The sequence below is a fragment of the Zalophus californianus genome, chromosome 17, assembly GCF_009762305.2.
Source record: "Zalophus californianus isolate mZalCal1 chromosome 17, mZalCal1.pri.v2, whole genome shotgun sequence".
NCBI lineage: Eukaryota > Metazoa > Chordata > Mammalia > Carnivora > Otariidae > Zalophus > Zalophus californianus.
In genome coordinates, this window is record NC_045611.1 from 41,741,660 (window position 1) to 42,027,814 (window position 286,155).

Genomic DNA, 286,155 nt, shown 5'->3' on the forward strand with positions numbered 1-286,155 from the left:
AAACGCGATAGCTCAGGGGACAGGCCGGACGGGCAGGCACCATAAAGCTGGCTGTCTTTCCCAGCAACCTCTGGCTTCTGGAATCAGCGCCGAAATGAATGTGAGTCAGGGTTTCTGTCCCAGCCACAGGGAGGTTCCGGCTGGACACAGGCAGCCGTGGTGGCTGAGGAGGGCGAGGAGCGGGGCCTGGGGAGGGTGAGGACAGCGGGCTCTGGAGAGGACAGGCCCTCAGGCAGAGTGGCTGGCGAGGACAGGAGGTAGGCGGGCGGCAGGGCAGGGCCCACAGGCGGCACGCGGAGGGGCCTCACCGGGCTTCATCCGGGGGCAGGTGGACGGGTATCCGGCCGGGCAAGCCAGACGAGGGGGCCTGCTTTTCTGGCAGCGGGAATGGGGCTCGGAAGCTTTGAGGCAACTTGTCATCCCAAGCACCTGCCAACAGCTTCTCTTTTTCTACGATGGTTTTTACTGTCATCGCCACCCAGCTGCGAAAAGTGGTGAGTCCCTCTTTGGGGTTCTGTTCATCTTTGGGGGTCCCCTGATCAGTGCTCACTTGGCAAGAGCCTGCTTTTCCGCTCTCACTGGCCCCCGAACAAGGAGAACCCGGGCCTGGTGCGCCCGCTGTCTGCCAGGCGCTAGGGGGAAGACACGAGGGGACGCCTCTGTGACCTTTTTTGAAACTGAAGGGCGTTTGCCCAGTTCCCGGGCTTCTGACCCTCCACCAGCCAGGTACCATCTTCCCCTGTGAAAGGTGCTCTCGAATATTCCTTCCAAGGCAGCCCTAGCAGCTTCTAGGGTCCCTCTGTCCTGATTTCCAGCTTTTGTGATCAGGCCCACGCCTTGCCCTTTCCCCGGACCCCACGTTTACAGACACCCCGGTGAGCGCCGCGTGCTTCCTGTGAACGTGGGAGGGGTTTCCATGGTGCTCAAGTCTCCTTGCACCATTTTCTTGTCCCTCCACAGGGGGCTGGCGGCTGGCCGGGCGTCTCTTGGATGGAAATGCTGAAGAGTCCTCGGCTGATCTGAGAAACGTGAGAACAGGGCTGGGAAAATCGGCCGTTTTTGTGGTTTGGGGGTTTGAAGCAAGTTTCACAACTGATCTCCCAAGAACATGGTCCAGTCAGATGCGCTCCCCGCCCGGGGGCCCAGTTCCCTGCTGGATCTGGTGCTGACCGCCTGCCTGGCCGGGTCCAGAGGGGAGGGCCGAGGCAGAGGCAAGGGGCTTCACCCACCTGCCCCACCTGCTCCCCACTTTCCTTCTGTGGGGGATGAGCTCAAGGAGCTCGAAGATGAGCCATGTTGGGGGATTCTTGTGGTTTCTGCCTCAGGCTGTGGCATCCGATGAGGTATCCACTTGGCCCCTCTCACTCCCATTCTGGAAATGTTTCTCAGATGCCCCTGGGGCAGCGGTACCCTTAAAGTCTTCCTTTGTGGGGACAAAAAGGCCAAGAAATTCTGCTGCTGCCATACTCTTAGGCTGGAGCTGACTAGCAGCAGTACTATGGGGGTTCAGGGAGAGAGGAGGGACCCGAGGGGGGCACGCCCCGCCCACCAGGGTTCCCTAGAACTTCCGATGCCTCCCCCACAGATAGCACCCAGCTGGGCCAGGGAAGGGGTCCTCAAACCCAGCCCTGCCTCCGAGTAGCCTGGCCCCCCAGCTTGTCCTTCCACCCTGGGAAGTCCCAAGCGCCCTCAGGCCAGCTGGGGCAGAACTGAAATTGGTGACATCTGCCTCTCTGGCCCCTTGGCTCCGGCCCCCGCCCACTCACCCCCTGAGTCTTCCTGCAGGAGCCTCCAGACCTGGGAGGAACCACATGCCATGTCCTCTCGGAGTGAGCCCTGCTTTCTTGCCTTCCACACCCCCACCCACCCGAGCCTGGGCCCTGTGTGGGCAGGACACTCCCCATTTCTGGTGGTTGGTGTGATTCTACACCCTGCCGTCCCTCTGTTCAGGACTATGGTGGGCTGGGGCCCCTGCATGTTTCTCAGACACTCCATTTCCCACCGCACATAGCACAGAGGAGACATTCTTGCTCCAGGAGGGAGCGCGAGGCTGTGGTGCCTGTGTATGGGACAGAGCCCCAGCTTCCTGCCTCTGCTGAGGGGGCTGGGACAGTCCTGCGTGCAGTTACCAAGTGAGGGTAGGGCTGGGGACAGGGCAGCTGGGGAAACAGAGCCGGGGCTAAGAGTCACCCGACTCGCGTCCAGGGAGACAGACAGTCGCGTGCTCGGTCGGGGGAGTGGTCCGGTGATCACACGGACGTGGTGGGTGGAGGAGGGTCAGGCCGGCCCTGCAGGGAGTCCTCCAGGCAACACTCAGGGGCCAGGGAGAGGTGCATGGCTAGATACAAATGCTTGGGTGGACAAAGGAAGATTCCAGCAGATGCATGGAGCCCTCTCAATAGACCCAGATAGGCACGGACAATTGAACACAGGCAGGTGGACAATTAGCCAGCATCTGAGAAAGGCTCAGTGAATCCTCCCTTTGGGTGGATGTCAGCTATGCACAGACGAGGATGACTGTGCAGGGGTCGGGCAGAGATGCCCAGACACGGCTGCGCATGCCGGGCCCAGGAAGGCTGGGGTCCTCAGGGTACATCTGCTGGGTGCCTGTGTCCCCCCTTCCCGTTCCCTATCCATATACCCCCTCCCAGCTTCCTGTTTCTGTTTTGGGGCCACAGGAACTTCCTCTTCTCATCATGGTTCAAAATGGCTTGCTGGTCTCAGTTGGAGGCCCAGTGGGGGGCTGGTCACCCCAGTCCAAGAGAGAGCTAGACAGGGAGGGGAAGAGGGGCTCTGCACCCCTGGATGTGGTGCGGCCACTGAAGTGTGAGCTGGCCCTTCCCAGAGTTCTCCCTGAACAAACTTCTCCAGCTCGTTGGATGCAGCCTCTGGTGTGAGTGCTGCTCAAGGCCAAGGTGGGCTGGATCCTGCTGGACTGACCTTGAGCAGCCACTGTATCCCCTTCCTGCCTCAGACAGAGGACCAGGAGGATCTCTTCTCCTCCCCTTCTTCCTGCTTCCTCCCCGATGTCCTGGAACTTGACACAGGTGCTCATGGGCAGCACCACATTGGTCCATGGTGCACCTGCTCACGCAGCCACGGCCCCACCAGGAGCAGAGCTGCAGTGGGGCCCTGGCCTGGGGAGTGTGCGGGTGTGTGCATACCCTGGGGAGTGTGCGTGGGATCCTGTGGAATATGCACGTGTCTGTGAGTGTGTGGGTCTCCCTGGGTGAGTATGCTTTTGTGCATGTCTAGAGGACATCATCTCTCTCTCTCCTTCCGACCAGTGCCCTGAGCAAAGTTTGTCCTTTAAATGAAGCTAAGCTGTGTCTTGCCGAGTCCCTGAGCCCATCCTTGGGGGCACAGGGTGAGGGAATGAGCTCACTTGACCCTGGTGACTCCTTAGGGGGTGCCTCAGGTGGGTGTGGGGCCCAGGCTTGCACAGGGCCCAGGGTGTGGGAGGCAGGATACTCTGGGGTGTGCCAGGGAGAGTACACAGGGCAGTCCTCAAACTTGCCAACTGGGACCCACCTTGATCCCCGGGGGACGTAAGGCCTATAAAAAGGACAGCCACATGCAGGCCTGGGCACCTCGTGAACACCCCTGGGTGGTCTGGGGATGGGATGTGGGGGCAGATGTGGGCAGGGCTGCTGAGAACCTCAACTCACACCACCTCACTGCTCATCCAGCTGGCCTGGGATGGACCCGAGGATCCAGGTGCTTCCTCCCAGGGGCTGTGGCCGTGGTCAAAGTCGGGACAGTGCCACCTCCCCAGCACGGTTGTCCGGCATTTCCTGAGCACTTGCTGTGTGGCAGACTTCCCCTTTAATGCCAGATGACCATCCTTGTCCCTTACAGGTGGACAGCAAGTTGTCAGGAGTCTCTGGTGCCAGGACCCCAAACTGGGCAGCCAAACTACAGAGGCGCACACCAAACTCTGGGCCTGGCTGCCTTCCCCCCGCAGGGGAGACAGCTTAGGGAACCCAAGAATCCGGGGTCACCAAGTCCCACTACTCAGCACCTGGTTTGTGCTCCCCATTAGCACTGAGGGGAGGCAGTCGAATAAACACTCACCGATTGTTTACACCGAGGGCTTGGGGCCATAATTAAGTCTCCACAAATCAGCCCTTTATCAGCCAGGTATCTCGAGCAGCCTCCAAAGGGGAAACGTCCTGGAGCATCTAACAAAAGAAAGTTGGACGGGTTTTAAGACTTTTTTAAACTCTGAAGAATAGGCCTTTGTTGCCAACTCCCACCCCCCCCCACCCCCCCACCCCCCCCCCCCACCCCCGCCCCATGGCAGCCTTCCTGGTCCTTGGACTTCCCTGGGCCGGGGGCAGGACCAGGTGGCCCCAGTCCCGGCAGCCCCCACCCTCCTGGGCCAAGCCCCCACACCTCACCCACCAGCTGCCTTCTCCCGTTGCAGTGGTAGCCCCTGGCGGTGGGCAGGGTGCCAAGAGTGAGGTCCTAAGGATGTCCCCTCCTCTGCCCTCGGTGCCCCGCCTCATGTGCCAGATCCTGGCATCCTTCCCTTGGCAGGCACCATTGCCAGCCTGGAGCCAAACTCAGGCTGGGGTGAGGTGGGGCTGGTGACGAGGGGTGACCCCAAAGCCCCCCATTACCTGGCTCCCCTCTATCCTCACTGGGTCTAGGCCCGTCATTCTCACCTTTGTGAAAGCTGTTCCCTCCACCTACAATGCTTTTCCCTGCTCCTTTCTTCCCAGCAAATTTCTGCTGAAATGTTAAGATGTCGCTGGGGTTTCACGCCTCCCAGGGAGGCTTCTATGCCCTCCAGGCCAGGTTTCCTGTCCCTCCTCTGTGCTCCCTGGACTCTGCTCCCCCCACCCCCAAATGGTCTCCAGGACCCTGGGTGTGTGGCCCTTGAGAGCAGGTCTTGGGGAATCAGGGCAGCCCCATGCCTGGCACAGAGTAAGTGCTCGGTTCCTACTTACGGGAGTTAAGGACGACAAGTGAGCGAGAAAGGGACAGCCACATCACCCAGTGACAGACTGTAACCCCCCCAAATCCTCACCCCCGTTTTCTGAAGGGCTCTTCACCCCACTCTCGGCCACTCCGACACTGTTGTGACCGTCACCTGCCATCGCAGGGCACAAGCACCCAGACGGTCTGTAAACGACCAGGCATGACTGTGTGACAAATTTCACATCATTTTCACGCGTCATGAAGTATGATTCTTGTTTTGACTTGTTCTCACCATTAAAACAATGTAAAAAAATCAACGTTACCCATCCCCGGCTGTGCAAAGCCAGGTGGCAAGCCTGTTTTGGTCTGGGACCTGTGGTCCGGGGTGAGAACTGAGGATGCTTTCCCCACCTTGCCTGAGACAGGCCTGGTCAGTCCTCCTTGGGACCCCCCCCCCACTTCAGATGCAGTGTATGCTCCACAAATGAAGGGGGCAAACAAAGGAGGAGGCTAAATAACCCTCTTTCTAACCAACTCACCAGTTAACTAAGCCTTTAGCTGTTGGGTTTGGAGTTACCCCTTCCCATCTCTTTTTTTTTTTTTTAAAGATTTTATTTATTTATTTGAGAGAGAGAGAGAGAATGAGAGATAGAGAGCATGAGAGGCAAGAGGTTCAGAGGGAGAAGCAGACTCCCTGCTCAGCAGGGAGCCCGATGCGGGACCCGATCCCGGGACTCCAGGATCATGACCTGAGCCGAAGGCAGTCGATCAACCAACTGAGCCACCCAGGCGCCCCCCCTTCCCATCTCTTGACTGACTCCTTGTCCTCTGACCTGTCTCACTGACCTCTTGCCCAACCCCCACCTTCCTGACTTCTGGCCAGGCCCTCATCAACCCCCAAGCAGCCCAAGGTGGTGAGAACCTCCAGAGAAACCCACAGACTGCCTAGAAGCCACTCACAGGCACTCGTTACTTCCCGGCTAAGGGTGTGGCCTGGCTGGAGAGCAGGGTGCCGCCTCAGGGCTGTGTGTGGTGTGGGGGCTTTGAGGCTGGAGCGGGGGGCTGGCTGTACCTTAGGGCAATGGAAAGATTGTCAGGGCAGCCAGAAGACACATTCCAGGCATCAGAATGTTCTAGACAAAGGTGCAGAGGTAGGAGTTGCCAGATTATGGGACCACAGTAAGTCCAGGAACTAGAGACAAGGGTCTCCTCTCTGTCCCTGCTGACAGAAGCCAGGGCCAAGCCTAATCTCATGAAGAGCAAAGGGGAGTGAGTCCGAGTCCTAACCCTAGCCCTAGCCCACTCAGTGGGGCCTGCCTGGATGATGCGAGTGAACCCATGGGCCCCAGGAGGCCCCAATGTGCCTTGTAGAGGCCTGCCCCCACCTCTGACAGGTGGGCTTCCCTCTCAGTCAGTCCTTCACCCAACAAACATTGGTGGACCACCAGTGACCTGCCCATCAGGCCCTGTGCAGGCTGTTGATGGCACAGACATGGTTCCCGCCTCGTGGAACTAACAGGGAAGCAGAATGATGGGTATGCCCGCGAGGCCAAGAGCAGGGCCATTTTGAAGAGCGTGAGGAACTGGTTACGTAGCAGAGGGCAGTGTGCCTGGGCAGTGACTGGGGGCTGCTTCCGGAGAGCCTCCCTGGGGAGGTAGTGGTAGGTCCCAGCCACACAGAGGTCCAGAGGGCACATGGTGCCAAGTCCCGGAACAGGAGCAAGCCGATTGAGCGACAGCCCCGAGAAAGGGGCAGAGTGATGAGCGTGGAGGTGGGGAGGGTGGCCAGACCACGCGGGACCCTACAGGAGGCTCTGGGGAGGGCAGCGGATGGACGGGAGTCTGGGTCCCGCAGGGGAGGCAAGGGCCGGGTCTCCTGCCGGAGCAGGCGCGGAAGGCTGGGCAGGCCGTGGGCGGTGGGCAGGCCCTGAGACTGCTGCTCTTGGCCTGACTCTGGCGTTGGCTTGGCGTGCGGCTGCGAGGGAGCCATGTGTGGGCACGTCCCTGGGCTGCCTGCCCGCCTCCCAGAGGTTGGAACCACAGGCAGTCTGGCTCACCTGGGCCCAGCTCTCAGCTACAAGAAGGCGAGGCGGGCAGAGGGTGGCAGGGACCTCCCTGGGCCCCGCCAGCCTGGGGGACAGAGAGCTTCTCACCCTCACCAGGCCTTTGCTCTGTTACCTAACCACTCCGTATTGAGGGCCCACGGTGTGCAGCCCCAGCCCCGGGCCACAGGGTCTGTCTAGCCTTGCGGATCTATAGGAAACGGGCATCTGCCTTGGGTCCAGTGCCCCCAACCCGCCCCCTGCAGCAGGGCCCCCCACACCTCCAACCCCAGCCCTTTACCCCTCCACAGTCAGCTGCTTCCTCTCCTCCTCCCGGCCCCCGTTTTCCAGGGGCCCCAGGCCACCCTGGGCAGCATGTGGCCCCGAAGACAGAACCTTGTGTGAGCTTTGAGTACCCACTCCTGGTCTCAGGCTTCTGGGGGTGCCGGGAGTAGGCTCCTGGGCGCGGCTTGGCTGGTGCCTACAAGGGAGGGCACCGACAGTGTGCGTGCAGGTGGGTCTGTGTCTGCGAGCCCGGGTGGGGGCTTCAGAGTAGTTCCTGGGGGCACGAAGGCCTGGGTGTGCATGGGTCCGTGTGGTCGTGTGTGACTCTGAATGCGTACGTGTGTGTGTGCACGGTGACAAGGTGTGTGCTCGTGTGTGTGCACATCTGTGCCTGAACGTGTGCGCGCGCGTGTGACCGTGAGCGGCATGGGGGGCCGTGAGTATGTGTGTGTGCATCTGCCCATGTGTGTGCATGTGCGCACACCTGTGTGCATTATCTGTGCTGGTGAGTGTGTGTGCGCATGTGGCCTGCACTCCTGGAGCAGAGTCCCGTGGCCTGTTTTCCTGCTCCCCGCCCCTCCTTCCCCTCCTTCGCAGCAAGTGTTGACTCAGGGAGGGATGGGCAGCCTTCTTTCAGGATTTCCTGGTTGGGTAGAAGTGGTGCCTTGAAAAGGGAACAGTCGGGTCCTAAGTGGACGCTGAAGGGCCTGGGTTGTGCAGTGCCCCATGGTGTCCAAGGCCACCAGGCCACGTGCCTGCCTAGGCTGGGCTTCCAGAGGCCAGACAGAAAGGCTGTCCCCATGAGCAAACCCATAGGCCATGCCCTGAAGCCCTTCCCAAACGGCTGGAGCCATAGCTCGGCTGGGGGCTGGGGGGCTGGGCCTGGAGCCCCCTTTATAGCTGTGAAGGGGAGGCCACACTCCCCGCAGAGAGCGAGGCTTAAGCGAAGGCTGTCCTCCAACCTCCCCAGGCACCGGCTGCCCCTCTTCCACCGGACCGGCCCAGGTTATCTGGTCCTTCCTGCCCTTTACCCGTCCACCAGCCCCATCCCCCAAAGCCTCAACAGATAATGTGAAAATCTTCCAGGCTGACGGTGTCAGTCTAAAAGTGAGTGAAAAGTCCAAGGAGAGCTCTGTCCTGCGGAGGACATCTGAAGCCTGGGCTCTTCCAGGAGGACCCAGAGCCTTGGCTCCAGCAGGCGCTCGTGAGAAATGCAGAGTCCTGGGCCACGTGGACTGGTGGAGTCTGTACCGGGCCCTCAGCCCCGTCCCCTTGAGGAGCCACTGAACCCAACACCCCCAGCCTTCCCCCATCCCAGAGGCCCCGGCTCAGGTCAGGCTGAGGGCGAGGCTGCCCCGGGGGCCCAGGAGGCTGAGGGGGTGGGGCGCAGGAGGCTGGAGAAGGTGGGCAGCCAGCCCGCCTGCGGTGAGGGCCTAATCTGCAGGACAAAGTGGGGATTTGCAGCCCAAGCCTGCTAATGCAGCTACAGCCCGTCTGTCAGCACCAGCTCCCGGGACAGGGATGGAGCTCTCCCCAGGGCATGGGAGCAGGGCCTGCTCTCCTGGGAGGTGGTGGGAACCAGGCCCACGACGTGGAATTCAGCTGTCCCTGAGCAGGGTGCCCAACAGAGAACCTCCAGTCCGGGGCCCCCATGAGCTCAGGCCTAAGGTGCTTGTCCCCAAGGGCACTGCCGCCAAGTCTGTCCCCTGCCAGAAAAACAGGCTTCTCCCTGACCCCTCATGTCCATTTTGATCCTCCTTCTGAAAGAGGTTTCCTCTGCGCCCCCGCCCCCGCACACCCCGCGGCACGTGGCAACCCAGGAGCTGGGCTGTGGGAGGTGAACAGGAACCTTGGGGGCCCCCACTTTGCCCACTTCAGGGGGACCCCAGGATTCGGGCACAGGCCTGTCCTGAGTTGGGTAGGAGGGTACAAGAGTCCCTGGGGGCTGCAGGGCGTCAGTGCTTTGGGAAATCCAGGCCAGGGGAGCGCTCTGGGGCGGCAGCGGCGGCGGTGGCGGCGGGGGGGGGGGGTGGGGGGGGGGTGGGGGGGGTGGGGGGGTGGGGGGGGTGGTACCGGGACTCCGGGCTCTGGCCACACCACGCTGGGCAGCCACGAGGCCGTTAATAATTAACCCTGGGCCTGGGCCTTGACCTCGTGGGCCTCTGAGTAAACAGGCTTTTCTGGCCAAGCGTCCCGCAGCCTGCTGGAGGCTGCTGGGCCCCTCATGGCCTCTCTGCCCCTTGACCTTTTCTGGCCTTGTGGTCCAGCCCTTCTTCCCCCTCCTCATTGCAGAGCTGGAGCAATGACCAGTGGTCTGGACGCTTGGGCCTCTTGGAGGCCTGCCCCGGGTCAGCCGATCTCCTATTCCCACCCCAGCCCTGAGTCCCTCTGTACGCGTCTCCCACCTCCAGCCTTGGGCACCAGCACCTCTTCTTGGATTGGGGGTTCGCGATGGAGTGTGTCATCCGGGGTCTCAGCGCAGCACATGGATGCTGAACCTCTGTGGCCGGAATGGGACTTGCTGTCACTCTTGTGGACTCTGAAGTCTGGGATATGTGTGATGGGTCAGACTCTGGGGCGCAGGCCAGCTAAGGAGTTCCAGTGCGCAGCCCCGGCTGCATGGAGGGCCCCAGGCGACAGTCAGGATCACCCATCAAAGGTCCATGTTCTAGGGGCGCCCGGGTGGCTCAGTCATTAAATGTCTGCCTTCGGCTCAGGTCATGATCCCAGGGTCCTGGGATCGAGCCCCACATCGGGCTCCCTGCTCAGCGGGAGGCCTGCTTCTCCCTCTCCCACTCCCCCTGCTTGTGTTCCCTCTCTCGCTGTCTCTCTCCTCTGTCAAATAAATAAATCTTAAAAAAAAAAAAAGTCCATGTTCTAGCTCCACCTCTGCCCTAACTGGCTGTGCGAGCCTTAGCCAGTGCCCTGACTCTCTGGGCCTCAGTTTCCCGATCTGTACAATTAAAAAAATGGCACAGTTATCCAGGGCTTGCCGGCTCCAGGATTCTGGACCCCATTTGGGGTGACTGAGGACAGGAACAACACACGTCCCAGCCCACCCCAGGGACTCATGGACAGTCATCGGGTGTGCCCCCGTGTTCCTGGCTGCCGAGCCTCCACTTCCTTCCTTTGGGGCCGTCCTGGTGTTCCTTTGGGGAACCAGCCCTCTCCCCCTCTGGAAGTGGGTCACGTGCCCCTGGGCATGGCCAATGGATGTCAGCCCTGAGACTTTTGCTGGAAATACCAGGGGAAGATGGTTTTCTTTTTCCTAAGTGGCAATGCAGGGGAATGTGAACCTTGTGGTTACTTTGTTGGGAGCCTTCAGGGAAGGCAAGGGGACAGAAGGGAAAGCAGAGCTGATACATGAGCATGGATTTCCACAAGTGGGATCGAGCAGTGCTTGAAGCTGGTACCACCCCGGGCTTTTCCATTACAAGAGCTGTTACGTGCCTTTCCTGCTCCAAGCGGCACTTGATGGGTTTTTTCCTTCATTCACACTTTATCGCACTGTACTCAGACCACAGAAAGAAGATGTGACACACACACACACACAGTAGCAGCAGGTACACACACTGCTCACATGGGCACTGAAAACGGGAATGAAAAACAGGGCTGGTAGGGAAGCCAGCCTGGCAGCAGTGAGGGGCTCAAGGGCGCAGTTAGTGAATGCGAGAGAGGGGAAGGGCTGGGCCAGGCCAGGGGGTGTCAGTCAGAGAGCTTGGGCCCTTGGGAACCACTGAGGGTTTTGGATGAGGAGATGGTGGGTAAATGGTTGAGGCAGACAGGCCAGACCTCACCAGCAAGGGAGCGAATGTGAATGTTTGTGCTTGCGTGTACACACACACACTGAGTTTTGCATGCAAGAAACATTCTGTGGCCCACTGTGGGAGCCCTTTGAGTGTCTGCCCCCTGTGGAAGCCTGGAGCTGGTTCTGCACACTTGTGAGTCAACAGTGTCTGGTCAGTTGGGCCCTCTGTCTACCTGAGACTGGATGGTTCCTCGGAGCCCAAGGACCACTGGGCGGGGATGACCCGAGGAGAAAGGGTCGCCTCCTCTGCTCCACCATAGGGTGGGCAGGACACCTGGGCCTCTGGAGGAGCAGAGACTCAGCCCCGCTGAAGCTCCCTAGGGCCCCCAAGGAGGGCTGGCCTCGTGGGCCTCATGGAGCCAGGCTCAGGGAAGGGTCTTGTTGTGGTGTCCAGTTGCATCTACAGTGGGCAGTCGTGAGTCCCAGAGGCAGGGGGCTTCAGACACAGGTAGGTACCATTCTTACACAAGGACACACACGTGCTTACGCACGCCACAAGCATGACATGCTCTCAGATCACTATCTGCTGTGAGCTCTAGGGTGGGGAAGGTAGGGGCCCTCTATGTGGGCAGGGAGTAGGGGTAATACGGAGGGAACCCCACCTCCTGACCCCTGGGCCTCTGCGTTCTTCACCAGCAGTGGGACCGGCTGGGTAGGAGCTCTTACCAAGTGGCTCTTCTGCTGCTCTCATTCTCTGTTCCCCTTCCTTTCCCTGCCTTGGCCGTGGGCTGTTTCAGCCCCTTCCCCATTTCTGCCTCCCGGCCTCTCCTCTCTCTAATGCTTTCATTTTGTCTCCTGGAAGGGGCACACGAGAAAGGGGCCAGGTCCCAGAGCTCAAGCCCCACGGTCATCCACTGGGCCCTCATCTTAAGCTGCTCCCTGCCCTGCTTCCCCACTCTGGCCACAGCCCTCTCGCCCTTTGCCCTGGAACTGCCAGCAACCCAGGGGGGCTGCAGGCCTTGCCTCTTCCCCCAGCTGCTGCAGCCCCTGCTGCTTGGCTGGAGGCTGGCCAGACGGCTGGGCCGTGGGGAGGCCACGGAGCCAGGACACGTGTCCTGGCCCCAGGCAGAACCCTTGCCCCAGCCGCAGGGCCACACTGGTCAGGCCCAGTTCTGTTCCCTGAAATCCCTGGAGCCTGGGCCCAGGCTCCTTCCCACCCCCAACTCCCCGGGCAGCTATGGACTCCCTCCTCCCTCCAGGTTAGGAAACTGAGCACCGCTCAGAGCAGGAGTCAGGGTGAAGCAGGATGTGGAGGGGCCCCCAGGAGAAGCCAGGTCCAGCCAGCAGTGCAGTGGGAAGAGAAACCCCACATCCTGTCTCCCCTCAGTGAGGCCTCAGGGAAGAGCCTGCCCCATAAGGGGGAGCAAGAAACAGGGAACATTTCATAGCTGTGGATCTTGCCAGAGTGGAAGCAGACACGAGGGCTTCCATCCGGTGGGATGGGAGAAGCACCTTCCAGCCTGGGCAGTCACTGTGCCAGGGGCCCTCACTGAGCTCACTGCTGCCATCCTGGCCAAAGCCTGATGGCACCTGCCTCCAGGAAGCTCTCCTGGGCTGGACCAGAAGTGAGGGGAGCCCATAGCCACTGGCCTTCATCCTCTTTCGGTTGGAAGTTGCAGGGACAGGGCTGGGCCCTCCACTCTTGGAAGGACCCATTGCCACCCAGCCTGCCTTCGCCGAGGGGCTGGGCTGCACAGTGGGAACTAGGGCTGCAGTGGAGATGCCCCAACGGGGGCCAGGCCCAGCTTCTGATCACTGATGGGCTGGGGTTTGAGCCAGGCCCCTAGAAAGAAGCCTTTGGCCCTCGCTGGGTCCAGGGCTGCCAGCTGCTACAGCAGGTGACTCTGGGCAGTGTCAGGAGATGCCAGGAGCTGGAGAAAGGGTGGTAGGGGGGGAAGGGGGGAGGGCAGACAATGATCCATCTACAGCAGTGACAGGCTGCCTGGGTTCACATCTGGCCAGGTGTCCGATGGGGGCTTTTCCCTCTTGGACTCTCCGCTAATATCTGGAGTGGGCCTCACCTCCCAGAGCTGTGGGGTAATGTGGGTAAGTGCCCAGCCTGCTGCGTGGCACACACTTAGCCCTCAATCAAGGCAGTCCATAGCCCTGTTCAGGCCAACAGGCTCAGAGGGCTGGAGAATCCAGGTCATTTCTGCAGACCTGGGCAAAGCCTGCCAACAGACACAGGGAAACACTCCGGTAAATCTCCCTCTTCCTGGGCCCCAGCGTCCTCAAGGCACAAATATGCACTTGCTTGCAAACACACACACACACACACACACACACACACACACACACACACACACACACACTGGCTTCGCTCCCCAGGACCCAGCCACCTGCTGGAAAACCAAGAGCTATCTTTTCAAAATAATGATTAAGAATCAGCATTGACTATTCAAATCGAAACTCCCCAAACCCTTCTCTGGGGTACCCAGCTCCTCTGGAGCTTGTGGGTAAAAGCTCTTACCATAGTGGAAAAAGTAGTCTGCCGAAACGGAAATCTTCCTCAATTTAGCTGAGTCATTTTTCTCGCGGTTAAGGAAGTCCAGATCACCTCTGGCCCTTCCCCTGATGCCCATGGCCCAGCCAGCCTGGGGGACCCCAATCCATACCCCTCCATGTCCGTCCCCAGCTCCCCCCAGGGTCCTCCTGGCAGAGCCCCTGAGAGTAAGACACCCCCGCCCTCCTGCTGTTCTTCCTGCAGCTACTTCCTGCTTCTAGGTGGGAGTCTAGAGCCCTGGGGAGCCAGGAACCTGGGGTGCACCCCAGAGCAGACCTTGGGCAGACCTACGGCCTGGACAGCTCTCTGGAGGCCCTGCTCTAGAGGCCCACAGGCTCACTGTCATGGACCCCAGTGGGGCTCACTACAGTCAGGGATGGGGCCTCTGTCTCATCCCGGATCTGAGGAGCCTGAGTCCATGGGCTGGGGTGCCTGGCTCAGGAGTAGCAGGTTCCTGCCTGGCTGGGGTTCCCAGTTCAATGCATGCTGGTGTTGGTTGGTGCCCGTGCCTGGCTGCAGGCTGTTGCCCCTCCCTTGGTGACCCTTAGGAGGCTTCCAGAGGCTGTCGTCTCGGAAGACGGGGGGTGGGGGGGTGGGGTGGTGATGCGTGTGGACCACCTGGGTGCAGCGTGGAGGGCCTTGAATGCACCAAGTTGCAGCAGCTGCATAGCGGGGAGGGGAGGCTAGCTCCGAGGCCAGTGTGTCCTCCAGGTGTGTCCATGCCACGTGCCAGAAACTGGGACCTCCTGGGGTGGCCCTGCATCTGAGCCCTGGGCTTCTGACATGGGTGCTCTTCCTGGGCGGTCAGGGAGTCAGCAGGAAGCATGAGGCTTCCCTCAGCTGACACGGGTCATGTGTTGTCTGCCGCTGTTCTCTGCCTGAGAAACGAGGCTGCCAGTACCCATGGTCCAGGATTGTTGGGAAATTAAAGGAATGGCAGAGTCAGGGGCAGCTAGGAGGACAAGCCCCAGTATGTGGCAGGCAATCGAAAATCCTGATGTATCTGGGGGACCGGAGGACCCCTATGCTTCCCTTGTGGTGTTCCAGGGGTAGTGAGACTTGGCGCTACTCCTCACCGACCTGGGGAGGAGCAATGCAGCAGCAGGAGCTGGGGGTACGTCCCAGCTGGGTGTCTGAGGTCACCTGGTGGACCCCCCCCCTCGCCTAGAGTGTCAGGATGGAGAGCCACGAGTGGACATTACCTGCATCTCGGAAGCTATGGAAAGGGACCCAGGCCTGGAGAGAATACAAGGCTAGGAGTTGGTGGTGGTGCTGTTGGGGCCCAGCTGGGACCCCAAAACTGAAGAATCAGGGGCATGGCAGCAGATGCCAGGGAGGCCCACCTCCCCGGAGGGCCGCTTGGCCCATCTCAGTGCCCAACGGGCATCTGCTGGCCCGGCCCTGGGGGCTGTGTTGCCCAGAGTCATCTCACACCCACTTGGACTGGGTCCCCCTCAAGGCTCTGGCAGCCAGTGTTTGGGAAATTAGGTGAGGGGGGCCTGGGACTAGGGTGAGGAAGGGAACTATTTATGGCTAAAAGTCATCTTGAAATTTTCAACATATTTTTTATTTTTCAAAACAAAAGCTCTACACGTGGGGTAGGGTGGGGGGGGTGAACCTAGCTTTGTGGGAAATGAGTCAGACAGCCATAAAATTGTGTTTTTCTGAGCCGAGGGGATTATTTTACATCTTGTGGCATGAAGACACTGAGAGGGAGCCCTCCTCCTGGGCCCTGGCGGGGCTCCCTGCTCACCAGCCTGGGCCGCCGCAGCTCCCAGAAGAGGCCTCGCTGCTCACCTCCTAGACCTCTCCCTTCTCCTTCCCTAACCTCACCGCCCATTCTTTTAGGCGGGGCCCGGAGTGAGGCTGTGAAGGGTGGTGGCCTCATGGTGGGTCGTGCCCTCGCCCGCCAACGCCATTCACAGTCTGAGAATCTGGGTAAAGGCCAAAGGTCCTCGGAGAGCCTCCCACCCCACATCCGATGGACTGGCTGGTGTGGGACCAGCCCCGGAGCAACTGACGGGATACAAGGAAAGACTTAAGAGAGCATATGCCTGCCATTGATGCTCAGCGGGAGGCTCTCCTTCCCCACCATCAAGCAGCATCCTTGAGTATAGGTGATGAGGGGTACAAGGGGCAACCTGTTCCTTTGGAAGCCTTCCCCAAGGCCAGAAGGGCAGGAGTCCTCTCCTAACCTCCCCTGTGGCCAGCAAGCCCCACCCCCCACCCAGGACCATTCCGCCCAGCTCTGGTCCCAGGGACCAGGAGGCAGAATCCCCACCCCAAGGGCTGGAGGACTCAGAAGGGCCAGGGCCACGGAGGTCCAGAGGCCCCCGAGGAGCAGGACCCTGGCTTCCGAGGCCTCAGTTTATAGCCCTCAACCCCTTATCTCCTCCCAGGCAGGTGTTGGGTGGGACCAAGAGGGAGAGGCTCTGCCTAGATCCCCTCTGCAGTCTCTTCCGTGTCCCCTGCAGCCCCGCCTCCTTGGGCTGGAGTTACAGATCCGGTGGACAGCCTGGGGCCCAGGGGACTGATGTTGCCCGTCGGGAGAGACTGCTGGCCGCCTGGGGCAGGGCAGAAGTCAGGACCAAATGTGGGATCTGAATCACATTGGCTGATTCCAGAAACTTACCACCTTCCTCCACCAGGACCGTGGACTTGCTTTTTCCTTTGGAAGCAATGGCAAAGAAGGTTCACTCTGCACAGGTTCCATTTCTTCCCAGGGCGAGTGGCCAGCACAGCGGATACCTGCTGCTTTGCCTGCCTCATCTTCTCTCATTCTAGTCACAGCACCCAGATTTTCCCTGGAGAACCTCCCCTCCCCTGCTTTCGTTCCATGCAGTGTGGGTGGGGCTGACCCTCTTCCAAACTGTTTGTTGGGGGTCGGGGGTGGTGAGAGCCTGACTCAGGATTGGCCAGTCTGCCTCCTCCATCCTCCTGGGTACAGTGGCTGGTTCAGTGATGAGCCTATGGTCCAACAGAATCCAATTCCAGGACTTTAGATGGAACCGTTCAGAGACTGGGGCTCTGTTCTGGGTTGCTGGGTGTCAGTTTGGAGGCCTTGAGTTACTGGGAACCTCCAACAGGAGACTGAGCTGACACGAAGGATGGCAGGGGTGACAGAGGACTCTCGATAACATAGTCTGGCTGATGGATCCAGCCATGCCTGAAGCCACACTCCTTCATGGTTTGTCTTCCCAACTGCACTCAGCTCTATGCCTGAGTCCCGGGCACAGAGGCAGGAGTTTTGGTGAGATGTGCCAGCATCACGTGCCCCTCTCTGCTCAGGCCATTGGAGCTGGGATTCTACAAGTGTGGGTGACCGGTTAGCTAGAGCTGAGGCCTAGACTGGCAGGAGGACCCAGTCAGAGCAGCCAGCACACAGCCGGGCTCACTAACCACTGAAGCCTGGGCATGTGGGTGAGACCCACACTCTATGTGGCTCCCTGTGGCGATCACCCTCAAGGGTGAATTTGGGAGCAGACTTCATGGGAAGTAGCTTATGATGTTCCGATGATTAAATTTAGAAAACGAGCCAGCATGGCATTCTTTTGCCTTCGTCTTTCTCTCTGTCTCACGGGGCACCCTGACCTGTCGAGGGCACCTAGAACGGCAGAGAATCGGTTAATTTTGTTTGGTGTTTGTCGGCATTTCTAGCACTGGAATGTAAGCTCCTGGAGAGCAGTGGTTGTGCTGAGCGTGGCTCACTGCTGTGTGCTGGAGCGAAGGAGACACCAGCACTCAGCCAATATTTGCTGAATGAAGGAAAAAGTCTGGTATTCTCACTCCCATGATTGGAATCCTCCAATGGCTTCCCATTGCAGTTGAAATATATGAAAACTAGATTTCTTCTTGTGCCCTAGAAGTAGGGTAACCGTGTCATTTATTAAGCCATCAGAGACCTTTCTGAGGCTCAAAAGGGATGTTATCAACGATTCTGCTGAAACAGTGGGAGTAAACCAGGACTGTCTCAAGCAAACCAGGAGGTGGTCTCTGCCCCTCCCCTCCCCCAGCCACTCCATTCTTCCCCTGGGACCTTGTTCTGTTTCTCTACCTGGAGAAGCCCTTTGAGTGCCTGGATCTTTCTCGACACCTTGGTCTCCACTGAACACTGCCTCCTCGGGGGGCCTTCCCTGACCGACCACCCACCCATCCAGGTTACCTCAGCCATTGGGTCAAGTTTTATTTTCCTCCCTGAACTCAGCTCTGCGTCTGAGGCCCCAGCCCGGAGGCAGGCAGGGAGTGAGAGGGAATGAACCCAAGGGCTCTGGGAACACAAATCTCTGGCATCTGTCAACCCCTGAGTAGATGCTTGTGTTCGCAGCTCACATCTCCAAAGTGAAAGTGAAGGGAAACGAACTTCCTCTCAGGAGGTGGGGAAGTGAAAGGCAGAGGAGAGGGAGGGAATGGAGCTTGGCAGCCAAGCCAAGTTGGGGTCTTTCCCAGAACCACGTGTGGCACCAGGCACCCCAGAAATCAGATGCCCTCAGCCTCAGTCACATGGACACATCTTCTAAGACATGCCTGTAACCAGAATTTGAAGGCGGGTGCTGAATAGCACCCCAGCAGACACACACCCGGATTGTGCGGCCAGACAGAAGACACCAGCTATGTTTATAATTTTCCTAATTACCTCTGTCCTTTCTGATACTGGGGCTCTATAAAATTGTCACAGCCATGTTTGTCATTTGGCTCCGGCTTGCTGTGCACACACACGGGTGTTTGTTTACAGAATACAGACGGCAGCGGGGCCTTCATGTGGGCTCTGACACCACCCCTTTGGCTGTCACGAGGGACTGGCCCCCCCTCCAGGGTTCTCAGACAGATTTGCCTCACGGATTCTTTAAAGCAAACAAACAAACAAACAAACAAACAAACCATAAACCGCCCCCTGAGTTTAGTGATCACTCGGGGTCCTGGCAGAAAACCAAACTCACCCCTAATGGTTCCAGTGAAGGGATGTTAACAAAGGAACCATTTGTGGGGGTGTGATGAGGGTTGAAGGAATCAAGAAGGGATGTTGAGGTCTCCAGAGACTAGCCCCAGCAGCAACTGTCCCCACTATGGGGCTCAAGGGCCAAAGCAAGGCACTAGGGTTGTCAGAGCCCCATGAGAACTGGGCCCACGGAGGGCAGAGGACAGGCTAACCAACGGAGACTGTAGCCTTGGGGGGCATGTAGTTGGGGTGCTAAAGCAAGCAGAGAGTAGAGAAGGAACACCCAATCTCTCCCTTCGCCTCCCTCTGGTCTGTGGTGCCTACCCATTGGTCAAACCCAACAGGGGGCTAGAGGCACAGGAGGCCCTTGGTGTGGCCCACCCAAGCCAGACTCCCAGGGCAGAGACTAGGTACAGTGTGGATCCAGGGGGCAAATGAAGAATAATCAGCATGGTTGGGTAAGGCATTCTGGGACAATTCTGTGGTCAAGCTTGGTGGTGAGTCTTCTTACCTTGTAAACATCTCTTGAATCCATTCACCTCCGTGCCACTAAAGCCCCCTCACTGGCCTCACAAATGCCCTGTTGCCCACTATAATCCACTTGCCACACTTCTCCACAGTGATCCTAATAAGCAAGCCCAACCCCAATGCCCTCTGTGACCACTGTTGCTCTTGGGATGTTGACCAAAGTCTGAAACCCTGCTTGTGAGAGCCTGATAGTCTGATGCACCTGACTTCCAGCCTTACCTCTTGTCCCCCACCTCCTACCCTGCTCCATGCACTGTGACCACACTGGACACTTTTCAGTACCTAGAATGTCATGTTCCTTCCCACTTCCGAGGTTTGTGTTCGCTGCTCCCTCTGCCTGGATTCTCTCAATCCAACACCCAATGACTTTCAAATCCCTGCACGACCTTCAGATCTCAGCCTAAAAGTCACATTCCCAAGAACAACTTCCCTGAGTCCACAAAGCAGGCAAAGACTCCTTCTCATCACCCCTGGACTTCCTTACTTCACAGTATGCATCACAACTGGAATGAACTAATCAATTGAATAACTGTCTGTTTATAGTCTGTCTCCCTAGAGAGTCTGTGAGTGCCCCAAGAGCCCGTTTTGTCTGTCTGGTTTCCTTCTCCACCTCAGCATGGTGCCTGGCACGTAGTAGGCACTCCAAAATACTCACTGAGTGACTAAAGGGAGAACTTCCAGCTACCAGTGATGGCAGACTAGATTATTTGGGCCTACCTTGCACTAAAATCAGCTAAAAAATGCTGCATAAATTTAAAAAATATATATATACTCTAAGCACTGAAGGCTTGACAGTATAAAAGGGAATTGCCAGGCCAAAATGGGGCGGGGCGGGGTGGGGGGGGGACGGAATCCAGACGGGTAGGCAGGAAGAAAAGCCACTTTTTTTTCTTGAGGTGTTTTCCGATTCCAGTGAGACTGAATTCTATTTTGACAGCCTCGTGGAATGAAAGAGATAGATATCAAACCCCAGGGCACACACAGGTGGGGCATATAATAAGATCCCATCCCACATTGATGTGGAACTCCAAAGGGCTACACCCTCAGGATAAGGGTGAACCAGAAGTAGACCAGCCCTCATACAATCTTGCAATCTAAGTCTCATCTGGATGGGCCAGGGAAACTCAAGCCTTCAGGTTGATTAAGGTGGTTCTGGACTAGCAGTATTCCTCAGTGTTTGGCAGGAGCAAGTAAAAATGTTCTCTGGTGGAAGGTGCTTTTGTCCTAAATCTCAAATTTTTCTTTCAAACATTTTCTTTTCTAAAACGATGACCGGCACACAGTCAAAGATGATCAGACACATAAGAAAAATAAGACACTATGAGTTCAAAGAAGAAGAACCAACAGAAAACAGAAATAGACCCTTAAGACTTCAAATTATTGACTATAAAAGAACTATGAAAATAATGTTTAAAGAAATAAGACATGCTTAAAAATAACTTGCAGGAGATGGGAATCTGTAAAAAGTGACATTGCAGATCTGGAAAAAAGAATCAAGCTGAATCTCTAGGAATGAAAACTACAATGACCAAAGTCAAAAACCCAATGGACAGATTTAGCAGCAGAGTTAACACAGCTGAGAAAGGAATTAGGGAATTAGAGAAGTCAGAAGAAATTATCACAATGTAGCACATAGAGACAAAAGGAGAGTATGGAAGAGATGACATGAGCCAAGGAGGAAGAGAGGGTCTAACATATGTTTAATGTTATCCCTGAGGGAGCAGAGAGGGAGGGGAAATGGAGTAGAGGCAGTATTTTAAGTGTTAACAGGTAAGAATTTTCTGGAACCAATGAATGAATACATGAAGGGATGCATTGAACCATTTAGTGGTCAGTTATGCTTTGGTGATAGAACTCCATGTTTCAGACAACCCAGAGCTCAAAAGATACCGATGGGATATTCTGGACCCAGTCTGTTCTTGGCCAAGGGCCACGATGCCATACAATACCAAGTTCGGTGTAGCAAAGGACACAAGAAAAGGGTGAAAAAATCAACTCATGCCTGTCTCTGCCTCTGCAGCTCACCCCCAGCTGCATCCTCCTGTTCCTTCTTCCTCCTGTAGGCCTTACTGCTCAGTCACTGGGAGAGAGCAGAATGCCATTCCCCAGGTCCCTCCACAGTCAACTGGGGGTGCAGTGGCATGGCTGGGTGGGGTGAGGGAGGCCTCTGTCCCTCTCTGATTCAGTGCTGATGGAGACATCCTCTTCCTAGATACTGTGCCTCTTCTCTCCTCTGACCCCAGTCTCCCTGTTCTATGGCTGGTCTCCAGTCTGGGCTCTCAAGGGTACTTGGGGGAGACTCATTGACCAGCTGGCTGATACAGCCTAGTCCTGGCTGGGGTAGGAGGATTTAAGGAGGAGGGGAGGCTAGAATGTCCCTTTGCCATAGCCGAAGAAGATTTGATGATGCCCGCACCACCTTGGGGTCCTCCGACATGGGCCAAGGAGCATTAATGTCCCTCACTGTCCAGCCCACCAGCACTACCTATGACCTGGATGGCAAGAATCTAGAAGCTGGGCTCCAGAGATAGGAGAGGAATCACCCACGCCTGGGTCCTACAGTCCTCTGGCTCCCACCCCTGAGCACTCTTGGGCAGGAGAGCGACCTGGCTGGCAGGCGGGTACTTTGTTTCTGACTCATGTTCCCCTCTTGGCTTCCAGGAGGCCTGGTCCTGGTCCTCCTCGGTGTGACTCGTCCTGGGATCAGGTTCTTGTGGTTGCTCTGTTCTGAAGGGGCACCCATTCATCATCTTGCCTCTGGGGATCCTGGCACACCTCTCAGACATGCTCAAACAGAGAGGCTGCCAAACCTGCGCCTGGTCACACAGCAGGTGTGTGGCGAGGCCAGGACACACACGGTCTCACGCCCCCGGTGGGTGGGAATGCAGGCCAAGCCCTTGTGTAACTAGCATCGGGACCTGAGTTCTGGGAGCAGCTCCACAGTGGAGGCTCACTGAGGCCCCAGTCCCACCCTGGCTCTCTGGCTCTCTCACCACGCCCAGCAGCAGGTGCCTCCAAACCACTGTGCTTTGGGGGTACCAGTCGCAGAGGTTTGTCTCATAGAGAAAGCAGCGAGACCGCCAAAGGCAGCCGTCTCCCATCCCCTGATGCGTGAAGATGGGGGGTGGGTCATGTGGGCCCCCAAACCTGGCTCTGCAATGTCTCTGACATGCCATTCCAATTTCTGAAAATCTCCAAGATGTTCCAAACAATATGCAGTTGATTTAATTTTAAAAATTAAAAAAACTAAAGTAAATTAAGTTGAGGAATGCTGGGTGGAGGCGGGGGAGGGGGAGGGTGTCGTGGACTAAAGCCAGAGAAGAGAGTCTTAGGAAAACATGAGCGTTTCACTCCCCTGGGTGGATTTGTGGGTGGAGAGGGTCAAACTATTCCCCACCCTGGTCAACATGTATAGGAGCCCAGGTGCTGATCCCGCCCCTGCCCTGTCTTGTCACGTGTCCTGAGACCCAGGGCTTCTCTCCGAGCCTGGGGTGCAGCCAGGGAGGTAGAAGATCCAGGCACGACGCTGCTCTTCTTTCTCGTTTGGTTCACACACACCCCGAGCAGCACTGCCCCACGTAATTACATAAACTGCGCATCACTCAAGATGCTCATCGCGCTTCTGACACATTTCAGGCTGGGAGCCATCATCCCCACCTCCCCTGGGCTCAGGGGCCTGGCCCGTGACTCACAGGCCTCCACCTCTCCCAGGTGAGACCACTCCTCAAATAGAGGTCCAGCTTTGGTGAACTTGGGAATTGCTCTTGGGAGGACCCTTCACCCCTCCTGGGCATGAATGCTCCTCCAGCACAAGGCTCTGAATCAGCTCCAGGTTTGGAACGCACACCGCACACCCCTGCACCCATGCCCGTGCCCACACGGCACCACTCTCCCCTGGGAGTCGCCTGCTGCCCGTGGCTGCCCTCCCTCCTGCTGAGGCCCTGCACCCAGCCCGGCCGACCGATGATTTAAGGCCTCCTGGCCTCTCTCCATACCTGCTGCCCTCCCTTGGTTCGGCTGGGGGCATCCAACTGCTGTCTTGTGCTTGAGCAGGGAGGCGGGGGTGCCTGAGAGCCGCCTGCCTTCCTTGCCTGAGGAGTTTGCTCATTAACTTGAGTTACTCTCACGTTGGCCTTCCTGGCAGCAAGGGGAAGAGCAAGGCCTGTTTCCAGAGCTCTTTCCGGCTGGTGGACCCAGCTCTAAGGAAGCGTGAGCGCGGCCCAGGCCTCCTCCCACCTGCTTCTGTGGCCCCTCCTCACCCCTCCGGGATCCCAATCAGGCCTCCCCACAGGGTGGAGGGCAGCCTCCCTCCTCACTTCCTGGGCTCGAGCTAGCTCGGGCAAATGGGAACCAGCTGTCTGGCCAAGGGTTGAGATGACCCACTGGGGAACGGAGGGTGGGCAAAGGGGCAGGAGGTGTCTCCCCAAGACGCATAGCACATCCTTGTGCTCTCCTGCCACCGGTAAGGGGACACCAGGGCCACCGCACTCACCGAGGTCCCAGCTTTCCAAATACAAGGGAGTTAACGGGAGGCCTGTAGGGTTGGCTGGTGGGGGCGGTGGTCTTTCAGGATTTGGGGAGGCTGATGCCCCAGTGAGAACACTCTCAATGACCAGAAGTCATCACTGAAGATTCTGCCCTTGGATCAAGAATCTTCTCCCGTGACACCCTTGCTGGTTCCAGTGCTCTCCGTGAAGGAGAGCTTGACCACCGTGCTCAGCCTGCAAGGTCACAGGCAGGAGGGCTCTGTGCCTGGGAGAATCTCATTAAGCGCCTTCTAAGCAAATAAAAGGCATCCCTTGGCGGGGGGGGGGGGGGGGGGGGGGAATCGAAGCAAGATCAAAATGACTTCAGGAACTTGGTTACTCCGGGTGCAAGGATTTTGCCCTAATTATTCCGACGACTGTCTCCTTCCACGGGGCTTTTCAGGCACCGAGGTGTGCCTTCCCCCACCCACCTTGCTCCTGCCCTAACACACAGTAATCTCATTACCTTGAGCCAAGTGTCTCACAAGCTCTGCCTGTTTACCTTTCACAACAACTGGATGACTGACGGGGGTGCTGGTTTTGCACACATTTTGCCTAAAAGGAGACAGAAGCTCTGAGAAATCAAGAGCCGCGGTGAGGGCCACACTGTCAGGAGCAGGCAAAGCCAGGACTCAGCTTGTGCCGGAGCTGCAGGGCCCTCCTCCCAAGACCCAACCTGATCATGGGATGGGAGAAAGAGGAAACTTCTAGTAACAGAGGGCTTTCCCCCAGAACCCGACTGTGCATTGGTCAGGCACGCACCAGGCCAGGACATCTGGGCTCCATGAATCTGCTCAGCAAGGACTGTTGGCCTACTATGTGCCAGGGTCCTGCAGGAGAGTGGCAGAGGCCCTCAGCCCACACTCGCTGTTTGTGGCCCCAGGCCAGTGGCACTTGCCATACGCTGACTTAGATGTACATTTAAGCATCGCTGACACCAGTGTCTTCAAATTGTTCTGGGATAAATCCTTTGTCCGGTGGACTTCTGGGTTAAGGCCAATTAAACTGCTGCCAGGTAGGGCTTATTCCCTATAAATCAGTGGGAATGTGGTCACACGAATTTTAAATATCAGATTAAAATCAAATTAGTGGGAAAATTTGGAACAAATTGCCTTCAAGTACAGTGAATGAGTCTATTTTTAAAATGTTGCCGCACCAGGCAAAATAGTGAAGCAAACACATTTCCTAACAGCGAGTAGACACCGTGATGGGAGTGATTTGTCATGCTTAGTCACTGTAATTGCTCTAGCAAAACTGAGGAATCAAATAAAACGTGTTTGCAAATTGTAAATCACTCCGGGAGGCTACTTCAGACGGGTCCGAACCTGACACTGAAGGTCACAGCATCTCTCTGGGGGCAGGCCGACACCTCTGGCACCACCTTGCTCTCTGGGCAAGGGTTATGCCGCACGTCCAGCCGAGACCATTGCCCAACGGACCCGAGAGAGGGACTGCCATAATCAGCGTGTTTCCTCACCAGCTCGGGGCCTGGAGGGCACCAGGAGAGTGCTCCAGCTGGCTTGGGAGGGAGGTAGGGGGTGCTCCCTGAGGCCTCCGTGGCTGGGCAGGGAAGGGACAAAGGCTGCTCAGGGAGGAGAGGCTTTCTTTCTGGTGAGAGGTTGGCGGCTACTTGCCAAGGTGCAGAAATACCATCAGATCTAGAAGGCTTGGGACAGGCTGTGATGGCTTCCTTGAGGCCCTGTCTGGATCACTGGGTGACATGCCCTGGCCCTAGGCCACCTTGTTGGGCCACTGGTGATCCTGTTCTTGGTCCCTCAGTATTGACTTTGCCAGTCATCCTAGAGTGGGGCTAAGAGGAGAGATACACCCTATGGAGCTGACCATCTCCTGGGGCCTGGCTAGCCCCTGCTTCTGGTGCTAAACGAATCACACAGAGGTGTTGAGGATTATCTAGAACCAGATAGGCTACCTTTCTTAGGCCTTTCGTTACTCCCGTAATGCTGAACCCTGGTCCCTCGAGCCCCTCGGGAGGATCTCAGGCCAACCCAGTGGACCCTTGCGTGGAAAGGAGGGAGTGAGGATGTTTCTTAAGCAAGGAGAGAGAGGAGTTGCAGAGAGAGCCATGCATTCAGACACATGTGTTGAAGGCCTGCCGTGGGCCAGACACAGGCCAAATTCAGCAGGAAGCCAAGAAAGGCAGGATCCCAGGCAAGGTCACGTCATTTGGCTCCAGGAGTTCATGGTGACCTTGGGGAGAACAGTTTCCAGAGAGGGTGAGGGTGAAGGTGGAGGGTGGGGACAGGGAAGATGAAGGTCAGAAAGTGGCTCTCTGGGTACATAAAAAGCACAAAGGATGTTTTAAAAAAAACACTTTCTATTCCAACTTGATCGCTATAAGAAAACTATTTATCTTTCAGCTGGCCTCAGGTGGGCCTCCAACCATGGTCTGAAGAAAATAAAATAAAATAAAATAAAATAAAATAAAATAAATAAAATAAAATAAAATAAAATAAAATAAAATAAAATAAAACAAAACAAAACAAAAAACAAAACAAAACAAAACAAAACAAAATAGGACTACTTCCATTCCCTAAAGAAAAATAAAAGGGTCCTACTTCTTGGCTCTGCCTAGAGAGGGCTTCAGAGCAATAGCAGATCCTTTTTCTGTAGTCTTTGTCCAGCCCCTGGGGGCCCCTGAGGGGCAGCCAGGCAGTGTGAACCCCCGTGCCCTGCTCCCCTAGCAATCATGTCTGCTTCTGAGAGCCCAGCTGATCTCCTTGCTCTGAGTGCCCACCCACTCTGCAGTCAATGGGGGACCTCTAGGGTTCAGGCCCCATGGGGTGCCAACACCATCTTCTGCTGTTCCCCAGCAAGGCGGTGGGCTTGGGCACAGCGAAGGAAGAGAAAGGGGATCTTTGGAAGCTATCGCGTGGGGAGTCCTGTTCCTAGTGGGTGGGGCCAGAAGGCTAGAAAAATAATAAATAAAAACAAAAGTGAAGGGAAGCAAAGCTCTTGGGTGCCAGAATGGGGCTGGCTGAGGCTGTGGCTGCATGAGTAATGGGTTCCACATTTGTCTGGCTCCATCTGCAGCGACCGGGATTCAGGATGCACAGCGGGCCTTGCAGGGGGCTGGCAGGGAGAGCCCAGCTATGGCCAGATCTAGGCATCCCCCTGAGATGGCCCCATCCTGGGCTGGCCACAGCGTGGCTGAAGCACTGGTGCGAGCTCACGCTCCTGCATCCCAGCCTCCCCCCTGCCCCCGCCTGCAGCTCCTGGGTCCCTGCCGGCCTGCACAGATTGTTCGCGTTATTAATGCCGTTTTCCCAGAGATTCCATCTGGCTTTTTAATTGCTCTGGGATGGGGCTAGGATGCTTTGATAGTGAATTGGTATCTTTCCTATGTCTCTGCTTACGTCAAATGCTCCATGCACAGAGAGGGGCTGGGGGAGGGGAGAAGTGGGGGGGGGCATCAAGAGAAGAGCGATAGTATCATCTTTCACAGAGACAAGAAAGATCTTTCAAAGGTGCTGGTGGTTTAATTCTATTTAAGGAAAAGACGAGAAAGGCCTTCCCCACCCACCAGTATAGGAAATAAACAGATGGGACAGAGCCACCGTCCAGGCAAGGACCCTACCCCGTGTCTGCAGAAGGGCCGTGGGTGCCTGGAAGGACAGGCCTCATGGATGAGCAAGGTCAGGGTTTCTGCTCTCCCTTGACCGGCTTCCCTTTCTCTCCCCCACAGCCCCCTCTCCTCCCATGAAATCAGCAGCTTCTGGAGGAGGCCTGGCAGGTTCCTGCCTGGGAAGGAGGGGGCGGGAGACCTGGGAGGGGCAGACACTCCTCACCAGTCCCAGTGGCTCATCACAGGTGTCAGGGCCAAACCCCACGTTCACAAATTCCCAGGAGATCCAGGAGATAAGGGTGACATCCGTGACAGTGCTAAACCATCAGGCGGCATCTGGCAGCAAAGGAGAACTTCCCTCTCTCCGTTTCACCTTTGCTTCTTCCCTGGAGGCTGGCTCCTCTGAACAGCACTGATCTCAGGGGCCACCAGGCTCAGGTGGGCCACCGAGGGGGTGAGGTCCCTGCTACCTCTCCTGAGAGAGTACAAGGCAGAGGCATCCAGGCATGTTGGACTGGGTCCATGACCAGGTCTTGGATCAGACCGCTGCCTCCAGGAAGCCTTCCCTGGTGGCGTGTATACACACTTTGAGCTTCCCTTTATTGCACTTGTCACCCTTAAAATACATCTTGGGACCACAAGACTGTGAGCTCCGGAGAGTAGGAGCCAAGTCTGTTTGTCTCCAGCTGAGTGACCCATCCTTGGCACAGGCCCTGGCACCCAGTAGGCATCCAATAAATACTTGGGGTGTGTTCAGTGCCAGGCTCTTGGAGTGGTTCTTCACAAAGGCTGCAGTCAGGAGGGGAACCATGGGGGCCCTGCAGGAAGCAGTGGGTGGCAAGGAGCAGCTCTTCCCCGGGGGCCCCTCTGGCCAGGCACAGAGCACATGCCTGGTCGGTTCGCTCCACACTGCCCCCTCCCCTTGGCCGATTGCTCTGTCCCCTGGGGGCCCCCACTGGCCCTATACCTTCCCTAGAGTTGGCTTTGGTCGGATCTGTCTTGGCCCCAACAAAGTCTGCCTTGGACCTCAGGGTCTACAGTAGGAGGGGTGCCCCTTAGTAGGCTGACAGCTTTGCAAGAGGAAACCCGGGAGATGAGGCCGTGGGAGGGGGGAGGGAGGAGGGCAGGCAGCAGGGGAGGCCCTCCCCTGCTCACCCTGGGATCTGTTCTGGGGGCAAAGGGGGAGGCTGAGGTTTGGCCCCCTCAAACAAGAAAAACTGGAATTAGCACTGAACTCAGAGAGGGTTTGCTGGGGCCTAGCAAGCTGTGGCCTGCCCTAGGCCTTAGGCAGGCGGTGGGGCTCTGCCTCTTTGGTTCCCAGGGTGGTGGGGCAGGCAGCCGCCTCCACACTGGGCTCATGGCCTTTCCTCGGCCAAGAGCGGCCATGGGCAGGGAGGCGGCAAGACACAGGACAGAGGGGGCGGGGGCCAGGGTGCGAAGGGGGGCAAGGCACCCCTGTTAACCACACTGGGCAGGTAAAACTAAAGCTTTCAGGGTCGAAGGGTTGTGTGTAATTTCTTGAAACTGTCCCAGCCCACATTGGCATACATGGTAAGCTGCTCCAGTGAATTCTCCGGGGGTGAAAATAGAAGGCGAAGAGTGTCTGCCTTTTACCCTCAGCGAGAGTCAACTCTGAAAGCCCAGCCAGCCTCCTGTGCTACTTCCTGCCAGGCCTGGTTCTATCAGGCGTGAGTGTGGGCCCCTCTGGTTGGCTATCGCTGCGGCTAAGGGGGCGCCGGGGTGCCTGTCCTCCTAGGGCAGGCGTCTGAGTGGGGGACGTGGTCCAGGGTGGGCACAGTGGGGAGAGTGTGTGCTGGCGCTGGCTCTTTGCCAGGTGGTGTGGGTGAAGGACCACACACTCACTGCGGGTCCCCTTCCGGCTGGTTGGCTGGGGCAGGGCAGGTATGGAAGGTGGGGCGGAGGGGTGCTCTGCCTTCAGGCTGCCCTTGGGGGCCCTGCTGGGGTAGGCTACAGCCACACAACCCAGAGCAAGTGGGGAGGGGCCAAGGGGCCTCCTGCTTGAGGCCTCGCCCTGCCCTCCCAGGGTCCTGCTGGTGGGGAAGGCAGGACGGGTATGAGCAAGGCTGCCACAGAGCTAGCGTTGTGAGTGATCTAGACGCAAACGTGGCCGAAGGACCCCCGGAGCCTGGAGCCACCAGCCAGGCCTGTTCAAGTCCCAGAGAGCCTGTGGCAAGGTCAGGCAGAGGTGTCCTTCCCTGAGTCCCTCTGTCCCTCCCAGGGGCCCAGGAGAGGCCACACCAAGGCCCTGTGAACCCCCCTCAAACTCGCCCCCCGGGAGACTCTCTCTTCAGGCTTTGGGCTTTCTCAGCTTGGAGCCTGCCCTCCTTCTGCCATTTATTTGCCTTGGTTGGGAGAAGTCACCCCCTTAATGTAAAGAGGGGCTCAGGATGGGAGAGCTAATGAAAGTCGGGATCTCAGCCAGAGAATACGCAGTGATTATTTACAAATGTGACCTGGCCCACAGAAAACACTGGAAGTAGCTTTTCTGGTTTTAAAAAGACACCAAAATTTACTTTGATATGTTTATATTATAGATATAATACATAAAACATCTAGCATGAAACTCTACGTTCTCCCCAAAGGAGAGAACCAAGCTGTCCTTCCCTGCTCCCAGCCCCAGCGATCTGTGCATGCTGGCTGGAGGCCGCCTCCCTTCCAGACCAGGAGCCAGGGCCTCTGGGGGGACAGGCCTGCGGGCGGCCCAGGCCGGAGGGCACCGAGGCCCACAGCCCCCCCAGCCCCCCCCCCAGGGAAAGAGGAAGCCCACCTCACCTCTTTGGTTCCCCTGGGAGCAAAAGCAATCCCCAAAAACCAAAAGGAAAGAGAGCCGCAGACCCTCCCTGCAGCTGCTGACAAAGAGTCTCATTTTGGCAAGTATCTGAGCAAAACCAAAACAAAACAAAAACCAAATAAAATGGTGGTTTAACATAGACGTGCGCATTCACATTGCACAAGGCACCGCTGGGACACAGAGAGGCCAGATACAAGTGTTGATATCGGCTGATAAAGCAAAATATTTGGAAAGCTTCTCATAACTTCGGTCCCTCTGGGATGGACAGATTGTGCTTCATGTTTGTATGGCAATGCTGGCAACATACAGTACAAGGCTGATGGTCCCAGGGTCCCTTCACCCCCCCCCCACCTCCACCCCCGACCAGAGCTCTAGGTTTCCCTGCGCCACCAGGCCGCCACTCCCATGAACACATGTCCGGAGAGCTAACCCATGTCCTAGCTTTCTGGTCTGACTGGGGGCAGGGGGCTCCCACCGGTCACCTGGTGACCCCCATCTAAGTGAGTTCTGCCCAGGGAAGCCCAGCCTGTTGCAGGCTGGGAGATTAGAGGCAAGGAACTAGGGACCCTCCACCTTCGTGTAGAACTGGGGGAACAACCTTCCAAGTCCCTGTATTTCCTCCCTTCCAAGGACAGGCGATGGAGGAGCGGCTAAGGCTGGCTTGTCGGGATCTCTGCTCCCTGAACCTTCCTCCTGCCATGGGCCTGCACATTGCCTTCTCTCCTGGGGGCCTGCAGCCTCAGGAATGAGGCAGGAACCCTCCAGATAAAATGACAAGGCACATATTTGCTCCCCCTACTCGGTAGGAATCGGAGCGGTGAGTTTGCGTTTCCAAGGCACAAGGTTATTCCTTAATACTAGAGTTGCCAGGACTCCCGGCTCAGCCCCACGGCACTTCTCTCCTGCAGGGAGAAACCATCGCCTGATCCCTCATCTTAAACGCACCGAATCTGGCGCAGAGGAAGGCAAGGGGCACGCGCGGCAGGCCAGGCTTTCTGGCGGCACCGGAATCTCCTAGTCCCGGCTTGCGCCGCTGGGCCAGTCTTGAGATCCGGAGACCCGAAACCACTCCCTGGGTCGCAGCCGGCGGCCGGCCCAGGGCGGTCCCGCCGCCCCGCGCCTCACGCGCAGTTGCCCATGGCCTTGACCAGGGAGCTCTCGGGCAGCTGGCGGAAGATACCCCGCAGCGTGTCCAGTTCGCGGCTCAGCTGTTCCACCCGCTTGCGCAGGCGGTCATTGTCACTGGTCAGCTCCAGCACCTTCTGCTGTGTCTCCACGTTGCGCTGCTTGGCCTTGTCCCGGCTCTTGCGCACGGCGATGTTGTTGCGCTCGCGCCGCACCCGGTACTCGTTGCTGTTCTTGTCCACCGACTTCTTGACTTTGCCCGCGCCGCCGCCGCCCGCGCGGAGGTCGGGGTGCGCAGCGGCTAGCCCCTTGAGCGCGCCGCCAGGGCCTGGCAAGCCAGCGGGGCCGAGAGCCGGCGCTGCGTGAGGGCTGGGCACGGGCGTGGGCGGCGGCGTGGGGTGGCCGGGCTGCAGGTGCATGGTGGTCTGGCCGCAGTGCGCGATCTGGAACTGCAGGTGCGGGGCGGCCAGGTGCGCGGGCGGCGGGTGCGGGTGCGGGTGCGGCGGGGGCGGCGGCGGCGGCGGCTGGTAGGGGAAGAGGCCGGCCAGCGCCAGCTGCTTCGCCTCGTCCTCCTCGCGCGGCTCCTGCTTGATCACCAGCGGCCGCAGCGCCGGCGCCCCGACGCGCTCGTACAGGGGCTCCAGCCTGCCGTCCAGGTAGCCGGCCGCCGCGCAGCCGTAGCCAGGAGGGGGCCCGTGCGCCCCTCCGGGCATCACGGCGCCGCCGGGGCCCCCGGGGGCGCCCGTGTAGTCAAAGTCGCCGCCGCCGGCTCCTGCGGGGGCCGCAGCCGCCTTGGCCTTCTCCTGCTGCCGGCTGTGCTGGAACAGGTCGGCCAGGAACTCGTCGTTGAAGGCGGCCGGGTCGATGTAGGCGCTGATGTCGATGGACGTCTCGTGTTCGCAGATGCCGCCCAGCGGCTCCGGGGCGGCAGGTGGGGCGGGGGGTTGCGCGGAGCCCGCGCCCCGGGGAAAGCCGAAGGCGGCGCTGCTGGGCGCGTGCGGGGGACTCTGGAGGTGGCTGCTCATCGGGGGCCGCGGCTCCGCCTCGTAGAAGTCGGCCGACTCCATGGGGGAGCTACAGTCCTCCCGGCATGGCGAGCCTCGGCGGCCTCCAGCCTGCGCGGGGCGCCAATGCTTCCACCGCCCACCCGGAGCCCCGACTCCTTCGCGCCCGCGCAGCTCCCGGTCGCGAATGGCCAGGCCCGCGCGGGCCCCGCATTTATACCGGGGGCGTCGCCCTTTAGAGTCCGACGGCGGAGCGGCGCCTCCTGGGTCTTAGCGCCTGCCTCCCGGAGGGGGTGGTGAGTGGGGCAGGAGTGCGGCGCGGGCCGGGAGGCCCCGGCGCAACGCCCACTAACCCCCTGCCCCGCCAGCGGGACCCGGACGCGCGCGCGATGCCCCATCCTGGGCCGAGCTGTCGCCCCCGCACACACGTGGTCGGTGACTGGGCCCCCTCCTCTAGCTTCCCCGAGGCACCCACTTCCAGCCAACGGTCGGGGAGTCCGGGAGCACCCAGACGCTGCGCGGGGCGGGGCGGGGCCGGGAGGGGGCGAGGTGGCGGGAGGCTGGTGGAGGGCCAGTCTTGGTCTCTGAGCTACTGCGGCGCGGACTCGCTTTAAAAGCTAGAACTAGTCCTGTTCGGGAGCCGCGTCTCTGCTAGGCGGCGGCGTGGAGAAGGGGCCGGAGCCGGGGGTGGGAGGCAGGGAACAGTTTGGGACGTGTGGCCCAGCGCACACAGCTGCACGGAGAGGCCGAGGGAAGCGTCCTGGAGCGCGGTGATTTTGCGTCTTTATCTCTGATCTCCAGGCGACCCCACCGATTCCTCGCAGAAGTACCTCTCCCCCGCTCCGCCTCTCACAGTCCTTTGGGGTCCCACGGGCTCTGCACCGCCGGGCGCTAGGACCCCGCGAGGAGCGGAGGGAATGGGAGGCGGCTGAGGCCGGGGAGCCTGGAGCACCCTGCCGGTCAGTCCGCTTGGGCTGGAAAACTTTTTCTTTTTGATTACTTCTCCTAGCCGTAGCGCTAGGGTTGCTAGGCGCGCGGGGCTGGCGCTGCTATCCGGCCCTGGGCCGCCAATTCTTTCCTGCGGGACGGGCCCAGCTGGATTCCAGGGCTGGGGTACCGGGGCGAGGTGGGGCGCATAGAGGGAGGGGGCGAACTTGACTCGGGACGGCGATCCCAAAGCGGGGTTGGCAGTCAACCGGACCAGGATCCACTGTCTCCCCCCACTCCCCGCCCATTCTGGTAGGAACGGGGTTGCCAAGGGAGCCGGGGCGTCCCAGAATCCGAGCACCTACTGGGAGAACTCTGCCGATGGTTCGAAGCGCGCGTGGTTCCCGGGATCTTGGGGAACAAGGTGGCCAGGCCCGGGTGCCCCCTGGCCGCCGCCTCCGCATTCACTGCCGCCGGGGGAAGGGGTTTCAGGCAGCGCGTCTCCCCAGCCACGTGGCGCCTCGCGGTTCTATTCCCGGGATCGCGGGTGGGGGCGGGGGGCCGCCGCCGGCTCCCGTGGGGCCTCCCGGGACCGCAGGTCGTCCCCACCGCCCCTTACGACTTTGTGCGCTGAAGCCCGACACCGCCTGGGTGCCGGTGGGAGGTGTGCCTGCTTGAGAAAAGCCGGGCTGCGCAGGTCAAGACCCCCTCCCGGCCCGCGGCCTTCCCAAGCCTGGCAAGGCGCCAGAGCCCGCCCGGGAGCCCTGGAGGAGGCGCCCCGCAAAGGCACGGCCGGCCCCGGGAGGCCAGGCTTCCACTGTGGTCACTGTAAAGAAGCAACTTCGTCTGGGGAACACATACTGTGCTTTAATCAAGTTCCTATTCAACATATTCTCAATGATTAATGGCCCAACTGCTTCCTTATTATTATTATTATTATTATTATTATTATTATTATTATTATTGGTCCAGAGCTCATACGCGAGATATTTTAAGCTTTTGGCCTGGGAGTAAAAGTAAATATATTAAATAAATAACCTTTGTGCGCCCAGAGCCGCTCTCTGGGCCAGAGGCAGGACCCATTTCTGCACCATGCCCCCGTGGGGACCTGGAGGGAAACCCATAAACGCTCAGTGGAATTTTCATTTTTTTTTCCTGTGATGCAAAAACTAACGGCCCGTGGCAGGGTATTAAGAAAGCAGAGGGTCCTGAAGGTGTCCCGTGCCTCGCATGCACACCTGGTCTGCACCCCCCCCCCCCCCAGGGCTGCTGTTGCCAGGACAGGCAGCAAGAATGTCTCCTCTTAGGCTGGGAGGACACTGTAGAGGCTCTGGGGCTGGGGAGGAATAAGGCTTCCATAACAAGGGAGTGTGGGGGTGGGGGTGGGCAGAAGCACAAGTGGGGCCCACACCCAGCAGCCCCGGGTCCTCCCACAGTGGAACTAGAATTCTCCCCATGAGGCCGGCTCAATGCCCACAGATGAGAGGGGGCCTTGCCCTCTCAGGGCTCTGGGCACGGGGGGGGGGGGGGGGGAGACGAACAGGTCAGCACACAAAGTCTGCTAGAAGACAGTGGCCTTCCCACAGAGGGGGTGACCCCAAAAGAGCAGGGGATGGGACGGGGCAGAGAGCACTCGGTCCCTTAGTTCAGGAGACACAAATGGGGTTGAGGAATAGGGGTGGTCTAAGAAAGGGACGCCCTCCCCTGGTGAATATGGGGCTCTGAGGGGAGGCAGCAACCACATTTGTCTGGGGAGGTACCCTGGGCTAAACTGTGCCCCCCCAAATTCATTCATACAGTATGACTGTATTCTGAGATGTGGTTTTTAGGAGGTCATAAGGTTGGGGTCCTAATCTGATAGGAGTCATGGCCTTATAAGAAGAGGAAAAGAAGGAGGTATTTCTCTCTCCCTCTCTGTCCCCCACTGCCTCCCTTCCTCCCTCTGCCATGTGAGGCCAGAGAGAAGGCAGAGTGTGTAAGCCAGGAAGAGAGCTCCCACCAGAACCTGACCACGCTGGCGCCCTGATTCCAGACTTCCAGCCTCCAGAACTGTGAGAAAATTAACGTCCGTTGGTTAAGCCCCCCTGCCTGTGGTAGTTGGTGATGGCAGCCTGAGCTAAGACAGGTGGGTTAGAGAGGGCTTCATGCAGGAGTAGACCTTTGAGCTGCGCCTTGAAGGATGAGCAGGAATTTGCTGGAAGGATGGGCAGACAGAACGGCAGGTGCAAAGGTGGAGAGGCTGCGAGGGCATGGCATGTTCTGGTAACAAAGGACAAGATGTGTGGCGGGCTGGAGTGCAGGGATTGCTGGGGAGCGGCCTAGATAAGACTGGATCCACAGACAGGGCTGGGTTCATGGCCAAGGCCGCTCCTGGTAAGGACAGAACCTATCTCAAAGGCTTTTGCTGTCCAGCTCTTAGCAGGTGAGCACTGTGATCCAGTTTGGGTTCCTGAAAGGCCACTGTGGTAGGGGCTGGAGAGAGGAAGGTGGACCACATGAAAAACAACGGAGACCGGAGGCCCCGGGGGAGGGTAGAGGACAGGGATGGATTTGAATGTCAAGACTTAGAGTCTGGGTGGGGGCTGAAGGCCTGGCTTCTGGCTGGGGGTACCATCCCTCAGCATATGTAATGCAGGGAACATAGAGGGTCTGCTCCAAAACCCCTCAGGGTCACAGGGTCTCATCACCTGCGGTTCATCTGCCTGTCTGCTTTGTGGCTCTGGAGAAGGGGACAGTCGCCCAGGAACGGCCTCCAGGATCTACCTGCCATATTTTAGTTTTCCCTTTGAGATCTAAGAGAACACGTGGGGATAGGAGGAAGCCAGTTGTGGTCTGTGGGGCTGAGGTGTGGGAGCGTCCAGGAGCCTGGAGCAGGAGAGTCTTGGAGCTGTCCAAGCCCTGACTCAAGAACTGGCGGCCGCTCCGGGGTGAGACCCCAGGGCTGGTGGAGCCGCTTTGCACGGGAGGTGCTCACGGCTGGCCGGGGTTTGTGGCCCGATAGGACGCGTGCGCAGTCAGCGTTTGGCTGGAATCCCTCGGGAGGGAGATGGCTGCATGGCTCATGCACAATGGAGACAGAGCCGGTAATAAGAGCTGCACCTAAATCCTCTGACCACCTTTACTATTCTTTTTTGTCTTAATCGATGACACTTGGCAGCTCTTGAGGAGAGACCCGAGGGAGAACTCTCCAGTGTGCTTTGGCCTTGATATGCTCAGCAGGCAGGGCCGGGGGACAGGGACCCAGCCCCAGTGGGACCAGCGGCAGGCTCGGCAGACTCGCCAGGCCTGACTTCTGCCACCGCAGGGGCCAGAGGGGAGAAGAGGCATGCTCTGGCTCTGGCTCTCCTTTTTACAAAGGAGGAAATCAGCAACAGAAGGGAAAATGCCTTTTTTGTAGGTGTGAATTGTGCTCCCAGCAGGTCAGAAGAGGAGGCTCTGCCCAGCTGGGGGAGGTAGGGCCAGGTGGGGAGAGAGGAGCCCTCCCTCCATGCATGGTGTGGTGCCGAGTTTTGGGTGCTCTGGGACGGAGTCCAAGTCCAGGGTCATTCACAGCGCTGAGCATTCTGAGAAGACAACCAGAGCCCTGGGAAGTTTTTGTTTGACTCCGAGTCAACCTTCCTAATGCAACACACACAAAAGAATTCATATGTAAGTGTGAAACTTAATCAAATTCTGAAGAGCAAGACTGGAACCAACCCTTCTGATTACTTTTATCGAAAGCTTCGTGCTCTGACTAGGGGCCCTGAGTATCTCATACAATATGTCTAACAGAGTGACTCAATAAAATAACCCCAAAGATCTTCCTAAAACATAGACACGTGCAAAACAAAACCCGAATAACTCATTATGACAAATGCATGGGTTAATGAGTTTTACACTAAGTTGTTTTGTTTTAGATATTGGCAGGTACAGTGTATGAACTCAACGGACAGTCAGCCAAGGGTCTAGTGTTTCTTACCAACAGCGTTTGGGCAACTTGGAGAAGGCATTTTTATCCCTCATTAGATTATACATCCTGTTCCAGCAGCAGAAGGCCTAGTGATGTGGGGGATCCTTCAGACCTGTTAAAACCCCTCCTTCATCATTTACGAGCTGGGTGACCTTGGGCAAGTTGAATGTCTCTGAGCCTCCGTCTTCTTTTCTGTACACGGGGGACAATAATTCATTGTTGTGCATTTCTCAGCTTGTTCTAGGGCAAAGCACCCAGAAGTCACACAAGGCATAATTGACTGTATCAGCATGAGCTAAAAATTATTGAGCTTAGGAAATGTAACTATATTATATGTACACCATATGAAATCATAACCATGAAGATTCAGATCTGTAAAAGATCCATACTGTCAGGTTTGGAGAATCAACTGGTTTCCAGTTTTCTCTTAATTTTCATCAACTGTGATATGTGTATGGGTTTCCGCCCCCCTTGTCACTGCTGACAGATACCAAAAATTTTAGAAAGAGAAAACTGAGCCGAAATTTAAAATTCAGAGAACTCTCTCCATTATCTTAGTGTTGTTTAGCAAATCGGGGCAAAGTCTCGAATTCCGTTTTGTTAGAAAACGCCCTTGGTAGATGATGGACCCCAGACCTCCCCATCCAGCATTCGGAGAACACTCCAGAAAGCAAGCAGTGCATGATGTAGGTAGGCCCACTCCACATTTTTGTGGGATCCGGGACAAGAATACTATTGGCAGCCCCCATACCATCTGTTTAAACACTAAAAGTTATCAGACGAACCAACTGTTTGATCAAATATGTTCTACGTTTCTGCCTTGACAAATAAATCTCTGTCATGCCCTAGAAGTCCAGGATTAAGTTTAGAATTTGACCCTGGGACATGATAGTGCAAGGAGAGCCAACCACCCCCTTTTCTTCCCACCCCTTGTGCCATCCCCCACTGGAAGGGTCCTTCGTTGGGTGGGAGTAGGTTCCCAGCCTGTGCCCCCCTGAAAATCTCTGCCCTCCTGTCACCCTTTGGATGAGGGGCATGCTCACTGCCAAGTCCCTGGTGAGGCAGCCCAAGTGGGCCCAGGCAGCTGGCTCTCGGCTCCGTGGGCAGAGCCTCTCTTGGCCCAGTAGGCTTCTCACCCCAAGGGGAGGGAGCAGCAAGAGGAGGGCATGAGCGGGGCCCTCTTTCCTGAGTCTAAGAGTGGTGGTCCCAGCACTGTGGTGGGGCCGCACTCGTTCCATGTGAGCAGGGGGGCAGTGACCCCAGCACATGCGGCCTTGTCTGGAGACCCCCGGCCCTGCTTCTGGGGGAAGGCCTAACAGTCAACAATAATTCCAAACCCTTTGTCCCCAGTTCATCTCTTCCTTCCGTCCTCAGATTATCCTGGTTCCACACTTGTCCCCACCGAGGTAGCCTCTAACTGATCTCCCTGCTGCCCTCCCTGCTTCCTTGACCCCCGACTCCCCCCACCCAAAGCAGCCCGAGTTCCCCATTAGACAGGCACTTGGTTCGTGTCACTCACCTTGGTCAACCCCTGTGCCCGCCCACTGCATGTGGGAGAAGACAGGCAACGAATGTCTCAACCTGGCCACGAGGCCCTGCAGAAATTGGCTCTCACCTCCTCTCCTCATGCCTCAGACTCCCCCTGGCTCCCCACTGCACTGTTTGCCAAGCTGAGCATCTCCCAGCCTCCGGGCATTGCACTTTGCTCTCCTGGCTCCCTGGAAGCTTCTTCCCGATGTTGGAGCGACTCCTTTCCTGCCATCCGAGTCTCACCTTCTCCAAGAGATTCCTCTGAGGTACAGAGAGTGACCCACGAGTCAAGCCCCCCCCCACCCCGTCCCTCCCGAGGCCACTGTGCATTCTCATTTTCTCCTCGCACTCTCTGGAAAATGGTCTTGTTGACTTATTTTACTTGTTCCCTGTCTGGCTTCCCCCCCCCCCAACTAGAATGCCAGCTCCACAAAGACAGGACCTTGTCTGTCCTGTTCTGCCTATTTCCAGAGCTAGAACAGGCCTTGGCATATGGGAGAGCCTCAAATATTTGTCGAATGAACACAGAATGGATTCTATTCAAGAAAACTGCTACGCGGCCACCCTCCCAGAACTCGGTTCATTCCCAAGACTAGGAGGGCAGCTCGAGGGTGGCCCCCAAAGATGCTTGGGAAGACCCAACCCCCTAAGTCAGGGGTCCCCCAGGGCAGACCCATCCAGAGCCTCCTGAAGCCATGCCAGGCAAGACTGCCAGGGCCGGGAGAGTCTGCATAGTGCCTCTGGGCTAACTTGAAAGAAGCCCCCTCAGGCAGATGTGGCCCCCAGGGGCTTGGCTGAGCAGAAAGTACCTTTGCCAGGAGGGAAAAGAGCCCGTTTCTCTGGAGAGATGCAGCCCAGCCAGGACACAAGGCTTGGTGCATGGAGGCCTCCTGGATTGGGCTCATTTGTGTAGTGCAAGCGCTCAGCCCTGCAAAACAGCCCTGGGGCACCCTTCCACCTTGGCTCCAGAGCACCCTCTGTCTGTACGGTGCTGTGGGGTGGGTGCCCCAGGAGAGCAAGGCTTCATCCTTGGGCATGACTGGACATCAGATCCACCTGGGAAAACAGGCCTTCCTCCCTGCAGGCTCACATGGAAGGCAGGGGCTACTTCAGCGTGTAGATCTGGCAGAACCCCAATGCTCAGGAGATGGGGTACACTTCCCTCGCACTCCCACGCACCCACCTCTTTGACCCTGCTCCTTCTGCTAGATGGTTCCAAGTATCAGCCTCAAGGTGCATCTCTAAACACAAACAGGCAAACACTTGCATGAGGTGAGACACCAAATCTTTTGAAAATCAAAGCAAGAGATTGTAGGTGCTGGATCATGAAGGCTTCAACTCTAGTCCTCTTTCCTTATGGTTATTACTCTGCTCCCCCCAAATCTGAGCCTCTCCGCACTGTGGGCAAAACTGACACTGATTTAACAGGAGAAGCGAGTTGCACATGGTGGGGCTACCCAGTGTCTCCAAAGGCCCCATCCGTCCTGGCCCACTAGATGATTCCCCACGGAAGCCGTGATCGGGTCCTGCTCAGGCTGCGGTAATGTACTATCAGCTTCCAGAGTTAAAAAAGAAGTTGCAAAGATTACCCTTGTTGACACCCAGAATTAATCCTTACCTGAAAAAAAGCAAGGTGGGGGACAGCATGCAGCTTCCCCTTCTCTGGGGGGAAAATTATTTAAATATCCATATGTAGTCAGTGTACAGAAAGAAGGAAGACCTTAGGAGAAATACACACCAAGCTGTTAACAGTGGTGTTGCCTTAGTAGGACACGGGAGAGAACTTGTTCTTTTTCGTTTATACACTGGTATATATGGGACTTTTTAAACAGAGGAGTATATATTTATTACTTTTATAGTTTTATAAACTATAAAAATATTTTAAGTCACCTTAATTTTACAGTTTTATAATTTTTATAGTTTTATAAACTATAAAATGTTTTAAAGTCATCTTAATTTGCTCTACAAATATATAATGCCGTAATGGATTGCAGAGTTTTGTAAATAACTTCAAAATGCTTTTTAATGGCTCTATTTTCCAAATTGAGAAATCCGGACATGTGCTCTAAGCATAAATTATGGTCTGATCTGTGGCTTTGCTCATACGGAGAACCATACCTAGTCACAGACCCCAAATCACATTTAGTTCTATTTTTTACAAGTCAGCTTTATCTTAAATGAGAAAAGCACACGTATTTGTATATAAAGAACTTCTATAAATCCATGTGATGAAGAATCCCCAATCCAAAAGAAAATGGGCATATACAGAGAGTTTATAAATAAAAAAACAGCAAATGCATTTTAAATGTGTTTAAAAATACTAATTTTTTAGTATTTTAAGAAAACGCTTGATAATGTGCTGTGCAGATACATGGAACAAACACGTAGGATGATATATTGATCCAACCTCTTTGGAGGACGGTTTAAAAATGCCTATCTAATTTGAAAGTGTCATTTCCTTTCACTTAACAATTCCACTTATAGAAATTTAATCCCATAAATTCTCATATGTACCTACATGGATATTGCCCAAAACACTTCATAATTGCAAAAGGCTGGAAACAACAGAATATCTGTCTATTAATAGGAGACTGGTTAGGGTAGGGGCCCCTGGGTGGCTCAGTCGGTTAAGCGTCCAACTCTTGATTTCAGGTCAGGTCATGATCTCAGGGTTCTGGGATCCAGCCCCATGTCAGGGCCCTGCACTCAGTGGAAAGTCTGCTTGAGGATTTCTCTCCCTCTCCCCATACCCCTCTTCTTGCTCATGCTCCTCTCTCTCTCCCTCTTTCTCTAAAATAAATAAATCTTAAAAAAAAAAAATAATAGGAGACTGGTTAAGTAACCACAGACAGCTGGTTAATTATCCTCTGTGTCTTTGTTAAAAAAGATGAAAATCTATATGAACACGTATGGGAAAACTCTGATACATTCATTTATACATACATATAATACATATACATAAAATACATATAGACGTACATAATAGATCCATATAAAATACACATACACACATATGAATATGAATATATACATTTACATATATAGTGCAGAGAATGGGTATGTCTCCATTTGTGTAAAAAGAAGGGGGAGGGCCTACCTACATGCTTATCTCGGCCTAGAACATCTCAGGAAGGACACGTAAACAGGGAAACTAGAGAAGGAATTGCAAGTGGGTGAGAAATTTTTATTATACATTAAGATATATAAAAGAATTAAACAATAATTACGTAATAAGGAATTGGGATTGCTCCAAAAATTGCAAAACATGATTGCTGAATATTCCCCAAAAACATTAGTTTTGGGATAATAAGAAGGGAGTTTAATTTAGCGTTTACATAATTGAACAGAACTAAACAAGAACTCTCAAACAAGAGCTTTTTTCCCCCCCAAGAAAATCTATAAACCAATCAGTTATAGTAAAATTCTTTCATGCAACATGAACTCATTTACCCCAAATATGGGACTGAGCTTCCTGTCCATATTGATTTAAGCAGTTTCAGGGACTGCGGGCGGGGCCGGGTTATACCTTCCTATCCCTCCAATTGGTTCTGTCTCTGCCATTTTCAGTCAAAATTCCAAAGGTCACTTGGAAAGCACAGGACCCACTAAGCTGTCCAGACACTCCCTTTTGGCTAGATAACCCCCCGCGGCCCAGATCCCAGCGCAGAGTCTTGGGAACCAGGGGAATGCTGTTACCAGGCCTTGTCCAGTTGGTCAATAATTGGAGGTGACCCTGAACAAATGGAGAGTTTCAACAAGTGTATCTTTAGAATTTGATTTTTATTATAATTGATCAGAAAATCCAGCTTACATTCCAAATGCAGTCATTTTATCATAGTCAAGGTGCAATAACAGTTAAACAAAAACCAGCATGAGTCATGCTCCTATAAAACTGTCTGCTTACAGAGTTTGGCTTTTCTCTAAACGAGGGAAACTCAAAGTCAGGCAGCATAGAAAGGGGTTGTTCTGGCCTCTTACTGGGAGAAATTATTATAAGAAAAGCAGGTCACACGGGATCTGCCCAATGGCTCACTGACATGGAATGTGCACATTGATTGAATTCTTTGGTTGCCCAGCACCATTTGAACACCCTTCCAACATCCGGGGATGTCCCACCTCCCCACGCAGAAGCCAGAACCGCCCTCTCACAGCTGGGATGAAGCCTGTGAAGAAGAGTTGACAACGTACACACTGATGAGAGCCACTGGCATGACTGAGGGGTATGAAGGAACGGGTGCTGCTGGACCTCACTCTGGGAGGGTGACCAAGAGTGTCTGGGGGGCAGTGGGCATGGAAGCTGACCACACAGCTTCTATTCTGGATCCTCTGGTCCTACTAGAGATGTGGCCAACTTCCTAACATTTTCTTGAACTCTAATTTCATTCTCTTTAGCTAGTTAGCATGGATTCTATTGGTTATGCCCAGCTGGGATAAGTCTCTGTCTTGGATGACTAATGAGAACTGGGCCAAGATCAAAGTCGCAGATGGCTCTTTCCACCTTCTCTCTTCCAGCTATGGCTTGGTCCTGGTACCCTGCCCTCTTTCCAAGCCATGTCTCATAGCCAGATGAAGAAAGACAATGTGGAATAAGTGGCTGGTTTGAATGCCATTCATGCACAGTGACTTTGACAAGCAGCTTAACCTTTATTGCTCAGTTTTATCATCTCTAAAATGGGGCAATAAAGCCATCTTTGCCTGACAGAGGAGTTATACAATAAGCCATTAAGAGCACTTAACTGTTGAGGATGAACTTTCCCAGTAAGGGTACAAAATCGGACTAATGTGGGATGTTAGGAAATTTCTTATTATAAGTACTAAAAATCAAAATCCCTTTCACAATAAGATCAGGGATTCCTAGCATTTTTTTTTTTTTTTTCCTGGCCATGGACCTCTTTAGAATCAGTCAACAAAAATAAAAAGGTATATCCAACTATAAGCTCTGGACAAAATCTAAAAATCGACTACTGGAGATAAGAAATCAACTACTGGAGATACTAGAGAATGAAAAAAGCAGGCAGATGCTGCAGGAAGGTTGACACTTAGAAGAAAAGAACATCACAGAGAGAGTTTCTTTCTTTTAAGGAAGCTCGAAGGCAGGCCCCAGTATATGCATGCAGGGCAGCTAAGTTCTGATAGGAAACCTGCAATATTATTAGCTTGATGAACCTGAGAACACAGTTTAGGACAACAACTGTCACTGGAAAGTGGGGAAAGGGATCCAAGAAAAGAGGGGTGGTGCCCAAATTCTGTGCATAAACTCTACCCAAATCTCTGATTGACTCCTAAGCTCCACATGCATGGGACAGACACCAAGCAGCCAGCTAAGGCCACCCACTACAGGGGAGACAAAATTTAGTGTGAATTTAGTCAAATTTACCACAAGCTAAAATCTAAATCAATTTTTTTTCAGAGGAACATAACAGAATCCAGCGATTCTACAACGTGTCATTCGCAATGTCTAAGATATAATCAAAATTCTCTAACATACCAAAAAACAAGAAAACATCGCTCATTAAAAAAAAAAAAAAGACAACCAATGGAAACCACCTCCAACATGTTTCAGATACTGGAATAGCAGACAAGGATTTTATTTTTATATTTATTACTTATTGTTTTTATTTATTTATTTTTTAAATAGGCTCCACTCCCAGCACAGGGCTTGAACTCAAAACCCTGAGATCAAGACCTGAGCTGAGATCAAGAGGTGGAGGCTTACCCAACTGAGCCATCCAGTCACCCCTGGAATAACAGACAAATATTTTAAGGTGGCTATTATAACTATGCCCAAGGATATATAGGAAACATGTTTGCCCATAAATAGAATAATAGAAAATCTCAATAGAATATAAGTTATAAAGAAAGACCAAATAGAAATTCTAGAAATAAAAAAGCCAATATTAGAAGTGAAAATTTCAACATCAGAAATGTTAAAATCCACTTGATGGCTTTAAGAGGAGAAAAGAAATGACAAAGGAAATATTCAGTGGAATTAAAGAAAACTCAATAGAAGTTATCCATCCTGAAGATCACATTTTTTAAAAAGACTGGGAAAAAATGAGCAGTGCCTCAAAGTCCTGTGGGACAATACCAGAGGATTTGACATCCATGTAATTGGAGTCGTAGAAGGAGAGAAAAAAAGGGGACAGAAAATGTTTGAATAAATAGTTTAAAGAAATGGCTAGATTTGATAAAGGCATAAATTTCCAGATTCAAAAAGCTCAGAAAACTCCAAAGCGGGATCTTAAAAACAACGACATACCTAGGACATTGTAGTCAGATTGCTGAAAACTGGATGGAAACAACATCTTGAAAGTAGTCAGATAAGACGACACATTTCATACAGGGGAACAAACATTCAAATAACCTGGGACTTCTATCAGAAAGAAAGGAGTATGGAAGGCAGTGGAACAATATCTTTAAAGTACTGGTAGGCAAAAAAAAAGTCAACCCAGAAATCTATATCCAGTGAATATATCCTTCAAGAATAAAGGTGAAATAAAGATATTTTTAGATTAAAGAAAAGCTAAGAGAATTTGTCAGCAGCAGACCTGTACTACAAGAAATGCTAAAGAAAGTTTGTCACCCTGAAGGAAAGTGAAACCAGATGGAAACCCAGATCTGTAAGATGAAATGAACATCATTGGAAATGGTAAATATGTGGAGAACTATAAAATATAGTTTTTGTCCTCAGTTTCTTTAAAATATAAATAATTGTTTAAAGCAAAAGAAAATGTAACACGGTATTATGGAGTTTATAATGTATGTGGGTGTAATAATTATTACAATTAGAGCATAAAGTTTAGGGGCTATAAATGGACCTATATGATTGCAAGCTTTCTACATTTTATGTGAAGTGGTGCAATATAAACTCTTAGCAGACTATGAAAAATTAAGGATATATATTGTAATCCTAGAACAATAACTAAAAAAAAAAAGCAAAGAGATATAGCTATGAAACAAGTGAAAATGGAATTCTAAAATATATTCAGTTACTCAAAAGGAAGGAACAGAAACAGGAAAAGAAACAGAAGGGGTAAACAGAAAACAAATAGTAAAATTTATTATATAAATCTAACTATATAAATAATTACATTAAATAAAAAGGATTCGTATTCTAATTAAAAGGCAGAGGCTGTCAGAATGGATAAAAATGCAAGGCCCAATTATATGCTGTCTAGAAGTAATGTACTTCAAACATAAAGACTCAAACAGGTTGAAAAATCAATGGATGGGAAAAGATATATCATGTAAAAACCTTAAACATAAGAAGGTTGGAGTGATTACAAAAACATCAATAAAATAGTATTAAAGGCAAAGAGTGTGATCAGAAAAGATGTTCCATATGATATAAAGGTCAATACATTATGCACCTGAAAATAGAGCCTCAAAATACATAAAGTAAAACTTGATAGAACAAAAGGATGCGACTGGAGGTTGAGGGTGGGAGATTTTTTTACTTTCAGTTTTATATACTTCTTGTGGTTTAAATTTTAATACCAAAATACATGCCTGTTCTAGCATCATCATCACCATCATCATAGATTTCCAGAGAGATGAGAGGGAAAGGCATTCCAGACAAAGGTCATGTGTGTGCCAGTGCAGGGAGGTGTAAGAGCACCTGGTGTATTCTGGGACCATAGATTTTTGGCATGCCTGAAATATAGAGTTGGGTTGGTATCACTGAGGAGGGATACAAGGTAAGCAGCAGATGAGCAGAAGCCAGACTTAGAAGAGCCTTATAAGTATGTTAAGGCATTTGAGCTTTATCTTGATGGCCATGGATAGTCACTGAGGTGTTTTTCAAAAAGGAGAGAACCAAGAAGAAAAAAAAAAAGAGGAGAGAGGATCGTGAGGATCACATTCGAGTTTCAGACAGATGATTCTGACTTCAAATTGGCGGATGGTTTAGAGGGGACCAGAGTTAAAGGCGGAGTGACTTCTGGATGATCCTTCAGTAATGCAGACTAGAAATGCTAGGGGCCTAAACTGGGAGAGGAGAACATCGATGGAGAAGAAAGTATTGTTTTGAAAGTTTCCTTCAGAAGCAATACCGCAAGAATTTGGCATTTCTGGATCCAGATGATGACACACACTGACATCTATTAACTCTCAAAGTTGTGTTATGAAGCCGCTTGGTGAATGCTACTTTATTCCCATTTCCCCTAAAATAGTAATAACAACATAGTAATTATTATACCATTTAAAGTTTGTTTTATTCAATACAACCCCCATCAGAATCTCAGCTGGCCTCTTTGTAGAAGTTGATGCACTGATCCTAAAATTTATATGAAACTTAAGGAACCGAGAGTAGCCAAAACAATCTTGAAAAGAAAAATAATATTTGGAAGACTTATACTGTCTGATTTCAAAACTTACTGTAAAGCAAAAGTAACTGAGACAGTGTGGTCCTGGCATGAGGATTGGTAGATCAATAAAATAAAATTGAAAGCCCAGTAATAAGCCCATGTATCTATGGACAATTGATTTTTTGACAAGGGTGGCAAGACTATTCAGTGGGGGAAAGAATAGTCTCTTCAACAAATGGTGGGACAGTTGGATATCTATATGCAAAAGAATGAAGTTATACCCCAACCTCATACCATATACAAATATTAACTCAGAACAGATCCAACACTTAAATGAAAGAGCAAAAACGATAAAAAAGGAAAACAAAACACAGGGGTGAATTTTCATGACCTTGGATTAGGCAATGATTTCTCAGATATGACACTAAAAGCACAAACAACAAAATAAAAAATTGATAAATTTGATTTCATCAAAGTTTTAAAAATTGTGCTTTAAATGATACTATTAAGAAAGTGAAAAGAGGGGTGCCTGGGCGGCTCAGTTGTTAAGCATCTGCCTTCGGCTCAGGTCATGATCCCAGGGTCCTGGAATCAAGCCCCGCATCGGGCTCCCTGCTCCGCGGGAAGCCTGCTTCTCCCTCTCCCACTCCCCCTGCTTGTGTTCCCTCTCTTGCTGTCTCTCTTTCTGTCAAATAAATAAATAAAATCTTTAAAAAAAAAAGTGAAAAGACCACCTACATGATGGAGAAAATATGTGCAAATCATATATCTGATAAGGGACTTGTATCTAAAATGCATAAAAAAAACCTTTTAGAACTCAATAAATTAATACATTAAAAATGGGCTAATGAACTGAATAAACATTCCTCTATAGAAGGTATACAAATGGCCAATGTGTACATGAAAAGATGTTCAATATTATTAATTACCAGAGAAATACAAATAAAAACCTCGATGAGAAATCAGATCTTAAAAACATTAAGATGGCTATAATCAAAAAGGCAGATAATAAGTGTTAGCAAGAATATTTTTTTAAAGATTTTATTTATTTGAGAGAGAGAGCGCGTGAGCAGGGGGAGGGGCAGAGGAAGAGGGAGAAGCAGACTGCCTGCTGAGCACGGAGCCCTGTGCGGGACTCGATCCCAGGACACTGGGATCATGACCTGAGCCAAAGGCAGACTCTTAACCAACTGAGCCACCCAGGTGCCCCTGTTAGTGAGAATGTTGAGAAGCTGGAACACTTGTACACTGCCGGTGTGTGTGTGTGTGTGTGTGTGTGTGTGTGTGTGTGTGTGTGTGTGTGTAAAATGATGCAGCCACATGAGAAAAGTCTGGCAGTTCTTCATAAAGTTAAACATAGGTCTACCATTTGACCCAGCAACTCCACACTTTGGTATATACTTAAGAGAAATAAAAACATATGTCCACACAAAAACTTGTACACGAATGTTTATAGTGGCATTATCTGTAATAGCCCAAAGGTAGAACCAACCAAAATGCTCACCACCTGCTGAATGGATAAACAAAATGTGGTCTATCCATACGATGGAATATTATTTGGCCATAAAAAGAATGAAGTATTGCAACATGCTACAGTATAGATGAACTTTGAAAACATTATGCTGGGAGCGCCTGAGTAGCTCAGTCAGTTAAGCATCTGCCTTCAGCTCAGGTCCTGATCTCCGGGTCCTGGGATTGAGTCCTGTGTCAGGCTCTCTGCTCTGTGGGGAATCTGCTTCTCCCCCTCACTCTCCCTCTGTGCTCTCTCTCTCTCGCAAATAAATAAATAAAATCTTAAAAACAAAAACAAAAACATTATACTAAGGGAGAGAAGCCAGTTACAAGAGACCACATATTATATGATTCCATTTATATGAAGTGTGCAGAATAGGCAAATCTATGGAGACACAAAATGAATTAGTGGTTACCTAGGACTGGGAAGATGGGAGGATGGGGATGGGGGTGGTAGCTAAAGGGTATGTGGCTTTTCTTGAGGCTTTAGAAAATGTTCTGTAATCGCGAGGATGGTGGAACAACTCTGTGAATGTAAGAATCATCAAATTATACATTTTATTTTTTTTAAGATTTTATTTATTTTATAGAGACACAGCGAGAGAGGGAACATAAGCAGGGGGAGTGGGAGAGGGAGAAGCAGGCTTCCCGCTGAGCAGGGAGCCTGAAGTGGGGCTCGATCCCAGGACCCCAGGACCATAACCCGAGCCGAAAGCAGACACCTAATGACTGAGCCACCCAGGCGCCCCAAATTGTACATTTTAAATGGGTGAATTGTATGGTATGCAAATTACATCTCACTAAAGCAGTTACGAATAAAATTGCAAAACAAGGAAAAGGTTCATTTTATTTTTAATTTTTTTAAAAATTATACAGCTAATATATGTATATTTCACACTTAAGACACTCAACATAGAGCAGGATGTAAAGGGACAAAACACTAAATTGCCACCTATCCCCAAATTCTAATCCTACTTCAGTCCTGAGAGGAAGTCGCTGTTAGCAGCTTAATGAAAATCTTTCTTCACATTTTTCTTTGTATGTGCATATATGCATGAACATAAACAAGATGTAGATTCATAACTTAGTTCTGGAATTTAAAAAATAGGAGGACTCATGCTGTATGTATTGTTCTGCTGCCTGCTTTTTTTCATTTAACACTGTGTTTTGGAAATCCTTCTGTGTCATTATGTACAGATCTTCCTTTTACAGAAACACTGCAGATTATATTTACAAAGTATTGCATCAGTAAAGATGTAGGTAGGCTGAATACGTAATAGGGGAATTGTTGGGTTGAAGGGGATAGGGCCTAAAATTTGGCAGATACTGTCAACTGTCCTCTAAAAAAGCAGTAAAATTTCACCTGCCCACCAGTGGTGAATATATATATACACCCTTCCCTACACCCATGCAAACCACAGACATTGTTAGTACTTTTAAATTTTATTTGTTTGATATCTCATTGTTGTTTTAACTTCTGTTTTCCTGATTACTTGTAAGGTTAATGAATTTGGATTCCACAATGTTTTCGTTCTATTTTTCTCAAGATATCTGGCATATTTTTTTTACAACCCTTTAAAACATTTTTTATCCTTTTTGTTTATCCTTGGATTTTGTTTTGTCCCTATCTCTTGTAAATAGCAAAGTGTTAGATTTTCTTGATTGTAGTTCTCATCCATTTGCCTGATCGGAGAACCAGAAAAAGGGAAACTTGCAAAACCTCACAAAGAGTTTGTTAATGATAAATCACTAAAACTAATGTTGTTTAAATGTCTGTCTGTATAGCTAACTGTATGTTACCTTTGTTTTGCTACAAAATTAAAGTTTTAAAGTTTGTTTATACAAAGGGCACCTGGGTGGCTCAGTCGGTGAAGCATCTGCCTTCTGCTCAGGTCATGATCCCGAGGTCCTTGGCTGTTTTCCTGTTAGGATGCTTCTCTTAGAACTCAGTCCCCATGTTGTGAGGAAGCCCAGGCCACGTGGAGAGGCCCACATGAGGGGCAAGGCGGGGGGCTCCCAGGCCACCGCCAGCACCAACTGCCAACCCAGCTTTGGAGTCTTCAAACTGAGGACCGAACACCGGGAGCAAAGACGGGCAATCTCCACTGTATCCTATCCCAATGCCTGCTTCACAGAAGCTACGAGCAAAATAAATGGTTGTTTCCCACCACTAAGTTTTGGAGTAATTTATTATGGAGCCTTAGTAACTGGTATATTTACTAATAAAGAGAGTTTTAGAGGTGTTCCTCAATACCACCCAACTGGGGTGGAGAAGAGAAGGCAAGCTGGCTCAGAAATTTTCTTATGTTTTTCTAATAAGTCACTCATCCACTTTCCTCAATGAGATATGTTTAGAACTGTTTATACCATCTTCTTTTGCGTTTTCTCCTTCTGTTTCTGAATAGAAATATATATATTTTTTATCTTTTTTTCATTAAAAAAATCTTTCGCTTGCTTTGAGTTAATAGAATGTTCTTCATCTCATTCTAGATTTTTTTTTTTTTTTATTCGACAGACAGCGAGAGAGGGAACACAGGCAGGGGGAGTGGGAGAGGGAGAAGCAGGCTTCCCGCGGAGCAGGGAGACCGATGCGGGGCTCGGTCCCAGGACCCTGGGATCATGACCTGAGCCGAAGGCAGACGCTTAACGACTGAGCCACCCAGGCGCCCCTCTTCATCTCGTTCTTTTCCCTCTGGGAATTAGAAATATATAGAATTTATACATCGTCTCTTCTTCTAGGATTACGATTACACGGTCTTAAAAAAAAATAGCCGGCAATTATTCATATTTAATTACGGGCGCCTGGGTGCCTCAGTCTGTTAAGCGTCTGCCTTCGGCTCAGGTCATGTTCCCAGGGTCCTGGCATCAAGTCCCGCATCGGGCTCCCTGCTCCGTGTGGAGTCTGCTTCTCCCACTCCCCCTGCTTGTGTTCCCTCTCTCAAATAAATAAATAAAACCTTTCTAAAAAATTTAAAAAATTATTTATATTTAATTATAAGCACCCCCTCTACCTCCGATTCTTTGCTTGACACTGATTTTAGTATAGCGTATCTTTCTTGTGGATTCATTTTCTGACTTGCTGGAATTCACCTTTTAGCAAATGTTCAGGACTGTCTGGGAGTAACTTTCTGAATCTTTGGATGACTTAAACATGTCTTTATTTTGTGTCTTCCATTTGGGTGCTACTCAGACCTGGTACAGAGTTCTGGGTTTAAAAACAAATTTTTCCAGAACCATCTATGCAGTGTTCCATGGCGTCATAGTGACCAGTGTACCCAGGGAGACACAAGGCTAACACAATGGTCACTCCAGTGTGGGGACTCCAGTAATCCCTCTCCCCCGGCTCTGTTTTGAAGGATTTTCTCTTTATTTTCGGTATTCTGAATTTCATGAGTTGGGCTCTTTCTTCACTCTTCTTAGCAACCTAAGGACCATGTCTTTTCTTCCGCTCTATAAATTCTTCTCTCTGAAAACCCCCCATTCCCCTCTTGCTCCCCTTCCTGTGTCTAAACTGCGCCAACACCCCACTCTAGTCCCACCAGATAGGACCCCCTCACCTGCCTGTCTCACCCACCTCCCCTCCATTGTGACCAGGCAGGTGGTTTCCTCCTGGCCCAGGTCCAGGCCTTTCCTCCTGCTCTGGACCCATTGTTCTCCCCCCACCACCCAGGGGCCCGTCCATGAGCATTCAACCATGTGCTCCTCTCCCCACTTAAGGAAATCAGGTGCCTCTCTCTCAACTCCACACCCTCTCCACCCACCTCCATATTTCTCAACTCTTTATTCACAGCCGAGTCTCTTGACAGAGTTGTCTCCATGCGTCAACTCTACTTCCTCACCTTTCATCAGTTTGCCCACACAGTCCAGTGTACTCCCCACAGCGCAGGTGTGTTCCTGAAACTGCTCTGGGCAGGTGTCTTCCAGCTGGACTCTGCAGTCAGCCCTTGGCCCTCACCTGCTTTCCCTTCCCGGCAGCATCTCCACCCTCTCGTGTTGGAACACTTTCTTCTTTCAGCTTCAATCTGCTCCTTCTCCATCTCCTTTATTGGCTCCTCCTTTGACGGAAGTGATGCTGTGTCACTTCGAGCTTCCACTTGGCTGGTTCAGGCAGAGCCACCCCATCTTCTTTCTCTGTGCTCTTGTCCTGGGGGACCTCACCCTCTCCCCTGGCATTAAATACCATCGATTTGCTGTTTAGTTGCAGATCTGTGCCTCCAGCCCGCTGCCAAGTCTGAGCTCCATCCTCTAACATCTCACCTGTCCATGGATCTCAGAGTTGGCCGGTCTAAGACTGGACCTTGTTTTCCCTCTGAATGCCCCACCCGATCTGCTTCTTCTCTCCACTTACTCAAGCCCAAGTCCCAGGAGTCAATCCCTACATCTCCTTTTCTCTTGCTGCTCCATGTCTGATCTCTTAGCATAATCTATTGACCGTATTACCCTTCATTATGACTCAACATGAACGTATCAGGCTCTCCTCATGCCCAGGGCCACTACCCTAGTCCAAACCACTGACTCTCACCCGGACCACAACATCCCCCCAGCTGGGCTCCTTGCTTCCGGTCCTGCTTCCTTACAATGCATCTTCCATCCAGCGGCTACAGACATCCTCCCCAAAACACAATCCAGCTCACAGCTTCCCCTTACACCTAAAATAAATCCTACAAGTTCCTGCCTGGTCCAGCTCTTCTCCATCCCTCTAATGGCATGTGATGTCATTCTGCAGCCTCACCCTCACCCCTTCATTCATTCAGAAACCCTGGCTTTTTTACCTCCAGCCTTTCACACCAGCACAGGTACTTACGGATCACTCCATTTTGCAGGGAATTTGCCCGGTGAGGAGGAGATGGACAATGGAGCAAGGTGCCCAAGGATGCAGCAAATTGGATTAATGCTCCGGTGATATGATGACGGGTATTTAGCTTTCTGACTTAGGATGAAAAGGGGCTGGAGAGATCTATGCTGTAAAAGGCCTTGGAATGCACAGGGTGGATGAAAAGTGAAGATCCACCACATGCAAAGATCCTCAACTTGGGAGGAAAAACACAAAGAATCCAATAGAAAAATGAGCAAGGGATTTAACAGGCTTTTCACAGAAAGAGAAATTCAAAGAGCCAATAAGCATGTGAACAAACTGAGGTACTCTTCTTTTCTCTAAGCTCATGAGGTAGGGACAAATAAAAGAGTGGCTGGTGAGAATGTATGAAACCAGATTCTCTCGCACATTGTTGGTAGAAACATGAATTGCAGCAATGCTCTGGGGAAATAATCTGGCAGCGTCTATTAAAATTAACTTGCATGTCCCTTTTGACCCAGAAATGACACTACTAAGAATCTATCTTATAGGTATAAAATTACCAGCCTGGAAGTATATTTGCCCCAAGATGGCATTTTAGCAACTGTTTGCAATATCAGAAATCTAAGGGCAGATTAGAAAAAGGCTGTAACAAAATGGAAAATTGTTCACAATTGTTCACGTTAAGTAAAACAGGAAGATAAAAAATTCTATCGACATGACTATGAATCCGCCAACATGGACTAAGCATATGGACTAGAATGCATAGAAATATTGATTTAGATAGCTGACGGGATTGTGGGGGATTTTGCCTTGAATGTCTGTTGCTATCAGAATATTGTTTTGCCAATAATGTAATTTTTAAAAAACACATGTGGTGAGTCCTGGAAGTGATGGTGGTTTAGGGGGCAAAGGTTAATTCGCCTTGACGGCCATCTTAAGCTTTCAAGCTATTCTTTGGGAAGCCGTGAGTGGTGGGTGGGTTTGGGGCTTGGGAGTGCTGGAGGTGGGTATGGAGGTGGAGGGGGTGAGGGTGGAGACTAGAGGGGAGTCTTCATGGGAGGGGAAGTCACTGCCACTCTATATAGATCAGGGTTGGCGAGGATTAGATCTGGGGCAGCAGAGAAGGAAGGCAAGAGGCAGATTCGGGAAGCCATTTGGAAGAAACCACCCAACTGGGTAAGTGAGGAGGAGGAGGAGGAGCAGAGGCGACTCTACCCGCCTTACCCGGCAGGGAAAGCCTTGCAGCCAGTGGAAGGTTTTTTTTTTTTTAATTTTTTATTGTTATGTTAATCACCATATATTACGTCATTTGTTTTGGTGTAGTGTTCCATGATTCATTGTTTGTGCATAACACCCAGTGCTCCATGCAGAACGTGCCCTCTTTAATACCCATCACCAGGCTAACCCATCCCCCCACCCCCTCCCCTCTAGAACCTCAGTTTGTTTTTCAGAGTCCATCATCTCTCCTGGTTCGTCTCCCCCTCTGACTTACTCCCCTTCATTCTTCCTCTCCTGCTATCTTCTTCTTTTTCTTTTTTCTTAAAATATGTTGCGTTATTTGTTTCAGAGGTACAGATCTGTGATTCAACAGTCTTGCACAATTCACAGCGCTCACCGTAGCACATACCCTCCCCAATGTCTATCACCCAGCCACCCCATCCCTCCCACCTCCCACCACTCCAGTAACCCTCGGTTTGTTTCCTGAGATTAAGAATTCCTCATATCAGTGAGGTCATATGATACGTGTCTTTCTCTGATTGACTTATTTCACTCAGCATAACACCTTCCAGTTCCATCCACGTCGTTGCAAATGGCAAGATCTCATTCCTTTTGATCAGCCAGCGGAAGTTTTTAAAGACCTAGTGTGGGAAGGGAGGAAACGTAAGAGCTCGATTTCAGACATGCTGAATTCGGAATTTGAGAGTTTTCTGAACTCAATTTGGAACAGGGAAATGTTTGCTTTGAATGACAAAGTTAAAATATATATATATATAAAATATCTATATATTTAAATATATTTATATACTTTTTAATATTTATATATAAGTATATATGTTTATATACTTATATATAATATATGTATTATATATATATTCAAGAAGCCACAGATGGAATATTCTTCAGTGATTTGACTGACCTGTAGAAAGATAGAAAGACTGAACTTTCCCTTCAATAAGACAAAGCTACTTTCAGCAGAGGGATTTCCAAAAATAGCACTTCCTCACTTTCTGATATGGCTTTATCTTAGTATTTTTGTCTAATATTAAACCCAGATTCTTCTTTTTTAAGTCTTTGTGATCTTACTAGGATATTTTCCCCTCCTTAACGCCTTTCTTTTCTTCAAGAAAGAATTCCCGTGCTGGTTTTGCCCATTGTGCATTTGTAAACAGTGGACACCAATGACCCAAACTACCCCTTGGAGCTTTCGTCTTTGCTATGGACCAATTCCTCCATTCTTTTAATAACTTTGGTTCCTCTTTACACTCTGTCAGCCTTTTCCCTATATACTTGTGGTAGAAAGCAGCCCTAGCCAAGCACGGTTTTCTGGGTGTGGCTCTACTGCACTTCCCTCATCTGGGCAGCCATGGTTCTTGCTGGCTTTTTCGGGTTCTCTGGCACTAGCTGGTCCGTGACCTTCTCCCGCAGAGACTTCTCCAATCCCGACCACCCACTATGGCTACTTTCAGAACCCTCTGCCGTAGTTTATAGATTTACACTTTCCAAATCAGATGTGAGTGTTAGAACATCCCAGCTTGCCTACTCGGGTGGCTATGGCCATTTTTAAAAAAGGAAGACAGCAAGTGTCATCGAGGATGTAGTGAAATTGGAACACTGACACATCCCTGGTAGGAATGTAAGGTGTTGCAGCTGCTGTGAAAAACAGAATGATGGTCCCTCAAAAAATTAAAAATAGAATTACCACATGATCCAGCAATTCTACTTCCGGGGATAGCGTCAAAAGAACTGAAAGCAGGGTCTCAGATATTTCTACACCCGTATTCACAGCAACATTATTCACAATAGCCAACATGTGGAAGCAAGCCACATATCCATTGATAGATAAATGGGTATACAGAACGTGGTCTAGCCATACAATGGAATATTACTCAGCCTTAAAAAGGAAGGAAAGTCTGACACATGTTATAACCTAGATGAACCCTGAGGCCATCATGCTAAGTGAAATAAGCCAGTTGCACAAAGATAAATGACGTATGGTTCCACCAATATGAGGGACCTAGAGTAGCCAAATTTAGAGAGACAGAAAGAAGAACAGTGGTGGGTAGGGGTGGAGAGCTATTGTTCAATGGGTATAGAGTTTCCGTTTTATAAGATGGAAAAACTTCCAGAGATTGGATGCCTAGCGATGTGAATGTGCTTAACACTACTGCATCACACACTTAAAAAGGGCAAAATTGGTAAATATTGTTATATGCATTTTACCACAATCAAAAATTTTTTTGAAAAATTAAAAAAAGGAGAGAGGGAGGGGAGTCAGGATCCAAATCCACGTCATCCGATGACAATGCTTATTCTTAACACTAGGCTATGCGAGGCCTACAGGTAAAAGGATCCATGCACCTCAGAAGGCAGATTATCTGTCACTGGCTCTTGCCAAGGCACGTGCTTGGAGATGTCATTCCCCAACCTAAGGGGCTTATTGGTCGAGGCCTTATATGTCCATTCAGAGCACCTTCCCCTGTACCACCCCTGCCCAGAGATGTTCTAGTAAACCATTTCTGTAACTCCATTTATCCTCAGGAGCAGAGCCCCACCAGCAAGACCATTCTCAATCAGTTTAACATAAGTAGCACATCCTCTAACCTTGAAGCTGGAGTTTCGGGGTGCCTGGGTGACTCAGTCAGTTAAGTGTCCAACTCTTGATTTCAGCTCAGGTCATGATCTCAGGGTCGTGAGATCGAGCCCTGTGGTTGGTTCTGTGCTCAGCGAGAAGTCTGCTTGGGATTCTCTCTCTCCCTCTGCCCCTCCCCCCGCTTGCAAGTGCTCGATCTCTCTCAAAAAATAAAAATAAATAAAAAATTTGGAGCCTTGTGAGTAGCTAACACACAGCCCCAATACTCACCTTACAAAATGCACTCATCTTTATTATTTGTGTGCTCATTTGGCTTCCTCATGCCAGTATAAGTCCCTCCAAGATATTCATATGTATCTGAGGGACCCTGAGTCTAGGCTTGCGTTCGCGAAAGCTTTTCTGCATGGGTCAAGAATATTCTGTTCATTCTTTTACCTTTTGCATTCTTTGAAGATAGGACCTTGTCTTGTGCTTCCCACAATACTACCATGCTTATACACATAATAAGCATTTAAAAAAGAACAACTTATAGAGATTTTCAAACTTGATGAAAGTAGAGAAAATAGTATAATGAACACTCATGTACTCCTCACTGTGTCAACATTTTACCATTCTTGATCCCTAAAATTTAATAAATACGTCATGAGATGATAGCATTGAATGAATTTAGTCCAAAAATCGAGAATTTAAATGGAAGAACTTCTTGGTAGGTACATTCAGTTTTGTTTGTTTGTTTGTTTTTAGCAAGTTCCAATGTGGGGCCCAAACTCACAACCCTGAGATCAAGACCTGAGCTGAGATCAAGATTTGGACGCTTAACCAACTGAGCCTAACATTCAGCTTCTTAATAGGTGACAGTGTGGAATACACTATTTCCACATAGGTAGGCCAGATTCTACCTGTCTGAGATCATTTATATCTAATTCTGCCAAATGATAATCTGGAGATGGGCTAGCTAAGTTACCTCTTTGTGTATTTTCCCATTGTGTAAGTCCAGAATGCTGCAGGCTCCTTGTTTACAAACAACAGAAACTGAGTCTGGTTGATTTAAAGCAAACAATCTACTGAAAAGATTTGGAGGAGCTCATAGAATCCAAGGAAAAACAGGACAGCCTTGTAAACGACAGCAGCCAGGGCAACTCCGGGACCCTGAAGAGGAACCTATTGCTAAGTCTATTCAGGGTGCTGCTACTGTCCAGATGAGATGCGCCAACCATTCTCTGCTTGTCACTCCTGTCACCACTTGAATTCCTAAGAGACATCGTCCCCCTTTTGAATTCCCAGGAGAGAACGTTGATTGCTCACTCTAGCCTGGGTCATGTGTCCATGCGCATGTGCAGTCAATCACTATGACTCTAATTTGGCCAGGCCAGTCTAGTTCCCCAAAGAAGAATCTTGTACTCTTATCAAAAGAATAAATGAGGGATAACAAGAATGAGCAGAGTTCACCCAAAGACCCACTGGCACTTCTCCTTGGAAGCACCTTCCATCTTGGCGTCTTGTGAACTTAATTTGTCTTATGTGGCTTCAGACATGGGTTTGATTTTAAAAATGTTAAGTAGTTTCTAACTAATCCCTAAGATAATAGCACCTTCTGGTATATTGCCTCCCTGTCCTGTCTGACCTTTCGAGAACAGATCATGTCCAGAAGAGTAAAAAATCCACACCATCCATTTTTATCCCAATCTCCCCAAGTTTATTTCACTTTATGTCATCAATAAATGTTTGGAGTCTCCATACAAGTAATTTTCTTTTGGCAAATTGAGTTATACTTCCCTATTAATTTATTGCTAACCTCAAAGTTGTCATCCTTACATTCGACTCTTCTTTCGCAAGTGGTGGTCACGACAGTGAGATTCTCCTATGTGCTAAGTGGATGCTCTGTTCAAAGACTACTTCATGGGAGGTCCTGATATGAATACTTAGTAAGAAAAAGTTCTGTAAAGTGAAGCATTCTTCTAATTTTTTTTCAAAGGGATTTATTTGCATTTCATGCATTTTTTAAAAAGAATACATAAATAGATATTCTAGGGAAAGGAGATGGAAGAGACTGAATCAGTAGAGTAACTATAAAAATTTTCCATTTCCTTTTTCTACATCATTTCCACCTTTTATTTTAGTCCTTCATGTTTCAGAACTTAGCTGGTCTTTGAGTCAAACACTTGTGGACTGGGTTGAATGCATACCTTCAATTATGATAAGTATGTGTTTACCCCATCAATTAAAATTGGGACTGTCCCACAGAAGATTCCAGGTGGCTGGTAGAATCTGTTCTTCAGAATCCCTTCCTATTGTTTCTTTTTCCTTTTTATCCCTTTTCTCTTTGCTTATAGTTTGACTTTCAAAGTTTTTTCAAGTCTTCTGGTTACAGACATTCTTAGGAAACATTTGCTGTATTTTCCTGGCTTTGGGCAAGGCACCCAAACTCACACTGATCTTTCATGACACCTACTAGGCTCACTATTTTCAGGATGGTCTAGATTTCACTCATTGTTCAAAGGGGAATACACAGAAATGCACAGCATTGAAGCGTCATTTCCACGATGGGTAAGTATACCATGCCATTGGAGAGAAAGATGGATTTTTTCAGAGTTTCTTTTTCACCTGAGAATCTCTAGACAAATGGATAATTTTCATCAATAAATTTTTTTCTGTACAACATTTTCCATGAGCTAGCTTCTCCCATTATGCCACTCACTCCTTGGCTGATAGAAGCCTGTTCCTTGGCTAATGAATGCATTCAGGAACACAGGCCTGGGCCACTCTAGACCAGTGTTGTCTTAGAGAAACAGAATATGAGCCACATAGGTAATTTAAAATTTTCTGATAGCTATATTTAAAAAGTAAAAAGAAAGAATTGAAATTAATGAATTTTAACTTACACAAATATAGAAAAAATATTTCAACATGAAATCAATATAATAATTATTACAGAGTTGGTTTATAGTCTCCCCCACCCTCCGCAGTCTTTCTGAGATATAACTGACATTTAACATTCTATAAATTTAAGGTGTACAACATAGGGATTTGATATATGTGTGTATATATATATATATATATATATATGCATTGTGAAATTTCAGGTTTTTTGGTACAATGTATTCAAAATCTGGTGTGCATTTTATACTTAGAACACATCTCCATTTGGACACTAAATTTTTATTGGAAATAATTGATCTGTAATTAAATTTCATAAAATTGACATTGAAAAACAGATTCACATACCAACATTTTAAAAATGTTTCCAATCACTAAATCATGCATTGGCTCAAAATTTTAAATATAAATTACTTAAAATGAAATAAAATTGAAAATGTAGTTCCTTAGTTGCACTAGTCACTTTCAAATGCTAGTTTTTTTTGGATATTACAGCTCTCGACTCTTATTACTCTAAGTATGGTCTATGGACCAGAGGAAGTTGTATGACCTGGGATCTTGTTAGGGATGTAGCTCCAACTCTGTTTCAGAAGCTAGTTTCCTAGCATTCAAAGCACATTAAAGCATAAAAAGGATACTCTAGCCCAGTGGTCAGTAAACTTTTTTTTAAAGATTTTTTATTCATTTATTTGAGAGAGAATGAGAGAGAGAGAGAGCACATGAGAGGGGGGAGGGTCAGAGGGAGAAGCAGACTCCCTGCCGAGCAGGGAGCCCGATGCAGAACTCAATCCCTGGACTCCAGGATCATGACCCGAGCCGAAGGCAGTCGCCCAACCGACTGAGCCACCCAGCCGCCCAGTAAACTTTTTTCATCATGGGCCCTCTTCGTGTGCCACAGACCATCGCTGTTGCATATTCTTATTTATTTTTTTACAAAAACTTAAAATGTAAAAATTATTCTTAGCTCATGGGCCTGTAAAAACAGGCTGCCAGCCACATTTGACCCACAGGCCATAGTTTGCTAATACTTGTCTAGACCGAAACTGATAAAAGAACAAAAGAATCTGTAGTCCTTTCTGGTGACCCAGTTACCTGGTATATTCTCATTATAACAAACAAAGGTAATTAAAAAGATAACATGAATTTTATAGGGTAAATTTGCCATTACCTACCCAAATGTAAATATGTACCCCTTGACCCACACATACCACTTCTGGACATCTATTCTACAGAAAAAATACAATTACACACACATACACACACACACACAGGCACACACAACATAGCAATTATATATGTTCAAAGATACTCATTGCAGCAGTGTTTGTAGAAGCAAAATATCAGAAATATTATAAATGTCCATCAATAAATGTTCTAGTAAGTTATGATAGCTTCATTACCACAAAACACTGTATAGTTATCAAAAGAAATGAAGGAGATCTGTATACAAGGACATGAAATTATGTCCAGGACATATTGCTAATCGAAAATAAAGTTACAGAATGGTATATTCTCATTTTAAAAATTAAGAACACACATGTGCAAACATGCACTCACATAACCCAGATTAGTTCAGTGATTACCCCTGTGGAGTAAGAGCTGGGATAAAGGGGCAGAAAGTAGAGAGAACTTTCACTTTTTGCTTCATACATTTCTGTATTATATTCATATTTCAATAGGTGTGCATCATTTCTATAATAAAAGTAATTTAAAAGGCGATTTCGATTTGTGGGCATATGACCACCATCTTACTTTATACTCTTTTCTGTTCTCCCTATTTGTAGTAAGCATATTGAGCTTATACCTAAAAAATTAATCATGTCAGTCATTTTCCATTTCTGATAATGAGGGTCAGAGTCCTAGCTGAGATGAGCCCAACATTCTGCAGTTCTTTTCTACATGAAGCATTTCCTGATTCAAAATATTATGGAGGTGGGTTGCCCAACAGAAATCGAGATAGAAAAACAACGAGGAATCTGAGAAACCAAAAATTTAAACTTTCATTTAAAATCCAGGAGAGGCTACACTCAAAAAGGGTAAACTGGAAATAGACACCCTTCTCAAAAAACTGAATACAAACTTAGACATCTTTCAATCCCAAACTAGATTAAGGTAATTAGCTTTTCTCTACTTGCCTGCCAGGAGGCAAAATTAAATCCTCTTTGAAGGATGATAACATTCACCAGAGTGTCAAATTATTTACATAATTTGTCATCCATAGTAATTGTATTCAAGCTAATATTACCAGGATGTCTATTAGTTATAACCAAAACCAAAAGAAAATAGCATATAGAAAAATAGACAATAATAAATAAAATTTAAAAATGAAAGAAAAATAAAATAGTAGCTAGGAAGTAGTATAGGCAGGTCCTCAAGTGATCCATAATATTGTGATTATCAGAAATGGACTTTAAAATAACTGAATGAAGTCCTAGCTAGAAAAATAAGGCAAGAAGGGGCAATTAAAGTTACAACTTTAGAAATTAAAGGTATAACTAATAGAAAATCCCCCATAAAACTCTTATTATTTATAGACAATATGATGGTATATGTAGGAAATTCAAAAGAATCTGTAAGCAAACTCTCACAATTCACATGTGAATTTAAAGAAAGTTATCACATCAAGTCCAATATATAACAGTTTTCCATGTGTATATCAGCAACAAATAAGAAGTCACATGTAATAGCATAAAAACATCAAACGGCCTACAAATAAATCTAAGGAGAGATTCCAAGTGCTATAATTTTACCCTAACAACTCAAAACGTTATTGAGAAAAATTTTAAAAGGTCTAAGGATATGAAAAGATATGAGATGCTTATGGATTAGAAAACTCAACATAGGGGCACCTGGGTGGTGCAGTTGGTTAAGTGGCCCACTCTTAGTTTTGGCTCAGGTCGTGAACTCAGAGTCGTGAGATTGAGCACAGAGTCAGCTAAAGTCTCTCTCTACCTGTCTATCTGCCTCTTCCCCACCATGGGCGCGGGCGCTCTGTCTTTCCCTCTCTCCCTCCCTCTCAAATAAATAAATAAATCTGAAAAAAGAAAACTCATCACAATAAATATTTAATTCTACCCTATAGTAATCTATAAATTCAGTGTCATGCCAGTTAAAATCCCAGATTTGTGTGTATGTATTTAACTAAAATTGGTAGGTTTATTCTAAAATTATATGGAGATGTAAAGGGCCAAGAATAGTCAAGGTAATTTTGAGAAAGAATAAAGCTAAGGACTTATATTATTAAATATCAAAACCTATTTAAAGCTATAGTAATTAAGACAGTATGGTATTGGCACAAGGACAAATGAACCAGTGGAAAATTATGTAGAATCCAGAAACAACCACACATACCAACAACTGATTTATGACAAAGGCTGTGGAGTAGTGCAGCGGGGAAAGAAGGATTATTTTTTTCTTAAAAAAAAAAAGATTTTCTTTATCTATTTGAGAGAGCGAGGGTGAGCAAGCAAGAGCACAAGTGGCGGGAAGGGGCAGAGGGAGAGGGAGAAGCAGACTCCCCTCTGAGTGAGAGCCTGATGTGGGGCTCCATCCCGGGAGCCTGGGATCATGACCTGGGCTGAAGGCAGATGCTTAACTGACTGAGCTGCCCAGGCGCCCCAGGAAGAATTATCTTTCTAACAAATGACGTTAGCCAATCAGATATCTATACAGAAAAAAATACATTTTTCCTTCTATCTTACCAACATGAAAATCAAATTCAGATGGATTGGATATCTAAATGCAAATGTAAAACAATCAAGTTTTTAAAAAGGAAACAATAAGAGGATATCTTTATGACCTCAAAGTAGGCATGGGCATAAAATGTAGTAACCATAAGAGAAAATAATTGAGAAAGTTGACTATATTAAAATTTGAAACAAAGTATTAGGAGAGTGATAACACACAAAAGTGGGGAAAGCTATATGCCATAAACATAGTGGACAGACTCATACACAGACTATGTGAAGATCTCCAAACCAATAAGAAAAACTCAGACAACTTAGTAGAAAAGTGGGCAAAATACTTGAAAAAACAATCATAAAAGATGATGTCCAAGTGGTCAATAAACATATGAAAAGATGCCCAACTTCATTCAATATCAATTATAACAACCACTTTGGGAAAATAGTTTGGCCATATCTGCTATAGCCAAACATGCGCATACCTATGGCCCAGCAATTTTCCTCCTTGCTATATATCCATCAGAAATGCATGCAAATGTTCACCTAAAGGTATGTACTAAAATATTTCCTAACAGCACTATTTATAACAGTGCCAAGCTGAAAACTACCAAATGTTCTCAACCACTGAGTGGATAAATCAGTGAAATACTGTATATAGTGATAAGAATGAATTATCCATAACCAGACAAACAATATGAACAAATTTCACAAAAACAATATTGCGCAAAAGAAGCCAGACACAAAAGAAGACATATATAGTAGGTCGAGACTAAAATGGCCCTCAATCATTTTTGCCTCCTGGTATTCATGCCCTTGGTTAGTCACCTCCCCGCTCCCAAGTATGGACTGAACCTCATGACTCATTTCTAATGAATAAAATATGACAAAAGTGATAAAAATGTCACTTCTGATATTAGGTGGCAAAAGACTGGCTTCCCTCCCAGGTTCTCTCTCTCTCTCTTATTTTCTCACTGTGAAGGAAGCTGTTGCCATATCAGTGGAGAGACTCATGTGGCAAGGAGGTCTTAGTCCAACAACTCGGATCCCAACAACTCAGGGATCTGAATCCTGTAACAATCTGCCACTGGACTTTGATCTTCCCTCAGCTGGGCCTCCAGATGAAGCCTAAGTCATAGATGACAGTCTGAATTCAGGAGATAACCTTGAGTCAGAGCTACCCAGCTGAGCCATGTGTGGATTCCTGACCCACAGAAACCGTGAAATCATAAGTGTTTCTTGTTTTAAGCTGCAAAATTTGGGGTTGATTTGTTATGCATGGGCTCAGCAACATGGGTTCCCACTCACCAAGGCCAAATAGGTTAAGGCTGCCACTGAGTTCCCAGTCTGCCAGCAGAGACCAACACACTATGGCACTATCCTCCAGGGTGGTCCGCTGGCTACCTGATGGCAGGCTGATTTCATTGAACTACTTCCAACATGGAAGAAGCAGTGTTTTGTTCTTACTGGAGTAGGGGCGAATGGGTGTCTCAGTCAGTTAAGCAACAACTCTTGATTTCAGCTCAGATCATGATCTCAGTGTCATGGCATCAAGCCCTGCATTGGGCTCCACACTCAGCGTGGAGTCTACTTGTTCCTTTCCCTCTGCTCGTGCACTCTCTCTCAAATAAATAAATAAAAATAAATAAAATCTTACTGGAGTAGACGTTTTCTCTGGGAATGTGGCTTTTCTTTCCCTGTGCACAATGCTTCCACCAAATCTACCATCTGTGGACTAACAGAATGCCTTATCCACCATCATGGTATTCCACACAGTATTGCTTCTGATCTAGGAACTCACTTGACAGCAACATAATTGCAGTGATGGGCCCATGCTTGTGGATTTCACTGATCTTGCCGTGCTTCCCACCACCTTGAAGTAGCTGGTTTGATAGAATGAGAGAATGGCCTTCGAAGACTCAATCACAACACCACCCAGGTGGCAAAATCTTGTGGGGTTCTCAAGAAGAGTGTAAGTACTCTGAGTCAGCATCCTATATATGGTGCTATTTCCCCCACAGCCAGGATTCACAGGTCCAGGAATCAAGGCGAAGAAATGGGAGTGGTACCACTTAGTATTACCCCCTGTGACCTACTAGCAAAATGTTTGTTTCCTGTTCCCACAAATGTGTGCTCTGCTGGTCCAGAGGCCTTAGTTCCAAAGGGAGGGAAGCTTTCACCAGGACACACAATGATTCCATTGAACTGGATATTACGACTGCCACCTGGCCACTTTGGACTCCTTGTTCCTTTGAATCAACAGGCAAAGAAAGGAGTTACTGTGTTGGCTAGGGTGATTGATCCTGATCACCAAGGGGAAGTTGGACTGTACTCCACCAAGGAGGTAAGGAAGAGTAGGTCTGGAATAAAGGAGATCCCTTAGGCATCTCTTAGTATTACCATGCCCCGGGATCCAAAGGTCAATGGAAAACTACAGCCCAATCCAGCCCAATCCAGCCTAATGGCCCAGGCTCTTCAGAAATGAAGGTTTGGGTCACCCCACCAAGTAAAGAATCAGGACCAGCTGAGGCGCTTGCTGAAGGCAAAGGTAATATAAAAACAGTAGCAGAAGGTAGTTACCACAGAGCTGATTACAGAAATGATGACTGTCGTTGTCATGAGTATTTCCTCCTGATTTTGTTATGAACATGTGTGTGCGTGCGTGTGTGTATGTGTGTGTAGCAAATGTCTTTGTTTTCCTCCCTCTTATTCTCTTTAATGTAACATAATTTTATATTATATTTATATTATACTATAAAGTATCCTAATATACTTTATATTATACTATTTGAGTATTGTTCATTTGAAATCATAGTATTTAAGTCATAGGATATCAAGGAGAAGGGTAAACATCACTCAAGGACTTAATGCCCTTTTCTGGGAAAGGGGTTGATGGGTTTCAGTTGTATGCAGAATAGTTGTATCGTGTTAGGTGGAATTATGATTGTCTTTATTTGAAGATTCACTTGGTTTAAGAGATGCCATGGGTGCCAAGTTGACAAGGGGTAGAAATAGGGAAAGAGGGAAGACAGAAAACAATGTAAAAGACATGTTGAAAATGTTTAATGTCATATAACTGGGGTCCCAGAGCAAGAGGAAAGAGAGACTGGATTTAAAGCAGGCTATATGCAAGGAAAGCCACACCTAGGCACATCATAGTGAAGATGCTAAAATTTAAGATGATGAGAAATCTGAAAAGTATCTAGAGAAAAGAAAAGACATATTATCTTCCAAAGGAGCAATACAATTGACAGTTTTTGTTTTGTTTTGTTTTGTTTTGTTTTTAAAGGAGGGATTTGGGGCAGAGGGAGAGAAAGAGAGAGAATTTTAAGCAGGTTCCGTGCCCAGCACAGAACCCAGCACAGGGCTTGATCTCACAACCCTGAGATCATGACTTGAGCTGAAATCAGGAGTCAGACATTTAACCAACTGTGCCACCCACGCACCCCAACAGCTTAGTTTTTGATAGAATAAAAGCCAGAAAAAAAAACCCTAAAATAATATCTTTAACATGCCAAAAGAAAATAATTGCCAACTTAGAATTCCACTTCCTGTGAAAATATGCTTCAAAATGAAGCTGAAGTCAATAAATGTTTGGACAAACAACAACACAAAATGTTTAGACAAATGTTTAGAGAGGATTAATCACATGTATACTCACTGTAGTACAAATGGTTAAAAGGTGAAGAATTCAAGAAGCCCAAGAAAAATAGTCCCAGAGTTAAGGGTGGAAATTCAGGAAGGATTAAAGAGTGGCAGAGAGAGAAGATGTGTGTGTACATCTAAGTGGACACTGGCTACATAAGACAAAATAATAATGACTGATGAGTTTTATATACACGTAGAATAAAAAACATATGGCCACAATATCATGAAAGGTGTGAGGGAAATTTATCAGAGCAGACCCGAAACAAAGATGTGAGTTCAAATAATTGATTTGGGAAGTTTACCCAGATAATATCACTGTGAGGACTGGGCAAGTGAGGTGGGGAAGGGAAAGAAAGGATGAAGTGTGCATAATCCAGCCCTTTACCACTATGTGTAATTGGAGCTTAATCCTGCTTAGAAACTCTAGGGCCAGAGGAGAACAAGCACCTCTGAGTTAATCCCACTTGAGGGGCAAAGAATCTAGGATATTTGCCCACTATCCCTGGTCAGTAATTGGTTGAGGATTACTTCAGGGAGTTTTAAATTTCCTAGCACTTTCAGCCTCCTCTGCACCCAGCATCCGAAAAAGTGCCCAAACCAGGTTAAGTCGTGGATGCTGGAAGTTGTATGTTGAGCCAATAGGCATGGAAATGGTAAACACCAAGGGGGTTTAGGTGGGCCAAAGAAAGTACTACAAAAAACAAGGGAGTTCAAAAATTCAAAATTTATTTTTAACCGTCCAGGAAAAAATAAACGAACAAATTTATATTAGACTCTAATAAGCGGAAGATGCATATTGTTATCTTGTGATGTCAAAGAGTAAAATTATATGTATTTGACAAGTTAGTGGAAGGGAAAAAGGATTGATAAAAATGGGTGGATTAATCAAAAAGAAGATAAAAAGGTTGAAAAGATGAGCATAGAAGAATGGAATGAATGCGGGACAAATACTAAGATGGTAGATTTTAATCTCGATGTGTCATTAATTGCAAAAATTGTAAAAGAATTAAGTATTCCAGTCAAAAGACGAAGACGATCAAATTGAACAATAGAGCACAAAAAATGCTGCTTAGAAGAGACACACTTTCAATATAGGATCCAGAAAAAACTGAAAATAAAAAGATGGGAAATATAGACACTGTAAACAACAACCAAAACAAATTGGGTGCAGTTCTATTGACAAACTCTATGTTAAGACAGAATGCATTACTAGGCCAAAAGAGGATTAATGAGACACAAGTCAGTCACCAAGGAGATATGACAATTTAAATTTGTATGCATCTAGGCACATAGCCTCAATATGTATACAGCAAATGAATGGAACTAAAAGGTGATTCACATTCATAGTGAGAAATTTCTAGCACATGTCTAAAGGACATACAGAACCAATAAGAATATGTAACATGTAAACAGGATTAACAAACTTAATCTAATTAATATATAAAATACTGCTCCTGACATCTGAAGAATACACATTCTTTGCAAGAATGTTGTAACATTTACCAAAATTGACCATATCTTGGGCCAAATTTTAAAAGACTGAAATCATATAGGATGTGTTTTCTTGCTATAATGGAATTAAACTAGAAACCAGTAATAAAAAAACGCCAAACCCCCCAAATGTTGAAAATGTAGAAACACTTTTAAAAACCAACCGAGGAATAACTGAACTCTATGTGTGAACTAATGATGTACTATTATGTGGCTAATTGAATTTAAACAAAAAAAAAAGCTTCTAAAAAACCCCCAAACCTAACGAGTCAAAGAAGAAATTGCAATAAAAATTGGAAAATGTTTTGAACTGAATGATAATAAAAATGACATAATAAAATGATTGGATGAAGATAAAGCTGTGCTTTCTATACATAGCTTAAAATGTTTATGTTAGAAAAAAGGCTGAAAATCAATGAAATAAGTATCCATTTCAAATGCTAGGGAAAAAACAGCAAGTAAACCCAAAGAAAGTAGGAAGTAAATTATAAAGATTAGAATAGAAACAATGAATTAAAAACAAATGTATACTAAAGAAAGATAAAAATTAGTTCTTTGAAAAGAATATTAAAATCTATAAACTCTTGGCAGGACTGATCAAGAAGAAAGAAGAATCACAAATTATCAGCATGAGACTGACAAAGAGGATATCACACCCAATCTTCAGACATTAAAAACAAGAAGATAAACAATGAATTTTTCGTGACAATGAATTTGGAAATTTAGATGAAATTAGAAAAAAAAACAACCTACCAAGAGTGACAAAGAAGGAAGTAGAAAACATCTGAATAATCTTGTATCTATTCAATAAATCAAATTCATGATTAAAAACCTTCCCACAAAGAAAACTCCAAGTCCAGATGGCTTTACTAGTGAATTTTATTAAACAATTAAGGAGAATAAATATTTATTTTCCAGGGACTACTTAAAGAGAAAGTACTTCCCAACTTTTATGAGGCCAAAATAACCTTGATCCCAAAGCTCAGAAGGATAGTATAAGAAAAGTATAAGCCAATCTCTCTCATAAATTTATATGTAAAAATCCTGAACAAAACATTATTAAACTAAATCCGGCAATATAGAAAAAGGATAATACATAATGACCAAGATCTAAAAAAGTGTAGGGATATACCATGTTCATGAACTGGAAAACTCAATTTTGTAAATGTCTATTCTCCTCCGATTCAATACAATCCAAAGAAAAATTCCAATAGGTGTTTAGGGAAGTTGGCAAGCTGATTCCAAATTTATATGATACAAAGTGCTAAAAATAGCAGAGACAGCCTTGAAGAAGAATGAATTTGGAGGATTTATACTGTCAGGTGTGAAGACTTATTATAATGATACAACAATATGATGGTGTGCACAGGCACAAAGACAGACCAATGAACAGGACAGGCAGTCTGGAAATCCACACACACACACACACACACACATACCTAATTTATTATAAATGTGACAAATGCAGAGCTGTAAGGAAAGAATGGCTTTTTCAATACATGGTACTAGATCAATTGGACATCTTCATAGGAAAAACAGTGAATCTTGACCACTACCTCAGATCATATATAAAAATGAATTCTTGTCAAACTGGTGATCTAAACATACAAGTTAGAACAATGCTTCTGGAAGAAAATACAGGAGAAGATCTACATTACCATGAGATAGACAAAGCTTTCCCGAACAGAACACAAAACATAAATTAAAAGGTTGATAAATTGGATTATATTAAAATTAGGAAATTCTGCTCATCCAAAGACACTCCTAAAAGAGTAATAAGGCAAACTGCAGAATTGGAGAAGATTTTGCTGACTTATGTCTGACAAAGGACTTATAAACAGGATGTATAAAGAACTCTCACAAATTAAAAAAAAAAAAAGACATCCCAATAGAAAATGATTTGAACTGGCAGTTCACCAGAGGATCTCCAAATGGTCAATAAACGTGGAAAAGGTTGCTCTATTTCATCAGGTATCAGGGAAATGCAACTAACAGGATAATGAATTATCACTGTACACCCCCTACCCCCACCAAATGGCTAAAATAAAATGACTGACGATACCACGTTAGTGAGGATGTAGAGTGGAGTATATTCATTTGGTAGGGCCGCTGTAACAAAGCACCACAGACTGAGTGGCTTAAACAACAGAAATGTATTTCCTCACAATTCTGGAAGCTGGAAGTCCAAGATCAAGGTGTCAGCTGGGTTGGCTTCTTATGAAGGTCTTGGCTTGTAGGGGTCCATCCTCTCCCTATGTCTTCATATGGTCTTCCTCTGTATATATCAGTGTCCTAATTTCCTCTTCTTATAGGGACAGTCGTATTGGATCCCAGGCCACTCTGATGACTATTTCATTACCTCTTTAAAGACCCTGTCTCCAGGGGTACCTGGATGGCTCACTTGGTTAAGCATCTGCCTTCAGGTCAGGTCATGATCTCAGGGTCCTGGGATCGAGCCCTGCATTGGGCTCCCTGCTCAGTGAAGAGTTTGCTTCTCCCTATGCTTCTCCCTCTCTCTTTCTCTCTCAAATAAGTAAATAAAAAAAATCTTAAAAAAAAAAAGAGGGGCGCCTGAGTGGCTCAGTCATTAAGCTCTGCCTTCGGCTCAGGTCATGATCCCGGGGTCCTGGGATCGAGCCCCGCATCGGGCTCCCCGCTCTGCGAGAGGCCTGCTTCTCCCTCTCCCACTCCCCCTGCTTGTGTTCCCTCTCTTGCTGTGTCTCTGTCAAATAAATAAATAAAAAATCTTTTAAAAAAAAAAAGACCCTGTCTTCAAATACAGTCATATTCTGAAATCCTGGGGGTTAGGACTTCAATGTATGAATTATTTTAGGAGGATACAGTTGAGCCCATAACCTGGAGCAGCCGAACCTCTCATATACTGGGAGTGTGGATTGATATAAGTCCTCTGGAAAATGGCTGGGCACCACCTAATAAAGCCAAACAGACACAGGCCCGGGGATGATTCCATTTCTAGTTGTATACGCAATAGAAATGCAGACACAGCCACATCAAAAGGCATGTATGAGAATGGTCATGGAAGTATTCCTAACTGCCCCCAACTGGAGACAAATCAAATATCCACAGTGGAAAAATGGATAGATAAATTTTGGCATATTCATACAGTAGAATTCTATAGAATAATAAAAACGAACGATCTGTTGGCACTCCCACCATAGGTGAATCTCATGAGCATAACATTGAATGAAAGGAGCCAGATACAAAAGCGTACATTCAGCACATTCTGTAGAATCGCATTGACACTAAGTTCAAAAATAAGCAAAACTACTCCATGGTGTTCCAGGAGGGAGAAGGAGAGTGACAAGGGGCCGGGAAACACAAGGGGGCTTCTCTCCCTTGATCTGGGTGCTTGCCTGGTGCAATCTCATTGAGTGGGCACTTAGGTTTGTGCAATTTTCCTCAGTATATTAGTTCAGTAATGAAGATAAAGCCCTAACCCAACTGATCCCGCTCTGCAACGGATTTTAAAAAGCCACCTTTATCAGGACAAAGACCACGTCCCTGTTTTCTGTCCATGTCAGGTAGGAGGCCATGAGGACAAATTGGCATTATTCTCTCCCAGCTGCTCACGCCACTTTGAATTCAGTTCCTCAGCAAGTTTGAGAAATTTCTCCCCAAAGACTATACCTCGCATGGACAAAAGAACATTAAGTTGACTATTCTTAGAAAGAGGAGCTTAGATAAGGGGACTACTTTTTATGATGGCTTTGAGACAGGATTCAGGAGAGAAAAGAGCTCGGGTAAACAAGACAAGAATAGAGTCTAACAAATTCACACAGGCAGCGTCTTCATCCCCGAAGGATCTAAACCTAATTTTCAGCACAGATTCCTCTTAAGGACTTAGATTCTTTATTCCCAACTGATTTTTTCAGCTGAATTTGGGCATTAGTTTGCAGCACCATTCCCAAAGCCCTCCTTTCGCTGCCTCTTCCTGACCCCACAGGGCAGAGCTGAGCGCCAGAAGCTTCAGCTTTGGAAGCCTCTAGTTTTGATGTAACAGGAAAAAAAAATTGAGCTAACTGGAGAGTTACCTTTGGAACGCTAAGATTTGGCATCTATGGTCCTCATAGGTGGAAGTTCCCCATAGTTCCCCATCCCATGTGATTCTGGGAGTATCTGGCTCCTTTCATTCAATTCTGTATCCAAAACCAGAATTGTTTTTCATGACAATCTCAGTTTTACAAAAACCCCAGAATTGCAGGTGGGGATTTCCTCCTACACAGGTGCCTCCTTGGCCCAAGGCCACACGACTCTTTTGCTTTTCCGGGTTAAGGAGAGCAAAATCCTGGCAGGGGTCAAGGGCGCTTTTGGAAATAGGATGGTGATTCCTAAACCCGTAGAAGAAAACACACTCTATTCCCAGGTGCGTCCCACTCGCTCTTGCTCGGACATGTTTTGGACCGATAGGCCCCTTTTAAAACATAATTCATTCAGTATGTCACTTGGGTGGGTTTTACTTAAATTTCAAATTAAAAAAAAACACTCCCTGAAGGAACAAATTTCATGTCAAGAGATGGCGACTGACTTTTCTCCTCAGTCTAAGTCGGACTGCCTCTCTGAGCACATATCCATACATAATCCTTGCGAAGTGGCTGGGAGGAGGGGAGAAGACATTTCCCCAAAGAACAACTGTGGTTATATCTACAATAGCACGTCCTAAGAGGAAAAATGAACCTGCAGCTCTCAGAGCAATGAGACACCTGTAGAAAGCCATTCTAGATAATTGTGTTGTCTTGGCATACTGGCGGGGGGGGGGGGGGGGGGAGAGGGGGGAGTTGATTATCTTGATTACAAATCCGCTCCCACACACCAAGGCCTACTCTGACCATCCTACTTAAATGTACTCAGTGCCACCATCTTTCCTCATTATTCTTCCCCTCCGACCCCCCCAAGATTTACCACCTTTTAATACAGTGAGGAATGTGACCCCAGGAAGGCAAAGATCTCCTTCCGGTTTGTTCCCTGCTACATACTAAATGCCTAGGACCAAGCCTTGCACGTAACGAGCACTCAATAAATGCTCAGGGACAATTTGAAAATTCAGTACCTTCATTAACCAAGTGCCAAGCCTCCTAATCTTCTTGCCTCATCTTGAACTGAAAACTTTGATTACTGAAAAACAGAACTAGACCCGTACATAAAGGGAACAAACTGATGGTGGGCAGAGGGAAGGAGGTGGGGGGTGGGGAAAAAGGATGAAGGGAAGGGGGGGTACAGGCTTCCAGTTTTGGGATGAATCAGTCACAAGGATGAAAGGTACAATGTAAGGAGGAGAGCCAATGGTATTGTAATCGTGTTGTATGGTGACGGAAGGTAGCTACGCTTGGGGCGAGCATAGTATAATGTATGGACCCTTCCAATCACTACTTTATACCCCTGAAACTAACATGCGTGTCAATTTTACTTCATTGGAAAAAAAATCAGTCTTTGCTATTATGCAAAGGATATTGTAACATATTTTCCAGAGACAGAATTGGGTTATGTTACCCTATCCTTTTATAACGCATTTAAAATACACTATTATTGGGGCGCCTGGGTGGCTCAGTCTTTAAGCATCTGCCTTCGGCTCCTGGGATCGAGCCCCGCATCGGGCTCCCTGCTCAGCAGGAAGCCTGCTTCCCCTCTCACACTCCCCTTGCTTGTGTTCCCTCTCTCGCTCTCTCTGTCAAATAAATAAATAAAATCTTTAAAAAAAATAAATAAAATACATTATTATTAACAAATATTAATCTAATATGAGGGTATAAAAATTCTGGAAATTAAAAAAAACTTACGTATGTAAACATACATCCTCTATGATGTAAAGCAAATTTGGGGTTAATTGAAGATTCTCTAAAGACAAACTCAAAGACACAACACATTTGTCTTTAATCATGGCATGAAGTGTCTGTTTGAGGAACACCATATGAAAAGTGCATGTCCAATTGTGATTGGTAAGACCATGTAGAGGATGCCTGGTTTGTGCCAGACCTCTAATTTCCCCCTCTAATGGGGAAATTAGAGGTCTGGCACAACCCTTCAAGATAGTGTTACACATCCTTCAAGATAGTGTTACCATCCACATCTGTAGATGAGGAGACTTAGGCCCCAAAAGGAGAACGAACTGGCCCAAGGTCACACGGATTTCAGATGATAATCTGGTTTTGTTCAACACCAGGGTCTATCCCCAGATGCTGGCTAGCTCTCCAGAAGAGCGCCCAATGCCATTTCACGTGATATTCACATATGTCATTGGTTTCATATTCTTAGTCAACACATATGTTTTGAGTAATTGTTATGTTCTTAGCACTGTGCCGGCTTCCTTGGAGATTGCTCTAAGAAGCCTGCCCTCTCACTGGGAGGCACTCATGAACCCCAGGGAGACCATGTGAATGGAGGAGTGGGACCCACATGGATGCTAGGGGAGTTCTGAAGAGGGAGGAACCCTCATGGGCTGGGCTCCTGACCCTAATCATGGAGTGCCCCTTTGCCTTGTAAGCCAGGCAAGGCCATGGGTTGAGTTTGGAGCTCAGCTTCTGTCTCCCCTCACAGTGGCACCTCAGTGTTCATGAGAAGTGACCTCTCGCCACCGTGTGGTCTCAGCTGTGACTGTAGGCTGTTGCCTCCTGCAGCCCACCAGCCTCTGTGGAAGCCAGAGAGGCAAATCCTTCCTCTCTTGGATGCTGGTGGGATGTGAGGAGGCATGGGACAGCCAAGTGTGGGGCCCATGGCCAGCACCTTGGATCTTGCGTGAGTGACACAAGGATGGCAGGCCACTTGTAGGCATCAATGACAATGGTGGATGGAGGTCAAACCAAAGGAGCCATGTCTTGATTGGCTGCTTCTGGGATGAGGCAGGGACAAAGACCCCTGAGAACAGGTTCATCCCCTCCCAAGTCTGGGAGTCTAAGAGGTCTTCCCACAAACCCCTTTGCAGTTGACACAGTCCTAAATTCCTTGTCCAGTTTTGATTGGAAATGTGAGTTTTTTCCTTTACCCTTTATCCGGAACTTAACATGGATGGGTATCGTTCATGAGAAAAAACATTCTAGGGACGCCCATCACTGAATCAGAGGGTGAAGTCTGCTTTTAGGAAATGGTTGTTCGCTTACTCAGATGCTTTCTCCATCAGTTGGAGTGTGTCTGATTCTTACCTAATAATTCTGTATTCCTCTGAAGTTCCCTGAAGCTTGGTAATCGCACAAGAAGCCACCAGGAGTCATGGAGTCATAAGCGACCTCAGGCCCTCCAGGCTGAGCAGGGCTCAGCCTCGGGTAGTAAGGAGGGCAATGCCAGGGCCCTGGGTACCCTGCCCATCTTGCTCTGTGGGATGATGCAGGGAGAGGCTTTCCTATATTTTGGCCCAGAGCACAAGATCTTATCTGCAAAACCACAACACATCACTCTGGCCGGTCCCGAAACCATTAAAGAATTAAGCCCGGGATGACCCATTTATTGGGTGAATGAAGGCTGCACGCTCCAGCACTGTTCATTACCTTCCACAGTGTGATGTGCTAATTCACAGAGTATATTTTCAGTGCACATCTGCCCCTTTAAACTCTGCACCCATAACTACAGTGTACAACTGTAATTTGAATTCATCAAAGCCAATTATTCCAGTTCCTTTTTTTCAACTCAGGGTTTTTTTTTTTATTTTATTTTAAGTTGTCATGGGAAAATAATTCTTAATAAATCCCTTTAAGCACAGGGAACTAGGGCAATTACAGACATTTTAAGAATTATTGAAACATTTTAAAGTTTTTTGATTTATGTTCCAAAGGACATAAGTAATCCTTTCTTCTTCTTCGTCTTCTCCTTTTTTCTTTTTGGAAGAGCTTCAGTTAATTTCAAGGACAGACATTGGGCACACAGATTGTTCAAATCTAATTAATTATCTGGCTTTGCCCACAACAGTCACACCTTCAAAACATTGAGGTTGTAGCTAATCATCTGAAATTCTCCCACACTGAAATAATTGCACACACCCTTTTGGGCCATGACAGATATATATACTGGGTGAATTACAAGAAGGGAAGGCACACCCCCAGAGGGAAATCAAGTTTTGTTTGTTAGTGACTCATCAATTTAATCATGTATTAAATATTCAATATCTGATGTAAAACATTAAAAGTCCTGAGGTAGTACCTTGAAGCAAAAAAATATACTAGTAGGGTTATCCAATTGTATTAGTGTTTTTTGTACCCCCAATTAGATTAGAAAATCCCACAGCTGGGGAAAGCGAGGCTGGGAAGGTCCCAGGGATGGTACAGCTCACTGAACCTGATGAGGCTGAGGGGTGGGTTCCTTTCAGTTTATGATCCACGGGAAGCTGAAGGCCAGTGACCGTTGGCCATTGGAGAGCTCTCCCCATGCCCAGGGACATTCACTTGGAATTAATTGACTGCATTAAAGCATGCATCAAAAAATGAATACAGGGTTTATGACTCATATTTGCAGTTAACCTAAAAAGTACTTGATTTTTCCATGCATTGATAAGCTTTAAAAATAGAAAGAGAAGGGAAAAATTGACCCTGAAACCTAAAAGCTAGAATGTGGCAGCCATACGTCTCTCACGGTTGAGAGCCAAACCCTTTCAGTTTATCCCATAAGAAGACCTGGTATACCAGGTTAAAAAATAAAACCATAAACTCTGTCAGAGTCAAAGTTGAGTTAGTGCTATGTAGGTCTGGAGCACAAATACAAAATGAAGTGTTAGCACGGGCCATGACATGCCCCGGGAATTATCAGATGCATCTTTTCTTTGGCACAGAAGTTTGGAATTCACGGCTCCAAAGAAAAAAACTGCTTGTCAATCCAGACTTTGGATCCTGACACTGGCAGCCAGCTCCGTGATAATTCCATGTGTGAATCGAGTGGTTTCTAAAGGCAAGAGAGCTCTCCCTGTGGGGCTCAGGTACTGTTGCCAAGGGGGCATCTTCCAGCCATGTTTCCTAAGATCAGCTATGATCAAGAGAAGCTGGTCTCGAGGAGGATGCCCTGCGTAAGGTGAGAGAGATGAGCCGCGAAATTAAGGCAATATTAATACAAAAGCTGGACAGCGCAGGCCAAAAGATGGACTTCCACCTAATGATCATTGATGATTCAAGGGAAATCGGTGTTTGGATTTGTGTGTCTGAGTATAAGTGCCAGACTAGGATGGTCTAAGGCTGATCTTCCATTTTCTGGTGCACAGTGGGCCATGAAGGACCACCCCCCGCCCCGCCTCAGCCCTCAGTCCCAGCACCAAGCCCTTCTGATGCAGGGCTAGTCCCAAAGTGCCCCAGCCTCTTGCCTTCACCCTGAAAGCAGTCTGAAGAAGAAATTCACACTAAGCAACCAATTGCTGACGAAAGGTTAATTTGTGGGAGGTTCTCATTATCCTAGGATAAAGAGTATCACATGCACACACGCGCAAACACCCACAAAAAGTTGGAGTGAATCTAAAATTCCTTAAAACAGGAACCAAAATTTCATACTAGAGTGAAAAAAAGCTATGACTGGGGCTTTGCCTTGAATATTAAACAAGCATTTCCCTTATATTTTGTTTTATAATTCAGGAAAGTCAATTTTGTTTTCTATTTCAGAAAACCTGGGGTAAAATTGCAATCATGCACAGTCCTTGAACAAAGAATGTGTCAGGTGTTGATGGGTGAGGTTCTGTTTATGGTGTGTGATGATACTCTATGGATTTCCCCTTAGACTGTGGCAGTGTGATAACACTTTATTCATTTTCCCCCAGAGTTTCCCTTTGCTTTAAACTCATTCTGTTCCATGTCAGTCTCCTTTATCCCTCGATTTCCCCTCCTCAGTTGGTCACCTCTCCAAATCTTGCCCCATCCACCTCTGTCAAGGACTTTGCTTGTGATACAAGCGATCAATATGACTTGGACAGACTGTGTGAAATCTGTCCTTTTTTTTGCAACTTCACGTCAGGTTAGATTTATTGTATGTGTATGCCAGTCCGTTGCCCCAAAGAACTGACCCCTCGAAAGGGTCACACGAAAGGCAAAATCGCTCCCCTGTTGGGTCAGGAGTTGTGTAAGGGAGAATTAGTTTTGACCATGGCAAATTCATCATCCATGGCCATTCATATTTTCATGTTATGATTATCTTGGATTCTCTGAGCAACTTTGTAAATATCAGGCTTTGGGTAAAGAAATCCCCTTTTTACTTCCCAGAACTGAATGATGGCCCATTTATTCTTTTCCAATAATATAAGCCTAATCTTGAACTGAAGCCTAAAACTATAAATTTTCCTGAGTAACTAAAGCTTTGGCCATATCCTCAAAATTTATTTTATGCTGTTCTCATAATTATTTTCCGAGCATAACTGAAATTGCCATTTTTATTATATCTGAAAGATTTATTATACCCAGAAGATTTTCTTAAAGATAATTTTTCTTTTGATTTGTAAGTTATTCAATTATTTTGTTGATCCTTTTATTTAATATCTAGTTTTAATTGCATTGCAGACAATAGAAGCTCTATTTTTTTGGAATATATTCACATTTCCTTTTTTGCCTAATGTAAATTTGTGTGTGTGTGAAGGCTTAGTGGATATTTGAAAAGAATGCATGTTCTTTGACCAATACAGCACTGATACATTTTAGGTATTACGTCACAGTTATATGTTGTTATTCAGATCTTTTATGTCTTTTAAAAATAAAAGACACAATTTACATTTCATATAATGCACTGATTTTGAGGCATACAATTCAAAGTTTTCTGGTATATTCACAAGGTTGTACAACCACCGCCATATTCTAATTTCAGCCTAACCTTGAAATCTACTTCAGATTTATAATGACTTAGTCCCAGTGGAATAGACACTTTAATCCTAAAAAGCTCCATTCTGCCCCCTCTTTATGTTATTATTGTTATAAATATTACTCCTCTATATGTTAACAACTCAATAATACATTGTTATGATTAATGCATTAGGTAGTCTCCCGCATTTTTAAGAAATAGAGAAGAAAGGAAAGCAAGTACAGTTGACCCTTGAACGACATAGGTTTCAATTGCATGGGTCCACTTATATGTTGATTTTTTTACGGTACAGTCCTGCAAATATATTTTCTCTTCCTTGTGATTTTCTGAATAACATTTTCTTTTCTCTAGCTTCCTTTATTGTAAGAATATAGTAGGTATTACATAGAACATACAAAATATGTGTTAACCGAGAGTTTATGTGATCAGTAAGGCTTCCCGCCAAGAGTAGGCTATTAGTGGTTAAGTTTTGGGGTAGTTAAAAGTTAAATGCAGATTTTCACCTGCAGGGGTGGTCAATGTCCCCTAACCCCTGCATCATTCAAGGGTCAACTGTGTATATTTTTAGAGTTGTTATAGTACCTTCTTATTGACCCTTTCTGGTTCTCTTCATTTATTCCTGTAGATTCAGATTACCACCTTGTGTCCTTTCCTTACCCCTACAGCTTTGCTCCTACTTTCCTTCTATGTAAAGTTATTGTCAAATATATTGTATTTCAGTGTATTATAGACCCAACAATACAATTACATACACATTGCTTTATAAATCAGTTTAGGGAAAACAGGAGAAGAAATATATAATTATGTGCTGTCTTTTGCAATTACTACGTAATTACCTTTACCAAAGCTCTGTGTATGTGTGTGTGTGCGCATGCACGTGCATTCAAATTACTGTCTGAGGTCACTTACTTTCTGCCTGAATATATTTTGTCAGTCAGGTGGGCTTATCAACAAATTGTCTCAGGTTTTGTCTATCTCAGAATGTCTTTATTTTGCCTTCATTTTTTAAAGATAATTTTACTGGATATGAGATTATTGGTTTGACAATATTTCACTTTCCACTTATCTCTGGCTTCCATTCTTTCTGATTAAAAGTCAGCTGTTAATCTTGCGGGGGCATCCTCATCTGGGATGGGTTGTTTTCTTTTGCTGCTTTAATGATTTTATCTTTGTCTTTGTCTTGCAACATTTTTACTATGATGTGTCTGGGTGTGGATCTCTTTGTTTATCATACTTGGAGTTTGTCGAGCTTCTTGGCTACAAAGATTAATGTTTTTCATAAAATTTGGGAAGATTTAGCCATTGTTTTTTCAAATACTTTTAATGTTCCTTTCTTCTCTTTCAGCTAATTCCTTTATGTGTATTTTGGTGCATATAATGACATCTCACATTTTTCCAAGGCTCTGTTAATTTTTTGTTTTCTACTTTATTATTATTTTTTTTACCCTCTATAGATAGATGTTGACCTATGTTTAATTTCACTGATTTGTTTCTGCCAACTCAATCTTCTGTTGAGCCTGTCTCTCTAGTGAAGTTTTCATTTTGATTATTATACTTTTCAACTCCAGAATTTCTGTATTGCTGTTTAAGTAATTTTGTTTCTTTATTGCTGTTCTCTGTTTGATGAGACATTGCTATCATCCTCTCCTTTAATTCCTTAAGTATGATTTCCTTTAGTTTTTTGAACATATTTGTAGTAGCTGCTTTGAAGTTTTTGTCTATTTAACCACCTAGACCCCTTCAATGCCATGCCTTTGAAATATTTATCTGCTTGACCTGTCAGAAAAAAAAAAAGAGGCATATTAATATATCCCATTAAAAATGTGGTTTTGTACTTTCTTCCCTCATATTTCTAACTTTTAACTTTCCAAATTTCAATGCTGTTACGAGACACATAAATGCTTTTTCTTTCTATTTCGGTGTTTTTTAAACACTGAGCAGCTATAAATTAATACTTGGCATAATGAATGTCAGAATATGTACCCATCCAATTTAAGCAAAAGAACATTATCACTCATTTTTTCACTTTTTATTTTAAAGAATGAATTTGGAGGATTCAGTCTCCATAGTAAAGACATTTACTACGATCACAGCTGCTTTAATAGCTATGACTTAAGGGTATATTTTGATTTTTTGGGTAGGATAAGTATCTCTTGAGTACTTTTTCCTAAGTCTGTAGTGAATTCAGAGGGTACCTTCTAAGGTCTTCGGAGTCTAGATATGCTGAGGTCAGACAGAGCATGTAGGTCTTTCTTTAGAAAGAAATAGTTTTGGTCTTAGTCTTCATAGAAACAACCACAAAAAGACACTGGACAGAATTTTAGCCTCCAGCTTCTCTGGGCCACATGATGCTCTGACATTTCACTTCTCCAGAGTCAATTCTCTTTCCTATTCTTGTTACCTCCAATTTCACACTTAAATGTATCTGTAGGGGCACCTGGGTGGCTCAGTTGTTAAGTCTCTGCCTTCAGCTCAGGTCATGATCCCAGGGTCCTGGGATCGAGCCCCGCGTCGGGCTCCCTGCTCAGTGGGGAGTCTGCTTCTCCCTCTCCCACTCCCCCTGCTTGTGTTCCCTCTCTCGCTGTCTCTGTCTCTCTGTCAAATAAATAAATAAATAAATCTTAAAAAAAAAATCTGTAAACCACTGTCTTGCCGTTGACTCCTTGGGGATGAACTTTCCTTCCGATTTACAGAGTAAAAACAAACCATAATATGAGAACTTCTCAACTTTCTAATGGCAAACTTACAAACCTGCACCGAAATCTACTCTTTCCTCTTCTCCTCTTGTTAAAATGGAAGGACCGTCCTGCCCTCCCAGGCTCTGTGAAGCGAGATGTGGTCCCATGCCCTCCCTTCCCCTTAGGAAATAGCTCCTGCCGTCCTTCCTATCTGTGTTTAAACATGCCTGTCCCTCTCACCCTTACACACACACACACACACACACACACACACACACACACACACACACACCCTTTCACTCCAGACTTCCCTGCAGCTATCCTGCTATCTCCTCTTGCTTCACTTGTGGAAAAAGCTGTCTAAACTCATCATTTCTTCTCCTCCTACTCATTTCTCAGTCTGTCACCTGTCACCTGTTACCTGTTAAATCTTTACTAATATTCTTGCCTCTGATCTTGCTTTCCTTCAATCTGTTTCTCACTGTAGCAGCCAGAATAATCCTTTTAAGATGCAAATTTGGACACATTCTTCCTCTCCTTTAAAGGCTTTCATGACTTCTTATTGATTTCAAGATAAGATCCAAACTCCTTGGCAAGGCCTCCACTGTCAGTCTCCTTAATCTCCTCAGCCCTCTCCAACTCCAGGCTCTGGTCACAGCTTGCTTCTCACTGTCCCTGACTGGTTCACTGTGCCTCCCCTGGTCTTTCATTTTGCACCTTCGCCAGGCTCACTCATACTTACCTCTTGCACTCCAGGGAGAAAAATGGGACGCCTTTTCTGACCTCTACCACTCCAAGACCAGATGAGGCCCCTTCCTCTTTATTTCCCTGGCACCTGGTACTTTATCCCTACTGTGTGGTGCTTACCATATCACACTGTTTATTTCTCTCTGTCTCCAACTAGACAGAAAACTCCTGGGAGTAAGGATCATTCCTAATCACCATCTCACACCAACATTGAGCAAAGTGCCTAGCACATATCAGATGGACTGTAGATTTTAAAGTAAATGAACAAATAGCTCCTGTAATAGCCTGGAAGGTCAGCATCATCTGTGATTTTTTTTTTTTTTTTTTTTTTGGCAACTAAAGAAGGCTGTTTGTTTTTATTGTGGTGAAAAAAACACATATCATAAAATGTACCATCTTGACCATTTTCAAATGTACAGTTTAGCAGAGTTAAAGTGCATTTACATTGTTGTGAAACAGGTCTCCAGAATATTTTCTCTTGCAGAACTGGAACCCATACCCATTAGAGAACAATTACTCTTTCTCCTCTTCCCCTCCCTCTATGGCCTGTATCTATGAATTTGACTCCTTTAGATACCTCATGGAATGGAATAGTTCAGTATTTGTAATTTTGTGACTGGCTTGTTTCACTTAGCGTCGTATCTCCGAGTTTCATCCATGTAGCATGTTTATAGGATTTCCTTTCTTTTCATTATTTTTATTTAAATTCAATTAATTAACAGATAAGGTATTATTAGTTTCAGAGGTAGAGTTCAGTGATTCATCAGTCTTATATAACACACTGTGCTCATTACATCTGGTGTCCTCCTTAACGTCCATCACCCAGTTACCCTCTCCCCCTACCCGCTCCTGCCTAGTTTGTTTCCTATGATTAAGGGTCTCTTATGGTTTGTCTCCCTCTCTGATTTTGTCTGGTTTTATTTTTCCCCTCCCTTCCCCTATGCTCCTCTGTTTTGTTTTTTAAATTCCACATATGAATGAAATCATATGATAATTGTCTTTCTCTGATTGACTCAGAATTTCCTTTCTTTTTAAGGCTGCAGAGTACTCTGTTGTATAGATATGACACATTTCGTTTATCCATTTACCCGCTGATGGACATTTGGGTTGCTTCCACCCATTGGTGACTTTTTATGATTTTCTATGGTATTTATAATTCTGGGTTTTTTTTATAAGTTTTTGACCCTACAACATTCAAATATAGTACTTCAGATAATATAAGCAAACATATGCTTTCTAGAAATACAAAGTCTTTATTAAATATAATATTTTATTGTTATAAAGTTATTCTACTCTTTCTAATAAAAATTTTATCATTAGAATCATATATATTTCACAGTATAAATCCTTGTTAAGAACAAAAACACTTATATAAGACTAGGTATCAATCAGTTCAATTTATACAGAAGAATGAAGCTAATAAAATTCATCTTTATAAGGTCAAATTAACTTAGAAGTATACAATTCTTACTTGAGAGTCTGCAACTACATATATAAAAATCATATATGCAAACTATATATAACATATCTGTATAAAATCAGTCAACAAATGGTAACATAATATCATATATAATTTACAATATATATATCTCTTCCAAAGCTAAGTGTGTATCTCTTTTTGAAAGAAGGAACACAAGAAATTAATATTGATTTTATTCAAACAACAGACAGCCCAGAGGAGAACATTTTTAATCGACACCTGAGATCAGGTGGGGATGGATAGAGTTCTGTGCACTAATGGTCACATTACAGTGCAATCCATACAAATAGACATTTGGTTCCTCAAGGGATAAAAAGGCAAAAGAAAGAAAGGTGACCAAAAAAAGAAAAATCCAGTAATAGTCTGAGTCGTCATCCTGTTCCTTTAAGCAATTACCCATGTTAGGCCTATCTTTTCTTCCAAGCATCACCTTCATTTCTTCTTGTTGAGCTTTGAGAATTTGGTCACCACTGGTTGGGGCTAATTCAAACGGACATTTAAATAAGTTCTTTAGCTGCTATTGTTAACAATGATACAATGTATTTCCTTGTATCTTTGTTGGCATGTGTGATGGTCTTTTAGAATAAATGACTGAATTGAAATGATCAGGTCAAAGGTATGCACACTTCTAGGGTTTCTATTGCAAATTGCCAAATAGTCTATAAAATCAGAAAGATTTTATAAAATTACTTTCCCACTGACCAATTTACCTTCTCGCTAATGCCATTTGGTAACATGTTTTTTGATTATTTTTAATCATAGATAGAATATGGTATCTCATTGATTTAATTTGCATTTGTTTAATAAAAGATATTTTTTCATGTCTCAGGCCATTAGTATGTCTTGTGAAACGCTTGTTGATATCCCCTACCTTTGAATATTGTGGCGTTCATCTTCTGATTGATTTTCTTTTTTTTTTTAAGTAGGCTCCATGCCCAGCATGGAGTCCAGTGTGGAACTTGAACTCAAGACCTTGAGATCAAGAGCTGAGCTGAGATCACGAGTCAGATGCTTAACCGACTGAGCCATCCAGGCGCCCCTGATTGTTAAGAGTTTCTTGTATGATAAGGAAATTGATACCTTGTTATATGTTGCAAATACTTCTCTAGTTTCTCATTTGTTACTAATTTTATTTATAGTATATATGTATATATATAAAGATTTTATTTATTTGACAGAGAGAGACACAGCGAGAGAGGGAACACAAGCAGGGGGAGTGGGGGAGGGAGAAGCAGGCTTCCTGCTGAGCAGGGAGCCTGATGTGTGGCTCCATCCCAGGACCCTGGGATCATGACCCGAGCTGAAGGCAGATGCTTAATGACTGAGCCACCCAGGCGCCCCTCCTTTGTCTTATTTTTTTTTTTGCCAATTTTATTTCATTTTATTTTTTTAATTTTATTTTATTATTATGTTAATCACCATACATTACATCATTAGTTTTTGATGTAGTGTCCTCTGTCTTTTTTTGACCTGGGAGTCAAAGTTAGGTAACCTCCACGTGGCAGGTTCCTGTCCCATAAGGAAGCAACTTGCTAACATCTGTGGGAGCCGTGGGGCAGGGGTTGGGTGCTAATCAGGGAAATTTTTCTTGCTGTCTGTTGTGCTTTGGGAAGTGTTACCTCTTGTTGGCCACTGGCTCCTCTCTGGCAAGGATAACCCGTGGTATCTGCCTAACAATGCAGTGGGTGGTACAGGGGATGAGGGAGGGGCACCTGTCTCTTCAGCACAATGGCGGCTTCTACTCCCAAAACCCCAGCAAAAGCTGATCTGACCCTGGAACAGTGATCAAAATTAGAAAATTAACATTGACATGGTACTAGTAACAAATCTCTAGACCCAATTCGATTTTCTCCAGTGACCCCACTAATGTCCTTTTTATGGTCTAGAATTCAACCTAGCATTCCATGTTACCTTCAGCTGTCTCCTTAGTTTCCTCTAATCTGGGACAATTTTGCAGCTTTTCCTTGTCTTTCATGACCTTAACTTTTTTTTTTTTTTTTTTTTTTTTTAAGTAGACTCCTGGCCCAGTGCAAAGCCCACCACGGGGCTTGAACTCATGACCCTGAAATCAAGACCTGAGCTGAGATCGAGAGTGAGATGCTTAACCAACTGAGCCACCCGGGTGCCCCTGACCTTAATATTGTTTAAGAGTACTGGTCAGTGATGTTATAGGATGTCCCTCAATTTGAATTTAGCTGACATTTTCTCACAATGAGATTGAAATCATGCATTTTTGGCAAGAATGCCCCAGGAGTCATGTACCTTTCCTGGTGCATTGTAACAGGGGTCTGTGATGTCAATATGTCGTAGTACTGATGATGGTAACTTTGCGAACTTGGTTAAGATGGTATCTTCCAGGTTTCTCCGATGTAAGATTATTAATTTTTAATTTTAATTAAAATTAAATTTAATTAAAAATAAAATTAATTATTAATTTTCCCATTGTAATTAATAAGTATCTTGCGGGGAGATACCGTGAGATTAGGCAACCATTCTGTTTCTCATTATCCTTTCACCCATTGATTTTAATATAAATTGATGATTCATCCCCATCACAGTTATTATGGCGGTGTTCATCTAAAGGTGATTCACTATTTCAATAACTCCTCCCACATTTAGTAATTGGAATGTGTTATAAGGAAGAGCTGTTTCTTTTCTGTGATTTATTGGGTTATTTAATTAGCTATTTATGTCAGTCTGAACTCATAGCTATTTATTTTATTCTGCAACTTACAATTCATGACTATTATTTATTTGGTCACTCAGTTGTCCCAGATTTGGCCATTGGGAATGCCTTCAAATTAACTCCTAAGTTCTTGTGATATGTCTCTATCAGTTTTGGAGCATTTTTTCACTTCCTGGCACCATGAGATGTGCCAGATTCTTCTTGTGTTTGCCCTGCCCAATTCTGGAATCAAGTACTTAACCAACGAACCCTAGTTCTGTTCACTGACAGAAGATATTTAGAAACCATGATTTGGTCTGTCGGTGGGATCATTACTACTGGGGTGTTTTTGCTTTTGGGTCCTCTCAGTGGACAAGGCTAGAGAACACACATAACTATGTTCTCACACACACCTATGCACATCTGTATTTATTTCTGTATCTATCAATCTGTGTATATACTACAAATCATGAATTCATCCTGATAAACTCAGATTCCAACCCAACACCACCTTTTCCCTCATCTGTAACTTCTTTCTCCAACAGTGAGAAACTCCATCTCATTGTGGATGAGATGTGTGTGGATGGTCTGTACCTATCGTCATGTGCTCACATGGTACGCACCCACCCCCGTGCTCACAGACGACATGTGCTATTCTTAAGTGCACAGGTGACATCTTAACTCATGGGATAACGAAGTCTGACATGTGGCGAAGGGCTGTATAATGGACATTCACGGTATTTACTAGTTACTATTTACTAACTGTTCAAGTTTAAACCATGTCAGATTATGCCAATGTATTTACTTGTTTGCTCAGTCCTAGCATGTACGTAAAATAGTTTCACAATTGCTACCATACCCCTTTGAAGAATTTAGTAACTAGTGCATATTATTTGCGTACAGTTATTTTTGTAGTTAGCCTTATCCAATCAAAATACTATTTTCTAAAGTTATTCAGGTTAGGTTCTGTCTTTGTCACAGTGTGGTTATGTTGTTCATTTGTAGTGCAGTTAGGTTCATTGGTTACTATTTGTACTTTACTTCGGGTTCCTCCCACGTCCTGGTTGGTGTTAACTATTTATTTCTGGGGTGTGTGAAACTTGACCGTGGTTCTCAGAGTCAGAGCTATACAAAAAGGTCCACTTACTCTCCGCCCATCTACTCTACCCTCTTTCCAATTCCCTTCCACCCTTGTAGATAACCAATCTCATTCGTTTCCAGTGTATGCATCCCGGGTTTCTTTTGCATTAATGATCCGCTGCCGAATCTTGATGGCAAATGGACAAATACAGTAGCCAAGGCTTAAAAAGACATGGTAATGAAGAGTACAGATTTCTCAAGGTGGAAGGTGTGGGTCAGTTGGACATGTGAGCTACTTTGACCAGAAGAGGTGCTAACCAAGGGTGAGGAAACTGTAGCACGGATGGGAGGGGAGGCGGGTGATGAATATTGGTGTAGCCTTGAGGACAATTGCAGCAGTAGGCACTGTAGTTCGTCTACTAGCTATCTTCTGGCAAATCTTTCCAGGAAAGGAGACCATCCAGAATCCTGGAGAAGCTCTTCACAGGTGGGATTAATTTATTGTTGGTAGTAAGTGGATTCAAGCCCTGGAAGAGGTGGACTGCAGTAGACGTCGTGGTGTAACCCTCCCCCCGCCACGCTTCCGGATCCCCATTCGGAACAGAGACACTCATGGCCTCCTGCCGCGTGCCCCCCTCATAAGTACCTGGCACAGCATTGTGCGCATAAAACAGAACCCTCTCTTTCTATGAGACAAGAACAGAGTATAGCAGACAGGAGAATAGCAAAAAGCACCACAGTGTGCATTTGAATGTTAAATCCTATGCCACTGAGAAGAAAGCAGAGGGCCAGCACGAACTAGAATAGTCAGCAAAGTTGAGATGGTCTCCAACCTCCCTCACCAAGTATTTCTTGGCCAGCTCCTGGAGCCCCACCACGAGGCACTGCAGCACTAACATGGTCCCATGACCATCATCAAGGTCTCTTGAGGACAGGCCCTTCGGCACAAACACTACTTCTGCTTCTTCTTTGCAGAGTTGATCCCACAGCCAAGGGGGCTGATTCATGATGTTTACAAAAGCACAAATCCTCCAGGCATCAAAGCAGCTCCCCTGGGCTGAAGAAATGGGATCATTCACAGAGGTGGGGGGGGGGGGGATGTCCCTGTCTTCACAAAGACTGCTACATTGTGCTTGCCTCTCCAAATCTCAGATGTTTCCCCAGAAACCTTTGCAAAGAAAAAAGAAGACAACGGGGCGTCTGGGTGGCCCAGTCGGTTAAGTGTCCGACTTTTGATTTCGGCTCAGGTCATGATCTCAGGGTCATGAGGTCAGTCCTGCATCAGGCTCAGTGCTGAGCGTGGAGACTGCTTGGGATTCTCTCTCCCTCTCCCTCTGCCCTGCCCCGCGCCTGCCCACTATGTGCATGCACACGCTGTCTCTTAAAGAAAAGAAACCAAGAACTGGGTCCTAGGTAGCAAATGCTTTTTGGATGGACAAATTATTTTTATGCCTCCCATGTGCCGACACCATGCTAGCTTCATGTCAGTTTACTTAATCCTTATAACAACTCTATGAGATATGTACTGTCAACCTTCTTTACCCATGAGGAACAGAGCTTTAGCTATGTTAAATACAGCCAACATCACTCTTGTCTGTCTCCAAAGCCCATCACACTGCCATGACGGAGACTGGTGTCATATATATCATACATAAGCCAATAACAAAAGACAAAAACCAAACACCCATTTATCTTCAGTTTTGTGCTTCATAGGCACTGGAATAATTTGCATTACAATTATTATGTAGCAGGTAATCAGTGCTTATTCAGGGAAGTGAAGATATAAGAATAAGACCCTTCTGGGCCCACAAAAGATACAGATGAGCTCTCCTGATATGCATGACATCATGGCCTTATGTATATAGATGGCACATACCTATCGTTATATGCCCAGACGGCAGGTGCCTAGCCTCATGCCCACAGATGCATGCAACTCTCCTCCTGTGTGTGGATGGTCTGTACCTATCGTCATGTGCTCACATGGTACGCACCCACCCCCGTGCTCACAGACGACATGTGCTATTCTTAAGTGCACAGGTGACATCTTAACTCATGGGATAACGAAGTCTGACATGTGGCGAAGGGCTGTATAATGGACATTCACAGTATTTACTAACTGTTCAAGTTTAAACCATGTCAGATCTTTCTCTTTCAGGCATTGGACACGCTTACAAAAGTTACAGTGTCCTAAAACAACCATTCAGCATCGTAGCCATTATGATTCCAAACAGTGCTTCCAAAGGTAAAATGAGGTATAAGTTTTGCCTTCAGGCATGGGGAGCATATCACATGGGGAAGCACAAATCAGGCAGCCAGAGCAAAGGAGGCTCCATCAGAGTGACCCCAGTGTGATCCGCCATGTGAAGTGGATATTCCTGGATGTGTCTGCTCAGCACTCCTTTTTCCTTTGGGAAGTGCCTCAGCCACTCCCTCCCGAGCTGCCTTGTCAGTGCATCGTGACCTGTTCCTGGCCATTTGGTTATTTCAGGGATGAGCACTTGACCCAGCTGGGCATCGCGATCCCAGAGTCCTTGCCTAAGACTTTTCTAACAGGGACTTAAAAAGAGAGTCGGCTTTTCTTTAGTGACCCAAACTGTGAACATTGAGGCTGTCAGTGACTGGGTGAAGAAAGTTGGTGTGCAAGGAAAAGATCAATGAAACCAATAGGCACACACACACAGACACACAGACACACACACACACACACACACACACACGGACAGAAAGGCAGAGACAGATGTGAAGACATTTGAGTTCTTGGTTCTGATATAGCATGGGTATTTCATGAAGAGGGCCCTAAAATCTTTGACCAAGTCCTTCTTTCTGCTAAGGCTGGGCAGAGATGGTTTGCAGTTATTTCCAATAAAAGGGCCCTTACCAGTACAGAATGGTTGATGATCCCTGTCCTAGTAATGCTAATATACTGCAGTAAATACCTACTGAGAGGCAGACATGTGGCATTGTCTCAATGCTCAAAATATAGATATGGCCCAGATCGCCTGTCAGAGATGGTTAATTTGGTATATTAATTTTTGAGAAACTTTCCAAATATAAATTTATGATAAGTACTTAAGTATTATAAGTACTTAAGATACATTTAAGATACATGCATAAGTTTGCATAGTAAACTTTTATTGATCTGGCTTTCTAAACAATAAGAGATTTGAAATTACCAAATTTTTCCTTACTCTACAGACGCAAGTGAAATAAGATATGGTAACTAGGGGAACTATTCCAAAAAACACATTTTAGGATACACTACATGGGTGCGTACCATGTGAGCACATGAACACCTTTAATATTCAGTGGCTGAATGAATCATCAAAGCTACATGAAGCACAGCTTGACCTTGTTTTGAAGTGTATTTTAGTATCCTATAATTCTATGATATAACTTGTTTATAATTCATGTATGAGCATCATAGTAATAACAGCTACTACTTTTGAGTTCTTACCATGCAGCAAGCAGGTACCATTCTGGGGGCCAAACACACATTGACTCCTTTAACCCCCACAGCAATCCTCTTGGGTAGATACTGTCGTTATCCCTATTTGCAGATGACCGAGAGGTTACATAATTTGCCCAAGGTCACACAACCATTAAGAGGTTAAGCTGTGGAGAGAAGAGCCTGATACTACAGTCCACACCTGTTAGGTAACTAAGATAATCATAGTAGGTCTCAGGTAAGTAGCATAATCAACTAACAAGACATCCTACCTCTCAAGTCCTTTAGAGGGGATTTTAATGTACTACTTGTTTACAAACTCTTTGGATTTGTAGAATATGGATCAGGTATCAGTGAGGCAGAGATCTATGCAGGAAACCTTTCTTATGAGGGTTTAGGTCCCTGTGACTTGGAAGAGAGCAACACGGTGGATTTCCTCAACCCAGAGACAGCCTCGGCGAGGCTCTCCTCATTTCCTTACGGTGAGAGCAAAGCTTTCCAAGGCTTCTTATCCTCTTAGGGTAAAAATCAGAACTCTTCCTGGGCCACAGGCCTTGTTAATTTCACCAGTCTCCACTGGGACACTGGGACACTGCGCCTCACTACTCTGGCCTGACATTTCTCCCATCATAAAACCTTTAGACAAGGCATTTCCTCTGACTGGTACATGCACTTCCATCTGCACTACCTAGGCAAACCCTACTCATCTGTTAGACCTTCCCTGAACCACAGACCACATCTGGTTCCCTTCTTATAATCTCACAGCATCTTGTACTTCTTTTTTGTCGTATTTATGAAAGTGGTAACAGAAAAATTGTGTAATTACTGAATGTCTGTCTCCCTGGCTCTAGGGGCAAGCTTCATGTAGGCAGGGGCTGTGTTTGTCTTGTTCGTTGCTGAATCTCCAGCACTTAGCCCACAGCTTAGCAGGTAGTTAGCACCAAAAAATATTTGTAAACTAAGTAGAAGAATTACCAGCTGCCAGCTGAAGAGGAAATAAATACTTGAGTCTCCTTGGCATTGACCAGACCTGCTGAGTGTGAAGACCTGCCCAGACACAGAGAACGCTAGAGCAGCTTGGCAGAGCGGTCAGCAAGCCAGAGGATAAATGAGTATACCTACAAAACTTTTTTTTTCTATACGACTTTTAAGTGATTGGCAAGTGGTGAGGGCAAAATTATGATTCTGTAAGCAATAAAATACAATCTAGTTTTAACAGTGCTAAAATCTTGATCAAAGAAATTTCAAATCAGAACACTGAAGGCCAAAGTAAAAGAAACAGTGGTTTTGATGGTATTATGTCTTGCTACCAAGTATGTTTCTATGGTTAAGGCTGTTCGCTTTTAGTTGCAGCCCTTTTAATTTTGTTTTATCTTTAGTTTTTGCAAAGGTTTTTATTATCTCTTTGCTGATTCCTCGAAACAATCTTACGCGGAGAACTGGTGCCCTGGCCTGGGCGATGAAGAAATGTTTCCTCTTTCAAAGACTCTTATTTTTTGTACGATAAGAATTGCTAAAGAGGAAGCAATCAAACCTATCGCGCTGGCTCTGTCCTCCACCCAGCGCGCTGCTTCCTGGTTTCAGACGCTTTCAGATCCTCCTGTGGTGTCATTGGATACATAAAACTGGACTGCCATGCGTTTTTTTGAGATCCCATCTCTCAGTCTGTTCACCTGGATGACGCCACACGGGAATCGGTCGCGCAAACCCGATTCGTTTTCCGGTGACAACGAACCACAGTTTGCAGCGTTCACCAATGTGACATCAGTCCTAAGCCTACGCTGGGAAAACGTGGCTCTACCACTTTTCCCGCAAGTTGGCAGCTGCCTTAGCGGCCGTGAGGTCCTGCACCTCCCCCCAGGCTCCGTCGGGCGCCCCGCGTCCCGGGAGGCGCGTGTCGTGGGCCGCTCCGCGGGACGGTCCCTGCGGATGCCCAGGGGGCCTCCCCGAGGACGCGGCGAAACCCCGACGGACTTCGGCGACTGAAAAAAACCACCGCAGGAAGTTGTGCCTCCCAAAGACAGGTGCTGCCTTCGCAAGGCTACAGCTCCCCAACGCCTCCAACTCTCACAGGTCCTTTCTCGCCGCGGGTCTCCCACAGCCCGGAGCCACCGCCCCGCGCCAACCGCCGAGGATGCGGGCGGTGCCAAGAGCCTCGGTCCGCTCCCGCCACACCCGCCGCCCCGCCGCCCCGCCGCGCCGCGCCGCGCCGCGCCTCGGCCACCGCCTCCGCCACGTGCCCGCCTCCCGCAGCCAGGCCGCTCGCGATTGGCTGGCGGCGCCGCCCGTCGCGAGGGGCGGGCGCGTCGCCCTCAGGCCGGCGTTCCTATTGGCCGTGGCGGCGGCGGCGCGCGCGGCCCGGGCGAGGAGGGGAAGCCGGTGGCGGCGGCGGCGGAACGGGCGGAGGCTGCCGGTTTCGTAACCGTCGCTCCTCCTCGCTGACTCGCGGGCTGCGAGGCCTGGGTCCGTCGCGCCGCGCGGGGCCGCTCGGAGTGGAGGCCGCCTGGGGGCGGGCGGGCTGGAGGCGCAGGTAAGGAGGCCGCGGGCGGGCGGGCTGAGGGAAGAGGAGGAGGCCGCGGCGGAGCCGGCCGCTCTCCTGGTTGCCGGCCGGGCCCGAGGAGACCCAGCCCGGCCTGAGGCGGCCGGCTGGCCGGGAAGGCCCCGCGCGGCCCGCGGCGCGGGCGGCGGCCCCGCGCGGCGTCTGATGCAACCTGCTGGCAACACCCGCCGGGGCCGCTGAGCTCATCCCTGGCCGCGGCCCAGCGCCGTGGCGCCACCCGCAGACCCCCGCGCTCTCCCCGGGCGCCCCTCGCCGCCGGCCCGGGACGGGGCGGGGCGGGGGACGAGGTGTGCCCCCTCCGGCACCCGGCCTCTGTTGGAGAAGCGGGCAGTGGTGACAGGCTAGGCGCGTATTGGCCCCTGGGGATACAGGGTGTTCCCCAGAACAGCAGTAGGTGGACCGTCCCTTGCTGTAGTGCCACATCGGATCTTGCCCGCCCCTCCAAGACCGCTCCGTGAGGGGAGGCGAGACTTCGGTTCCGAAGTTAGTAGAGCGTTCAAGTGGGTAGCGAAAGTAGTTGAATTTTAAGTCCGTGACTTTACAGAGCTAATCCTGTGCTTACTTACGGAGCTGTAATTTGAATATCCTGCACTTGACCGCTGAACGAAGCTGGATGAACGTGCAGCTACCACAAGTGGAATAGGAAAGAGAAGGGCCAGAAACGGAGCGCTTCTTTAGCCTGTCGCAGCGAACATAGGAAAATAACTAGCAGAGCGGTCTAGATGAAGAGGATGGAGATGCATGTTTGAGGGGGAAGGATCATCTGTTCTTCCGCGGGGGCTTGTATGTTTTTATTCGTCGGAAGGTTTGATTGTTTGGTTGGCCTGGTGTCTGAGGTTCATGTTGTAATCTGGCACCTTAAAACGTGTCAGTTTCAGAAAGGTTTTCAGGTTAGTGGGTTACACAAAAATTGGTAGTTCTCTTTCTGAGCCTACACTCAGCGAATCCTTACGTGAAGAGATTGCCCTTAAGTTCAGGTAGGATAACGCGACTCCCAAATAAATTTCGGAAAGAAAATACTGTAAGGGCTTGCTTGACCAAGAAATTCTGCATCTTAAAGTTCTTGATACTGAAAAGTTAAAATCTGGTCAGCTATTACCACTTGATCAGTATGGGGGATGAGCTGTTCTTAAAGTGGAGTCTGTTTCTGGGAAAACTTACTATAAACAAGGCTAAGTAATTACAGGATGCCAGTGAGTTGAAGAATTTTTTGATTTCTTGATTCCTGCTTCTGGTGGGTGCACTTGGCTGATTCAGTCATTTTTAATACCTGTCTGAAAAACAGGAGGAAACAAAATTTCATTTTTTCAGAATATCTTTTAAGTTCTCCAGAGCATAACATGACTGTTAGCAGTTGTCTGATCTTGGAGAGGTGGTTTCTTCTGTAGGGATTTAAACAGCACATGGTGAGTCCCTGGTAAAGACAAATAGGACCTCATGGTGCTGAATTTGGTCTTATGGTCTAGGATTGCCTCACCTGATCACAGTAATGGTAAATGGGGGTAGCCACAATTCCAGGTATGTTGTATAGTCTTGGGAGTGAGTGCTTCCACCGGTTCTTGTAGGTACATTGGTCTCCTACCTTTTTGGCTTTCCAGCCCTATCAGTTAAAATTTTTTTTTGAGTATGATTTCCTCATAGGGGTATATTTATAAACAACGTGTGTACTGTTTTATTTTTGTATGTTGTAAATCCTACCAAAGGAAAATTAAAAAGATGATGTTAAAAAAAAGACGAATGTATATTTTCTCCATACTCCAGTGGACCACTCATGTACTCCCCAAAGGGAGGTACCCTTCTTCATGGACCCCCGTGTTGGGTCATGAAGCAAGCAGTGGCAACTAAATAGAAATCCTGCTCATTTGGGTATGTATTGACTTTGCTTACCTTGACATCACGTATAGTAGAGTTGTCAGACCCTGGCAAAACATACCTAAGAACTTGAGGTTATTCATGGGAACACATAACTGGCTAAATAGAAAATAAAGGTTCTTAACTGAGACGAAGAAAAGACCAGACAAGAAATGTTCATTGTATAGACTGGGCACTCGAAGTATCAAGTGGAATTGTATTTTTATTTTCCTGTACACCTTTAAGAAAGACCAAGAACTTAGGGTTGGAAGACTATAATATCTTCCTAACACTCTTGATTTAATTGTGGTTGTTTTAAGAGATGTTAATGCTAGAGAATATCATTTCTATATAGGACATTTATAAAAATAAATGTTTTCTCTTAGCCTCTGAGCCAGTATTGGACAAATATTTCTCCAGCACCACCACTCTATGGCTAGCCCCTGCACTAGATGCTGGGCGTATGGATATGAAGACAAGAGTCCTGCCTCTAGCTTAGTCTACAGGGAGCCACAATATAGAACTGGCATTGACAGAGAAACTAGGGGAACAAATTGGACAGCCACACAAAGAAAAGAGAAAGCATGACCATTTAGGGGATTGGTAGTGGTTCGGTATTACTGAGGTGTGAAGCGTAAGGGAGCAAGGGCTGGAGAGAGAGTGAATACCTTCAGTTTGATGCTGGACACTAGCGCAGGTTTCCGTGCCCCGTTGGTCTGGCGACAGTGGCTGGAGGGTGCACTGCTAAACTGGAGGGACGAGTGCCCCCTGGGGAGATGATGGCAGCCGGAGGTAATTCCGTGGTGGTAGGATGGAGAGGGATGGTGGTTTTAAGTTCTTTTGGGAGGTGGGTGGGTGTACAGATTGGGAGTAACGGAGAAACATCTGTGAATATTTTGGAGTGTAGATGCTCACTGAGGATATATGAGTTAAGAATTTATTTTGTGGGGGGCGCCTGGGTGGCTCAGCTGGTTAAGCGTCTGCCTACGGCTCAGGTCATGATCCCAGGGTCCTGGGATCGAGCCCCGCGTCGGGCTCCGTGTTTGGCGGAGAGCCTGCTTTTCCCTCTCCCTCTGCCTGCCACTCTGCCTATCTGTGCTCTCTCTCTCTCTCAAATGGATAAAATCTTTTTTTTTTTTAATTTTATTTTGGGGAGCATGGGGAGGAGTATTTGGTTGTATATAACGTGGAAAAAAAAGTGACAGGCGGATTAGGAAAATTCTTAACAAGTTTACTTTCCCAAATGAAACTTAAGAGAAGTTTGTTTTACTCATTCTAACCTTTCTGAGTTTTCAGTGTGTTACTGATTTGAATGAACACTACTTGAATTAAGAAATTTGAATTTAAAAAAGTTTACTCAATCAGACGTCTTTCTTAAGATCCATTGTTAGGGCGCCTGGGTGGCTCAGATGGTTAAGCGTCTGCCTTCGGCTCAGGTCATGATCCCAGGGTCCTGGGATCGAGTCCCGCATCGGGCTCCCTGCTCCTTGGGAGCCTGCTTCTCCCTCTGCTTCTCTCTCTCTCTCTCTCTCTCTCTCTCTCTCTCCCCCCGCCCCCCCCCGTCGCTCATGAATAAATAAATAAAATCTTTAAAAAAAAAAAGATCCATTGTTAATCTGCAGCATTGGCTCTCAAACCTCAGTGTCAACAGAATCACTTGGAGGTCCCTCTGAAACAAGACTGCTCAGCCCCATTCCTAGAGCTCCTGATTCTTATGTCCGGGGTAGCCTGAGAATTTGCATTTCTGACAAGTTACCAAATGATGCTGCTGCTGGTCCAGGGACCACACTTTGAGAACTACTGCTCTTCAGTTTTTTTTCCTGCTCCCTGCCTGAATGATTCACATCTAAGGAAACGAGGCACCACCCTGCTTCCTGTGGAATGAACTTTGGTAGTATTTGTCCTCACAGGAGCCAGTCTTTCATTTAGGGTTGAATATCCAGATTTGAAATAAACTAATTTTTTTCCCCATTGTAGGTGCTCAGTATGGAAGGAACAAAAGCATAAATGACAGTGGAAACTGTGAAATGTGTAACTTTGGAGGTAGCTATTTTGCTTGTGTAAAAACACAATTGATAATCTGGAGTTAACTCTCTTGGACCATTTGGCCCTTTGACCCCCCCCCCCCCTTTACTTGGTTTACTCTCCTTAATGGATATTTTTTCACTTAAAACTTACTTCCTTGGCTTTGGTTGAGGAACTTAAATAAAAAAACATTTTTGAATTATTTTTATTATTTCCAAGTTTCCTTGCTTACATTTTTACCAATTTGATAGTTTCTTTGTTTTTCAAGCAATGAGTACATCTTCAAAGTCCCCCCCTACTCTAGTACCCTACCGGAATGAGTCAGGCTGAGGTAAAAGAGCTCTTCCCCATTCCCATATCTTCGGGTACAAAAATGGGCATGAACATCCCTGAATTTGGAGCCTGTATTAAAAGTTTTTAGTGACTTGGGAATAAAAAGCAAAGCATAAAGGGGTAGAAAAGAGTTTTTAGTGACTGAAGTTCATGGTGTATTTTCAGAGTCAGAAGGCATCTTACCATTCTGTATCCCTCATTTGCAGATGGGGAAGTCGAGGCCCAAAGAGGGGAAGAGATAGGTCCAGAGCAAAACCGGGGGAGCCAGAGCCAAGACAAGAATTGACCTGGTTCCTGCTCTGTGCTTTTTGGATCATTGTTCTCTTTGAGCTGTCTCTAGAGATTGGTTAGCTTTAAAGGTTAAAACCATAATTGGTATATGAAAAATTTAAAAAGTTAAATAAGATGACCATGATCATGATGGTTGAGATAATCTCTGGAGAAGTGTTAACGTTTTTAAAAGTCGACTAAAATTCTTATGCTCACTTTACACCAAATAAATAAGCAATAATGTGGGTGGCCACTATTAGTGGTAAGGTGGCCCAAGTTAATACTGAACTGCCACTGTTTAACTGGAAGAAAAAAATAGGCAACATAATAAATTATCCAGGGAGATTGTGAAATGTCCATTATTGAAGATAGACTCTGTGTAGATATCCATCCATGGTTTGGAAGGAAGCTTTCTCTTTTGCTGTACTTTTGGAGTGAGAACAGATGACCCACTAACTCAGGGCTGCATGCATGGCTTTGAAAACAATTGAAAGTAATGATAATACGGACTTTTTAAAAGGAAAGATTTTTAAAAGCAGACCTGGCTAAAGGTTTGGGTGAAGCTACTGGTGTTTACTGAGTTTTTCTCAAAGAGTTGTGAGATGTACTCATTTGAGGCATCATAATTCTGGCTCCAGGTTTTATCCACTGATGTAGGTTTAGCAGTTTTGTGAAAAGAGAACAGGATAGTTATGAACCATAACACTGCTTTCTGAATTTCCAAGAGTGCTATGATTTTGTGGTGGACATGGCTCATTCGCTGAGTCAGTTTGTCTTGAAGTGGCCTCATGATCGGATAGGTATGCTTTTGACACATCTTGAGGCAGCTGTAATGACCTAGTTGGATTGATAGTAAAATCCAAGCATGACTAGTTTCTGAAACTGTGGCTTCATTTCTACGGGCAGCAGTGCAGGAACACTCGAGGGTTGGCATTCCCTCTGAGCCATGTCTCCCTTGTCAAGTGGGTGCCGGCGCGGTCTTTCTGTCTAGCCTCAGCCCTATACTTGCTCTTCCTTGGGTGCATCATTAGGGCTTTTGTTTCTTTCCTTGTGGTTTCAGGTTGCCTGTGTTGAGATGTGTTTATAAATTATGTCAAGAAGGAAAAAAAAAAAAACACTGTTAGAAGCAGCCTGGTGGGATGGGGCAGCACACTGGAGGTCCCAGAGCTCCTAAATCTCTGATCCAAGAAGCTAACTTAAGAAATCTATGTAAACTACTATCTTTGAGGTCATTAAAAACAAAACAAAAGCCCCCGCCCCCCCCCCCCCCCAAAGAAGTCTTTTCAGAATATTCCATAAAGATGTACTCCGGGAGAAAAGTCAAGTCCTTGGTGACTTAGGTCTCTGCATATTGGTGTAAGGAGCATGCAGTGATCCTGATGAGTCGTGGAGATCGGGCACTCTGCCGCAGGATTGTTTTGACCTGAGCCAACAATTGAAACTTTGTCCCCCTTTCTTTGCAGGTGTCTCTTCTATCATAATTGAACTTAGGTTTTATGTGTTTCACCCAAACAGCTCAAATTTCTTTCTGGCAGATTGCCAAGTGCTATTCCTCTCTGCTACCTAATTAGCAGTATTCTTTTGTTTTTCCTTCCATTTTTGATAACAATCACAGACGGGCAGTACCCTCAGGGATGCAGGTGGGCTGAATTTGGCCTTATGGTGCTCCTGTACTAACTTACCTTTCTAAATTAAATGATTTAGACTTCTGAAACATTGGAACAGTTGGCAGTTGCTGTAGACTTTTCTCCGCATAATCAATTAATGTTGGCCTGCTGTTAGGTACATGCAAGTTTAATCTCATTTGATCTTGTCATTTCAAACATTTTAATGCAATTTATTTTTTAACTAGGTGCATGTGAAGATTTCTTGGCAGCTTAGTGTGGAAACCATTGATCACCTTGCCCTCATTTCTGCCTGTTCTGTGTCAGCAAGAGACAGCGCCCAAATGAGCAAGATAGCCCAGCAGAATAGTGCTCCGGGAATAAGTGTTATTCATACTCAGGCTCCTGCCGGTGGCTTACAGCAGGTTCCTCAGCTGGTGCCTGCTGGCCCCGGGGGAGGAGGCAAGGCTGTGGCCCCAAGCAAGCAAAGCAAAAAGAGCTCGCCCATGGATCGCAACAGCGATGAGTATCGTCAGCGCAGAGAGAGGAACAACATGGCTGTGAAAAAGAGCCGGTTGAAAAGCAAGCAGAAAGCACAGGACACGCTGCAGAGAGTGAACCAGCTCAAAGAAGAGAATGAACGGTTGGAAGCAAAAATTAAATTGCTGACTAAGGAATTAAGCGTATTGAAAGATTTGTTTCTTGAGCACGCACACAACCTTGCGGATAATGTGCCACCCCCTAGCACTGAGAATACGACTTCTGACAACGCAGGGCAGTAGACCTCACCCCTCCCAAACCTCACGCCTTGTGACTTGAACGTTAAAGGTGTGACTACGTACGTCACTCGTATCGACGGCCGAACCTTGTCTTGTCCCATTATTCGGAGACCCACTGAAGGCTGTTTTCTAGAATCAGCGCTGAAGAGTTGATTAGCTAAGAATGTTAGCCATGTAATTTGAGTATCTAGTTTTAAATGATACGGATTTTTTTGTGGGGATGAAACAAATTTTTAAGGTATATGGTAAAAAAAAAAAAGCCCTGGACCTTGATATTCTTAATAAATCCTCACTTCCCAAGAAATGCTTCTTTTGTAGGTTGATAAAAGGAATGGGGAATTGGCAGGTCCCGCAGAACGGTCGTGGTTTTATTGGAGATGGTTAATTAGACTAAGAGAAGTTGAATGCCATCTATGTTAATCTATTTGTGGTTTTTTTTCTAAATTATGTATTAAAAATCCTTAGGGCTATAGAAATCAATCACTTTGTAATTTGGAGTGATTTTATGTATAACATAAACCTTGTTTTAGCCTAATTAGTACTGTTCTCCCCTAACAAGTATAAGTTTTTGAGTAGCGGTGCCAGGTTAAGTAAATTCCATTACGTTTTAAAGGCAATATACAGCCAGTGGCTTAAAAATACTAATGATTAGGAGGCAAATAGGTTTCTTAAAAATAAAGGTAAAGCATATTAGAATTATGCTTTCAGGATACCTTTGGGTTATTGGATTGGCATTACTTTGTTTTCTAACAACGAAAAACCCCCAAGAGTTTAGAGAAACTTGTATCTGTAAACTACAATTTTTGTTTCTGTAGATGCTGGTCAAGTAAGTAAATATTTTTAAAATACCATTTTGACAGCCAAGTTAGTAGACAGATGCCTTAACAGTTGACCGATTGGGATTTAGGTAGTTTCTCCTGTGTCCAGATATCTTCAGTGGGGCCATGATTATTAAAGGCAAAAATTTCTTGTGAAGGATCATCTGGCGTTTGATGTTAACCAAGTCATTATTAGAAAAATAATGTCATCAACTCTCTGCTGTCTCCCAAAATAACAGTCTAAGAAAACTTGAAAGCGTAAGGTTTAACCTTTAATTTATTTCACTTAAATACATCTTTTTATATTGTTTTTGTGACGTTTCTTTTTCTAGTTAGTGGGCTCTTCTAGACTTTTGTACCACTGCTTCTGTTTGTTCATTTGTATGCTTTTGTGTCCCATAAATTATTTTAGAAAGAAAATACTGATAAAACTCAGGATATTGACATTTTTGTTGAGACTAAAAAATGGCAGTCGCTAAAGTCGGTGATCGCTAGGGTCTGGTTTATATCAGTGTTGGTGGTTTTGATTGTCCTTGTTGATTTCTTTTTTTTCCTTTTTTTAGCACAATCCTAGCTCAGATTTTTTGGCTTTCGTGTATTTCTGTGTGTGTGTGTCTAGGCTGGTGACAAAAGACTGAGTCACATCTGATTAAAAAGTTTGTGTTACCAGGTATCTTATTTGAACATGGTCACTTAGTTTTTGGCCATATTGTTTCTTACTAGCACCTGGAACAGTGTAACCAGGATGGGACTCAAGTTGCACCCTTGGGTTGGTGCAAAAGTGCGGTCTGGGCAGGTAAAAATACCACCGTGACCTGCAACTCAGCAAAGCCTCTGGGCCTTGGTGACTGGAACCCAGTGTTGTTCCATGAGAGCCACTGTCCCAGGAGGGTTAGCTCCCCGGAGAGCCAGGAGACAGGATCGAGGTTTCTGTTAGGGTCTGATACCAGTTTACTTTGGCTGGAGTATCAGTCTATTTCTAGGTCGATAGGTGTTTTGACTGACTAGGAGGTAACCCGCAGAATCCTACTGAATCTTTCATAGCTGATTGATGTTATATAATTAACCTATTTAGAGGTACAGTTAGGTCACTTGAATCGTTAAGCGCTATAAAGGTGTTAGACATTGTAATCTCTTGTTTACTAAAAAAAAAAAAAAATGTCTTTCAGAAATTGATGTCCCTATGGAATTTATGGTTACCAATTATATTAACTGACTTAACTGTCTTGGAGAAGAAGCTTTAGGGAAATCATCAGGGGTGTGCGCTCGATACTTCAAATCCAAACATAAGATTGAAACTTGAAAAATTGATTCAAGCTTTCCTGTTACCTATGCAAATTGGAACTTTAGCACAAGCCGTCATGTATGCGTAGAACAAAAATGTTAAACCATTGTCTTGACTGTCTTACTGAAGTGTTTGGGAATGAAAGTTTGCAGTTTGATAGATTTATCAGTATCAAATTGAGGGAAACCAGGTGTGGGGAATGGGTAAGTTTAGAGCTCTGGGAATTGTAAGATGACTTTTGTAACTTCTGTTCTGTAGGTTACGTATGCACCGTTAGGGTTTGATCTGCCTTTGCCGGCAGGTCCAGTGGTTTAGGACTAGGCTTTAGTGTAAACGTCTAGCTGCCTCTGAGTCATCCGAGATGGGTGCTTTGTGGATGGGGTTGGCAGCACGTGGGGAGATCAGAACAGCTCTTCTACCATCTGGCCTCTTGCGATGACTGGAATATGAGCTCAGATACTTTGGACATTCTTACTAAGAGGTAGTAAGGTAGTGATAAAATATGACCAGATGTTTGAAATTTAGGTCACAAGTGTGAAATTCTGAAATTTACATAAAAATAGTATGTACAATTTAGTATTTGGTATTAAAAGAAATCAGCCTTTGGTGTTTCTCACCAAAGAGGGCTTGAAACATACCTGGACAACCCAGTTAGCACTCAGAGTGCTTTTTGATGCCTTAGAAATAGGAAGCAATTTTTTGTTTGACAAAAGCTAGGGAGGAGAAAGTCCATTCTAATAGCTGTTAGAGATGCCTCTCAGGAAAAAGTCCTTACCTTGTTCTTTTTGTTCCTGGCTTTCCTCAGTTTGTGAGATTACTCTATTTTTTTAAATATAATTTTATTTCTTTCAATGAATTTGAAATAAAAAACATTGGAATAATGACTGTATTTCCTTGTGGGTTTCTTTCTGTTCGTATCCCGAGGAAGAAGTAGTCCAGATGTGCAAGAGCTCTGAAGAGCAGGCAAATGGTGGCCGTCTCCCCTGCTGTCCCAGCCCAGGGCAGGGGTGAGGGTCGCTGAGGGTGGGGGGGCAGGAGGTGCTTTTGTCCAAGCCTAGATTTCCCTGAATGGATGGGAACGTCATTTCCTCTGAATATAGAGGGCCTCTTCAGTGCTGTTCGTTGTCACGCGGTCTAACCCGGGAATGCGGACGAGGGCGGAGAAGGCAGCAGCGGGCTCGCCTGCTCGGGCGCCTCGTGGCTCAGTGTGTGGCTTCCAGTCACACGGTGGTAGGAGAGATGAGTCCTTGAGGCTTTGAGGCCTCGGGAAGGTCGAAGTAAGGCCTTTCCCCTAGCAGCACAGTTTATAGCGTGTACCTCCTCTTCATTGACGTGATGTTGTAGGGTGTCTCTGCAGATGAACGAGGCAATACTGAATCCATGCTGATTGGAGTGTTTCAAGGGAAGATGTCATTTAGAGACTCTTCTGTGATCTGTCAGCTTTTTTCATGTCTTGGGAAATAGGTTTCTACTTACTACATTTTAATGACAATCGTAGTGCGGTAATTATTTCTGTGGGTAGTGCATCCTATTTGGTTTTTACAAAGTAGTTGTAATTTGGGAGTCCATAAATAGTTTGTCTTGGGGAATTTTATATAGAGATGATTTGTGAAGGTGCCAGCTTTTTTTTTTCCAATAAAAGCACCTTTGGACCTCTGTCACTGCCTGGGAGTATCTAGAGTCCGTGTGCATTGTACGTGTCCTCGAAGGAGACCGCCAACCCCGAATAGTCTTGTACTGCCATGCACACTCCTCGCACAACTCTGGGCCTGGAAGGTATGTGGCGGTGCCCGCAGGGTCCGGGGTGCAGAATTGGGCTTGGAAGCGAACGGGCCTGTTGTACTTTCCGTGTCACCCAAATGACTACATCTGGCCGGGCCTTCCCGCTCCGCCACCTTTCCCTTCTTCCCCCTAAATGTGCTCCTCTCCCTCCCCCACCGCACAGAACCATCGTCCTCCTCCCTTGCCTGGACTTGGTCTCCTTGGACCACTGCCTGCTCTCCAGGACCTTCTGTCATTCCCCACTGCACCCAGAGGGAGACCCGTCTCCTTGTGACGTGGCTCCCCTCATCTGCGGCCTTGCTTTCCCTTCGTCCTCTGTCCCCCATTACTTTGCTTTGGCTGCAGGGCTTCTCCAGACTCGTTTTACTCCAGGCCGCCTTTGAACAGCTCACGTCTGGGTGCCTCATCTTGTCTCGCTTTTCCCTTTCACTCCTTCCTGTCTCAGCCCCCTGGCTCTCTAGACAAGGTCAGCCTTTCCTTCACGGCACTTTTGGGTGAAGAGATTTGTGCTTGCTTGTTCAAGGCGAAGCCTCTCAGGATCCCCGAGGTTCGGAGAGCAGGGATGGTGGTTTTATACTATACCAGCACAGAGTATCTGCTCAGTTATTTATTGAATGAATACCCAGACCCTTCCAGGGTTTCAGAAAGGCTTTTTGAGTGCTGTTCCACTTTCTGGAAGGGTCTCTGAGGTGTTTCTGAAGCTGTGTGCATTTCTGCAGGGGTCTGGAGGCATGAGGAGTTGGGTGCACCCTCTGGACCACGGGGCAGAGTGGGCTCTGGCGGCCACCAGGGCCCCACACCGCCGGAGGGTGTCCTGACTCACCGCCCTGGGGCGAGACCAGTCAGACCTATGCTCCCAGTGCCCCCCTGTGATAAAGAACATGTAGTTAACGGGATTTCCCCTTACTCTTTTGACCTTCTTGCTTGGTAATCACAGAAAATGTACGTGAAACGGCCAGTTTTGGTATGAGGCGTCTGAAGGAAAGGAAGGAGAAAGATGTGATAACAGCCAGCTGCGTTTCTTAACACAAACGAAACTGTCCATTTAGAGCGCTAGCCTCACTGTACCCGGGTTTATCCAGGGGCGGGGGCAGCTGAAACCCCGGACGCCAGGACGTGTCCCCCGCAGGTGCAGCCGGGGCAGAGAAACATCGGTGAACGGAGACTCCTGACACTCAAGTCCATCACTGCAAACCGCTCAAGGTCACAAATAACTTAGGGACTGCCTGAGCACTGGAGCAAACCTGAAAAAATGGGTGTGATCGATCTGAGGAGCAAACCAGGTAAACTGTGATCTGGAACCGAGGTGGTCTCATTTTAATGTGGTCACTTTGCAAGCACTTTTGTGTTACTGCCGCAGGAAGAAATCGGTTTGGCCTCAACGCTTCAGTGACTTCTCAAAATGTCTAGCTTGGGCTACAGAGTTTCTCACCCCATTGTGGTTTCATCTCTGGTGTCCCTTCACCTTGGCCCCGGAAAGTCCTGGATGGGAGGCCTGTGGAGAGACAGGCCCGGAGCGGTTTCTCACCCAGCTCCCCTGCTCCTGGCGGGGGCAGGGCTGCGGGATGGGGTGGGGGGTGGGGGGCTGGGCCAGCAGAGGGGAGGACGGCATTGTGCATTCGGCGGGGACCAGGCCCAGCTGGCCCCAGAACACTCCCTGCCTGAGTGGAGTTTGGTCCGTGGGTTCACACTTAGGGAAGACAAATGGTCTCCGCAAACGGAAGCCACTAGAAGGCTCACCTCTGCCACAGAGCTGTCCTAGGTGGCCGTGTCGCTCAGGTGGATGCCAGCTTTGCTATGAAAAGGGCATCAAGGACAAGGCATCCCTGCAAGTCTCACATTTTATAGAACTATGCCTTTAAGTGCTGCATAAAAATTCTGCCCCCTTCAGAAATCTAGCTTTGAGGCAGTAGCCCCGTCCTAGAAAAGGCTTCTTCCTCTAGCAGTTCACCTTTTCATGTGCAAAGGCCCGTGCAGGGTGGCTCCACGCCTGTGCCGGCTCTCTGCCCCGTCAGCTTCTTGGTCCGTGTGTGCCAGGCTCCGCTGCCGAGCGAGAAAGAGAGGAAGCCGTGCACAAAGGACCATTTTGGGAAACTTTTTATTGCAAATTCGACTGCACATTGATTTTTGAGAGGAAACACTGGAAATGGATCTTCCCAGAGCAGAAGAATGCAAATGACAACAAGACACATTACAGTCGCAATTAAGGAGCAGAATTCTTTTCCATTAGCACTTTAAAAGCCACTGTCATTCAAGCAGAGTAAGAGCAGATTCAGGTGTGATCTTGCAGAAGGTTAAGAAAGAGGCCCCCCCCCCCCCCCCAGGAAACCACAAGCTCAAACATGGACGCAGCCATGGGATTTCTGAGCACCCATCTCTCACTGCTTGAGGGCCAGGCAGGAGGCTGCCCATCGTGAAGATAGGTGGCCAGGCTGGGTCCCTGGTCCCACTGGGCACTCCCAGCTGGCTCTACTTGGGGCCAGAGAAGGGAGTAAAGGCCTTGTCACTGCCTGCCATGCACGCTTCGATCTCCTCCACCGTGCGGGGCACACAGGTGAGCAGTTCCATGCCACTAGCAGTCACCACGACGTCCTCCTCGATCCGGACCTGCATCACAATGACAGACACTCATGGGGCGCCTGGGTGGCTCAGTGGGTGAGCATCCGACTCTTGGGCGTCGGCTCAGGTCATAATCTCATGGGTCCTTGGATTGAGCCACGTGTCGGGCTCCACGCTCAACAGGGAGTCTGTTGAGATTCTCTCTCTCTCTCTCTCTCTCTCCCCCCCCGGCCCCTCCACCCTACTCGGGCGCGTGAGTGTGCACACGCATGCTGGCAAATAAATCTAGAAAAGAAAAACTCTGGGAAAAAAAGAATGACAGACACTATTTCTGAGTTGGTCTCACACACCAGATTAGAGGCTCAGACCAGCCGCTGGGTTGGGGGAGCCCCTTCTAAGGAACGGTCTATCTTGCCTGTGATGGAAGGGGCTGGCCTCCAGGCCTCCGTGGGAGGCTGTTGAGACGAAGCCTCCTCCCATGGGGCCATCTGCTCCTGCCACCTGCCCACCCAGTCCTTGCCCCTTGCCCGGGGGACGGGGGCCCCAGAGTGGGCAGGGGTTTTGTAGAATCTGCATCTGTCTTGTTGAGGAGCGAGGCACCGGTCTGTGACAGACCATGAGAAGGCACATGCTGGGTCCTTCTCAAGGGAGGAAGTGAAGATCATCCCCACCCCCACTAGGGCTCCTGTGTCGAGACAAAGGGGTGACGCACTGCAGTGTGCGCGTGTGGGTGTCCAGGGGGCTCGGACGCGGGGCCTGTGGACACTCACCCCCCCGAATCCCCGGAAGCGCTGCAGGACCTCGCGGTTGAAGAAGCAGGCGCGGGCCGGGTCGGCCAGGGCCTCGTCCAGGAGGTGGTCGATGAAGTAAATGCCCGGCTCCACGGTGAGCACCATGCCCGGCTCCAGGTGCCGCGTGGTACGCAGGTTCCGCAGGCCAGGCTCATCGATGCGTTCCACGCCCTGTGAGGAGAGGAAGGGCCCGGAGGACCCCAGCGCTGGCACGGATGGAGGGTCCCCGCTGTGGCGACAGCCAGATGGCCCCTAAGGCCCACCTGCTGAGCCCTCCCTGCTCTCACTGGAACTGCCACGGGCACTTCGGATGAGACCCTCCACTCTCTGCAGACACCCCCAGACTTGGCCGGTTCCTGCCCCTCGTTAGCCCCCGCACTGCCTGTGGGAACCCTGTGGACACCTATGTGCACGCCCGCGGGCCGAGCTGCCCGAGCCGGCAGCCCTCACCCAGGCCCTGTCCCTGCCAGACAGGGCGGCAGAAGCCAAACTCGGGAAGCCAAAAAAGCTCTTAAGGCGGCTGCGAGGCTTCCCGCGCTGCATCGTGTCTTCCAGGCAGCTGGAGTGGAAACCGGCCCCAGAAGCGCTGGGCCCCGCTCCCCCAGGCCAGGACCCAGGTTTTCCGTGGGGCCTTCCAGGAGGAGGAACAGGTGCTGTCCCCAGGACAGGCCTGACGCTGCTGTGCACATGCACGAACGCGCACGCGCGTGGAACCTGGGGGCGTGGCCCCAGGGGAGCACACGTGGGGGGCCGGCCCCCGCCCTCACAGAGCAGGCGACAGTGGCGGCGTGCTCCCTGCAGAGCCACCCTCTCCCCCCGAATGCCTACCTGGCCTGGGCCCCTCGATTCACACGGCAACGCCAACACCTGTCTCCCTGGGTCCCCGAGGCCGCCATCCGGCCCCCGCCCCGGCCCCTGAGCATGGGGTGGGCAGTGAACAGGCGTTCTGGTCGGGCTCTGAGCCTGCCCTGCCCCGCTCGCAGCTCTCGCCTGGAAGCCCGGCTGCTGGAGACGGAGCTGTCATTTCTGACTGTTTGGGGGCCAAGAACATCAGACTTCAATTAGTGGTTCATGTAAGGTAACCAGAAACAGGCTGGCTCGGCCTCCACGGCCGGGCACAGCAGGGAAGCCTGTGACGGGGATTCCAGGAGGGTGGGGACAGCAGGGCACGCGGAGAAACTTGTGCACGGCCACCCCGACCTGGCCTGAGTCGGGCTGGGGCAGAAGGGAGGAGGGGACACCAAGGCACTGTGACCCCTGATGGCTCACGCTTTGGGCACAGATGCCCCACTGGAGTAGCACCCAACCCTGTGCCACTTTCTGCCCAGAGGGGCTAGCCCAGGCAGGAGGGCCAGGGACGCACCCCCGTGCTCGGATGAGAGGTGCTTATGGGGCTGGCCGGTGGCCTTCGGCCATCTCCACTCCGTGCCTGCCCTGGACACGCCCTCCCTGTCCCTTACCTACGTGCTACCCGCTAGGTGCCTGTCCCTTTCCCTCCACTCCAAGGTTGTCAAAGCCAGGGGCCCAGCAGAGGCAGCAAACTGGTACAGTCAGGTCCCCCTGTTCCCCCTCAGTCACTGTGGGCCCACGTCGGGCCACTCCATGGGCGCGCCCAGGGGAGGATGGTCTGCTCAGGCTTGTATAGAGACAAGCCCTCCGGAAAATTTCAGGACCGCCCATCCAATTGTGGGTGAGGGGAGAGCGGGAGGGGGCCCTGCCGCGACCCCCCGACCTTTATCCCTTCAGAGCATTAGCTCCCAGGAGTCTCCCACCGCGGGCACTGCCCGAGCAGGCCTGTGCGAAGCATGGGGGCTGGGCAGTGGAGAGCAGCCCCCCCAAAAGGGGAGAGGCTGAGCCCCCCGCCCCTTCAACCCTGAGACCTTCCGCCAGGGCAGCAGGCCGGACAGGGCCTCCACTTTTACTGGGCTCTGAGCAGAGGAGACCCAGATGTGTCTGGAGGCCTGAAATAAAACAAATGACTTTTATAGGAAAAGCCATATTTTTTTTCTACAATGTTTATCTGTCAAAAGAATAGACTCTGTGAGCACAAAGGCCTGCTTACTGGAAAAGATAAAACAGTTTGCTGCCAATTTTCTCTGGTGGAAAAAAAGCGCTCTGGCGACTAATGAATAACGAACCTCAGTTAACAATGTCTGGAAGGCCCTGCTCTTGGCTCCCTGTACACAATGTGATGGATAGAAATTAGGAAATTAAAACTGATTTTGTTTCTCCAAATTTAACTGTTTACACTTGAGGAAAAAAAATAATTGAATAATAATGCTCCTCTTGAGCAATTTTTTCCCCCCAAAAATCATTCTTCGTGCTTTCAAAATACCCTGCAGCCAACAGGCCCAGCCTAGTCTTGGCTAACTGGCTGGTGGGCCCCAGGGCGTGCACGATTGCATAAGCAGCCCCCTGCACCTTGGGCGCCAGGCCAGGCGGCAGGGCCAGGCTCACCCCCGCCCACCCGGGGCCCGGAAAGGCTGCAGCCACCTGCCGGGCAGGGCCTCCCCAAGGCTGGCTGCAAGCGCCCGCTGGGTGGTCCTTTCAAGAATCAGTGGGTAGGAAGGGGAGGGAAAGCCTTGTCTGGAAATGCCCACAGAAGCCTCCCTCCCCTGCTAAGCGTGCCTGGAGGGCCCGCAGACGAGGAGGCCATGGCGGTGTGCTGGCCCAGGGGGCTGGGGCTGCTGCTGGGCCTGTGAGGGGCGCTGGGCTCTGCTAGTCCCAGGAAGGACCCAGGTCAGCCCCTTATGGCAGTGCCTCACCGCCCCGGCTTGCATGAAGCCAGAGGCAGGAGGACACCATGGTGGTGGTGCCAGCCCGGTCACTAGACCCAGCTTTGGGGTTCCTGCTGCTCTGTGGGAACTGCGCGCTGACCAGAGATCTACCACCCCGCAGGGCAGGGGCTCCCCCCAATGCACAGCCCGGGGCTCGCCAGGCAGAGCACACACATCTGCCACCAGGCCCCAGGCCAGGGCCACCAGATGAGGCACACTCTAGGCAGCCCCCCACCCCACCAGCCCCCACAGCGGCCCCGGGGCCAGGATCAACCAATGGGTGCAGGGCGAGGAGGAGCAGGGGACCCTGTGGGACCCCATTCCTCCTCCTCTTGCTTGTCCTACTGCAGCCCAGCTGGCTCCCAGAGCCCCGCCCCGGGGAGGGCCACTCATGCTGACGTGTCCACACTGACCTGAGGGTAGCCTCCCACGTCGTGCACATCAATGCCCAGGAAGTGGCCAAGCCCGTGAGGCATGAACACGGCTCCCAGGTGGGCCTGGCTCATGGCGTCAATGCTACCGCTCAGGATGCCGATGCGGATCAGCTCCTCCAGGTGGATGCGATCGGCCAGGCGGTGCAGGTCAGGCCACCACACCCCTGCGGCTCCAGAGGAGGCTGCAATGAGCTGTGAGGACTGGCTGTCTGGCCGGGGCTCCCCGGGGCAAGGTTTGGGGGGCCCATGAATCCCCTGCACGGGCTGAGGCGGGATGGCCGGAAGTGGGTGGTGAGGGGGCCGTGCCCGGCCCAGCTGTCCAGGCCGGGCTTTCCCCGCCGTAACTTGGGACCTCGAGACCTCTCCTCTCTCCCGATCGTACCCTCGGGGAGGCTCCTGCGGCCCACAGCCAGGCACCCAGCTTAGGGCTACTCCGCAGCCCACACCACGTCTGCCCTCGGCCAGAGCAGGCTTCTGGGGCCAGGGGAGCCCGGGAAGACCCCTGAGCATCAGGAGGAGAAAAGCGTCTGTCCCCGGCAGATGGGGGGGGGGCGGCCTCAGAGAGCCCCAGACCAATGCTCAGAGCCTCAGTCTGTGGGGTGAGGGCATCCCTGCACACCCCTAAGTGGGGCTGAATCACCCTTGGAGCTGCAGAGGGGAGCAAAGGTTTCCGGGGCGAAGGTGCGGCTGGCGCGGCCTCACGGCCTGGCTGGCAGGGGTCTGCGGCCCCACCCGCTACGAGCAGGGGCGGACCATCTCCACGGCAGCCCAGACATCCAGGCCCCAGACTGCTGATCGAACTCATCCTTGCCCCATGCTTCTGAGGCAAAGGTCACCGTGGAGAGCACGTCCCCAGGCACTGAGTTTCGGAGTGTGAGCAAGCTCCGGGGCTCCGCCCAGGGCTCTTGGGCAGCCACCCGCAAAGAGCCTCGGCTGGTGCCAGGGCACGCTGGCCCTGCCCACGGGGCTGGAGAGTCCCCACCATCAGCCTTACTCCACGGCACCAGGCACTCAGCCTAAGCACCAGGCGAGGCTCAAGGCCGGCAGAGCTCCCTGGCCCGCCCCGCCCCACCGGGCTGAGTTTGGGGCAGGCCACGTGCTGGCTGCGACCAGTGCGCCAGGCCGACAGGGTGGGGGCAAGCACCCCTGTGCCGTGCTCCAGCCAGAGAGGGGGCCAGTGCCGGCCCTCGTGGCCCCCTCCACGTGGCGGGTGACCCTGGCTCCCACGAGGCATCCCCACGATGCCCTGCCCTGCACACCCTCCATGACTGATGGCGGCTGCTGCAGAGGGGCGCCCCCGGCATCCCGCACCATCGGGGGCCAGCGCGGGCCCCGTGCTGGCAAGGGCTGGGCTGGCAGGGCTGGGCTCGGGGCTCTGAATCTCTTTGGCTGGCAGGGGGCAGCCCAAGGGCTCCATCCAGGGCGAGAGAGAGAGGTGAAAGCCCACTCAGGGACACGGGGCATCGCCCCTCAGACACATGCTGGGCGCCAGACCTCCAGGTAGGCCCCCTTCCCCACCAGGGCAGAGGCCCCACAGTCGGGGTCTTGGGCTGGCTGGAGGCACAGGGCTGACCCAGCCTCCTGGATCCCCGGGGTCCAGCTCTGAGCGGGCGGCTGGGGCTGCACCCTGGTCCATTCGCAGGGCAGGGGCCAGCCCATGGCCCCAGGCGCAGGGAGGCCGAGGGGAGAAGACCCGTCTCTAGAGACAAGAGAGCCTCCTTGGGCGCCTGGGTGGCTCAGTTGGTTAAGCGACTGCCTTCGGCTCAGGTCATGATCCTGGAGTCCCGGGATCGAGTCCCGCATCGGGCTTCCTGCTCAGCAGGGAGTCTGCTTCTCCCTCTGACCCTCTTTCCCTCTCGTGCTTTCTATCTCTCATTCTCTCTCTCTCTCAAATAAATAAATAAAATCTTTTAAAAAAAAAGAAAAAAGAGAGCCTCCTTGGAGTCCAGCTCCTGAGGCCCCGTTCTGTTCCACCTGCCAAGGGCCACAAGGTGCCACAGTGGAGGGGGGGCGTCCCGGGCTCTGGCTTTACCCGCCGCACACGGCGGGGCGGGGGGGGGGGGGGGGGGGGGGGGGCGGGGCTGGGTTTGAAGCCCTGGAGGCGGAGCCCGGTGGGCGGCTCTCCTCGGATGCTCGGGCATCCTCAAATGGAGAGCTGGACACCGGGTTCCCGCTCAGCTGCTCGCCCGCCGCCGTGAGCCCCAGATGCCTCCCTTTGTCACACAGCTGCGACGCTGGTCCTAGAAAGCCGGCCGCAGAGGCTCTGGCATCTACCGGGAGACTGGGTCAGTATCCCCCCAAAACTGTCACTGGCCCAGCCAGACCCCGGTTCAACCCTTGATGTTGGCTGTACTCCTGGGGCACCAGCCCGAGCCTTGTGTACCCGCTCCTCCCGGGGGCCGACCTGCTCTGCCTCACTGTCCCCAGGCCAGGCCACCTGTCACACATGCTCACGGAGGCCTCTTTGAGTCACCCGCCGCCTGAGACTCCTCAGTCCCCAGGGCTCAGCCCCAGTGGGCTCTGCCCTGGACAGCCCCTCCCCCCCAGGTCCCGGTTAGGCCCCTCCCTGCACCTTGTCCCCTAGCCAGGCCTGCCTGCTCGCTTCTCCTGTCGCTGGACCAGAGAGCCGCTGCCTCCCCTTGGCACCCCGAGGCTGGCCTAGCGAATGCTGGTTCAAGGGAGAATGCACAGCAGGCTCGACCCTAAGTTCTGCTCCCGCCCAGAGACTCTGGGCCTGAAAGTGCCCCCGCGCAGCTCTGCACACTTGCTCCTGGCTGGCCTGGCTCCTGGGGCTGAGGAAGGGCGTCCCGTGCGCTGGCTGAGACGCCGACTCCAAAGCAACTCTGCTTCTCTTGGGCAGGGGCCTTTCCGGTGGCCAAAGGGGAGCCCCAGGAAGCAGCCTGACGTCAAGCCCGGCGGACTTCCAAGTGGGCTGCGGCCTCGGCACAGCGGGGAGTCAGGTATAAATCACGCTCCGAGCCGGCAGCTCGGCTCCTCTCCTGTCCTCCTGGGGCCGGACGCGAGGGCCGGGGCGGTCCCCACGGCGCCTCTAGTCCTCCTCGCCTGCGCTCCTCGGGCCGGCCTTGCGCACGCTCTCGTGGCTGGCAGTGGGCGGCTGCCTGCGTGTGGTTAGGGTTGTGACAGTGATTCAACCTCCAGCAACTTGGCCCCAGTGTCTGGCCCGGATGGTGGTTACGACACCCTAGGCCAGGGCAGGGGCCCCGAAGTGTGTGAAGGTTGCTGTCCTTGGGCTAGGCTGGAGCAGTGGATGCAAATCAGAGGACTCCAGCGGCACCCCCCCAGGCTCCCCCCCCAACCTCAGAAGGCCCAGTGGTGCCCTCAGCCTGCTTGTACTGGGGATGGATGCCACACTGGGGAGCACACTGCAGACTGGGGGTCACCAGCCCTGCCCACCCTCCCGCCTCCAGCAAGCACCGGAGCTTGTTCCCTTTTCCCTGGACATCTCCTGAACCTGGCCCCTGACCTCTCCTGGCCTCCTGCCGCCTTCCTGCAATGCCTCATTCCCCCTGCATCCTGCAAGGCCACTCTCTTTAGAACATGGGTCAGATGAGGCCGGTCCCTGCCCTGAGGACAGAGCCCCACGTTCCTCAGCCTGGCCTCCCTCTCACCCGCCCCTGCGCCCACAGCCCTTGGTGGTGCTGGCACTGCCCTGTGCCTTCCACCTGCTGGCCCCTTGGCTGGGACCACCTCGCCAAAGCCCCCACCTGCCCACACTCACTCCCATTCTTGCTGTGGGCCTCTGTTAAGGCTTTCTCCAGGAAGCCCTCCCTGACTGCCCCTTCCTGTGCTGCCAGAGCTCTTCCCGCCAGAGGACCGTCAAAGCCTATGCGCCGAGAGGAGGGACCCGTGTCCTGTTCCATGCCTGACCAACATGTGGCCTGAGGAGGAGCCCCAGCCTCCCTCAAGGCTCTCCTGTGTAGTCAGTGCTGTGACCTCATGGGCCCGGGATGTGGGTGTGCCCCTGACCCTGCTCCTCTGGGCACTCAGACCCCAGGATGCCAGGCTAGCAGCTGGGTCTGCGCCCTGCCATCTGGCTGTGGGCTCCGAGGGACCAGAGCCCTGGTGCCCGGGCCCCAGCATGTGTCCAGACCATCCCCGGGTCACAGGCTGGTCTTCCGTGCCCACCTGACGCCCCTCAGGCCACACCTTACCCCGACGGGGCCCGGGCCCAGGCTGGCTCCTTGGAGCCTCCGCAGCATCCCTCACAGCCCAAGGCCTCCTGCCCAGAGCGCAGCAGCCCCAGGGGCTCAGGGCCCCGAGCTCAGCCAGGAGGGCCCGGAGAGCTGAGTCCTCACGGCTACTTCCAGACAAAGAACACACTTCATCCAAAGACAATGGCCCTCAGGAGACCCCGTGTGCGCCAGGCCCTGGGGGTGCTGCAAGCAAGGCGCAGGGCTGGGTCCCAGGGCAGGCCCCAAGGGCTGCAGGGAGCCGTCTGGTAGGCCAAGCTGGCGTGGGGCTGAGAGCCTCTGGCCCAATCCCCCCCAGACCCGCCTGCTGCCAGGACCTCCGGGGACCCATTCACCCTGTGGGAAGGGCAGGGGGCAGTGTGCGCCCCGGACTGCAGGCGCCTCTATGCTGAGCGGAGCGGGACTGGCTCTTGAAGCCTCTGCAAGCAATACCCCCACCTCCCCCGGCCCCCCTCCTGCCTGCAAAGAGCCCGAGGGAGTAAAGGAGGCCAGGGAGGGTGGGAACTTGCCCACCATCCTACAGCCAGCAGGGGGGCCTCTCAGGACAGCAGGGGCCACACGGGTCCTCAGCAGACAGCCCTCCCTGCCCTGACTCCTGCCACAGAGGAAGCCCGCAGTCTGCGTGGCACCGTCCCCACACCTCCGTCTGCGGCATGCCTAAGGAGAGGCCCGAGGGGAGTCCGGCCACTCCAGCCCCTGTCCCCATCCCTGCCTGGCAGGCAGGCAGAGCTGGCTGAGGCACCCCAACCTCAGGCCATAGCAGACACATGCTGAGCCACGTGGGTCTGCACGGCTCCGGGGCCCCGGGTCCTGCCTGCCGTCCGGCCCGCTCTGGAGGCGGCCTGCTTCTCACTTCACATGGGCTGTGCCTCCCCTCCATGCAGGTGGCCGGGACCCTGACCACAGCAGAGTGGGAAGTGAGGGGAGCTAAGCACACCTGCTCGAGTGTGGGAATGACTGGGGGGGGGGGTCGTCTGCATAGACAGAGACTCCACCGCCTTTGCAGCCCAGGAGCAGTGGGGCCCCTGAGCCCAGCATGCAGACTGCACCCCCTAGGCGGGGTCCCGGTGGGGGCATGGGCTCAGAAGTGGGGTGGGGGCTGCAGCCTAAGCGTGGGAGGCCAAGGTGGGCAAATGAGCAGAGAGAGGGAGGAGATGCTGGGAAGTGGGAGGCGAGGCTGCAGAAGGCCTAGGGACTTCCAGGTGACCTCAATGCTCCATGGTGGCTGGAGGGACAGAAGCTGCAGAACGGCCCCGGCGCGGCGGCCCACGGACACCCTTCTCTGAGGTGCTCTCTGGGCACACTCCCTGGTCTGCTCAGGGTGGGCTGCCGGGCCTGACACAGAAGCTGGGGAGAGCTTCGATTCCAGAAGGCAGCACAAGGCCCCTCCCTGCAAGGCCGCAGGAAGCAGTCGTGCCGTCTCAGCGGGTGTGTGTCTTGGCCCAGCAGCTGAACCCACAAACCGGGGGCATTTCCGCTAGGACAAGACATGGGGCTGACCTGGCCATGGCCTCCTTGCAGCTCTGGGGAGGCGACCTGCCCCCATCGGAGCAGCTCTGTGGGCACAGGACGCCCACCCTGCTTGGCCGGTGCGGCATGGGACCCGACGGGGTTGGCCCTGGGGAACCATCGGCAGGGCCGTCTGTGTGTCAATCCCCAGCATCGGTAGGAGGGGTGGGCGCTACAGCAGGGACTCTGCTCCAACCCGAAGCTCAGGGGCGCAGCGAGGGCCCAGCCTGTGCCCAGCTGTGTGTTGGGGGAGGCCCACCTCACGCGGTGTGCAGAGACCAGCTCAGCTGAGCCCAGCCTGGCTGGGCCTCAGGCTTTCTGCCTTCCCTGAGAGTGACATGGCCAGGCAGCCTTATGGCACCAAGGTGCCCAGGGGAGTGCGGGAACAGAGCACCAGGCCTTTCTCAGTGCAACTGGAGGCCCTGTGGACTAGCCTGTGGGCCTGGCCACTTTCTGGGCAGGATCGGGGTTGCTCTGCCAGCCGACTCAGTTGGCCAGGACACCGACCAGGGAAGTGCTACCCGGGTGCCAGCAGACTTTGCTTGTGTGTGTCGGGGGGGGCGGGCAGGTGGGGTAGGCCAGGCCTGGGCCTTCACCCCCATCTCTGCACCGGGCAGAGGCTAAGCAGGGCCAGGGGCTTGAAGCCTGGAGCTCTGAGTTGAACAAAGCTTTCCAAAGCTCTGCCTGCCATCCCTCCAATCCTCACCCATCCACCAGGGACATGTTGGCCTGACTCTGCCTGCCCGTCTCTCCAGTGTGGACCTTGGAGCCCGCCAGTGCAGCCTCTCTGCACTGCAACCCACCCCCACCGCCTCCTCGAGGGACCCACCATGGGGCGTGGGGGCTCATAGGCAGCAGAGCGTGGCTCCGACCTCAGAAGGCGGGAGCACCAGGCCCTTCCAGCTCCTGGCCTGGACTCCGGGACATCTGAATTCGCAACTGCCCGTGCGCAGGTGGAGAGTCCACTTAAGGGAAAGGCGACAGTTTGCTCGGCCTGCGAGGTGATGGCCCAGCGGGGGGCGGCTGCCAAGTGGCCTGGCATGGGGAGCTGGAGGCAGAGGGAGACCCCTCCTCAGACGCCATGCTTGCAGACACCAGGGAGCGCCTCACAGCCCATGGCTAGTGGTGTAGAGAGAGCAGGAAGGGTCATGCCCCTCGGGTGATGGGACTGCGTCTCCAGGCTGGACTTCACTGGGAATGGGTGATGCCTTCCGTGGTTTAAAGGTCAGGCCCCCACCCCCCTGCGGGAACCCGAGCCCACTCCTTCCAGCGCCCCTCCTGCACCTCCCCCACGGAGTCACAAGCACTGTTATACTACTCCCTTCTTCCACACAAAAGGGGGACTGGCCACCCCATTCTGCACTCTTCTGTCTCCATGCAACAAGCATCCAGAAGGTTCCCTGTGTCAGTGCTCCCAGAGTGACTAGGCTTTTCAAATAAGTGATGAACATGAGATGCTGTTTCCTTCTGCAGCCACCAAACCACGCAAGTCCTGTCACCTTGTCACCCCAGCAGGGGCTTAACTTGTAGGTTTTCCTTTCTTATCTTCCCTTGGGGGCTGAGTTGCCTGGCCTGGGACTCCCCTGACTGCCAGTTTCCCTTCATGGCTCCCCTAGCCTCTGCTGGGGGCCCGGTGGCCGGATGGGGGCCATCTGGAAAGGCCTGCTCAGTGTGCCTCTCAAAGTGGCACCTGCTGAGAGTCCCTCAAAAGCAGCACCTTGCTTGTGCTGTGACTCATCCCAACACCTGGCCGAGGGGCCCCGGGGCTGTTTAGCCAACACAGAGCCAAGAGGCTTCAAGAGGCCACACCCTGGGGCTTTCACAGTTTGGGGATCTTCTTTTCCTAAGTAAGGGTTCCACAGAGGGACGCCAATCTGACTGCACGATCCCTCTGATTTCAGAATGAGCTTGGAGTCCAGCCTTCGAGGATGTCATGGCCAGGCCCCCAGAGGGCCCTGTGGCAGCCGCCCACCATTCCCCAAACACCGCGAGACACTTGGCCCCTACCAAAGCCAGCGGCAGCCTGAACAAAAGGGCACCCAACACCCAACTAAACGCCAGTGTTGGCGTCCGCCAGTCAAGCTCTCACTGGAGTGGCCCCTGCGGGACAGGACAGGGGACATGCTGACGTCGCAGTAGCCCCTGCGCGCAGGGGTTCTTGCTGGTGGAGGACGTCCGATGGGATGTGGGGTGACTTTGGGCCGAGCTCCCCAGTTCCCAGCCCTGTCCCTCCGTGGTGGTCAGCCCCTTTCCCAGGGCTGCTCCTGGGGATCCGATATCATCTGGAGTCTCAGCCAGTTGTGTGAGCGAAGGGGGACAGAGTCAGGCTGTGGAGTGCAGGACCTGCCTCATGGCCACTAGCGTCCTCACCTGGCTTCATGGCGCTCATGACAGCACGGCAGCTCCGGAGCACCGCCTCGTAGATGGCCTTCTGGTCTGCGGTGAACTTGCCATTGGCCGGGAAGGAGCACGTGATGTCGGAGGAGAAGCAGTAATACTCTCCACCCATGTCGAACAGGCTGTGGGGAGAGGAAGCTGTGAGGTTGGGATGCCCTCCACCCCTCCTCCCCCAGGAGGCTCAAGGACAGCCTGCTGGGCCCTGGGGGTGTCAGGGTGCTGAGCCCGAGCCACCCTGCTGCATCACTGGGGCAGGCAGCAGTATGGGGCCTCCCGCCCTGCTGTGTCCTCATGCTGCCGTCTCGGGAGACCTCCGACCCCAGAGCAGGGTAGCCTGGAGGGAGTGGGGCCGATCCTGCACACATTCCCCTGCCCTCCCAGGCCTCTGCTGGCCAGGCATCTGGATGCCCAGCTGCGGGGCCTCACCTGGAGAATGAGGGAGGGGCAGAGATGTCCCCAGGCCCCGACTCACCATGTGGCCTCCCTGCGAGCATTCCCAGACCCTCCCAGTACTTCCCTGCCCCAGCACTGCTCAGGGGCCTTGGGATGGATGAACCCACCCGACAGACAAGGTGGGCTAAGCCACACCACCCAGCTCTCCTGGGCCCCAGGGTCTGAGTGAAAACCCAGTGGAAGCGTCCCTCTCCCCGCTGGGATGGAACAGACGTGCTCTACTGAGGCGTGAGGGAAGGACCGGGAGAACGTGGCAGACGGCAGTCCTCACGTCCAGCAGGGTGCCCCCACATCCCCTGGGGTAGAGGGTAGGAAGCTACGGAGGCCCTGAGCTGGGGTCTGAGAGCCAGCAGAGGCAGGAAGGTGCTGGTACAGACAGGCAGGCTCCTGAGTCATGAGTCCAGCTCAGCCTGCCCGCTGGACCCCCTGTGACCGGGCCCAGCGCAGCAGGGCTAGGAGGGCGTGGGCTGGGCGTCTCCGACACCTTAGCGGCCTGACCTTGTGCACAGGGCCCAGGAGCCAGGGCCTCCAGGGCCTCAGTGGTCAAGGGCAAGAAACAATCCTCCTCTGCACCCTGCATGCTGGAATGTGACAGGATATGTGAAGGGCTGCTGGATCACCACGCTGACGGGACCCCAAATGAGAGCAGGAAGGGTGTACAGATGGAGCGCCCCCCCCCATCCTGTCCCTCCCCGAGCATCTCAGCAGGCCGCTCAGCAGCAGGCATACAGAGGGGGACCCTTCATCAGCCAAGCATGACGCTGATGGAGACAAAACTAACTGAGGGACAGTATTCTGCTGCGTCCTCAGGGCCAGGTGACCAGAGTCGACGGGAGCTGAGGGGCGGGGCTGCCCTCTGCAACAGTGTCTGGCTCCATCCTCCGAGGGCGGGGGGTGGGGTCGGGCTGCAGCTGCATAGATCCTGACAAACCTGAGCCCAGGGCAGGGCTGTGCTCTCCCCCAAACCCAAATCCTCGTGGTGAGGACAGCCACTCAAACACTGCAGGGGCCACCTGTGCACCTGCCTTTGGGGTCCCAATCCCCCACGCCAGACGACAGAGCAGGGGGTCCTTGCCCTGCCAGTGGAGGAGTCGGGCCGTGTGGCCTGACAGGCAGCACCCGCTACTCCAAAGAAAGAGTTTTAAAGGAAAAGCTTGAATGCTCAGGATCCCCGGACGCTCTGCTGGAATCCAAAGTCCCCAGCCAAGCGCTTTTTCATCTCCTTTCTGATTGCAAAACGCCATAAACAGTGTCAACAGTGCAAAAAGCACCAGATAACACCTCAGGTGATTCTCAGGGGGTGGGGGGAGAGCCCCAAGCAGTATGGCACGGGAACTTCGGGCCGGGTCAAAGTCACAGACTCTAGGGGACCCTGCCTGGGACAGGCTCGTGGCGGGGCCCTGGGCCTCACTGGGGGTAACCCAAAGACAAGACAGGGAGGCCCTGAACAGACACACCCAGGCAGCTGTTCCCCAGGAGGCTCCAGATTCACCCAGGGGTTTGGGTCAACAGCTGCCTGCAGGCAGGCTGACTCCTGGGGGTGGGGGGGCACTGGCCCCACAGAGCTGGCTGGGAGGGCAGGGGACATGAGGCTCTGAACAGGGACCCAGCAAAGCCCCGTACCTGGGGGTAGCAGCTCAGAGCCCAGCGACAGGCCCTGTTCTGACTCCAGCGCTGGGCCCCCCCGGGCCTCAGCACTTCCCCCTCTAAGATAGGGGTGCCACCGCCGCTGTGTCCTCTCGGGGCCGGTGTGGAGGCAGGCATGGGGAGTGGATTTGTGTGGGGCCACGGTCCAGTTCCACTCTGGGAGCAGAGCATTCTCATCTGGGCCCCTCCGAGGCAACAAAGGAACACGGTTTGTGATTTGTTGATTCAGAACGTCCAAGAACGGTCTGAGCAGACAGGACAGAGCTGGGGGCCTGGGCGACACAGGCCCGTGGGGGCCACCCCATCACGGGGCAACCTGCAGCGGCACCGCTGGGGCAGACGGCTCTGCTGGACTGTGCTGATCTCAAAGAAAAACAGAAATAGAACTATTTAAAAAACGAGGAAGCCCACAAGAGCACACTGAAGGCTGGAGTCTTCTAGAGCAGTGGAGATAAGACACTCCTCTGCAGCAGCCAGACTCCTGACGGAGTTCTCCAAACATGCTCCTCAGAAACACAGTGAGAACGTGGGACAGGGGTGCTGGGAGCCCCTCGGCCAGCCTGGCTTTACTGTTCGGACTCTAGAAGACCTCGCTCGTATTTGTTGTGTGAGAACCGTCCGCTCACTGCAGAAGGAAGTGTTTGCCTAGGCGGCCAGCTCCATTCTGCCCAGCGCCGCTCAGGCACGGGGCTGGAGTCTATTTTCGTGCTCTCAGTTCCCTATCTTTCTCCGCTTAAAAAAAAAAAAAAAAAAAAAAAAAAAAATCCTCCTCAGAGTTCCTACACACGTAAGTTATTCAGATTCAAGCCAGTCCGGAATCCAAGGACGAAAGTGGCCTCTTTCATAAATCATCTCCCTCCAGCTCCTCTGTGTCCACTTCATCCGTCCTCCGAGCGCAAAGCGACAATGGGGAATTCGGTCATCCTTTGGCTCCACCGAGCGCTCAGGACCCTCCTCCCCCTGCCTGGGGACACCCACCAGGGCCGCTACCATCTTTGGCCGAGCGAATGCGTGTGATAATCTAAGACATCTGGGGAGCTGTTACGCATCTCCAAGCAATACACTGGCGTCTCTTTGCTCGTATGTGTTTATCTGGTTCTATTTCTGGCCGGGATGAGAGGTTCTGTCTGCCCTTGGCTCCTCCCGGGCAGCTTCATGCCCGGGCTGCCCGCCACCCTTGGCTCAGCAGGGCCCTCCCCAAGCCCCCCTCAGTTCCCCGGGCCCCACAGCAGGGACCGGCCGGCCCACAGGCAGAAGGCCTCCGAGATGGGCCAGGGACAGAGGCTTGGGAAGCATTCTGGGGAAATGCTGCTATGCACATACAAGGCTCTGCGCTCAGCGTCCCGAGCCGTGGCCTCGCCCCCGGCCGCCTCTCACCCAAGCCCGGCTGGCGCTGGGCCTATTCACTAGGGCAGGAGCATTTCAGACCTCAATTCGCCGCCACCCCAGCCTGTGTTCCAGGCAAGGCCAGGGGATTTCTGAGAAGCAGGAAACTCCTGCTTCCCTCCAGACCTCAGCGTGAGAGAGGAAGACGTGCCGCTGGCTTTCCCGTTCGTGTCCTGCAGCGGGCAGCCCCTCCGGATGAGGCACGTGGCCCGCCCCCCAGCCTGCCCTTCCCCGGACTGCCCAGCCCCCGCTGTGACCGGCGGGGCTGAGGCCATCACTTGGAGGCCACAGGCTGACTCATCAAGCAGACCTCTCCCCAGTACGTTCTAGGCATCCCTGCTCCCCACTCCAGTCATGGGTCGGCTGCTCCTGGGGGGCCCAGGCAGACAGGAAAGTTGCCCAAGCGACCAGCCCCCAGAGACCCAGAGCCAGCGGTCCCTGGCACACAGGCTCAGGCCGGGGGCGTCCTGCGTGTCTGGAAAGAACTGTTGTTCCCATTCTACAGACGGCGTGGGGAGAAGGAGAGCTCCCGTGTGGGGCCAAGTCCCCTGGAAGGGCACTACATGGCACCTGGCCCGCTGTGTGGGTGGGACACAGTGACCATCCAGCCAAGCACTCACTGCCACCGCGGCACAGCGGGCAAGGGCTGGGCGTCAGGGCAGTGGCCTCTGCCGGGGAGGGACGGAGTCGTGTCACGAGCCCAGCACATGCTTCGTTTCACTTTTTTGGTCAGCAGTGTCCCATGATGTCTGTGAGCACCCAGGCTGTCTGGACCAGTGCTTTTCAAGCCGGGGGTGATGAAGTCAACTGCGTGGGGTGCAGGCAAGGAACGTGAAGTACACAGAACGGACAGACCATGCGGTGGGGTACCCGGTTCTAGTCTGGGTAGGTCTGCGCATGTGGGACGGGGCCAGAATGTGAAGGTGCTTCTCACCGGGACGGAAGGCTGACGGCTATGACCACTGGTCTGGCTGTCCAGGCTAGCGGGGTCTGTGCCCCCCTGAGACTGTTCTCTTACCCTGAGGCCTGGGCATGTCTTTAAGACCACTGAATCCTTGGTATGGGGCTGCTGGGTGAGAATCAAGTGTTCCTCTGAGGAAACAGCCAGAGGACAGGGGTCAGGGAGCAGGCTCTGGAGGTGACACTCGTTCTCTGAAGTCAACCAGGACATCGGGCACCAGGACAAGTGAGGCCTGGAGGCTCCCTCAGCCCAGCTCCACCACCAGCCATGGGGGGAGCCCCCCTCACCCCAGCTCTGCCACCAGCCCTAGACACTCGCCCCTCCATGGGGCTGCAGGTGCCAGGCAGACATCAGAGCAGGTGGTTGCCGGGAACAGGCAGGACCGTCCCATCACAGCCTATGGGACACCAAGGGGGCTGCTGGGGCCCCGGGTTAGCGACAGGGGGCCCCCTACAGCCTGCAGGCTGGGGGCAGGGTGTCTGACAGCGATGCAGACTGCTGCCCACGGCACGGTGGCCTGGGACGGAGGGGGTGAGGTAGGGTGACTTCCCCCACGCAGTTTAACATCTAGTCCACGTCAAGCCTGTGGAACTAACTGGGAACGAGACAGGGGCAGGAAGGAGCCGGCGGTAATGGCACTGGTGGCAGGAAGGGTGGCCAGCTAGGGAAAGAGCCTGCCTTGACCACGATCCCTCACAGGTCTGTCCCCCCATCTGTGGAAGGAAAGGACGGGGCAGCTTGGGGGTGTGACATGGTCAGCATGTGCCACTGACATGCCGGCAACAGGTCAGGTGTCTCCAGGGGCTTCCCTGGGAGGAAAGCCCTTATTTCTCTAGGCAGAGAGAAGTGCAGCTTCGGTCATCATGTGCCGTGTCCCCACCTCTGCTGGTCAGCAGGGCAAGGCAAGAGAGAGCCAGGGCAACAGGCTGACCATTATCATGGCAAGGAGAAATACAGGCCCCCGACCTCTGAAGGAGAGGAGAGGAGAGGGGGAGTGGACCCGGCATGGGGCTGGGACAGGCCTCTCCCCCTAACTGGGCTGGCTGTCCCCTCCCACACCCTGGAGTCAGCACAGACAGTGGGCCAACAGGGAGGAGGCCAGCCCACACATCCTGAGACAACGCTGCCCTCTTCTGGCCAGTGCTGGGACGTCCGGCGCGCCACCCACTGGCTGCATCCTGTCTGCAGCTGGACAACCCCAGGCCTGGGCATCCTTAGACAGGTGCTCTAGAAGGTTCTAGAAGGATACACAGGGTATCCTACCTCAGGAACCACTCCCCTGCTCCCTGATCGGATGGTAGGGCAGGAGGCAGCAGTGGTTGAGGAGGGGTGTCCCAGCTGTTTTCCAAATCAGGACCCACTGGAGGCACAGCCTGGGCCCCTCCTGCCTCTGCCCCTGGGGTGATCCTGCCGAGGGGCCCCGGGGAGGCAGGAGGGCTGCAAAGGCCAGCCTCAGACCCAGGAGCCCAGCACAAGGGAGGATCTGACTCTGGGTGCACTGCTTCCCAGGGGATTTGAACACAGTGGCGTTTCCTGGTAGCCCATGGGTGGCACACCAGCCCCATGGCTCCTCCACCTGCCTTGGGGACTCTGGTTTCCAAAGCCCAGGCTGGTTCTGGGAAGCCAGGGCAGCCCATGGGGGGCCACATCTGTCTTCACAACATCTGTGCTCACACCCACCTGGCTGGGGCTGATTTGGTGGGGAGGGGTCTTCTGGGGCTCCTACCCAGAAAGAGTGTCCAATGACAGTAGCCACCATCCTATGTGTGAGCACGTGAAGAGCATATGCATTAGCAAGTGTACCACACTCCTACCACCCTGTCTGACAAGGTCTGCCACTTGCCTTAAACGCCTGAACAAAAAGCAACTGATGGTTTCTCTAGAACCAGGGCTAGGAGACAGGTTCCTGGAGAACCCATGAAAGGGCTCTGAGAACCAAGGGCAAAGGCCCAAGAGGCGCCGCCCCCCCGCCCCAAGAGGCCTCATGGCTCTGAGGGAGCTGAGTGCGAGGCCCCCAGGGATCTGAAGCCACATCAAAGTCTGGTTCCCCACCTGTGGCTCATGATGAGCAAGTGGGGCTGCATCCAGCAGGAAGACATGGGAAGGGGCCCACGGAGCAGGCGTGGTGGGTGAAGCAGCCCTTGCTGTTCAGTCCTGGGAAGACAAGGCGGACAGGGAAGACGAACCAGTGTGCCTAACTCACAAGCCCTGTTCCCAGGGCAATGACTGAGGCCTACAGCAGCTTCGACCGGGCTCCCAGGAAGGGGCTGGTCCCGGAGGGACAGAGGCATTGGGGGGGGGGGGCGTGGATCCGGCCAGCCTCACGCCCCACACCTGGCACTCACCTCGAGGACAGTGCAGGGCTGAAAACACAGAACAGGCCTCGGGGTTCAACAGCTATCTGCCTCAGGCTCTGTGGTGCCTCTCACCGCCCGTCTGTCATGGAACCCGCTGCTGGAAGGTGGGCCTCAGGGCCCCAGAGCACAGGCAGAAGCCCAGCCTGCTGGCTCTGAGGACGGGCACCACTGCCCCTCTCACCCGCCAAGGCCATGCTGTGCCAGGCTCCCCACTCAACACTGCTTATTCTCGCTGAATCCTCCCAGAGCTGAGTGTGGATGGAGAAGCTGAGGCTCAGGGTACTGGCCACTCAGGTAGGGAGGGGGAGGGCAGGGGCAGGAACTAGGGACCCTCCACGCTCATCGTCACACACCCCAGGCTCTCTGAGGCTCCCTGTCGGGGGCACGTCTGGGACCGGAGGCAGAGGGATGGAAAGCTGGGCCGCCCCTCAGCCCCCACTCCCACCTTCTCCAGTAGAGCCTGACTGCCCTGGACCAGCTCTGGCCCCAAGCAGCCCCTTCCTCAATGTTCAAATATCTCTGGGGCATTTTCATCTGACTTCAAGGGACTGAGCCCCAGGACCTACCACCAGGCCGACACCTGGAATAGTTGTGCTCTGGGAGACACTCAGCTTCAGGAAAAACTGCACCGTGCTCATCTTTTGGTTTCATACCTTATGATGAAGTATCGTGGCTTTTACGTTGGGATAACAGAGTGATTTATTATTTACTGAACTCAGTAGGCGCGGCAGATCAATTTCAATAAAACAGTGGATTGTAAGTGCCACCAGCAATCTGGCAGTAGCAGTAATCAACAAAACATGTTGTTCTAAATGCTGCATAATAAATTGACTATAATAAACTCATAATTATTCTACTGGCTACATTTCAAAGTTAGTACTAGAAAAATCAAATCACCAATTTGAACTTGGCATTAACATCCATGGGATTCCTGGATCAGCCCTCAGTCGTCCTGCCCTAGCTGCAGGCAGGAGCTGCAGGTGCCACGTGCTGCCAGGAGGGCCGGGGCCACATCTGGGCCACGTGGGAAGCTGATATATGCTGCGCCCTGGTCAGCCCAGCCCCACCCGAGCAGCGGCCAGTCCAGGAACGCAGCTGCGACCAGCCTCTCATGGGGTGAGGACCGTAGTGGGGGCAGATAGAGAGTGGTGAAGTAGCCACTCCCTCTGGGGTGTGCCAAGTTCACAGAGGAGAAAAATCATGGCCACATGGCAATGCCACAGGGCCTTCCAGGAGGCCAGAGCTGGCCCCAGGACAGCCAAAACCCACTGGTATGGCGAGGTCTCTGCCTCTGCCCGGGGACTGGATTCCCACACCCTGGCCTCGTGGCCCAGCCAGAATGGGCAGCACGAAGAGCACCAGGACACAAAAGTCCCTGGAGACACCAGGTGGTCTCTCTTTGGGGCCACCAGGTGGTCTCTCTTTGGTCCAGAGGGCACGGCGCTCCCCTGTCTGCCCTTAGTCTCCAGCTGAGGCACATCTCAGGCAGCCACCCCCCTCCCTAAATCCCTCTGGCTCTGCACCTGGACCTTCCTTGTGTCTCAGTGACCTCGCCTACAGGTTGGGGCGTGGGGCACGGGGCGGGGGCAGGGTGAGAAAATCTACCTGAAGAGACGTCCCTGGGGCCAGGTACAGGGACAGGTCCTGTCAGGGTTTCTGCACACCCTTAGCCCCTATGCCAAGAAGGACACGAGCCACTCTGGGAGGGGTGCAGACACTTTGGGTGTCCCCCTCTGTATGCTCCCATCCCCACTCTACTGGCCCAGACCCCCCAGGAAAGGGCACATGAGCTCAGCCCTTGCCTTTCTGACACATTTCTTCTGCCCCTTCATGCCATTCTGAGAACTGTGTGCTAACTCCACTGACAGAAAAGTAAACTGAGGCTCCAAGAGGGAACTCAGGGGCTTTGTTTCCTCCCAGAAGGTAGAACTGGGCTCTGGGCAACAGCAGCCCTAGCCAGAACAGCCCGTCCCGCTACTGCCCCCGGGGGAGTGCAGAGCCCTCAGCCAGTCACCGAGCCCAGTGTGCCCTGCAGCAGGGACGGACCCCCCCCCCCCCGCCGCCGTGGGGTTGGGTGGCTGTCTGAAAACACTTAGCAGGGACAGCTCAGAACATGGCTCGGGCCCCCCAGTGGATGCAGGCCAGGGCCTCCTGTGTGCAGGTTGCCCTCTTCCCTGCCTCAGGGCTGGGCTACACATGCGGGAGGCCCAGTTCTGGCCGCCGGGCTGCATGGCCGGAACTCCAGCTGGGGAACGGAACCTGGCAGGGCGACACCCACAACCCCACACGAGGCACGATGCTGCCAGGAAGCAGGCTGGCAGGATTCTTGCTCAGGTGCCCCAGCAACTAGGAGCTGCAGGCCCCAAAGATCTGGATGCGACAGTGCGTGCCCCCCACCGCAGCCGTGTGTTGATGACTGTGGCAAGATGTCTGAAGGCCAAGACAGGGTGGCCTCTGGGTGGCTCTCAGTGGCTCTCAGCCCAGGCTTTCCTGAGCACAGGAGACATGTGGTGAGTGAGACCAACCCCTCACCACATGTCTCCTGTGGGCTGGGCTGGCCCTGCCTGATGTCTGGGCGATGAGAGGAGAAGTGGGCAGTGCCCAGTGTCCCTGAGTCAAAGAGAGAGCTGGTCCAGGTCAGCAAGGCACACACAGACCCCTGCCAAGACCCGGCGCAACTGCCCAGAGAGGTGCGGCCTGTGCTCAGTATGAGCCCTCCACCCCCGGGGAGGGGGGGCGTGAGCGGGAGTGCAATCCTGCCAACAGGGGAGAGTCCATCGGGGGGCTGAGGGCTGCAGATCCTGCCCACATCTGCTTGGTCGGGGCTCTAGGAGGTGCCCTGAGCACCTTAAGGTGTGCTCAGGAAAGCCCCGCAAACAGTCTTGAAGGTCAAGAGCCACCTCTGACCTCCTGAACTCATGGCCATTTATGGATGGCTAAGGCTGGCAGGATTCAGAGGGCGGGAGGCTCCCCAGGGGTCTTCCCTGCGCCAGACTAGGTGCCCGCCCTCCTGGTACCGAGACAGGTGTGAGTGTGGCGAGTGCGGGGCAGGAGCTGGGGGCCAGCTCAGGCCCCCTCTGAGGCTGTGCCTCAGCAACCCCCCACCACCTGGCACAGGGTCCCCCGCACCGTCTCTTGGTGCTTCCCTGGCCTTGCAGAGAAGGAGCCATGCAGGTGGGCAGCCCTGGTAAAGAAGTCTGGGCCCAGAGCAGACCTGGGGGCCTCACTGTGCTCAGCCCTCTCAGGGTGGGACCAAGAGGCCCTCCAGTCAGTCCCCCTGGAGGTGGAGACCCCCCCGCAACCCCGTGGGTCACATGCAGAGCCAGGGCAGGGCCGGCTCGGGGCTGGCCTCACTCACCACATGTCTCCATCCTGGATGGTCCGGTCATTGGGGGCCCCGGCATGTCCATAGTGCAGCACCGCCGAATTCTCGCCACTGCGGAGCACCGGGGGAGGTCAACAGCCCATCCTCACCAGGATGTGCCCCTCAGAGACACACCCACGGGGATACATGCAGACACGCAGACACGCACACAGCCGTGCACACCCACAGCCACAGGCTGCCCCATTCTCAGGGGCAGGCCCCGGCCCACGAGCAGTACCATCCCCCGCTCCAGCAGAGGCCCGGCTGGGTCAGACCGTACAGCTGGTGGCCAGCCTTGTGGCTCACAGCTCCCATGCTGACACGGCAGGGCTCCCCCAGATGAGCGCTGTGTGGGCAGATGCCCTTGGGGCGGGGCATGTGGGACTGGTGGGGGGACAAGGGTCTGAGGCCCGGGGAAGGGACCCCGAGGAAGCTGTCTTCTCCTGGTTTTGTGGGGGGGGAGGCCCAGGGGGAAGGGCCCGGACATGGCCTCGCTCCTCTACTCAAGCTTGCTTCCCTGATGAGCGATGCCTTTAAGAAAAAAAGGACTTTTAAGTCTGTCCAAAGGAAAAAAAAAATCCCACCTGGGTGTAATATTTATGGCCCTGTTCGGGAGTCTCAGGAATCATAAAAGTAGAAATAATGATTTTTCTCTCTATCCACCAGAGAAGAACATTTCCAAAGACTGAGACGTTCACATGTATTATTCATGTGCCGAGGACGTGCGCATCAGCAGAGCTGCTGGTTCTGTCCTGGCTGGGCAGAGGCCAGACCCTCTGACCCAGGGTGCAGAGCTGGACGAGGCAAGCTAGGGTGCACCCGGGAGCCGAGGGGGCCACCCCCAGCCAGGGTGTGCCCCTCAGAGACACACAGACAAGCACACAGCCGTGCACACCCACAGCCATGGGCTGCCCCGTTCTCAGGGGCATTTGAACCCCGTGGCCTCTAAGCACACTCAGCTATGTGCAGCTGACACACACAAAGCCCCCCCTCCCAGCCACAATGTGCCGCATGTGGGGGGACACCCCGCACCACAGAGACCCGGACCCACCCACCGTCGGGATGTTCCCTACACAGCCACACTGACGGCCACACACACACAGACACGGAACCACGGCCTCCTGCACCGACATGGCTCCTTCTGCCTCTGCTGCAAGCAGAAGCCGTCACAGTCCTAAGTCACACCCTGGTCCCCACATGCTGCCTGTGTGCCTGTGTGGAGGGGGAAGGAAGGCTAGCCAGCAGCCCCAGGGGGGCAGCCACCCTAGAGAGGGTGAGGGAGGGCACGGCAGCGAGTGGGCTGGCTCCCTCCTGCGCCCCGCATGGGCCAGAAGCCTTAGGAGGGGAGAATGGCTTAGCTTCAGTGGGCATTGCTGTGGGCATGGTAGCAAGCAGGTGTGTCCAAGTTCAGGGGATGGGGAGGGGGCCCCCACCTTCCCACAACCTCCCCTCTCTGTCATTCCCACTTACCTGCCACAGATGCAGGTGTAGGAGCTGTGGCGCATGCCCCCCCGGGAGTAGCAGTAGTGCTCAAAGAGGCTGCAGGGGAAGAAAGGACGTCAAGACGGAGTTGCCAGAGGATGCATGCCCCCCGCCCCACGCAAATCCTGGGCCCAGCTTGGCTTGCTTGGCTGTACCCGCAGCAAGACCTGAGCTTCCCTGCGTGGCTCTGCGAGGCTTGTAGCCCGGAGCCCAGGGTCGGCGCAGGCCACAGAAGCAGAGGCCAGTGAGGAGAGGGAAAACAAACAAGAGGTGCACCACCTCCCATGCTGGGGGGCCGCCCAGTGCCCCGGGCCCATCGGGAAGTCAGCCCTGGTCTTGCGGGAGGATGGGCTGGGGCAGGGGCCACCGCTGTCTCCCTGGGACTCCCGTGTCCACTGGCCACAGCCCACCCCACCACGAGGGGCTGGACATGAGCTCTCCCAGCCCCGAGCTAGCCTCAGATGGCCCTGGGCCTGACCCTGGGGAGGGGCACAGGGAAAGGAGAGCAGAACCGCTGGGCACTGGCCTGTAGGACAGGGTCGAGGGGCAGGCCCTCACAGAGACAAAGCAGGGCAGAGTGGTCTCTGGTTGGGGGCAGAGGGGGTGGAGAGAGGCAGGGTCTGAGGACAGGTCCTCCTTCTCCTTCCTCAGGCCAAGCAGCAAATGGCCCCCTGGACAAGCTCCCACTCTGGGCAGGGGAGGCAAAGATGAGATCCTAGAGGGAGTCGCTAGCCCCCAGGGTGAGCCCAGAGCCAGAGCCTGGGGAGGCCTCCTCCAGGAGCACAGGATGTCAAGGTCAGAGGGTAAGGCACCCCTGGCAAAGGCCTGAGCCCTGCCCCCTGCCCTCCTGGGGCAGATCCTGCAGATGACTACAGAGGCTGATGGACCAGATCAGCCACATGAACACCACCTCAGGAGTGCTGAACCCTCGGGGGGTGTGGGCAATAGCTGAGAAGCAGGTCCAGGGGGCCCCACCCCACCCACCGACCCCCAGGGCAGGGGCCCAAGCACAGGGCTATGCCACTGCCCCCGTCCTCGGAACACCAAGGCCGCCCACGGGCATGCTGAGTGGCAATCCTGCCCTGCTCACTTGAGGCCTGTTTCGGGGAACGTCTGTATGGAGGAGCCTAATCTTCCAGGCGCTGTAAACACCAATTACGTATAATTGTTATGATTGGGTATTAAGTAGTTGTCACGCAGGAACGGTTCTGCTCCGTTCAATCGGCTTCCAGACTTGCTTCACAAACCTCCCAGGATAATTGGGTATCTGTGAGTGAACGATTTCCTCAACAGAAAGGATTTCAGGAACTGCCAGGGAGGCAAGGAAGGGCACACACTCCCCCCCCTATCAGTGCCCTGTATTCACAGCAGGGGCACTCTGGGGCTGCCACCAACTTCCACCTCTGTCCCGGAGACCACGGGGGTGGCGAGACCAAGTCACAGCCCCGTGTGCGGCTACAGCCCAGCCGGTTCCTTCCTGGGGCCAGCTTTCCAGCGCCAAGCCCCGGCAGGCAGCCTCTGATACCAGGGCCTCGGACACGGGGCCCCCCGCACAGCAAGCCCACATGAGGGGAGGACGCCCGATGCACCATGGAGCTGCTCGGAAGACCCAAGCCTGTCTGGACAGAAGCAGATCTCGGGGCCGCATGGCCATTCTCCAGGGGCTAGGGACAGAGGGCCTCTCCTGGGGCGGGGACAGGCAGACAACTGTGGGAACAGCCAGGAAGGCCAGGCCGAGGGACAGCCGTACCGTGTGCGCATGCGCACATGAATAACCAGGAACATTCTGCAGAGGCCTGAGGACACGGGGTGGGAGGGCGGCTTCCCTCCCCTACAGCCTCAGCGGCCTGCATTTCCTGGCCGTGTCCTCTGCTCAAAAGAAACAGCCTTCATGGCACGCTCCGGCTTCCATTTAAGAAAAAAGCACTTTAGGGTAAAAGGCACAGCTTACAGAAGCACTAGACTGAGTGAAGGCTGACCCAGTTTTCACCTGCGGATTGCAGCCCGGCCCTGGGGCAGTTTCTAGCCACAGGAAGAGGAGAAACGCCAGAAGCCGAAAAGTCACTCGAGCTGCAAATGACTTGAAGTTCTTCAAATTGGACTTCAGCATCTAATTTTGTTTGAATTAACTTTTTTGACACGATGTGAGGACCAACTGGGGCTTTGGTGGCAATAACAGGCAAACACAACAGGCCCACGTTTTCTGCTCACGCGCCTCGGAGGTCCCTCTCTCTGGGCCCTCAGGCCTGGGCTGTGGACACATGCAATGGTCATGTGTCCACATTGAAAGATGTGTCCCGCGCATTTCTGGTTCTCAAGGGACAGGGGTGCTGAGCAGTGCATGCTGCAAACTGGGGCCACATGGGTGACATGGAGCTCCTGTGGAGCCTGGTAGGAGCTCGGTCAGAGCTGCACCCATCCCACTACACAGCTCACAGACCAAGGCGGTGATAGAAGGGCAGTTGATAAAGACCCCTCTGGAACTTTATGGAAAATATGGCCAACTGTGAACCAGATGAGGATCAGGTGACCCATAGCCAGAGGGGCCTAACTCCTGAAGGACATAAGTCTACAGCCAAATTCAGCTGGAAGCTACCCATTGGTCCCTCTGGAGCCAGAAGGAGACAATGGCAGAGTAACTGAAAACCGGAACCAGAAACCGTCCCACCTCCCCCACTCAAGAGGTGCTACATGAAAGACAGTACGTAGAACCACGTTCATGGGACAGGAAGGAAGAGGGAGCTGCCAGGCTTGGGAAGCTGGAGGCCTTGGCTTTCACTGCCATGTGGGGACAGGGACAAGGCCTCAGGGACATAAGTAGCAGAAGAGAACGAGACCCTACCCACACATACAGCTGCGGCCTGGGCCGGGATGCAACCTCAGCAGAAGGGCAGACATGGAGAAAATTCGCCAGCATCAAAGCAGGCCATCAGGGAGCCTGCCTGGGCTCTGGGGAAAAATAAAATACCAGCCTTCCGTCAGAGTTCATAGTGTGGGTCTCTCCTCCGTGGGGTTCAGGGTCCAGCGTGAACTACCTGCATGGTTTGGAGTGACACAAAGCCAACTGGGCGGCCACAGCCTCAGGCCAGCCAGGGTCTGTGTGCACGCTATGTACACACACACACACACACACACACACAGAAGATGAACTCACAATCTACACTTCATCCACAAGAGTTGTCAGACCCCCAAGGATTTCTGATAACAGAATTTCAGGGACTATATGCACCTATGAACTGACACCTAACCACAGAGCATGAAAACACAACAGGTAGTTCCTATGAAGAACCATAACAAAACTTCTGGAAGTGACCAGTCTACCCATCAGCAGATGGGGGCAGGAAGCCAGGCAGCAGGGCCAGGAGCCCAGAGATCACCTCCGCCCACTCTTTCATCTGTGACTCTCGCCTGTGTGTCGGTGTCCTGCGGGGCCTACCCACCCCGCTTCCTCCTGCTCACCTGCGTGGGGCATGGGGTGGGGAGCACCCGACCAGGCACCAGGCACGTGGCCCGGCAGCAGGGGGTGCTTCCCGATGCACAGAGGCAAGCCGGGGTCTCATACACACCTGCCACAACGTGGTCCCTGAAGCTCCCCCCGGCATGGCCGTGCCTCTATCAATTTACACTCCTTGCCTATAAATTTCTCCCAAGCAAGACACGAGTGGAAAATGCTTTGTCTCCAGGCATCAGAGAGAACCTTTCAGTCACCTGGGAGAGTCTGTGCTGTGAATAACGAGGTGGATGGAGCTACTGCGGCGACAGAGGGGCAGGCCCATTTGTCAGTGCCTAGAGATGACGAATGGGGCAGGGAGAGCAGATGCCGAGGCCCAGATCTGCAGGAACGGTGTCTCTGGGGACAGCACTGGGGCCTCCCCCGGGGCCTGCACGTCCAGCCCATGGAGCCTTCCTGGGCTCACGGCCCAGCTCCTGCCCTCTGAGGTTTATCACCTGATGAGGAGATAGCCATGGCCCTATAAAAATGCATCAGCTGCCCAAGATAATGGCAGAAGGGCTGCCTGGGGCAGAGAGTGTCAGCGAGCTATGAGCACAAGCGTGAGCGCCGGCAGATGGCCCAGCTGGGGAGGCGAGCAGGGGCAGCATCAGCCCCCTCCTGATGCATGGCGGTTCCGGGGGATGCTGCGCCAGGAACAGGAGCGTGGAAAGGAAGATGGGCAGGCCACTCAGCTGAGCTGCGGATCTAGGAGAGTGAGTGGTTAGGACACGGGGTTTTCGTGTGCAGCCGAGGCACTCCAAGCTACACGCAGGGTCCTCCTGGGCCAGGTGCAGTCCACACCCACTGTTACTGCGGTCCCCAGCGGGTGCCCCACATTCTCTCCTGGCAGAGGCAGGCTCCTTGTGGCTGCCCCCCACGCCCTCAGGCCTGTGGGTTCTCCACCCTGTGCCGTGTCCCGTTGTCCTTGCTCTGGGCCACGTGCCCAGCCTCCCGGGGGCACCGCTCAGTACTGACACTGAAGCCAAACCCCAGCTCTGCCACGTACCAGCTGTACGGCCCGTCCGTGTCTCAGTTTCCTTGTCTGTAAGATGGGATAACAGTACCTCCCACAGAGCTGCTGTATCACTTCTGTGATATGACACACAGAAAGCGCATGTAACAGTGTCTGCCACATCCTGAGCCCTACAGGCAGGACACATCAGCTGTTACCACTGTGGTCGTTCAGGGGCCTCAAAGGGCGTGCACACAGCAAGGACCCCTTGAGGGAGGCCGGGCTTAGTCAAAGAGTCTCTTGTCCTTTAAAGCCAAACAGAATCCCTCTGTGGCCCGGACCCCGGCGCCCACACGGTGCAGTGCAGCCCCCCGCGCAGGTGGACATGCACCGCCTCCCCAGGACAGACGCGCACACGGGCGTCCCCTGACACCGGGCGTCTAGCTGCCTCTGTCCCCCTCACGCGTCCAGAAGTCTCCCCTCCTTAGGGAAGTGCCCTGGCCTCGAGGAGTGAGAAAGGAGGGAGTGGGGGGGTCTTGTGATGTTTTGGGGCTAATGACTATGTTCTGTGCAGTTATCACAGCACTGAGTTACTTCGGATTCACATTTATTCTGATTAATTAACTACCCTTGTTTTTTGGATATAAACGACAACCAGGTAATGAATGGGACAGGCCTTTTGGAGACCTGAGTACTTACTAAAAGAAAATTCTCGATAGTAAGAAAACCACAGTCCCACAGAGAGGAGCCCCGAGACTCACCTGGAGGCGAGTGGAGTGTTTTCTTGTTTTCCTGCTTCCCCCAAGTGGAGGCAGCAGCTAGAGACGACTCGGATCCAGACCCCGAGGAGGGGTCTCTGCTAAGAGTCAGCAGCAGGAGAACAGCTTGCCCACGGAACCAGAAGCACACACCACATTACTGTTGCATTTCCAGGGAAGGGTGGATGCTATTCCACTCGCTTCTTCTGGGGGTGATCAGATGTCGTCAGAAAGCACCCAGCAGAAGAGCCCCTATCCCGCCCTGGTAATCACTGCCACCCATCCCGGGCTCTGCCCAAATTCCCGGGAGAGCCCCAGCTCCTGTAACCGAGTTCTCTGTGGGCCTTCTGAACGGCGGGTTCCGGCCTGGGTGGTGGTGAACCGACAGGCAGCCTGTCCCTCTCCTTCCCAGGCCCCCCAGGGAGGAAAGACAGAGAGCAAGTGAGGGAGCCACCACTGAGGCCTGAGAGGGTTTTAAATGAGCAAGTAGCACTCACACAGTTTGTCACCAAGAAGGGACTGACCTGGACTAAACCTAGACATGCATTATTAACAAAACTGGAGCTCACGGCACAGCCTGCAAGACTCGGCACCACCTGGGACACGGGCCATATGCAGTGGCTGCAGCGGCCGTCTCCACCATCAGCAGCTCCTTCTGCCAGAGGCTCGCCAAGTCCCCTGCCGCTGCCCCACCTGAGTCCCCGCCGGGGGACAACGACACCTTCCCACCCAGGGCCTCCCATAAGGCCCTGCCAATAAGAGAAACCGATCAGCCCCCGGCAGCCTCCAGCGTTGTCAAAATCCTTCGGGGGTCGGGGGGAAGGAGTGGTTTTCCTACTTTGTGGGAAAAAGGCCCTGCAAGGGAAGACTCCACCCAACCGGAGGCAAGGGTGGCAGCAAAGACAGGGTCACGGCAGGAAGACGAGGAGCACCAGAGAGAAGCCACTCACTCTCTCCCCAGGAGCGGCGTTATCAAGGTACGAGATAATTAGCATTTTAATTGGATAATTGGGAATTCTAAATTGCCTATCTTGTATTAGGCATAACTGAGGACATAACATGACATTCAATTAACAAATATTCCTCTTTATCCTTGACATGCTTGATTAGGTTGAATTTCCGAGTTCTTTGGTATCAGCGACGGGATAAAGCCCCGGCCACGTCAGACGGCTAATAAATGCAAATCATATATATATGGAAAAGATTTTAGAAATTCTCTACACAAAGGGAAAAAAAAAACCTCACCCAGAATCTTATCCCCCAGAGATAACCTCTGTCAAATATGCTGTTGAACATCCTTCTAGGCATTTTTTTAATGCATAAACACGGATTTTTAAAAATAATAATGAGCTGTATGTTAAAATAATAAAACCTTTTTCAGAGCCATTTTTTGACCGAAGTCTGACGTGCATACAGAAGAGGACTACGACCATAGGGACCCAGCACGGTGACCTGCCAGAGTGAGCACGCCCGTGCACTCGGCACGTGGGGCCCCTCCCAGCCTGTCCTCCCTCCCGCGGGCGCCTGACTTCCATCACTGCACGGGACTTCTGCCTCCTTGTGACCTTTGCGTAAAGGGAATCAAACAACAGGCCCTCTTTGTGGGGCTTCTTCTGCCGCTCCCATTGATGCCCGCAAGACCCGCCCAGGTGGTGAGTAGCTGGCGCTGCTCCTTCTGTTGGTAGCGTTCCACTGGCTCCGTTCTCCTACTGCCGAACATTCTGGCGGTTTCCAGACTGTGGCTATCACGAACAGGGCAGCTGTGGACACGCTCGTCCGGTCTTCTGCGGCAGTGTGCACGCACCTCCACTGAGCATACTCTGGGCCTGGAAATGCTGTATCACTGGATTTTGTATCCGTTCGGCTTTAGCAGGTAACTAACGCCAGGCTTTGTAGGCGGCTGTATCAATTTATTCATTGGCTCATAACTCCTACTTCACGCCTGTGCATGGGGCCCCACTGAGCTCAAAAGGCCCCCCCACCTCCAGTCCTGAGACATTTCTCTTGCTAAAGCAACATCATGTTCCCTTGTCCATAAATACATGTCTATATTTTTGGGGGGCACTCTGTCCAGAATCTGACTACTTCTCCCCCCTAACGCTGGTGCAGGCCACCTTCTTCTCTTGCAGGTCGATGGACACAGTGGAGTAGCTGGTCTCCCTGCTTCAGCCCTTGTCCCCTACAGAGGGCTCCTTTGATGATCTAAGTAGGAGCACACAGCATCCTGGCTTCATTTCCCTGTCCCCTCTAATCTTCTCCATCTGCCTCCCTGCTGCTCCTGGGGCTGCCGGGCAAGCTCCCACCGCACAGCCACCAGAGGAGCCCCATTCTCTCCTCCTGGAATGTCCGTCCCAGACATCCATAGCTTGCTTTCTCCTTCAGGACTCTCCTCCAATGTCCCCTTCTCAGGGACACCTGTCCCCAGCTCCTTGGATAAAGTACTCCCTCCCCTCTAGTCCTCACCATGACTTTCATCCATCCATCCATCCATCCATCCATCCACTTGTCCTTTCTCACCTCCATTAGGTGGGGTTTTGTCTATTTTGCTCGCTCAAGTGTCCCCAGAGCCCAGAATAGTGCCTGGCCCACCAACACCTCTCCGCACATGTCTGTTGAGTGGTTGCGTGGGCAGTACCACAGCCTATAATTTACTCCCCCAACTTCACGCTGTTGGATAGCTAGGCTGCCTCCACCTCCATCTCACGATGGACACCCGTGGCCATATGCCTAAATTCCTAGAAGGAGAATTACATGGGCACATTTTCAGTCTCCGGGCCCGTTCTGCCCAACAGACCCCAAAAACGTTCATAAGGATTTTCAGGGTTTTGAGCGGCGTACCATGGGGCCTGCCTGCCCACTCAACTGCGAATCTGGCAGGCAAAACCAAAAAGTACTTCGTTTCATCGATTAACTGGCAAGTTTACATGTTTACGTCCTCACAGTTCTTCCTTTCTGAGTGGCCTGTTTCTTTTTTTAGAAAAATGAATGTTCATCTTTCTCCTATTGATCCTTAAGGGATTTATATATGAAGGACACTAACTAGTGGTTTCGACTATCATCTAGGTAGCAAGCAGCTGGCCCATTCTGACCCTCTGCAGGACCTTCTTTGCTGATTTCCTAAAAGAATGGCAGGGCAGTGGGGGAGGTGCTGCCGACGACAAGGGGAGGACTGACCCGTGCCCTTCCGGAATGGTGATGATATACAGGAAGACAAAACCTGGAGCCTGCAGCATGCAGCTTAAGTGGAAAATTCTAGGTGTGTGAATCCAGACCCCTTTGGGGCTGATGCTCTTGAACAAGTGAGAGGGCCCCAGCTTTGGGAGGCCCAGGGAGAGCTGTGTAAACACAGCCACTGCCAACAATGTGCCTTCATCTGGGATCAACATCTGCTCACATCTGACCCAATCTCACCAGCCCTGGCTGACGTCGGCAATAATAGCCTTTTTGGCCCCAAACCAAAACCATCCCCCCGCCTTTAAAAAACGCACCAGGCCATCCTAGGAATCATCCATGGAGGATCAATGTATGACCAGGAAGGGATGGAGGGAGATAATTCTCATTTGACACAATCCAGAGGCTACTTTCCCTCTCAAGGATGCCTGCACCCCTTCCTCCCCTCCCCAGGAAGGTGCAGGGGAAGGACGCCGGTATGCGGGGAGCCTTCTGGAAGAGCAATAGCTAGCATTTCCCAAAGCATGACAGAAGTCCATGAGATGACATTAAGGGACACACTGATACACGTGTTCTAGGCACTACCTATTTCTTTTTAAGTGTTCCATTCCACTTATGGTAAATTATACTGAGTTTCACTCATGACAGGGATATAAAGCTTTCTTTTAAAGGACACTTAAAGGAAAAAAAAGTAAAGAAACTAATAAGCAAATAATACTACAAGTGGGATAAGAATTTGGCAGACAGTGTGAGGGTGTTACCTGACTGATGCTAGATGATCCTGATGTAAGGCTTCTCTGAAGAAAAACCTGATTTTAGTTGTGGGAGTACCTTGGTCCGGAAGCTCCCTGAGCACTTGACTGTCTTCGGAAAACAGCTGGTGGGAGGGACTCAAAAGAACCCAGATTCTTTCCTATACTCCCCCTTGCTCCTGTCCCTGGCTCAGCGGCCTCAGACACCCAGCCAGTGTGGACCCTCAGGGCAAATGCCAAACGGGGCCCTCTGTCCTTAGCACCCGGAATGCTGAGGGGGTCTCAGGGGACGATGCCACCGCCAGCAAATCTGGCTAAGGGTCTGGGACAAGCAGATGCCAAGTTCTTACCACGCTGCTCGGCTCTGCCACCGAGTGAAGTCAGGGAAGCGCTTCCCTTTGGCCTGAATCCTGGCTGGAGCCTGACTTGGCAACGTTTCTGTCTTCCTTTATTTAATAGCTCATCATAAAGCCAGGTCATTAGACGGAGCCTGTTCAGGGCAAGGACTCTCCCAAATGCCCACGTGGGTCCACGGGTGCCCAAGTACCTCGGGTGCCCAGTGGCCACCCCGCTCCGCCTGCGGTGTCCTTCGAGGTACCACCTGCCACGAGGCCCCACTCCACAAATTCCTCCCACCACCCGTGGAAGAAGCAAAACTTGGAATCCTTCACCACGAAGGTGCTTCCTAAACACCAATCCTGCAGAGCATGAGGGTCCTGGATCCCACTCGGCGTGGCCAGAACAGGACCCCCTCATCATCCCTTCTACAGGAAGAGAAGGCTATGCTTTTTAAATCCCTCCAGTGGGTCTGTCTTTGTTTCTACAGAGCCCAGTGCTACCTTATTTCCAAACATCAAATTTCTTTCTCAGCCTCATAATCTTAAAAGTACTTCACAAATTTGCCGTTTTGGATAGAATTTTCTCTGGAAAGCACCGTTTTATATCAATGCCTCTCTAAAGTGGCGATCCGAAGCATCAGCTGGCTCTCCGCAACCCAGCTCCAGCTCTGGCCAGCCGTCTGGGGCTCTCCTCTTCTGACTCAGTCACCTTCTGGGCCCCACGTCCACATTTTCTCTCCCAACGGCCCTCCGCTCAAGGCTCTGACACCAGCCAGGCCCAGACGCGCACAAACCATTCTAGGTATTCCAGGCACAGGGCACGAAATACAGGGAACCGGTCCCCTGGGGGGTCAGGGTGCCTGGGGCCACCTCTCGGCTGGAGGACCCAGGAGAGCTGTGTCGCTGTAGCCCGGGATCCCGGCCACCTACAAGAAGTGAGAACGATGGCCACCTCACCAGGTGAGCGCTACCCCAGGTACCTAAGACACAAGATGTCCTCTTTGAGAACATTCTCCCAAGCTCTGGGGAGCCACAAAGCCCAGGTCAAAGGCAGACTGTCAATGGAAAGAGGCCCAGACACCGTCCGGCAGGCCTGGGCGGGCCCTTGGTGGCAACAGCCCTCTCCGCCCTGCAAGTGCTTGCATTCCACGGCAGCACCCTGGCTACTTAGCGTGGGCTGCCAAAGACCCTCTCCTAACGAGCCTTCGCGTCCCCGCTCACAATTCCAAACGTTATTTTAGACACACCTGGCTGAAGGAGCAAAAGCAATGCTATTTATCACTCTGGAAGTCTTTATCCACTTAAGGTGATGAATGGGAGAGCACCCACACCTGCCCTATAGAAAGATCAGCCCTGAAAAGAGGAGACGCTGCCAGTGGGGGGCATTCTCCAAGCATGGAGCCAGGTGGGGTGACCACGGGGCAGCGGGCTCTACTCTCCAGGACCCCAGGGCCTCAGCACCAGCTCGCGCCACACGGGTATGAGGTGGCTGGGTGGTGGGGGGACAGTCATGGGTGCTCCCCACCTGTCCCCAACATGTTGCAGGATGTCCACTCTGGGTCCGCAGGAACAGGTGAGGCAATTTAAGAACTCACTCTCATACTCTGAGCCTTTCCCCTGCTGACTTCCCAAAGGTGCAGCGTGGGTTCCTAAAAGTACTCCTCCAACCTCCATGAATTAAAAATTTTGGTAACTTAAGCCTATTTATCAATAGCTAATTAAAAAGGTCTAAGTCCTATGATGACAGGGTGATTAAAAGGTTTTTGAAATAATCCATTTTTAATTAAAATGCTACCCTCTCTTGATTTCTGGATAGATTCAAAGGAAAGCTTTAACAGATGTCTTGTTCTCAAATACACATTATATAAAGCCAATAATTAAAAGTCATGCTTTTAATTACATTTTAATTATTCTTTGCCTATTGATGCAAAGTTAAATATTCTTTCTTCCTGGTACGAATACTGCTAACCAAAGCCAGCAGATGACCAGCAGGAACTGTTCCGTGTGCGAAGCCCCGTTTCAGAGGGTTGTATCATGAAGGTGCTCTGGAACTCCTTGCCCTCCTCCCGGCAGATGGCTATCCATTTCTGGTGAACTGCCTGGTCCAGAGGTGCTCTCCTGACTCCTGGCCTGGAAGAGTCATGCTCCGAGGCCGAAGCACCAGCGATGTGATGAGGGTCTGCATTTCCCCTCCTCCTGTCCAGCCACGAGGCCAGGAAAGTCTCGTGGCTTCTCCATCCCCTCCCTGCACACACTGGGAAGCGTCTTACCAGGGGGACGCACACAAGCAACCAAATCACCCACCCAACTTCAGCAAGCTTACGAGATGCCAGGAGAACCTGGAGGAGGGGGCAGAGGGAGTCAGGCTGTGAAGCGGCGCTGCTCCGTCTGCCCTGTTGGCCTCTCCAGGGAGCGCCCATACTGCCCGGCGTGCCCGGAGCACTCTGTTTCGGCCTCTGCCCCCAACCCCAGCCCCGTCCCTGCCGCCAGCACCCATGGGCTCCCTTAGCACCAGGACTGCTACAGCCCCTCCGCCCTGCTCCCTCGAGTCCACCTGGCTGCCCTGCTAGCCTTTAACCAGCCCCCTCCCCGGACCCACCTACCCGCCCCAGAGGTGGTGGCTGGAGGAGGCTGTCGGTGGCCTCTCCCCTCTCTCACTATCAAAAGCCCTCCTAAGGTGAGCCCTCTCCTCTCTCCTTTCCCCTTCCCCCTTACACACACACAGGCCCTTCATGGCTTTCACTCTTGCACATGGCTGTGCACCTTTTCCCTACCGGTCTCGAAGAGAAGTCGAAAGTCGTAGACAAAGGCCCGAGGCACCCTATACCCAAGGCTGGGTACAGGGATGAGCACGCAGTAGGTCCTCAGTAAACATCTGAGGAAAGGGTAACAGGTGGCAGGGACGGCTGGCTGGAACACGCCCAATGCGCCAAACAGAACACTCGCACATGCGCACGTGCACGCACACACGCGGCCTTAAACCCCAGCTGCTCCGGGGGCGCCTGGGCGGAGACCTGGCCGCGGGCTCACCTGTCCCCCTGTAGTCAATGGGACCGCGGGACTGGCTCTTGCCAAACGGGGCATGAGCGGAAGTGACGTGGCATGCCTTCAGGCAAGGCTTTTAAGAGTGGGCATAAGCTCGCCATGCTTTCTCTCTCCCGTCTCAACAGGAGCAACGGACTTGGGCGACAGAAGTAGCTCGGACACTGGTGGAGGACAGCCACAGGGCTCGCCTCACACTGCGATGTGAGCCAGAGATAAACCTTCCCTGTGCTCAGCCACTGAGACTTGCATTTTTGTTGTTAGTGCAGCAAAGGCTTTCCTATGCTAACACACGTAGGAATTTAGACTATGGTAAAGGAATTTTCGGTCAGGGAGGTAAAGACATTATTTCAAAGATGGTGGGCTGACGTGTCATTTCGTGAGGGGGCAAAAATGCCAGCATCCTTGTTAACCCATCACTCTTAAATGCATTTCAGGTAGACCAAACGGTTTGTAAAAAACAAAACCATGTGGATAACATGGATTTGTCACACCGTACATACCAGTGTGGAAATATTTCGTAACTGCACAGAAAAGTTTTTAAAGAAAATCGTAAAACCATAAAGATAGAAGACAGATGCAAGCAGCTGAATTGTATTGAGGTCTATGTGAAGATGCAAAAGGCATGAACTATACAGGAAAAGATCAATTTGACAATTTACATTTAAACAGTGCACCAAACTGGGAAAAAATATTTTGACAAATAGAACGGTAACATGAAGAGTCCTAGAATGAAGTGCTCTTAGATATCACTAAGTTGACCACAAATGTCCCAACAGTAACTTGTGCCAAGGACACACAAGCCACAAAGACAGAGAAAGCACTTGCAAGAGAAGATGAACCTTGCCAGTAATCAAAGAAGCGCAAATAAAGGTGACTATTACTTTTCCCTTATCAGCTGGTAGAGATGAAAAATAATAAGAGCAACACAGTTAACTCTGGGGCCCGAGGGGACAGGCAATCACAGGTGTGTGTGTGTGTGTGTGTGTGTGTGTGTACGTGTGTATGTGTGTACGTGTGTGCACACCCAGCTCAGTGGCAGAGAGCACGGGTTCTGGAGGCTGCCTGGCTCCTCCAAGACCCATCTGTCTGCTGTGGGATCGTGGGCCAGTTTCTTAAAGCCCTTGTGTGTCCTATAAAGTGCAGAGGATGCCACTCCTCACACCCCATGGTATTAAGTGGGAAAATTTCTAGGAAGCACATGGTATGTGCTCACCGGACAATAATGCCACGGGCAGCTATGAGGGAGAATAAGTTCTAGAGGACAGAGTGGCTTTGTGCATCAAAATTCCCCCCAGCAGTTCCATTTGCAGGAATTTACCCCAAAGAGATGACCAGTTAAACACTCGAGAGAGAGATGGATAGATAAGGTTAATCACTGCATTGTTGTTCACACCGGGAAGTCCAAAGCCACCGGGCCATTCCTGGCAGAGGACTGGTTGAGCAGATTATGGCGGGGCCCCACAGGTGCAGTGTGCCCTAGCTCAGAGACGGAAGAAATATCCACTTGACGCAGGGGGAGGAACAGTGTGATCCCAGCAGATCAAAGTCTGTCCATCTGTGCCCCTGGAGAGACCCAGAAGCATGTTTGCTAAAGCCACAGGGGTTAGCGAACCTCTATATCAAGGGAGATTTTTCATACCTTATTATAATGTTCTGTACTGCCTGAATTTCCTATTGGAACATGTAATATCTTTTTATCAGAAAAAAAGTTTCATTTTGAAAATATTTTTTGGAAGAAATGAAAGCTCCTTGTTAAAGACCGGCTGCCCCACTGCCCCTCGCCCTCCCCAGGCCTCTTAGAATGTGCTGGGCCCAGTGGACACAACCCACACAGCCAGGATCCGGGACTCCTTGAAGCCGCCACACGGGGTCGCAAGTGCACACCGCCTGCCGCCCGCACAGCTTGTGAAAGCTTTAGCCCAGCTTGTGGGACCGCAATTCAGAAACTCAGTAGGCAAGGCTCTTTGGTACGGGGTGTGGAGAATCCAAGCCCCGAGAATGTCCGCTCAGCCCTGCTTCAAGAGCCCACTTAACTTCCTTCTCTGGAGTCAGATTCTGTGGCGAAACCCCCCGTCTACACAAAGAGATAGGCCTCCTGCAGTGGGACTGGGGGTGTCAGAGCCCGCTTGGAGGACAGCCCTGCCTGCTTCCTCCGGCTGCCCACACCATCAACGCTGTCCTCAGCAGGCCGCCCGCCCCTTGGGGAAACACGGGTGGCTTGGGATCCCACTGGAGTGGAGGCAGCAAGGGCCAGGATGGGGCCAAACAGGCAGCTTGCAAGGACGGACGGAATTAAGGAGCAGCTCCGCCTCTGGGGCTCTCTGTCTCCCCTGGGAACAGAAGGAAGCGTCTCTGCCCAGGGGGGCGGTGCTGCTCCGCAGAAGCGAGACTGCCACTGTAAACAGATTCTACAAATCTGTACGGGGCAAATCGCCTAGAATGTATACAACATGACATTTGCCAAATGCCCCAGAAAGAACTCGGATTCAGCTGCGATCGGAGGGGCCTACCATTCGTAGCGTCTGGATCCCCCAGTGAAACTCTCTGCCACCGGGGCTCCCTGCACAAGGAGCCTGGAGACTGTGGCCCAAGTGCACATCTTCCAGAGGCACCTCCCCTCCCCCCACCCCCAGCTCCCCGCCCCTGTACTGGCCTGCAGCTGTGCTGGGTGCACCGTGTCAGTCGCCCAGCCCCTGCAGTGCACTTGAAGGGAATTGTTTCTACCCACCTCGTTCTGGGACTACTGGGGGGTCCCCGGGGGCCCGGGAGCTACACAAACACTTCTAACCCATGAGAATTGGCTGCCTTTCCTAGCCTTCTTCGCCTCGGGCAGAGAACGAGCTCAGTGATGCCTCAAAGTGCCAGAGAGCCCGGAAACTTCAATAACTAGGGAAGGAGAGTTCTTCATGAAATTTTTGTAGTCTGGTTGCTAGTTCTCACCTCTCTGAGTGTGAGCAGGTGTTTTATCCTTAAACTACAGAGCTAGAGCTCTCCTCTCCCTACTAAGGGGGCATTCCCACTGAACAAACACAGGGCACACCAAGGCCCTTGAGACTGTCTTAGAATAATGATGCCCATTCTGTACCTCCGGGGGGCTTAACTCATTTATAAGGTGATTTCAATAATAACTATAGATTAATTCTACATTCTCTTTTTACCTATTTCACTGACTACAAACTGCGAGGAATTAGGTAATATATTACAATAGGCTTCTAGGGACTTTTTATTAACTAATGCCCCGTATTTAAAAACCTTCCCGCCAAATGAGAAACGTTAAGAAATGCGGTCCCTTTTATAAATTGCTTCTAATAGACTCGATATTCAGGTCCCGGCCTTAACAGACAGCCCAGGCCCAAATGGTCATTTTACCGCGTCAGCCTGTGGCTCTCCAGAGGCCTAGACATTTGGAAAGGTCGAGGACCACTCGCGCTAAGAGACAGCGACAGCAGCCTTCCTGCCCAGACTGCCACTGTAATAGCTCTGCTTTGTATGTTTGCTTTTTGCTTTTTGTTTTTTGGGTAAGCCTATTGGTTGAACTGTAACACATATGGTAAAGGACATACATCTCAGGTGTCCAGACTGATGACGTTTCACGACCGGATCCCTGCGATCCAGATCCAGAACTTTTCCAGTCTGGCAGATGCCATGCCTGTCTCTCCCCTCCACTCTGCTACCCCATCACCATGGTTCTGCCTGTTGGAGAGCTTCGTGGAAGTGGGATGAGACAGCACAGGCCCTGGAGTCCGGCTTCTTCCTCCTGGCGCTGCCCGCCTGGTACCTGTCCGTTTATCCCTCTCTACAGGGGGGCTTTGGGCTCCCCCAGCTTCAGAGTACTCCCAGCCATGTACAGAATGTTCTGGCGCACGTCTTCTGCTGTGTCTGCTGTGTCGCCAGGTACAGAGTGCTCAGCCCAGTTGTCTTCCGGTGATTGTTCCAGCGTCTCTGTTTTTTACGTTTGCTATTTTTTGGCCTACCAGGGAAGAGAGTTTCAAGCCCATGCCTTTAGGACACAGAGGCGTGAACCTGAGTGTGAGGCATCGGAGTGCCTGGCCAGGCGTGGGAGCTGCCGTGGCAGAAACAGCCTTGTCCTAAAGTCAGAACTTTCCCTGTGGGACCACAGCACAGGCGGCCCTGCCTCGGCCCCAGAGCAGGATCACACATCTCGAAGACACAGAGAGCTACAGATGGCTTCGGACACCCCCTCAGAGATACCTGTCTTTCTGCAAGTAGACACCTCAGCAGCAATAAAAACTTGGTCAGGAATGAGGAAGAGGGAGTGAAAAACACAAACCAGCTCAACCAGGGAAGAAAGCTGCGAGCTGGGGGCACCCAGAAGTGGCTGGGCAAGGTCCTGCCCTTTGAGAGAGTTCCCGGGCTGGGCCTCAGGAACGGGGTTGGGAAGGAGCCAGGAAGGGCAGGAGGAAGTCCAGCCAGTCCTCCTTGGGCCTGTCCTCCCTGCTTGCAGTGAAGGACCGAGATGGGGCCCGGGGGTGGGGGGCTGCACAAACAGACATTTGAGGACAGCACAGAGAAGGGGCCAAGATAAACACCAGGTCCCACGGAAAAGAGCTCCAGGGCACAGGCCCGCTGCACCATGAGGGACAGGCGCCTGGCACTTGGGGCAGCCAAGTGCGGGCAGTTGAGGGTATAGCTTCCTAGTCCATCTGGCACTTCCAGGCAGAGGAGAGGGAAGGCCCAGCCTCCCAGGACTGTCCCAGTAAAGCCACCAAGCTGAGGATCCTTTGTTTTCATTTCCAAATTCAAAGGGCCCTCTGGCTAAGCCAGCGTCTGATCCCGACTCAAAGCCATAGGGGACCCCTGGTGAGCCCGACATAGAGGAGCCTCAGCTGTGACAGCCCAGGGGGCTCGGAAAATTGAGGCCCCAGAAGCCAGTTTTAGAAGTTTATGAATAATAAATGCAATTAATGTGATGGAAAACAGAATTTGGAAGCTAAGCTGCGGCCCTAGGCCGGATGACTCACCAGGTCACCCTCCCTTGTCACTTCCTGCTGCCCAAGCCCCTCAGAACAGACAGGTGGTCTGGAGGCAGGGGCACCGATCCCCCATCTGGCCATAGTCCAGAACAAAGAACAACTGGGGCCTGGGGTCTGGCTGGAGAACAAAGGCCCCCCAGAACCCACCCCCTTCTTTAGCTCCGGGCGCTATGGGCACAGCGCGCCCTGGTGGTTAAGAGTTCCTGGCTCCTGAGCCTGCCTATCCGGCCTCAGCTTCCTCCCCCGTGAAATGGGAATGCGGCCCACACTTTGCCTGGACGTTGTCACGTAAGTGCTGATCCAGCATCCTGGGGGTCAGCATCTCCGAGGGCTGTAAGCAAAGGACTGCCTTGGGCCCCTCATACCACATTCCCATGGTGGCCCCCACTTGGGCTCTGACACCAGCCCCACACAGAGGTGCTGGTGCTAGTTTGAGGCCAGGTCATCCCCTCCAGGCTCTCAGCAGGTCCTCTGCCTGTCTGGTGCCTGGCACTGACTATTCCTTCAGCAAACATGAGAGGAGGGGAGCAGGTGTGGAGAAAGGGGCTGGCCTTCCCAAAACACTGAGGAAGAAGAAAGGCAGATGGACCTGGGGGAGGAAAGGAAGAGCCTGAGGTTAAACCAGCCCAGACCTCCCCCTGACTTCCCGGCCCCAGCTTGGTGTCAGGGTGCTTCTCTGGCCTAGGGCAGGTGGGGGAGAAGGAGCAGGGCAGAATGAGGGGTCACTGTGGGGGAAGGGGAGGGAAGGGCTCCTAGTGCCTCGCTTAGAGGCTGGCCTGAGCCTTCTTCAGTGTCTCCTGCTGGCCCAGGGCACGATGCTACTGCTTGACAAGCTGGGCACAATCAGGGGCTCCAGTGGGCCCAAGGCTGAGAAGCCCCCCGCCCCTGCTGTGGGGCGTGAGCCTAGCGCCCCCGGGGAGGCCCTGACGGCTGCCGCAGACCCTCCTCATTCTCCCCACCGGGGCCGTCCGTGAAGATGGCTGAGGTGTTAGCAGAAGGCTCTCTCACTTACTACAAATTGCGCCTTTATGGGAAAATCAATGACACTGCCTCCTTAGTCTCCCACCCTTGTTGCTGGTCTAAAGTAATTACTCCACAGGGTGACAGGCTGGAACTGGGCCAGCGTTTCCAGGAGCGCCTGACTGCCCCCAGCCCTTGCATCTCGGGGGGCGGCCCAGGAAGGGAAACTGTCTGGAGAGATCCATCCATCACACCCAGCTCTCCATGCTTGGTCCTTGGCTCTGCCTGGCAACACCATCACACGCCTACTATGCGCTAGCCATGACGTGCTATGATCGCAGGGTGGGTGAGCAAGGCAGACTAAGGCCCTCAATCCACAGAGATATTCCCTGAGTGAAGCTGAAAGGGGCAGAAGCCACGTGCTGGGAGAGCACAGCCAGAAGGACGGGACTCACTGGAGGACTCCCTGGAGGAGGGGGTCTGCAGCAGAGGGCGGAGCCAAGTGCAAAATCCCGAGGCAGAGAGAAGCAGGGCATGTGAAAGGAATGGCAACCAGGACTGAGGAGGCAACCGGAGCATGGGGAGCAGCAGGGAAAGCAAAGTGAGCGGCGCAGCGGGGGGAACCCCAGGATGAACCCCGGGAGGCTGGGGGAGAAAGCACTCTCCCACCTCCTACCCTCAGAACAGCTGCGTTGCCTCCTCCTGGCAAAGCTACTCCAAACATTAACTTCTCAATACAGTCTACTTTCTTTCAAGATCCCTTTAAATGATAACTTGTTTAAGTACCAACATCAATTGGCCAGCAATTCCATGAACAAATGCTTCTCTGCTTGTCTCCAAGTTCCGCCACTTTTATTTGTCCCCAAGTATTTGGCAGGAACCAGTTACATCAATAAAGAAACGTCAATTTTTAACAGCCACATGAGATGCAAAAGCTTCAGATGGATTTTTTTTTTTTTTTTTGTCAGCAATCAGGGCGCCTGGAGGAGCAGTTATTAACAGCCACTGGAGACACACAGGCCGGCCCAGGAGACAGGGCTCCAGATTTAGCCTGGATTAAGGAGACACTGCAGGCACCGGACCTCTCGGCGTCATAAATAACACTGAAATTTTACACCGTGGCTGAACTCTTCGTTGTCACAATCGTTTAGGTCACGGAGTGTATGATGCTGTATAGCAACATGACAAATCTCTTTCTCAACTGCTAAGTGCATAGAGCCCATCGGAATAAATCCAACCAAACTGCCCGCTACAGGTGAGCAGGCAGCGACACAAGGGGGAGACGTGAAGGGGGTGGTAGCATCAGAAACATCTCGGACAGTGATTTCCGGACGCACGTGGACTATGTGGAGAGGGGCCTGTCTTCTGGGTGCCCCTTGCCACTTCCTGCCATGTCGCCTCATGGTTGGAAGAGGTGGGGTTCCAAACCCTTGATAACACAAGGAGTCTGATACCCAGGCTCTCCCCCAAACAACCAAGTCACAGCTGAGCTAATGAAAGGGGCGGAGAAAAGTGATGCAAGAAGGATGGTCTCTCACCATGAAATACGAGGATGGAAGTGCATTAATGCAGTGGGTGATCCTCCTGGAGAGCTGGAAGTAAGCCTCCAAGGCCTACTGGTTGGACCACCGCCCAGATGTAAGCCTCAACCAAGGACATCACCGGCCAACAAGACTTCAGGAAGTATCGGGGAACTGGGCCGGGATCACAGAGGGCAGCCCCTGGGCGCTGGGTTTCGGGCACGAACACTCAGCTGAGCACGGGTAAACAGACCCATCTGCTCCCTGGCCCTGGGGAGTTGTCCCAGAGGCCCACGCCGTGCGTGTTTGGCAGGAGAAACGGTGCCCATCTTACAATCCTGCCCCAGCCCAGAGCCCCAACCAACACAGCTGCCTGCTTCCTCTCCTGGGGCAGACTGGCCTGACTTTCTGGTTGTCAGAAAATGGAACCTGCAGGGCCCTTCAGCCTCTAACATGCAAGGGCAAGACCACTCCAACAGCCCGACCCCAGGGTTCTTCCTGCACTGGTTGCTCTCCTAGGAGAACTGTGGAGCCTCAGATAATGGCAACTCTTTGGGACTGAGGGGTGGTCTCTCCCCATTCTTTAACAGGAACACAGCAAACAAGCAGAACGCTTTCTAGCAAAAAGGTATCTGAGGGATCTGTTCTCCAGGACAAGCCAGTGGCACGGTTCTCCTCCCAGAAGTGCAAAAGTGTCTGCTCTTGGAGGAGACCTGGAGGGGCAGTTTGAGGGGCTGCTCCAGTCTGGTCATGGCCTGAGGAGGAAAAAGCATGGTATGGCCTGGCATGTCTCACATGCATCCATAGCCCCCAGAGTATCTGGGCCATGCCCGGGTCCTGCCCTTCCTGGCCCTTCCTGGCCCTCCATCTCCCCTGGGCTGGGCTCCCAAGCTGCTGGGGGCCATGACCTCTGCCAGGATTGGGAGCAGCACTAGACCCTCTAAATCTGCTCCCGGAAGGGCCAAACCTCAGTAAAGCTGGGTCAGCACAAAGGCCCGGGGGCCAGACACGGGTAGGCCGGCCCCTGTGTGAGATGTCCACTGAACCTCCCTGAGCAGCTGGGTCTGCTGGAGGACCCAAGCCATTGGTTTTAGCTTCCTGGGAGCTCTCTACAAAGAACAGGCCCAGGGTAAAAGGGACCTGGTCCAGGCAGGACCCTACCAGAGAGCTGGCTCCTCAGCTGTCTGTGGTCACGGAGCCCAGCAGCGCCCCCGAATGTCAGCCTGCCTGGGACTAAATCAGATCCTGCTCTCTGAGGTGCTGCCACCCTCGGGCCTTGATGAATGCCTTCCATAAACTCCCCGGAGCAGATGCCAAACTTTTCAAGATGAGGTTCCAAGAAATGTCCTTAATGATTTTATGCTGACTTTTCGTCAAGCGTAGCAATGGTCCATTTATAACAACTCTAAATGACATCCAGTAGGCCCTGTCACTGGATGGGTGACCCTGGCTGGAAACAGACCTTGCCCCACCTGCTCCTCTGTTCTTCCCTCTGCTGCCTCATTTTCCCTAGGCACAGGGGTCTGGACTCTCTTTCGGTCTTCCCCACCTCGCTTAGTGGCAACTCCATCCTTCCAGAAGCTCAAGTCAAAAACCCTGGAGTCACCCTTGATGAGCCAGCAAGTGCTGCTGGCTCTACCTGGTCTGGAGCAGAATCCCTGATAACTGCTGGGCTCCCGGGATGGCCAGGCCTGGCATAAAATATGCCCAGCACGCGCCTGCTTCTCGCCTCTGACACTCTGACTCAGGGCCAGCACCCTGTCACCTGTGGTCCCCCCACCTCAGGGCCTCCTCACTGGCCCCCCCTGCAGTCAGCTCTCACTACCACCAGATCAAGTCTCTCCCCTGCCTGACCCCCAGCCCCCGGCCCCTCTTCTCTTCCATTCGGGCCTCTCTGCGGTTCCTCTCCTGACACCCCAGGGCTCAGCCCCCAGCACCCAGGTCTCGTTGAACCTCTATGACAGGCCTTCAAAGCCACCATATTCATAAAGGCAAATCACTCCCAGGACTCTGTTATCTTTTCCTGTTTTTATTTCCCCCCTAGTATTTGCTACCACCAAAAATGCTGCACATTTTACTTACTTATTTTGCTTATCTCCCCTCTCGAGCTTCACACACAGGTTTTCCTCTGTTCTGTCTCCCTGCTTCTAGAACCCAGTGCCTGGCACCTGTGGTTACCCAATAAATGTTTATAATCCAATGAACTGGCACAAGCAGGCTGGGAATGAGCCAATAGTCACCAGCCCACAGGTGGCCTGCCTGCCAAGGACAGGCGGTGCGTGGCGGGCAGGTGTCGGCCCGCTTGGCCAAGAGCTGTGGGAGGGTCAAGCGCGCTTCTGCTGTACTCTGGGCAAATGGTCAAATCAGAGCTCCCTGAAATGGGATGCCAACTGTAATTCCTAGCAAGTTGCGGCCATACCTACTACATCTGGAAATGATTTTGGAAACTCCTGGTCTTGCAGGGACAGGGAGCTTGGTTGACGCAGATTCCATCAAGCCCACAGAGATCAGCTCTGGCTCTCTCAGGCCTCCTGAGATGGCATCTAAGTCTGCCTGCGAGAACACTGCCATTTAACAGCTTTCTGGAAAGGCCGGCCTTGGTCCGGACCTGGGACCACCAGTGAAGGATTGCCACACACCACATCGCACACCAACACACGCCCCTTATCTACCCTCGCAGGGGCGCGGATCTGACTCCTTGATAACCACTGGGCTGTCGGGTTTACCAGGGCCGGTGACCACATCCACAGGAAGGGAGGCCGCCCAGAAGGGCGCACCGCCCAGGCTGAGGTGGGGGGTGGGTCGTGACCCTGCTCTGACATGCATGACTTTGGCCCCAGTCAGGTGGATGCTCCTTGGACCCCAAATCCTCCAAGGGTTGAGTGAGGAGCTGTCCTTCCCCACCACCCAAGGAACCAACCCTGTTCCTTCTCTTCCTCGGGAACACCTGCTCTGTGCCAGGCTGCTCTCGGCCCTGGGGCAGGCCTGGCTCTGTCGGTCCTGACTACAGCCTGGAACCTGCCGGGCCTGCGCTCCTGGGACACCTAGGGCACCGTCCATCCCTGCTGGTGACCTCTCCCCACCCCTCCACACCCTCTCCCATCTCTACCCCACCTCTGCCCCGTGCCCAGTCTGTCCCTTTGCTCCAGACCTGTTATCTCTGCAGGGCCCCAGGGGAACAGTTTTAGAGGCTGCAGCAACCTCTGAAGGCCACACCCTGGCTCTCAGGTCACAGCTGCTGGGCTTTCTTGCTGAGGTGGACCCTGACCTGGGGGTCAGAGGGGTGGGGAGGGGGTGGGTTGAGCCTCCTGCCCCTTCTTAGGTGGTCTCTTTCCACTTCAGGGGACCGAAACTTCTTCCTTACCCACAGTTGGCCAGATTCTGCCCCGATTTTGGCATTAGCTTATATGTCGTCATAATTCATGACATCAACGTATTTGTCCTTTTTAATTTTTATAGGGACTTTAAAAAACAGAACTCCCCACAGGACCACCGGGCCTTTCCGGTACCCCACACTGTACAGTGGTAACTGCTAGGGTTCGAATCCCAGCTCCTGACCTGCCAAAGGTACGACCTTGTCAAGTTACTTCCGCCTCCTGGTTCCTTACTTTGCTGGCCTATGGAAGGGACCACACAGTAGTCCCTACACTCAGAAGGTGGCCATGAGGACGAAATGGGCCATACCCTCATTTGATCACAGCAGAGCAAAGGGCCCAGACTGGGCTGGTGTGTGGTTAGCCCTCGGGAAATGCCCATGGCGCTGCTGCTGCCACCATGGCCACTCTGTCCTAGAACTCCACGCCACGGGAGCACAGCCACCCTGGCACGTAGAGTCCCCAGGGCTCAAGACAATGTCTAGCAAAATGCTTGCTGCAAGAGTGGCCTGACTCAGGGAACTGTCCCCGGCCTCATGGGTTTCGTGTCTTACGTGCTGGCCCAAGCACTTCTCACTCCCCGCTTGCCCCTCCTGGAAACCACCACCTTCCTGTCCCCATGTGTCACTAATGTGTCATTTCTAAGACCCCAGAACCATTGCCTCTGGGTCCTCCCCACTCCTCCACCTGGATGGCAGCCTCAGATTTGTACCCTGTCCCTGGAAGACCTGTCCCAGGGTTGTCGTAAGACCCACTTGCCTCCTGCCCAGGGCCCAAGGCAACCTATGAGGGCCAGGCCTGTGTCCAGGGCCCAAGAGGACCTATGAGGGCCAGGCCTGTGTGTAACCCCCCCCCACACACACACGCACACTCACTCACTCACTCACTGGAGGCTAGGGCATGAAATACAGCCAGGCCCTGGCTCAAAGTGCAGCGCCAGGGCCCTGGGGATCTCTGTCCCGTCCAAATTCATGGGCCTCATAAAAGCACAGCCTGAGGGCACAGCTTCTACCATTTTCAGCAGGAAATACACTGACTGGGAGGCAGGAGGCAGCACAGAAAGCAGACAACGGACCTCAGCAGGAGCAAAGTTTAGTCGGCCCCACATGGCCCGACACCACCAGGTGGCCAAGCAAGACGTGGGGCTCACTGCCATCCTTCCCCGACCCCCGCCCCCAACGTCTGATCCACCACTGGGTCCTCAGCTCCAGCTCCAAACTCATCCTCCCCTGGCCCTGCCGCCCAGCCTGGTCCACAGCAGCCTCCCTGCTGCCCTCCTGCTGTCACCTCGGCCTACTCACCATCCAAAGCCACGGTCTCATCTCCCAGCTCCCTCCCCAGTCACAGAAACCTCTGAGGGGCCTCTCACTGAGACCTGGCCCTGCCACCAGCTCCTCTCTTACCTGCTGGGCCTCACCCGCTGTGCCCTCTCACCACGTGGCAAGTGACGGCTGGCTCCTTGCCGCCCTCAGCCCCAGCTCGAGGGTCACGCTGGGCCATGACAGCTCCCCGTTCTTTCCTGGACTCCAACTTATCACCACGTGTCATTCTCCTGCTTGTCTGGCTTCCCCTCTGGAATGTCAGCTGTGACCCTGGCCAGCCCCCTAGGGCCAGCCCTAGCCCTTCCAAACGTGGGCACTGCTGAGTCACCTAGGGAGCCAGCAGCCAGGAAACCAGGCCTGATTTCTCCCGGAAGCAAAGGCAGTTACCGGCTGAGTTGTGGCCCCCCTCAGAATTCATATGTTCAAGTCCTAACCCCGGTACATCAGAATGTGACTACATTGGGAGACAGGGCCTTTAAAGAGGTGACTAAGTTAAACCGAGGTCTTCAGTGGGAACCTCATCCAATCTGACTGGTGTCCCTATAAGAAGAGCAAATTAAGACACAGAGAGGCACGAGGATGTGTGCCTGTGGGGGGGAAGGCCACATGAGGACACCAGAAGGCAGCCAAGGAGAGAGGCCTCAGAAGAAATCAAACCTGCTGACACCTTGATCTTGGACTTCTAGCCTCCAGGACTACAAGAAAATAAATCTCTGTTGTTTGAGCCCCTCCATCTATGGTACTTTGTTATGGCAGCCCCAGCAAACTAGACACCTCTGGGCCAGAGGGATGAGAGAGGTCCCCAAAGGGAGAGAGGCGGTGGCCACAAACCACCGGGGTTTGAATCATCTATGACCTGAAAGCTGAACTAGAGTCCCACCAGGGTCAAAGCCAAGACCTCGGAGGAGGAAGCAGGACAGAGGCCGGAGGAGCCCCTCCCTAAAGCCAGCACCAGCCACAGCTTCATGGCCGGCCAGGCGGGACCAGGATCTTTGCGGCAGAAAAGTGAAGCAGACCCCCAGCCAGCCCACCCCTGGCTGGGGTTCTGGCTCCCCAGCCCCACAAGGAAGGCTGCCAGTCTGAGCCATAACAGACTGCAGCCTCTTGGAGATGCATTTCTTGCCTCTTCAAAGCATTACGGATTGATTGCCAAGTCTCACCGTAAATCAAAAGAAAGTCACTACTCATTACCTACTTAGAATTCCCCGAGTTCTTCCTGGGAAACCATTTCTCAGCTGTTTGATCTCTGAGCCACCAGCACTATCTCTAGGCATGCCACCCATCACGGCAGCCACCAGACACTTTTTACTTCCAGGCTCCTTTCTCAGCACCTAGATGAATTTCTACCTTTCTTCAGTTTCAAGAAGAGCTGCCAAGATAAATGATTCAAAGACTCCAGCTCATGCTGAAAATATATGGACTGTGTACAGCCAGTTCTGAATAACCCCACGCCGGAGGGGAAGGCACCAACCACACTCGTGCTGGACGGGTCACACTGGCAGCCAGGCCCCAGACTCACTAGGACACTCCCCTGTGCCCTTTCATCCATGGGATAGTGACACTTGTCCAGCTTCAGCCAGCACCAGCTGCCCATTCCTCGGTCAAGCCCCTCCTACCCCTGAGTAGAATGTCGCCAAGTGCCCCAGGGCTTTGCCAGCTGGCTGAGGCTACTAGGAGCAAGGAGCGGCCCCATTTCCAAACTCTGCATCCAGGAGGAACCTCTTTCCCAGTCCTGCTGCTAGTACCACTTTCCCAAGGAACCCCTGCCCCCAAAATGGCTCCTTTATCACCCAAGGCGGCAAGGCACGGCTGACATCCGCTTCCCCCACCCAGGGTGCCCATCTCTAATGCCACCAGCCTGGCTCCAGGAAAAGCAGTCAAACCCCACTTCTCCTGCTGGGGTGAACAGCAAGGCAAAGTAAAACTGCAAAAACAAAGTTCAGCCAGGCCCTGATCCTAACAGCCACCAGGCATCTGCTGTGTGGGGGGCTGGACGGGCAGGGCTCTCCACCAAGGAGCCCCAGTCACCCCTGGCTGGAGGGCTGCCTACTGCGCACCTGGCCCTTGCCAGAACACCTGGAAGACCCGCCTGAGCAGCCCACGGTGCTGTTCCTACAGGGCATGAAGTGGGAAGAGCCCCCACCAAGGCCCAGACACAGAAGGTCGGCAACTGCTACTCACAAACAAGGGCATCCTGAGTGCTGTCACGAGTGTAATCCATCCAGCTGGCGGGTGCGTGTGGCACCCTTCAGGGGAAGGCCTCAGGGGAAGGCCCCAGGGGAAGGCCCCACGCAGGAGTGCAGGGGGCTAGGGAACAGAACGGCCGAATAAACATGAGCACAGCTGGCTGGGAGGGCGAGCAGTGGTGCCGGAGCCAGGAGAAGCCAGCCCACGCGGCCAGGGTCTTGCCCAAGGGCGGTGGCTGTCATCTCATTCTGCTCAGAGAAGCAAGGCACAGGAGGAGGCCTCGGAGCATGGTGGCGCCAGAGGCCCAGGAGGAACCGGGGAGGCTCGGCAGTGACAACACGCTAGCCCAGACCCCCCTGGCCTGAGGCCTGTCACCTCCACCAGCCATGGGCAGCCTGGCTCGCAGACAGCCTCGCGTCTCCTGAACCCCCAGAGCCGCATGCGGAGAGTCCCACATCCATGAGAGCTGCAGGTGAGAGGCAGCTAAGCGGGGCCGCGCTGCCCCAGCCCATCTGACCAGCCACCCTGACCCTGTGCTTTACCTCACTCTACTCTGGGACAGCTGCGGGAGGAGGTGGCATGCCCTTGGACAGCCACTGGATGAAGCCCAGAGGCTCGCACTGACTGCCCACACCACCCAGTCTGCATGCCAGACACTAAGGGTGGCCCGGTGCAGGGCTGGGGGAGAGGGGGGGCTTGTGCGGGACACGGGCCTGACTCCGCAGAGGGCCCAGCACCCAGAGCCTGAGGTTGGGGCCTCTAAGCAGAGAGCCCCTCTCTGTGGTTTCATCACAAACTACCTCCAGGTTTCAAGAGCAGACATGCCTGCTGGCAGATACAGAAACGGGCTTTCTGAGTTCCTGGATTAAACCCTTCACCACATCTACAGAATTCTGAGTTAGGAGGGGAAAACTCCCAGCCCAGAATAATTGCTCCCAAAGGGAGCATCTTTCTGCACCAGCATGTAATAGGTCTGGATGAGAATTTTCTAAAGACCGGTACCAAACCTCGCCACAAAATCACAATTGTCTGCCTGCTCTGGGCGCCAAACCTGGACAATGGCTTCTACAGGACAGTTGTGTGCCGGACGCGCGTGGGACTCGGAGCAGTCACCTCGGCTGGAACTGAGCCGGACCACCTCCCCTCCCAGATGGACCCTGGCCCCCAGGCCGCACCCCCACCCCTCCTTTCGGCCCCGGGGCTCCTTCAGGGGATGCAGGCAAAAGGGAAAGGCTCTTCTGCGATGGGGGTGCAGCCTGGGGGCACCTGGCAGGTAAACTAAACCAGCGAGGCCGACCAGAAATCTACACACGAAACCTGAGAAACAGCCTTTCTTCTTCCCCATAGTGCTCCCATTTTTCTTAAAATACATGAGCCTTTGACTATCTTATTTTTCCTTCATTTGATAAAGACATTGGTATAAGAAATCCTTCTCGACTCTGAAAACAGGTGCAGCCTGAGAGCAATGAATACGGAGGTGATGGAGGGGTGACGGAGGAAAGGGGCCGCCTGGTGCTGGGGGAGGAGACAGGGAGTGGGGAGGGGGGGGGCCTGTGGCATGTGCCCGCAGCTGCTCAGTTCCCACTGGAGTGCTGCTCCCTGGGAATTCCAGCCCAAGCTTACCAACTATTTCAATTTCTAGGAAAAGCCAGAAAAGTCTCCTGATTTTCATTAATGACTCAAAACAACCAAAACAAACCAGAAAACCTGACTGTGTGAGCCAAACGAAAGCTGCCTGTGTACTGGGGGGTCCAGACCAGAGGCTACCAGTTTACAAACTCTGGCCTTTGTCTTGCTAAAAATTCCTCCTCGGGAGTGAGAAATGGGGGTGCTAGGGGTCCCCCCACCAAGACCCTAGCCTGACAGAGGCTTCTGGAAGCCCATAGGAGTGTCAGGCAAGTCTCACAGGGGCCCTAGCGGGAAGGCAGGCCAGCTAACGGGGTGTGTCCAAAGCCAACTCAGGCAATGGGAAGGGAAGGGAAGATGTCTCCCACTGCCACCAAGAGAAGCCTCAGTACTGCCACACACACCGATTTGGCTTACACCCCTGCTCAGCTCCTCTGGTGGCTCACCTTGCAAAGTGAATCCACAGGCAACCCAAACTTTCCTCCCCCTTTCTTCTGGGCCTGAGCGATTTCACCAGCACCCCACATCTGGGGCCAGTCAGCCATGCAGAAGGAGCCAGAGCAAGTCTCCCTGTGGGAAATGGGAGGAATAGACTCTGCAGCCCGTGTTTTTACAGGATCCACAAGACAGCACATCTGAGCAGACCGTCATGGATGGAGAACGGGTCAAAATGGGAAGGGGCTCTCCAGACGAAAGCCGTGGTAGCCACGTTATAAAAGTGTAATGAGTGAGCCACAGAGCCAGTGTGCAGGGGTTACCACAAGTGAATGGGAAGAGAAGCCTGAGAACTTTCCACTGGTGCAGAAGTGGGAATTCTGAGAGAAAATATAAGGGCCAGAAGAGGCATCCCGGGGACCTGATATATGCAGAACAGGAATTTAAAAGGAAGGTCCTAAAGTAAAGAAAGGTTTCATTGTTCAGATTAAAGGACCGGATCCTAGTCCATCATGGGAGCTCATAGGGATGACTCCAGGCCTGTCTGCACAGCTTCTGGCCCGCCGTGGGTCACCCCATTAGCTTCTGTAACTGAAAAGGAAGCCACAGAGAGACTGGGGAGTGACATAATAAATAATAATATCACAGGTCTCAGATAACATGACCCAGGAGGATAAATGCTTGCCTCTGGGGAGTGACCAGTGAGATAAAAGGAGACACAGAGATGTGGCATGCCCGCTTGTGTGTGCAAAAAGCCACTGCTGCTGGCCTGTCCTTCATACACAGATCAGCCTTGCTGGTGGCCAAGCGGCTCCTGACTCCACAGAGCTGTTGCTGACATCACTGGACCTGTCACCTGGATCAGAGTCGACAGGTTATGTCCTCCTCCACCTCCTCTGGTCTGTGTGGGAGGTATAACAGCTTCTCTGCTCTACCCTTCATTGGCCTAAGTCAGAAGACACCTGATCTAAGTCTCACCACTTGAATCATGCGGTCCTCTGTAGCCCCCAACCTCTGCACTGACTACTGGCTGAAGAACTGTACTAACACAGAGAGCTCACACCTCTTCTCAAGGGGCCGCCTTCACCCGGGCCTCCAACCTGGCCGCCAAGGCTGGTGGGATTCTGACTCCCTTGGTATAGCCGAAGCCCAGGTCAGCACCAAGAAATGGCACCAATCCTCGGGAAATATTGTCACTCTCAAGAATAAGGACAGACTCCTATACACATCAAGTCAAGACAATTAAACAGTTCCCTAGAAAGGAGAAAGAAGACGATTTGCCCAAGATCTCTGGCAGCCATGGAGGGAATGACTTCATGGAACCAAGATCCAATACCAGTTAAACCATCCCTCGCAGAGGAGGCAACAGAAAAACTCTCCAATGTGCAAGGTCAAAGGACAGGCATTCAAGGAAAGGGAACACAGGGTACAAAACAGGGGTCCATGCTGGATTCAGTATGACAGCGCTCATTCTGAACAACTGTGATGAAAACAACTACAAAATAACACAAATGTTGAAAATAACTCATGGAAAGAGAAGTGAGACAGTAAGAAACCGGAAGGATGGAGGCGAGAGGAGGATAAAGAGTAAAACCATGCTAAACTTCTCCTTTTTCCAAGTCAGGAATCGATATTATTTGACTTGTTCACAGAGGTAGAGACCATAGAGAAATACAGGTCCTTTCTTCTTAATTTAAAAGTAATTCTACACCAAAAATGGGATGCACAGAACAAAGGAAACTTCACCAACTTTCCAGAATGACAGAAAACAATTTTTTTAAAAGATTTTATTTATGTATTTGATAGAGAAAGACACAGCGAGAGAGGGAACACAAGCAGGGGGAGTGGCAGAGGGAGAAGCAGGCTTGCCGCCGAGCAGGGATCCTGATGCGGGGCTCGATCCAAGAACCCCAGGATCATGACCTGAGCTGAAGGCAGACGCTTAACGACTGAGCCACCCAGGCGCCCCGACAGAAAACAATTTAAAAGCCAGAAAGGTGGTACAGAAACCAGAAAGCAGCGACAGATGCAAATGGCTTTCCTAACACCCAGGGGCCCTGCGTTTGGAACATGTAAACTACAGCTGATGAACAGAGTTAAAAGCAAGGAGTAAGCAGCGATATACCAGGAAAATGCAAAGTAAGAAAACATTTAATAGCAAAACCAGGAGCAGATAAAGTCAGATTCCACACAAAAAGGATTCTTAGGTCAAAAAGGGTTCCTGTAAAAAGGTAAAATACGTGATTAAAAAACATAACAATCCTCAACCTGTAAGCCTCAAACAACTTGGTATGGAAATGAGTAAAACAAAAATCTACTGAGAACCACAAAGAGGAATTCATAAAACTACCTCTCTTCATCCTAGAGAAAATGTCCAAAAATAGGGGAGGAGGCAGAAGACTGGAATAAGAAGAGAAAGTACATCCAAGTATATACTCTAAAAATAAAAAGTTAAAATTTTCCAATAAATGTTTAATGTTTCACTTTATTCCATAAAACACCGACAAAACTATTTCTAAATAGGCCACAAAGAAAAATCTCAAAACTAAGAAAAATAAAATTTACACAGACATTCTCTAACTTCGATGGAAACTAACAACCAAAAGTTAACCAAGAAAATTAACCAACCACATCTATCTGGAAATTAGAAGAAATGCTGTTAGTTCATTTCTTAGGTCAAACATCAAATCACCAAAACTTCTTAGGACATGGTAAAGGCAGCATTCAAGAATATTTGAGCCAAAATTCATTTATTACTCCCTGAGAAAAGGATAGGGAAAAAAAGCTAAGTTTCAACTGAACAAGTTAAAAGAGGACTGTTCAAAACAAGGTCAGGAAGGAAGGAGAAAGGAATGAGGAATAAAACTGGGGATCTAGGAGTTAGACCAGCAGTGGAGCAGATGACGACATTTGGAAGATGACTGTATGGAAAGATCAACAAAATGGCTATGATTATGGCAAAGCTCCTCCATATAGAAAAAGCAGACACACAGGCAGGAATGAGAAAGGGGAAAAAAAAAAAAAGAAAATGATAAAAAGGAAAAAAAAAAACCCTTCCAGGAAAATGTACTATATTGACTCTAAGAAGGATAAAGGATAAAGCCAGGCTGAAACAATCCCTTAGGAAAACCTGAAAAGTTATCTAAGAAATCCTCCCCCAAAGAAACAGTACGCTCTGACAGTATCATAGGACTTCTTTCAATGTTCAAGGAACAGACAAGCCCCTCTGCTTTCTTTTTTCTTTTTTTAATTTTTTATTTTAGTTCCAGTATAGATAACATCTGGTGTTATGTTAGTTTCAGTTTTCATTCAACAATCCTATACACGACCCAGTGCTCTTCACAAGTGCCCTCCTTAATCCCCTTCCCCTATTTCTCCCAACCCCCTTAACCATCGGTTTGTTCTCTGCAGTTAAGAGTCTGTTTCTTGGTTTGTCACTCTCTCTCTTTTTTTCTCCCCTTTACTTGTTTGTTTTGTTTCTTAAATTCCACATAGGAGTGAGATCACATGGTATTTATCTTTCTCAGGCTAACTTCTTTTGCTTAGCATTATACTCTCTAGACCCATCGTGTTGTTGCAAAGTCCCTCTGCTTTCTAAACTGTTCTAGAAAACAGAGAAATTTGGAGAACTTCTCAAATCACAATCTCAAAAACGCTGATCTCAAAATACGGCAAAAGAGTTAAAAAAAATGTATAGCTCAAGCCCCTATTTTGAATCTTTAATAAAATGCTAGTAAAGAGTAACCACAAAATCATCATGATGCTGCTGCCTGGTCTATATACTGTCCATGTGCTGATTCACTGAATCCTCCTAACCACCCTATGAAGTGCTCTTATTATCCTTTCCCCAGATGAGGAAACTGAGGCACAGGAAGTGGCAGAGCTGGTACTCAGACGCAGGACACACCAGTCTCTAGAGACCATGCTCTAACCACTGCTATATATTGCCTCCCTATTTCAGTCCTGCGGCGTATCATGGCAGCAATCTGCCACGATGAAGGGGGGTTATGTGCGAGGGACGCTACACCAGCTCCACACTAGAAAGTCTCTGTGTAAAATTCATCTAAGGTAACACCTAGTGCCCGATCTTGGTACGTGAGGTCACGCTCTGGTCAAAGGAACCGGGGCTCCCTCTGGAAACGGCTCATTCTGGGGCTGGGGCGGGGAACATACAAAATGAGCCTGGAGTGGCCTGCAGTGCGGTTAAAGCAAGGCAGGGCTCAAGAAGCAAAATGACTGGGGGTGGATGATGTCGGAGGGACACAGGAGCCAAATGATGGAGCCTCCAATGCCCAAAGCGAGAATGACGTGAGCAAGAAAATAAGTAATATTGGATTATAACTCAAAGTATAAAGTAAGCATCTATGGGTCCATGTAGGTATGAGTAAATAAGTGATTGAAGAAATACATGAACGGGGAAGAAGAGATAAACGCCCTATACAGCAGAATCACAAATAGTGTATTTAGATACTCCCCCACCAAGGGGACAGAACATAACTCCCCGCTCTTTAGGCGTGGGCTGGCCAGTGACTTCCTTCAACAAGTACTGTACGGAAGGTGGGAAAGAGCAACTTTCCAGTGGAGAAACTTGACAAACTGCCTCAGGGAGGTGATCAAGATTAACACCGGTGGTAAGTGAGGTTCACAGAATGTACCCCGATACGATGTGGTGCACGCAACACTCTTCCTCTGTGGTCTTCCTCCCAATGACCCATGACCTCTATCTAAACTCTGAGAAAAACATCAGAAAAACTAAAATGGAAGGACCTTGTACAAAATATCTGACCAGTCCGCCTCAAAACTGTTAAGGTCATCAAAAGTAAGGAAGTCCGAGAAACTGTCACAGCCAAAAGGAGCCTAAGGAGACAGGACAGCTAAACACAGTGGGGGTCCTGGGTGGGATCCTGGAACAGAAAGAGTATCGGGTAAAATGTAAGGAAACTGTAATAAAGTGTAGACTTCAGATGATAATAATGCGTCAATATTGTTCATGAGCTGTGACAAATGTGCCACAGCCATGTTAATGATGGGGGTGGGGGGTGGGGTAGGTGGCAGCTAGCTCATATTCCTGTAACTTTTCTGTGATCCAAAACGATTACAAAATTAGAAGTTTATCAATTGCCTGAAACACATACGCACAAAAGGCCAAGGGAAATGCCAAAAAGGCACCTGACAATATTCAACATCCTCTCCTGATAAAATCTCCTGGTAAGCCAGGGAGAAAACACTACTTCCTTAAAGTGATGATATATATTTATCAGAAGTCAACAGTCAGAATCGGGTTCAGTGGTGAAATACTACAGGAAAATCCATAAAGAGGCCACCGCTCCTACTTACTGGGATTCTCAGGGGGCAATTCGCCAGCATTTGAAAAGGAAATGCCTATGTCCCTTGGCTTTGTTCCCAAAAGCTCTGATTAGGGCTGCATCGACCAGGCTGCATATTTGCAGGAAGCCTTTGCCTCTGATTCTTTGTCCACCCTTCTGGCTGGATACCAGGCTGCCTTGAACCCTAAATGTACCCATTTTCCAGTTACTCTTACAGGCAAAATGAGCTACCCTGGCTTTAAGCCCCAGAGCCCTACACCCCTTTCAGACACAGGCTCTGCTGAACCGCAGAGAGAGAGCTACTCCCTCCCGTCACGTCCGGTCGTGTGCACAGAGCAGGCTGGGGGGCACACGGGATCTGCCCTGCCCAGTATGGGGTGGTCCAGGAAGAGGTACAGCCTGTTCTGAACACGGAGGAATCATCTTTCCCAGGTGGCCCTGGCTCTCGGAAAGGGCTCAGCTCACTGAGGTGCGGCCAGCTGGGTGCAGTATTCGTGGGCTGCCTTCCTGACAGGGGCGGCAAACAGAGGGGTTTCCTGACCCGTCTCATGGTAGGCCATGTGTGGCCTGCCTCCAACAGCCAAGGAAGCACTGGCAGGAAACCTGCATCAGCCTCACAACACAAGGCAAAGAGCAGGTTCCACCATGCCTGGACCTGGGGTCTCAGCGGGCCCTTTTTGAACAAACCACGCTGTTGCTTCATCCCTTAAAATGGCCAGCAGAGAGAGGATGTCTACTGTGGAGGGGACAGGGCACTGCCCATGAGAGTGACCAGGCCCCTGGAGAAGGCTCATCACATCCATTCTCACCCGTCAGGGCTCAGGGTCAGAGGCTGCTTGGACCCACACCTGCCCCAAAGGCCCCAAGCGAAACTCCAGCACCTTCATGGGGGAAGGTAAACTGTGGGTGGCCTCACTGATGCCCAGGCTTGCCTAGGCTGAGAGCACACTAGGTCAGACCATTCCCAGGTGACTAAAAGCTGCACAGAGAACCTGCACAGGTTCTCCAGAACCTCCCAGGAGGAGGAAAATATGGGCCTTTTGGTGACATCCATCACCAATGAAACCTGGATCCTCTGCATGACCCAGGAGGGGCACAGCCAGAGCCAAACACGGTCATGTCTGACCACCATGCCCAGCATGCCAGGCAGGGAGAGCCCTGGGCAAGACCAGAGCGGGGCATGCCAGTCCAGGCACCTGAGCGATGGCCCTTCAGTGATTACAGCGCACCAGGAGGGATGGACAAAGAAGAGGGAGCAAATCTGAGAAGGGTCAGTGGTCTCCAGAGACCTGGAAATGCAGCCCCTGCAGATGTAATGGAGAAGCCAGTCCCATCATCTGGGAGCAGGGGGGCCTGTGGGATCTGTGGGGGAGCTGGGAGTGAGAGATGAGCTCAGGGGTCAACTGTGTCGGGCGAAGCCTAGGGCTTGGGTTGGGGGTGGGATAGGAAAAAGCAGCTTATCTGTGTCAGCAACCTGTGCTTTCTACAGCTGTAATCACAACGAGTTAGTAGGCTTGTGGTTGTGGAGTTTCCTATAAACTCTCCCATCTTCCAATTATCCTCAGTGGAGTTAAATTTTTTTAATCCTCAAAAAAGATTTAAAAAATGGCTTTAACAACATAGCAAGGGTTTTACAACTTGCTCCCTGGGGTGGGTAAATTGAAAGATCAGCTACTTGACCCAGCACCCCACAGCTTATGTGGAATGTGTGTGTGTGTGTGTGTGTGTGTGTGTGTGTGTGTGTGTGTGTGTGTGTGTGTGTGTGTGTGTGTGTGGCATATATGTCTATGGTATGTGAGTGTGGTATGTGGTGGGTATGTCTCTGAATGTGTGATATATGTGTATGTGGTATGTGTACAGTACATGCGGGGTACACGTGTGGTGTATATGGGCGGTATATGATGTGTGTGTGGTGTGCATGGTGTATTGTGTAACTGTGTGTGTGTCCATGTGGTGTGTGTGATGAGGTGTGCATATAAATGGTGTATGTGTGGTATGTGTGATGTCAGTGGGCAGTGTCTGTGTCTGCGGGGTGTGTCTGTGTGTGCAGTGTCGGTGGTATCTGTGTGTGTGTGGACGTGTTGTCAGTGGGTGGTATCCCTGCATGTGTGGATGTGTGTGGGGTCAGTGGGCGTGTTTGCACGCACGTGGGCGCACAGGGTCAGGGCGGGAGACTCCGTCCCCTCGGCCCTCAGGCTGCCCCCCCCACTTCCCAGCCCTGACTCAGTGGGCACACTGCACACACAGGAGGTGCCTCGCTCCGTCCGGCCAGAGGGCAGGGAAAGGCAACGGGCCCTCAGCAAGCACAGATGGGCAAGTGCTTTATTAACAAAGGACTGGAAGAAAACAGGAGGCTACCGGCATGGGCTGTTGCCTGAGACAGAATGGCAGAGCGAACCCAGGCCTTGTCGACGACCTCCAGGCAGGGTTGGGGGTACAGGAGGACCCCGGCCCGGGGAGTGGGATGGCCCAGCTGTCCCCCTGCACACCTAGCAGACCCTCCGCCTTATAACGCCCTCCTACAACCCCCACGGAAGCTGTCACGGGAGGGCCCAAAATGCCCCAGTCCCAGCCTAGAGAGAAAGATGGCATAATTTCAATTAAGGTCCCAGGCTGTCAAAAACATCGTTATTAATCTCTTTGCGGCAAATGTGAGCCGGGACCTACTTACACAGCCAATTGAGCATGCTCTAAATTAGTGTTTGCAGGTAACGGATTCAGCTGCCAGCCCCACGCCAGCCGGGTACAAGCTGGTTACGCCACTGACATGAAAGAATATGAGTCGGTAAAATGGATTGCCTGATTGGGCCTGCAGTCAGATGCTGTTAGTGCCCGATTTACCCACACATTAACGTCTCATTGGTTTAACACAATTTACTACACCTCAATCGCGGAAAATGATTTTCATTTCCTCTGAAAACCCTACTCACACGCACAACACAAAGGAGGAGGGGTCTTAAAAAAGCCATCAGCTAACTTTCTTTTTCTTAACATGCCCTCAAGATTTTATAATAAGCCTTTGATAATAAAACAACAAAAAACGAGGCTTAGGACCTTAGGTTCGCAGGCCAGCCTCTCTTAAGCTTGAGTCTGAGCACCACTGCTTGAGGCTGTGCCCTCTTTTGAGAAAATCAGCCCCATCTCAGCCTCCGGTCCCCTGCTCTCACCCTGCCTCTAGTCCTGACACACGAGTCCCTGCTCTTCTTGCCTTGTGTCCCTCTGTGGGGCTGGTGCTGGCCATGCTCCTGAGAGAACATTCTAGGGATGCTCTTTTGACCCCTTTGGGTCAGCGGCCTGCATAGGAGTCTGGCCGCCCTGGGCCTTCCTGGGCATCGGTCCAGCCTGCGTTACAAGGGCCACACCCCGCAGGGAAACAACACCTGCTCTAGAGGAGATTTTATACTCCCCACCTAGTTACAAAAAGAATTCTAAAAGTTCACAGTGGTACAGAGGACAGCAAAAAATAGCTCAGGACATTTCCTTCTGTCTCCCATCCATCCAGCCAACCCCCACACGCATACTTCTTGACACCAACTGCGGGGCCGACACTGTGCATAAAGGAGACCGGACTTCAGGAAGCCTCCAGCCTCCCAAGGCCGCAGACCACAAAACTGTGTCACAGAGCCACCCGGGCAGTGACAGAGAGACACGCCTGTGGGGAGGAAGCTCAGGGCAGAGAGAAGTTGGCCCCTTGCTCACCACTGCAAAATGCCCCCACGGGCTTCGGCTGGCACTGGCCGTAGGGAGCGCCCTCGTCAAATCTGGCCAGGGACACCCCAAGATGTCTCAGGACAACCATCTTTCCACCACCTCTGGGGGTGACCCCGGTCTGCCCCCACCAGTCACCCTGACCACCTGTCCTTCAGGAACAGACCCCGTCTCTTGTTCTCATCTTCTCTGCCTCAGCTGTTCCCCAGCGCTGTCCGCAGTCCAAGCCTGCACCCCAGGAGGGTTCCCGCTCTCAGCTCTCAGGGCAGGTACCGCTTCCCTTGCGTACCTCCTACAGCCAGCCGTGGGAGGGCAGGGCATACAGCAGGCGCACAACAGTGCACACACCTGGCGCGTCCAGTTGAGGCACTCGGTAATGCCACTCGGCACCCTCAGGGGGGCTCTGGCGTGAGCGTCAGGCTCATTTCCCCTGATCCACAGAGGAGGCAGCCATGGGGCCGGGGGACTGGAGGGTGGGGGGTGCCCAGCAGTTTGAAGACAAAGCTCAGCTTAACAAAGGCCCCTTCACACAACCGCCAAAACTGCATGTGTAGACTCTGGATCCCAATACAGACAGACCAGCGTGGACTAGGTATTGATAAGATTAAGGAATTACTGTTAATTTGGTTAGATGTGATGATGACGCGGTGGTTTTGTAAAGGGCAAAAATCCTCAACTGGAGACACCTACTTCTGGGCAGCTGAACTGACATGACGTCCGGGGTTTGGTTTTAAATATGACGACAAAACAAGGAGAAACAAAAACCTTGGTGGGGACTTCGAGGTTCATTATCCTCGGGGGGTGGTGGATATTCGAAATTTCTCATAATTTCATAATTCAAATCTGATATTTGAAATTTCTCATAAAAAGAGAAAAAAGACCTCCACGCCCTGGGTGGGGGTGTAGGGAGCCGGCAGAAGTATTCCGAGGGCCCCCGGCCAGAGCTTACAGGCAGGCCCGGCTGGGCGGCAGCGGGCTCAGGCTCTGGACCCAGGGGGGGTCCTGCCAGACCCGGGAGCCAGCTTTGGAGCTAGACTGCTGGCAGCTGAGGACACAAGGCCACCAGCATGGAGAGGATGGCAGGGCTCCACTCTGGGGCAAGCCAGTCCTGCTCTAATTTCTGGGTTATTTTCGTTTGATGCATAGCCATGGGCCAGTTCAGCTGGGAAGAGATTTGTGGGGCAGTGCCAATCTGGGGGACCGCTGCCCGGCCCACCTCCCAGGTAGCCCCGCAGACCTCCCCCATCCCAGATCCTGGTGGGGGTGAGGACCCTCGGACTAGCAGAGCAGATACCGCACTGCAGCAGACCATGTGAAGGCAGAGGCTGGGACAGCTCTGTGTGCCCGTCCCCATCCTCCTCCAGCGTGACAGAGCTGGCTCCCTGAGGAAGCTCTTGTCCCATGCCCCCTCCCAGGACGCCACAGCAATGAGTGTCCTCAAGGCCATGTTAACCTCCTCCTACTTGGGGTAAGAGGAGAGAAATACAGACGCCCTCTGTTCCGGACTCCTTTCAGGGTGAGACTTTGAAAAAGATGCCTCTCCCCAAGCCACAGGATGGTGAACATACATGCCCGCTGTGCCCACTGCGGACTCTGTGTGCACCTCGCCCTCACCACACACTGACAACGTGGGCAGGCCAGAAAGGCTGGGAGGGGCATGAGGAGGCAGAGCGGGCCCTGAGGGCACCCAGGTGGGCTCTACAAAGTGGGGAAGGGGGGGCAGCACCAAGCTCCTGCAAGGCCAGGTCGGAAAGGGCAGCCCAGAACGGAGGTGGCGGTAAAGGTAAAACTCTTTTTTCTTGTACTCACAACACTCTGACACCAAACGTGTGGGTTTTCCACACCAAGCAATTTTCTAATTCTCTGTGGTCACCAGCTGGATGTCCTACAATTTAATTCTGACACTAACTGCCAGAGTCAGCACAGACCTCCCAGGTTAAGAGCTCAGTACTTATGACTGACTGGCTATAAACTGGGGGTTTCCATGACCCCTTCCTTGGGTTTGACCATTTGCTAGAATGGCTCACAGAACTCAGGAAAGTGCTTTACTTACTATTAGCACTTTATTAGAAAGGATACAACTCAGGAAGAGTCAAACAGAAGAGAGATGCACAGGGCAAGTTGTGGGGGAAGGGACAAGGAGCTTCTGTGCCCCCCTCCCCGCCGCCTGCCACCCTTCTGGCTCTCCCACTGCTTAAGGTTTCTGTGGAGGTTCTGTTCCGTGGGCACGGCTGAGTAAGTCACTGGTCAGAACTCCACCTCCGGCCACTCTCCCCTCTCCCTGGAGTTTGAGGGCAGGGCTGAGAGTTCCAACCCCCTAATCTAGGGGTTGGTTCCTCTAGCAACCAGCCCCCACCTTCTAAGAGTCACTCAGGTGCGAGTGAATAGGGCTTATTATGAATAAAGAGACTTTCACTGAAGGAATTCCAAGGGCTCTAGAAGCTCTGTGCCAGGAACTGGGGGCAGAGACCAAATAGGCATTTCTTATTCTGTCACAGGGGGAGAACTGGCTGCCTCTTCAGTGTCCTCTCCCCAGCGGGGCTTCCAAACAGTACCATCACTGGGGGGAGATGGCCTGGGGGGCCTCCGGCCTCCGGACCTGGGCGGGAGGAGAGCCACCGCGGCAGTTTGGGTCTGACCCCAGGGCGTCCTCAGGCGATGGCTCGGCACGTGCTGCTCATCACCTGAGGAAGCCCTGGGGTCAGACCCAAAGAGGGAGGGTCCCAAGCGCAGAGTGGGGCTGAGGAGCTGGCCAGGTCACACCCATCGCGGCTGGGCCACCCCAAGAAGTGCTGGGGGGTGGGGGGCAGGGGCAGTGGCTCGCTGTGGGCCTAACTGGAGCCGAAGGCCAATGTAATTCTCTAGAACACTTTATGAGCCACTTAACCATTCCTCGACCCAGTCGTCCAAGCACAGCTGACGTAATGGCAATGTTAACACATAAAAATGGCAAGCTGCTTTACTAGCGGCTTTCAGAGTCACAAAAGCAGCTATTTGGTGAAGTTTCCCGCAAACTGCAGAAACAAAGTCCAAGTGGGGAATGATGGGGCACTAAACCATCCCGAAAAGTCATCAAAGACCATTATCATCAAACACTGTGCCCAGAGCCAGGCAGGTGGTCACAGTCCGAAGACAGACACCCTGCCCCGGTGCCGACGCCCCACTCAATTCTGCACACGGGCCTGTGGTGCTCATCTGGTACTGGCTGGGGGAACATCAATTACTGTTTTTCACATTTTAATTTTATCCAGAGAAACACAGCAGCTTACCTCTCCATCTCATATTCTTTCATTCCCACTTTTACGGCCTTCATTACCTGGAAGATGGATATTAAGCAAAGACATTTGTATTAAGGAGATAAGTAACACTGCCTTATAAATAATGTATAGCAGTTTTTCAAAAGAAACTCTTCTTTAAAAAAAAAGAATGGTATGGGTGCACAGTGGTGCAGACACGTAACGAATTCGAACTTTTTTAAAGCTCCAAGAGCCATACAGTTTATTTAAACCACTCTGGAGCCCTTCCATTTGGGAGCCCGTGAGCACCTGGCACCAAGCTACACGGCCGGCTCAGGCGGCGGCCAAGATTTAACCAAGATGTCTGGTGAATACTTAATGCTCGGAAAGCGATGCCTAGCCTAAAAGGTTTCCTTTGTTTAGCTGTCATAGAACACACAGAAAGTGAATTCATGCAAGAAACTGTGGTCCCCAAACGACCCTTGTCTGTCTCCGGACACAAGGCTGTGACTGTCACTACACAGGCACCAAGCTATCCCAGTCACCCTGAACGTCCTACAAGAAATACACTTCCTTATTCGCTCTTGCTCCTCAGGTAAAGTGGGAAGGTTTGGGAAAAAGCCGCATGAGAGAGGCTGTTTTTAGAAATGGACAGTAATCACTGTGCCTGAATGATGGGTAAGGACAGGAGAGTCTTTAAAAGGAGCTGGAACTGCTGGAGTGCCAGGAAGGAGAGCCCCATGCTCTGAGCGGGGACTTCTTGCTGGGAAATGTCCTCAGGGTGGGTGCCTTAAGGTGAGGGACTGGGGCAGAACCTCTGCTGTCCCTGCCCTGCCCCCACTGGGGAACAGAAAAGAGCCATGACCACATCTCTGCCGGAAACAACGCTTGCTGCCTACTCACATGGCACCCGGGACCGGAGCCACCACGGGACCGTCCATCTCAACGAGGCCCTCCCACCCCACTCAGAGCCCTGCTGCTTGCCCGCTCCGGCGAGTCCGTGCCCAGCTTACCTCCCGGTGGGCCTCGCTGGAGATTCTGTTGGTGTAACGCAAAACCTCCAGCTCCATGTCCGTCTTAAAGACCCGGCTTCAGAGAGAAGAATAAAGGGACAAGTCAGTGATGCCCAGTGTCAGGGACTAGCCGGACCCCCCCCCCCCCAGGGAGACCTCAGGGCCCACCATACCCGGCACAGCCTGGGAAGCAGCACACGGCTGGCTTGTGCCCAGCCAGGCCACCGGGGCATGGGGGTGGAAGGGCCACAAAGCCCCAGAAGTGATACGCTGCACTAAGCACTGCCCATCCTGGTCTCATGCCAGGCTTGGGTGTGCAGGCTGTTTCTAGTTCTGCGGTTTCTGGAAACCGCTGTGGGTGCTGGACGAAGCCTAGATTCTGCAGTCAGACATGTCCTGCCTCACTGAGACTCAGTTTCCCCATCCATAAAATGGGGATAAAATCTACCTGGCGAGGAGGCTGTTGGACCTGAATCAAGTGTGCCTGACTCCCAGGACTCTGCCCAGTTGGCTGAAGAGGGTTACCGTTTCCTCCCACCCCACCCACCCGCCCCTGGGAAAGCCGAGGAATCCTCCTCCACCTCAGTCAGGCCCCCTGCGGGATCCAGGGATGGAGGTGGGAACAGTGGGTGGTGCAGCCACTTCCAGCCATGAGTGCAGGGAAGAATGTGGAAAACAGCCAGTCTGCAGAGAGGAGGAGACAAGGAACAGACAAGAGAAGGGGGCTGTGTGGGGCAGGCAGGCACAACCAAGAGGCCCTGCACTCCTTCCGAGACTCAGCTGTACCTCCTGCAGCTGGACTCTGAGGGTCCTGGGGGCCCTCACAATAAATCCATGCTAATCTGCCCAAATGTGGTCAGGTTTCTGGTCTTTGCGATCAACCTCATTGCCAAGTACGACTCAGCTAGAGAAGCTACGTAAATATTTGTTTTCAACCTCCACTTCAGATGAGCAACTCCAGGCCATGGGGCATTTCAGTGGCAGCTGTGACCAGTCATTAAGAGCTCAGCGTCCTTGATGCGTGCCCTGTGGCCAGCTCTGCGTCCTTTACCCAAGGTGACACACCTTCACCAATGCTCCCACATGGCCGCCTCTCCCTCTCGCGAAGGGAACACACTCAAGCACCCTGCAGATAGGCAAAGCCAGAGTGTCTGATGATGGCAGACCACTGCCTGCCCCCCGCCCCCCCCATTCACTCTCTCATCCAGCCGCTGTCTGCGTCCTGAAGCTGGACCAAGGCCAAGGACAGCAGCGAAGAAGCTCCCACCTCCATCAGAGGCAGCAAACCTCTGGGGACTTCACAGAAGCAGCCCAAGCCAGCCACTGACTCACACCGTCTCCATGGTGCCATCCAGCTGGGACAGCCAGCCATCTGTCACAGGGAAGTGACGAAGGCATCTTGCAGCACTGTGACGCCCTCCTAAGACCGTAAAACCTTCTGGGGAATGTGGAAAAGATAAACCCTTTGGCCCAGTGAGACTTTTTCCACATGAATAGCCTTTCTTTCCTGAGGAAGCAGACCCTGAAGCCTGACACTCAGCTCTTTATCATCAGAAGGCGTCTCTGATTCCCTACCAGGGGGCCGGGAGCGGTCCCACCTGGGGAACAGGAGCTGCTTCCTGTGCCCTGGAGGTGAGGGTCCAAAGACTGGGCAGCACTCGGATGAGCAGCTCAGCTCCTGAGGCCCAAATCCACTCATAGGATAACCTAGCAGCCCCTGCTGCTTCACTCCCCACTGCCACCTGCTCAGTCCAGCCCAAACAACTGGTATGCGGGGAGTGGGCTCCTCTGTTCTCAGGTGCAGTGATGACCAGAAATGACAACACAGTGGGGAGCCAGGTCCAGGCTGTGCTCACCCCCAGTCCTCTGCCCCTCTATTCAGCTTAGATCCCTGGTTCATCCTGCCAACATTTCAGACCCCAAGGCCCTGTGCCCACACAGCCATATGGGCTCGGCCAAACCCCCACGAGGGATGAGGCAGAGCCTGGGCCTGCTGCAAGCATGATCCGGGGCCACAAGGGCTGCAGGAAAATCCGCGACTGGGCAGTCGGCATAGTCAGCTCCCAGTCACCAGCCCCACCGGTCGGCACCATCTCAGGTCTGCTCTGACCCGCTGGGGGACATGCAGACCTGGAGGGTTCCTCTCAACTTTGTCTCCCTCAGATCTCTCCCCTCCCTTCCCTGGGTCTCCGCCGCTTGTCAGCGGACGAATGAACCCTATCCACTCCTCTCCAGACCCCCAAGCCTTGCCCTCCACGCTCGGGTTCTCCTTCCCCACCCACTCACAAGGGAAGGAGTGGAGCAGGCTCAGCACCCCAACATACCCAGCTGGGCTCAGAGCCCACGTGGCCCCTATTCCTGGGAGCTCCATGACCACCCACTTCCCCTTCCTCCTCCTCCTCCGGGCAAGCTCTATCCCCCACTACCCTGCCACTTTCCAGAAGGGAAACCATAACCACCTTTGCTTTGGGAGGGGAGAGAGAGCTGCTTTTATGTTTCATCTCAACCCTCTCATCCATCTCCTCCCCTCCCCTCTTCTCCCTTCGGCCTACCCCACCCCCACCCTGCCAGCCCCCATCTCACCAACGTGTGGGAGAAGGACTCCAGGCTGCCAAATCCAGAGGCAGTCCATGACCGCCGAGAGGAAGCACAGGGAGCCCTGGATCCTCTGGCACCACTGGGCTGCTACCCCTCCTCCATCTCCCTTCCCTGCTCCCAAAGCCCAGTCTCTGGCACAGGGCTCTCCGCTGCACCTGCCCCTGTAAGCCCCCCAGGCTCCTACAGCTCAGCCTGACACAAACTCCCCCACCTCACCCCACAGCTCCGCCACACCCCTGCTGCTTCAAACAGACACCTGCGCATCATCCCAGACACCTTCGTGTCATCCGTCCACTGCTCCCACATCCAAGTGACAACCAAGGGCTTCAATTCTCGGCGCTACAACCTCTCTCAGACCCTCCGTTTCTCTCCATCCAGACCCCACCGCCTCCAGCCTGGACAACTCTCCGGCCTCTTCTTGCCTCCAGGCCTCTGTGCTCACTGACAGCAGCTGGGGATCTTTAGGAAACACAAATGTGACCATGCTTTTCCTTGCTTAAAAGCTTTGGGGACCTCTAAATGTCCTCGGGATGGAGTTAAAACTACTCACGAGCCTTCCCATGCCTGTCTCCACCACCTACCTCCCCTCAGCCCCACAGCGACTCTTCTGCTCAGGCCCTTTCACCTCTAGCTCCCACCCGAACCACACCTTTCCCGAGGTGGAGGAGGGGCTCCCCCATACCCCTTCCCTACGTTTCCAGGGCAGTCTATGGGTATCCTTGGAGAGCTACCACACGCGTGACTCTTTTTAAAGTCTCTTCCCAAAAAGGCCGTGGTCCTGGGGGGCAGGGTCGCCGCACCCCAAGGGCTTGGCCCAAAACAGACACGCAGGAACCAGGATTAGAAAGAGTACCTGGGCATTGCACCAAAGCTGGAAAATGCCTTACTTCCAAAAAGGAGAGCTCATGGCTCTTTTCAAAGAAGAAAAAGAGGGTTCCTCCACCCCACCTTGGGGAGTTTGGCAGACATCGTGGGATATGGCTCAGCCAGGCCTGCCCTGCGCAGGACAGGGGCACAGCCTGCCCGGGCTCCAGCAGCCCAAACTGCCACAGCCAACGCCCTGCCCTGAGCCACAGAGCGAGGAAGAGGCAGCCCTAAGAGTTGAACCCCAGGAGCCCACTGCACAGGCTCTCCCCACAACCCCTCCCTGCAGTGGGAGCACCCCAGTCTACAGAGGGGCTGGGAAAAGCAGGCCACCAGCTTCTCCAAGGAGACTTGGTGCCCAAACCACACTCTCTTCCCATCAGAGACGCCAGCACTTTGACCACTGATGCTGAGGCCTGCTTTCCTTCCTAGTTTGAATTTGTGGAAGATGACAAACCAGGACTTTACCTGGTTTACTCAGGACTTATTTTTAAGTCATGTTTAAAAAAAAAAAAAAATCAAACTGAACCAGGACAAATTATGCCATAAAGGCGGTTCTCCAACAAAACCGGCCTGGCCCAACTGAATCCGAGCTTTAAAGGCCCTGAGAACAGGTGTCTGCCGTGTGCCGGCTGACCTGATTATCCATAGGGCACTCTGGGTCTAAGTCTTGCCCAGGTGCCAGGCATCCAGCCTGGCCCAGTTCTCTCCAGGACGCAAGCACCAGAAACACTTTTTAAGATGACTGTACAAAATAACAAAACCTTCCAGCATTCAGCAGTTTCTCCCTATCTTCAGGAAGGACTGAGCACCCTGAGTCTGATGAGGCTATTTCTATGACTCCTGGACACGAAAAGATAAGGAAGAAAGGATTCCACCACGGTCCAGCTTCCGCTGTCCCAGGCCCTCCAGAGTGAGGGCTGCCTAGGGTCATACTCAGCCCGAGCCTCGTCTGGCCCCAGCATGTGTGGGGTGGGGGTAAGAAATGTGATCTGCAAGTCTTCTATCCCCAGAACAGGACCAAGGCCTCCTCCTCCATGAGGCACCAGAGGACGCAGCTTTGGGACAGAACAACACAGATGCAGTTCACAAGTCTGGGCTGAGAACAACAGACTCTTTGACTAGCAAGAGGAGATGGCTGACATGTGCAGGCGATATAGGCCATCATGCACAGTCCCCTGGCCTGTGGCCCTGCCTGTGAGCATCAATGCACCCAGGGGGCCACTCACATGGCAAGGCAGCACCCCAGGCAGGGGAACAGAAGTGGGGGGAGAAGGCTCCTCCACCACATCAGGCCCAGAGTCCCCTGCAACAGGCTAGAAATGACAAAAACCAGACTCAGCTGAGATTTATTTGTGCAATCTGGTTTTTTTCCCCTTCAATATGCATAGGTCACAAAACTGCTTCTGGGCATTAAACCCAGGATTAAGACATTAATTAGCTGAGGTTTGAATTCTCCACTGATTAAAACAGTAGCAAGACAGGGGCGCCTGGGTGGCTCAGTCGGTTAAGTATCTGCCCTTGGCTCAGGTCATGATCCGCGGGTCCTGGGATCGAGCCCCCTCTCCCTCTCCCTCTGCCTTCCACTCTGCCTACTTGTGCTCTCTCTCTCTCTGTCAAATAAATAAAAAAAAATCTTTAAAAAAATAAACAAAATAAAATAGTACCAATACAGGATGAAGTATATTCAAAATCAGTCTCTAAGCATCAAAGTGCCACCGTGGTGAACAAAACCCATTTGAAGGGACAGGAATTCCATCTCTCCTGGAGATGAATGTGCAGAGGGGATGGTTCTGTGGGAGCCGGCAGGCAGGAACTCAAGGCCACAGGACCCCACGTCCATTCCTTCCACACCCCATGACCTGGTGCTACAAAGGACAAAATCCCAGAACAAGAGGGACAGAAAGGAAAGAGCTACTTGGAATTACATATCCTCAGGAGGCTCAATCAATAAGTCCTCTCAAAGAAATTGGAGCCATGAAGAAAATGGCGGTCTCGCTCAGCAGTGAGCTAAGTGTGCTTGAGACTTGACGTGGGCCAGGCAGACACGGGCTGCACACAGGGGAGGCATGGGAGGGTCCACCTCAATGTGCCGGCCCGGGGCCCAGCCGTGCCTTCCTTTCTGCCGGATGGCGCCCACACCCCACCTCCTGCCTTCTGGCATATGGTCATTCAAGGCCTCACTCTGCCCTAGGATCCCCACTGTCCACTCGGCTTTCTCGCTAACGTAGGGTTAAATGCCTCTTCCTCAGGAGACAAAGAGAGCAACCCAACTGAAATACTTTTCACACAGTCCAAGAATCTAGGTCATCATCTACGTATCTTTTCTAATTTGGGACATGTTACCCAGGACGCAGGATCCTGCCGTGCTTCTGCCCCTGAACCATCCACACCTCGCCATCTCCCGAGCACAGAAAAGGCAGGGAAGGAGAAACAGCTATGTTACTCCCCTGCCTGATTAACACACACAGGACACCTTCACTCTGTGTAATTAACAGTTCTAAAATCGGTGTGTGACTCAATTTAACACAGTCTCACTTAAAACCCAAGAAGGCACACGGCAACTGCTGACATGCTTGTTCTTCTGTGACGCTTCCAGAGGTACTTAACTGGAATCCCAGGCACGGAGCTATTAAGACGGTACAAAAGTATCTCCCTCTATTTCCTATCCTAACTTCAGATCAATTTAATCATCTGCGGAACAGGAGAGTGGAACCACAGCCTAAATTATGGAATTGAGACGCCTGCTCTCAAGTTTCAACTTTTGACCTCCACATTCGAACTGCAATACCCAGCATGAGAAATTATCAGTTATGATCTCATGTTTCCAGGAAAGAGTATGATTATAGAGGAATTTACAGGAAATCACAAAGGCACTGCTTGAGCGAATGAGAAACAATAAAGCAGTCACAGAGAGGAAATGAACGACATCCACAAAAACGAGGAAGGAAGCATCCTCTGTGCTGGGAGAGGCTGTTCCTTGCCTCTATCAGACCGGCCCTGGGAGGAATCCCAGACCCCCAGTCCAGTGGCTAACAGGGAGCTGGGGTATGTCAGTAGCAGGGGGTGTGGAGCGAGAGGAAGCTCAGCTGCACAGCCCCTGGCCTCCACCCTCACTATACCCTGGCCTCACACAGAGCCATACCAGGCCCTCCGAGCACCCCTGTGTCTCCCATGGCCAAGAGAGGACCGAGAGCACGGCTGAAAGTCAGGCAAACCCCCACCCCCATCCCCTCTAGGGTGCCCCTCAGATACACAAGGGGCAGCACAAGATCCTGGGACTACCTGCCCGGGCTCAGCTCCTGGCTTTTTCTCAGGCAAATCCCCTCCCTGTGCCTCAGCTTCCTCATCTGTAGAATGGGGATAATCAGAGCACCTAGCTTAGAGCATAAACAAAATACCTCTTTGAATAAGGGGACAAATGTCAAGTGCTTAGCACAGTGCCTTGTACACAAGAAGTCTCAAAAGGCGACAGACAGGGCGCCTGGGTGGCTCAGTTGGTTAAGCGTCCAACTCTTGATTTCGGCTCAGATCATGATCTCAGGGTCATGAGATTGAGCCCCCCATCGGGCTCTGCACTCAGCGGGGAGTCTGCTTGGAATTCTCTCTCCCTCTCCCTCTGGCCCTCCCCCTCACTCACGCACGCACACACACACACACACACACACACACACACACACACACACACACACACACTCTGTCTCTCTCTCTCTCAAATCAATTTTTTTTAAAAAAGGCAACAGACATTGTATTAAGCTGAGTTAGCACTTGACTTCTGTGGGAGCCGGCGGGCAGGAATTCAAGGCCACAGGACCCCATGTCCATTCCTTCCACACCTCATGACCTGGTGCTACAAAGGATAAAATCCCAGAACAACAAGAGGGACAGAAAGGAAAGAGCTACTTGGACTTACATATCCTCAGGAGGCTCAATCAGTAAGTCCTCTCAAAGAAATCAGAGCCATGAAGAAAATGGCGGTTTTACTCAGCAGTGAGCTAAGTGTGCTTGAGACTTGACGTCCACCAGGCAGACACGGGCTGCACATCAAGGGAGAGCACTTCTGCTTTGCATGTGAGGAAACCAAGGCTCAGTGCTATAGGCTGAATGAATATGGGTCTCCCTCCAAAACTGATACACTGAAACCTAAACTCCACTGTGTTGGTATTCAGAGGTGGGGACTTGGGAGGCAAACAGGTCATGCGGGCAGAACTCTCGTGAATGGGACTGGTGCCCTTATAAAAGAGACCCCAGAGAGCTCCCTGCCTCTTCTGTCCTGTGAGGACACTGTGGGAACATGGCCACCTAGGGATCAGGAAGTGGGTTCTCACCACACACCGAGTCTGCCAGCACCTCAGTCTTGGATTTCCCAGGTTCTAGAACTGTGAGAAACACATTTCTGTTGTTTATGAGCCACCCACCATGGTAATTGTTATGGCGGCCCGAATGGTCTAAGACACCTGGTGAATCTTCACAAGTTAGGTATCACTGCATAGCCACTGGCAGACGAAACTGAGGCTCAGAACACTTAAGCGACTTGCCGAGGGGACAGGCTAGGGTTAGCGTTTGGATGTGCCTGAGTGGAGGGCTTTTCTGTCACCGCAGGCAGCCCCCCTCCATGGGGCCTAGACAGAGCGGGTAATGAAAGCGTTCGGGACACAGGCACCCAAAGATGTGTCAATCATAAATTGTAAATTATGTCAATCATAATTTAATGTCACAGAAAACCCACTCTCCCGGAAACGAGGGACCAGCCTGTCATTCCACCCAGAACCCTTCCTTCACTTCCTCCAAGAGGGCAGTGATCGTGACCACCATGGATCTCACTCGAGAATGACTGCAGTCATTACAGAGGCCAGAACCCACACTATTAAAACACACCCTTGAGGCAGTAAGGACAATGTGACATTTCTAAAATAGTTCTACTGCCATCAAATGTCAAATAAGTCCTTTCTGCTGCCAGCTTTGATAAAGTTGGGAAGTATTCTTATGAATGCGGAATCCACCTCAGAGCCTTGGAAATGTCACTAGAATTAAAGCATGCCTGTTCCAAAGTAACGAACTAGTGACTTGTTCCTCAGGAGATGCTGGAGCGTACAAGCCAGCACGGTCTCCAAAGCGTCCAAACTGTAAGCCGCCATGAGGGAGTGTCACATGCGGGGCGTAAGTGGGTGCGGGCCCATTCCTGAGTATCCAGGATTTATTCTTCTGTCAACTGGGAGCTACAGATGGGCCAGGCATCAGTGACTTTATAAAAACAAGAAAAGGCGGCTGTGTGCTGAAAGGACACAGGCCCCATCCTCAGAGTGAGTGTGGCTGCCACTGGAGGGCTACCCTCCAGTGCTCTCACGGTCAGTACCAATGCCTGTGATGGTGCTTGGATTTCCACCTCTGGCCCAGCCTCGCTCCCACTGGAACCTGCTTCAGACTCAACACAACCCAAACAAGTCCCTGATCGGCCACAGCACCTGCTCTTCCCAGCCATCCCCGTCCCACTGACACACTACCCAGCCATTCAGGACAAAAAACTGGAGTCACCTTCAACTCCAGCCTTCACCCAGGTCACAGCCAGCTCCTCCCAGGGGTGTTCCCCTTGACCACCACTCTACTCTCAACTCTGTCACACTGCCCTTCTACTGCCACCTGGATCCTGCAGCAGCCTCCTAAGTGGCAACCACTTACCTCTCTTGCCCTACAACTGAGTCTCTAGTCTGAGGCCAAAATGCCTGCTTGAGTGGGAGGGCCACTTCCAGGGCCCGCAGAGGTGATGATGCCCAACCTGAGAAGGTTTGCCCTGCTGTGACCTAACAGAAACCAGTTATGCTGCAGGTACGTACAGGCTGCCGGTATCAGCACGGAAGGAACGGAGGCAACATAAGAACACATACAACAGGATGCCAGCTTGTCAGGACACAGAAGCAACACGAGGAAAACATGTTTACCTTTCTGGTAACAGGATTATGTATGATGTTTATTTTCACTGTTTTTATTATCTACTCTGAGCTATATGAGCGTGGCTCATTCATGGCAGGAGTTTTTAAAAGTCTCCTAAATAAAAGATAAGAAAAATTCAACTGACCTTCAAGTGACTCAGGCCCTTTTGGAAAGTCAGACCAACTCACACACACACACAAAAAGAAAAAAACAGAGAAGAGAGTTGTTCTGGGGACTATCTTGTCTGAGGGGCTCTCTGAGATGGGGCAGGGTCTCTCAGCTTCCTGAGCGGAGCACAACAAATAGCCAAAGTAGCCATAAGCAATACTCACCACTCCACAATTTCCGGATGAAGAATGGTGTTATTGACATTAAACCTGTAGAGGAAAAACAAATCAAGCCTATTAGTTCAGTGGCCTATCATCTCCCCACAAGAAATACCTCTTTTAAGGCATACCAAGAGATGGCATGACCCAGAGAGGGCCCCAAGCTTTAACTTCATGACCCCCGGGCCCATAGAAGGATTGCTGCTCACTTCCTGCCCCAGACTTGCAGGCAGGCCAAGTGCTCTAGGTGCAGTCAGAGAACATGCTGTTCGGCTGCAAAACACCATCCTCTACTCTCACTAGGCAGACCTAAAGGCCACAGCTTCCTTTGTCAGGTATACCAACATACACACAATAGGAGTCCCAGAAAAAAAGGAGAAAGATAAAGGAGAAGAATTTTTGAAAAGAAAAAAAAAAAGGCCCCAAACTTTACCAATTTAATGAAAAACATGAATCTACACATACACAAAGCCCAATAAACTCTGAAAAGGATAAATCCCAAGAGACCCACACTCAGACATATAATCTGTCAAAAGACAAAGAGAAAATCCTGAAAGCAGTAAGAGAAAAAAAATGCATGACATACGAGGACTTCTCAGTAAGATTAATGGCGGATTTCTCATCAGAAACCATAAAGGCCAAAAGGCAGTAGAATGAAAGAAAAAAAAAGGGTCAACCAAGATTCTATATCCAGCAAAGCTATGATTCAAAAATGAAAGGAAAATTAAAACAGTCCCAGACAGACAAAAATAGAGAATTTATTGCTAGAAGACTCTCCTACCAGAAATCCTAAAGGGAATCTTTCAGACTGTAGTGAAGAACACTAGAGTAACTTGAATCCACGTGAAGAAAAAAAGGCATCGATAAAAATAATTACATAGGCAAGTAAAGCGACAGAGCAAATGTATTTTTTTGTAACTCCTTTTTTCACCTCTCTGACTTAAAAGACAACTGCATAAAGCAGTAATTGTAAATCTGTGTTGACTAATGGAACATGTGAAGATGCAATCTGTATGCAACAACAGCACAAAGGAGGGGACAACATGGAGCTATACAGAAGCAAAGTTGTTGTATGCTACTGAAATTAAGTTGACATTAACGAAAACTAGACTGTCACAAGTTTATGAGGTCACTTGTAGTCCCCCAGGTAATAACTAAGAAAATAATTTAAACATACAGAAAAAGAGATGAAAAAGGAATAAAAACAATGTATCACAAAAAAATCAATTAAATACAAAAGAAAGTAGTAATGGGAGAAGCTGAGGAACAAAAATGACATATGACATATCAAAACTAGTAACAAAATGGCAGAAGGAAGTCATTCCTTACCAGCAATTACTTTAGATGTAAATAGATGTGATTCTCCAATTAAAAGGCGGGGACTGGCAGAAGGAATTAAAAGAAACATGATACAAGTAAATGTTCTAAAAAGACACACTTTAGAGTCAAAAACACAAACAGGTTGAGAATGAAAGGATAAGAAAAGATGTATTATGCAAAGAGAAACCAAAAGGGAGCTGGAACAGCTCTATTAATATCAGACAAAATAAGGGTTAAGACAAAAAAATTTACTAAAGATAAAGGACATTTTATACAAATTAAAAGATAAATTCATGAACAAGACATAATAATTATAAACATAAATTGCGCCTAACAACACAGCCCCAAGATATAGGAATCAAAAACTGCAGAATTGAAGGGGAAATATATAACTCAACAATACCTGAGACTTCAATACTCTGCTTGCAATAATGGATAGAACTAGATGGAAGATTGACAAGGAAATAGGAGACTTAAGCAACACTATCAAGCAACTACACCTAACAGACATCTCTAGACTACTCCACCCTCCAGTAGAATACCCATTTTCTCAAGTGCACATGGAACATTCTCCAGAATAGATCGTATGTTAAGCCATAAAACAACTCCCAATAAACTTATAAGGACTGAAATCATATTGAGTGTGTCCTCCAAGCACATTGGAATGAAATTAGAAATCAGTAACAGAAGAAAAACTCACTAATCTGTGGAAATTAAATTTTATACTCTTAAATAACCAATCGGTCAATGAAGAAATCAGAAGGGAAACTGAAAATACTGAGACGAATGGAAACAAAAGCACAACATACCAAAACCTACAGAATGCTGCTAAAGTAGTGCTTACAAGGAAGTTAATAGCCAAAAATACCGATGTTAAAAAGGAAGAAAGTTATCTCAAACCAATGACCTACTCTTCTACCTTAAGAAACTAGAAAAAGAAGGAGCACCTGGGTGGCTCAGTTGGTTGAACATCAGACTCTTGATTTCGGCTCAGGTCATGATCTTAGGGTCTTGAGATCAAGCCCACGCCAGGCTCCGCACTGAGCATGGAGCCTGCTTGGGATTCTCTCTCTCTCTCTCTCTCTCTCTCTCCCTCTGCCCCTCTCCCCCAACACATGGTGCACTCTCTCTCTCTCTAACAAATATAAATCAAAATCTTTAAAAAAGAAACTGGAAAAAGAAGAGGAAACTAAACCCAAAGCAAGCAGAAGGAATAGAATAATAAAAATTTGAGCAGAAATAAGCAAAATAGAGAATAGAAAAACAGTAGAGAAAAATCAGTGGGATAAAAATTGGTTCTTTGAAAAGATCAACAAAATTGACAGTTTTAGACTGACCAAGAAACGAAGAGAAGGCTCAAGTTACTGACCAGAGATAAAAAAGGGGACATTATTACTGATTTAACAAAAATTAAAAGGATTATAAGAGAATATAATGAACGACTGTATGGCAACAACTGGATAATTGAGATGAAAAAGACAAATTCCAGGATGCCTGAGTGGCTCAGTCAGTTAAGCTTCTGCCTTCAGTTCAGGTCATGATCCCAGGGTTCTGGGATAAAGCTCCACGTCTGGTTCTGTGCTCAGTGGGGAGCCTGCTTCTCCTTCTTCCTCTGCCCTACCCCCTGCTTGTGCTTTCTCTTTCTCTCTCTCAAATAAATAAAATCTCTAAAAAAAAAAAAGAAAGAAAAAGACAAATTCTTAAAGACACAAACTGCCAAAACCGATACAAGAAAAAAAAAATCCAAATAGACCTATGATAAGGAGACACTGAATTAGTAATTAAAACCTCCTCACAAAGAAAAGCCCTGGATCAAATGCCTTCATCATGAATACCAAATGTTTAAAAACACATTAACACCAATCTTTCATTAACTCTTAACTTACTAAAACTAGAAGAGGAAGGAACACTTTTCAACTCATTCTACAAGCTCAGAATTACCCTGATACCAAAACCAAGACATCATAAGAAACTATAGCTGGAAATCTCTCATGAACACTGGCACAAAAAAAAAATCTTCAACAAAACACTAACAAACAAAATCCACCAACATATCAAAAGGATATACACCACGACCAAGTCACATTTATCTCAGGAATGTGGTTACTTCAACAGACAAAAAGAATCATATAATACACCATATTAACAGAATTTAGAACAAAACCACACAGATGTAGAAAAAGGATCTTACAAAATCCAACAACCTTTCATGATAAAAACACTCAATGAACTAGGGAGAGAAAGGAACTTCCTCAACCTGATAAAGGTATCTACAAAAAACACACAGCCTACATCATAGTTAATGGTCAAAGATGAAAAGCTTTCCCCTAAGATGAGGAACAAGGCCCTTCCTCTCCACTTCTGTTCAAAACTGCACACAAGAAACATTTATCATAGTCATCATATACTGGAAGTTTCAACAATTTTCAAAGCACTGAGATACAGAAAATACTCACTGATTACAGTAGAATTAAACTAGAAATCAGTAAAGACATGTATCATATGACCTCACTGATATGAGGAATTCTTAATCTCAGGAAACAAACTGAGGGTTGCTGGAGTGGTGGGGGTGGAAGGGATGGGCTGGCTGGGTGATAGGCATTGGGGAGGGTATGTGCTGTGGTGAGCGCTATGAATTGTGCAAGACTGTTGAATCACAGATCTGTACCTCTGAAACAAATAATGCAACATATGTTAAGAAAAAAGAAAAAGAAGAAGATAGCAGGAGGGGAAGAATGAAGGGGAGTAAGTCAGAGGGGGAGACGAACCATGAGAGATGATGGACTCTGAAAAACAAACTGAGGGTTCTAGAGGGGAGGGGGGTGGGGGGATGGGTTAGCCAGGTGATGGGTATTAAAGAGGGCACATTCTGCGTGGAGCACTGGGTGTTATGCACAAACAATGAATCATGGAACACTACATCAAAAACTAATGATGTAATGTATGGTGATTAACATAACAATAAAAAATTTTTAAAAAGTCACAGAGGGGAGGGGGGCGGGGGGATGGGTTAGCCAGTGATGGGTATTAAAGAGAGCACGTACTGAATGGAGCACTGGGTGTTATACGCAAACAATGAATCATGGAACACTACATCGAAAACTAATGATGTAATATATGGCGATTAACATAACATAATAAAAAAAATTATCATAAAAAAACAAGAAATCAGTAACAGGAGGAAAACTGTAAAATCCCAATTTGTTTGGAAATTAAGCAACAGACTTCTAAGGATGTGCTGTTCAAAAAGGAAATAACAAAATTAGAAAATAAAAGCATGAAATATCAGAACTGGGGAAACGCAGGTAAACAATGCCCAGAGGAAAAGGCATTTAGTGGAAAAGAACACTGAAAACAATGATCTATGCGGCACCTGGGTGGCTCAGATAGTTAAGCATCTGCCTTCAGCTCAGGTCATGATCTCAGGGTCCTGGAATCGAGCCCCACGTCAGGCTCCCAGCTCAGAAGGGAGTCTGCTTCTCTCTCTCCTTCTGCCTCTCCTGCTTGTGCTCTCTCTCTTTCTCAAATGAATAAATAAAATCTTTAAAAAAAAGAAAGAAAGAAAACAATGATCTAAACTCCTATCCCCAAGCATGTCCCTTTCTTTTTTCTCAAGAAGCTAGAGAAAGAACAAACCTAAAGAAATTAAAAGGAAATTAAAAGGCACAGAAATCAATGAAATAAAAGGCAAACACAAAATAAAGAAAAATCTATAAAGCCAAAAGTTGTTCTTTGACAAGATAAACATAATTAGAAAGGGGACCCTGGGAGACACAAAAAGATCAGGTCAGGGCCCACCATGTGTGACCCAGAGCTCAAGCTGGCAGTGAGAGAGCTGGGGAAGCATGGCATGGTCCAGCACAAAATACAGGCCTCGGCAGAGAAGCTGGGGCAAGCCTTCAACCCTCTGGATTCTAAGCCCTGCTCCATCTCAGGTCAGGATTATTATACACAGGGCATGCTGGCTTATGACCAAGCAGGGACTCTCTATGGCCCCATTACTGATGTTTGAAAACACCTATCTAATGCCGCGGTTATGGAGCTGGCACCCCCACGGCTGGCTGAGCCCACTGAAGAAGGAAGGACAGAGGAGAGAAGTGGGAAGGGGGCATTCACAGGCTAGGAGGACTCCAGATCTCCAAAGCTTTTGGCACTCCTAACTACACAAATAAGGCCAACTCAAAGTCACCTGAAATGTTGCAGAATCAAAGCCCTACTTGTGAAATATCAAAGAGACCACAGGCAGCCAACCTCGTTCAGAGTCAAGAACAGAGCAGCAGATGACATAAATCAAGACAACACAGACTCTGTCTCCCATTTCCCCAAATGTCACTTTGACGTTGGGAAAAGCAATGGCCTATCTACTCAGCAGGAAAACACAGCAGTAAAATTTCACTTTACAAAATGTACGTACACATACACACATGCTCCTACAGACACCTGAGCAGCAAAGTGACCCAGCACACAGTTGCAAACACAACAAACATGATGAACACACACCCAAGCAGGCACGCACTTAGGAAGAGGCGCAGGCAGACACACACAGATGTATATGCAACACACACACACACACACACACACACACACACACACACACACACAAACCCAGACAGGCATATGCTTAGACTAATACACAAAGATCGACCCCTAAATATACATGCATACAGAAACACATAGATTCACACAAAAGGGCACTCGGATACAAAAATACTCAGAGAAACACCCAAGACACACACAGAAGAGTCCAAAAGACATTCCCCCCGCCCCATTGCCTCTATCCTAGTTAGCATTTTCTATGATAAGCATGTATCAGGTTGGGTAAAAACAACAACAAATCCACCAGTGCCTAAGAGGGTGGGGAGCAAGTGTCCTGGAAGCTTAGGGTAATTCCCTGGTGGGCTCAGCCTGAAGGATGGGTGACAAAGGGTGAGCAGGATGGGCCCAAACTCCCCTGCCCCAAGCCCGTGGCCTTCTCCCTGCAGTTTCTAACTCCAGGAAGGAGGTGAGACCCACCGGAGAACATGCCCTGCAAGGGCCCCCCACTGCCTTCCCCTGCTAGGGTTTGGGGCGGGTTCCTGTCTCCTCATGGAGATTCCATGGACCATAATGAGAAGCTCAAGTTAACCAAGAGTAACTTGATACGCAAGTTAACAGTAACCACAAAGCCAAGTCCCCCCACCACAGACCGGCACTTCATTGTGATCATCAGGCTTTAACAAAGTGCCTCTATTTCCTGGGTTTGAAAATTCACATCTTGGGGCGCCTGGGTGGCTCAGTCGATAAGCGTCTGCCTTCAGCTCAGGTCATGATCCCAGGGTCCTGGGATCGAGCCCCGCATCAGGCGCCCTGCTAGGCGAGAAGCCTGCTTCTCCCTCTCCTACTCCCCCTGCTTGTGTTCCCTCTCTCGCTCTCTGTCAGATAAATAAAATCTTAAAAAAAAAAAATCCACATCTTTGGGGCGCCTGGGTGGCTCAGTTGTTAAGCATCTGCCTTTGGCTCAGATCATGATCCCAGGGTCCTGGGATCGAGCCCGGCAAAGGGCTCCCTGCTCGGTGGGAAAGCCTGCTTCTCCCTTTCCCACTTCCCCTGCTTGTGTTTCCTCTCTCACTGTCTCTCTCTCCGTCAAATAAATAAAGAAAGAAAATCTTAAAAAAAAAAAAATTAAAATTCACATCTTTGAATATTTATATCCCTACATTAGCAACCCCCCAAATTCAGCAATTTCATATTAAACTGCTTATTTAAATGGAATTAACTTATAACCAATTGTCTTCAAATATGCAAGGCAATTTGAGTAAATGCCAAAAGATAAGAAATATGCTTATCATGAACAACCAGCTGATGTAAAATATCGACCATATTTCTCTCTCAGACAATGACATGAAACTGAGCCCTCCGCAACTCACTGCCCTGACCCAGGGCTCCTGGGCAGTCTGCCTGCTCTGGAGGGAACTGTCTCCTGGCAGGTAGGCACCACCATGAGCCACCTGGCCCCTGCAGATCTTCTCCTCCAGGGTCGGCCTCCCTCTCTCTCTCCCTCTCTCAGGAAAATGTGCTCAGAAGTCTACCTCCTCAGATGCTAGCAAAGATTTATCATGTCTGCCCTTTGCTCCCAGCCTACAGGAACCAATTGCTCCAGGCAGCCGTGGGAGGGAGTCCACAGGGAGAAGCCCCATGCCCTCCGTACCACCCCCCTACCCTCGCCTGTCCACCCAGCTGTTCTGTGGCCAGGGCTAGCCGGAGCTCAGGTGAAGAAGCTCTTAACTGGGTGGACAGGTGAGGCCACTGCTCTACGAGAAGCTCCTTTCTCCCCCCAGGCCAAGGGACAAAGGTGGCCGGGGATGGCCCATCAGCAGAAACCTAGAGGCCAAACCTGAACTTCTGCCACAGCAGGTCAATCAAAAATCCAAGACGTGGGGTGTTTCAGAGAAGTCCAAAAGGGTCAAAACCCAAATTTCCAGGAATAAGATGCTTTACTAGGGCAGTAAGAAGCAACCAGTGATGGACACCGATGGAAAGTGGGACAACAGCAAGACTCATCTTGCTCAGGAAACAGGCTATTATTATCCACAGCCAGCAGCTGGAGACGAGGCAGGCAGGTGAATGTGGCTGAGCTGCAGCAGCCCTCAAGGACAGTGGCAGAAGGCACGAGGGCACCAAGTCAAGGTGCTGGCAGCCAGGGTGCGTGGGAGGCAGGGGACCGAGCGGCACCCAGAGCCCAGGAATACAGACAGGACTTTCCAGCAGGCAGCTGGAGGCAGAGACTGGAGCCCAAAGTCATACCCGTGGCATGCAGGGTAGGGGCACCCACTGCAGGCTCCTACCCAACAGAGCAACCCCTGAGGGCCGAGCTACTCGAAGGGTGCCCCAGAGGGAAGGGAGGGAGGACCACAGGCAGGCCAGGGGACTCTGAAGCAGAGACACATGTGGGAGGGCTCTCACCAGCGGTGCATCGGTGCATTGGCCAAGACACATGGGTATGGAAACAATCCCCCAGCTCCTCCGGCCTGCGGCAGGGGGCAGGCTCTCAGCCCAGCAGCGAGCAGCTGGGGAGTACCCCAAGTCAGCCCCATCTGGACTGGACTACAGATCGAAGAGGGCCCGGCCAGGGCCTGGGGAGAACCGGCAAAGTTAAGACAGTCCCTGGCTCTCCAAAAAAGCTTCTAGATGCCGACTGGGTGGGGAGGAGGTTTGGCAGAGCACAGGCTCCTCTGGGCTCTTGGTAGGGGCTGAGGGGTCCCACAGAGCAACAGGGACCAGAGGCTGAGGTCCCGTTCACAGCAGGACTCCTCCTAGGGAAGAGGCCTCAGCTGCCACGGCCCACTGACTGTGATGGCCCTGGAATCTGCCCATGCCTCCTCTCTGGGAAAACCTGGGGAGCGGCCAGCTGAGCTCTGCTCTCAGGGGTCACATCCAGAGCTCCCTCCCATACTGCCACACCTGTTCCTGGGGTGCTGGGGAGGCATTCTCGGCACCAGAAACCTCTGGAGGGAGCCGGCAAAGAACCTGCAACGCACTGGCATCGGGAATCTTATAATCAGTGATCCCGAAGTCCACCCGGCCCACTGCACAGAGATGGGGAGACTAAGGCTCAGGGGGGCAACAGGGCTTGATGGGGATGTGCTTGTGAACAAGTGAACACCTGTTTCTAGAGCACCAGCTCCATGCCAGGCTCCGGGACAGAGCAGGATCCTGCTTCGCCCCGTGCAAGCCCCAGCAACACCATTATGCGTGCAGGAGCTGAGGCTCAGAGGGCACGCTCTGTTAAGTGAGGTGACCTCCCTCCTCTCACTCAGGGCCCTCCCCACGAGGCAGAGACTTAGCGGAGGCTGGAGGGGGCAGCCCACAGGAACACAGATGTTGGTGCTGGTCGAGGCAGGTGAGCCAGGCAGCAGCACCTCGGCAGGGCTGGGGGACCAAGGGAGGCTGGGCCCACGCCTTCCGCTCGGCTCCAGGGCCTGGGGGGACATGGCAGCTCCATGGCCAGCATTTCAAAGAGCGAGCACATGGCTACTCCAGGGAAATTCCCAAGAGGATGCAGGGGTTTGAGCAATGAGAAGCAAACCTGATACTCGCCCCCATCCCATTGCTCTTATCACTGGGGGAGCGATACATATTTATGAGCTCATAATCCTTCCTAATCACCCCTACATCACACAGATGCACAAACTCCCTGTGGCTCAGGCTCATACATAATTATTAGGCGCTTCCTCTGTCACCGCCTCGGTCCACCAAAGGACGACAGGATGCAGTGGCACAGCGTAAGTGCGGTGGGGGAGGAGCTGGGGATGGAGACCCAGGAGCAAGGCTGGGGGCCAGCCACACTCAGCAGCCTGGGGGAGCAAGTGCCCCCCTCGAGGGTTCCTCTGCCGCAGCCTGGAGCCCCACAGACCGCCCCCCACCCCCAGGACCAGTCCCCAGCCGGCCCAGAGACACAGCCCAGGGAGCAGGAAGCTCTCTCCAGGGGCCTCGATATGAGGGGGACAAGGAGGGCAAGGCCCCACATCTGCCTTCCTGCCTGGACAGGCCCAGGAGGGGGAGCAGGGTTTGGAGGATGGGCCTGGAGCCAAACGGGGGGAGCGAGGGCAGGTAAGGGGGTCGCTCTCTGAGACTGGGGCAACAGCGGACTCAGGCTGGGAGAAGTCAGTGCCAGGACTGAGGAGAGGGGCTGAGAAGAGCAAGGACCACAGAGCTGAGAGCAGGGCTCTAGGAGAGTAGGCCCCCGCCTGTGTGTGCTCCCCAAGCCCGGGCAGGTCTGCACTTGCATTATGGCGCTCAACAGAAAAGCAGAAGTTGAAGTGATCCTAGGCAAATCATTTTTCTAAACATTTCCTCATAATACCCAATCCGACTCCTTCCCAGCATCCTCCTGTTCATGTATTTTGTGTCTAGCTTGCAGACAGGGCAAGGCCTGCGGGGGAAGAGATGAGCGGGGGAGGAGGGAGACCATTCCAGGGGCCCCAGGACTCACGCGCTGATGCCCTCGAAGGAGGCTTCCCTGCAGATACTGCCACTGTCCGTGTTGACGCCACGCTGTAGAGACAGAGGGAGCATGAAGGGTGGGGCAGGCACACAGGGTCCCCACCGCCTACAGGGGAGGGCCCGCCTCCTCCATCCAGCCTCAGGACTGGGGAAGAACCTGGAGCCCCCACCCCTGCCCAGCAAACATATCCCTTCCTGCCGTTCAGGTAACTCCCAGCCAAGCCTGCCCTCCCACCCCTGCTCAAAGGCAAGCTGTCCGTTCTCTGCTGCAGCCTGAACCTGGAGGAAAGGAAAGGGCTGCACAAACAGCATCTCAGGTGCATGAAAGCCTCCTCCCTCAGATCACTTAGCTAAAACCAGCTCAGGCTGGAGGTGTGCACACACTCCCCACTGATGGGGTCCAAAAAGCACTGTCACATCCAGCCCTCCCGGAGATGTGGGTAGGACCCGACTCCGGCGTGAAGGGCGCTTCTCAGTGACACCACGGAGCTGTGGTACATCCCTGTCCTTTCCCTGACCGGGAGGAGAGTGGAATTCAGACAAGAAAGGAGACAAAAAGGACTCAGAGAAAAGCGTGCCATCCCCAGAGAGGCAAGGCGTTCCAAAGTGCCCTTCTTCCTCAAGAACAGCAGGCCAACGCTGAATAATGCCCCCCAAAGAAAACACGCCGGGCCATCTCCGACCACAATCATCTCACGTAATCTTCCTGCTCGGCCATCAAAACAGCAGAGTGGAAAAAAGACGCCATGTGAAGTGCTTTAAAAAAAAAAAACAACCAAGAAGAACTATTTCTGAAAAAGAATCGATGAACGAGAGAAAAGGGTCACTTTGGGAGGGAAGAACGGTTGTACACTCTCCATATTTGAAACTCCCCAAGGTCAAAAAAGTGCAAGAAAGCTGGCTCTTCTCTGAGCCATTTCGCTGCCGGAGGGCCGCCACAGCCCTATTTAAGGTGCCAGGGGCCCACCGGGCACCCCGACCCACGCCCAGGCCGTGGCAGGTCATTCAGTGTACCCAATTCTATATCGGATGCCAAAGGGCCCAACAACCTCGCAGACAGGCACGACAGGTGTGTCTTTAAAATTCTATTAACAATGGAGGAGACACACGGTGGAAGCACATTGATATTCTACATCCACAAACTCTGTGAGCTCGGCCTGACACAAATACATTCTCCAGCTGGGTTTTAACCCTTGGAGTAGGCGTGGTGTCTTCTGCCAGGACCCGGCACATTCCAGGGACACTGGAGGATGGAGGACGTGGTCCCGGATGTATTCAGCCATCTTGAAGGATGTGTCGCTACGTGTTGCCCAATGACCATTCCTCCAGTTTCCAAATCCTCTGCAGAGGCGGGCAGCTCCCTAAAACCCTTCCCCGTGGTGTCCAATCCCTGGACACCAGCCACTTACCAAAGTGAGGAGGACAGAGGGGCTCTGTGACGTCAGGACACTGGCGATCTGAAAGGTCAGAAAGAAAAATCCACTTCAGAGCAATCGCAAAGACATCTGATGGAGATGATACACCACCATGACTTAACGATATCAGCTCACATTTATGGAGCCGGTGGTTAAAACCAGGCAGTGATGCCGTTGTCCACATCCTGCAGATGAGGAGACCGAGGCTCACGGACACCAAAGGAATTCTGAAAGCCACGCGGCTATCAAGTGGCAGACGGGGATTCACACCTACACCTGGCACACCTTCCCACATGCCGCCCTGCCTCCGAGCCCCACACACATCCCAGGCTCCATGCCGCCAGACCCCGCCCCCCCGCCCCGAGGCCAGCACCTCTGTCCATCTGCCACTCCCTCCTGAAAGACCTGTTCCTACTACCTCTTAGGCACTGATCCCAACAGCCTCCTGTCCCCAGGGCAGACACCTCCCTCCCTGCCCCCCGTTCATCTCCTAGACTGTGTGGAGGAAGCTTCCCCCAACCCCACCCTCTGTCCCCCACCCCACACCTCCACTCTCCATCCCTCCTCTACCTTGACCCACTCAGGCTCATGTCCCTGCGTGCTGGCTGCTTTCTATCCCAACCCCATGAATGAGCGTGCAACCTCATCTTTCCATGCCTTTGCTCAGGCTCTGACCCCTGCCTAGAATGCCTCCTCCCCATCTCCGCTATAGTGAAGCCCTTTGTTACCCAGACAGATTCATTCACTCCCTCATCTCCTGCCCCATTCCCTTGGCAAAGTGCCCACCACACTGCATTAGCCATGACATCTGTACCCGAGAGCGCCAAGCACCCTGGTGGGAGCACTTTCTTCCTCTCCTGGCCCCCACGCCTCAGTCTACCCTGCATCAAGAGGCCCCTGCTGTATTTGAGCCCCCCCCCCAAAACTCTTTCACACCCTGACACGGGCGAGCGGGAGAAGGATTTGTTGTTTGTTGTTTTAACAGCTTTCCTGAGCTATCACTGACAGGCTCTACAATGCACATATTTAAAGTGCACATTTTGATAAGTTTTGACATATGTATGTACATGTTTTTTAATACTGAGAGGCTCCCAGAGAAAACCTGGAATATACTGAAAACTGTAAGAAGATAAAATACACCTACAATCCCATCCCCAGAGACCTTTTATCTCTGCACATGAAAACAGAGATCTGTAATGACATCTGGATCATATGAAGTTACACACTTCACTTGTTTCCTGAGATGAAGTATTCTCCAGCCACGGGATTTTTACCAATCACTACTGCCAGGGGAGGGGAAACGCCCAACGAGCCCCCTGATCATGGCCTGTACCAGTCCCTCCAGACATCACCTCATCTAACCACCTGGGAAGTTGGGGCTACTTGTGTCCAGATTTCACAAATGAGAAAGCCGACGGGTTCAATCATTTGTCCAGGTTCATGGTTAAAAACGAGCAGAGGCCAGAATTGAATATACGGCTGTATGGCTCTCTTAATGGACACGGCACAGTTCATTTTTTATTCATTCATTCCTCTACTGGACACTTAAATAACTTCCAGCGATTAACTAGTGTAAGAGAGACCCCGATGAACACTCGTCTATACAAGTCTAGTTTCTTACCATAAAATCCTTTAAAAATGTATTTCCTTAAAAAAAAAAAAGAGAGAGAAAGAGAGAGAGAGAGAGAGAGAGAGAGAGAAAGCGACCCAGTGACACCCCTGGGTGAAAAGCCATATGCTTCGTTGAGGGTTTTGATGCTGGTGGCCAGACGATCCTCCAGATGTGTGCCAACCGCCCTCACCCCACAGCACACAAGGCTCCGCCTCCCCGGACCCTCCTCTCTGACTCCTGCCATGAGGACAACTGAACCCCCTCCCCCCCGCCTCTGTGCTGCACACACCAACAGCTCAGCTGAATCCCTGCCACTCTCACAGGTCCTCCTGGAGGAGGGGGGATGCATTAAAAGGAACAAGAACTGTGCATGTCAGGCCCCTGGGTGTGCTGTCACGTCGACATGAAGGGTCTCCATTCATCAGCACAGAACAGCTCCGTCAATGACAGTGGCAATACCGGAGAGCGAGCAGGCACCCGGGGACGGTACGTGCTACTGCCCTTGGCACAAATGTGTGGTCTGGTGGTTTTTCTCTCAGCGATGGCTCGGGATGTGCGGGTTAGGAATGATGGAGAAAGTAGGCCTCTCTGCGCAGCCTGATGCGTAGACGGGCCGAGAGCCGACACACCAAGCAAGCTGGGTGTCTGCCAGTCCTGGCAAGACAGCATCTCTGATTGATCACGACGGCCTGAGTGGGCCCTGGTTCCCTCTGCGGTTGTAAAACCTCTCCCAGCCTGGCAGCTCCGTCCGCCCTTCCACATGGAGACCCATTAGCACTATGTTCTCCTCAGTACACCCCGATTCCACGCCTCAGAAATAAAGGAGACGGGATGCGCCTGTGTGTAGCCAGCTCAAATGCAGCGCCAGCACACAGGACAGCTCGGCTCTGTCAACTGTGGGCCTCATTTCCACGGAGTGGGGGCCACTGGGGACCCATCAGCTTTCACAAACCAGTGCTGTTAAATGCCCCTGACATGCTGCATCCCAGAGCCAGCATCAATTTCCTGGGCAGCCAGGCCTCTCTGGCAGGTTGAGGGAGATGGCACAGGCAGAACTGATCAGAGCCTTGTGCACAGGGACCCTCCCCTGAGGACATTCAGAGGCTGCCCAAGGACCCCTCATGCACCCTCACGCTCAGGGCCCCAGCCAGGCCTGCTGGCTACTCTGCCTGGGCGATGGGCCAGAGAAAGGGGCAGAGCAGTCCTCAACCAAGGCTGCCCTGCTCTAGGGAGCTAGGCTTCACCCTGCAAGCACCCAAGCTTGTGAACTGTTTTGGGGTGCCTGGCTGGTCGGTTAAGCGTCCGATTCCTGGTTTTGGCTCAGGGTCATGAGACTGAACCCCAAGTCAGGCTCCACGCTCCACGTGGAGTCTGCTTAAGACTCTCTCCCCCTTGCACGCACACATGCTCGCTCTCTCCAAAGTGAATAAATAAATCTTTAAAAGCAACTGTTTTTCACGGCCATCTGAAACAAGGGTGCAACTTGGTGGCTGGCAACGTGTCTAAAAATCTGAACTTGTTTCTAAAATGTAAATACCAGGAAAGCTCACAAACACCATGGATCTGCAGCTCCTCCTGCACAATCGGGAGTTTCCAGCAACTCTGGACCAGCAGTCCCACGTAGCAGCTGTCCCTTCAGAGGTGCCACCCCAGCCCCCGCCACTCCCTGATGCCTCCCAACACCAAGGCCGAGAGGCAGGTGGCATCCATCACCGTGCCACCACAATGGTTTCTTACACCCGTCCTGCCCGAATCTGAGCCGGTGACCCTGGCATCTCCCAACATCTGCCTGGGGCCGAAAAGGAGAGAAAGTGCACAAGATGGGGCCCCCACCCTGCCGGCTCCCCTCCTGTTACGAATACCAGCCTTGGCACGGCACTTGAGTGCGATGCCTTGAAGCACTTCTCAAGGTTCTCCTGAGCACCCCTCTCTCAGGGGAACCACCATTTGCTCTACCTTCTCAATAATTAAAAGCAGAGTCATCTCTGGGGATGAGAGGAGATCTATCAGACACCTGCATTTTACACATGACAGCGAGTGACCAACCATGGCCTGGGGTGTGGGGGTTCCTGCCTTCTTTTAGAAAAGACAGGTGTGAGCTGCTTCCCAGCTGTGATTTGTCACGGATGGCCGAGGCTGCCCAAAGTCAGCTGGGGGTCAGCACCACAGAACTGGCCTGGGGAGCCCTTCCCCGACACAAGGAGCTTCCTGCCACCTTCCATGATGGAGTAGGCTCCAGGCATCTCAAAGGCCTCCCAGCACAGGTGTCTCCACGTAGTAGTTTATAGTATCAGGCTCCATTTCGAACCACAGAAAACCAAAGACACTTGGGAGCCTGGGTCACCCCCTATGTGTGATGAGACAAATGCAGAAGTGGAGGGCCTCTGGGGTCCAAAGGTCCCGAGGTTGCCCCCTAACTCTGCGGCTCCCCGGCTGGGGGGCTGCGGGTGAGGCCCGTCCCCTTGACCTTGGCCTCCTCCTCTGCAACGGGGCAGGAGCTGTGGGCCCACCACGGAACGGGGCGCAAGGGATCCGTCTCGATGTTACTGGAACCTGCAGGTGCCACCCCACCCGAGTGAAGCACCTGACCAGCTGTCAACAACAAGCCCCCGTCTCTAGTAAGAATCAGAGCAGTAAGTCAGGACAGAATTGATGAACCATGACAGTGATGACGACAGGACACAGCAGCCAGCTCCCGGACCCGAGACCCTGTCCTCTGAACTCCTCCGAAGCCTTCATTTAAGATTCTGCTTTGTTTTGTTTTGTTTTTTTTTTTAAGATTTTATTTATTTGTTTGAGAGAGAGAGAATGAGAGAGAGAGAGCACGAGAGGGAGGAGGGTGAGAAGGAGAGGCAGACTCCCTGCCAAGCAGGGAGCCCGATGTGGGACTCGATCCCGGGACTCCAGGATCATGACCTGAGTCGAAGGCAGTTGCTTAACCAACCGAGCCACCCAGGCGCCCTAAGATTCTGCTTTGTAAATACAGACTGAGAGTGGGCTGCTCTGTGGGGCTGTGATTCTGCATGACAGGCTTTCCTGTCCCGACGCTCCAGACCTGCGTCCCTGCATCTGGAGGCCAGCTCCCCTCCTTCTCCCCAGAAGTCACAGGATGAATGGAGCTGAGGTTCCCCCAGACATAGAAGCAACAATGTCAGATGGCAGCTGGGCAGGCGGTAGCACAGAGATGCTCTGAGTCGGTAGGGCTGAGTCCCGGGCTGCCCCCTCCAAGTCTCTGGGAAGGTCAAGGTCCCCAAGAGCAACAATGTTAAAACGCAGTTTATGGAGGCAGGAGGGATACACCTGCCAAAGGAGAGGGTCAAGAACAAAATCAGAACTAAGGAAAGAGCAGGTCACTGCTCCCTAGTACCTAGTACTCACTCCCTAGTACTTAGAGATACAAGGTGAGTAGCAAATGACCTCATTGGGGCATGCAAATAAATGTTCAGACTATTTGAGATCCTGTACCCAAAGAGATCAATACAACAGGTCACATGTGTATTAACAGACTCTTTAGATGCTATGAGTCACCCCCAGTAACTTGGTATTGAAATCCCAGGACAAAAAAGAAAGATCCATCAAAAGCCCCCTCTCTCTGTCACCCAACAGGGCAGCAGGCGCTGCAGACACAGGTGCCCACGGCCTCGTCGATACAAGCTGCACTCCTTCCCAAGGCCCTCCTGACAGGCACCGCCCTGCCAGTCACCTTCCGCAGCAGCCTGCGTCCTGACTGCTGAGTTCAGCCCTGGGTCTCAACCAGCTCTGACGCCCACATGCCCCTGGAACCAGGCAGGCAGAATGTGACAGTAATGTCTGGGGGAAGGAACTGGGCCTTAGGGACAAATATAAAGCAGCAAAAGGCAGACTAGAGAGCAGACAACAGCCAGTATCCAGCATGTCCACTGCAGGTCCCAAGAGCCGGGGTGGGAGGGGCGCCAGTGTGGACCAGTCAGCAGGGGATGCAGTGGGCTGGCACAGGCCTCGGAGCTCCGGTAGGATACGGGGTGGGGGTGGGGGCGGGGAGTGGGACAGGCATTCTAGGGCAGCAGAACTGGAGCAGGACCATGTCTGTGTTGGGGACAGTACTAACGCTGGCCTGCGCTGGGGCCAGGCGTCCTCCAGCAGGCTGCGCTGGGCCCCTGCCCCAGGGCTGAGACACACTGCTTCTTCACTGCACTGTGGGCCTGGCCGGGATCCCTGCAAACCTGCCTCCCACCCAGGGCCGTCAGTCCCCACCAGAGCCTGTGTCCTACCCAAGGGAAGGGGTAGCTGCTTGGTCTCCAGCTGGCTGACTCATCAGCTGCTTCCACACTGATCCCCAGCTCTTAGGTACGTCCATGTGTGATCTCGGTCTGGCTGGGGAAATGTGGTGTGGGAGGGCCCCATCCAGCTGACCCTGCCAGGCTGGGCTAGACCTTGAGCAGCAGGCCTCCTGGTGCTTATGTTCTACCTAGCACTCACCTACACACGGTGTGGGGTTTATAACAGTGCCCAGGGATGGAGCAGAGAGGTCTCCCTGTGGGCCTGGCAGTGGCTGCAGTGTTGGGGGTCTTGGTCCCCCAAGGAGACCGTGGGGGCGCATTGCTGTGCTCTCACCCCTGCCCCAGCCCCGTCCCATCAGCCGTGGAAGTCAGGGGCAGCGCCTCGCGACTGCCCGGATTCAGGACAGATGCAGAACCTCCCAGAAGGACAGTCATTCACCTACCCAGGCCACATGACACCAGTGGGCATCCACGCTGGGAAGTAGATTAAAGCCAGGAAACTTCCAACTGCACCCCACCCTACAGGGCTCTCAAAGTCTGGGGCTTTTCTGGCAGTGGCAGCTGTGGGGAGGACCTCCCAACATGTGGAGGCCAGGGCTGAGCTGGGGGGGACATTGAGATGAGACCTCCCAGAGATGTTCTCCCTCTGGGAAGCTCAGCAGCCACAACCCAGGAACCAGAGGCCTCCAGCCACTGAGTCAGGGGCACTGGGCCAGGCAAAGGGGGGGCCTCTTCAGGGAAGTCTGAGGTATACATCCTGCCGGAGCTCCCCAAACGAGGCCACTGCGGCGGTGGCTGGCGGCCGGGTGGTGGCATCCCACCACAGGCCGCCAGGTTATGGCCGTGAGAGGAAGGGGGTGAGGGAGGCCCTCAACAGCTCAGAGAGGAGTTGGCTGCTACTGACCTCGTCTGTATACTGGACGTCATCCACGGCATACTTCTCCTTGAAGTACTCCTTGGAGTGGATCCTCAAAGAGAAGCACAAGGAACACCAGGGTGAGGGTTTGGCCACACTCGGCACAGGCTGCCTTCCCGCCCCCAAGCCCAGACCGTAAAGCCCCGGGCCACAGAGTGAACACTGAACCTCACCTGCCTCCCCTGACCTCCCCCAGGTGACCTGTGCCCAACCTCGAAGCCCATGACCCTGGCCACTGGCAGCAAGCGTCTACAGACCACACCTCCCCCTCCACCACCAGTGAGAGCCCATGGGGGGGGCAGCCAGCATACCCTCTGGGGCATGAAATAAGCTGCCTCCCAGGAGCGCCCCGCCCCCCATAGAGCCTCTTTAGAGGAATGTTTTAAAATTAACATTTGAAAGAAGTCAATATCAGTATTACTCACTGTGATGAGAAACATTCAAGCTTACTCATCACCCCTGAAAAATCAGCCATGAGAAGACAGAGACAAAGGGAGGAGGAGGTTGGGCCACCTCCCAAAGGGCTCTGGGTCATGGCTGCAGTCTGGAAAGGAACACCCCCCCCCCCAGCCTCCTGGTCAGTGGCTGAGTTGATGTCACTGCTGGTGACAGAGCTCACACGAGGTGGGGCACTAGCCACATGAGGGGAGGGTGTCACCAGCCAAGTCTAATGACGCACACACACCATCCTGCGCCATCCCACGCCTGGGCACCACATCAGCACGGGGGGGTATGCCCCCAGCCTGCCTGTGATCGCATGGTATTCTAGTCACCAAGTGTTAGATCCGAAAGAGGCCTCAGGGGAAAACAGCAGATGGTTTTCAGCCTGTGCTTCCTGGACTCTCAAGGGCGGGCAGATGACACGGGGGTGAGGGTGCCAAGGACAGGGTGCCTGGGGAGGCCCAGAGAGGCCAGGGGAGGGAGCACACTTCTAGACTTGGAGAGGACCATCTCCAAAAGCGAGCTCCCTGTGCCTTTGAGATACCAGTGACTAGCGTCACTGGCCGGGAAACAGATGCCCATTCCCTTCCCTGAGCCCTTGCACCACTTCTCACCGGGGCTGGAGGCCCCAGTTCTCCGTCTACCACGGACAGCTCACTGACCCTTGGTGACTAAGTGGTGACACAGCCATGCACAAAAGCACATGCCATAAGGGTGAGGTGGGGCCATCAGCGTCCTCACCACATCCACCCTCCACTGCACCGGCTGCAGTCCCAGCGCCAGGATAGATGCCCTGCATCCTCAACAGGTCTCCAACCCACCTCTGGCCTCGTCACTTCATCGCTGGCAGCTGTGATAGGCATCCAGAGCAAATTCCCAGAAGCTTTGGGAAATGCCAGGAACCTGCTTTCAAGAGATGCTTCCTACAGGGGGCATCTCAGCCATCACCCCAGGGAACGCATGCCTGCGTGCCCTGCCCGAGAATCTTGGCGGTCAGGCCTCCGCACAGACCTAGACTTGAGACCCGGGAACATCTCCGTGTACTCAACCCGAGGTCAAGGTCTTCACAATGTGGAACCAGAGGAGACAGGAGGAGGAGGGATAAAGGCGAGGCAAACACAAGGTAGCCGTGACCTGCGGGCGGCTCCAGGGCTGCGCGCTCACCTGTCCACCCCTCGCCTGCCAGCCACAAGTCATCCGCTTGCCACAGGAGCCAAGGAGAAGCCAGGGCCGGGCAGCCCCCAGGAGAGCCTGCCGCTGCCACCCTGATTATCTGGGAGGCGGTGAGGGCGGGTGCCAGCTCCCCAACGTGCCCCCTGTCCTCCTCAAAGAGGTCAAAGGACACAGTCCAGAGCACCCAAAACCACCCAACTACCACTGACCTGGTTCTCAATAGGAATGATCACCTTACAGATACAATCTAAAAAGCCGTGAGTATCTTTTCTGGCACTCTACACGCCATTCTTTCCGAAAGGGCAGAGATAATTAAGTTTGAACACTACCTATTGCTCATGTTTGGGGGCTAATTATGGTAAAAATAATTTAAATGTCACCCGAAGGGATAAGCCAGCCACCAGAGGCTCAGCAGCCGCGATCCGGCAGGGCTGACGGGAGAAGGAGCGATACGCCCACGAGAGCCATACAGAAGTGGCGGGAGAGGTCGTGGGGCAGCTACAGACCCACCGAGCACCAGGCGGGGGGCAGCCACGTGGAGGGCCTGCATCCTGCCCTGCCTGAGTCTAGGGTCCCGCAGCGCAGCTCGTGGCAGATCCCACCATACAGGAGGTTCAGATAAAGCCACTGGACCGGGAAAGAGTGGGTCACAGGGGAAGCCGGCCCCACCCCAGAAACTCGCCCTTCAAAGGGAAGGGACAGCTCTGGCAGGAGAGAGGAGAGAGCCTGGCACGACTTAGAGGAGGCCTTTCCCAGAATTCAGGGTCAGGGTCGACACAGTGAGTAGCAGCACCCCAGCGGGCCTCCTGCGCGAAGGAGACATTGAAGGAATTCGAGTGGTGCGGACACAATGGAGCTCTTGAGAATATGGAATTGCCAAGCACAGGCCTTGCTGGCCAGCTGGCCACCTGCGTGTGGTTAATGACTAAGTAAGAGGACCCAAGTGCAGCAGTCACCATCACTTCGCAGGGGCCTGAGTCCGCCTTCAGCTGCACCCACTGCTGCAGCCTCTCATGCTGCTCACGACCCAGCGCCGCAGCTTGCTCCCCAACGGAGGTTGGCAACCACTTCGAGAAGCCAGTGGCTGGTCAGAGAAACGCAGATCTCTCCAAAGCAATGCAGGTGCCTGATCCTGAGGACCGTGCCCGGGAATGAGGGACCCTCTATGGGCACTGAAGCTGCCCCGTACTGAGTCGCAGAGACAGTTCCCTGCCTGCTCAGAGGACCCCAGACACCGTGCAAGCAGCCAAGGCTGCCACCAGCTAAGCCCGGTCCTGACAAAAATGATGGGAGACACTCACATCCAAAGGCACCAGACTTTTGTGAGCAAAGATTCCAAATGAAAACAAATTAGGGGCTACCACACTGCTATCCCAAAAAAGGCCTGGGGTGAGGAACAGGCCAGGCCCCTCGGCGTCTGCTGCCCTGACAACAGGACCCTGCCCTTTACGCAGGAAGTGGCAGATCTGCAGACGGGAGTGCTGCTTCCCTAGATGACTTTGGATTGCGGTATCTGCCAGATGGACTTTCAAAAGCCATCAGATAGAGACTCAAAAGGAAGATGAGGAGCTGAAGGTCAAATGTTCAGTCTGGTGGGTTTTGATTGCAAAGGCCAGGTAATCCCAACAGCCTCGCTCCCAAGCCCTGTTAATCACGAGAGTGTCTGGAAACAGCCACACGCAATCAGATCTGGCCACTCCCCAACTTCAGCCCCAGACAACCAACCCCTTCGCCACTGTCCCGCTGTAACTGAGCCTTCTCTCCCAAAGGCTCGGGACATGGGGGCCAGGAGAGGACACATGGGGGCAGAGGAAGGTAAAGGTCTGCCTGGCTGGCCACACTGGGGAGCCAGGTCTGCAGGAGATAAGGGTCTAGCTCTCTGCTGTGGGGCCGGAAGGAACTGACCTGCTCATTCTGGCCTGCCCAGCATGGAGCCTTTCCAACAGGGAGACCCACACTGCAGACCCATCTCTACACTCAAAGGTCACACAAGCCTCTATGTCCGCACCAGATAATCAGCTGGCTCAGCAAAGCAGGGCCAGACTAAAGGAGAACTTTTTTTTATAAAGATGTATTTATTTACTTATTTATTTTAGAGAGAAAGAGAGAGTATGTATGTGCACGAGCAGGGGGAGGGGGAGAGGGAGAGAGAGAATCTCAAGCAGACTGCCCGGTGAGCATGGAGCCTGACTCAGGGTTCAATCTTACAACCTTGAGATCATGCATGACCTGAACCAAAACTAGGAGTCAGATGCTCAACCGACTGAGCCACCCAGACACCCCTAAAGGAGAACTTTTAACAGCAGCCCTGAAAACAAGCCATGGCCAAAGCACAGAATATTATTCCTGTATTACTGAGGATTACACTTCAGAATAGCCAACTGCTAACAGCTGTTCCCTGACCAATCAAGTCCTGGGTTTTAAACCCTCCAGTCAAGTGCCATTTGGCTCCCCAGATGGTGGCTGTGGGGAAACATGATGAGATTTGCTCAGATTTTCCCACTGGATGGTGGAGTCCCCAAGGCAGCGACAGGCCTCTCCGCCCACAGCCCTGGAGGATGTCCACCCTCCAGGACAGGCACTCCCCAACTTGATGCAAGACAAAGCAGGAGACAGAAAGTCCAGTGAGGCCCTGCTCAGACCCTCCCCTAGCCCCCCATCCACGCCCACATCTCACGGTGGAGCCCTTCCGCCCTCAGGACTGGCACTCTCAGAGCCAGAAGGCAGGGTCCCGGGGCAGCTCAGAGGGCAGCCAGGTCAAAACCATGGGCACTGCCCAGGCACTGGGGCCCCAGCTATTTCTGGGATGTGCCACTAGCAGGCAGGGCGGAGGCCACAGCTCTGTGATCATCTCACATGCAGGAAGGGTTCTGGAAGAATCCTCTTACCAAGACCAGACCTACACTCTCACCAGGAAACTCCTCAGCACAGCTGTACCAGTTACTAGGGCTTTGTAGCAAACCATACTGACATTTTTCATGTTCACGGACTCTGAAGGTCCGGGCTTGGGACAGAGCCCAGAGAGGACAGCGTATCTCTGCTCCACGAGGTCTGGGACCTCAGCAGGAGGACTCAAAGGCTGGGGTTTGGAGTCACCCACTCTGGCAGGTGGTCTGGCTGTCAGCCAGAGCCCCCCTACCCCCGCTCCCGTCCATGAGGTCCCCTGACACGGGCGAGTGTGGGCTTCCTTGCAGCATGGCAGCAGGGTTCAAGGGCAGGTGTCCCATGAGCAAGAACCAGGAGTCTAGCCACAGGATGACCCTGCCACCTTCACACATCAAGGCAGTCACCAGGTCTCGACCTGGAGGAGCGGGAGGGCGGGGAGCCCACCTCTCCAACGGGAATGGCCACAAATATTCCTGGGGCCACTTCTGGACATCACAAGCTGCCTGTCCCTGGCATCTTTACCACCGCATTTCATTGTCACAAAAGGTAGCCATCTGCACAGTGCCCATCTCCATGACAACAGCCCCGGTGGTGCCTCATGAGCAGCCTTGTCACCGTCCCACAGATAAGGAATCAGAGGCCCCGATAGTGACAAGACCTGCTCTGTGAAGACGCCCTGCCCCGCCATCCAGCCAGCTTCCAGCAAGACTGACCCGCATGACCTGCACAGGCCACGCCACCACCTGGAACCTGTGCCTCTTTAAAGCAGGGCAGTCGTAAGGATTAGACCAGGAATATGCTAAAGGCCGACTATCAGGGCTACAACGGAATGGGGAGGCAAGAGTTGGGTGAGGCAGAACCACCTTCCCGTGAGCACCCATGTCTTCAGGCCTGGCCTTGCTGATCTAGCAGGAGGAGGGGTCCCCCAGGCCAAACCGGAGGCCAGTGTCTCTGCAGGTAAAAGACACTGTGGCAAAGCAGGCAAGGAGGTCCAGAGGACAGAGCAAGACATCTACTGTGGCCGGCTCCCCTTCTGCAGCCCCCTTCTCACCCCCTCCTAGGGCTGGGCGGCGTGGAGCTCTGGGGGCTCTCACTGGGCCTGGCTCACCTTGCCCAATGCACCACCCCGTCCCTCGGGAAAAAGGCAGCACAACCTTCCCGTGTTCACCCTAACCCAGGCTTGGAGGCCAATGGGAACCTGCTCATTACAGCAGGGACCTGTTTAGGCCATCTGCCCCAGAGGCCTCTGAGAGGGCCAGGACCTAGGTGCCCAGCCATGCCCTCCAAAGGCCAACTGGATCGGGCACGCCTGCTTCCCACCCTCCCTCCCCAGGGCCAAGCGGGAAAGCACGCTGCCAGGGAAGCCCGGCGAACTTCTCTTCTGCTGTCAGTTCTGCTTCAAGCTGTCTTCACGGGCCAGGAGGCCTCAAAGCAGAACTGTTACCAACTTGTGAGCCTGAACCCCTTCCCCAGGATGACAGAAGTCTCCAACAAAGGAGGAACCGGAGTTTGCACTGAAGGGCTGGTGGGGGAGGCCCTGTCCCGGCCCTCTGCACAGAGCCACAGGCCAGCCAGCCCACCTGGTAATGAGCCTTCGGGGACACCAGGCAGCAAGGGCTGCAATTCAGACATTAGCCCAGAGGAATCACTCTCCAGGCAGAAATGACACGCTGAAGGTGATAAGCATTTAGCGGGATGCCCTGAGTGCCTTGAGCACCCATGCTTAAGTATGGTTTCTGCCTCAGTACCTCGGAGAGGCAGGATGGCTCCCACGGGGGGTAGACACGGCCAAGGACCCTGGCGCTGGAAGGTGCCGCAGACGATGGGGAGGAGGCCTCCGAACATAGCCCAGGCCCCAGTACCACACTCCTCACACAGCACAAGCCTAGAGCCCCCGCCGGGCCTCATAGGTGAGCCGACTGAGGCAGGGCCTCCCTCAGAGCCAGAGACAGGCACACAGCAGCACCCAGCAATGCCCCGTGAGGGGTGGGCCTCAGAGAAGGGTCCAGAGCCAACCCCCACGACACCCAAGTTTGGGGCCACCTCCCACTGATGCCTCGCACAAGTGATGGCCCACTGGGGCCAAAGCCTCCAGCATTTTAACAAAGCTGGGAATCCAGAATTTTAAGATTAATAAATAGTACCTCCACACAGACATGACCGTAGTCTGTGGCCATGGCTCTGACACCCCTTCCCAACCAAGGAGACAAGGCTCCAGCCCCGAGCAGGCTGTCAATGGACCCGACCACTGACACCCCCCCAACCCCACTGCTCCTTCCCTCCTTGCCACTGCAAGCCAGGCCCTGCCCCCCACCCCGAGCCCAGTGGGCAGCAGGCCCAGTCACAGGGCCCCGATGGCTCCTTACTTTCCCATCCAGGTGGCATAGCTCGCAGGAAGCCTGGGCACAAACAGGGTGGACTTCCCGGTGCCAACCTCAATCGTGCCGTAGCAGCCTGGGTCGGTGACGCCGAATGCCCAGTGAAAGAAAGACTCCTGGGATGGAAACAAGGACCTTGGTCACCAGGTCAGCAGGACAAAAACGTGAGGCCCAAGGAGATAGGTGGGGTGTCAGACCGAGCCCCCCAGAGAGTCTGCTCAGGCCCCCTCGGCTCTCGGAGCCTGCCCCCCAGCTGCACATAGTTCCCCACCTGTGCACGCTGCCCCCCACCTTGCCAGCAGCAGGCTGCCTAGCACCCCCTTCCGGGATTTGGCACGGGGCAGCCCAGCTGGCTCCTCCCACCCTGCTCTGGGCCTCCTCTGAGGATGCACGGTCCATGCACGTGCCCGAGCCCCACCCCCGCCACTATCCCCTCTCTGGCCACACCCCTTAGCCGCTGGCCGGGCACCCCAGGGCACACTAGGACACGGGTGCTCACGTGCACCACAGGCCCGGCACAGCCCTACCTGCACCTCTCTGCTGCCCCCATGCCCAAAGGTGGGCAAGATGCCACCCTGACTTAAGACACCCAGGCCAGACATCTGCATGGAAATGGATTTCTCCATTTAGGACTTACTTCCTTCTCCCACCTCCTGGGCAGCTGATGACTTCAGTGTTTAGCAATAAACACTGAGCTCAAATAATGTTATAAAGGTATGAAGTGGAGGAGGATCTCTTCTAAAATTAACCTTGCATAACAGCAGAAAGGGAGCCAAAGGCTGAATTTAGGAGATCGGTTTTTAAACCATAGAATACGCAAACCTCAAGAAGCATCGAGACTAGTCAGAAAAAACGAGACCTCCACGTCTCTAGGAACCAGGGGACTGCAGGCTTGCAGCTGCAAGAACGTGGCACAGGGACAGTTTCCAGCAGGAGCCACTTTCAGCAAAAACAGTGCAATTGCTCTCAGCAGCTGACAGCCCGTCAGTGTCCTGTGGGTGGGGGACACAGCCCAGCTGGGGAGGCCACATCTGGCCGCCCCTCCACACTCAGTTCTCCTTCACGTTTCCCTGCCTCCTCCTGGCCCGGATGCCAGATGGCCGTGTCCCCAAGGCTCTGCCTGCCCCCAGGGAGGTTCTAGAGTTCCCAAGGTGTCAGGCACCAGCTCTGGGAACAGCAGGGAGGAGAAGAGAACAGTATCCTTAGAGTCCAGAGAAGGGCTTCTAATTAATCCAGCTCCCCCTCTGGCAAGTTGGTTCCTCTCTGAGGCTCAGTTTTATCATCTGTAAAGTGGGTGCAAAGCTGGGATCGATGAGAGTGGGGCCAGCTCAGGGCTTCTCCAGCTTTCTGGGTGAGCCCCTCTATTGAGGGTCCTTGCTCCTGCTCCTGGAAACTGGGTGATGCCAGTGATTCTCAGCCACACCACATCTGGGCTGGCTTCCTGCTGCTAGGCCACCCTCTGCCACACAGGATCCCAGAACCTCAATGCGTCCCTAGTCTACTTCCCAGACCAGGACACCGAAGCCCAGGGAGGGTCACCGAGTCAGCAATGGCCAAGCCGGGATGAATGTGCGGGCCTCCCACTCCTGCCCAGCACCCTATTCCCATGCCTTCTCTCCAGTCCTTGGCAGCCCGCATCTTCCCTGTGCAGGCAGAATCTGGCCCCCAGAAGTCAGGCCTCCCCATCTGCACCTCTGCCCAGCTCACCCCCTTATCACTCACTCCTGTGGACACACACCCCCTCCCCAGCCTGGAACACCCACTCCCACCTGTACTTGTCAGAATTTGCCCTGGCCTTCAGGGCCCACGCCAAATACCAAATATCGCCTCTTCCATGAAGCCTTCCTGCCTGCGTGCTCCCCTAGGAATGTCATTTTTCTGTATGCTGACCTAAGAGCTGAGACTGGCTGGCATCAGCTCTGCCCCCATCCACAGCGAGGAGGGCTCTACCCCTCCAGAGTCGGGGCTCTGTGGGTGCCCATGCCTCGGCCTGCCCTCTGACACCTCTTCCAGGGCCCCTTGGGGGTAAAGCTCCCCAAGGCCCACCAGGCCCGATGCCAGGGGAGGGCAGGTGGCCCACCGGAGGCCTGGTGCCCAGTTGAAGGCGCAGGAAGGCAGCAGGGCAGGCTCACCTGGCGGAAGAGGACGCCGGTGTCAGTGCAGTAGCGCTGGGTGTCGTCCCCCCCCTGCAGCAGCACGACACTGCCAGCCTGCATGGCCGGGTTCTTGCGCAGCCGCTCACACAGGCGCTGTCTGTTCAGAGCGAAGAGCGCCAGGGGCACCTTCAGGGTCTCATTCCCCAACCAGAACGAAGGTCTGTAAAGACAGAAGCACACGTCGCCACCTGGGCTTCTGTTAGCACCACGGAGCCCAACCACCACCTGCGGCCTGAGGTCACTAGAGGGCCGAGCCTGCTGGGGGACCCAGAAACAGCCCCTCCCTGGGCTGCCGAGGACCACGGGGCACCCCACCCTGCCCTGCTGTCCCTGAGCCCTGGACCTGGAGTGGGGATGAGGGAAAGCTGCATCTGCTTCACCAGCCCCTGGAGGGAAAGCCTGCAATGGTTTGCAGACGCACTCAATGCCTACCCTCAAGGAGCTTACCATCCACACGAGAAGGGTCTATGATCTGGCCCAGACAACACTGCATCGCTGCCCTCGTGGCTGCATGATGTATTCTCTGCAAGTCACAGACCCAGCAGCGCAGGCTGGGGCACCCACCTGTCCCCAGTGCACATACACAGGACACCCAGTACCAGGGCCCAAAGCGGGTCTGTGCCAAGGGGACCAGGGTGAGATGGACGGGGCAGTGGCAGCCTTCAGGTGCTGTCCTGGAGGACAGACGTCACAGGAGAGCAGGCAGGTGTCTCTCCCCACCACACTCCCATTTACGCTGAGAAAACAGCTTACCCTCCCAGCACCCACTCCCCAAAGCCCACCTGCCTCTGGACCCTGCAACCCATGTCTATTCCCAGGTTGCTCCAGCACCACGTTTCCCTCCCAGGATCACTCTTCGCATCCAAGGTACAGGAACCTCACCCTCATAATAGATAAAAACACTTCCCTTGACTGCCACTCACCTCCAGCAGTTGCTTTCTCTCTCCCCTTTGAAGGAAATAATCTCTGCAGAGTCACTCAAGCTCCCTGTTCTAGTGTCCCAGTAACCCATGCTCTCCTCAATCCCCACCCTGGGCCTCGGCCCACCCCTCCCTGCACAGTAGCCCCTGCCAGGCCACAGTGACCCCCACTCCCAATCAGCACTGGCTTCCCAGTCCTTACCCAGCCTCTGGGCACTCAGGACCCTGGGGACCACTCTTTCCACCGCCCCCAACCATGCTCAGGCTCCCTCTCTCCTTAGCTCTCTCCTAGCTGGGGAACCCCCATCTCCCACCTGGACAACCACAGGGAACTCTCCAGGCTCTCTTTGGTCCCAGCTTCCCCCACAGCCTCTTCTGCACCCACCCAGAAGGACCCTTTGCAATGCAAATCTGAGCAGGCCCTCCCCTGCCCACCCTGCCTCAGCTATCAAGTGCACTTGGAGGAGAGCTACCAGGCACTGGGGGGATCCAACCCCCACTTTGCCTGCAGGAGCATCCCAGCTCTTCTCCAAACACCAAGGACACTCCACGGGTGCCCGGATGGCTCGTGTTCTCTCACTGTATCTAGGCCTCTGCAGAAATGGCCACTCTTCCCAGAAGCTTACCAGTACTCCGTCCAAACCTTATCCCCTATTCTTTTCACTCCTCTCTAGAGCACACGGCACTGCATAACATCATTTATTTACCTGATCCTGGTCTCCCCAGGTAAAATGTAATCTCTAGGAGGGCAGGGACCTCGCCTCCTTCCTGAATGAAGGACTCAACGGAGGATGGAGGTCAAGTTCCAGGAAGCGTGCTGGGGGCCAGGCCCAGGGGGTGGAGGAGGAGTCAGGCAGGGCCCTGTGGTGTGTGCCTGAGGGAGGCCCCGCAGGCTCTCCAGCCAGGGGGCAGCAGGTGCGCAGGCAGGCCCGGGAGGGCAGGCACGGCCCAGAGCTGGTTCAAGAGAGAGGGCTCTGCCAGGGACCGCATGAGAGCCGGGCAGATGGCACCTCCCACATTCACCTGGCCATAGGCTCCTCAGAGGCAGGGACACGCGAGCAGGTGACACCTCTGGCACATCTCAGGACGGTCTTCCCTGGCCTTCCTTTAAACTTTAAACTTGCCTGGCCCTCTACTTAGCACTTGTACCTTCCAGATCCACTCTCCCTGTTCTGCACGCCCCCCTCCCAGGACTTCAATAAGGCTCCAGGTGGATTTAGCCACTGGGAAGCAGGGCAGGAGACCAGAGGGTGGAGGGAGGACAGAGAATCCATTCCCTGCTCCCTCCCTGGTGGAACCTGGAACCTGCTGGCTGGGGGTCCCTCCCCTCAGGGCCACAGCTCCCAGGCCTCCCTTCTCCCAGCACCACCTTTGCTGGCTCCCGGCCAGCTTCCTGCCTCTTCTCTCCCAGGTCCCCTGAACCTGCCCACAGCGCTGTACACTGACCCTGCATTAAACTCTCCTCAGCCCTTCGAGTGAGGCTCTGCCAGGTCCCTGGCTGAAGTGACACAAACACCTTCTAACGTAAATGCAGCCTGTGTTTACTGGTGCTCACTGGAGGAGCTGCCTCCACGCACAAGAACGTAAATCCAATAGGCACAGATCTGTGTCTGCCCTGGTCACTGCTGCCCCAGTGCCTAGCACCCTGCTTGGCACATGGCAAGTACTCAATAAATATGTGCTGAGTGAACAACTGTCACAATGTGGGGTCACCCGCACAGCTGTGCAGACCAGAAATTGCCACATCAGCTCCAGTGCGGCAGGAAGCAGAACCCTGGAGCCCAGCCTGGCCAGAAAGGGTGGAGGGGTCATGCACACCCCACATATGTCCACAGGATGAGAACACCCCGGTCCCTGGGCATGGCCTGCCGCCCACCCTCCCAGAGCAGCTGGACAGGGGCCAGGACTTCCTCGAGGCCGGGCCATTTTTCTGCTATGCTCAGCCACAAGGATCAAAGGGCAGAGGTGGCAGCTCGTAAACATGCCTGCATCCCAGCTGGCCGTGTGGTCAGGAACTGCAAGTGTAGCCACCAGCATCCCCGCGGCCCCCCCCCCACTCTTTCCCCTCCCTCAGCAAAGCCCGTGGAGCGGGTGGCCCAGAGGAGAACCTTGTCTCCGCACACTCCCCAGGGGTGGAGAGGGGCCACCACCGAGGCACCACGGCAGGTGGCACTGGCCAAAGGTGCCAGACGCATGCAGACTCCATAGCACAACTGGCTAGAAGTGCCCGATTCCAACCAGCACCCACCCCCTAGCCCTGCCCACCTCGTCCCCCACCACTCCTCACCCCTCTCCCTAGCCCTCTCTCCTCCAACACACCAGACACCAGCTCCCCCTGGCCTGCCACCATGCCCCCACCAGGAAGGCTCTCAGAAGGGCTGGGCTTCCTCTTGTCCAGAACCTTCTGAGAGGCCTCCATGCCTCGGGGCACCTGGACTGGGACCTTCTGGCCCAAGGGCCAGGCAGCCCAGGTCAAGACAGGAAACTTGCTAAGAATCCTCTCTGGGAGTGTCAGCTGCTACCGTGAAAAAAATCTGCAATAATGCCTGGGTCCCGGTGGGGCTCAGCCACAGCAGAGAAGGGCAGGCCAGGCGGGCCGATGAACTGCAGCCACTCCTTACGACAGGGCACCCCCAGAATCAAGGTTCATAGATAAACGCGCCTTTTGATTTCTCCTGGTGTAAACCAAACCCCGTGAGAGAAGATTGGGCCCAGAGCCAGAGCAGGTGACTTCCTGCAAGCTCGGCAAAAGCAGCACCAATAAAACACCTCTACCTGCTTCCCACTGGCGCTATCGCTGGCATCCCGAATTTAGAAGGCAAAAGCCAGGTCATCCCCAAGTGTCGGCATAAATAAGGCAATGGTCGAGGAAAACAGCAGGGGCCGGCGGACTGGCCCTGGGGCACCAGAGACCCAGAGCACAAGCTCCAGCCCCAACGGGCTAGCCCGGCCCGGCCAACCGTGACCGGGAGTGGGGCTGGCCTCAGGGAAAGTGTGATGCTGCTGCCCCTGCAACCCATTCCTGTCCCCCCAGACCAATGCTGAGCACTTCCTCCTCGCCTCGTGGCCATGTGCAGAACTTGCACCCAAGGCTCGTGGGGATTTGCACACAGAACTGAGGGACTCCATCTACTTGGATGTGAAAAAATGGTATCTTTATGGGCTTTAACCTCTCATCCCAATTCGCCTTTTCTTCAATTATTAATGTCAGCAACTAACCGCAGCAGTATCAGCAACATACGAATCTGTCAGCAACAAGCACAGGCATTTTCCTATCACATTACTGACGTCATGGCAACTCAAAATGTCACTCTTGTTCACCAGTGCTTCAAAATTAAGGTGGTTATTGGGCCTGCTGCTTTTATTACTTAATGGGTTAATAAAGAAGCATCTATTACTATATTGTAAATTAACATTTTGATAACTGTATTTTAATACAATTGGTTTTCCCTGTAATCCTCTGTGTTCCATTTTATGCATTTAAAAACATCACGCTGAGAAGGGGGCACAGGACTCACCGATACACATGGGGTCCATGGCACAGACAAGGACAAGGTCCCTGCACTAGAATGCGATGCCGCTTCTAGATGGGGCCACGCTGCTAAGCTCCTGGCAAGAACCAGCCAAGGACCTCCTGCTTCCTCACCCTCAGGCTCCAGGTTGGGCTGGGCACCGAGCCCACTTGCTGGCAGTCAGCAAGGGCAACCCACTCACCCCGGCTGGAAGGGTCGGGGGGGGGGGGGTAAGCACACACAGAGATGGAGAGAAAGAGAGCTATGTGGAGTCAGGACCAAGCCTGGAAAAGGGCCGGGGAGGGCAAAGGGACACTCAGCAGCCAGCCCGCCTCCCACAGACCCACCCTTACCCATCCACCGGGGTCAGCCTGACTCCTCTTACCCAGGAGCACAGGGTTCACGTCAGGGTGCAGACAGGCTTTGATCCTGAACTTGATTCCTCAGGTTACTTTTCTCCCGAAACGCTGATTCTGGCATGACCCATGATTCAACAGGTTCACACCCAGGGCAGCCCATCTGCATTTCCTTGCTGGCAAAGGCTCTCTGGACAGCAGCTCCCTGGGAGCCACTCCATTAAAAAAATTAAAGGAGTTTCTTCATCCTACGCAGAATTGTGTCCCCCTCCCCACCCACATCTCCTTTCCTCAAACACTGAGAGCCTCCTTGCAAAGCAGGACAGCACACTGGACTAATTTAGAGTAAATCCCCCTTTTCTTCCTTAGGCACCATGTCACCCAGCACCAATCACAGGGTGGCCACATGGCCTGGAGGTACAAACTTAACTGGTCCCTGGGCTCCAAGGTACCAGCAGAGGCAGGAAGGGAAGCAACCTCTCAACCACAATTGGCAGGTGTGCTGACATGGAAAAGCATCCTCTCAGTGGGAAAAAACTGGGATTCTCTGGGGTTCTGAGCAGGAAGCTTGTATCGGAAGTCAGGAAGGCAGGCGGTCAGGGAAGGTTTCTAGGAGGAGGAATCATCATCTCAGGTGGGCCTGCAAGTATGTGCAAAGTTACACCAGAGGCCAAGGGCACTCCAGGGCCAGCGAGTGAGTGGGCACAGCAAAGAAGGGAACGGGGAAAAGCCACGTGACAGGTCTGGCTACAGTGGGTAAGTCTCAACTCTGGCCATGGAAAGTTCAGGCATGGCTCAAAATGAAGGTAGGGGTCCCTCCCACCAAGTGCCTTGGGATGAGGGGGAGAGGAGTCAGGGAGGACTTTAGAGCAGACCCTCTGGGGGCTATGGGACCCTCTGTCTCATACTTGGAAGTTCCTGCCCAAGCTGGCAGGACAAGAGCAGGATCAACCCTGAAACCCTCCCCAGGGGAGCTTCTCATTGCATCTGGAGTTTCCAGTTGAATCTGAGATACTAGTTGAGGACTCCCATTGCTCCCCAAATCACACGGAGCACACTCCAGTCACCTGAGACTTTCACAGCCTCCCCTGGCCCAGGCTCTGGTAGGACTCTACAGGCAACCAAATCCAACTCCCAGGGGAGGTCACGGCCATGACTTGATGGCATAGTGCCTCATCATGCCTGACAACTCTGATCTATCCCCCTGTGTGCAGATGGGCACAGAGATTTGTTGGAAACACACTTAAAACCTCCTCCCCTTAAGAAAGCTGCCAGGGTTTGACCTCAGATTCAAAGTGTCCAGCAGGGCAGCCCCATACTAGTTGGGACGGCTCTTGCCAAGGAGGCCCTGTCAAGCTCTGGAAGCTACCTGCACTTCCAATAGTGCACCTCTCCAAGAATTCTGTCATTCTGTGTTTCCCCCTCCTTGCCTCCCCCCATGGCCCAGAGGATCAGTTTTGCCAGAAGAGCCCTCCGTCCAGGATTTGGCCAGTTCCAGGCTCACCCCCATCCAAACAAGGAGCCTGGCTCCTCTGTGCCTTCAGGAGAGCAGGAGGACAGCATGGAGCCCTGAACCCAAATGCAGCCCCTAGAATTCCCTATGACCACCTGGCCAGCCCAGATATAAAGACAACAGACCTGCATCTGGGCACTGGCCTACAGCTACTGCTCACTCTGCTCTTTCAGACAGGCTCAGAGGGTCGGTTCAAGGATCTGACCCCAGGTTCCTTAACACTCATCTGGGACTTCATACGCACAGTTCTCTGCCTGAGGGGCACCCAAGGACTGGCACACATGTCATCCAGGGACTGAAGCCCACCCACACTTTCCCCTGAGCTTAGAACCCATGCCCCTCCATGGCACACACCCAGACCAGAGGCAGAGAGGACACAGGCAGAGTGCCATGTGTCCATCTGCCCCAGTGGCCTGTAAGCCACTAAGGGTAGGCCCTGTACTGTCCCTGGAATACAGCAGGTGCCCACTGTTTGATTTGTATGTCCTAGGCTCTCTCAACCTTGGGGGCCACTTGAGCAGCCATCTTCTGTTGCCATTCTCCCCACCTCCCCAAAAGTGAGCCCACTCGTTCCACCATTCTGATCTCAGTTCCCAGCCTGGCATCTGGGGCAGTGTCCCCTCTCTACCACTTCCCCTCCTAGCCCCCAGCACCACCAGACCCATATGCCATACCCATCATTGGGCCTCCCCTTGAACTCACACACAACCCTCATCTAAAGAGCACATCTGATTAGATTAAAACCCATAGATGGCTCCAGTCGCTCATGACAAAGTCTGGAGAAGCCAATGGGACACCACGCCTTCCAGCACAAGGATGCACCCCACCCTCCCCCATCCCCAGCACGGTCTTAACTCTCAACCTTTGTCACTCACCCTTTGCTCAGATGTCCCCTCCTCTTGGACACTCTCCCCAACACTTTGGTGAACCCATCTGTCCACACTTCCTGCTATCAGAACCCTTCACCCATTCTTTCATGCAGCAGAATTCAGGAAGTACCTACTGTGTGCAAAGCACTTACCAGTGAGGCCCAGGAGTGAACCAGAGAAAGCCCCTGACCTTACATTCCAAATGAGAAAACAAGAAACAAGTGAAATAAATGTACAATAAAGTTTATCAGAAGGTGTAAAGGACTGCAAAACGTAGGATAGGTACTGTGGGAAAGCGCCTCTGAGGTGATGTTCGGGCCCTGAAGGAAGCGGGGACGTGCCCAGTTGGGGAAGGGGTTCGGAGCCCTTCTCAGACACCACCTCCTCCCGGGAGCTCTCCCCCCCGCACCCGGCAACGCCGTGCGCCCAACTGAGGGGCGTGGCCGCGGACGCGCCTGCAGACCCGAGCCCTCACCTCGGCCACACGGCGGAGTCGCCACGCGCGCGGGTGGGGCCTGAGCGCCAAGGTGGCCCCGAGGACCACCGGGCAGCGGAGAGGGGAGCTCAGCTGCCCCAGACTCGGAGCGCGGCGCCAGCCGCCCGGGGCTCCGACGCCCGCCAACGCGCGACGAAGCTCGCTGCCCGCGGCCACACAGCACGACCAGCGGGGCCGCGGCCCGGCGGCGGGAACTATCAGCCTGGAGGCCCAGGCCCCCTCTCCGCGCCGCCGGCCAATGGCCAGGGACGGGAGCAGCACTCACCCGGTGGCCGCCGCCATGTTCACCCAGCAGCAGTGTCACGTGAAGTGAGGCACACGCTGAGCCGGGCAGAGTCCCACTGCGGGGCGGGGGCGGGGGCGGGGCAAGCCCCGCCCTTGCCCCGCCCCCTCCGGCGTCCAGCGCCGCGAGACCTGAAGGAGCCGAGCGGGGGGCGCGGGGGGGGGGGGTGGTGGTGGAGTCCCTCCACTCGCAGGCGAGGGGCGGGGCCGGGGTGGGGGGCAGAGGCCTTTCCAGAGTAAAGGAGTGTCCCCAGGCAGTGGACACCTCGTCTCAGCCCCACCCCACCCCTGGGGGAGGACACCCCGGGAGAGAGAGCCTTTGACCCAATCTAGGGGCGGGGCAGAGGTGACCCCAGTAGCTGAAGAAGGGAAATGACTTGAGCAAAGGCGAGGGCTGTTGGAGTAACCAAAAAGTTCAGTGTCCAAGAAAGGGGGTGTGGCAGTGAGAGGTAAGACCTCAGAGGTAAGCAAGGGTCAGATCCTGCAGGGCTTCCGGTATATGAGGCTGGGAAGTTAGGTCTGGTAGGACCTTTCCAAGCTCCCTCAACTGCAGGATGGAGGAGGACCCGGAGGCAGGGGGGGGCCAGTGAGGAGGGCTGGGGAGAAGGGCACACATGGAGGGCACAGTTCAGGAGGGAGAATCTACCAGAAGGTATCCCGTTTTGCTCTGCTGGGCACTGCTGTTGGGTGCAGGGTCCTGCAAAGAGTTGGAGGAAGGGGTATCGGGGAGGGAGATTGGGAAGCAGATGTTCCAAGGGAGCAACCTAAGCTGCAGGTGTTTTAGAATAACAGTAATACGGACAACTACTGGCAACAGGTACAGAGCACTTACTGTGACCCTGTCCTTTGCAAATGTTAGCTCATCAAATCCTCACAACAGCTCTGTGCAGCAGGCTCTGCCCTTAAGGCCATTTTACAGATGGGGACACTGAGGCCTAGAGAAGTAGGTAACTCGCCTGAGCTCACACAGGAGCCAAGTTTATGCAGTCACACCCCTGACTAGTTACCCATGCTGGCTCTGTAAAGGAAAGGAGCCCAGGGCTGGGGGTGGGGGCACCCCTGGGATCCTGGGCCACATGAAGGTGTGCAGATGTGCGAGGACAGGAGGTAGGGCCCAGCACATGCTCATGGGGATCCTGACCCCAGTCCCCAGCTATCTCAAAGCTGGAGGTAATTTCTGGTTGAAGGGCTTGGGTTTGGGGATACCTCTTGTTTCTTTGTCAAAGACAAGGATGTGGGTCACCATGGCCAGGCTGGGGGACACCAGAGATGATGAGATGGAGAAACAGCTGTGATGTATTCCCACAACGCTGGGAAGAGAGCCAACCCCTTAAACAGGGGGAGGAACCAAGCCAGACCGTAAGCAGAGTGGGTGACACAGCATGGCCACTTTGAATCCCAGCACCATCCCTGGTTTCCTCATCTGTCCGGTGAGACCTAATGGTACCACCTCATGGAGCTGCTGTAGGGTGTCATGAGCAAACATCCTGGCACCTTTAGCCAGTGGCACAGCCAAAAGAGGTCAAGGCACAAGGAGGAAGGTGGCACCTCCAAACAGCCCTTTGCCCCTCCCTGACCCAGTTAAGGTGGAGAAGAGTTGTTGGAAGAGGGGGTCCCCATCCTTGCTCCCCCTTCCCACTACACATATAGCAGCTCTCAGAGGTCTCGGTCTTCCAGGTAGGACTCCCCCAGAGAGGGTCATCAGGCTCCTTGCCAGTTTCCAGGGAGGAGAGCAGAGGTACAAGGCTCTATACCATCTGACCCTGGGCCCCCAAGAACATGCCCCCCCCAATAAGCAGTTGCTCTACCTTCAGCTAAAGAAACTCAATTCCCTAAAAAAGAGACACTTTGTAAAAATAACGAAGGGTGAGCAGAATGAGCTTTTCATGTTCCTTTGCGGAAGGAAAACCTGCCCCTGAGCTAATTAGAGCCCCTCCACCATTTCTTTTTTTTTTTTAAAGATTTATTTATTTATTTATTTGAGAGAGAGAGAATGAGAGAGATAGCGAGCACGAGAGGGCAGAGGGTCAGAGGGAGAAGCAGACTCCCTGCCGAGCAGGGAGCCTGATGTGGGACTCGATCCCGGGACTCCAGGATCATGACCTGAGCCGAAGGCAGTCGCTTAACCAACTGAGCCACCCAGGCTCCCTCCATCATTTCTTTTGACAAAAATATGTCAAAATTAAGCCAACTGCCAGTTCAGAGTGTTTATTAATATGAAAAATAAGTAATTATCCTAAACATCCACAAAATAAAAGAGGGAGGGCACCTACTAACTCAGTGGAGCTCCCTGGTATGTGAGCAATAATAGAGAGGCCCTGTCCTTGACTCTTGTGCACCCAGGCCCATCTGGACCGAGGGCCTGCCCTGCCGGTGTTATGGGAGCCTGGCACAGAGGGCTGCCTGCCACCACTCACCCCACCCCATCAGAGGCTCTGGCAGGGCCGGGCCCCACCTCCACCGCCAGCCCCACTCTTCCTCATCAGAAGCTGGGGCTCCCGGAGAAGCAGCCCTGGGAGTGGGAGAAGATTGCATAGTTACTCATGCAGGGCAGATCCGGACGCTGTTGGGAGCCAGGAGGCAATTGGAGAAAGATTGATTTTAGAGAGTTGGAGCAGGAGTGTGTAAATCAGCGACGGAGAGCACCAGGCAGCACGCTCAGGCCTTAAGCGATGTCACCTTCGAGGTCACGGGCCTTTGGCTGAAACAGTCTGCCATCGTTGTGACCTACAAGGGGAGGTGTTTGTGCTCCGCCAGCCCAGCAGCCGGAGCATCGTAACTCTCCCAAAGTGCCCTGCCCCAGCCAGACGCCCACAAGAAACTTCGTCCCGGGAAGTCTCCTCGTTGGAGCTCCTATGGCTCCTTTTGTCCCAGAGACACTGTCCTGCCACGTTCCTCCACTCTGCCCACCCCCCACAACCTAGCCATATGTTCTTGCAGCCCCATGGACACTGCTGACAGTGGGCTGCCTGAGATGGCAGCCCCAGAAGTGGCCACCAGCCAGACTGACACAAGGGCCACCCTTGGGGCCTCATAGAGGTGTCCCCTGGAAAAGTCGTGACATGGGCTTCATCCATTTTCAGCCACATACTGAGGACACTGGTCTGCAGGAAGGCTCCATGGGACCACACTGGAGGTGGCCTAGACATGGCCTCTGCCCTTGGGTACCAAGCTGTCACCCTTGGTGCAACTCCAAGATTGACGTTGTGGGGGGTCGGGGCCCAGACCCTGTGCTGGCGGTCCGGGGGCAGAGGAGGAAGAAGAGCCCACCATCAGGGGGAACAGGGGTACGGGCTGCTGTTTTGTCCTGTGATCCGTGGGGACTTACTGATTCTGGGCAGGAAAGCAGTGGGGGCCGAGCCCACATCTGGGGCTGGAGCTCCGGAGGGTCAGAGGACAGAACTGGAAAGAGCCAGCAAGAGATTCTGCACCTGCCCCATGGGAACACCAGCTTCAGGGTGTGCAGCGTGTGACATGGGGTGTCATTTGGGGTTTTTGTGATTGTCTTGCTTTTGATGAGAACAGAAGACTGGGCTCAGGAAGCCAGCACCAAACGACTGAACAGAACGAATAGAGGGGCTGGGAGTATGTGGATGTGAAAGGGGGTGGAGTGGCACGTTCCTACCCCACCTCTCCTGGAGTTGAGGGGAAGGAAGGAGCATGATGGAAAGGGGAAAGCCCAGGAGGCCGCCTCTCCATCACGGCTCTGGCAGGTCCCAGCCTTCAGCCTCTGCAATGTCAGCAAGGATAGCCACAGCTCTCCCATTCCTGAGGCCAGTGTGGCCGCCCTCTCCATTGCCCCCCCAAGAGCCCCCCCACCTCGCTCCTCCTGCCCTTCTTCCCCTTCCTGCAGAAAAGAGGTGGCAGCTAAGGGGCCCTCCCTCAAAGGCCGTCAGCATCTCAGATGAAGTGGTCCCTGCTGAGTGCTTTGCCAGGGTCTACGAGGCAATTCAAGATGAGAAATGGCATGGTGGCTTCGGGAAGGCAAATCATTCTAACAGCACCTGAAAAACATCGACGGAAACAAGCTCTTTGTGTGTGTGTGTGAAAATGGGGGATATATTGTTTTTCACTGTTTGGAAGACTGTTTTCTCATCTTGAAATCACAAGCTGTTTTCTTCCAGAGAGACTTATAAATACATCCAATTATCGACATTCAATATAGGAAATAAAGTTCTGAAATGGTTGTCTTCCGCACATGCGGAGTGGGCTGGCCAGGTTGCGCTGGTGATAATGACTTTTATTTCTTGCGAATCGTATCTGTGCAGAGTGGCTGGTCCCTCCACCTTTTATCGTTTTCACCTTTATTACATTTCCCCTGTTGTGCTGGGCTATTCATTGGTGTAACTTTATTACCACTTTCAAGATCTTGATAAAAATGAGTGAGAGTCCTAATTTCAAGAGTATGAGTGCCAAGTCCCAGAGCAGGGGGATTTGGTCATGTGGCTTAATGTCCTGGGAGCATCTGAAGTCTCCCTGGCGGGGGGATGGTTCTCCCTCGGCCCAGCTCCAAGTTCTAAACTTTGGCCCTTCCTGCTGACATCCATAACTGCCCCTCTCCCAGGTTCCAGTCAGGGTGGCATTTGAGGGACATCTTTGGCCCTTCATGAAATCACCCACAGACTGTGTCCCCAGAGGCCATGTAACCTATGCATGTCACCAGTAACACTCCGGTCACCTGTGACTCTGCTTCTCTTGACCTCACACCTGTCAACCCTTCCTCCCTCAGTACTTTGTCCCCTTCCTGCTTCTGCCTTCCTGAGGGCCTTTGTCACCACTCCCCCATGTGACTGCCAAGGCTCCCCAGCTGCCTGCCTGCCTTCAGTCACTCCCTATTCAAAGTCCCCGTGCTCATCAGGATTCTTTGCAGCAAACAGCCCCTGAGTCTATCTCAAGCAGAAGAGAGATGTGTTGGAAGGATGTCAGGCAGCACATCTGAAGGAGAAGCAGGCTCAGAAAACAGGAGCTAGGTGAGTGGGTAGCCCAAAGCACAACCAGGCCACACCACACAATGCTGCCCAGAATACTTGCCACCACCTCTGCCCTTGGGCATAATCTTGGACACAGCATCCTGGCTTCACTCCCCCCACCGCCAATGGCCAAAGCCCTTGGCAGGCAGTGCAGCCCATTGCAAAGCCCAAACCTCATGCCCACACTCTGGCTATCTTGCCCCTTTCCACTTTGGGGCAAGGACAGGAGGGGAGGGTTGGCTACCTGGCATCTCACTGAGTCCCGTTCTTCAAACAGGCGGGGGTTAAGACGCTGGTACATATATACAAAGCCCCATGACACACAGTGATGGATCAGCTTGGGGTACTAGCAACACCTCCCACCCCAAATAAAACCATGAAAAGTCCAACTTGGACAAACTAGTCCTGAATATTGTGAGCAAAAATCTAGAATGCAATTATTTCCATTGCAGGACAAGTATGAGTTTCTTGCTTCGTGGTTTTTATTTTCAGTTTACATGGGAAGGTATGTAATTTTCATTCCCTCGGCTCTAAAGATCTTGCCTGGCCCTGCCTGTGTATCACTGACAAATAAATATTCCCTAAGCACAAAGTGGCCCCTTAGAAATCACATCATGGGGAAAGAAGTGCCTGGGTTTCAAAGTCAGAAGCCTAGGGGCGCCTGGGTGGCTCAGTCCGTTAAGCATCTGCCTTCGGCTCGGGTCGTGATCCCGGGGTCCTGGGATCGAGCCCCGCATCGGGCTCCCTGCTCAGTGGGGAGTCTGCTTCTCCCTCTGCTCCTCCCCCCTGCTTGTACATGCTCTCTCTCTCAAATAAATAAATAAAATATTAAAAAAAAAAAGTCAGAAGCCCGGTCCTCTGACTTCTCCGATCCTCACTTTACCCATTTGGAGAGGGAGACAAGATGCCTTTCTTTGCCTCGCTGTGGGGCAGTTCCAAGGGTGAAATGAGGTCTTGGGAGGCAGTGTATATACAAATGTGGCAGTAGTCCCTTTTGTTATGATGATACTTCTTCTTAGAGAACATTTACACAGTGGTTAAGAATGTGGATGTAGGAAACTATATCCCATTCCTGGTTTTACTATTTGCTCACTGTGTGGCACTGGGAAAGTTACTCAACCTCTCTGAGCCTCAGCTTCCTTGTTGGTGAAGCGGGGGTGATGGGTCTGAATTTGGAGGGTTGTTGTGGAGATGAGATAGGGTGGTCCTATGAGACACAACACAACCCCTGGCTCCTGATGGCCACCATCTTTATGTCAATGGTCAAATGAGAAGTAGGGGCATCAGAAAAGGACCAGGCCCCTTATCACATGCCCTGTGAAGTCACTCTCAGCCCTGTCCACCTACAGAGCAATTTTGACATAAAGAAGTGAGTCCATAACCCCAAGGCCAGGTGGCCAGTGCCCACTCCCTTCAAGAAGACTGGCTGGGTCCTGGGGCTGCCTGACCACATTGAACCATCCCTGGGCTCCCTGCATGTGGCCTGGCAGTCCAGCCAAATGCAGGGATGTGAAAGAGCATCTTGCAGGGAAACTGAGTGAGTGGGGAAAACTGCAGGGAGGGTGTTCCTGGCCGCCCCCGGGGCCTCTGGCCCTTCCTGGAGCTTCAGTCTGCAGGGCTCTGCATGTAGGCATGGATTTGCATGTAGAGAAGAGGTTCTGCCAGGAGGTTTGTGAGAGGGGCTAAGGACATATAATAGATTGCAAGATTGCCCTCAAATTCTTGCTGCGTCCACGCTCTTGCTTAGTGATGCTGCAGCGCCTCCCACCTAGAAGTGGCATCAATTTCTCCAGCCCTTGAATCCGGGTTGGCCACGCAACTTACCTTGGATAATAAGACATCAGCAAAGGCAGAGGCCTTGGAAGATGCTCACCCACTGGAGCTTACCCTCTCGCCACTCTTGGAAGCCCTGTCACCACGTGCAGATGCCCTAGCTAGTCTGCTGGAGGGTAAGATGCCTGTTGGACAGCCTGCCAACCAGCAGACATATAATATAGGCTAGGTTGGCCTAGATGATCAGCCTCTACCCAACCTGATAGCTGAATGCAGACTCATGAATGAGTCCAGCAGAGACCAGCCAAGCCGACCCCCAGAATCCTGAGCTGTATAAACGATTGCTTGGAACCATTACATTGAGTGACTTGTTCTACCAGTTTATTAGAACCAACACAGGGCAGAGGGAAGAGAGCCTGGGGCTCTGGCCCAGAGCTGAGGCTGGGGGCAGACGCCGTAGGGGCTGTTGGCACTAGGAACTTTGGGAGCTGCAGGGTTCGAGCAACACTATTGTGGGGCCCTGTGAGGGAAGTGTGACCTTCACCTCACCCTTGCCTGGAGCACAGCCCAGCTTCAGCTTGGAGAAGGTCGCAGGGACGTGGATTCTGTCCCAGCACCGCGTGGTTGCACTATCTTGGGGACCCTAGGGGCAGCAGAGCCCCACGGCTGCATGGCTACGTGAGGCTGGGCAATGGTAGTGCAGGGACGTGGTCCATCAGTGGGGCTTCCTGGGCAGCAGACTTGAAGCACAGGAAGTGGGAGGACTCTGTGAGCCCCTGTAAGAATCCTTCTGAGACCCCCGGGGACACCTGGAAGAGATTTTCAAGGAGACTGGAGGGCCCACGTCATAGAGATGGGGCTAGAGCCAATCAAATGGAAATGATTATGTCGATGGAACAATGCATGCACCAAAAGCCAGTGACCCTCTAGCCTGGGGACGTGGCTTACACGGTCACATCCCAGTGCAAGACTGGCGTGGGGTGCACCCGACATGGGCTTAGACCTGGGTGGCCTGGATGGGTAACTGAGAAGTGACAGTCAGCAGGGAGTTCGCCCCTCCATCAGCCTTGCTCATTGAAGATGAGGGTCCTGCTGCTGAGACACCTGCCCAAGTCCAAGGTTGGGACTATCCAAGCTGAGCGCCCTCCTCCACTTCCGAGCACCAGCCATTATATTCTGAGCATCTTTTACAAAGATTAATAGATATCCCAGAAGTTGCCACTGCCGTGCTCAGTCCAGATGGTAACACGGCCTTGGCCTCAGACGTCAGGTTCACCAGCAGGGTGATGAGCCAGCCGGGGCCTCGCTCCCCTCCCCATCTTTTCTTTTTCTTTTATTTTTTTTAAAGATTTTATTTATTTATTTGACAGAGAGAGAGACAGTGAGAGAGGGAACACAAGCAGGCAGAGGGAGAGGGAGAAGCAGGCTTCCCGCCGAGCAGGGAGCCCAACGTGGGGCTCGATCCCAGGACCCTGGGATCATGACCCGCGCTGAAGGCAGAGGCCTAACAACTGAGCCACCCAGGCGCCCCTCTCCCCATCTTTTCTGAACAGTCTTTGGGAAAGTCACAGTTTTATTTCCCGATCTCAGAGATCAATATTGAGGGCTTGAGGGAGAATTTACTGGAAATCAGCTCACAGTGGAAACAGACCACAAATTCGCCTGCAGGACCAGCTGTCTGCCCTCTGAGCACCAGGAGTCTCCCTCCCCACCCCACCCCCACATCGCCCCAACCCCCACCCCCAGCCTCAGCACCAGTGCCTGTTGGGAGTGGGAGTGGCAGCTAGGCCTTACTTCACAGGGCTCTGGGAGGAGAAGGGACTGAACATTGCCACGGGGCACCACATCTGCCTGAGCGAGGAGGTGGTCAACACCGAGGGGAGGAGAGCTCCTGAACCTTCATGGTTGTTCCCTGAACTCCAGTCTACAGGACCGGCTGCCCAGAAAGTCAGTTTTAGCTTGGGACTGGCACCAAGGGCAGGCTCTGTCGCTTCTGTCATGAAGGGATACTTGCTATGTGAAGACCAGGGGCCCTTTCTGTGAGGTGCAAGTCCTCCGGGGAAGGTCCACCCAGCTTGCATAAGCTCCAAGCTCCTCCGGTGTGGTTTGGGGGGGAGGGCATTGCAGAGAGAAGGTAGCATGCAGGCCACCCCTCAGAGATCCTGATTTAGTGGGCTGAGGTGGGGCCCTGTCAGCTGCCCCGCCAGGGATGAGGCACAGGCACTGGCCATCAGTCCTGAGCTCATCCTCCAGCACCCACATGCTTATTTCCTTCCTCCCCCGCAGTGAGGCTCTCTCATCTTCCCGCCTGCCCATGAGGCACCCTCCCGCCCTTCCCACGGCCTAATCCAGAGAGCTGACTGGCCTGGTCAGGGCACCTGTGGTACCCACGGGGCCCCAGCCTCCTGGCCAGAGAGCCCGCTAGCGCCTCCGTTCCACTCTAAGACTGACACAGAGTAGAGCTTGCCGAGACAAACGTTATAAGGCCCCTGGGGAAATCAATTGGAGTGGCTACTTTGGAGAGCACTTTAGAAATATCTATTAAAACCAAAAAAATTAAAACTCAGCCTTCTGACCCATAATTGCAATGCTCATGATCTACCCTGAGGCTCCCCCTCCGCGTGAGCACAAGGAGATATAAACCTTGATATAAAGTGCTCTCACTGCAGGATTATTTGTGATAGTGAAAAATGGAAAGCAATCCATGAGTTCATAACTCTCATCTGCTTGCGTGCTGTGAGAGCAGTTAGGAGGAATGTCCTAGATCTACAGGTATCCACGCGGAGAAGTCCCAACAGCACTTTGTTGAGTGAAAAGTCGGAAGCACGGCACACACCGTGTTATGTCATTAATGTTTACAAACCCATGAAACAATAGACTGTTCTATGAATTCTCTGTGGACACGTTTTTGTTATAAAAGCACTTACAAGGTCTGGAAGAAGATAAACCAAAGGTTGTCTTCTGGGAGTGGGGGAGAGCACTGCAGAAGAAATCAAAAAAGAATGGAACTTTATGTAGTGGTCTAATTTCTTAGAAAGGAGGACATAATCAGTCATTTGTGTCATCAAAAATAAATAAAACCACTTTAAAAAAGAAAATCTCTATCTCGGGAAGGTGCCATAGCCTGTGTGTGTGTGTGTGTGTGTGTGTGTGTGTGTGTGTGTGTGTGTGTGTGTGTGTGTGTGTGAATCCCTTGCAAACTGGGGAGCTGGTTTTAATCCAGAATCTGTTGGAGCCTCCCAGCTGTCCCCTGCACCCCAACTCTGGCCCGTCCCCACGACCGTGCTCGCCCTACTTCCAGCTCCGGAGTCCCAGTCAGACCTGGTCAGGGAAGGGAGGTTGGTTGGTTTATGCTTTGAAGGAAAAGGCTTTGTTCTTACTTACAAGGATCATGGGCAGAGCATTCCAGGCCAGTGCCAAGAGAGTAGATGTGATGCACACAGCATGGGTCTGAGAACCCAGGGGAGGGTCCCACAGGACCAGCCAAGAGGGGCCTCAGCTTCACGCAGAATAGAAATCAAACTCGAGCCACGGAAAGTGAAAACAGAGTTTATCGAATAGTGTGACAGGTAGAGAAGAGCAGAGGGAGTGTCTGGGAGACTCGGAAAGGAAAGGAAAGGAAAGGAAAGGAAAGGAGACTGAGTCTCATCCTTGTTTGGGGCTGGGAGTTTATATTAGAAAAGGGTCTAGGGTGGGGGCACCTGAGTGGCTCAGTCAGTTGAGCATCTGACTCTTGGTCTTGGCTCAGGGCACGATCTCAGGATCAAGAGATCGAGCCCCGCATCCTGCTCTGAGATCGGTGAGGATTCTGCTTGAGTTTCTCTCTCCCTCTCCCTCTGCCCCTCTCCCTGCACATGTGTGTGCACTCTCACTCACTCTCTCTTTCTCTCTAAAATAAATAAATAAAATCTTTAAGGATAGAATAAAATAAAACAAATAAAAGAGGGTCTAGGGTACCTGTTCCTCCAGGGTAGGGTCCCATCAAAGGCGAGTGTCATGCGAACAGTAGGAGTTATTCCATAAAGTACTGAAAGTAGGGGTGTTGAGGCCAGCGTCAGCTGAGGTTTATTTGAAGCTAACGTCCTAGAACATGTTCAGGATCTAGCTCTTCTTAGGTGTTCTCAGGTGTTTGGGGCCGAGGACAAAACTGAGAATGATTAACTCCCTTGCTTTCCCCCCTGAAGTGGGATCGGAGTTTCTTTGGCTTATTCAGAGGCAAAACACGGACCATGAGTAAATGGGGCCGAACAGAGAAACTGTAGAGACAGAGCCTTCCTAAAATGGAAAGCTTCAGCTTCCCTCCTTCAGTTGGGTAGTTGGGGCTGTTGGGTGGGGTGACTATGCTGGCTCATGGGAGCCCAGACCCCACGTGGCCAACCCCGCCTTGCCACCCCTGCCCCCCGCTGTGACTTCCCACCCCACTTGCCAGACTCTGCCGCCTCCCTACTGACCACCATCTCCCAGCCTCCACCTCTGCCAGGAACCTCACCACCACTGCCCCCTGACCCTCGACCCCCATCTCCACCACACCAACCACTACCTGATCCTCAGTCCCCCAACTCCTGCTCCCCATCCTTTCTCTCCTCAACCCAGGGCCTGCTAGCTCCTCCCAAAGAAAGAATCCTCCTGCCCTTGTGCCTACAGCCCTTGAGGGAAATGAGGAGCCAATCCATTGGTGGACTGGCTGCCAGTGAAACAGACATGGGGTTTTAGGCATTTACTCATCAAGGAACGGACTCTCCCTCCTCCCCCTCCCTAGGATTTGCAAGAGGAGCTCAGCCTCCTCCTCCCTTCTGATTTCCAGCTTCCTCTGTGGTTTCCATGGATTCCGAGATTGCTCCCAGCACCTGAGCCCAGAGAGAGGGGGAGGGGAGTGAGGGAGTGGGGGCTGGGGGAAGGCAGGGCAGGCTGCTCTTGGGCAGTCCCCCTCAGGCCCACCTGCCTGACCACTCCTCCCAGAGACCCCAGAGGGGCACCGGGGCTCCCAGGGGAACTGACGTGTCTCATCCTCCTTCTGGAAAGCCCAGGGGACTCCAGGAAACCTGCTCCACCCTGAACGACTTCAAAGCCAGCTCACTGAGGGGGCTGTCACCCCCAACCAGAAAATACCAACTGTGGCCACAGCAAGAGGGAACAGTGTCCAAACTGGACCCTGGGGACCCAGCCAAGAGCCCACTTGGGCTCCATGTTTCTGGGGCTCTAAGTGCTAGCTGCAGAATCAGGACCACCGGAGAGAAGGTAAGAAAGATCTATGATGGGTAGGCTCTGACTATCGTCCACTTGGGGGTATCAATCCTGCCCAGTTAGGCCCTTCCATTCTGCCAGGGCCCATGGGGGCACTGTCACCGTGGCTGCCCAGCACCCCAACACCCTTTCTCTCTTGAGGGCTGCTAGGTATGCAGGCCCCGGGCGTGGCCAGGCCAGGGCCCTGCCCAGGGTCCAGCTTAGCCAGAAAAGCTTCAGCGGGCTGCAGGAGCACCACAGAGCCGGGGCAGGCTCTGACTGTAGGTCCAGGACCGGTGGGACCGCCAGGCAGAGGCTGTACCCCTGGGTCCTTCCCACAGCCTGGTCTCAGCAAGTTCGGAGAGCTGCCTCCCACTCTTCCAGTGAGGCCCTTTCCACGTTCCTTGGCTCCAGTCCACTTTTGAGAGCATGCCTGACACGTTTGCCAGTGGGTGGGTGGTCTTCACTGGGCAGTTAGATTCTTGGGAATCTGTTGTGATCTCAGGGACCACCCACTACACGAGGCCTCCTGATGCTCTGCCTCAGCTTCCAGTAGAATCCCCTAGAGTCTTTAAAAGCTAGTGCCTAGCTTCTCCCCCCCCCCCCCCAGATCAGCTGAATCAGAAGTCCCAGGAATGGAGACAGGATCCTGGGATTTTCGCAAACTCCCTGGTTGACGCCGACTGAAAGTCAAGACTGAGAGAGAGCTTTGTGACAGAGTCCTCCCCAAATCCGTTGGTGGGGACTGCGGGGTAAGGGTCCCACATGAGGGATGTCAGGGGTGGTAATGGGCAGGGTGCCCTCTCTTCTGACCAACTTCACGACCAGCTCCCCACTGGGTCCACATCCGTCCACTCTGCTCCTGCCTCCTGAAGGCAGCCCACGGGCCCTGCCTCCTCACCTTCCTTGTCCCTTTCCCCCTTACCCCAAATCCTGGCTCCATCTTCACATTCAGCCTGGATGAGCCATGAAACCAGAAAAGGAAGCCATCTCTCTGCGACCTTAAAACACACGGCTCACCTCTGATGCGGCCCACCCCGCTCCTGGGTGCGCCTTACCCCGGCGGGGGGAACGTCCAGCCACAGACACGGGCCAACCTGCTCCCGGCTGCCCTGCTCAGGATAGCCACAGACTGGAGCTGCCCACGTGCCTGCCAACGACAGATTGGATAAATAAAGTCGTGTTCTCATATGGTGGAATCCATGCCAAGGAGAGGAAGAATCTCAGAAGCACAGTGAGGAGTGGGATCAGTCAGACACAGAAGAGCGTATGCTGGATGATTCCATGCCTGCTTTACACTCCGAAGAACTGAGCAGTTGCAACAGAGACCACAGGGCCCGCAAGCCCCAGATATTTAGTACCTGGCCCTTTACAGGAAAATTTGCCAGCTCCTCACCTATATGGCAGGGGGAATGGCAAGGGACAGGGAAGAAGCAAGACTTCTCAATGAGCGCCCTCTTTTAGATCACTTTGGTTGTTGGAGCTTATGAATGGATGTATGGTCTGTTTATTTAAAAAAAAATAGAATACAAACAAAATCCATGGGGAAAATAATGAAAAAGGGCACCCAAGACCTCATCGAAACTGTGGGAAGTCAGAATAATGGCCACCCGCGGCTGGTAGGGCCTGGGAGGGAGCACAGGAGAAACTCTGGGCCCAGCGATGTTGGGTTTAGCTCATCTGGGTGGTCTCGTGGGCGTCTTCAGTTCGTGAACGCACAGGGAGTCGCCCACTGAGGATGTATGCACTTTTCGGGATGCCTGCTAAACTTGAGTGAGAGGTGGAGGTAACTGGTGGGGCTGCCCTCCAGTAGGAGGACGAGGAAGATGAGGGAAGCGTTTGCAGCTCTTACTAAAGCAGGGAAGGAGAAGAAACCTAAACTGCCAGGTTCGTTTTCAAGTCGGCTGAATATTTGCATCCTGCCGGGGATCTGTCCCTCTGTGCCTCCAGAGCCACCCTGTACCCCAACACCTAGGTGCTGAGAGGTGCGGATAGGAGGCCAGACCAGCCCAGCCCAGGCTCCTTGTCCCCCGCCCCCTTCCCCAGACCTGTCTGGTGCCTTTCCACCTTTGCTCTACTTGGCCTCTTGGCAACATATGGTCCTGGGGACCCCTCCCTCCTTCTTGAAACTCTCCCTTGCTTTGTCTGCCACCTGCCCTCCCTCGGTGGAGATTCAGCACCCCCCCTCACATCACGGGCCTCCCAGGGCTCTGCTGAGGACCTCACCTCCTCTATCTGATGCCCCTCCGCCCCCCCCGCCCCCGCCCCCGTGCTGGTAACACAGCAGCTTTATCTCCAGGCTAGATTCTTCCCTTGGTTCCATTTCCTTTGCCCAAAGGGATCATAATGCCTCTCAGGACTCCTCGGGCAAGACCAATAGCCTCAAGCAGCCACTCCTTGACCTCCATGTTATTCCCCATCTCAGTGACCCTGTGGCCAGCTGTCCCCACAGAAATCTGGTGTCACCTCACCTTCATGGGTACATCCCATCCGTCACCAAACGCTGCTAGCTCTCCCCCTAAAAATTTCTGGAATTCCTGCCCCTTCCCAGCAACACTGTCCTGGACCAAGCTCCCTCGCTCTCTCTCTCTCTCTCACCAGGGATATCGCTGGAACCTTCCACAAGGCTCTCCCAGCTTCTGCTCAGTGATCCTTTAACTAAAAGACATCTAATCTTGTCCCTCCCCGGTGGCTCACAGCACTCCGGGGGTGCCATGTTACTCTTAGGCGAAAGCAGGGAGGTGTCCGGCAGGACAGTCTTGCATGTTAGAATTGCCTGGAGAGCTTTTTTTTTTTTTTTTTAAAGATTTTATTTATTTATTTGAGAGAGAGAATGAGAGAGAGAGAGGGTCAGAGGGAGAAGCAGACTCCCCGCTGAGCAGGGAGCCCAATGCGGGACTCGATCCCGGGACTCCAGGATCATGACCTGAGCCGAAGGCAGTCGCTTAACTAACTGAGCCAGCAGGCACCCCGCCTGGAGAGCTTTTAACAATGTTGTATCCCACCTTACACCGAGCCCCAACTGAGTCAGGCCTCTGGGCGTGGGGCCCCAAACATGGGTACACCTCCTCCTGCCTTCCGTGCTCAGCTCCAGCCCCATCTTTCTCTGTGCCCCCTCCCCCCCTTCCTTCTCCTCCTCATCCCACACTCCCTGTGAGCCCTGCTGTCTGTCTCCCCACTAGAACTGCACACCAGGAGGGCACAGCGCGTATCTGCCTCGTCTCCTTGACAGAGACTCTCTCTTCGACTAAGCTCAGGCTTCTCTGGGCCCCCTTCTCAGCTAGGCCTCCACCCTGGCCCTTAAGGACTGCAGCTTCAGCACGAAGTCATGACACCCTGCCCTAAGAGACTTGAGCCCACTCTAGCGTGGTTCCTGACAGCTCTAGGCCCTATCCCTGTGCAGCCCAGCCTCCCTTCGCTTCCTGCCTGGGAAAGCTGAAGGCCGCCCTGGAAATGTGCCCCTTGTTCCCGCCAATACCTGAGGATAGGACCCCGGCTCTCAGTTTCTGGGGGAAGATAGGGGCCTGTTTCCATAAGCTCCCATTAGCAACCCCCACCTGCTTTTTGCCGATTTTCACTTCCCAGACTGCCCCAGCCCTGCTTGCTGGCCCTCCCCACGAGCCCCCCCGTCCCCACGCCAAATGCCCGGTCACCTCCACACAAGCAGAGCAGTGGAGCTCGGTTAAACCCGCGGCTCTTTCTCCTACTGCAGTGGCTACTAAGATCTGTCTTTCTGGCCTTCACCTAGCCTTTGGCTCCACTGCTCTTGTGTATCCTCAGCTCTTTATTCTTGAGGGAAAGGGGGCAGGACGTGAACAGGCTGGTTCTGCCTTGCTGATGAGGGTCTGAGGCCCCAGGCGCTGCACTTGGCCGAGTCCGCTCAGGAGGGAGTGCCCCCGCCCCTAAGTGGCGCCCCTGGTGTATTGACTTCCTAGGGCTGTTAGAACAAATCCCCGCATGTTGGGCCATGTCCTCCCCTCCTCTGTCACTTGTAGGGACACTCATCATTGGATTTAGGGCCCATCTAAATCCAGGATGATCTCATCTCAAGACCCTCCACTTAGGAACATTCACAGAGACGCTTACTCCAAATCTGGTCACGTTCTGGGGTTCCAGGTGGACATATACTTTGGGGACCACCATTCCCTCGCTATAGCTCGGGCTCAGTGGGCACCCAGCCCTCTTGCTGGTACTCACACTAGCATCACCCTGGGTGATAAGACAGATCTATGGGGGAGAGGGCCAGGCAGGGAAGATCTCGGGAGTATGGAAGGGCCTGAGATAAAGAATCTTAGACTCCCCCACCCATGTTCCGGCAGACACATCCTCTGTCCAATCCTCCCCATGGGTGAGCACTTGGCTCAGAGTCAGGAGACCTGGGTTTGAAGCCTGGCCCTGCCCCTCCACTCACTTGCGATCTCTGGTGATCAGGTCCCCTATCTAGGCGAAGATAAGTCCCCCTGCTCCTTGCAGCCCTAGCTCCAGTACTGTGAGTGTGAACTATAGTACCTCCTGCTCATGCCTCAGAGAGCCTGGCATGCCCCACACATCCCTGCCTATGGAGGGAAGGAAGGGTGGCTGGGTGTGCCTGGGGACAGCGTATGCCTGAACTGGGCATGCAGTGTGATTTGGGAAGCCACTGAACTCCGCAGATGGTCATGTCCCCACCGTGGTTTATGCAAATCGCTTCTCCCTTCTCCTAGCTTCAGTTGAGTCCCCTTCAGACTGTGGAGGAGGACACAGGGTGACCAGGCCCAGAGCAGGATGCAGTAAAGCCAGATACCATGGGCAGTCCTCTGGTAACAAGGATGGGGGCTGTGAGCCTACTCAGCAAGGTTCCCAGAAAGCCACAACGGGGTGTGACGTCCACACCGGGACATCAGGGGACTCACCTGCCAAAGGGCCCATGGAGCAGAGGGGACCCTGATGGAAACAAGAGATTCATTCCAGGATACTTGCATAGACCCCAGAGCCATCTCTAGGGTGTGCAGAGAAAGCACACACCTATCCACTCTCTCCCCAACCCAGAGACATGTGACTTCCTGTGTGGGGTGATGTCCCCTCCCCATACTCAGGCCGGGGGTCAGAGTTGGGCCATCCACATTTCCTGTCGGAAGATTCAAGTCGTGGAGCGTAGCCAGAATCAGGGCCAGCCCTGAATGGAATAATGAACACATCACATGGGCTTAGCAACCAACACCGAAGACTCTGCCATGATGGTCCCCAAATAATATTTTCAGCCATGGTTGTATTAGGGTTGTGGGATTATAAGGGATATTCTTTCTGCTTTCCAAACGTTCGCTAATGTGCTGGTATGATCTTCATCATTAAAAAGCTAAACATTGAAAAAATTATCTCCCAAGTTCCTTTTGTCAAGAGTACAACCAGGATAATTATCGTTCCAAAGAGGCGGCTCAGGGGATGATCCACTGGTGGGGACCTGCGAGCCCTGGCCCCCCCCCGCTACTGCCCCCCATTCCAATTCTGATCACCAGAAGGTTACACAGCGGCGGGGATTTCTGCACTTTCGCCAGAGTCATTCTCACCAACCTGCAAGTGAACGCCTGCCTTCAGTTTCTACTGAGGATCAGTAGACACAAGCAAACGTGTAGACTGTCTCTGCATTTTCATAAAACTGCTCTCACAGACACCATCTGCAGAGTTGTCCACGTCTCTTGCAAAGATCCAACTGACAAACTCCTATTGAGTCATGGTCAGGGGGGCGGGAAGGGAAAGGCTCTCTCGATCAACCATAAGCCCCTGAAGAGCTCGACCACGTCTGTTTCGCTCACATTGTTTTTCACAGTGCCCAGTGCGGTACGGGGCATTGACTAACTGTTCAAGTATCGTTTGTAGAATGAGAGAAAAAAGGAACTCATTGATTTGCACAACTTAGAAGTCCAAAGGTGTGTCTTGGCATCAAGTACAGCTGGATGCCAGAGTCCCGATAATAGCATCAGGAGTCTAACTCCCACCCTTGGCTCTGCTTTCTTGTGTTTGCCTTCCTTTTTGGGCAGGCTGATTCCCTGTGACAGCCAGGAAGGCCGCAAGATTGTCCAAAGTTACTCCCACATACCAGCTTGTCATCCCATAGAAAGAGAGGACTTCATTCCCCAAAGTCCTAGGGAGGACTCGGTCAGCTGGCCTGGGCCGCATGCCCATCCCGGAACCGACCGGGGTGGCCCAGGGAATGAGGTCCTCTCACTGGCCAGGTCTGGGTCATGTCCTACCCCTGAAGCAAGGGGGAGGAGCCAGCTGCATCCCACTCTGGGGCACCGAGCCTTCTGCCCAGCAAGGACAAGCGCAGGTACTAGAAGAGGATGTGGGGAAGCATGCAGAACCAAGGCTGCCCCAGTCTCTTTAACGCCCCAACCTGGACTCCAGATTTTGCCCCCTCTATCCTGCACTTCCCCGTCCTGATAAATGGTACAACCCCCAAATATTCTGGTCCTAGAGCCAGGACATTGCAGGTTGATTTTTCTTTGTTCTTTTCTTTTCCCTCCCTGTGAGCTCATGGCACGTGAGCCAATAGGCCCCTTGGGGCATTGTGGCCACATAGGTCCAGCACCCAGCAGTCCGGTCTTAGCCCAGCAGCTGCTTGACCCCCAGGCCCCTCACAATGTCTCTGAAAACCAAGGAGTGGAGACGACATTATGCCATTCATGGATAAATCCACGAGGTCAGGCTGGGCTAATGATACCTCTCTCAGGCTACGCAGGAAGCTGGTGGCAGAGTCCAGGCCTCCTCAGACTTAGTTGAGAAATACACCCCCTGCCGCACCCCACCTTGGCCCGTGGCCCCATCCACAACTGACCACGTGCGCCAAAAGGCATGGCCCTTTTATCCGACGGGCTTCCCCAGCCAGCCATGACTCAAGGTCTCCGGCTTGGGAGCCCTGGGCTCCCACAGTGCGGGCAGGAGGAGGCCAGGCTCCCGTGTGGACCCGCGGCCATGCTGGGATAGCACTGAGAACATCTTTCCTTGGGAGCTCCTGGGCTTGGGTTCCAAGGCTAGCCATCACCATGACCAGCTGCTGGACACCCAGGCACCTGCCAGATGTATCTGCACTCGGGCTAAACTCTCGGTAAAGCAGGACCCTCCATGGTTGAGGCTCAGAAGGCCTCCAGACAGGGCCAGTTACTACTGGGGACAAACATACCTTTGCTCATGGGCTCCTTGGTTTGGGGGCATTTTAGTCTCTGATACAGAAGAAAGGATGTGCTTCGATTCAGAGAATCCAACTCAGCTCGCATCACCTGCACCCCGCGAGGTGTCTGGCAGGTGCAAGGTGCAACTCCGGGCAGTGCCGTCCACTCCATTCCTGTGCCACGGCGCCCGCAGGAGCTGTGCCTCCTGGCCTGACGTTCTCACTTATGCTATACCGTTCTTCCCACCTTGCAGCTCCGTGGTAGCCTTGTCATCTGGGCCACTTGGGTCCTCCAAGAAGTGGATGCAGAGATGCAGTGAGGGGTGCAACAGGTTTCTTGGGGGCAATGTCTGTGGGAGAAAATAGGGGAGGAAGTGATTGGTCAGGGAGAGCCTCAGATCCCAGTGGAGATGTGATAAGATCTCGGCCAACCTAGCAGTGAGCTCTGCAGCAAAACCTGCCCACTAGAGGAGTCCCGCAGGGACCCAAACGGCCCGGTCCTAGTGCCCCTGCCAAGGGATGCCCAGGAAGAGCCTGGCTGTGGCTTGCAAGCTCTTTGCAGCTCCAAGGCAATTCCCGAAGGGGACTGGAGGACCTCCCTGGCAGCCGCGTGACCCTTTCACAGATGCAGACGCCAGAGCCGAGAGAAGTCAGTGACTCCTAGAGGCACGTGGCTGGCCAGAGTGGGGCAGCCTGGCCCAAACCCTGCCCTCGTCAAGCGTGGGCAGTGCCTGGCTCTTGGCTGCCGAGATGCCATTTTCCACCACTGGTCAGGACTCCGGGACACGTTCCCCTCCCGTTCTCCAAGAGGAACAACCACTTGCAATCCATACAGCCCACCAAGACAACGGCCTGCCAGAGGACCCAGGTCCCTGCTAGACCTTGGCCAAAGCTCCTGTCCCTGGGAAATGTGAACGGGAACAACAGGCAGTGATTCCGTCCTCACGAACGTCACGAAAGTCTTGCTGTGTAATGAGAAGCCTCTTGGATGTGGTGGCTCTGGTTCTAACAGAGATCCGTCAAAAAGCTGTAACGCTCCCCCATTCTCTCCAGGGCCACTGGGGTCCATCTGCCTGTCTGCACAGAGGTGCCTCCCCATTGCTACCTGCCCCCGGGCCTGGGACAAAACACGACAGGCGATCCGATGGCTGCTTGTCCACCCTGCCTCATTGTCAGCTCCATGATTGTCCAGAAACGCTTCCCGTCTGGGTTTTAAGAGCTGGGTTTTTAAGATTCCCCCGCCCCCCCCGCCGCCATGGCTTTCCCAGCACTCCCCGTGATGGCAGACTGGGATTGTGGTCCTCAGGCCTGGCTGCACATTTGAAAATTATGATGCCGGGATCCCACCCCTGAAATTGGTCTGGAGTGGGGCCTAGACCTTGAAATTTATGAAGACCTCCAGCGTGCAGCCGGGACAATCGCACAGAGCCCCCCGTTCAGTGAAGGCCGTGTGCTTGGGGTTTAATCTCTGTGGCCACCATCTTGAAATTCTTAATAACTTTTATCCTTGAACTTGTGCTTTGTAGGTGAAGTCCAAAGTGGCAATGGAATGTGTCCTGAGGGCTTGGAGTGCCCCATTTCTACCCCCTCCCCACAGCCCAGGATGGGTTTCCAGATGCTTACTGCCCACCTCAACCCCACGACTACTGACTGAGGGGCTGCCTCCCTGGGCACCTGAGCACAGGCAACAGGAGGTCAGGGTTGGGCACTGAGCTGCAGGATAGGGACCTGGGGGCCCATGAGGATCTGCATTCAGCCCACAAGTACCCCCACACCCAAGGGAGAGAGGCATTAAATAGCAAAACAATAAAAACAAAAACTCCCACCAAGACACGTAAAGAAGGGAAGAAAGGAGAAAGTTTTCCCTGCTCTTCGAGCCAGAGGCCCTGTGTTTTCTTCCTTCCCTCCCTCCCTGCTTCCCTCCCTCCCTCCTTCCCTCCCTCCCTGCTTCCCTCCCTCCCTTCCTTATTACCTCCCTCCCTCCCTTCCTCTCTCTTAGCCCTGGGCCCTGCAATGATGTAGCTCTGCCTCCAAGGCTCGTTGATGGTGCTGGTGCTCACCCTCTGAACTCACATCCTGGGCTATACCTACTGACAGCACCGCGGCCCCTTCCCAGGGGGCCTTTCTCTGGGAGAAGAGGGGGCATTCGCACACAGCTGCAGGAAAGTCTAACAGGGGGCACAGGGAGGACCATCACTCTTCTCGCCCCCACCTCCCCCCACCGCTCTGAGCTCCAGTCTTCTGCCTCCCCCTCACTTCCCATCTTATGAGGCCCTGGCGTTCATTCTGCCCTCCCCTACCCCTCAGTGTCCCCTTTGCTTGGACTGCTCCTTCCAGCCCTTTCCTTGCTGGCTCCTGGGGTCGTACCCTACTGCCCCCTTTCAGAGGGCCCCTCCTGAGCCCTGTTGCACTTCCTCCACAGCTCGTGACGATTTCTGAAATTCAATTTGGTTATGTGTCTGCCAGCTCTCTGCCCGTCCACTCTCCCTCCTTACTTCCTGAGGGCAGGACTTTGTTTCTCTCACTGACACGTCCCCAAAACAGTAAGACACACAGCTAGAGCCCAGTAAACATCTGGTGAAGGCACAAGCGAGCAGAGGCCTAGCTTAGCACTTGGGCCCCGAGTCTCCATCTAAGGAATGACATCCAGGGTGCCAGGTCAAGACCCAGGTGGACAGACCCCGTCGGGCTGGCCCACGTGGGGTGCTGTATGGAGCGGACCAGACTTGCTGCAAAATGCTTGTCTCGTGCCATCCTGTTGGCAAGGTGGCAGGGAACACCAGTGGCCCTGAGGGAGTGAATGACGAGGGAGGAGGTGAGGTGTTGGATACACTCAATTATTATCCCAAACCTTATCATCGCTCATAATCTGCCTGAGATAAATCACAGGCAGGTAATTATTATGTCAAGCCAGGTAGCAGAAAGAAGTTTTAAAATAGCAATCAAAGAGCTTCCTGGTTAATTCAAATCTACCCTGATTCCCTCCAGGGGGTAAAAGTGCTTTGGCTGTAGAATTGGCCAGGCATAGAGAAATGCAATTGCTCAATGCAAAATGGGGACTCCTGGACTTAATGTTGCTCTCTGTCAGGTTTCAGAATAGCACACCTGTCAGGAGTCCTAAATCAATGATCACCCACCCGGAGTAAATCATATTGCAGTGACGTTCTATTTTTGGGGTGTCAAACCCAAACTCCCCATCCTGCTTGCCCAACGGCACCTGCCTCTGCTCCAACCGGGCCTCGGGCCCCAAGCCTCTCCCTAGTCCTGCCTCGGGCCCTTGGCCCCTAGGCTTCCCACACCGGCATCCCCTCGCCCCTCCAAACATCTCCAAGGCTCAGCTCGAGCCACTTTGTCTCTGGGCATCCTGTGCCCGAGTCCTCCAGAGACCCATCCGTGGGATCTGTCTCAGGAGCTCCCACCTGCTGTCCCTACCCTCAGGGAACAGTGCTAGGTTACCTGTCCCTGTACTGGTCAGGACCCAGGGCTTTCCTAGAGCTGGGTCTGCCCATTCTCATTCACCTGAACAAAGCAGCCCCCTGGGGCCAGTTCCGCCCAGCAGCAGAAACCATTTTGGGTTAACCTAAGCCAGAACAGTGGAGTGGGCTTACTGGAAGGATGCTGGGCATGGGGAGGTCTCGGGGGGGGGGGGGGGGGGGCGGGGCGGGCAAGGACAGAACACCCAACCCACTCTGGGCCAAGCAGACCTTGTCCAGGGCAGAGGCCAGGCTGGATTCAACCAATGTCTCTGGGCTCTGGGCTTTGGGCTCTGGTCAGCTCTGTTGGTGACAATCCTGGGCTCCACATGGTGGCCAGGTAGTTGCACCTGTCCAGGTGCGAGTCCACTAGCTCACGGTGGACACTGCTCCCACTTAACTCAGATAAAAGCCCAAGGGGTGAGTTCTAGGCGGTCTGTGTGGCCAGTGTCCCACGCACACCCCAGAGCCAATCACTGCGGCCCAGGAGAGCAGGGATCTGATGGGTTCAGGCCGTGGGCCACATGCTGCCCTGTGCAGAGCAGAGCTCCACCCACAGTGTGCAGGCTGAGAACCTGGGAGAACTGGGGACTTCCCAGGTGGGGAAGGGCTCTGAGGGCAGGGAGGCGTCCTGCCGGCAGCTGCTGTCCCCATTGCGACCTTGGACACCTGAACTTTGTTTTCCCAATTAAAAATTACAGGGTTTTCCTTCTCGTAGATGCTGCAATTCCAGGATGGTGATTTATCTGAGTAGAAACCTGCCCCTGCAGTACATCCCCCCCTGGCCTGGAGGCCTGGGAGAGCCAAAGGCCCTGCGGAGCAAGGGGATGTGTTGTCCATTTTCACCCTTGCCTTCGGGCGGGGCGGACTTTACCTCAGATTTGTAACTGGTCAGATCAAAACGCCATTCACGTAGGGGCAGGGGACCGTCCCGAAGAAGGCCTTCAGATCCCCGGCCCCACCCAACAGCAGTGACTTCACGTGCATGCCTAAGCCGCTCACCCGCAGACTGAGACCCTCCAGATGAGGTTCAAGCCCATTCCTTTGGGCCTCCTTGTCCTACCCCCATTTCCTCTCCTGTCCAGCCTCAAATCCTGCCCTGTCTGGACCCAGGACTTGGGGTCAGTGGTCCTTTCACACCTCTGGGCTGCCGTTCCCCCACCTGGCATGTTCTTCCAGCCCTGTCCAGCAGGTGATCCCTACCTGTCCCCCATCACAGAGCGAAGCTGGGGAGAGGCCACTCTCACCTTCGAGCCCGGCAGCTCTCCTGTCGGCCCCCAATTCCTAAACCACGTACACGGGCTGATCTCCCCATGCGTCATAGCTGAGTCTCCTCCCTGACCTCATCTAGTCTTCCTGGACCCCCTGTCGCCGCGCTGCTGTGGCAGGCAGTGGGTGATGGTTAACACATACTGGACGGAGGCTCCAACAGCATCCCTGGGAGGTGGGACCACGTTTCTGCGGCTGGGACTCAGAGCCTGCCAGTCCCTGTTAGGAAATGTCCCGAAAGGGCTTTAAGTCAGGAAACAGTTTCTTCCCTGGGGTCAGTGCTGTGGCTTCCAGGGGTGAGGGGTCCTCAAGAGAAGGCACATGGGGAATTTGGGAGAAAGTTCAGGAAAATCTCCCTGGGAGCCCCCAGCACAAGGATCCCTCCATCCTGAGCAGGATGGATTGGCTGCCTCCACCCCCAGGCTGGCTCTGGAGGAGGAGAAGGAAGAGAGTGTCCCACCCCCTGGGAAACAGAACAGGAGCATTGGTGCGGTTGCGGGCGGGGAGGGGAGGGCCTGCTGTGAGTCTTGACAGGGGCACGCTGTCTGGGGGGCTCTTTGGGACCCATCTCTGGGGCCTCACTGAGCAGCCGGAGGTGACCACTCTCTCCACAAGTTTTAAACAAGGGTTCTTGGCCAATATAATAAGACTACAAATAAAAAGAAAAGCAGCAATCTTCCTAAAAGATTAGGAAGAAAGAGACAGTATTATCATTCCTGGCAGATAATGTTTATGTTTACCTAGGAAATCCAAGGGAGTTAACTGCACAATGATTAGAGCCACCGAGAAAGCCTGGAAAAGTGGTCAGATGGAAGATACACGGAGAAGAACCCACAGCTGCCGCTGCCGCCGCCGCCGTACCAGTGACTAGCTGATTGGAAAATGAAATGCAAAAGGGCCCCCTTCACAACACCAACAAAGCTACATATTATATAAACTTACACGTGCGGGACCCAGATGAAGAAAACGCTACATTAACGAGGACAATAGGACGTGGCTGGTTTAAGGGAAATAGTTCTTTCGGGTGGGGAGACCCTGCTGGTGTGGAGATTCCAGCTCTCTCCAAGCTTATCTGTGTTTTTAGTGCATATCTGTTACAAATGAAAAATCCCCAAGCAAAGTCACTGGCGTTTGAGAGGAAAATGCACCGAGTTCCTCAGAAAGAACACTAGGGGCCAGGCTGGGGGCCATCGCTGTCCCCACACATCAGACGTGCTTCTGCCACACCCCAGCCCCGCAGGGACACTGAGGCCCGCTCTCCCCGCACGGCTGCGTGTCACCGCGGGGGGGCGGAGGGATAGGCTGGCTCTGTGACCTTGGGCCTGGGTGCTGTCCCCTGGCAGGTGGCCCCCTATGGGTTCTGAATCTGCGATGGGAAGGTGAGAGCCTCCCGAGGGAAAGGGTGGTGGGCCCAGGGGAGGGAGCCCCCGGGCTGAGTCTGGACCAGTGAGGACGGCTGCGTGGTGATGTCTCCCTGGGCTCTCAGGGCTCTCGGCCCCTTGCGGACACGCAGGGGAGAAGGCAGGTAGGTCAGGGAATGGAGAACTATAAGGGCCTGGCCTCCGGCTGAGGAGTGGTGGCTCCACCTCTGTCCTGACCCTCTCCTGTGGCTTCCTGAGACTGGGAGGTGGAGTCTCAGATCCCCTTGGCCTGCCACTCCTTTTGTTGTGTGACCCTGGACGTGACCACTGTGTCCCTGGCGTTCCTCAGTTTCCCCTTCTGTAACACGGGGGCGGGTGGCTGGATCTCAGGGACTGGTCTCTCCAACTGGGCTGCCTTTCTTGGCAGGTGGAAACTGCCCTCTGATAAAGGGGAACTGGGATGTCCAGCTGGTTGGGGAGAGGGCTGGGGGGGTGGTGCAGACCAGAGCCGAAAGCCCGGGACAGCCTAGGAGGGAGGTCCAGAGTCAGACTCTTCCAGGGCCTGGAGATCTCAAGCCACTCACCCTTCTACAGAGGGACGGACAGACAAATGGGCTGTAGGGAGGGGGCATGGACCAGTGCGTGGGTCCGTGTCCTCAACCCTACATATGCCCTTCCTGCGAGCCTGGAGATTCCCTTTTCCCAGCATCCCTGGGACCTGGACAGCCCCCCCCCAGCCTGCTGCTTCCATGCTGGAATTGGGGACACTTTGCTGCAGGATTCATGATGGGGCTGGGTCAGAGCTGTGACTTTTTCTGCCTTACAACCGAGGTTACTCTCAGATTCATGGGAGCCATAAGCCCGCGCCCTATTTCTGCTCTAATTGAGGCTATTTGTATTGTGACTAAAATAATCAGAGACAATTTTATTGGTATATTTTAAAAAATAATTACATCCCATACATTTAAGTTTTGTAACCACAGTGACAATCTGATCACGGACCCCAGGGCCCCAGCTTGGAGGGCCTGTGCTAGAGGAGCCCTGTCCCAGCCCCAGCACCCTGCACCTCCCCAGAATTGAGAGCAGAGGTGACGCTGACAGAAATGCGTCCCCAGGGCCCAAGGCACAAGTCAGGGGCCCTCCAGAAGGAAGGAAAGATTGGAGGGCAAGCATGCCAGCCCAGGGAGCCTGGAGCACTGCAGGGAAGCAGAAAGAGGGGTTCTCTGGGTCCTGCCCAGACCTTGGCCTAAATCTGGCCTTTGTGGTGGACATCTGTGCTTTGCCACTCAGCAAGGAGTCATCTGCCTACTGGTCACCCCATTCCTCTCTGGGGACCCCCCCAGTCTTTGTCCTCCAGCTGCTGCAGCTGCTGGCTTTCCCACCAGCTCTGGGGTGGGCCAATCAGAGCATTCCCCAACCATGGTGACGGGTTCAGGGTTAACTCAGCCTGTTACCGACTCAGGAACCTGGAGCCAGGGCTAGCCCCGGATTTTTCCCAGCACATCCCATTTGGGGTTAAGTCTGTTCGAGCTGGGCTTTGGTCCCCATGATCAAAATAGTTGTAACTGATGTGACTTCCACAAGGGAGAGAACAATAGCTCCTGCCTGGTGGGTTTGGATGAGGACCAAGATGCAGGGAGATGAGTCACGAGCAGCAGCAAGCATAGCCCCCACCCCCAGCCCTATAAACAGGGACTGTGGCTGTTGTCAGGGGCATCAGGGAGCACAGATACTTGTCACCAGAACAAGGAGATGGGGAGAGGCTTAGAGGGCACATTGCAGCCCAGGAAGGGCCTGGGTCTTTTTGGGAGACTCTGGTCCCCGTGTTTGAGGAAGGCAGGAATGGTTTTTCTGCGGACTTGGCTGTGCACCCCTTGTCTTCACCGTCAGGGCCCTCCTGCATGGGCCTGACACGGTGGATGGTGCTCAGCCCAAGGCCCTGGGTCACGGGAGGCCCTCAGCTAGATTCCTTCTTCCTTTTCCTCATCGGCATCTCTCGGCTCTCAGCAGAGCGGACTGCTGGGGCTGTGAAAACCTTGGGGCCAGCATTTGGAGCTGAGCAAGGTCTGGCCCGTGTGCCCACCAGCCTCACTATGCCCCCAGAAGCAATCGAAACTCCCGGCTGCTGGGAACAGGTTCTCTCTCCCACAGCATCCGCGCCGCCCCCCGCCCCCGCCCCAGGACGCTACATTTGTCAAAACTGCTAACAGATGGTGGGAGCCTTGCCACCCTGCCTGCCCAAAGCAGGCTTCTCTCTGCTGGGCTCAAATCATCTTGGTCTTAAACAGCAGGGAGAAAGCCCACCGTCTACCTGGTGGGGGCAACACCTTCTACCCCGGGGCATCTCCGGTGGGTCCACGGCTTGGGAAAGCGTCAAGAGAAGTACCGGGGCTGGAATACCCCTCGGGAGTCCCAGCCCCCCTGACTGCTGGTATAGGGCAGACACTCACCCTTGCACACCCACGCACACTCACATGCCCCAAAGTTCTTGCTTTCTTCCAGAGCAGAGAAAGTCCAGCAGGTGGCCTTCTGTGGAGCTCCACAGCACCCACACACCCCGGGCTCTGTGTGAGGTGAGCCCGGGAGACCGCGTGCTTCTGGGCACCCATGTCCCCCCCAGTCCTCAGGGCCCCCAGCCTGACAAGGTAGGTTGTAGCTCACATCCTCGGTCCTTGTGAGTGTTGGCGCCACCAGAGATCCCGGATTTCGTTCTTTCCTGTTGTCAGCCCTTATGTGCCGCAGATGGCTCTGAAAATCTAGCTGCCCTCCTGGGCCCAAGTGTGAAGTGCAGAGGACACGAGGCCCACAAAATCCCCACAGCCACAGGGAGACACACAGACGCAGGGCACCTTTGGCACAGCTAGCCCCTGGGGTTCAGTGCGTGTGTGTTTGTGTGTGTGTGTGTGTGTGTGTGTGTGTGTGTGAGTGAGTGAGGGAGACACCCTCATCTCTGGCTCTGGGTTATAGGCCTCCCCTTCCCGGGGTCCTAGAGGGCACAGTCTGACAGTGAGCCCACCCCTTTCTCCCCCAGCAATGGCTGACCCTTTCCCCCAGTGGTGGTCTCAGGGATTCCCTCCCACCACCTCTGATCCCCAGCGCCACAAAGCCATCATCCAGACACATGGACTCCTGGACAACTTCCCAAAACCATCTGCACACCCAGGACAGGCAGTGCCTCCTGAGGGGCGTAGGCCCCTCCCCCTCGGATGTCACTGTGCACGCAAGACGTGAGTCTACCTGATCTTAGACACCCACGGTGGGCACCTGCCAGTCCATTCCCAGAGGCCCTCCCCTCTCCACTCCAGTGTCGATGAGCCAGGCCCCTCCAGCGCAGCCCCACGGAGGGGGCCCCTGTGTCTCCTGCCCATCACCTAGCCAGCCCGGTCTGCTCAGCTCCTCCTGACTCAGCTTTGTGGGAATCAAGAAAGACAAGAGTTCCCTGTGGGCCCCGACAAGCCAAGAAGCCTTCATGGAGGAAACCCTCCTCATCCCTGGGCCCTCAGACCAGCGGGTGGCCTGGGTCAGGATGGTCAGCCGGGACCTGAGGGTGTGCAGCCTCGGGCAGTGGGCAGGGGGCTGGGCCTGCTGGAATGCGGACCCCTGAGGTCCTGCCTTCGGGACCCATTGTGGGCCCCTCGGGGGCTCTGGGAGACACCAACTGTGTTCCCTGCTGGTAGAAGGGTAGCACAGATGACCTAGAAGAGAGAGGGGGAGGGATGAAGAGAGAGAGTGGGAGAGGGAGAGGGAGGGGAAGAGAGAGTTTGAGAGTCCCTCAGAAGTATCTGGAAAAGCTGCCGTGCAGACCAGGAGCTGGTGAGGAGCAAGGGGAGTCCAGGCGGGGCTGCTAGAGGGACAGACAGACAGCATCTGGGCCCCACAGGAGATGAATAGGTCCACCCTAAAAACAACCCCAGACGTCTGTGCCAACAGTCCTAAAGACCTCACTCCACCCCATCCCCACTCCTTGTTCGGAGGAGGGAACTGAGGCACATGGAGCTGCTCCAGGTTCCACTGTGGGGTGTGGGTGTCGAGAACCCAGACCTCTGGACTCCCAGTCTGCTGCTGGGTTCTTGCAGAAGGCTGCAGATGCCCCTTCTGGCTTGGATGTCCAGAGACTTAAGACCCCTCCCTCCGAGCCTCTGGGAGCCCAGCAGGAGCTTGAGCAGGTCAGAGTCCCCTCCGTTCTCACCATTCGGCACCGGATCGTTTTTTTTTAAATTAGCTCTGTCAATTACACAAGTAATACTTGCTGGCTTGTTAACCTATTTCGAACAACACAGAAAATACAAGGTGGAAGCTGGAAGCGCATCCCACCCCGGTCTGTGGTCTGTCTCCACTAGGTGCCAGGTGTTCTGCGCAAACCAGAGCAAACCCTTCTCCAGCTCTTTAAGCGCTCCTTCCTGCAGAATCTGGGAGGAGAGTCTGGAGCGGGTGAACCAGGGACAGCCCCAAGGCCAGGCCCAGCGACCCCACACCGGAGCCAGCCCCTGCCCCTGCCGCCCCCCCCCCCCGGCACCCCTCCCGGCGCCAGCCCCCTGCACTGCGCCCAGGGACAGGGGCTCATTATCCCACCCTGTCTGCTTTGGATGCTGCAGCTGTTCCGTGTTTAATTACCGATGGGCTGTGACTATGCCAACCCATGAATAAAATTACAGTTGTTCTGCAATGCAAATACCACGGCACAGGAGTCTGAGGGTCTGTGAGGTGCTCATTTTGATTGGCTGGCTTTTTTAATGAGAAAAGTTTCATTACACTTTAAAGAACATTAGTAATGATGAAACTCACACACCTAAAGATTTATATAGCGCCGCAAACAAGTAGCAAGGAGAAGGGAAGTTATTTATAACCTCAAATATGCTCCTGCTCATCTGATTGCATTGTTTTAGGGGGCAGAGCATTTTTAGCTGATAATTGCTTTAATGATAAATGTGGAAACTTGAGGACCAAAATATCCAAAGTGTCATTAAAAGACAAAACACTCAGCTACAATTGGGATGAATGAGCTGACCTAATTTAGGGGAGGGGGCTGGAGAAGGGGGAGCATGGCTTCAGCAGGGTACGGGTGGAAAGGGGGTAAGAATTCCAAAGAGTCCACCGTGGCGGGGGCTAGCCATCTGCAGGGGCCCCGGGGTATCGATTCAGCCTATGGAACTGAGCCAGAGATGTGTGCTTGTCCTGTTGAAGCCACCACTGCTGGACTGTGGGACCCTTTTGTCCTCTGTTGTCCTTGGGCATCTCCCTTCTGAGTGATGGCCACACGCTCTGTGTGACCAGACATCTCATCTGAACTACCGCTGGATGATAGTACAAAGTTTGGATGCATGATCTAAAATCCATGTAGATTTGGGGCCCCTGGGGGGCTCAGTCAGTGAAGTGTGTGCCTTCGGCTCAGGTCATGATCTCGGGGTCCTAGGATGGAGCCCAGCACTGGGCTCCCCACTCAGTGGGGAGCCTGCTTCTCCCTCTCCCTCTACCCCTCCACCCTGCTCGTGCACAAGCTTGTTCTCTCTCTCTCTCGAATAAATAAAAACTTTAAAAATAAAATAAAATCCATATAGATTTGAATCCAGAACATCTGATTCGACTTCCCCTTTCACTGAGAGAACATGGAGCTTCCCCAGGAAGGCAGGCATTTGCTGATTAATAGGCCTAGGAGTTGGCATTTCCCTTGCTAAGTTTTCCATGGAGATCTCCTCCTCTGGGGACACAGCTGAGCCCAAAAACAGGATAGCTGAGAGGGAGGGTTCTCTGGCTGGCCTGGGTCCGAATCTCCAAACAGAATAGAGCTGACGACAAACTTAGCACCTTTGGTGCATTTCATTTGTTCCCTCATTCTGCCAACATATATTTATGGAGGGTTTACCACGAGCCAGGCTCCTGGCACATTCAGACGAGGAGGATAGAGCCTGAGCCTCCAAAAGTGGCTGAATGGGTGTGGCAGAGACAACCGAGCCCCATGAAGTCCCGGTGTGACAAGGATAGTAATGGAGGTATGGATCCCCAGCTCAGGGGCCAGCAGAGGACAAGGGCCCAGCTCTGCTTGGTGGGAGGAGGGGGCATCAGGGAGGGGGTTGTCCCCACCTGCATGAGTTTGCAGCAGGCACCCACCACCTCCCAGTCTATGGGAGGGAAGGGGACTTTGTGGGCCAGGAGCACAGAGGGTTGTCTATGGGGGGCGGGTATTTAGGGTGAGGTGGAGCGTCAGGCCAAGGCACCGGGGGCTTGTTCCCGAGGGTGCCTTGGCAGAGCTGGGGTTCAGAGAGACCTGGAGGCGGCTCCGATGGGGGCAGGGAGGGAGCCTGGAGAGAGGGATGGGCCAGCAGGCAGACCTGTGAGAAATAGGGAGAAGGTGGAGTCCGTGTTTTCCGCTTCCTTTCTCTTAGAGGTCAGCCAAGCAGGGTGTCTCCCGTCTGTTCTGCCGAGGACCCTGTCCTGGAACGGGGAGGCAGAAGAAAATGGGGCAGGAACCCCAAACCAGCTTTGGTGTGTGCACGCGTGCAGTCTTGTTCCTCTGCGTGTGTTTACCTGTGTGCCTGCCTCTGTGTGTACTTTGTGTGGCTCCCAGGTGTGCGCATGACTGCGCACGCACATGTGTGTTTGTGCTGTGTGTACATGTGCCTGCGAAAACGTGTATGGCGTGCTCACGTGTGTGTCGGCGTGTGTATCATGTGTGAGTGGGCACGCTGTGTGGATGTGTGCTCGTGCGTGCGTTGGAGGACATGTGTGCACGCTCACCAGAGGCTCCATGTCTAGACCAGACACTGGGTTTTTGTTTTTGTTTTTTTAATAAAGTCTGACACCTGGGAATGGACACAGTCTGACACTGGCGCTGGAGCTTCTCAAATGAATCGGGGGCCGCCCCGCTCACAGCTCATCCCCTGGGCAGCTCAGGTTGCTGGAGTCTCCTTGGTGAGGGGAAGCAAATGGAAACTAAATAATAACTATGGGTGCTGCCTCCTGACACAGCCCACGCCAGGCTCGGGGGAGTGTGCAGGGCGAGAAGGCAGCTAAGGGTAGCCAGACGAGGGCCCCCACCCCCACCTGGGCCCAGCCAGGCCCTTGGCCTTGGGGGCCCTGAAGAGAGAAAGGTGCCCCAACACCTGGGTGTCTGTGTCTGCGCACATGGGTGTGGGGGGCATGTATACACACATACGTAAGGGCGCACATGTACGTATCTGTGCAGAGCATGTGTGCGTGAACGTGGGTGCACCTGCTCAGATAGGCACGTTGGTGGCTGCATGTGTGTGTGCACAGGACCTGTGTTTCCTGATGCAGGAACCACTGTCTTTGTTGACCACAGAGCTACCCAGAGTCGCATCCGAGGACACTGGGGATGGGGGGTAGCTCCCTAATCCACCAGTGTCAGAGCTGCCCACGGGAACAGACCTTGCTAAGGGCTACAGGGGTTGCGGGCGGGTGCAGGACAAACTCCAGGCACTCTGCACCATGCCGTGGTGGGTCGGGAGTTCACTGCCCATGCTGGAGGCCTGGTCTCTTCCCACGGTTTTGTCGGGGGGGTCAGCCGCCAGCACGGCCCGCAGTGACGGGGTCATTTTTGGCTTTGAGGCACCCTTCTTGGGCAGCTGAGTCCGTAGAGCTCTGTTTCCTCTTCCCCCCCCTCAAGGCTGGGGCAGGCAGAGGGGCTGGGAACCGGGCTGTGGCCAAGGGATGCGGATGGAGATTGAGTGACAGGAACTTGCCCATTTTGGTGACAACGGCTGGGCTGCAGGTGTGACTCAGCAGCCTGAGGGGCTGTTTGGGACACAGTAGACAGAGACGCCAGTGTGAACAGCCTGCCAAGCTGCTGGGCCAGAGGCAGAGAGAAGGTAACCCAGTGGGCAGGACAGAGGACAGAGCTGAACCATCTACGGTATACTGCTCACCCGGGAACGGTGTCGTGATCCATTTCACAGGCGGGAAACCAAAGCTCACAGAGGTTGTGGCCACTCAGCAGGCCGGGTCAGAGCCATGGCCTGCACCGAGGTCCCCTGAGCCCATGGTGCTGCCTCCTCCATGCAGCCCTCCTCTCTTGTCACTCCAGCCAAGCTGCAGGGCCTCGAGGTGCCAAGACGTCTGAGCTGAGTCTAGACATGGGGCAGCTTCCTGGTGCAGACGCTGGGCAGCTGTGATGTTGGAAAATACACAAGGTTTTCCTTTTGCCTCAGCCCAAGGCCACAGATCCCCATTTGCTGAATTATCTCCATTTGCTCATTGTGCTCTGAGCGTGGGGGGGGGGAATCCCTTATTTTGAATTTTAGGGAATGGTACTCGTGAGGTGGTGGATAGAGATCTGGGCTATGAGGCTGCATTTCAGAGGCCCTGCAGAAAGAAGAGGCTGACTCTGGGTCCCAAAGAGGAGCCCAAATGATATTCAATTTTGTAAAGGGAATATTAGGTGTTAATTAGTCCCTCTAAAATCACTACTAAGGGTGTGTGTGTGCATGCATGTGCTTATAAATATATGGATGTGTATATATTTGTATATAATACGTGTGTGTGTATATATATATAAATTATTATTCCTAGATGAGTCTGGGGCTAGATTAGTTTTATAGGATAAACCTAAGTAGCACAGTGGTGTTTTTTTCCCCTTGGAAGTAGTATGTTTATCCACCAATGTTCTTTAGTAAAGGCTTGACTTGGAGGCAAGAAGATAATCCCAACCTTAGGCTTTCTGTAGTTTATACAGAAACACAGAATGCAATTTCAGCCTAACATACGATTGAACCACAGATGTCGTGTTGTAGCAGGAATAAGAGTGACAACTTCTGTTCTGATAAGGAAAGCCTAAGCATCACTCAGCGATCTGCTCAACAGGCACTGTTGGAAGGGCTTTGCAGATATTCGGTGTCTTAATGAATTCAAGCCATACAACCTGAAGTAGGTGCTGTTCTTTTCCCTGCCTTCGGTGGAAGGAGCTGAGCTTTCTCTATCTCCAAATTTCCCAGAGATGTACCATCAACTTTATCACAAGGACAATATGTTTGTCCCTTGTTCAAGTTTCATTGGGGGAGCTTACTCCTCAAGCTCTAGCCATGGGCACGTGTGGTGAGAAAGTGGTCAGAGGGTAGTAAGTGACAGAGCCTGTAAGTTCACAGGCAGGAGCTGTGTGCGTGGAGGGGGGTGGGGTGGGGAGGAGGCCTCGGATCCCTCCCTGAAAAGAGAAAAATGCAAAAAGGAAACCCGGACAATCCTGCTGACATTTAAGGAAAGCCAAAGCCACTTGGCAAACTTTCGGGGAGTTTCTGCTAGGTGCTGGGCAGCTGAGCCAGAGTACGGGGATCACTTGCACCACTTGACCCACAGTCCTCTTTCCTGGGTTTGGGGAGAAGTGAAAAAAAGTGTGGTATCAGGGAAATTAAGTCCAGGAGATGCTGGTGGACATGACACATGTCTTCTCCCCTCCGGGGTAAGGCTTGTGGTGAGCACAGTCATGGGGATGTGGGGGCCGGTATCTACTACATCTCAAGGGCCTTCAGAAGGCCCAGCCACGGGGCCACGAGCACATCCTTGGCTGCACCAGGAAGCAGCCCTGGGTGCTGGGAGGTTTCTCTGACCTGGACATTAACTGGTGTGGAAGAACTCCTTCCAGAACCTTCTAACTCAGAGAGGTGGGCTAGAGAGGGTCGAGCGTGTGCACCTTTTGCCCCCAGGGGCCACCAGCCACGAGGTTGGCTGTGCTGGGCCTGGACAGAATGAGTGTCCACACCATGCAGAATTCTGTGGCCAGATTCTTGTCGGACTGTCCCTCCCCCACAGGGCGGGCTCAGTCAGCTCTCAGGAACCCCATCCCAGAAGAAGAGGGATGAACCTCGCTCACGCAAGGGGATGGAGCATGCTCCAACTTGGAGGCAGAGACCTGGGAGTGAGGGTGAACTCAGCCACAAACAGCTGAAGAAAAGGTGGATGGAGCAGAAAACCATATTGTGATAATATCAAGGAAGGAGGAAAAACCAAAATTTGAAAATATTTATTCCAATGACAGTAGAGGCCCCGTGGACAATTGACTCAGAGTGAGTTCGAGAGGGTTTTTCAGAATGCAGCAAAAAAGGAACAGACAAGGTAAAGGTAATCGGAGAGGGGATGGCACTTTTGAGGACAAAAATATTGGAAATCCAATAAGGGTGAGGACTGTTAATGAAGACTGGAACACAATTAGCAGAAAAGAAAAACATTCCAAAATACAAAAGAGGAAAACTCGCTGAATTGAGACAGATCTGACTTGTACGTTGAAAGGGTTCACTGTACACTAGGCAAAACAAATAAATATTGAAGGAGAGCTGGTGGGGTGATCTAATCTCTTGGATGAATGAAGAGTAAGGGCCTACAATGACAAAGAGATCAGCTGGCCTTGTTTGTCCCCCTGCACCCCTATAGTCCTACTCTCCTTGGAGTGAGCCTTGCCCTGACCGTTTTGCTTCTCTTTGCCCTCTTGCTTAGCCTTCCCTGCTCCCGCTCTCAGCCCATCATCATGAATCCCATTGCAATCTACCTGCACTCTGGCCCTGCCCCTGGGCTGGCCAGATGGCGCAGATGGTAAGAGAGTCCTCAGGGACCAGATGCTGGCAGTGCCCACAGGCTGAGTCTCAGCCAGTCAGGCTTTCCCAGACCAGGACCCCTATCTGCAAGTGGGATCTAGATAGGCAGAGAGAAGAGACCCATTCTTCTTTAAATTTAGATCAGTCAGTGGACAAACCCTGAACAGCAGAAGACACATAACTACTGGGCCACGCTGTAGATCAAATGAGTGACCTGCTGTCCTGAGTCAGTGGGCCCACTGGGAGTGTGCTGTGCCCAGGCTAAGCCAGATGCCACCCGGGAGGGTTGCCAAGTCCCTGACCACCTACCTACCCTATGACCCAGGGAGGGAAATGGCCTGCCAGCCAGTCTCTTCTGCAGCAACTGTCGCCCAGAAGGACGAGAAACATAATTAAAATCTCAGGTGCCTTTTCCCAAGGGTCATTCCAGCTGGAGAGCCTAAATATCATACAGGGTATGAATGTGCTACATTTATTATTTTCACCATGGAGACGTCCAAGGAAACTGACCTTTTCAGCTTCAATAAAAACGGATTTTCCTGTAGGTCCTTTGATAGCAGCTGTGATCATGAGCCAGGCTGAAACTCAATATTAAACACCAAAGAAGAGAAAAAGGAGGTGCTTTCCCTTGGCCTGTGGGGATTACTGACATCCGCCTGCAAGTACACATGGGAAAGCATGTGGGGGGGCCTGGGACTTGTCTGGAGAGATGCCTACCACTGTTCTTGGACCCTCATGGCTTGGACACCCCTCAGCATCAAAAGTGCCTATTATTCATGCACTAAGTTCAAGGTGGATTGCACTTAGAACAAAGCCATAGTAGTGGGCTGCTTTGGAATTCAGAAGGGCTGGTTCTGGTATGCTCAGGACTCATTGTCCCCGCTCGTAATATGCCCAGGAGCCCCCAGACATCTCACTTTGACTTATCTTCCCCTAAAATGCAGCCCAGGGCTGGCCATCTTGCTGTTGCTTGGCCACGCTGGTGGGAAAAACCTTGCAGACTTTCTGCCCCAGCAGGATAGCCAACAGGTAGAGGAACAAAATAACACTCAAATGGTAGCAATGTTGCCTTGCACTGAAACAGATGTTTAACAGTATCAAAACCAGTTCCCCTGAAAAACCAGTGGCTTGGCTGGGGGATGGATGCAAATTCCAGACTTAGCACAACGTAATACCCAGAATGTTCAGATCTCCACAAAAAAGGTGAAGGGGGTTAAGAGGTACAATCTTCCAGTTATGAAACAAATAAGACATGGGGATATAAAGTACAGCACAGGGAATATAGGCAATAATATTGTAACAACTTTGTATGGTGATGGATGGTAACCAGACTTATCGTGGGGAAGATTTCATAGTGTACATAAATATCTAATCACTAAGTTGTGCATCTGATGCTGATACAGTATTGTATGTCAATTATTCTTCAATAAAAAAACCAAAACAAACAATGGCTTGACCTCAGGCATTTCCTCCTCCCCCTCCTTACCCTGCCCCAGTGAAAGTGAAGCAATTTTAAAAGGTAAAAACCAAGAAGGACAAAGAAAGATGAGGAAGTTATAGCACGAAGGATTTCGATGAACTCCAAAAGGCAGAAAGAAGAGGAAGAGTGAAATCTGAAAGAGCAGAGCCAAGAAAGTAGCATCAGAGGTGCCTTGGAGGGGACACTGGTGAGTATGACTCCATGAACCACAGCATCCCCAAGCTCAGCAGTGGAGGGGCTGGGTTCCTGGAGCTGGAAATGGGGGGGGGGGGGGGGCGTGGGTTAGGTGGGATTAAAAAAAGGACGAATGAATTACAAACCAGAAGATGGCAGGGGATGGGAAACTATAGGAATCTGTCCCTCCATCCAAGTAACTATTGAGCTGGCAGGAGGTGTCCAAAACAATTATTTTAGAACTCTGGAATCTGGTTGAAAACTTGCAGGACCCAGGGTAGAGCCTGATGAAGAACTTGGTAAATTTCTGTAAATTCTCACATTTCATGGTGGCTACCATTCCCTAGCCACCAGCCCCTTTGCAGGCAGTCATGAGGACAGAGGCCCAAGTTTATGCTCCTGGTGTGGCTTACACATGCCAGGGTGGGCAATAAGGAACTTGTCCCCCAAACTTCAGGGTTGTGTGTTTTGATGGCTGATTGCTGTTTAGGACTCTGGGATCATGACCTGAGCTGAAGGCAGATACTTAACCCACGGAGCCACCCAGGCGTCCCTATTATTATAATTTTGATTAGGTTTGCAACTTTTCCCTTTTTCCTATATGATTAAAAAAAAGGCAAATGTAGAGAATAATAATAGTAAATCTATATTAATGAGCATTAAATGTATAAAAATAAAATCTGTGACAATAATAATATAAAGGAGAGGGATGGAGATGTATAGGACACAGTGTTTGCATACCACTGAAACTAAGTTGGTATTATTTAGGTTCTTATAAATTTAAAATACTCATTATAATCCCCATGGCAGCCACAAAGAGAATAACTTAAAAAACATACAAAAAAGGGAATCAAAATGGAACACTACAAAAAATAAACTAAATACCAAAAAAAGGCAATAATGGGAGAATTGAAAAAAAAACCATGTCAGACAGACAGAAAACAAATAGATACAAATCTGTGTCTATGTGCTGAAATGGGACAATACAGAAAACAGCAGAAGTAAATTCTTCACTATCATTAAATGTAAATGGATTAACCTCTCCTACCAAAAGACGGAGATAGGCAGACTGAATAAAAAAAACAAGATCCATTTATATATGGTCAATAAACTCACTGTAGATACAGGGACACAAAGGACTGAAAGTATAAAGATGGAAAAAGATATTCTAGCAAATAGTAACTAAAAGAGAGCTGGGGTGGCTATATTATTGCAGGCAAAATAGATTTGAAATGTAAAAAAGGATTAAAAGAGACAAAGAAGGACTAGGGAGAAGATGGATGGATGGATGGGTGGATGGGTGGGTGGGGGATGGGTGGGTGGATGGGTGGATGGATGGATGGGTGGGTGGGTGGATGGATGGATGGGTGGATGGATGGATGGGTGGATGGGTGGGTGGGTGGGTGGTGGTTGTATGGATGGGTGGATGGATGGATGGGTGGATGGGTGGATGGATGGGTGGGTGGGTGGGTGGATGGATGGATGGGTGGATGGATGGATGGGTGGATGGATGGATGGGGGATGGGTGGGTGGATGGGTGGATGGATGGGTGGGTGGGTGGGTGGATGGATGGATGGGTGGATGGATGGATGGGTGGGTGGATGGGTGGATGGATGGATGGGTGGGTGGGTGGATGGATGGATGGGTGGGTGGATGGATGGGTGGATGGGTGGGTGGATGGATGGGTGGGTGGGTGGGTGGGTGGGTGGATGGATGGGTGGGTGGGTGGGTGGGTGGGTGGGTGGGTGGTTGTATGGATGGGTGGATGGGTGGATGGATGGATGGGTGGATGGGTGGATGGATGGGTGGGTGGGTGGGTGGATGGATGGGTGGGTGGGTGGGTGGATGGATGGATGGGTGGATGGATGGATGGGGGATGGGTGGGTGGATGGGTGGATGGATGGGTGGGTGGGTGGGTGGATGGATGGATGGGTGGATGGATGGATGGATGGGTGGGTGGATGGGTGGATGGATGGATGGGTGGGTGGGTGGATGGATGGATGGGTGGGTGGATGGATGGGTGGATGGGTGGGTGGATGGATGGGTGGGTGGATGGATGGATGGGTGGATGGGGTGGATGGGTGGATGGGTGGATGGATGGATGGGTGGATGGATGGGTGGATGGATGGATGGGTGGATGCGTGGATGGACGGGTGGATGGGTGGGTGGGTGGGTGGATGGATGGATAGATAAAAAGGTCCAACAAAATATAACAATTATTAACAAATATGCACTTAACAACAGAGTACCACTGTCTATGAAGCAAAAATGGGCAGAATTAAAGAGAGAAATAATTCTATAATAATAGTTGGAGACTTTAATACCCCACTTTCAATAATGGATTGGGAAACAAGACAGAAGATCAATAAGAAAGTAGAGGACTTGAGTGACACTATAAAGCAATTAGACTTAACAGCCATACACAGAACACTCCACTCAACAGTAGCAGAATACACATTTTTCTGAAATTCACATGGGCTATTCCCCAGGATAGATCATATGTTCGGCCACAAAATAATTCTTAATACGTTTTTAAAAATTGAAATCATATAGGGGCACCTGGGTGGCTCAGTCCGTAAGGCATCTGTCTTCAGCTCAGGCCATGATCCCAGGGCCCCTCGTAGTGTTCCCTGCTCAGCAGGAACCTGCTTCTTCCTCTCCCTCTCCCTCTGTCACTCCCCCTGCTTGTGCTCTCTCTCTGTCAAATAAATAAATAAAATCTTTTAAAAAAACTGAAATCATATAAAGTATCTTCTTGTCTGTTTGTTTTGTGAGAGAGAGAGAGAGAGAGAAGGGGAGGGGCAGCAAAGTAAGAAGGAGACGCTCCAGCAGGCTCTGCACTTAGCAGAGTCTGATACCAGGCTCAATCTCATGACCCTGACATCACACCTCAGCCGAAATCAAGAGTCAGATGCTCAACCAACTAGGCCACCCAGGTGACCCTCATATAAAGTATCTTCTGATCATAGTGGAATGAAACTAGAAATCAAAAACAGAAGGAAGAGTGGAAAATTCACAAGTATGTGGAAGTTAAAACTCGACACTCTTCAATTGCCGATGTGTCAAAGAAGAAACCACAAGGGAAATTAAGAAATACCTTGAGACTAATACAAACAAAGCCACAACATACCAAAACTTATGGGATGTAAGGAAAGCAGTGCTAAAAGTGTAATTTATAGAAGTAAACACACACACTGAAATATAAGAAAGATCCTTGGGAAGGCAAACTGGTGTGGTCACTGTGGAAGACAGTATGGAGGTTCCTCAAAAAATTAAAAATAGAACTACCCTATGCCAGTAATTGCACTACTAAGTATTTCCTCAAAGAATATAAGAACACTAATTCAAAGGGACACATGCACCCCTATGTTTATTGCAGCATTATTTACAGTAGCCAAACTATGGGAGCAGTCCAAGTGTCCACTGATAGATAGACAAATAAAGAAGATGTGGTATATATACACAATGGAATACTATTCAGCTATAAAAAAGAATGAAATCTTGCCATTTGCAACAACATGGATGGAGCTAGAGTGTATAATGCTAAGCGAAATAGTCAGGGAAAGACAAATACTATATGAGCTCATTCATCTGTGGAATTTAAAAAACAAAATAAGGGCACCTGGGTGGCTCAGTTGGTTAAGCGTCTGCCTTCGGCTCAGGTCATGATCCTGGGGTCCCGGGATCGAGCTCCACTTGGGGCTCTCTGCCTAGTGGGAGCCTGCTTCTCCCTCCCCCTCTGCCTGCGACTGTCCCTGCTTGTGCTCTCTGTCAAATAAATAAAATCTAAAAAAAAAAAAAAAGTGGACACATTGCCACAGATTTTACAGAAGTTAAAAATATTATAAGAGAATACTGTCAACAGTTGCATACCAACAAATTGGAAAACCTAGATGAAATGCACAATTCCTAGAGGCACACAAGCTACCAAAACAGACTCAAAAAGAAATAGAAAATCTCAAAAGGCCCATAACTAGTAAGATTGGATCAGTAATCAAAAATCTCCTAACAAAGAAAAGCCCAGGACCAGATGTCTTCCCTGGTGAATTCTATCAAACATTTAAAGAATTAACACCAGTTTTCCCTAAGAAAATTTCTTTCAAGAATACCAGAGGAGGGAACATTACCTAACTCACTCTAGGAGGCCACATTATATTTACACCAGAGCCAGAAAAGACACAGTAAGAAAACTACAGACCAATAGCCCTTATAAATATCATGCCAAATTCTCAACAAAATAGTAGTAAACTAAATTCAGCAGCATATCAAAAAGCTTATACATCATGACTAAGTAAAATTTATTCCCAGAATGTAAGGATGGCTCAACATTCAAGAAAAAGATAATCAATCAATATAATATGCCATATTAATAGAATGAAGGGAAAAACACATGATCATCTCAATTGATGCAAAAAAGCATTTTACAAAATTCAGCATCTTTTCATGAAAAAAACACTGAATAAACCAGGAATAGAGGAGAACTTCCCCAATATGAGAAAGGTTATGTAAGAAAAACCCACAGCTAATATTATATTCAATGTGAAATACTGAATGCTTTTCCCCTGAGACCAGGAAGAAGCCAAAGATGCCTGATTTTACCACTTCTATTGAACTGCTACTCACAACTTCTATTCAGTCTTATTGGAGGTTCTAGCCAGAGAAATTATGCAAGAAAAAGAAATAAAAGCCATCCAGATTGGAAAGGAAGAAGTAAAATGAATTCTGTTCACAGATGACAAGATCTTTTTTTTAAATTAACTAACATATAGTACAGCATTAGTTTCAGATGTAGGGTTCAATAATTTATCAGTTGCATATAACATCCCACAGATGACAAGATCTTACAGGTAGAAAACTCTGAAGAATCCACACACAAAAATTAGAGTTAATAAACAAATTTAGAAAAGTTGCAGAAAATAAAATCAACATGCAAAAATCAGTTGTATTACTGTACACTTGTAATGAACAATTCAAAAATGAAATTAAGAAAGCAATTCCATTTACAATAGCATCAAAAAGGATAAAATATTTCAGAATAAGATTTGTACACTGAAAACTATAAAACACGGCTAAAAGAAATTAAAGGAGATGATAAATAGAAATAGAAGGACATCATATGTTCACGGATTAGAAGACTTCATACTATTAAAATGACACTACCCAAAGTGAACCACAGATTCAATGTAATCCCTATGAAAATCCCAATGGTTTTTTTTTTATGGAAATAGAAAAACCCATTCTAAAATTCATATAGAATCTCAAGGGGTCTGAACAGTTTTAAAACAATCTTGCGGGAGAAAAAAACACACAAGCTGGAAGACTCATATTTCCTGATTTCCAATCTTACTGCAAAGCTACAGTAATGAAAACAGTGTGGTACCTACAGAAGGAAAGACATTGAGGGGTGCCTGGGTGGCTCAATTGGTTGAGCACCTGACTCTTGATCTCAGGGTTGTGAGTTCAAGCCATGCCCAGCTGGTGCCTACTTAGAAAACAGAAGAAAAGAAAAGGAAAGAAAAGAAAAGACATTGAGACCAATGGAATAGAATAGAGAACCCAGAAATAAACTTTTGAATGTGTGGTCAACTGATTTTCAGCAAGGGTGCCAAAATGACTCAGTGGGGGAATGGACAACATTTTCAACGATGTCTGCAACAGATGTCATATAAAGAACCGGAAGTGAGAATGGCATCAGACTTTTCAATAACAACAGTGAAAACTAGAACACAATGGAACAATGTTTTTAAAATTTTGGGGAAAGATTCCTTTTCAGCTAAGATTCTATACCCAGCCACACTATCTATCAAGAATGAAAGCAGAATAAAGACATTTTCAGACCTTCAGATAGTAAAAATATTTTCCAAATACCCTTTCTCAGGCAGCTGAAGAACATGGCACTAAAGAACATGCTCCAGCAAAACAAGAAATAACAGAAATGACATCACAGGATCCAGGACATGGGGGATCGATAGGAAAAGATTAAAAGCTGCTCCTAGGTGACAGTTTCACACAGATTGCAGCAAGAGGCAGAAAGTTCCAGAAGGGAAGGTCCTCAGGAATAAGACAGAATGAATGTGTTAGAGCAGAGGTTCCCAGATTTTCTTGGTGCATGGTGCCCTTGTCTTGGTAATTTTTTTCTTGTGTTCTTAGACTAAAGAAATACTAACAATTCTGTTTATTAAATATTTGGGTCCAAACGACTCAATCAATATTATGTTCCTAACAACTAAGTAGCCATTTGAAAAAATATGTACACATTAATTGAAGAAAAATTTTTAATTCCATTCTTTAATAACCACAATTACTTCCTAGTGAGATGTGTATGTCTGTTGGACACCGCACATCTACTCAACACTTTAAATCAGATATATACCTCCACCCTCATTTTGTTTCACATTGATCTTTGCCCAGTGCTTACTTTCTATCACAGTAACTGCTGAAAACCCAGCTTTGCAAAAACATGGCATGATCATAAGGAATGTCGTTCACACTATCATTGAAACAGTGAATTACCTTGTGCTAGTAGTTTGTGATATCTAACAAATACCGAGTAACACTGTGTTGTTGCCCCTCTAAAATTTAAAATTACCCCATGGTGCTTCTGTGTGGTCACTATAACATCCTGGGGGCGTCTTGGTGCAATTTTGAATTGTGATATTAGAGTAGTACAAAAAATTTTTAAAGATTTTATTTATTTATTTGAGAGAGAGAGAGAGAGAGAGAGAGCGAGAGAGAGAGCACTAGTTGGGGGAGGGGCAGAAGGAGCTGGCAAGTAAACAGCAGACTCTCCATCGAGTGTGAAGCCCGATGTGGGGCTTGATCCCAGGACTCCGGGATCATGACCTGAGCGGAAGTCAGCCATTTCACTGACTGAGCCACCCAGGTGCCCCCCAAAAATATTTTTAATAAGCTTGTGGCAGAGATTTCAAAATATATGGAAAAAAGTAATGCTGGGGGAATTGAACACCAGTCAAATAAAAAAGTGAAGCAATCACCAACTCTAGAGGGAAAGCAAATGTTGGACAAGAAAGGAGATGGACGATGTTATACTTCTTGACTCGATAATAAATATATATTTACAAAACCGTCATAACATAAGCAACGACTCTAGTCTTAACCAGAAGTGTGACCAGAATGGTGGAGGAGAAGTAGGAGAGGGGACATAGGAATGCTAGAAACTCATTCATGTAGTGGGATATTAATATAGACGACAGACCCGCCGACATGAAGACAGGCCGGGATTGTGACTGTGGACTGGAAACATGGAAGGAACACGGGGGGGAAACAGGTGTAAGAGGTCAAAGCGTGGCTTCTGCGAACAAGATTGGGACATAGAGAAGTAGAATGCTGTTCCTTATTATAAATCTTCCAGTAATATTTGACTTTTGAACTACGTGCATGCATTGCTTTGATAACAACATTTAAAAATTAAACAAAACAATATTAAAACCTAACACATGTAACCTAGATGCCCCTTATGATCTACATAATCTTTCACATGCAACAGAAAGTCTAAGAACCCTCCGAGATTTGTGCAGATCTGAGCCTGACAGTGTGTGTGTGGTGGGGGGGGAGTGAATTATATTCTCACGGTGCTGCCGCCTCTGCTCAGCGTCCTCCGCTCGCCATCACGCCTCTGCGATCTACTCATCATGGCCCACCCTCCCCAGCTTCCCTAGCCTCTCCAAGTCAACAAAGCCAAAGTCTGTGAATGTTCGGACCTCTGAAGACGGGGTGCTTCTTAGACTCCCCCACGGTCCACGCCAGGGCTCCCCCGCTCCGGCTGGTCCCCCGCCCCCGTCCCCGTCCAGCAACAGAAGCCCCCAGGAGTCCCAGCTCTCATTGCCACCACTCCAGGCCCACCGCGGTTTGTGCGCGCGCACGCACGCACACGCACTCGTACGCACGCGCATGCGGCTCTGCACGCGCACGCGCACGCGGGTCTGCACAAAGAGCAGACCTTCTGAGAAGAACCTGAAATGACCATCTTTCCTTCAGCAGGCTGCAAACTTCCCAGAAGAGAGTGGTGGTTTTAAGCAGCAAATGTTTCCTCCAGTACACGTCACTCCCCCGACACTGCCAAGCACAAGAATAACAGTGACTGGGTGCTGTGACTCACGGTGGTCCGACCATGTGATGATAACAAAGCGCTTCCTGGCAGCTGGCGATCCCCATGCTCTGCGTGTGGGCACGCAGGGAGCATGCAGTGTGGCCTGGCCACCGTCCACCTTCGCCGGGCACGAAGATCAATGCTTGATGCACTGATGTGCCGACTTCCACTTCAGCAATCCAGAGATCCAGAATAACTCACTTGCTGGGCTCCTGATAGGAAGCCTGGGGTCAACGGTTTTAGGTGTATGGAGCTGTGTCTCACTCACCCAGAAGAGCTGAGAAATGACTTTGGATCCCCTTGCAGCCCTGGAGAATATCTCCGTCCTGCGGGGCCGAGGACTCAGTTTGAAGAACAGTTCTGTGCCTAGAGTATGACCCCCAGCTCATGGAGAGCAGCACTCTGCATTTCTCTCCCACCTTCCCAGCAGCATTATCACGGGCCTAGGGGACATCTGGAGTCTAATCTCTCTCTCCAGGTGGCCAGGGCCCACCTTTGGTCTTCCTGGCCTTCCTGAGGACACTGTCCGTACAGATGTTCCGGAGAGGTGCTGCCTCCAGCTGGCTGGCACCAGGATGAAGCTGCCAGTTTCCCCATGAACAGGACAGCCTGCAGGAAAGGACTTACTGACCCTGACCAGCCCTCACATCTTCGGGCTGCCCTTCCATGTGTCTACTCTGCCCTGTGGGGCCGCAAGGAGAGGGCAGTGGAGGGTTCCAGGGGAAACGTCCAGCCGCCATGATAAAGCCAAACCTCCAGCGTTGGCAGTGAAATGAACATCCCGGGTAGAGCGCTGCCCAGAGGCGATGACAGTGACCACTGGCCTGGCCACACCAGCCTCCAGTCCAACCCAAGTGTGGACGTATGGCCTTTCCCTCAGGAGTCCAGAGGACAAAGGCCAGCTTGGACTCCTTGGGCCTGGGGGACTGCTTTCCTCCCAGCTCCTGGCCTACCCCATGGGCATCCTCATCTTGGAGCCTGTCCTCCGATGCCACATCTCAGGGCTTTTGTCTCCTTTGGAATCTGCCCATCCATCCCTCCCCACGCCCCTCCTGCCTCCTGCCTGGGCAGACACAACCTTCTCCCCTTGTCCAAGGTTCCCTGAATGAGGACCCTGGATATAGTCTTCTCTTTGGGCTGAACCTCCAAACTCCCATCCCCTGCCCCCACCTCACCAGGACCCCCTTCCAGAAAACTCAGGTGCCACTAGTCAGAGGAAGGGGAGCCAGGCGTCATCGAGGATGGAATGCCAGAGTCCCATCACATCCACATCTCGAATATTCTCCCTGGAGCAGGTCAGTCTTGCAGCTGTCATCAGAATCCCGGGGCACATGGGCTGGTGTGGTGGACCTCTCGGTCCTTCCACTGAGGCAGGACCTGTGTGTTGGCCAGGCCCTGAGCTGGGTCACTAGTGCTGTCCTGAGCTGGTTGCCATAGGGCTGTTCCCTCCCAGTTCCTGGACACCCCCTGCCCCCACTCCCAAGTCCTCCATGGAACTCCCTTTTGCTGGGGCCCTGGCCTTGAACCTCGAACACACCAGCTATGACTTCCTGAAGAGCCACCCCTGTGCCCTGGGTGGTGGTGGGGAAGCACACACTGTCCTGAGATGTTCTGCGTCTGTGGAAACGTTCAATGTCTGTGAGGCAGGAAATGCTCCCTCCTTCCACCAGCAAGTCTGGTCCTCACCGGTCTCCATGCCACCAGGGCCAGGATCAATACCAGTGTGAGCAGAGCTGCGTCCTGAGTTGTTAGTTGTCCTTCTTGGTTTGGAGCATAATCCATAATGCTTCTCCTGGTGCCTAGCTCCCTACAGGCTCTGGGGGTTGCTGAGGAGTGGGGCATCCAGTCAGGGTGGGGGGCACAATGTCCCGGGAGCAGTTCTGGGAGGACATGAGGAGCGGGAGGCTGAGCTGGCTGTCAGCCTCTTTAGCACAGAGTCTGGCTGCCCCTGATCTCGGGGGCACACGTACCCATCTCCCAGTCTGGGGACCCTCCCCAGAACCTCCTCATGCAGCTGAGACTGCCCACACATCCCTATCTGTCGAATTTGCCAAGGATAGTTTGTTAAGAACCGTCTGCTTAGCCATAATGAGACTTGGCCCTTCTGCTCTGGACCTGGCCGGGGGTGTTCCAGGGAAACAGGCTTTCCAGGGATGCTTAGGCATGGCCGTGCCGTATCCTGGCAACCAGACCCAAAGCCAAGTCCTCCTGAGGCCCTGGCTCCAGCCCAGCGCGGGGCAGAGTGGGGACCGGCAGCCCTGCGGGGCTGCCCTCACTGCCCACCCCACTGCTCAGCGGCACCTGAGCTGCGCAGGAGTCCGCACCCCTCCCTGGGCAGCCACGCCCTGCTCTGTACTGGCCTGCTTTGCCACCACCGCCTCTCTGGGCCCCCAGGGCTGACCTGGGGTCTCCTCCTCTGTGAAGGGGGGTGGGAGGGCAACATGATTCCTGCAGCGCCCACCCCCGGGCCCGTGGCTCCCCAGCGGCGCACACACCCTTCTGCCACTCTCATTCTCTGGACGATTCGTTTAAAAGCGGTAGCAGTTGAGGTGACTTCAGGATCAGGGTGCGTTGCCTGTGGATCTCCAGACTCAAAGCTCCCTGTCCTCAAGGCAGACTTTCTCTGCAAGCCCGGCTAGGCCGTCTTCCCTGAGTACCTTTCTCTGCCCTTCTGATCCAGGAGCTAGAAAGGGAAGTGGCACACTCCCGGGCGCAGCCCCTCCCACCATCTGTGGGAGGCCTCAAGTGGGTGACAAGGCCCACGGCCTGGGCAGGAGCCCAGATAGGTGCAGACCAATCCATCAAACCACCTCCCCTCCTGCAGCAGAGCTTCGGGGAGACAGGGCCCGGGCTGGAGCTGGAGGCACCCTCACTCCAGGACTTCATCTTTGACCTCTAGAGTTCTCCTTCACCGGGTTTCTGAGAACATCTCTGATATCTCTCCCATTGGCAGCTCACAAGGGAACACAAGCCCCCAGAGCCCACAGTGGCCCACCCCCCCCACTTCCTCAGGCCCCAGGGAGGGGACCTCCTTGTGGGGTGAGCCCACCCAATGGCCTCAGATCTGTTGCTTCGTGGGCCTCCCCCCAAGCCTCTCCCCTTGGAGAGTCACAGAGACTAGGAGCTTGCAGGAGAGGAGGCTGCTCCATCCCCTGTGGAGGGAGTACCATGGCTCTCCACTGGGGCCCCTCTTCAGGGCTGATGCCGCCCACCTCGGCTGGGAATATTGCTGCGTCCTTCCCCTGGAATTACCTTGGCAGCCAGCAAGCCCCTCTCCCAAAGTTAGGCCCCTTGGGGGTGATCCCGGATCCTGGCTGATGTGGGGGTACAAAGGCCTGTTCCTTGCCTCAACTGGGGGGCAACTCTGAAGGGCGGCTCTGGAGCTTTCTGTGGGACTGGCTGGGGCCTCAGCTGTGACCCCACTTCTCTCTCTGCCCACTCCTGCACTCCTCACTTCCTTACGGGGGTCCCTCCTGAGAGCTCTTCGTGGAAACCCCCTGCCCCAAACTCTCCACCTCAGTCTGCTTCCAGAAACTCAGCCTAAGATGCTCCTGGCTCCGGGGCCAGTGGGCTGTGGGGATGAGGGGCTTAGACTCCCATCCTGCTGGAACCCACCACATGCTCAGAGTCATAACACTCCAGGTCCTGACCTCCAGCTGACCGAGGCATGGGTCTGACCCCCACAGGCCTCCCCTGGCTCACCACCTCTGTGAAGGGCTCCCTCGGTGGTGGACGCTGTTAACACTCCTCCCAGGCCATCTGCCAGCCCCTTCGCCCCATCTGGGCGCCTTGTGCCCCGATTCTGAGAGCCAAACTAGTGCCCCGATTCTGAGAGCCAAACAACTTCTCAAAGGTCTGCCCCAGGGGATGGGGAGCTGCTTCGCCCACAGGCCCAGGGAGTCCGTGTCCCTTGGGGAGCCCTTAGCGGTTTGTTGTTGTTGTTGTTTTACAAACACAAGAACAAAGCTTTTAACTTCTTGTAGCTAAAACATTCTGGAAGGGAAATCCGCTCTCACAGTGCGCTGACACCGACTTGGAACCGTTAAAAGCAGGCCTCATCCAGCCTCGACTGACGGTTTGCAGGGGGTGGCCACCAGCCCTCTGCTGTCAGCTTGGAGCTCATGGAGGTAGTAAGAGGAAGGCCCACCAAGGCCCACAGTGACTGGGGCAGGAGTGTGAGAGCCCAGATCCTCACTTCAAGGGAGGGACGGCTGGGACTTTGCCCAAGATGGCAACTACGTCTGGCTTCCTCCCTGGGCTCCGCGCCCTTCCCTTCCTGCTGGTGCCTGGGAGCGCGCACGGGTGTTCCTCAGGGGTCTACTCCTGAGAAGCCCACCTGAGACACTCTTATCGGAGAAAAAAGTGGAGTCTAGAGAGGACCAACACACACACACACACACACACACACACACACACACACGCACACACACACACTCAAGCCTGTGGGCCTTGGATTTCCATGTTTATGACAGGTCGGGAAGAATTTTCTCCCACTCAAGGATCCACCATGTAAAGATTGCTCACCCACGTTTTCTCCCATTACTTTTGAGAGCTTCAGTTGTTATAATTAAATCTTTAATCCACTACTTGGAATTTATTTTGGTGCACGGTATAGGGAAGGAAATCAATTTAATATTTTTCATAAACAGTTAACTAATTATCACAGTGCTGCTTATTTATTTATGTGGTTTTTAAATTAAAAATGAATTAGTACATGACATGATTGCCAAGATATTAAGTAGAAAAAAACAAAAAAATAAGAAAACAAAATGCAGAACAGTGTGTATAATAAGCTCTTATTTGTTTAGCAAACTACAAGCAAGCGCCTCTCTATGCGCGGGCAGTTCCTAAAGGCTTTCTAGAGACCGTTTTCGTGAACCGTTAATGGTGGTTGCCTCCAGAGAGACAGACAGGGTTCCGGAGTGGAGACCTACTTTTCATTGAATACCCTTTGACTTATTTGAATTTTTTATCATGTTCAGCTATGCCCTTTTTAGTAAAAAATAAATTAATTTTAAAAATTCAAGACTCTGTAAGTTGCAAGTAAGAAAACACAGCTGAGCTAACTGAGCATATGGGGACACATATTTTAAAGGATGTAGTGATCACCCACGGAGCCTAAGGCCAGGAGGGCCACGAGTGTTGAACCAGGGATGCAAAACTAACACAACGGCTCCTCCTGCCTGTCCACCTGTCCCCATCCTGGATCAGAGGACTTTCCTCCCAATGGAAAGTGTCTAAAACCCACCTCTCCCTGCCCTTCCTGCCTTCCTTGCTCAGGTGGTCTTGAGGTTCCTCTTCTCAGAGCTCACCTTCTTTTCACTTGACTACTTCAAGTGATACCACATCCCATAGAGAGTAGTAAGTTTCATTTAGAAGAGGCGACATGTTAAGAATCTTCTCGAATAGAACTGCACCCCATTCAGTTGCCAGTCTAAAGCAGATACCATTTCTTCCTGCCCAAGGGAATAGGGGAGTGAGAGGACCAATGGATTCTTGCCTTCCACAGTTCTCTGGTGGCTTGCTTCCCTGGCCAGCAGCCACCCCAGGGTCCATCGGTCAAGGGGGGGAGTTTTTGACCCAGTGTCCTTTGGGGTTCATTCCCGAGAAGAGCACTGGGGAAGATCCTCCCTGAGGTGGCTGACTGCCTTGGTAGTCCACTCCCAGCTAGACTCCGAGCTCAGAACTGTGGATTTCCTGAGGGACTGAGAAGCAATCACAAACTCCTGTTGGCTAGGCTTTCTCTCCTCTAGCAACACATGTCTTACGAAAATCTGAGCCATGCATAGAGGACAGGGGTCCTCTATGCCTTTACTCTCTGTTGGCCCCGAGTCCTAGACCCAAGAGCCAATAAGCACCACGATGCTTCTCTAATATGTAACCCATTTGGGGAGGCTTCTCAGTGTTAGGTGTGAAGTTCTCACTTTTGACTTCTTCACTCCTGTCCTGTCTCAGTCAGCACATTGTCTTTCAAGGACTGACTACTTGTAACTCCACTTCCTGTACCAAGGTGGATATCTGTCACTATTCTTCTGATTACACCATCCAACTAGAACAGGCTTAAACAAAAAAATATGTTTGTTTTTTTTTTTTTTAAAGGCTGTAGAACTGGTGAATGGAAACTAGGCCTCAGGAAGATCCATCATTCACTCACAGCCTAGACTCCCATTGCCACATGGTTGAAAACATGGCCGCCAACCTTTCCTAGCTAGATAGGTGACAGGGCTAGCCACATGAAGGACTGACTTTCTCAGCCTAATTCCAAATTCCTGGCCAGAAGATCTGGACTGGCCCAGTTTGGGTTAGTGCCCACCCCTGGTTTAACCCCTCAGGCCAAGGTGGAGGGTTGGGGAGAAGACAGTCACATTGTCCAAGATGGCTGCTAGACACCTACCAACGTTGTCAAAATAAGGGGCTAGGATTGGAGATTATTTTGAGCTGAGAAGGCACCTCTTCAAGGTGGACAAAAATCTAATGGTATGGAAGATTACTTTTCCATTTCATGAGAAATATATGTAAATTACAGAAAAAGCTTTAAATTCAGGAATCAGGAAACATCCTCCATCTCATATGCTAAAACAATATTATTAATGCCTTGGTGCATTGGTGCCTTGGTGACCCATGCCTCTCCTGCCCCCTCCTCTGCTTCATCCGTGGGTGCACATCCTTCCAGTCTTTTTTCTCTATATTTATAATAAATTTTACATATATGGGGGAGCAGAATATGAATGCCCAGCCTACTTCATTAGAGAATCTAAAGTCTTTGATCTTTTTTCTCTTCTCTGTTGTATTAGAGAGACAGAATGCTAATATTTCATCTCTCCTCCAGGAAGGTTTGCATATTAAGCCCTTCCTGCCCTTGAGAAAAGAAAGGGTAACCAGGTTTTTGGCTGCTAAATGATAGGCTTAATGGCTCATCAAATCAGGCCTATTGTGAAAGAATGAGAGAAGATGAGGGGTTTGTTGGCATTTGAGGTGAGCAATAAACAATACCCTTCTCTCCCCACCAAGTTTTGAACCAACCGAACAATAAAATTCAGTAATCAGGCAGATGGAGATGAAATTGTCAGCTTCAGTTCTGATGAGGCTGACTTGAAGTCCCGAGGATCTGCAGCCCCTGTTGGGTTTCCTAATATCACACCCGCCACATATCCCCTCCCCTCCAGCTGGGAGAGTGGTTAGTGACACCCCCTTGCATATGTATCTACAAAATATGGATCATACCATATTCACTTCACTCTGAAATCTGCTTTATCCTTTATCAATACCCTTTGCTTTACAAATCTCCCTTAACTAACATCTGAGTTGTTTTAACGTAGGGACTATAATGAACATCCTTATTTTTATTGTTTTTAACCTGTTTGATGATTTTGTATAATAAATTCCAAGAAATGGATCACATTAAAATTGTGTATGCATGTTGCTACATTGGTGTCAGAAAGATGCTAATAATTCAGAATCTGCCTAACAGGGTATGAAAGTTCCTGTTTTTTTTCCCATGGGCTCATCAGCATTGATAATTATCCTTTTTTGCTCTTTGCAAATATGAAAGACCAGAAACATATTGTTTTAATACATATTAATGATGATTACCAAAGTCGGATGTCTTTTAATGTTTCTTGTGCATTTGCACTTTTTTTGGAAGATTGCATTTGTCTTTTCATTTTTTTCTTATTGATTTTGTTTTTGTTTTTTTTAAGATTTTATTTATTTATTTGACAAAGAGACAGCGAGAGAGAGAACACAAGCAGGGGGAGTGGGAGAGGGAGAAGCAGGCTTCCCGCCCAGCAGGGAGCCCGATGCGGGGCTCGATCCCAGGACCCCGGGATCATGACCTGAGCCGAAGGCAGATGCCCAACGACTGAGCCTCCCAGGCGCCCCTTTCTTATTGATTTTTAAGAGCTCTTTATATGTTGAGACAATAACCTTTTGCTCATTGTAATGTATTGCAATCACTTCCCATTTACACTCCCTGTCAAATTTTGTTTTCTGGTTTTATGGAAATCATTTGGAAATTTTTCACTACACACATGCCAGGTACATTACAAAATATTTACTATATACCAGCCACTGTTCTAATTGCTTCACATACATTAAATTATTTAATCCATACAACAATAACCCTGTGAGGTTCATGCTATTGTTGTACCCATTTTACAGATGCAGAGATAAGCACAGAGGTTATATAACTTGCCCAAGGGCACATAACCAGTAAATAGGACTCAAGCTCATTGCCTGGCTATGAAGTCCTTGCTCTAAACATAACCTAATGCTGCACGTATTTACTGTAAACCCTGGAGAATCTGAAATGTTTCCTTGGGTTGTGGCTGGCATATGCATGTTACAAAGCTCCCCAGGCAGTTTGTCATACCCCAAGGATGAGCACCAGTGATTAATGGTGTTTTATTTGTGTTTTGCCCTACAGACGTTCTAAATTTTTATGTAGTCAAATTTGTCCTATTTCTATTTTTCTTTAGTACTACATTAAGAAAAAGCCTTCCTCAGCCCAAATCTGCCAGTTATCTATTGCTGCGCACAACACTTCACTCCAGAGTATAGTGGCTTAAAATGATAAATATCTGTTAGTTTTTATGATTCTCTGGATGGCATATGGGCAAAGCTCCACTGGGTGGTTTGTCTGCTGGTCTCACCGAGGATCACTCATGTGGTTAAAACTGGCAGTTGGTTTTCGCTTTTGGGTGGGATGTCTTGGTTCTCTGGTAGAGAACCGCTCTTCCTCCAAGAACCTAGGCTGGCCTCCATCATAGCATGGTGGTCTTCGAGCTATGAGAGTTTTAAGTAGAAGCTGCAAACATCTCTTAAGGTAGAGACTCCAGACCTGGCCCAGGGTCACCTCCCTGACTTATACTGGCCAAAGCAGGTTATGAGGCCAGCCTTGATTCAAGGGGTAGAGAGACAGACTCCACCTCTTGATGGAAAGAACACCAAAGCCACATTGCAAAGGGCCACAGACACAGGAAGACGGATTCGCTGGAGGACATTATTGTAACAATCTACCACAAGATGTTGAAATCACTCTTCTGCAGTGTTTTCTAGTACTTTTTTTTTTTTGAGGTAAAATTCACATAACATAAAATTAATCATTAACCATTTTAAAGTATACAAGTCAGTGGCATTTAGTATATTTACAGTGTTGGGAAACCAACATCTCTATCTAGTTCCAAGACATCTTCATCACCCCAAAAGAAAAACCCATACCCGTTGATTGAGCAGTCATTCCTGAATCTCTTACTCAGCCCCTGGAAACCACTGCTTTCTATCTCTATAGATTTTACCTATTCTGGATGTTTCCTATAAACGGCAGCATACAACGTGCGGCCTTGCATCTTGCTTCTTTCACTCAGCATCATGTTTTTAAGGTTCATCCATGTTGTGACATATCACCAGTACTTAAGGTTCATCCATGTTGTGACACATTACCAGTGCGTCATTCCCTTTTATAGCTGAATAATTCTCAGTGGTAAGGACATGCCACACTTTGGTATCATTCATCAGTTGGATGGACCTTTGGGGTGTTTCCACCTTTTGGCTTTTATGACTAGTGCTACTATGAGCATCTAGTACTCTTGATTCTTCTTACATTGAAATTTTGCCAGCATCTGGGATTCAGTTTTACACTGTTAGACGTAGAAAATTGAACTCCATGTTCTTCCTTTTATTCCAATGATGTGTATTTATAGACTATCCTTACAGCAACGTCATCTGCCACTCTCATCACGCACGCCCTTGGGCAAGTTACATAACCTCTTTTGTGCTTTAGTTCCCTAATCTGTAACTTGGGGTAGTAATAGTAACACATCTCACAGAGTTGTTGTCTTCATTAAATGAATTCATACATGTCAAGTGCTTAGAAGAGGGCCTGGCACATGGGAACTCCCTGTTATTAAATACCCTTCATTAGGGACACCTGGGTGGCTCAGTCAGTTAAGCATCTGCCTTCAGCTCAGGTCATGATCCCAGGGTCCTGGGATTGAGCCCTGCGTCAGGCTCCCTCCTCCATGGGGAGCCTGCTTCTCCCTCTCCCTCTCTCTCTCTCCCCATCTCTCATGAATAAATAAAATCTTTTAAAAAATTATTTAAAAAAGTACCCATCATTATTCTTAGTCATCCCCAAATTCTACATATGCAAGAATCCACTTTGGACGCTTTCCTGTTCTGTCATTCTCTTTGTCTGTTTCTATTTGTAATGAGCATTGCTTTATATTTGTCTTCATTTCCTGTAAGCCAAGTCTACCTTCATTGTTCTCTTTTTAAAAAAAGTTCTTCATTCATCTTGGCCATTTGGAATTCTTCCAATTAAATTTTATCAGGTTCTTCCCCCTAAATCCTGCTGGGATTTTTATTAGAGTTACATTTATAAATTAATTTAGGGAAAATGGAAATATTTTTATTGCCAAGTCTTCCTATGCCATAACATGGATCTTCATTTATTAAACTCTTATTTTATATCTCACAGTACAGTTTTGTAGATTTTTTCATATAGGTATTATAGATTTCTTTTGGCTTATCCCTGGATATTTTATATTTTTGTTGCTATGGTAAATGGGATATTTTTTTCATTATATTTAAGTAGTTACTATTTGTATTTAGGGGAACTATGGATCTCGGTTCTTGTTTTATTGTTGATAGTCTAGTGGCTTTTCATTTTTTTAAAAAAAACCATATCTTCCTATAATTACCTTCTTTTCTCTTTTATCCACCATTATATCTATTTTATTTTTTTTCTTGACTTATTGAACAGACTAAGACTATCAGAACGCTATGAGGTAATGGGCATTGCAGGTGTGAGAAGGTTTTGAGGAGTGGCAGTGGGTGGCAGGGAAGGTGTCTCAGTGCAACAGAAGTTTTGCAGGAGGAAAGTGGTGATGTATCCCCAGAATGGTGCAAAGAAAGGAGAAGTTGGTCTTGAATACCGGAGTGGGGATTGTGGGTTTGACTTGGCAGTGGTGGACATCAGACTGGTGTGGTTGGGTTGTATTTTTTTTTTTTTTTAAAGATTTTATTTATTTATTAGAGAGCGAGAGAGAGAGAAACAGCATGAGAGGGAAGAGGGTGAGAGGGAGAAGCAGGCTCCCTGCTGAGCCGGGAGCCCGATGTGGGACTCGATCCCAGGACTCCGGGATCATGACCTGAGCCGAAGGCAGTCGCTTAATCAACTGAGCCACCCAGGCACCCTGGGTTGTATTTTGGAGGCATGGCTCAGACTGTGGTGGAAGGTACACCACCGGGAGGTAAGACCCAGACAGAATGACCAGAGGAGTCTTCAGCAATCATCAGATGAGTGGTGCTAAGGATGGGAGCTGGGTAGGAGTGTCTGCTGTGCCCTTTGTGATGAGGGTCTCCATGTCTCCCGTTGGATTAGGTCCTGAAACCCTGGGGCCCGTGTATCCTGGGGAGCATACCCAGAATGAAGGTTCATGCTTCTCCTAAAGAGGTTCAAAGGTGGCAGAACCAAGCTAATGGCCCTGCACCCCCTCCAGTCTCACCCTCCAGAAGAATGTCTACACTCTCAGTTGTACATCCAAGAGGGGGAGGGGTTTTGTGGGGTTTGTTCTTGTTTCTGTTATTGATTTTGGATGTAACATAACTAGCAACCATAAAAACTCAAGATTCTAGGCCTCAAAGGGAAAGGGCTCCAGCCTTTAGGGTAAACGCATCTCACACATCAGTGATGGTGACATTCTCCTTCTGTGGTCAAGGCGCCTCAGGTCCCCTCCTCTGTTATCTGGCTTTGGTTGGCTCAGCCCCACAAAAGTCTAGGGTCACAGTGGTCATCTCCAGGTTGGGGGGGATGACTGGGGTGCAGGCCTAGGCGACAGTGACTAGTGTGATAGCAGCACTTCCCCAGTCCCTCCCCTCTACCCAGTATCCCCAGAGCAGCTGGTCAGGCTTCTTCCCTACCCTCCCTAGCCAGCCATCATACAGAAGAAGAGCAAGAGGCAGCCAGAGGAGGGGGCCCCCATCTAGAGACTAGAGAGGAGAAGCCCGCTCAACCCCCATCGCAGCAGGGGCTGCAAGGAGCAGGTAGGCAGCTGATGGGTGAGAAAAGAAGGGACCGTCTGGGGGCAGAGAGGGGAGCAGGTTGATGGGGGATGGCGGGGGCCCTGTGAGGAGTTTGGGCAGTGGGGCATGTGCTCTAAGATGAGGGTTTGAGTGTGGAAAGAGGATCACCTCAAAGTCCTCGAGGGCAATCAGCGTGGGCGAGAACCAGCCCTGGCAGAGAGCCCTTTGTTCTGCTGAAACCCAAACTCACTAAGGAGGCCAAGCCCATTCCCAAGCCTCACCTGATTCTGCTGGGCTTTCTGCTGGGTCTGGCTGCCTTTTGGTCGTCTTGATTCCAATCAGCACATGAAAGCAGTGCGAGTATCCCTGGCTTCTGGGACACCAAGGCCCAAGAATGATGGCGGACAGGAGATAAACCCCGATTTTCTGCCCAAGCCCAGCGCTGGATTCCCGGTTGGGACTTTGATTTGATAGTTGGCAAAAGAGTGTCTGGTAGTGATGTGGCGGATGGGCTGCGGGTGGGCAGAACTGCTCCGCCCACACCTGCCGATGCTCAACAGCCCCACCTGGTGGTGCCCGGGCTTCACCTGGGCAGGGCAGAAACCCTCAGATCTACCTCTGGCAATACATAGAAGGTGCAGGGTTTTCCGAGTCATCCCAGGCTGACCCGAGGCCCCAGACAAGTGGGAGACCACTCGCCCTGCAAGCTGTTCATTCTATTTATGGGGATCCTGGACCCTCCCTCAAAGAGTTCACCAAAGTTGCAGCTCCCTCTCTCCATGACAGACCTTGGCTGGTGGGCAGTGCCCCCACCCCATCTCTGCTTGGCTGGTTGTTCACCAGTGGACATGAAGGACCAATCCAAGTCCGGCGTTGGCTTTATTGTTGTGTGTTCATGTTTGCTGGGAGGAGAACCTGTTGGAAATCAGCATGGACAGAGCATTTTAATTAACAGAGCTGGTCTGAAACATTAGGTTGACGTGAGTTTGCTCAGCGCTGAGGATGATCACAGTCTAACATCACGAGAGAAAAAGCAATGAAGGAAATAGATGAGACAAGGCAATACTGGGAGTTTATGAATCCTGTGCATTTTCTTGTGGCTTCACAGTGATCGCTTTTAAACTGGCTGTCACCCATGCGTGAATTATCACCTCAACCTGGGAGGATGGGGAGGCCGACAAGACATACACCTGCGCACAGGACATGGGCACTCGCCCGGCTCATAATTCTTTCTTATGCTGCAAAAGTGGAGAGCACTGTGATAGCAAAGAGAGATGTGACCCTTGTGATGTCTTTGGGAAAAAAAAAAAAAAAGAAGAAGAAAGAAAAAAACCAACCCTGGGGGCAGGAGAGGAAAGAGGAGAGCTAAGAAATAAATAACAAAGCAGGATGCTATTTACATACCCAGGGAAGGCCTCTGAGACTGCGCTCAGTGCCTTGGATGTCAGTAATAACTCGGTGATGGAAATAAAGAGACTCTGCAAACCCACATCGCCTGAGATGGTATCAGCACCATCTTTCCCTCTGTTTCCAGGCAAATACCAGCACAGCAGGGGGCCAGACAGGCCTGTCAAAGGGAACAGTGACGAGGGGGTGGGGCGGGTGAGTCCAGTGGTCCCCATGAAGACTCAATTATGTTGGCTGTGAAGAGATTAATTAGAATTGAATTTTCTATTGATGTAAAGCTGCCTTTTGCACCTGCCGTTGGCATCCTCATTACTGGTTTTCTATTACGGGGGATTATATGATGCAGCAAAATAAACTTTATGCTTCCCGAGTGGTACTCTTCAAATGGGTTTACTGTACTTAAGCTGGTGGAGAAGAGGTTTACCTGAGAGATATATGATTTAACCAATTCTCTTCTTCTTCTTCTTTTTTTTTTTTTTACACAAGGGGAACCTCCATCCATTTGTGGGAATTGTAAGGCGCAGAGGTTTTAATGTCCGATGGCCCGGTGATAAGCTGTGTGAGGGGAGGGCTTGTCTTACTCACTCTGTGCCTGGACACTTACGAGGATGACGAATTGGAAGGAATCATGAGTCACAGCGAGTGATTCTCTGGAAGAGACGGCCCAGAGACCCGAGGGTAGGGAATCGGAGTCCCTGGGATTTCTGTAACGTGCCCCTTGGAGAGGGGGTGCAGTGGGGGTGGAGAGAGGATGCTGCCCCCGTGGAGGGGTGGGCAGCATCTGTGGTCTGGGGAGAGCTGGTGACCAAACATGGCGTCCTGTCCCATGAACTACCTGCCCCTCCCTTCCAAAGTCAAGTTTGGGAGGCACTGGTTCGGAGTGGGACCATCTCTGCCCAGGACAGGCTCAGTAATTGTTCATTAAATGGAAAATAGTGGCATCACCCTCAAGAGCACTTCATCCTCCCCCGCTGGGATAATGACTAACCTTTTGGCCTCTGCTGTCCCAGCTGTTAAATGGCTAGAAACAGGGGAGGAGGAGGCTCTGGGAAGCAAATAAATCTCAGCAATTCTGTGTAAATCCGAATTTCATCTAAATCACCTTAAACGATGCTACCTTCCAAATGTGCCCTGAATCTGGGTCTCCAAGGAGGAGGGCAGTCCCTTACGTTCTTACATGGGTGCACCTGGCATCCAGTTTTCTTGGGGACCCCCAGGAACTGCAGTTGGGGGCCTAGATGGGGCATACCAGTACAGGCCCGTGCTGTCTTTCCCTGATATTTTTGGGATGAACTCAGTGTGAGCCCCAGAGCCCACAGGTGTCCTTGCTTCTTCTGAGCAACCACCAAGGTGAATGCTGAGTCACAGTCCTTGCTTCTTTGAAGCATCGCCAAACTGGTTCAAAATGAAGGCCAAAGGACTATCTGGTCCCTCCCGTGGCCAGGCCAGTCCTGCTCTGGTCTTCCTCTGGAAGCAGCAAGGCATCCTTCACAAACGTGGTTCACCAAGGAGGTTCCCAGGGCTCCTCAGCCACCTCGTCCAAGTGGCGGGAGGGCTGGCATCCAAAAGGGTCAGGAAGTGACGTCGGAGATAAAGCTATGCCTGACTCAGGAACAGGGAGAAGCCAGGCCTTGGAGGGGGGGAGGGGCTGGTCTCGGTGCCTTTTATATGTTTTACCCGGACGAGGTGAAACCTCTGCCTCATGCATTCATTCAGTAAATATTTATTGAGCACCTACTACCTGCCAGGTGCAGCTGGGAATACAGCAGTGAACGTGGCAGGCATGGTGTCTGACGTTCCGGAGCTTATATTCTGCTGGCTCAGTGGGTCTTTCTAATTAGACACTCTGTCCTTACTCTGGAGCTAGAGCCCAGAGGGAAACCAGTCACAGCCACAACCACTGCCTCTGGGCGTGTGGAGAACGAAGAAAAAACTGTGAGATGAGGAAATGTTTTAAAGAAATAGCTTGATTGTAAAATACAACAGATGGAAAAAAAAATAAGCCAAAGAAACGGATGGCTTAAGGAGTTATTATAAAGACCACCATCAGGGGCGCCTGGGTGGCTCAGTCGTTAAGCGTCTGCCTTCGGCTCAGGTCATGATCCCAGGGTCCTGGGATCGAGCCCCGCATCGGGCTCCCCGCTCCGCGGGAAGCCTGCTTCTCCCTCTCCCACTCCCCCTGCTTGTGTTCCCTCTCTCACTGTGTCTCTCACTGTCGGATAAATTAAAAATCTTTAAAAAAAAATAATAAAGACCGCCATCAGATCGAGGACTAGAACTTCACCAGTGTCCCCAGAAGTCCCTCATGTGCCTCCTATCAATCTCAGCGGCCGTCCTCCCAGCAGAAGCCACCCCTCCGCAGACTCCCACAGTAATCTGTTCTCTGGCTTTCTTTAGAGGGTCTCACTTGAGTGTGCCTTCCTAGACAGATGAGGTATTCTTGCCCATTGTAGAAAGGCAGATCTATCTTTTGAGTTTCTTTTAATCTATAGGTTTCCCCCCTCCATCCCTTTCTTTCCTTTACAATTTATCTGTTGAAGAACCGGAGCCTTTTGACCCAGAATTACCCCCTGTCGGGATTCTGCTGATGGATACCCTTGATGAAGTTCAAGAGTGTTCCTCTGCATTTCTTGCAAATTGGCAGCTGAACCCAGAGGTTGGATCAGACTCAGGTTCGGTCATTTTGGCAAGACCAACGGGTGGTAGTGCATTCTTTCATTGGGAGGCATGTGATACCCATTTGTCTCACTTTTTGTGAAGTTAACCGTTGGCTGCTCAGTACCTAGCTCTGTTCATTCACTGGCGGTGTCGAAATGGTGATATTCTAATTCTATCATTTCTTTTTTATATATCAACTTGAGTACCTCTATAAAGAGATGCTCCTACTTGTCTACCACATGGCTACCCAGTGGTACAGTTTACATAGTAAATTTGTTTCTTATAATCTGAAGGCAGTGACGTTTTAAGAAGCATTATGTATTAAAGGTCTAAATATACTTGATGGGTTTCAATCCATTACAATTATAATCTTTATTGAAGCTCATACGGTTCCATATTTGGCCACTGGGAGCCTCTTGCAGTTGGCCCCCATGTCCTTTTGACACAATCGTTTAGTCTCTGCCATCCTCCTTGCTACCTGGTATGACAAGATGTGCCCGGCTCATCTCACATACTTCTTCCTCCGGACTTGGGATGCAATCAGCCACGGAGAAATCAGACCTGGAGAAATCTGCCGTTTCTCCAAGAAGTCCTGGTGTCTATTAGTGGAGAATCTCTTTTAAAACAAAACAAAAGAAAACAAACATAAAATGTCAAGAAAATGAGAAGACGAGCCACAGACTGGGAGAAAATATTGTAAAGACATATCTGATAAAGGTCCGTTATCCCAAATATACAAAAAATAAAAAGAAATGAGCTATCGAGCCACAAAAAAGACGTAAAGAAACTTAAATGTATGTCGCTAAGTGAAGGAAGCCAATTTGAAAAGGCTACATCCCTATGATTCCAACTGTATGACATTCTGGAAAAGGTAGAATTGTGGAGGCAGTAAAAAAAAAATCAGTGGTTGCCTGGGGTCAGTGGGAAGAGGGGGAGGGAGGAGGGATGAATAGGTGGAGCACAGAGGATTTTTTAGGGCAGGGAAACCATTCCATATGATATTATAATGGTAGATACATGTTCTTATACATTTGTCAAAATCCACAGGATATACAACACAGAGTGAGCCCTAATGTAAGCAATGGACTTGGGTTGATGTTGGTCAAGTTGTACCAACAATGTTGTACCAACAATGTACCTCATGACCACTGGACATTGATGGTAGGGGAGGCTGAGTGTGTGGGGAGGGGATTTAAGGGAAACTCTCTGTACTTTCCACTCCATTTTGTGGTGAACCCAAAATAGCTCTAAAAAAATAAATTCTATGAATTATTTCAAAAAAGATAAAAACCTCATGAATGAATACTGATTCTTAAATTCAAATTCAGAGTTATTGGGCGTGTTTACCTAACGTCTTCTTTTTTATACCTGAATTCTTTTTCCTCACCCCAGACTCATAGCACAGGAAATGACAGAATTAGCATATCCAGCAATGACTCTTACCTTATTCTGTCTCACACTCACAATAGTCTCCGTGTAAAACATTAATACTTCCTCGATCAACATCATCATTGAAAACAGGTAATATTTTCCCCTGTGCAATCTCATTTCCTTATCCCTCCTCTTTATAAATAGCTGTTGTACATCTATACCATCAGAGCATCTAGCCTTCATACACTTCTACTCTTTCCTCTTTAATCCTCATTTATTCTTAATTCTATAGACAGTTTATATTTAATGTTCACCTCCTTATGGCGATGTCCCTCTGGTCACCTTGGCTTTCTGAGGCTCATTTTCTGGTAGCTTCCTCAGGAGGTTCTCATGGGGACAATATTTCCTGAATTCTTGCATGTTGGTGTGAATTTGTACCCTTCTACACTTGACAGTCAGTTTCCCTGGATATAAGATTCTTGGTTCACATTTTATTTTCTTGAGTATCTTAAATATAGTACTCTACTTGCTCGTGGCACGTGTTGCCATCAAGAAGTTGACAATAATCCAATTTTTTGAATCCTGTGCTATTTTTGCTTAGCTACTCAAAGGGTTTTTCTTTTTCTCTCAAGCCTCATGTAAAACTAAAATTACAGCTTGGTTTTGGTCACTCTGGGTCAATATTTCCAGGAATGTGGTGTGACCTTTCAATATGTAGTTTCAACCCTTATTTTGGAGAGATGTTCTTGAAATACAGCTTCTGTGGTTTGCTCTGTTCCCTGATTTCATTTTTTCCCCCTTTGGGGACTCCTATTCTTTGTGTGTTGGGTGGTCTTTACCTCGCTTCAAGATAGGTCACTTTAAAAAAAAATTGTTTGTATCATGCTCATTTCTTTTTGATCTCTAGAAATTTCCTGTTTTCCCATCCTCTACTTCTTGTAAGGTGTTGTCTGTCATGTTTACCCATCCTTGTATTCTTTCCAATTTAATGTCTCAAAATGATGTCTTTTAGACCCAACTCTTTCTTCAGTTTGTCATTTCACTTCTGAGCTTTTCCATTTCTGATTTCGGTTGTTTGTTCCTGTATCATCTCCTTAATTTATTTTAGCTCTTTTTGAAATAGTAGGTTATAGGCTTTTATTTGTTTGGTAGGCACATCTCTCTGGTGTGTTTTTCATCGTCTGTAGAGACAGTGTTTGACCGCTTATTTTCTTCTTTCTTAAAACAACTTTGTGTGGGATCTGACCTTGATCCCTTTCTGCTGCTCATTTCTGTAAAGGTGAAATTAATTTTTCTGGGCTTTTAAAAGGAGGTTTCATTCGAGATAGCTTTTCCAACTTCCAGCTTTCTAACTTCACAGAGCTCCCTATTTCGTTTCATGCAGTTAAAAGGTATGTCTCCCCTTTCATCTGGATCTTCTGTTTGCTTCCTCTCTATTCCTGCTCTGTTCAGTTTTGATCCTTCTTTCAGTAGTTTCTCCTTGGTGTGGGGCCCTGTCCTGGAGGGAAGACCTGGCCAATCAGCCTCAGGAGTTTCCAGGGGCTAGGCTGCTCCATCCTCTTGAAGTGTTCTTACCTGATGACCCTTTGCGCTCACACATTGTTGCAGTGGGCAAAATGCCTCCCAGTTTCAGCTACCATTGTAAAACTGGAGTCCAGTGCTTTCCAGTGAACACCTATTGGCTATTTTGGGGTGCTTCTGTTCTCAGGCATGACAAGCACCCCATTTCTTCCCTTTGCAAATATTTTGATGTTTGAGGAGATACACTACCCACTCTTTCTATTGTGAATGTTCCCCACAGGTGTTTCGTCTTCCTATCTAGTTGGGCTGTCTGTTTTTATTAGGGGATTCAAGAATATTCAAAATTTTACCACCAGCACTGACACCATCTTCTGAAAAATGCCCTGGGGAGAACTTTTAATATTGTTACTTTAACAGCACTAAGGCATGCTATATCACAAGCAGACCAGAAGAGAAAAACTATGTAAACATCTGCTTCCAAAGCCTGGTGACCTTGGCGATTTATGTGGAATGTCTTGTGCTGACCATGACATTGTAGCAGACCCTGCTGATCCCCTCACTGCATCTGAATTTAACCCAGGAGACAATTCCAACTTCTACATCTCTTGAGCTTCTACATCTTTCCTTTTCTCTCTCTAGAGCTTTCCCTGGTACCACCCATTGGCTTGCTTTGTGCTGCCTGAGATCACTGTCAAATGAATTGCCTGAGCCTAGATGCTTGTCTTGGGTCTGCTTTGGGGTGAACTCAACCCAAGACAGATGCAAAGCTGTGTTCCAGGAGCCTTGCCTGTTTCAAACACCTCTCATGTAGTATAACCTGCTGATGATTTTCAAAAATGGAATGATGTTAGCTTCATATTTTTAATAGTCTTTGGTGAGACATATTTTTATTCTACACAAATGAAATGCTTGTCTTTCCTGTCCACACACCCCTTTATTTCCTCAAAGGGCCCTGGTTGATTAGCTGTTTCCCTTAGACATTGTCTTTCCTAAATGCTAGGTTTGTTTTCCCCCAAACAGCAACCCTGTTTTCTAAATGTAGAGTCTATCCTTTTTCTGGGCATGAAAATGAGAGTCCTTTGTCTGTAGGTGCCAGAATGTCTTTTGCGTTTAACCAAATATATATTGAATTATCATCCCTGGTTCTTTGTGGCTGGAAGTCTTATGAATAAGGACAGGGCAGGTGAGATAGGTCAGGTCAAATGCCACCTCTTCTGTGAAGCCTACCCTGATGTCCCAGGGAAGACCACTCAGACACCTCTCTCATCGCTCCACCAGAATCTGCCTTGCATTCTATTCTGTCTGTTCATCTGCCTTATTCCTTGAGCTGCTCGCCTCAGTGCCTCCCCCCGATTCTGGCCCAAGCAGTCCTCAACAAAGGCTTTGCTGGGCAGTCTCTGCCTAAAGACAGGTGGTTCCAGACACCTGAAAAGGAGGCTGGGGCTTCACCCTCGAGCCTGCCTCCAACTGGTGCATCATATCAGCACATCTCTAACCAGGGCAGAGTGGGGGCCCCTGCCCTGCCCCCCTCACCCCCCGCAAATCCTGGGACAAGGCACAGAGCCTGAAACAGACACAAAGGGAGGACTCATTTGAGCCCAAGCCATCACTGCTGAGAACAAGCAGACAGGAAGCTCTGTCTGAGGACAGGGATAGGGAACAGAGTGTGACAGGCTCCGTGCTGGGACCTGCGGGGCTGCCTTCATGCCACAGGGCCCTTCGTGTGGTGTCAAAAGAGGAGATTTGGGTTGTCTTGTTTTGTTTTGTTTTTTTTAAACCTAACTTTAGACACTATTGACAGCAAGATGTCTCCAGCACGAAAGCCAACAGGAAGGCAGTGGCTCAGTGTTTCCATAGCTACAGACAGGACGCCACTGGGCAGTGTTCTGAACTCCAGAGCATCTCAGGCTCTGCCTGCAGGATGAAGTTTCCTGGGCTCTGGGAGAACTCAGCAATGAAGTGGCAGTGGCTTAGCATGGTTTCTGCTGCAGCTGCCTGCTATTTCACTGACAGGGTTTAATTTCTCCAGGTATCCAAGGCTGTCCCCTGAGATCACTCCTGCGTCTGGGAATCCTGGGGAAGCTGGAGATGTCCCTTGCCCCCACAAACCTGCCGCAGGTCACGGCATCTGCTTCCAGAGCCTGGTGACCTTGGCACCTTCTTGGCACTGAGGGATGGCTTGGCAAGGCAGGAAAGGCAGTTTCCTGGGTGGCTGGCTGGCTTTCAGTGACAGGTTGGCCATGGGATAGGAGGTGCTGACAGGATGTTTTTGCATTACCTGCATCCAGTTTGGAAAACCGTTGGAGGGTCTGCAGAGCCAAACCCTATCTGGCTTTTCCAGTTTTCTCCCTCCCAGGGATCCTGCAGGACAAGGGTCTGGGTGTTCTCCTCCAAGGCTGACCTGGGTGTTTCCCGTGGCGATGTGGTTCCCCCAGAGGAGCGGGCAGCTCGGATGCTGGGGGGAGGGGAGGGGAGGCATTCCTGAGCCGCTGCCCTTGTGTGTCCCGCTGAGGGACATGCTGCCTGACTGATGGGCTCCTCCTGGTCTGTCTCCCTGGATGCATCATCCACCAGGCTTTTGTTTTCAGTCCCGGCGGAGAGATTCCTGCTGCCAGGCGGTGTGTGGGTTCCCCGCACAGTGTGAAAATACCACTTGCTCAGGACTGCCTGGAGAAACAGGGTAGTACCTGTCGCTGTGTTTGCATCGCTGCTCAGGCCGCCCACGTGGACTAGGGCGCAAGCGCCTCTGCTAAAAGGGTCTGAGCAACCCTTGAGAATAACCATAACCCAAGGCCTTGGCGAGATTTTTAGAACGTCTGCCCTGGGGGCAAACAACAATCGCTTAGTGACCCCTTGGCGTTCTGGCTGGCTCTGAGGACACAGACAGACCTGTGGCTCCTCCAGCATGAGGCCCCCAGCTTGGCTGTGAAATTGCCACATGTGTGACTTCCATCTCCGTGTCACGTCTTGGCACTTCTCTGACTACAAACCTCCCAAATCAGGGAAGTCCCAGGGTGCCCATCCTCACCCAGTGGCGGGCTCCTGGGGGCATCTGATAAATGTTTCTGGAGTCTTCCTGCTCTGTTCAAAACAATCCTTTCTTTCCTTTCAACATCTTCAGACCCAATTCTTAATAGTA

At 51.7% G+C, this 286,155-nt stretch overlaps 3 protein-coding genes and 2 long non-coding RNA genes across 9 annotated transcripts; 2 read left to right on the forward strand and 3 right to left on the reverse strand.

Annotated features, from left to right (window-relative positions):
* Positions 1 to 439: 439 nt before the first annotated feature.
* On the reverse strand, positions 440 to 23,142 carry LOC113935333. 2 transcript variants are annotated; one of them, XR_003524024.1, is made up of 3 exons: positions 23,021 to 23,142; positions 4,075 to 4,181; positions 440 to 1,019 (listed from the first exon to the last, which is right to left on the reverse strand). It is a non-coding gene; the product is annotated as an uncharacterized LOC113935333 (long non-coding RNA). The 2 variants fall into 2 exon arrangements; XR_003524023.1 differs by lacking the exon at positions 23,021 to 23,142 and adding an exon at positions 9,656 to 9,785.
* A 6,494-nt stretch (positions 23,143 to 29,636) lies between these two features.
* On the reverse strand, positions 29,637 to 33,632 carry CEBPA (CCAAT enhancer binding protein alpha). Its single transcript, XM_027620269.2, has one exon. It carries the CDS (start codon positions 32,136 to 32,138, stop codon positions 31,068 to 31,070), a length of 1,071 nt encoding a protein of 356 aa, XP_027476070.1. The 5' UTR covers positions 32,139 to 33,632; the 3' UTR covers positions 29,637 to 31,067.
* Positions 33,633 to 93,821: 60,189 nt separating this feature from the next.
* Positions 93,822 to 103,873, forward strand: CEBPG (CCAAT enhancer binding protein gamma). 2 transcript variants are annotated; one of them, XM_027619291.2, is made up of 2 exons: positions 93,822 to 93,996; positions 100,358 to 103,873. In XM_027619291.2, exon 2 carries the CDS (start codon positions 100,454 to 100,456, stop codon positions 100,889 to 100,891), a length of 438 nt encoding a protein of 145 aa, XP_027475092.1. In that variant the 5' UTR covers positions 93,822 to 93,996; positions 100,358 to 100,453; the 3' UTR covers positions 100,892 to 103,873. The 2 variants fall into 2 exon arrangements, with proteins under 2 accessions (XP_027475092.1, XP_027475093.1); XM_027619292.2 differs by lacking the exon at positions 93,822 to 93,996 and adding an exon at positions 95,293 to 95,892.
* A 2,980-nt stretch (positions 103,874 to 106,853) lies between these two features.
* Positions 106,854 to 218,567, reverse strand: PEPD (peptidase D). 3 transcript variants are annotated; one of them, XM_027618943.2, is made up of 15 exons: positions 218,501 to 218,567; positions 210,546 to 210,729; positions 208,402 to 208,529; positions 201,524 to 201,587; positions 194,743 to 194,790; positions 193,323 to 193,384; positions 183,038 to 183,082; positions 173,313 to 173,388; positions 172,333 to 172,379; positions 131,090 to 131,158; positions 129,614 to 129,691; positions 119,425 to 119,573; positions 111,314 to 111,498; positions 108,103 to 108,294; positions 106,854 to 107,380 (listed from the first exon to the last, which is right to left on the reverse strand). In XM_027618943.2, exons 1-15 carry the CDS (start codon positions 218,515 to 218,517, stop codon positions 107,243 to 107,245), a joined length of 1,482 nt encoding a protein of 493 aa, XP_027474744.1. In that variant the 5' UTR covers positions 218,518 to 218,567; the 3' UTR covers positions 106,854 to 107,242. The 3 variants fall into 3 exon arrangements, with proteins under 3 accessions (XP_027474744.1, XP_027474745.1, XP_027474746.1); XM_027618944.2 differs by lacking the exon at positions 218,501 to 218,567 and adding an exon at positions 218,215 to 218,406; XM_027618945.2 differs by lacking the exons at positions 129,614 to 129,691; positions 131,090 to 131,158.
* LOC113936060 lies at positions 111,717 to 119,418 on the forward strand. Its single transcript, XR_003524188.2, has 3 exons — positions 111,717 to 113,619; positions 114,195 to 118,055; positions 118,956 to 119,418. It is a non-coding gene; the product is annotated as an uncharacterized LOC113936060 (long non-coding RNA).
* Positions 218,568 to 286,155: the final 67,588 nt, after the last annotated feature.

What these genes read in the sequence shown, in the direction of transcription:
- CEBPA (XM_027620269.2), bottom strand. Translation starts at nt 32,138, where the DNA reads ATGGAGTCGGCCGACTTCTACGAGGCGGAGCCGCGGCCCCCGATGAGC.
- CEBPG (XM_027619291.2), top strand. Translation starts at nt 100,454, where the DNA reads ATGAGCAAGATAGCCCAGCAGAATAGTGCTCCGGGAATAAGTGTTATT.
- PEPD (XM_027618943.2), bottom strand. An exon ending in CCAGCGAGGCCCACCGGGAG is followed by an intron (nt 172,380 to 173,312) that starts GTAAGCTGGGCA and finishes TCCATCTTCCAG; the next exon opens with GTAATGAAGGCCGTAAAAGT. An exon ending in GCTTCCGGGGATTCGGGGGG is followed by an intron (nt 107,381 to 108,102) that starts GTGAGTGTCCAC and finishes ATTGTGATGCAG; the next exon opens with GTCCGGATCGAGGAGGACGT.